Source organism: Polypterus senegalus, chromosome 2 (genome assembly GCF_016835505.1).
Source record: "Polypterus senegalus isolate Bchr_013 chromosome 2, ASM1683550v1, whole genome shotgun sequence".
NCBI lineage: Eukaryota > Metazoa > Chordata > Cladistia > Polypteriformes > Polypteridae > Polypterus > Polypterus senegalus.
The window spans coordinates 86575379-86786462 of record NC_053155.1 but is presented as its reverse complement, the minus strand read 5'-3'; the positions used below and the strand labels follow the sequence as shown (position 1 = coordinate 86786462).

General features: G+C 38.6%; 3 protein-coding genes across 6 annotated transcripts; 1 reads left to right on the top strand and 2 right to left on the bottom strand.

Annotated features, from left to right (window-relative positions):
* Nucleotides 1–50045: 50045 nt before the first annotated feature.
* Nucleotides 50046–109516, bottom strand: sidt2 (SID1 transmembrane family, member 2). 2 transcript variants are annotated; one of them, XM_039744118.1, is made up of 26 exons: nt 108948–109516; nt 96901–97022; nt 91942–92112; nt 90955–91000; nt 90677–90778; nt 89058–89141; nt 88589–88679; nt 88223–88294; nt 85196–85289; nt 84701–84750; nt 82222–82293; nt 80118–80269; nt 77139–77212; nt 76247–76313; nt 75825–75898; nt 75348–75471; nt 74449–74566; nt 69250–69386; nt 68188–68296; nt 62973–62987; nt 62515–62591; nt 62339–62385; nt 60110–60215; nt 56253–56363; nt 55788–55901; nt 50046–52976 (listed from the first exon to the last, which is right to left on the bottom strand). In XM_039744118.1, exons 1-26 carry the CDS (start codon nt 109179–109181, stop codon nt 52914–52916), a joined length of 2526 nt encoding a protein of 841 aa, XP_039600052.1. In that variant the 5' UTR covers nt 109182–109516; the 3' UTR covers nt 50046–52913. The 2 variants fall into 2 exon arrangements, with proteins under 2 accessions (XP_039600052.1, XP_039600053.1); XM_039744119.1 differs by lacking the exon at nt 62973–62987.
* Nucleotides 109517–112457: 2941 nt separating this feature from the next.
* Nucleotides 112458–164872, top strand: spice1 (spindle and centriole associated protein 1). Of its 2 annotated transcripts, XM_039744116.1 has the most exons (18): nt 112458–112724; nt 113057–113165; nt 115153–115200; nt 121122–121268; nt 126367–126469; nt 129799–129920; nt 130592–130710; nt 131241–131389; nt 136501–136653; nt 138245–138498; nt 139454–139573; nt 140281–140389; nt 144062–144220; nt 153768–154246; nt 154458–154632; nt 158691–158787; nt 161996–162077; nt 164548–164872. In XM_039744116.1, the coding sequence occupies exons 2-18, from the start codon at nt 113067–113069 to the stop codon at nt 164599–164601; spliced, it is 2469 nt and encodes an 822-aa protein (XP_039600050.1). In that variant the 5' UTR covers nt 112458–112724; nt 113057–113066; the 3' UTR covers nt 164602–164872. The 2 variants fall into 2 exon arrangements, with proteins under 2 accessions (XP_039600050.1, XP_039600051.1); XM_039744117.1 differs by lacking the exons at nt 112458–112724; nt 113057–113165; nt 115153–115200 and having other exon boundaries at nt 121200–121270; nt 126368–126469.
* A 7738-nt stretch (nt 164873–172610) lies between these two features.
* LOC120523122 lies at nt 172611–206779 on the bottom strand. 2 transcript variants are annotated; one of them, XM_039744114.1, is made up of 10 exons: nt 206003–206779; nt 204247–204290; nt 201877–202167; nt 200440–200460; nt 199987–200238; nt 190829–190888; nt 189065–189154; nt 184043–184111; nt 183370–183606; nt 172611–175949 (listed from the first exon to the last, which is right to left on the bottom strand). In XM_039744114.1, the coding sequence occupies exons 2-10, from the start codon at nt 204278–204280 to the stop codon at nt 174667–174669; spliced, it is 2337 nt and encodes a 778-aa protein (XP_039600048.1). In that variant the 5' UTR covers nt 204281–204290; nt 206003–206779; the 3' UTR covers nt 172611–174666. The 2 variants fall into 2 exon arrangements, with proteins under 2 accessions (XP_039600048.1, XP_039600049.1); XM_039744115.1 differs by having other exon boundaries at nt 184043–184108.
* Nucleotides 206780–211084: the final 4305 nt, after the last annotated feature.

Sequence of the window (211084 nt, the reverse complement as noted above, 5' to 3'; positions counted from 1 at the left end):
CGTGTATAAGAGATGACAAACAGGGACTGCCAGGCTCACACATTCTGTACTTCAAATTAGCCAGGGGACTGGATTGCTAATGAGAAAAGTATTAAAATTATCTTCCCTCTAATCCTCAGAGCTCATTGGTTTTGGAGATCAGAGTGGCAAAACAGGCGACCACATAAACAAAGTTTCCTAAACATTTTTCTGTCGTCTGAACTTTATTAGTTCTTAACTTTGATTTCCACCCTCCGTCTTTATCCCACGAAACCTGTAAATAAAGACACATCCTATTTCTCCAATGCCTTGCGTACATCCTGTGCTGCAGTGTCACTGAAAACATGATGTCAATGGAAGAGATAACTGCAGACTTCAGTTAGCTAACGCCATGTAGCCACAGAAACAAGCTAGCAGCATGTTAGAAAAATAGAGGATTAGAAAAAGAAATAGGCTTAATACTTTCATTAAAAGCAAAAAAAAAAAAAAATTTGAGCAAATTAAAATCACTGTGTTCATTGAAAGTAAATTAGAAAAAAAGATTTATGGTTTTTGAAACAAGATAGAAAAGTAGGTGAATTTTCATTGAGTGGCTTTTGGAAAATTTCATCATTTGAATATTGCATTAACATAAACCTGGTGATCTTTGGTTATGTTTTATATTTTATTTTAACTACCCAAGAAAGGATATTGAATATCATCTCAAAAATGTGCAGAGAATTTTTCTCTTAAATTGTAGCCTCTTTTGTTATTATTATTATTATTTTTCTATTGTGAGAGTCCTTGAGAATTCATTACAATGTTCTTTATCAATAAAGCAGTAATGATTGCTTCAGATATAAACAGTAAAAGTTTGAATGTTGAATAAAGAGATAAGTTTAGATGAATGATCATCTTATATTGTCACTTGAAGTTTAAATGTAGATGTTACTGTAATTACATTTGTTAAAGAAACTCACAAACACAATTCTCATACACAATATTTTCTTTAAACAACCAGTTGCCACATCCATGTGTGGGTTTTTTTCACCAACTAAAGAAAACTCACTCATGAAGTTAGGCCTCTCTGACAAAATGGGCTTTTTCTACACACGGTGCCCATGACTTCTTTCTACAACACTGAATTTTGTTAAAAGAAATTTAGTGGCTGGTAAACAGAGTAATTTGATTCCAGTTTTTCTATGTAGTTCCTGGGGTGCTAAAAAATCTAGGAATCCAATGGTCACTTTTTTTTGTTTCAAATCATCTTAACCTATGTAAGTTATTTTTTGTACGATCCTACAGTGCCCTCTTGTATTTTCTATCGACACCACATTTTGGTAGTTTATTGTTGACAGTTGCTCTGTGGATGTTAATAGTGTCATCAAGGGTCACAGATGGCATTAGATAAAAAAGTCAAGGGGTGTAAAGATCAGCCACTTGCATTTCATGGTTTGTCCAAGTTTGTGGAGTTAAACTAAAACTCTAGCATTACTTTTTTTTTTTTAAGTCTCTCTGATACAAATTCTTTTTCGGATCTGGCTACAATTTTGGTCTTGAATCTGGTTATATTAACGTTTGGTTACTAATCCTCTCACTCTGTTTCTTGATCTCAATTATTGTTTCACATCCAGGGACTTGTTTATGGTAGTCTTTGACTCCTGTTATCACCTTAACTTTTTATTAACTCATTCTGTCTCACTAGTCATAGTCCTTGAATCAACTGCCATCTTGTGCAGTTCAGTACTGTAACAACCCATGGGTATGAGAGACAGTCTCTTAACAATTGCTGGTCAATGGCCCTAAAAAGGACTGTTGGTATGTTCAGCTCTGTTTCCAGCCATCACTTAGGTTTTCAGTGGAACCACAGGCTCCCAACTGCTTGCCCATTTGTCCCTTCATGCATGCCACTCACCTCCAGCTCACCTGGGGTCAGAGGTAACCTGTATGTCCAAATATTTTGCTGGCTCTCTGAGAGCCAACTGAAGTGCAGGATCCAAACTGATAGAAGAAGAAATGCTAATTCTAGAGTAGGTAGGATTGAGAGAAGACCGAGTTAGCTAAATAAAACAGACAAAGACTAGCAGAAATAATGCAGCAGAAAGTTCAGATGTTATACTGTTGAAAATGACAAAGGAGACAGGTTGGCAAAGACAGAGATGACATTTCAGGAAGAAGTACCAGAAATAAGGGAATATAGAGAAGACTGAGATATGGATAGACTGTCCAGTAGGTTAAATAAATTTTAGATAGTAGGACACACATAAGCTTGGGGAGACCAAAAAAATGGGTGAGAAATAGAGTAAATAAAAGTTGTAAAACATATGAGAATGAAAGAAGAGATGGCAAAGAAAGGATGGATAGTAGAAGAGAAAATTATTTTTTGAAGATAAAGACATAAATACGGACTAAAGGAGACACAGCATAGATGATGGAAGTAAGGAGGGTGAAGTTTGGAGAATGTAGCATACGGTAGATATAAAAAGCAGGTAAGTGGACAGCAACAAGTTAGAGTCCCACATGCTGTTACCTACTGTAGTGGCAACATTTGCACAGTCATCACTTCTGGCTTGTCTGAGCCCAACTATTTATGTATTCCAGAACTTGTTCCTTATTAAGTTACAGAGTCATGTTTATATTTTTTGTTTTGACATTTTGTACCTACATTGGCCTAATTGGTTACCACACTTATTTGGTTTGGCAGCATCATTTCCTCCATGCTGATCTTCAACACAACCATCATTCCCAGAGCATTATGCCAATATCTCTGCTGTACTCATTGTTCATCTACAACTACATGCCCAAATACAGCATTAATTCATCATTACATTTGCTGATGACACCCCCATCAAAGATCTGATCACAAACATTTGCTTACAGAGAAGAGTTGTGCCTTTAGACACAGTAGTTTCAGGATAAATTTTTTTTCATAAAGACAGCAAAACCAAGGAGCTGATCAAACCAAGGAACTTGGGAAATGGGAGGCACACTACATTCACCTCTACAGTACATTAGTAGGGGATGCTGTGGTTTTATAGTGACCATCACTGATGACCCTTAGTGGGCATAACACGTCTCAGTTATTGTTCAAGAGGTTCACCAATGTCTTTTCCTTTTCAGATATCTGAGGAAGCCTGTATTTTTCCATATAAACTCACTATTATCTATAGGTGCATTGTGGAGTCTATACTTACTGGCTGCATATTATCCTGGTGCAACACATCTTTAGCTCTGGACTGAAAAGCACAGCTGAAGCACAGAATAAATTCCCCTCTGTTAAGGACTGTATACTGTATATGTTACATGCTGCCTTAGAAAGGCAAACAATATTATCAAATACCTCAGTCACCCTGTTCAGGAACTCTTCTTTGTTGTATTTTCCAGCAAATAATACAGTACTGTTGGTCCTTTCACCACTAGATTCAAGGGATGGTTTTATCCACAGGTCAGAAGGCTACTCAACAACCATATGATTATACATATGGAAATACCGTACAGTCCCTCAGGGGTGTGTCCTTGGGCCATTCATTTTTCTGATTTATATTAATGACATTGATTCTGGTATAGTTAGCAAGCTTGTCAAATTCACAGATGACACTAAAATTGGAGGGATGGTAGACACTGAGAAAAATTCAAAATGAACTAGACAACCTTTGGAACTGGGCGAACACCTGGAAAATGCAGTTTAATGTAAAAAAGTACAAAGTGCTACATATGGGCAATAGAAGTCTCCATTATAAATACAAGATTGGGAACACTGACATACAGGAAGCAACATCTGAAAAGCATTTAGGGTTTTATGTTGATGCAACAATTTAATCTGCTAAGCAATGGACAGAAACAATTAAAAAGGCAAATAAAATGTTAGCTTATATCATATAAACTGTTGAATTTAAGTCAAAGGATGTTGTGCTCAAACTACTTAAGGACATGTCATACTCTGGCAGACTCAGAAAATTAAACCTATTTAGTCTCGAGCAGAGGAGACTGTGTGGTGACCTAATCCAGGTATTTAAAGTCTTGAAAAGTATTAATAAAGTAGTTTCAGCAATATTCTTCAGGCTTAAGGGTTATTTGTGTACTTGAGGACTCCATTGGAAATCAAGGGGAAGGCAGGAAGCACTTCTTTATACAGCGAGTTGTAAGACTCTGGAACAATCTACCGAGTCAGTTAAAGCAGAAACCTTGACAACCTTTAATAGGTATCTGGATGAGATACTAGGACATCTTATCTATTAGATAAACAAATGAGAGTGATAGACTGAATGGTCTCCTCTCATTTGTCAAATTTCTTATGTTCTTATGTATGAGGGTTGTCGTTGCCTAAGTTTTTAGCTTTTCATGAAAGAAATAACAATGAAGGCAAAAAACTCTCTTCCCAATGAATGCTCGTTTATTGGTGACTTCAACACAGCATCAATGCCTTTTTTCATGCTCTTGATCCATTTTTCAAAGCTAACAGTCTCAAGTTGCTCATTCACCACATCAGTCAATTCATCTCACTTCTCAAATCTTTTCTATACCATGGTTCTTTCAATTTTAGGAATATCCGTAAAGGGCACTGCTTGGGTGAATAAGGAAGGAGCTCAACAAGCTGGACGCCAGATTTCGACAAAGTTTCAATGGTTTCAGAGGTTTGCAATGTGCACTGGTACATTGTCAAGGTGGAAAAATGGAAACTCATGAGGAATAAGGCAGGGGCGTCCTCCACTCCTCTCACTCTACCCCCTCGTACCACTCGCTGTGACTTCCTGTGGGTAAGAAATGTATTTTTATAAACTATTTTTAGGAACTCTATTTTTATAAACTCTTGACCTCCAATTGATGTGAACACAGTGGCAGCTCACTAAGAACTGAAGGCTAAGAACTTATGGAATGCCTCTTGTACTTAGTGCAGTCAGCAAACACTGCTGTATTCATTGCCTTTTTTTGTCTGTTGTTGGTACTGCATTACTGTCACTAGTTCCTTAGAGGCATGCAGGTAAGAATTTAGACAGAGCAATTTTTTTGCAATTAGAATTAAAGTCTTCAACTCCTGAGAGTACAGTAAGCAATGACATGTGTCGGTTATGTGCCAGGCCGCTGTAACAACAGAGGCAGTTGAGCTCACAGCATGGCCTCCCTATGCTGACTTTCCAGCAAAGAAGAGCAGGAAGGCAGACTGTTGTGCAGTGTCCCTTTCTGTAAAGTGCGGCTGACCACACAATCCTATAACTGCATTTTAAAACATACCATAGAAAATCATGGTATTAAGAATATTTTTTATTCAGAAAAGTCCAAAAACGGAAAATCAAATACAAAGAAAGCATAGTCAGAAACAGCAAATTGGTCATAAACAAGCATCAGAATGAACCAAAAATATAGTAAACTCAGTATCCAAAAAATAAAGAGAAAAGTCACCAAAGAAAGAAAGAAAATAGAAACCTCTAACAAGAGGAACTTTAGATAGCCTTCCAAAAAGGAATGAATCACAATGCTATAGCTAAGTCAATGTCTGTGCTCCCCCCAATTTATGTCTCCAGCCCTTCCAAAATGTGACTTCTGCACTATAAGCATTGCAAAGCAGCAAAATTGAATTGAAGAGGTCAGGAGCTACAGCCAAGAGTAAGGAAAGACTAGGATCGGAGCCCAAGCCCTTTTCAAGCGATATGCAAAATATCACCCACTTCATTGGATGGAATATTCCTCATGCACTGTCCTCATTGGTTGACATAGTTCTCAATCCCATCAGCTGCCAACCTGGACCACTGTCCTTCATTTTCTAGTGAGACGAAAATTCAGAATACAATTCATTAATGTATACACCTAACCAGAAACTATACTCTCCCTGAACCACATTCCTTCTATGAAAGAAAATGTCTGACAATAACAATGTTGTAAATCAATATATATAAAATTATTTTCGCAATTGAAATGGAAATTGAGTATGACCACGCGAAACGGAAATTACGTATGACCACAGAACATATAATACAGGAACTAATCACTTCATTTGTGGATGCCATGTTTATATTGTCTTTACGAATTGTTATTATTTGTGTGAGAGTTATTTTACTGATATTGAAAAGAAGTAAACACAAACACACCGATCTATCCCATAGAAGTGCGCCCCGTGTCGCCCTCTCCCTGCCCACCTCTCTGAATTCCAGCACTGAGCCATCCGCCGCTAGGCGCGTTCTGACAGAGAAGTTTCATTTATTTGTCCAAGTGACTGTCGCGGAAACTGCCACATTCTAACTTTTTTTTAATTCGCAGTACTTGATAGTAAAAGAGATGAAGAAAACAGCTTTTTGTCTTTCTACTTTTTAACTGCGCCAAGCTGTAGAAGACCACCTTCAGCGGCAAAGGGTCGTGACAACAAAGTGGACGCTGGAAGGCGCGGAATGTCGGGCTGCTCTGCCGGGTCGACAGCTTTGCAGTTTCGGGGAGGGTCCTTTCTTTTCGCACCGTTTGTAACACTTCAAGCGCCCCGTTGGCTCCTTGGACAGAGGAAATCTTTGCGAATGAGTGTAATCGGCACCATCGAAGCGTGACTCTCTTAGTAAATTGTGGTGCACAACTGTCCTTTAAGGTGAGTTCTAGTCACTAAAACCCCGCAACATTCAAGGTTGCTTTTGTGATGAATTCTTTTAAGAAGATGGAGGGTTTACATCTAAGAATATGTACCGACCTCTTCATGTGAAGTATTGGACTTGGGAATTGTTTGGACCTTCTGCCCATTAAGCACGGAACGGCAGCATCCACATTTCTCAGAATAATTTTTCTCTTAAATCACAGGCACGTAGTGCAAGGTTGTCAAGCAGGTAGTTTACCAGAAACCACTGCAGTAGTACTCAATGTATCTTTACTCCTTAAATGTTAATGTTTTACTGTTTAATAATTTATACACTTCTTATATATCATTCAAATTCTCTTATGGAAATGTTTTACTGTTTAATAATTTATGTGCTTCTTATATGTTCTTCAAATTCTTTTATCAAAATATTTTACTACTTAATAACTTATTTTATAAATACTGTACTACATTTTATTTTTTTCCCTTGCACTCAGTGAGCGAAGCAACTGGGTAATCAGCTAGTACAGTAGGTAAAAATAAGGATCAACATTGAAATGCATAGGATCAAAGTAGGAAAATGTGTAAAAGACAGCCTGCTCTCTTTTATCATCAATCCACAGATCACCCTACTGTACAAAACTTCAAATTTGTCACCTGGTGTGCTTATGTAGCCAAGCTAAGCCAGGACTTCCCAATGAGCAGCAAGTCCTTAACTCAGTTCCCGTAGGTTCTCCTCCAAGAAACCACTTGTCACAAGATTTAAAAGTGCTAGAAATGCAGGACCTTGAAGATCATGGTCCTCCTCACCTCGGAGATATTATCAATGAGACCTGTGGTTAGAAAGCCACCTGCTGCAAGCTAAACCTACTTTACAAGATACGCAAATCTCAGTGTCTTCAAAAATGAAAAATAAATGTAAACACATTTGTGCAATTAAAAAAAAAATAACTTTGGAAGGGATGAGAGATACAGTAATAGAATGCTGCTGCTGAACTCTCATTTAAGTAACACAACAAGCAGCCCTCATCTTTTTCAGATAACAATATTCACCTGCTTGAACCCAAAGGTGCATTTTTTAATTTGTTTATTTAGAAGAAAAACATTACAGTAAACACAATATAATCATTGAAATAAGTACAAAAGAATACTTTAAAAACATTCCACAAAACCCAGCCTTCGTCTCTCGTCCACCACATGATAAGTGAGCCTGGTCTAAATTGATATAGGATATAGCTTTGTATAGGATAAAATGGCAAATAAAATATTAAAGAGTTGAGGACAGTACTGGTCTGGTTAATATAGGATTAGGCTTAGATTTAGAGAAAGAGCACGATTCCCATAGGCTCCATCCACAATGCAGAAGTGTTAGGCATTAGGTTTAGGGTTATGGGTTCTTGCCAAATTCTGAAAAAATTCTCAACAGACCTGCATAAGGAAATTTTTTTCCATTTTGCAATAATATAAGACATTGCTTCCCCACTGAGTTATAGAGGATGGATTGGAATTTTTCCAGCTGAACAAATTAAGTCTTTTTTGCAAGTAGTGGGGTTTATAATATTGCAAGTGATTTTTTTTCCTAGCAGACCTTTATTCATTCAAATACCATTTTAATATACAAATCTAAAAATATTTTTGGGTAAAATGGCATAAATATAAGGAGTATTAAAACGTGACGTAGCAATACATATACTGTATTTGATGATGTTGTTTACAGGTTGTATCTTGCTCTGGAAACATTTTACATGAAATATCCAGTGGATTCTGAAAATATTCAGACCCCTTCACTTTCTGCATACTTGGTGTTGTAGATTTAATTATAAATGGACAAATTTGCCATTTGTGTCCATCATTCTACACTCAATTACCCATCATGACAAAGTGAAAACATTTTTTCAGAAAGGTTTGCAAATTTATTACAAAATAAAACACTGAAATCTTTTATTTACAGTATGTAAGTATTCCGAGCCATTGATGTGGCTGTCCAAATTGGTGTCAGGTGTATCCTATTTGCTTTAATTCTCCTTGAGATGAGTCTATAACTTGACTGGAGTTAATCTGTGGCAAACTGACCTGATTAGACATACTTCAGAAGGGCACACACACACACCTCTGTGTCTAAGGTCCCATAATTCACACTGCATATCAGGACAAAATCCAAGCCATGAGTCCTAAAAACTCTCTGTAGATCTCCACGATAAAACTCTGACAAAGACATAAATCAGGACAAGGTATAAAACCACTTTGAGAGTTCCTCAGCACAACTGCCTCAAATACTTTGACATATAAGAATTTTGTATCCATCAGGACTGTTCCTAGAGTTGAGTAATTGGCCAAGAAGGATCTTGGCTAGGTAGGTGACCAAGGACCCAAGAGTCACCCTAATGGAGCTTCAGAAGTCCTCTACTGAGATGGGAGAACCTGTTGGAAGGATGACTAGCTCAGCAGCACTCCATCCATCAGGCATTTATGGTAGAATGGCTAGCCTAAATGGCATTTAAATGACTATGAAAACATGAAGAAAAAGATTATCTGGTCTGATGAGACAAAAATGTAACTGTTTGGGCAGAACCATGAGTGTTATATCTGGTGAAGATCAAGTACCACTCATCACCTGCCTACCACCATACCTATGGTGAAGCATGGTGGTGGCAGCATCATGCTATGGAAGCACTTTTCAGCATCAAGGATTGGAGACTGGTCAGCATTGAGAGAAGCATGATGTAGCCAAATGCAAAGTGGTGTTTGAATAAAACCTGCTCCAGAGTGCACACAACCTCAGAATGCGGCGACATCTCAGCATGTCAATGACTTGACGCATACAGCCGAGACAACACTGCAGTTTCTTGGAGTATGACAAAGGATGATTCTAGGTATTGTGAACAGATCAGAGACTACAAATTAAAAGGGATGAAGATTCTGGTAGAAGTTGTGCTCAATGCTTAGTTTTTAAATGAAAGAAAATGAAAAGTGGCTACACTGTCTTGGGCAGTGTTTTAAAGTTGCTGCTCCAGTTACTCTGGTGTGACAATTCCAGTTGCTGGTTTATACTAACTAATTGTTAGGTCATGAGGCCTGGAGTCATGGAGTTGGTGAGAGGTTCAGAAGCAGAAGGACTCATCCTTTGTGACTGTGGAAAAATCAGACAGACCAGAAGTACACTTCCAGATTCATTGTGGTGTTACCTTCAAATTGGTTCCCAAACAGTTTGCAATGTTCTATTGCATATGATACTATATGTTTAAGACAGATGGTAATGATGCTGAGTCTGTGGTCAACAGATAATACAGAAGACAAAGGATTAAGAGGAGATAAGGGACAGTTGCAAGAACTAGGAGAGACTTAGAGTGGAAGATTTTGAGAAAATAACTGCCAAAGATAGCAGAAAGAGTAGCTTGAGGATGAGATGGACGCAGAAGTCAGGAGTGATTGTGAAATATGCTCCAGTTTTAGTTTAACATGTAGCAATACTTTAACCATATGCACCTCTTCTGAAATTATAGTAAGAGCTTATAAAAAGCCTTAGAACTGTAGGACAGAAGAGAAATGGAGTAAGGTTGAGGGAGTTCACGCTGGGCATGACAATTCATTTCTGTATTCAAACAGCACGCTTGGGAGGTGATAATTAAAAAAAAAAAACTGTTTATGAAAAAGTGACAAAAGCCACTGCATAGGTGCCAAGGAAAAAGTTGAAAAAAAAATGAAGGCAATTCATTAAAGTTAGCTAAGCAAATAATAAAGTAGGATTGAGAAGAAGGATTGCCTGAAAACAAACAGAACACTTTCTCTGGGCCGCTCACATGATGCTAACCAAATACCATTTTTATTAAAGTGGGATTAATTTCACAGTTATGAAAACATAATGCTGCCCATTGGAACAATGGTTTAATGACTTGAGAGGATCAAAGAGCTGGCATTCAGGGGCCCGTTCAGCATCTGAGGATGATGTTATCAAAGCTGCAAGCGTCAGCATTTAAAGAAATTAAGCATTCACCATTAATTTTATACTTTAAAATATTTAACTTCCCATGTTTGCATATTCAAATGTAAAATGCCATTAATGACAAATTACAGTAATCCATTTAGAAATACAGGTACAGTATAATAATTTAAAAAAAGCCTCTGAAAAAAATAACAAATGCTTGTTTTCAAGGATATGCACAAGCATCAAGTAAAATTTGCCAGTATTATACAATTTTCTGAATTAAACAGAAAGACAAGTATGGCTAGAATAAAGCTTCTGATTACAAGTAAGTAACAAGTAAGTAAAGAGAAGTGAGTTTTTCCAGGGTGAGATGACAGTGGTGTTCTTTTGGAGCAGGGGCTTGAATGTATGCATATACTGTAACTATGTGGAGAGAGTTGTGAGTTGTCAGCGATGTGAATGGAAATAACAGTCATAAGCTGTCACACTGTTCAGGGCTGTTTCCTGCCTAATGGCTATTGCTGCCAGAAGAAACCCACGTCTCCTGTGTGAAAATGAAAATGTTATATGAAAATAAGAACAATGTGGACAAGAACAAGCCATTCATCTCCACAGCTCCTCAATCTCTACTCACCTAACTTATGGAAAATATCAAGTCAAGATTTAAAGGACCTCAAATTGCCACACTACTTAGTAACTTATTTCATGTGTCTATGATTATGTAAAGAAGCAGTTTCTAATGTTTGTATGAAACCTACCAAACCAGCCCTTTAAAGTAACATATGGGGTCCACTGTACCAATTCCTTTCATAATTTTAAACGCTTTGATTATGTCACCTCTTAACATCTACTTGCTTAAACTGAAAACGTTCAGCTCCTTTAATCTTTCCTCCTAGCTAACACCTATCAATATTAGAATTAGTTTTGGCACATTTACGTGTACTTTCCATAGCAGTTATATCTTTTTTTTTTCTAATACAGAAAGCAAAAGTTCAACACGGTACTCTTTTTTTCTGATCAAATAACTATTAAATAATAATGTAAATACATATTACTGCAAACATTTAACTATAAAAAACATTATTACAAAATAGTACTCTGATGGTTGCTCAATGGATCTCACATCCATATAAAGGATCTCAGAGGCCCTCAAAGAAAAAGAGGCTGTGGCAGTGTTCCTGGTCAAACTTTTTTTATCATTTACAGTGTCCTCCCATGAATCAGATAGCCCCACACATCATGTGCCGACAACCTGTGGAGATTAAGGTCCATCTGTGTTCCCCACTGCAATGTCTACCATTGACTACCATTCATTGCTAACTGCTTCAGAATTGTGATCAGGCGGTAACAGCTTGGTCAGCTGGGGTTTGGCATCAGCCCTCTTTATTTATGATTCCTGCATCTATCTTTGGATGGATAATCACCACAAACACACACATAAAGAAAATGTAGACAACAGTGCAATCTGGGTAAAATTCTCTAGTGGCACTTCATGAAGGGTCATATTTAAAATAGCTTTCCCTGAATTCACGCATGAAAGCATACATATGCCAAACCACAACAATGAGTGAATGTCCAAAAAACCCTTCCGTATGCACATTTCAACACAATTTACCCTTCCTAAATCATCATCTTGTAAATGTGCACATGTGAATTCACCCCATGGGCTTCACACCCAGAAAGTACCATATTTAGACTATGCTGATCTACCTCATACATTTGCAGTTACAATGCTGCAGGCCTTCATTGGCTGATAGAGCAGCCTCCCACCTGATGCATCCAGATACTGTCCTCTGTATTTGAGGAGCCCAATGGTGCATTCTGCACAGCCACTCCTCAATGCTCTGGCATTGTAGAATGATATAAGGCATCAACATCTGAGTTGGTAGCCACTACCCCTTGGCACATGTAATGACATAATTGTTGTTGCAATAAACAGTGTAGGCCACATGAAACACTGAGAATTCATCCAGGTACCATACCAACAAACCAACCATCATCCACACTACCGGCAGCAAGTTGGTTGCCAACGCTACTTTGCTTTAAAATTAATGAATCATGGGTTGACCCAGGCCACCAATCACAACATTTATCAGTCTCATTTTGGCATCACAGATGACAAGTACATTATTGGGATGTCACTGCTAACAGTTAACAAAAATGGCTTAATTCTCACTATTTGTTACTACTGCAATATGAGTGGAATCAGTTCTCCCAATTAAGTTAGGAAAACTGGACATGTACACTGCTGCAAATTGCATTTTTATGTTGGCCTGTATACACACAACATACAGAAATTAAATGTAGCACGTCCTATGTCTGTTTATGGCTGGCAGCTCAGCAGGCACGATGGAGCTAAAGCTTGGCTGAGATATTCCTGACCTGTCAGCCAGTTGCCAGAAAGGCATCATCTATATATAGAAATTTCTTTTCACGTTTGAAATGGAAATTTCGTATGACCACGCGAAACGGAAATTACATATGAGCACAGAACATATTATAATACAGGAACTAATCACTTCGTTTGTGGATGCCATTTTTATATCGTCTTTATGAATTGTTATTATTTGTGTGAGAGTTATTTTACTGAAATTGAAAAGAAGTAAACACAAACACGCAGAGCCACTGACGCTACACAATGGAGTAGAACCCCCTGTCTGTAAGCTTACATAGCAAATCTTTGCATTGGCCAAGCCTGTATAAACTTTTAATTCCAAGCCCTGGAAAGGTCCCGTGTTTGTCCAGTAGTGCCCTCAGTTGGTTTATGGGTGTTGTATTATTGTAATGATTACCCACAGCCCATTTGGGGGTTCAAAGCGTGGAATTAAAAGTTTGTTTATGAGAGGAAGGAGCCCACAGAGACTGCATATGTATAGAGCCCAGAGTTCTGTTTTACACCCCTGTTTGTACCTCTCAGTCTGCTGCACTCTCATTTTACGTATTGTAGATTATCTTTATCTAATGAAATATGCTTTCCTCACATTGATTGCATCTACCTTGAAATTGTGCAATTTATTTTTATTTGATTTACAAAGTAAATACAGCCTAGAATTTACACTGTAAGGGAAGGGTGTTGTACCATGTTATCCATTATGAATGTAGTGATGCCTGAAGAAGGGGCCTGAGTTGCCTCAAAAGCTTGCATATTGTAATCTTTTTAGTTATCCAATAAAAGGTGTCATTTTGCTTGACTTCTCACTGTAAAAGAAGAGCAGGTAATTTTATTCACCTATTTAGCAAAAGCCTAATTAGATCCTTGAAAGCTTATCCTTTGTGAGTAAACTTAATAATTTAAAGGGCCTCCCTTTCTATAAAATAAATCACATACAGTGTAATCATCCACCCATTATTTTATAAACACACATTTCCCTTTATTGTTCCATGGTGATGGCCAACGAGGACAAAAGTCATGACAGAAAGCCATTTTTGTAGCACTCTAAAGCTCACTGTAAAACTTTGACAATTTGCCAGCCAGTCTTTTGCCGTTAAAGTCTTATTTTTTCAAAATATAAAAACCACCATATATTTGACATTTGTGGCCAGAGTGAGTTACTGTTTCAATACACTTCATATGTATATCTAGATCTATATTGTGCCTTAGACTTTCCTTGCTTTGAGCCTCATGTCTTTTGTGTTTTCTGACCTCTGTAGCTGTCCAGTCAAAATAGAGTGCACCCTCAGCCAGAGGCTATGGCCTGCTTTGAGCCTGCATATGTTCCTCTCTGCTCATGTGCAGCTCCATAAAGAGAAGACATTTTTTTGCCTGGTTCTTACTTTTCTAAATCCAAAGCTAAGCTGCAGTGATCTGATGCTGTAGATAGAATTTTAGATGAGTACTGTGTTATGCAGATACAGTTAAAATGGTTGGACTTTTAACTGTAGTGGCTTGATCCCGGAGTTTAGTTAAATTTCACATTTGTAGCTTAACTCTTTGAGGGCTGAATATTTTTTTCCAAAAAACTCTGTTTTCTGAAAAGCACACAAAGCAATGGTTTCACCCATAAATCAACATAAAATGTCTGTTGCTACGTGTTGTGGCTGCTGTTGATGCAGTTCGGCCTCTCTGGAGGCAGGGGCTGAGTGGGGGCACCTCGATGGCCAGCAGGAATGCACGGTGGGCTGGCCACCTTCGCACAGGTGGGCGGCGGTGACAGTCACAGTGTGACACAATTGGTTTGATGGTTTGTACCTCTTGTCATCATAAGCGGTAGTCCTCCCAGGCGAGCGCTGCCGTAGGCGTATCAGCTACACAAACGTGTTCAACACCACGATCATCTGGGGACTGATCAGCTGATGCTGGTTCCTCACTTTCGTATTTAATGTCCATCTCCTGATCACTTGCATCAAATTCCAAGTCCGACAAGTCAGAGTCCGATTCAGCGATAATATGTAAAACGTCCATGGCATATTTAGTCTCTTGCCAGATGTCAAGCCATTTTAGAGGTTCTTTGCTCTTCGCTACTCAAGCAGGGAATCGAGTTCAAATCAACAAAGCTACTTAACTTTTCTTCTAGCAAAGAGAGTCAAACGTGTAAGGGAGATTTTTGTCACAGTTTACAGCTGACATTTTGAGATATAATTGTTATGCTCACTAATCATGGTGTTGTTGAGTTGCATATTGATTAGTACATTCAAGTAAGAATTTCACTGTACTTGTGACAATAACGACCCTATAAACCTAAATAAAACATTTAAGTTAATCTTACATATAATATCTGTTTACCATTATTGTACTGGTTCTCTCTTACCACAGGGCTAGAATAAAGCCCATCAGGGACTGATGAAATACAGTATGGGGTTGGTAGCAATTGTACAAGTTTCATGGTAGCCTAAGAATAAAAGGAGATGAGATTCACAGACATGGTGGAGCGTAATGAAATAAGAAAGCTGTCTCTCTATGATGCAAAAGTCCTTCTTTGTGAGGTTCAGTCCAGGCAGACATGCATTTTTGACATTTTTATAAGGTTGTCTTCTTTTGGTTTAGTAGGTATAAGTCTTGTTTTATATAATCTTATAATCTTGCTGGTATTTATTCAGGCTAACATCAAGAGTTGTCCTGGTGACACGAGTAAGAAGCAAATGAAAGCAATGTAGGAGCAATGGTTAGCACTGCTGCCTTCTGGACCCTGCACCCGGGGCATTATCTCCTCTTATCTGTGTATATTTTCCCTTACATCACCAAACATTTAGGTTGACGGATGGCTTAATTGACCCAGCGTTATGTGATGACCTGGTGACCCATTCTTTCTCTTCATGCTGTTCAGATGGACTTTAGCTTCTCTGCCACTCTGATTTGGATTAAGAATGTCTATGAATTGTTATGATTAAGAGATCTAACCATGACAACCTTAAAAAAAGGCCACAGAACCAGACCAGGACCTTCATTGCTCTGCCATGCAGAGGCTAACCACAAAGTAGCAAGTTCTCAAACTTTGCTACCTGCTATCATGATCAGGTTTATTTTTTGTAATACTAGGGGGGCGTCTGCACTGTGTTCCATTGTGAAGAGGGGGGCTGAACCCCAAGGAGACGCTGTCGCTCCTTCGAAACCCCTCTTAAAAGGTGATAAAATGGAAAACAAATACAGTTTTTTTTACCTCCTCTTTGCTCGATCGGCTGCTGGATTGCTGCCGCTGCTGCCGTGCCACATGATCTGCATCTCGTGCAGCGCTTCAAACGTTTAAAAGCCTGTACAGCAGCTGTCCTTTTGTCTCACTGCCTTGTCTCTCTTCTCCCCCAGACATCCTCAAACACTGTTCAATCTCTTTTTGCTATTCCATTACTTCACCGAGTAATATTTTCCGTTTGTTTGCACTAATGCAATCTTTGCTATCATTTTTTTTTGACTTTCGAATTTTCCTATTTCCATTATCTCTAACCTGCTCTGCATGTGTATCGCGCCAACGCTTTTGAATTCTTTATAATGTTCTTCTTTGTCATCTACTCTTTGTCTTTTTCCGGCCCCAGGCGTGGTTAAATCTATTGGCACAATGTCTCGTCTCGCAGGATGTGAAAGTGTCTTTTGTCTTTCTGAGAAGGTCACGTCTCGTCTCCTTGAACAGGTCTCGTCTCATCCCAAGTTTTTTTTTACATAATAGAGAGACACTATATTCAACACCACTTTGAGATTTTCTTATCGTCTGTTCTTAGGGTTGCATCCTGCATTCTATAGGCTATGATATGCTCTAATACCTTTAAAACAAAAGCTCTAATTATTACTCTTTTCATCATGTCCTCCTTGGTTTTGACCTCTTGTTTGGTTTTTGACTTAGATTCTTGCCTTTTGTCTATTTGTTTTATTTTGTTTTTTACTTGTATCTTTTGGGTTGCTTCTGAAAAAGTCCCTGCAAAGCCAGGACACCTGCTGTCTGCAGCCTACACAGGCCCAAAGATGAATAGCTTGCTTTAAATGTGGAAAGATGCAAACAAGTCCCAAAATTCACAAGTAATGCCTTACAGGGAAGAGGAACCATAAAAAGTCTGGCTTGTAAAAAAAGGCAACGTGGAATATTTAAAAAAAGAGCGATTATTAACAAAAATAGAGCAGAAAAGCAAATTATGTTCTTACAGAGCCGAAAAGATCTGGCAATCGATCCAAAAGCACAATCCAACATGCAGAATTGAAAAGACAAAAGCAAATACAGTCAATAACTAGGAAAATCCTAACTCAATTTTCCTGCTCTCTCTTCGGGGAATCTAATAATCAGCCAGAAAGAGGACCCAGCCACTGTGACATCAGGGTGAATGTATCACTTGGGGATTCCACGTGCAAAATATGCAGAATGGTCGCACATTTAAATACATAGTACATAATTAACATTTAATAGACAACATTTATAGAAATAAAACAATAATGATTCAAAACTGACAAAAATTGCAATAAAATATGAAATAGCCATAAGCCAGAAAGTAAACCACAGCTCTCGCAGAACAAGAATGATATGTTGTATCACGTTTGAAATGATATGGTTAACTCACAATTCATTTCAGTGAACTACCGACTTGGAACATTATTAGTCCCCACAAATCAAGCTGCTGGCTAATCCATGTGATCAAAGGTTATTATTTTTATTATGCAATTCTGCACAATCTGCAAATTTGCTGAGTGCTGCTCAGGATATATATTGTTGCATCAAAAAAGAAACTGCAGAACAAGCATATGGAAGAACAGCCGTAACATTATAAGTGCGATTTCCTTCCAAAAAATTCTAAAATGACACTTTGCCTGCTAAATCTAGCACCAGTACTGACTGAGGCCTGGATTTCAGCACAGCTTGTCCTTAAGCTTTGGATTGGATTTGGCCTGCACAAGCACAAAAAGGGAAAAGACCAGCACCAAAACAATCTTGAAATCTTCCAAACAAAAATTAACAAAGGGAGAGTGAAACTGTAAAAAGTATGATTCTTTAAAATTAGGAAGATTTATTTTACAAAAAATAAGATGAAGGTGTGCCTTAAAGGGCAAGCCAGTCCAAAATACAATTATCAAAATCTACAAGAACAGTGCAGAAATGTCAGCAAATCAGAAATCCCACAAGAACATCTACTAACATCAATGTCCACAAAACGGCTGTCAAAGCTGATTTGGAGAATCTGTTTCTTTGCTTGGAATATATGGGCAGAGGGCAGTCCTGGAGCTGAAATGTCATGGTGGTACTTCCTCCTGAAACTCCACATGAAGGGGACTGAGCAAATAACTAAACAAATTAACAGAAAAATGCACATAATACATCCATCCATTATCCAACCCGCTATATCCTAACTACAGGGTCACAGGGGTCTGCTGGAGCCAATTTCAGCCAACACAGGGTGCAAGGCAGGAAACAAACCCCGGGCAGGGCGCCAGCCCACCGCAGGGCACACACACACACACAACAAGCACACGCTAGGGACAATTTAGGATCGCCAGTGCAGCTAACCTGCATGTCTTTGGACTGTGGGAGGAAACCCATGCAGACACGGGGAGAACATGCAAACTCCACGCAGGGAGGACCCAGGAAGTGAACCCAGGCCTCCTAACTGTGAGGCAGCAGCGCTACCCACTGCGCCACCGTGCCGCCCACCACATCATACATACATTCTAAATAATTCAGAACTAAAATAATAATATATTAATATTAACAAAAATAACACAATATGTGACACTACATTTAAGCCAGGGTTGAGATACAGTATAGCATAATATGACAATACTGCCCCTAGTTAAAAAGCTACAAAAGACTTACACTTCTTTCAAAACTCTGCAGGAAACGTATGGAAACACTGAAATTGCAGTTATATGCACAGAAAATTTTATAAGGTTGTAAGGTAAAGTGTTCCTCTCTGCTTATGTCTTTTGACTCTGAGGCAGACAATCATGTCACTAGAAGTTGCAGAAGCCCAATTTGGCGTGAACTGACTCTACAAATAAGCATAAAATGCCTTCCTAATTGTGTTTAGGAAATGTCCTGTTCATTAGATGATTACTGTTCCTGGTATGCAGCGTGTTTATTGATTTTTTTATCTAATTGATTAATTAAGAATTTTCAGTCATCATTATTATGTCATTAAAAAAAGCCTTTACATTGGTTACAGTTTAGAAACAATGAGAGCAAACCCCGTTGAATTTACTTTGCCTTGTGTTTGGCGAAATCAAGGAAATGTTCAGGAACTCAGGAAAATGTCAAAGTCAAAGGGGAAGGAAAAAACAAACTATTTTTGAGTGGATTATAATAGTGAATTGGTTTTTTAGGCCTTCCTGATGGCTAGTGTAACATCTGCCAACTATGCTCAACTGATTATTGTGGACAAAAATGTGACTTGAGCTGCGAGAAAGCAGTTCAAGCCACTGTGTGACTGTGCCTTTCTGAGATAAAATCAGTAGAAATAAACACCAGAACAGTAAAATGCCTTGCAGACAGGAAGCATAACTTGCTCCCAACTGATTCCATACCAGGTTCTCACCTTTCTAAAACAAAAAAGTAGAGTTTGTTTTTTTTTCCCTGACACTTTAGCTTGTTCCCTACTGATGCAACCTAAGCACAACACTAAAGCTTGTGGATTCTTCACTCCTTCTTGTTTGCTTCAACTGCACAGCAGTTAATATTATTAAAATATTCATATTAATAAATATTAATAATATTTTAATATTACATTAAATAATTAAATAAATATAATTAATATTATTTATAATAAATAAATATAGTTAAATATAAAATTACATTAAATCAATAGCAATATTATTATTAAAAGGGTAGGCTCACGTATCACACAGACATGAATACACCAACTCTTAGACATGAATGCACCAATGCACTTCTAGTTTTCTTCTGCATGTGTATTTTGTGTTTAAATGTATTCCCAAGTTTTCCTCTAATTTTTACCCTACTAGGTGGATCAGCATTATATACTCGGGGGCTGGCCCAGTCAAACATTGGCTGCTACAGCTCCGTGTTGACATGTCAACCTCACAAAACATCATAGTAAAAAAGTTAGTCTAAGCCAAGTATATACAGTATTCAAAAAGCAAGATCACCAGCAAACATAGCATATTAACTGCTAATAACGCTTTGGCTAATTTCACCAATCAGCATTAACTAGGAATAACCCTTCATACCTTAAGCTAACAGCTGTCAGTAATAGTTATGATTCCACTAAAAAGCCTGTAGATTGTTATAGTTTAGAGATGCCCCAGTTTATATTTATTGTTTTTCAGAATGTGCTGAGACAGTCCGAATGGACACAATAATAATAATGCTGTATTCCTCAGTACATATACATGTAACAATAAACAATTTAACTGAATACAATGCCCAGCAGAAAGCGAAGCTCATTTGTTCCACACTTTCATGCCCCAGTTGTGTCATGACTGGTTAAACAGAAATCGAGACCCATTATATTGATTTTCTGGTTTGTCTATGGGAGCTTTTTCAAAAAAATGAGTAACGTGCTATTCAGTCTTGCCTAATAATTCCAAAGTGTCATGATCAGGTTTCATAATTAATTTTTCCTTGCCTTTATTTTTTTGAGATTCTGTTGTACTTAAAACATTTTGAGTCTTTCACTGCTGCCATTTTGTTTTCTCATGGAAGCCACCATTTTCGGCAGGTTGCTAGGGATGACGTCCAGGGTCATCCTGTGGGTGGCATTGGGTTAAGGGTATAAAGGTCATCTCCATACACTTCTTTGTATCCGAGACTGGATAACAAACTCTTCTTGTGGTTGTGCCTGTTTTGATTTTCTTGTTTGATAGAATAATTGCTTTGTTTTCTACTTTGATTTTTGGTTATGACCGTCAGTTTTGACAAAAGGTAGAATAAGACTGCATGTTATGGAACTTAGGCTTGGCTTTCGATAACATTTCATCTCATGGTCACACAATCTTTCCTTGCACAGGCAATAACACATAGCTAAATTTATACTGTGATTATTGCTAAATTCCCCAAAAGCTTTCTCTGATTAAATGTGTGGTCTTTACAATGAGAGCCTCTATTGTCAAGGTAAAAATAAAACAGCCTGAACAATTTGGCTTAAGACTGAGACAAAACTGGAAATTAGCACAGAAGTATTTTCTTGGCTGCAAACTGTAGAGTCTACCATGTGGTCCGAATGAACGTCCAATACATCAAGACAATGTCAGCTACCAGCAGATTTACAGCAAATAATCAGAAGGTGTCGAAGCTGAATTTGAAAAAACAGGAATCTCAATGGATTTGCAGAAAGTCACTGACGCTCACGCATGACATACTGTAGGCTGCAGAGTTATCAGTAGCCTAAGCTGTAGAAAATGTGATCAAATGTAGGATCGACTCATAAAGCTCATGTTGGTATCCACACATAGATGGAAAAAATATTAGTATAGTAAGAATAAGAGTAGTTTCAACTTTCATGGAAATGTCACACTTTTAGCAATTCCCAAAGATCTGACAATAAAATTATGTACAGTAATATAACTTGGCAATACGCTAGCGGTGGTCAGTTATTTCATCTGCTTGCTATCTGCGGAACGGATGTTTTGCTCCTTTTTTTGGAAAAAATTCTGTTTGTTCCCATTGCTTTCTGTCCATTTTAAGTTCTTCCATTAATCCCTTCCCAAGAGTAGAGAAAGGAAACAAGTAGTGGTAACAGGGGCTAATTAGGCGAGACACGTAATGGAGGAGGATAACGGCCATGGCTAACAAACACTGCTGTTGCTATAATTACAATGTGAGCTCATCCGTCTCCCAGAGATAATGCGTTTCATGTGCCAGCCTTTAATAGTTAATGGCCATGTGGCGATTACAAGCAGAGATTCACTCGTATCTATGAAAAGTCATTCAATAAAAGAGCATTTTATCCCAAATTAAATGATTAAGTAAACATGGATATGCACCTGCTTGAGCATCACCTAATGAAATGTGAAAAGCAGCAAAGCAGAAATGACATGTCCTGTGTGACTTCTTATTGAAGTGGGCCGCCTCCATTTTCACACAGCTTTCATAATTCCCTGGGAGTCGGTTAGGCGAACAATTGTGACTTTATGTGGCACCAAATGGCGACAAACCACTTCATGTAATAAATAAGATACAAAGAGAAATCAATGCACTCCACTTAAGAAAAGAACAGGCAGCCATGCTCATAGTGATCTGTAGCCTTGCTAGGATTTTATTTGCTTAGTAAAGAACTCAGTAATAGAATTGATGATGAAAGGCATCGCATGTAAAATGTTTTGCTTAATAATCAAAGTGCTATTAACATCAGCTTTGAAGTGTTGTGAACAAAATTCTTTGCAGTGGGATACTGGCTTCTGTTTTATATCAAAATGCTAATGAAATTGTGTTAAATAACCCTTCCTAAATTGCAGCTGCTTCACTTTATTGTGGGCCATCTGGTTTGCTTACCTCATCCTCAATAACAGAGCCTAAGGGGTCAGATGGTCAGGGCAAGGTGGTCAGAGATTCAAGGATGTTGGTCATTAGTCCTTGGAAAAAAAAGAGACATTAGTTTAACAAATATTCGGTACCAGATGTGCACTTGGGGAATGGACAGTATCATACAAGCACAGTATTTACTACAAGCCGGGCAGTCAGTCAATAGGTGAGAACATGCTTTGTGCTAGGGGCTGCAAGTACCCAGGAGAGAGATACCTTTAGAACATTAGAATAATTGTGACAAGAACAGGCCATTCAGCCCAACAAACCCGTCCAGCCTATTCACCTAGATTATATAAAATAGCATAAAGTCGAGAGCTGAAGGACCGTAAAGTCCTGGGGCCTCATTTATAAAACTTGCTTATGCTTGGGAACATGTGTTAGTTGTTTCTTAGACAAAAGTTGATGATTTACAAGTTGGGAAAATTGGCTTAACGTTATGGCAAGTTTTGACAATCTGTAAGTCCTGTGCAGACATTTTCGAGTGTTGGCATTTTAGCGACATGACAATAAAGTGAACAGAAAACCTCAGTTTGTTGCATGTTTCAGTTTTCTATTCTGATGTTCTTGAACTAATTATATCAGTTAGCTGACATGTTCTCTCAATACTGCTCTCTTCAATGTTGGTATATATCACCTAATGCAGACACTTAATGGCTATTTTCTTAGTGTGTGGCATATCTATTTTATCTATAAATAGGGTAAGCTGTGTGTTGTAAGGCATAACTGGAAATGTCAGTGTTAGCTTATTTGGAGGATATCACCAATGGCAAGTTTTTAATGATTGCAATGATTTTTGGGTCATGAGGATGACTTGGTTTATAAGTTGATTTACACTTCCTAGAGTTGTCCTCTTAGACCAGGGGTGCCCACACTTTTTCGGCTTGCGAGCTACTTTTAAAATGACCAGGTCAAAATGATAGACCTACATTAAAAATGCTATATATATATATATATATATTGAAATAGTTTTTACTGTCAAATAATGCAAAGAGTACATGACATGTTTTTCGTCATCAGGTGTATACACTCAGTGCACTCCCTCTCGGGAATCAAACCTCGGGTGTCAGCGTCAGAGGCGAAGCCTCTAACGTTGTGCCACGGCATGTGATTCGTTTATTTGACAGTATGTAGATCGGGGTAATTACATTCAAGGTATTCATAGTCTGAATCACAATCTGACTATATGGGTGGTTACCTACCAGGTAACGCTTTACACGTGTCGCGTACTCTTTGCATTATTTGACAGTAAAAACTATTTCAACCATTCTATGATCTGCTTCTCGCAACTGAAAGAGGGCACCGTGGCGGACGTTAGCCAACTTGCTGACCAACCACAAGCGTTACCTGGTAGGTAACCACCCATACAGTCAGATTGTGATTCAGACTATGAATACCTTGAATATATATATTGCAAAGTTTTAATGTCAAATAATGCAAAGAGTATGCAAGACATGTTTCACCCTAATTCTGGTCTCATCAGGCGTACACACTCACTGCACCCCTTCTCAGAAATTGAACCTCAGACGTCAGCATCAGAGGCAAAGCCTCTTACGTTGCGCCACGGCGTGTGGTTCATTTATTTGACAGCATGTAGATCGGGTAATTACATTCATATATACTGAGTAACAGAGGTGGGTATTAACAAGTTACATTTAGTCCATTACATTTACTTGAGTAACTTTTTAAAAAAATTGTATTTCTAAGAGTAGTTTTACTGCACCATACTTTTTACTTTTACTTGAGTACATTTGTGAAGAATTAAACGCTACTCTTAGTCCGCTACATTGGTGCAACATTCGAATCGTTACTTTTTTTCCATTAGGTGAAGTCTGAGAGACACTTTTTAATCTGCTCTGTAGCATATGCTGTCAAGTTGCGAACACGCCTTCCATTGCGTCCCAACTGCGATTTTAGTTCCCTCTCCTTTCTCTTTCTCAGATCGGTATTTGTAAGGAAGTCAGGTTCGTAGTTTTTATGAACAGTTTGAAAGTGCCTTTCCACATTTTCGATAGAGAATCGCCTTTGTTACAAATGGCGTGTAAATCCAAATAAAGGCATAGCTTTACAAAACACAAGAGTGATTATAGGGCGAACACAAAATCAAAGCAAGACAGAAGCAAAACAATGCCTGGCTATCCCACTATTCTTGATTAATTAGTGTCTGATCCAGTTCAGATCTCTTGCCCAATTCTAATCACCCATCCCCTCAAGTACCATAATATTCCCACTTGACACGTGAGTCTCTCTTCTGTTTTCCCTGGTCTATGGCTGTAGTACCTCCCTGCCATTTACACCTTTGCCAAAACAAAGACTTGCAGTTGAAGAAACTTTAAACCTCACACTGTAATATACAGTCTGCCCCATTTTATTGATGCTAATAACCTTCTGCAGTTATTCAACCAACCTGGGCTTGTTGTTCCTGTCTTCCACTAATTCCCTATGATCCGTCTTGTATGTCAGTGATCAAGGTGTAATTACATCTGGGACACAGTTTAATTTCATTAGATAGATAGATAGATAGATAGATAGATAGATAGATAGATAGATAGATAGATAGATAGATAGATAGATAGATAGATAGATAGATAGATAGATAGATAGATAGATATAGATAGATAGATAGATAGGGGAAATTCATATACTCCAGCAGCATCATACTGATAAAAAACAATAAATTAAAGAGTGATTACAAACATTAATCTCTCATATTGCACCTTGGCAGTCCTAGCTTACCCACACTGACTTGAGGACATACTGTATATTATATACATATCTAAACAGAAGAAACCAGACCAGATGACCTCCTCCTTGCAACAAATATGATTTCCAGGAATTGTGTGAGTTATCAATATAGATTAAATGGAAAATTCAACAGTAATGCTAAAAAATAATAATAATGACCACTGTATAATAGTAAAACCCCATCAATTTTAAAGGTAAAATACACAACATGATCACAGCTCCATTTGTATAACCCATGTTCTGTGTAGTAAATAGCATATGCAAAGATGTTTGTGAATTAAGGTGTAAAAATGCTTCATTAAACCCTGAATTAAAAAAAGAAAACATAAAGTCAAAGCATTATTTTAAAACATATTTACCTTTCCGCTTTATGCTATCTTTCAATATTTATTTTATTTGTCTAAATTTATGGTTATTGCTTAAATTGAATTTGGCCTCTTTCAGATTCTTTAAATCTGTATTGGCAAGATTAAAATTACAGGCCAGAAATGGCTAACAAGGTTCAAGCACCAGGTGATGAAAAGAAAGCACTACGGCAAGATCAAGCAGAGGTCAAAAACTAGTAGTTCTCAAAAATGGACCTGATTGTCAAAGAATAAAACATCTTTTCTCATCTTATCTTCTGAAACCGCTTTTCCTGAAGAAGATCATGGAGAGACAAAAACATAAGTTAAAAAAATCAGAGAAAAAACTCGGCAAAAGTTGTTACTCTTTAAAGTGAATTTACTCCTGACAATTTAGATAGACAATCCAAAACTTTGGAAAAAAAAGATAACACGTCGCCACCTTGTTGGCGTAATGACATCATACTTCTCAACTTCTGCCTGCCACCAGTTAGCAACAAGGCACTGGTGCTAACGACAAAATGCACAAAACGACTTTGCCTGTGAAACCAAAATAAAAAATGTTGGAAATTAGAAAAATAATGATAAAAACATATAACATTATAAAATATTTAAAAAATTCATGTTATTATGTTTCAGACCCGCAAAAATCACAACAAAATCATAGCATACATTAAATGTGATATTTAACATTAGGAAGTCTTCCTTTAAATCCTGATGAAAAGTGGAGGTGTGCAAAAAGAGCAATGAGTTTTCATACATACAGCATTAAGTTTGTAAACAAAACCATACAAGATCCACACATGAGTGTTCTATCTAAAAGAGAAATGTTAAAGAAAGGATTGGGAGAAGGAAATATAATAAAGAAGTGTTCAACGTTCATACCAAGAGGACTATCCCTAATTGCAATATGAAAATTAAAGTTTTAAATAACAAAGCAGAAGTTCAAAAAGTTAGAAAAACACTAATAAAGAAGTTGCAAGTTAAAGTTCTATTCAGTACAATATTGGATAATTTGGGCTAAGATGTGCTGCCCCTAAATACTGTGTGAAGGCTAATGGGCGCCATAAAGCCCCAAACCCAGAACACACACAGTCCTGGGCTCAAATATAGGGGATTTTATTACAAATGCCTTCCACAAACAAATAAACAAGTGTTGTCTCTCCCTCTCTCTGTCTCTCTATCTCTCTCTCTCTCTCTCCGCACACTGCTACTCCTCCAGTCAAGTATTGCCCGTCTCCGCTCCCAGCTCCAACTTGCCTGGATAAGGCAGTGCAGTCCCTTTTATTAATGACATAGGAGTAAATCCGGTGCTAGGGTTTTAGCCATTTGGAAGCACTTCTGGGTCATACAGAAGTCCTGAATAAGAGGGAGTGTCTCTCAATGCAGCACCATCTTGTGGCATCCATGGACCCCAGTGGTACACTTGCAGTGAAGCTGATAGGGACACAAACTCTTGTGCAAGAAAGCACCATCACAAACTAGTAGCCATGCTGCTTGTTAAATGGAGGTCTTGATTTAGATAAGCAGTATTAATTGTTGCTTGTAATTCAACCAACTCATGTTCATGTCTCAGCCATTCCATCTCAAGGAGGATGGGGGCTTGTAAAAGGAACTGCACCCTTAATTATTTCTCAACAGAGACTCATCATCAAATGTAAGAAACACATATTTGTATTGTCACACACATGTGATTAGAAGGCAGTTAAAGGGCTTGAGTAAATGTAACACTACTTCAGTCCAAGAGGTGGCGGAGTGTGCCGACTGTCTCACTCAGTTCCTTGCAGACCATTCCCGAGAAATCCCGCCAGGTCCCGGCACTTCTGATGATGTCACTTTCTGTTTCCAGTACATCTGATGATGTCACTTCCAGTCCTGAAGATGCCACTTCCGGTTCGGGCATAAATTACATCATTTCCTCCACCAGCCCTTAAAAAAGCGCCATCTTACCTCCATGTATTCAGTTCTGTTTTGGATTCAGTGTTGTAAACTACTTAATCATTTTTCAAACCTTTTGCAGCATTACAAAAAATTTTTCACATAGAAGGCTTGGAGTAAATTACTGTAGCACCAGTTCTTCTTCTTTACTTTGCTCAGCTTGGCTGTTCCTGCCATCTCCTTTACGCAGCTTATCATGTTTTTGCAAGTCACACTGAACACCAGGACAACTCGATTTTTGCCATAAAATGAGCATTGCATTAAATGAAACCAACATGAACAACATAAAAAATGAGGGTTTAAAAAAGGTGTCCAGAGCAACCACCATACCACTTTAGTTTTGCTGTCTACCTGATGACAGCAGCACAAACTAATGTCACCCCTTTGAGTGCAAATTCCATTTAGGAAACAGAAACCAAACAAGCAGCAAAATTGAATAGAAGGGTGAAATCAGATAAGATTTATAAGAGGCTGTCACTGTAGGATCAGAGAGATAATTATCTACCAGTAACCAGGAGCAAAGTGGAGTTATGAGTAAGAATTGGTTAGGGACGTGCCCAGACCTTTGATGGAGTGATCTGTGTTTGTTGATTTAGATCAAACAAATCATATATCCAAAAGGACTGAACTGTAAAACCAATAAAAAATGGATAATAAGGGGAATCAAAAATAATTGGAAAGTGGCATAGCCTAGTTGAGCCCTAAAGAGTTCTCCACATACACATAGCAGTGGCACAACATACCATAAAAAAGTTTTTTTGAACACTAGCAGAAAAGGAATTAATTCTAGGTAGGGCATTTTAAGCCAGTAGTAACACATCTAGGCTTCCAAAAAATGAAACCTTGAGATGTAGGGTGGATTCCAGACTTGCATTATGCACTTCCATATTGCACGTCTGCAATTTTCTACAATCAAGGTAATCAAGTAAAGGGCTCTTAAATGCTGCAAACCTTCAGCAGGAGGTGATACACATTTGATGAACCTGCTTGAACTCTTGTGGAGTCAGAGCCAATTTATGCATCACCAGGTGCAACACAGTAAGCAATCCGGAACAGGATGCTAATCCATTAATCCTCATTACATTTCACACCTTTGATCATTTTTTTGAATTATTCCTTTGAAAGATGACGTTTCATTTTAAGTTTTCATTTGAGTTTGTTCAGTGATCATTGCATTTCACTCCACTAGCTTCAGCCATGGACTATTTACAGTATAGAAGGAGGCGCTGGTTATGCGTTTGGGTAGTTTGTTGAAGCTGTTTTCTTGTCTGCATGTGTGGTTTCAGATAGTCCCCATTCTGCGATGATGCATGTTCTGGGTCCATGGCAGTGCACAGGTTTTTGTAAAACAGTATGCTTGGGCTGCAGGCGGGTGAAGATGCATGCGGTAACATGGACAAATGGCCCTTTGGTGTTGACCAAGGAAATGGTGCAGCCCGCATTCACAGTCTGACAGATGCGGTTTGACCAATTTTCTCATTAGTGCTCTGGGGTTTAGAATTAGGCACCTATCCACACTCAGGTATAAAAGGAGCCCAAATAGGACAGAGACTGGGAACAAGAATGATACATTGAGGACGTTACGAGAGGAAGATAAAGAAAGAAAAGAAAAAGTGTCAAAATCAAAGCAGAACCAGTGGAGCGATAGTTCAGAAGCAAGTAGTTGGGATGTGTCTGTCCCTGAGAGGAACGAGCAAACAGCGATCATAAGTCAAAATCGCTTCTGCTGAGCACCAAGGAGCAAGAGTGACCAATTGCTCTGAATGGGCTCCTGTTGAAGGCCGAGGAATGGTGGCAGCTGAATGGAACAGGGCCCTGCAGACACAGAGAGATGGCAGCATAGATGGAAGTTTGGGTGCACTTTCCAGAGGACGTCTCCCCTTGCTGAGCAGGCCATAAAGGGTGAGCAGGGAGATATTGATTTTAGAGGGACACACCACCTACTGTATATACCCTGAGTGTGTTTTAACCTTTTTTAATCTGTTTCTGTATCATCTACTTATTTGCATTTTAACACCACTGACATTGTTTTTATTTTGGGATCAATCATTGATTAATTTATTTAAAGGAAATGCACTGCACATTATTGAACATTATTGAATACTGTAAATAACAAAAGCACACACTTTTGACATTACCTGTTGTTTTCTGTCTTCATTGACCACTCCATCTTGGTTTTATGTCTATCAATGCTAAGAAGATGATGCCAGCTGCCAGCAACCCGGGTGTCGCACATCCTATTTTTTTTCTGGCTTGCAAAACCCCTTTTTTGCTTGCTGCCATAATAAATCTGGCACAGTCTGTGACAGGCCACTTCAAGGAACAATTTCATTTACAGTTTCAATAGCTATTTATTGCCCTTTATTAATAATGTATGTAGCTGTCAGTATAAATGTTCTTACCTGGAGTTATCGAAATTGTGCTGTAATGAGAGTCTGCACAGAAGCAGTGCAAGGATGCACCAGTGTGTGGTTCCTTTGAGGGTGCATGCTGCTTGGAGGTCTTCGAGTCGACTATGCACTTCTAGGGTCAAAATGATTGATCCTGTAGTGGTCTATTGTGAGTAATAGTTGGTGAGTTTAAAGAAGTGCAGTATTTACCAGTAACAGGGTACAGTACGAGCACTGTTCGAGTGCACACCTGTGTGCATACATACATGAGCAATGTCAGAATATATAGAGCACATTCACTTGTTTAGATGGCAACATAAGGTGAACATCTAATTAACTTTGAGGACTGGCTTATCCCAGGAGACATATGCTTGGATATACTGTGTATGTATATATATATATGTTTTAAAAACAACGTAACATGATTGTCAATGTAATTGTTTTGTGACTGTTATGAGTGTTGCTTTCTTCAAGGATTTGACTATCATTATTTCTTTCAATTAGGTTCGTAGTTGGAGGATGTGTTGTGTTCAAGTTACATTCCGTTTTGTCAGCCGTTGTAAAGATAACAGGTTTCATTCATCGAAGTGTTCACTACCCAAATCGGTACTCGTGAATCTAAGATGTTTAACAGGCATTCCCGGTATTAAGTTGTGGATTTGCCTGTGAATATTTAGCAGCAGCGTGTCTATGAACTTAATTTAAACTTAAGTTTTACACCTTGTTTTCCTATTGATATGTCTACAAAGGCTTGTTCAGATTCAGAGGGTTCACACACATCACACACTGCATTCACGGGTTTACCTTTCCCAGTCCTGCTAACTTTAGCGAAGTGGTTCAATTTACCACATTTTTTGCACTGTCTTCCTTTAGCTGGACATTGACTTTTTTCACCGTGTGCTTTGTTTCCACAGTAGCTGCCCTTATGAATATGCTTGTATGCATCACTCGCTTCATATTCTTTTGCTGCCTTCTCAATTGTGTAATGCGTTTTTTGTTGAGCGCTCTTTGGAGCTCTTGCTTGTTGTCTGCGTACTGCGTTCACAGTCAGTTCACATGAGCCGCTCGGAGTACATGCATGGAAGGTTCTCAGCTGTGCTTGTGCTATCTCGTGCAATCTTGCGATGTCCACAGCTTTATTTAATGTTAGCTCAGACCCGGCACATAAAAGATTCTGTCGCACTTTCGCTGAGTTTGTGCCAAACACTAGTCTATCCCTGACCATCTCATCTTCATTTGCATAAGCACAGTCCTTCACCAGCAATTTTAACTCCGTTACAAAGTGATCCAAAGTCTCGTTTATACCCTGCGTTTTCTCATTAATCTTGTATCTCGCGAATATCATGTTCATCTTAGGCATGACAAACGCCTCAAAACGGTCATAATAAGTTTTCAGTACCTTGGCTTCCTCCTGGGTGAGAGTCCATGTGTTAAAAATGTCTCTTCCTTTTTCTCCAGTCCACAGGAGCAGGTAGCTGCATTTCTCACTCTCGTCTTTACCTTTTAGCGGGCCAGAAAACATCAGCTTCACGTGCTGTCAGAACTTTTTCCATTCTCCCGGCAGGTTAAGAGAATCCCAGTCAATTCGTGGCGAGGGAACTCCAACAAAATTCATGACTGTTCTCTATTCTGACACCATGTCTTGTTTTCACAAATTGTGAAAAATGAAATGATGGCAAGACTTTCTTTTAAAGTATGCAGGGGAACTTTATTTGTTACAGCTCTTACATTCACGGCATCCATGCTCTAAATTAACTTCCATAATAGTAACCTTGAGGTCCCTTTTTCTGGTGCTTTCCTGATGACATAGGTGCCTAAACCATGCCTGATAATACATTTCAATGACATATAAATATTACAGTACAGTGGTCACCTCGATAGACATCTCACCACCCAAATCGCTACTTGTGAATCTAAGATGTTTAACAGGCATTCCCGGTATTAACTTTTTGATTTGCCTGCGAATTTTTAGTGGCAGCGTGTCTATGAACTTGTGGAATTGCCCGTGAGTATTTAGCAACAGCGTCTCTATGAACTTGTGGATTAGCCCGCGAATATTAGAGGCAGCGTCTCTATGAACTTGTGGATTAGCTCGCGAGTATTTAGCCGCAGCATGTCTATTAACTTGTCTATTTTTCTGCCAATATTTGTCGGCAGCGTCACAAAGTTGTTTTCGTCTAGCTGCATCAGAAAATGTAGCACGACGTCTGACATGCCTCCTTTTTACTGTTTTCTCACAGCTTGGATTGCTGCTGACGGACGGCCTTATATGGGCAGGCACTCAATTACGTGGGAGCCGTTGGTATGGGGGACGCAATATAGGCAGGCAGCCAACTACGTGGGAGGCGTGGTGATGGGAGCCGCAACTCCGCCTCACACGGCGACCGAGCTGCAGGCTATGGTCGTATATATGTACGTAAGTAGGATTCAGTTATGACTGTTATGCGTAGAATTTCGAAATGAAACCTGCTTAACTTTTGTAAGTAAGCTGTAAGGAATAAGCCTGCCAAATTTCAGCCTTCTACCTACACGGGAAGTTGGAGAATTAGTGATGAGTCAGTCAGTCAGTCAGTGAGTCAGTCAGTCAGTCAGTCAGTGAGGGCTTTGCCTTTTATTAGTATAGATATATATATATAGAGAGAGAGAGAGATTCACCTCCAGTCATTTGGGATTTCTCTGAGGTGATCAGATTTTTTGACAGTGTACTTCATTTTTTTGCGTATCACTTTTTGAATTTTCTTTGAATTTCCTAAGGAAAGGAAGGAAGGAAACAGAAGTTGCTCTATTTTTCTTTTTCTTCACTGTTTGTTTTGTAGCCACTGTAAATACTGTACTTGTCCACTTGCACTTGTTTTTGTTTTTTAACTGTGTCATACCATTGAACTGTGTATAATAATTGCTTGACACTCTTTGTAAATAGCTGGCACTTGCAGGAATACATTGGCCACAAAGGAAATGTTGGCAGCATGTAGCCTTTGAATCATTCACCAAGTCCAAACAACTTAAACAGGCACTTCATGGTGATTTAAAAAAACAACAAAACATAAAAAAGTAAAGTAAAGCAATTGGCCTGGTTCAAGGTTCTGTAGTCTGGTGTGTACTCAGGCTCCATTCTGTGGTCTGCTCTCTCCAGAATGAGCTGACCCATGCCAGGACCATTTTGATTTTAAAATGAAAGGACTGAACTGGAAGGTTAGAGTCAGTTGCCCTCAGTGGGCAGTTTGTCTGGACTGTGGAAGAGAATGGAGATGATACCATCAATGACAGCACCCCCTTGTGTCCTGGAGTGGTAGTATTTACCTCTGATGAGCCCAGAAAATAAACCTCAGATGTGCATGCATGACATCAGCAATACCTGTAAACCTCAAGATGTATGAGCTTACCATTGATCACTCCTACTCATGACTACTTCATCTAAAATATATCTTTCATATTTTTTCGCCTCATTCCTGATTGGTGTATGTCCGATATGTTGTTATACAGTTTCTTTATAAAGTATATCAGGCAGCTTAACATTATCTTAAAACTTAAACAAGGTAGTCACATTTTCCTTAAATGAATCAAATATTATGAAACATTACAAAAGATGAAGCATATATCTATAAATATAATGTTAATTCCTGACTGGCTTTTTTTTGAAGTGAAAATGAAAGATTATTTGATGAGATGAAAAGTTTGGCATAGTGCTTGGACTGGCTCTTGCCCACTCCAGCTTTGTGTCAGATCTAATGGAGAAATAAAATAAGTGGCGGACTGTGATAGCAGTATTAGAGTGGTCTAACAGATACAAGTTCTCCATGAGGCTAGTTTTATTCTTTATCATATGGACATGTGCAGAGGTGAGATGCTGGGCATATTGAGAAATTGATGTTAAGAATAGAGCTGCCAGTAAAGAGGAAAAGAGGAAGGCCTAAGAGGGGGTTTATGGATGTGGTGAAAGAGGACATGCAGGTGATGGGTGTAACAGAACAAGATGACGAGGACAGGAAGATATGGAGGAAGATGATCCCCTGTGGCAACCCCTAACAGGAGCAGCCTAAAGTAGGAGAAGATAACAAACACAAAAAATTTTAATGAAAATAAGCAGCATTTAGAGGTCACTCAGCTTGGCTGTGTTTATGTCATCTCTGCTGTCAGCAGGTAACTGTTCCACACTTGCAGGTCTACAGCATTGGTGCTGTCTTTGATGAAGCCGGAAATTTCTTGTGATGGTTTGGAAGAAGAATGAACTGTTTCTGTTCCACATCTTTTGTCAGTATGTCATTGTACTTTTAGGTTAGACATATTTCTCTTTCAGATGCATCGCTCATGGCTGTCAGTTCATAAAATTCGTTGAAGGTTGGAAAATCTGTCCACTGTTTTGGTGGTTTCTTGAGAACTAACTGAGACCTTTTTGGCCTTTTTCCATAAGGAGAACAACAGCTTCAGCTGTTTTAGATTTATTGGTCAGCTTAAGATGTCGAGGAATGTCTGGTAATGATGGCTGCTGCAGGCTTTGCACCATCTTTTCCTTAGTTTCTGCTATGGCTCAGTCATCAAAAAGGGCTATAATAGAAACTCTATTTACAACTAGAATGTTCATGAAACCTTCACTTATTACTGTAATGTTCTGGGATCTCCAGCTTAGCACTAGAATGTTCTATTATTTGATTTTTTACTAATAATTTTGCCAGTTCAGAACCCCACAATATTATGTATGTAGTAACAATACAAATAAAACATTTAAAATGGAGTGACATTTAAATGTTTCACAATCAGGTGAAATTTCACAGGTGAGAAAGCTATTGCTAATGGTAAAAATAAGCATTGTGAAGAAATGACTTAGCCAGTAAATAATTTTGCCAGTTGAAAACCCTACAAGAGTATGTACATAGTAACAATACAAATAAAAGGCTTGGAATGGAGAAAAATTTTATTGTTTCACAATCAGGTGAAAGCTATTCCTAATGGGAAAAATAAGCATTGTGAAGAAATTAATTCTACAAGTATCAGCTCTTTGCATTAGTTTTGTGGACCACCCTAATGAACATGTTCATTAAACTGCAGTTCATTTTCTTTTGAGACTTACAGGAATAGGTATCTATAAAACAGCGTTGGTCGATGGCAACACAAAATTCACACCATCTTTTCATTTGGAGTTTCTGAAAACATTTTCGTGTCCACAACTATTGTTAATGTTGACTTTGCTGAGTATTTGACTTGATATACTCCCATAGGACTTTTCTATACATGTGTGTCCATGATGTTATACTTCTAGTCTGGAAGTGAAAAACACTAACGGTTCCACTATGCATTTGGAAAAATAGGAAGAAAAAGCCTAAGTAAAAGTATAAATGACTATGAATGCTAAAGATGAGCAGTATCACTATCAAGAAGCAAAAGACTAAGAAAACAGGACTTTTTGAAATAAACAGAAATTTTGATCAAGCAAGATCAGGCTTGCTAAATTGAAATCAGTTATTTTTTGGATTGACTCAATAAGCATGTAAACTAGCAACGTACACTGCAAACTTTAGTGAAAGTCATAGTATTATATTTTTTATTTGCACTTCTGTCTACTGTATATGTGTCTCATTAAGTCAGTCGTACGCACAGTACAGTCTATCTTCCATCTGTAGACATGCTGCTACAGTTTTTGAATGTGCAAAGTACTGTGCAATGTGTTGCTATCAACTGCTATTTCTTTAGATGGATCAAGCAAAACAAAGGTTCTCATGGATTCTTCCATATTGGTTTAACAGGAACACAGTCAACTCAAGGGTGACGTCACCCCCAGCTACAACATCCGATTTACGAGGTAAATGGAATGCAGCATAAGTCATTAAAATCAATTTTTTCAAATTTTCTATTGAGTGTTTAATGCAATTTTTTATCTAGACAAAAATTTCTTTTCAGAGTATGTGAAGTTGTCCTTGTGCCTGGTGCCACTAGCTTGTTTCCGGGTTGTTCTTCTAAACATATGTGTGAGCGTGTGCAGCCAGAGCTTTTCAGTTCTACCTTGGGGCTTAAGGGTTGGAGCACTTTTAATTACAGTAACCTGTTGATTAATTTTTTTTGTAATTCAATTTGAAACATGCCTGCAGTGGGCTGGCATCCTGCGCAAGGTTTGTTTCCTGCCTTGCGCCCTCCATGACCCTGTAGTTCGGATATAGCGGGTTGGATAATGGATGGATGGATTTAAAACATGCATGAATTTGCACAGCTTGCTGTTTTGGAGTAGTTACCACCATAATCACGAATTACTTACGTCTAATAGCTGTTAAATTTAAGTTAATGTAGAAAAGAACAAAAAGTGTTACATGTGGAAAAAAGCAACGTCAATTATACATACACGGTGGGACACACTGTCCCACAGAAAGCATCCTCTCAGAAGGATTTGGAGGTTATGTTGACACGTTTCATTGTCTAAGCAATGACCACAGTACAAGAAAGACATACAGTAGCATCACCTGAGGCTGTGCAGAGGAAAACAATCGAGTGCATCCCAGGCCTAAAATGAAAGACTCGGGCAGAGGAGACTGCGTGGGGACCTAATCCAGGTATTCAGAATCCCCAATAAAGTAGATGCCACAGAATTCTTTCAACTTACAGGTGAATCAAAGACACCATTGGAAATTAAGGGGACGTGTATTTAGGGCTAAAGCCAGTAAGCATTTCTTTACGCAAAGAGTAGTGGGAATCTGAAACAAATCACTGTCATGTACTTGAAACTGAAACCTTGGTAGCCTTCAAGAAGAATTTGGATGAGAAGCTGGGACAGCTTAGCTATTAGCTAAACAAAGACCTAAGTGGACTGAATGGTCTCCTCTTACTCATCAATTTCTTGTGTTCTTGTGTTGATTTTTGGAATACTTTCAATAATTGGCTTTGATAGTTACATTATATGAAAAAATAATATGTTGATAGAAGCCCATTTTATACCAGTTTTTTATGGCATTATTTGGCTGCCATAACGTTCTATCAGTGGTGCCAGTAGCCTTATACATTGTGAAGTACATTGCCTCCTTCTTTAGCTGCCCTCTAAATCACTGACACTGCTGCACTCTTCCACAGCTCCTTCCAACAGGTTTCAATGATATTTTCACTATCTGCATATTCATTTTCACACCAATCTTTGGTGGTCAGAGGCAGCACCATCTGCCATACACTCCACAACTTTGTGAGCGGATTAAAGCCAGGCTTCTTCCCGAGACTCAGAGACAGCCATCTACCCAAGCCAATGGGTTTAGACAGAATAGTGGTTCTCATGATGGCTGTTTTCTAAGAGCTTGAATACTTTTGTATGTCTCTCTCTCTCTCTCTCTCTCTCTCTCTCTGTCTCTCTCTCTCCCACAAACATCCCATGTCAAGAGGCAGGGCCTGTTAAAGCCCATTGTGGCACTTCCTGTGTGATTTTGGGCTATACAAAAATAAACTGTATTGTATTGTATCTCCACCACACACACACACACACACATTCCCTGCATGGGATTTTTTTATGGTTGGCTTTGCCCTTGGGAAATTCTGAAAACTCATAGATAGATAGATAGATAGATAGATAGATAGATAGATAGATAGATAGATAGATAGATAGATAGATAGATACTTTATTAATCCCAAGGGGAAATTCACATAATCCAGCAGCAGTATACTGATACAAAGAAACAATATTAAATTAAATAGTAATAAAAATGAAAAAAAATAAAAATAAAAAAAGAAGACAATAACTTTGAGTAATGTTAGCATTTATTCCCCCGGGTGGAATTGAAGAGTCGCATAGTGTGACATAGTGAACGATCTCCTCAGTCTGTCAGTGGAGCAAGACAGTCACAAAAGTCTGTCACTGAAGCTACTCCTCTGCCTGGAGATGACACTGTTCAGTGGATGCAGTGGATTCTCCATGATTGACAGGAGTTTGCTTAATGCCCGTCGCTCTGCCACAGATGTTAAACTGTCCAACTTTACTCCTACAATAGAGACTGCCTTCTTAACAAGTTTGTCCAGGCGTGAGGCGTCTTTCATCTTTATGCTGCCACCCCAGCACACCACCACGTAGAAGAGGGCACTCGCCACAACCGTCTGGTAGAACATCTGCAGCATCTTACTGCAGATGTTGAAGGATGCCAACCTTCTCAGAAAGTATAGTCTGCTCTGACCTTTCTTACATAGAGCATCAGTATTGGCAGTTCAGTCCAATTTGTCATCCAGCTGCACTCCCAGATATTTAAAGGTCTGCACCCTCTGCACACAGTCACCTCTGATGATCACAGGGTCCATGAGGGGCCTGGGCCTCCTAAAATCCACCACCAGCTCCTTGGTTTTGTTGGTGTTAAGATGTAAGTGGTTTGAGTCGCACCATTTAACAAAGTCTTTGATTAGCTTCCTGTACTCCTCCTCCTGCCCACTCCTGATGCAGTCCACAATAGCATTGTCATCAGTGAACTTTTGCACGTGGCAGGACTCCGAGTCATATTGGATACTCATTTGCAGCATCTCTGCCCCAGGTCTGGATAAATGCTGCTGTAAATTAGTAAATCATTTTATGTTGCATGAATGAAAATAAAGCACACAAGCAAACAGGAAATGTATTCTTACCTCAAGAAAATTAGTTCCAAGAATCTGCTATACAATATTTTTTTCTAGTTTCCTTATATTATTACAAGGATGTCTCACAATCATGGAAGGCATGATTAACTCAAGACCTTTGATGCCTTAGTGTGAACGTATTCAGTAAATTTTGCATTCAATCTATGGACTCTTTAGCCCCATTGTAAGCTGTAAGAGCAGACAAGGTATTTTTAAAATTGATTAAAAAACGCTTTGCTTTCAGAACACATTTTTATGTGCCAAATTAATACATACCATGTCTGTGAAATAATAACTTTAACTTTGAAAAAAAAAACAAACTTAATCTTTAATTAACAGGCCTGTCAACATCATAAATCATTCTGGAATTAAAGGATTAATTAGAAATACTAGGCATCGGTAACATCTACAATTGATTGAGCTGGACTGTTCCACTATTTTGTGCATTTAAATGCAGAGAAAGAGTGCTCACTTCCAATCCAGGAGTGTTACAGAGGCTTTGTTTTCCATCCAAACCAATGTTCTAATTTAATGACTCCTTTCTCAATGAAACATAAGCATAAAATGATTTGCTAATTTACAATGGCATTATTGGCATGAAAAGTTTGGGGACAGCACACAAACCTGGAGACATAAGTTTCAAAGGAGTTCACAGAGATTCTCAATGGCAAAACCATCTGAAGGACTCTGCCATAAAAGAACCCCATGCAGAGAATGTGTGTGTGTGTGTTTTAAAAGAGAGAAAGAGACAGAGAAAGATGTTCAAGCTCTTAAAAAGAAGCACTTAGGAGACCCATAATTCTGCCTAAATCCATTGGCTTGAGTAGGTGGCTGCAACTGAGCCTCACAAAGTTGGGGAAAGTGTGGCAGAGGGTGTTGCCTCTGGCCACCAATGAGTGGTGTGAAAATAAATGTGCAGGCAATACTATGAGATTAATACTTTTTATATTTTGGGCTTGAAAAATAGACAGTATTTGTGAATTTTAAGGCTTTTGCAATCACCTATGGGCTAATGTACCCTTTTAACACCATTGTAGCTGCAAGAACAGACAAGGTATTTTAAAAATGCATTAAAAATGCTTTCTATTAGAACACAGTTTGATGTGGCAAATGAATATATACCATGATAATGAAGAAATACTGACTTGAAAAATACCAAAATGATCCTTTAAAGGTTACAGTTTGATTTGTAATGTTTGAGGTCTGATCTAAAGGAAAACAAGGTATACAATATCAGATTGGTAACAAGATTTGCATCTAGCCAGGCTTTGGTCACTGGCATTTGTCAGTGGATGCTGTCACCCACGTGCGAGTAGGAAGACATTGTATGGACCAAGCAAAGGTAATTCCATGCCAGGCCAGGGGGTGGTGGAGCGCACTAAACCTTCTCCTGTTGTCTCTACAGACCAGACATGGGAAAACCTATCTGATTCACAGCTGATGACATCACTTCTGGCACCCAGCATGACATTACGTCCGGTTCCGGCACCCAAAAGAGTGTCACTTCCGGTTCCGGACCCAAGAAAGAACATCACTGACTGACATCAGAAGAGCACCACTTCCAGTTATCCTACGTCACTTCCGGTTCCTACACATCACTTCCAGTCTAATCCCTTAAAGCCACCATCTTTGCAAACCTTCAACAGTTCTGTTTTGGACTCAGTCTTGTGAACATCTCTGTTCCTTTAAAGCCTTTTGCAGCCAGGGAAATTATATGGGTGGCTGCCCCAAACCTTTTTGAGTGTGTTGAGTCTTATCCTGTTTCACAATGCCTTTCTGGTGGCTGAATGAGTCCAGTTGGGGTCAGTCAAAAATGCTACAATAATGCAACATGCAGGTTCACCTTCCATAAAATGAAGTGTGAGGGTCATAAGCTTTCATACTAGAAATTATTAATTCCTTGCGTTTTTTTTAAGTAGTTGCAGTCAGAATCATTACTAAGGGGTCATTTCTTGATAACAAATCTGTTAGTACAATTATTAAATAAAGACTACATAGTCTGGAGGGGTTCACCGACAAAAGCGCGATAGACATGAGCGCAGACAAACCCGCTAACTGGTTTTCGACAAATGTGCGCCAACAAAATCACCATGACAAAATCGCGAGAGAGGCCAAGAGAGTGGGATGCGTACGTGCGCATTATGTACACATTATGTGCTAGGTTATAACTGTTATAACTGCTGATGGCATGCCGCGAACAAATAACTCAGTCGAGGGTTGGCATAACGCATCGTATACAAAGCGGAATTACCAGCAGTCAGGCAGCCAGCAAGTCTAAATATGCTCAATTATCAAGACATCTTGCTGCAATTCTTCCTACATATGCATGGCGTGATCTTAAGGACTATCTGTGTGCCGTGCTGATGGCATGCCGCGTCTCATAATATTGACTTCTAAAATAAACATTATTATATATGCTTTAAACTAGTAATTCATATTTAATGAAACTTTCGCGATTTTGTCTGCGCGATTTTGACACCGCGTTTTAATCGGCGCTATTTTGTCGGCGCTCATATGTCTATGACGCAAATGTCGGGTCACAGTCTGGAGGTTAAATGGTCAAGAACACAATGAGGCATTAATGAACATTGACACATACCCAGTCTGTCATGATTCTTACACTTATTTCGTTATGATTTTGAATTATTTCTCATTATCATTGTGATCTTGCACCACTGTCACCACTTTTGTGCACGCTGTGGTGGCTTTCATTGTAGTTATGGTCTGGCCGTAGCACCACATGATCAGCATGCTAGTTGTTTGGTTACATCATCTACTGGCAACTACAAAATAAAGCCCATATGCTTCATTCTTCATGCAAGTTTCTAGATAAAGTATTTACAAACAAACTTTCAGCATGTTAGTGGAAAGAGTCTGAGACAGTCAGGTCTTGTGTCGTCATACTGTATTAGTTGTTGTGTATTTTGTTTTGTGTCATGATGCCTCCCTGTCCACCTAGTTTAGAGTAAAGCCTATTTTCCCGACAACTCTTATGTCTTACCCTCAGGGTGCTTTAATTTCCTGGTCCTTGCACAATTTCCTTTTCTGTGCCTGTTCTCACAGTGTTTCACTTCAAAGACAGAATTTAGCTTTGTATGAGTCAAAACTCAGCCACAAATATTTTTATACTTATAGCTTGCCTGATGTTCAAGAACATTTACATTACTGTTGATGTAAACTATTCAGTGTCAAATGTATGCTGGTATAAAGTCTTCACTTCTGATGGTGACTTATGAAGAGTGAAAAGAGCCTTTATTATGAAAACTCTGTGCTGCAAGGTGTGGAAAAGTGTTTGTTTTTCAATAAATAAATGATCCTCACCTATTGTACATGTTTTTAATTCAGGTGACACTCAGACATATACATGGATTTTCTGCTTTACTTAGGTTTTCATTTAAAATTTGCATCCAGCTTATGATAACAAATCCTAAAGCACCATCTGCTGTTTGGTTTGAGAGCTGATAGTGCTGGAATGATTATGTTCAAATAACCGAGGAATTACAACCTAACCTTGCCAGTCCTTATCCAGTATAGAATCATGAGAAGCCTCTCCCAGCAGAGACTCATCGCCATTAATCTAACACTGGATACTTCCCAGTTCTAGGCTGCATCTTGATATACTCTTCATAAAAATCTTATCAGACTTGTGATCCCAAGATGGAGCCACAGTAAGATATGCACACCAATTCTACATGAAAGCAGAGTTTATCTAAAGGATGTCTTGGCACAAAAGTCATCAGGTCGACTTGCGGTTTCAGTGACATTCTGGCTATCTGTTGGACCTGGAGTCATTTCTCATTCTCTTTGCCAAGTTATAGAATGTCTTTTTGTATTTTCCAACAATTTTATTAATATTTTAGGACATTAACAAGATATTTACAGCTTCAGTGTAAAAACAGAAAATAAAGTAGAGACTGTGGTGGGCTGGTGCCCTACCCAGGGTTTGTTTCCTGCCTTGCGCCCTGTGTTGCCTGAGATTGCCTCCAGCAGACCCCCATGACCCTGTAGTTAGGATATAGCGGGTTGGATAATGGATGGATGGATAAAGTAGAGAATGTCTACCTAATCCCACTATTGCTTCAGTGGACTCTTCTGACCAGTTTATCTCTCATTTAATTTCACATTGTGGACCACTAGAGAGTGTCCTGCTACCCAAACCCCGACACAGACAGCCTGAGACACAAGTCTTGCCAAATAGCACACCTTTTATTCAAGTGGGGAAGTGTTTTTCTTTTGCCGCCGCCCTTCCCCCCCCACCACTACACAACACAGTTCAAAGTACCAAATAACACACAGTCCTTTTTTCCTCTTTCTTTCTTGACTCTGGCTTGTTGCTGTGAGGCTGGCAAGTCCTTTTATAGTGTCCAACCCAGAAATGCTTCTGTTCTTCTGCCTATGTGGTCTGTAAGCACTTCTGGGTTAGACGGAAACCCCATGCCGCATGGCTCCTCCATTTTTACAACACCCCCTGGCGACATCCACAGTACCCAACAGGGTTGAGATAAAGAACTCCAAGTCCCATAGTGCCCTGTGGGAATCCGGGCTGCCTTCCCCCATCCTTCCACTTCTTGGGTGTCCCAGCTGGGTTGGGCTCTCTTACAACATCCATAGCAACCATATTCTACATATTAGCATGGTCTGGAGAATTTTTTAAATTTTTTTACGATGTGTCTTTCGCAGACCGAGTCAAAAAGCACTGTATACCATAAGAAACAAAACGCAGTTCTAAACAATAAAAAATAAAATTAAACTTAATATTTCAACAAATGAACATAAAGATCCAAAAAAAACAAGCTACCGATATGCTAGTCTGAAAAGGTCCTCTTCAACTGTTTGTAACAATTGTATCGGCAGCAGCCTGTATAACACAAGGAAGGCTATTCTTGTTCCACCATTTTGGTGCAATGAACTGAAAAGCCCAGTTCTCACGAGTCTTTAGCCGAGTACGTGGAATAATAAGCAGGCCCTGGTTAGATGACCTCAGTGAGCGACAGGTAGTATAATGATATAAAAAGTCTGAAATATATTGTGGTGTTTGATCATGCAAAGCTCTGTAGATGATTACTAAAATTTGAAAACTGATTCGAAATCCCACCAGAAGCCAATAAAGTAAAGATAAAATCAGAGTAATGTGAGACCACTTACTGTACCTTGTTAACAATCTAGCAGCAGCATTCAAAATAGACTGAAGACACAGCAGCAATGTCTTGTTTAAACATGTAAATAAAGAATTACAATAATCAAGATGTAAAAAAATAAAGGCATGCATTAATATCTCCACTTGAGTCTTCAATACTATCGTTCTTTGCTTAGATTTAAACCTCAGATAATAAAAACAAGAGCGAGATAAGGACCTATCAAGGTTTAATGCCAAGTCAAACATAACACACAGGTTCTAGACACAAGATTTAAAGGTGGATGAAACAGCCAATAAACTGAGACTGACAATACAATAACAGAAATAACAATAATGTGTGAGAATGTTATTTTGGATGTTTGGCAAGCTATTTGGGCTCAATGACCTGTTCTCGTCACAATCGTTCTAATGTGTAGGCTAAAACAGCTAATACAGTGGAACATTTTAAAACACTGCTGAAAACACATTACTTTAACATGGCTTTCTCAAAACTTAATTTTAGTTTAATCCTGCTGCTCTGTATATTCAATTAATTATCACAACTATTCATGATGGCTCCAAAATCCGTATTAACCCCTACTTTCTCTTCTGTTCTTTTTCCGGTTTTCTGTGGTGACAACCTGCGCCACCACCACCTAATCAAAGCACCATGATGTTCCTACTTTAATAGATTAAAGGCCAGAAGTCCACGTGACCGTCATCATCAAGTCCTTTCATGAGAACCCTAAATACAATGAAGACTGATCATTTATGTTAGGTAGAATGCCCTTAGGGGCTGGGCGGTCTCATGGTCTAGAACCCCTGCAGATGTTATTTTTTCTCCAGCTGAGATTTTTTTGTGTTTTTTCTGTCCTCCCTGGCCACTGGACCTTACTTTAATTCTATGTTAATGAGTTTTGCCTTATTTTAATTCTTACTTTGTCTTTTTTTTCTCTTTTTCTTCATCATGTAAAGCACTTTGAGCTACATTATTTGTATGAAAATGTGCTATATAAATAAATGTTGTTGTAGTAGATAAATAATAATGAGATTGCAGTACCTGGATGGTCACTTTAATGTTTTTTTTTATTTTATATTATAGTTGACGATTTGATTTTCACTATAACAAGGGAAAAACAAACATTTTTTCATTTTGTAGTTGAGAAAGAATCACCTGCAGCTCAACATCAGCAAGACAAAAGAGCTGGTGGTGGAGTTCCAGTGTTCCAAAAACCTTTTGAGAACACATGCTATTCGCGGGGAGGACGTGAAAGAGATCCATGTGACAAGTGCCTGGGGGTCCAAATAAACAGCAAACTGGGCCGCTTTGACAGGAATGTGGGGTTATACAAGAAGTTCCAGAGCAGACTGCATTTCCTAAGGAAACTTTTGATGTGTGCAGCAAGCTGCTGGAGATGTTTTACCAGCCTGTAGTAGTCAGTGTATTGTTTTATGTTGTGGCCTCCTGGTAGAGTAACGAAATCAAACGATGTAAAACACCTGAACAAACTTATCAGGAAAGTCTGCTCCATCACAGGGTGAACCCTGGACGCCCTGGAAGCTTTTGGGGAAAATAAGAATTGTGGCAAAATTGGATGCCATTATAAAAAAAATCCTCTCCATTTCCTCCACACTTGGAGCACCTTTAGCTACAGGCTCATTCCTCCATGGTGTGCTGAGAAGCACCTCTGGGGGCTTTTCTGCCCACTGCTAACAGGCAATTCAATGCTTCCTCCTAACATCCCAGACAAAATCTGTATATATTCTTTAATTTGTTATTTCTGCACAATATATATTTATTATTTATTTATTTTACTAGTGATTGATTGTATTCTTTATCCTGTGTGTCTGTATTTTAACTATTTTTATGTTTTTGCTACTGTATGCATTCAAATTTGCCTTGGGATTAATAAAGTTTATCTAATCAAATCAAACAATATTAAAAACATTCAATGAGATTCAAATTAGTATGAATAGACATGCTATGTTACAGTCCATCAGCTGAGATCAACTGCATCCTAAATAGACATAAATAAAACTGTTGGGAAGTGAAGAACAGTACTCTAGTCAATAGGACGTTGTGTGGAGTGCAACGTAAGAGGTGTTAAACACTTGAGAGTCTCATTGGAATATTGTGTGCAGATTTGGCTCTCCTTTAAAAAAAAGTCAAGAGAAGATCTGTTGCAGTTATTCCAACTGAATAAAGGTTGAATGTCTTCTTATTGAAACAAAGATTAAGAAGTGACTGGATGAAAGTGTTCAAAATGGTGAAAAGAATTAGGACAGTAAATGAATTCTTTAACCAGAAGTTAAGGGAAATACACAGACGTTAGTTGCACAAAAATTAATTTAAAGTTTTTGGTTAACTTAATTTGTGCATCATTGCTATGTAACAGTTAAAAAAAGTCTTTATTAGTAAAAGTGATTCCTCATTATATTATATTATTGTCAGATGATATGAGAAGAAATTGTCCTACTCCAAAATGTGGTAAAACTGCAGAGAGCTAAGGAAAAAGATTTGGGGGGCAACTGGCTATTCTACTTAAACCTAGAAAATGTCTTATTTAATTGGTGAATATTATATTATATTATATTATATTATATTATATTATATTATATTATATTATATTATATTATATTATATTATAGGTCCAGCAATGGACTAGTGACCAGTACTAATTGCCTTGTGCCCAAACCTGCTGCAATAGACTGCAATTCCTTGATCTTTAAATGGATTAATTGAATATAATATTATATTATATTATATTATACCAGTAATGGAACACTGCATGATAACGTGCAGTGAATACACTTGAGCATTCGTAGTTTTCATCCTCTTTCTCTGTACATTTAGCATTCGTTTGCTCAGTGGTTGACGCGCTTGCTGCTTCCTGAGCAGTTCTTCTTTTCTTCACCTTAGAGGCCTGCTTCTTCTCTTTTTTTGTCAGCATCTTTTCGCGTTAAAGCTGATTAAGTCAGTGTTTGTGTTGCAATTACTTAGTACGTTTTCCTTCATTTTTCACTAAAGCTGGCACTTAAGTCTTCAATCTGCCTCAAGAATGATTTAAGATATGAAGAGGTAGGGGAGGTGACGGAGAAGGTGGTAGGGAATGAGAACGGCACCCGTACGCATGCGCCACACGGCTGCCCTGCTGGCTGCTGCTGAGAGTTAATTCTACAATAAAATAAAATAAAAATAAAAAGAGGAATAACCTTGGAGGTCAATCATCATCCCGAAAGCGGATAGTAGATGTCACGTAGTACAGTATATAACCACTGCTTCACTACACCAACTTATGTTATATTATAGTATGCCATTTTCTAACCCATGGGGGGTGCTGGAGCCTATCCCAGCTAGCAAAGGGCACAAGGCAGGAATAAAGCCTGGACAGGGCACCAGTCCATAGCAGGGTGAACACACACAGACAGACTAATTCAGCATTGCCACCCCACCTAACCTGAATGTCTTTGGACTATGAGACTAAACTGGATCACCTAAAGGAAACACAGGGAGAACATGCAAACTCCACGCTGGGGGGAACTGGGAGGTGAACTCTGGTCTCCTTACTGTGAGGCAGCAGAGCTACTATTGCACTATATTATATTATATTATATTATATTATATTATATTATATTATATTATATTATATTATATTATGAATTTTGTGCAGTCCTTTCTGAAAATCCACTGGGAAATGCCATGAGTCATGTCTGACTCCTCCAGTACATCCTAATACCAATTAGGCCAATTTTGAGCAGTCAGGACATTTAGCCAACTTATGCCACATTTGAATCTTTTGCTATCTCTCATTTATGCCTGAAGCAGCAATATAGAATATAAAATCAAAAATACAATTCTAAATACACAATACTTTATTAAAATGCAAAAACAGATATTTTATTGAAAACATGCTTTTTCATCACAACATAACACATTTCGCCATTTTAAAGTACAATGCAACAATACATGAAAATCACTGAAACTCTAAATAAAATTGGAAAAAAGTACACAAAAATTCCAATTTATTTACACTGATTATTATTTTTCTTGAACATTCATAGGTTTAGGTTTACATATAGGCACTGAGAGTTTAATTTTTTTTACTCAAGGGCTGGCTGGGTGAAAATTCAAAAATTAAAACTTACAACTCAATTCTTATGAGCCACATATTACAAGTCCTGTGTTTTACATAATATGAGAATTGGGCAAATGATCAAATGTTGCATTACTAAATTCTATTTAAAAGAAGTAAATGCTCACATTTTAACTGAAAACACAGAGCAAGTTAGGGACCAAACCCGTGTTGTCCACCACTGTAATGCTTCTGCATTTAAAATATATCTAGAATTAATGTCCCTTCTTCAATTAGATGGACCTGTCTGCCTTTGTTCAATTTAGTAGGGGTGATCACAATGCTCCAGATTTGAGCTCTCGGACAGGCAGAAACTGCGACCATTTCCTTAATTCCCTTCAAATTCCTTTCTTAATTATTTTTTTTTCACTCTGTGTATTGAACTTGATTCCTGGTGAGGCATTTAGCTAAACTATCATTTTTAGCTTTTACTGTACCGTTTACAATTTGAGTTTTTAGTTGAATGATGTTCCACGTCTTGCAGTGGTTTGAGGTTTATGACAGTGAATTTAACGTACTGCAGAAGCCTCCTCACTGACAAGATTTAAAAAATCAACGTATTAAAATGGGACATGCTGTTCACTGCATTACTAGTAGATCTGTAACAACTGTAGTGCGCATAGGTGTCAAAGTGCTAAAGCATACTTGCACCACACTAGCTAGAGGTCAAAGGCTGATGAATTTGAGCTTATCTGAGGAAAAATGGGAATATCTATACCAGTGTCACATAACAAATTCATACTGGTAAGTTTTGAAATGGGTGGCTGGAGGTTGAATGATTCCGAACTTTTATTTGAGCATCACTTCAAACACCATCCATCTAAGAAGGGGTGCTTATACAGTATATCATTCAGAGGCTCATAGTTTTCTCTTTTTGTTTATTTTTGCTTTATTTCCATTTTTCTTTAGATGCGGTTACCCCAAAATATAACGCTCAATCTACTGAAAGTGGGCCCAGTTATAAGCAATGTAAAATGTTACAAGGTTACTAAATTTAAGCAAACATATGTACTTTAAGCAGAAATAAGTACTTATACAGTAAGTGTATATGAGTAAAAGGTAATAAAATACCTGGCAAAAATGGTAGGTTGAAGCAAAATGCAATTAAAAGTAATGTTCTTCCTATTTAATTGAAATACCTTTGGTAATGAGGATGAGGAAAGTCTCAGGGCTTCCGACTCTCATGAGAGCTGCCTCTGCTCATGTATGGCTAGATGTACCCATGTTGCAGTAACTTGTTTGACTGGTGATAAGCCCTCAATTCATTTATTCATGCTGTGCATTCATTTTGAATGCTCCCAGTCCTCAGGTATGATACTCTGTGACCCCATTGTGTTGGAAAGCTAAAAGAGATGGCACTTGCAAAAACATGAATGGCAGTGGCATTAAGAAGTCTACAGATCTGGGAGGGTGGCAGTAATAAGGGGTGATGGAAGTGTGGCAAGCGGCTGGGGGTGGCACCCAGCCGGGATGCCCGGAAGGACTGGCGGAGGGCTTACACCTCCTTCAGACCATGAGGGAGCGACTGCCCTGGTGGCTTTGGGGACCACGGGAACAAAGCATAGAAGCTTAACCCTATAGGGGCCCGTGGTCACCGCCAGGGGTGCCCGGATGCCTGCGGAGCCCTGGTCCCCAGCACTTCCGCCACACCCAGAAGTGCTGGGGGGAAGAAGACCAGGGACACCTGGAGTACTTCCGGGTGCACAGCCAGCACTTCTGCCACACCTGGGAGGGCCGGCGGAAGGTTATCGGAAGGCACCTGGAGCTCGTCTGGGTGAGGTTAAAAGGGGCTGCCTCCCTTGATTTGATGGCTGGAGTCGGGAGCGGAGAAAGACAGAGCTCGGAGGAGAGGAGTGGAGGTGGACCTGAATAAGGGCATTGTGAAAGAAGGCCTGGACTTTGGGGTGAAGTGGGTTGTGTGTTTTCACTTTATATTGTAAATAGTGTAAATAATGCATATGTGGTGACTTACACGATGTCTACCTGTCTGTGTCTGGGCTGTTTGTCACACAAGCAAAATAGTAAATGAAAGAAGAATGTTGGTAAGTGGAAAGAACTCGCCAAAGACAGGGGCATGTAGACCAAAAAATTGAATGTAGTACTTTTTATTGTAAGGGTAAGTGCATTTAATAATTGTGTTATATATGTTGCTATATTCAGAATTTTTTGTGAGAAAACATCCATCTATTATCCAACCCACTATATCCCAACCACAGGGTCACGGGGGTCTGCTGGAGCCAATCCCAGCCAACACAGGGCGCAAGGCAAGAAACAAGCCCTGGGCAGGGCACCAGCCCACCACAGGGTACACACACACAAGGGACATTTTAAGATCGCCAATTCACCTAACCCACATGTCTTTGGACTGTGGAAGGAAACCGGAGCACCTGGAAGAAACCCACACAGACACAGGGAGAACATGCAAAGTCCACGCAGGGAGGACCCGGGAAGCAAACCCGGGTCTCCTAACTGTGAGGCAGCAGCACTACCCACTGCGCCACCGTGCCGCCCTGTAAGATAACATATAAAATATAAATACACCATATGACGTTTGGATTTTTTTTGCAACATAGTTGAAAAATTGTGACTATCTGTGTCAGTCAAGAATGACTGACAATTTGTAACACGGACTTCTTTAGTTTTGAAGTCATGCATACTTTTCCTTCTGCCAATTCTTAATGCTGTCACCTCTGCTAGTTTTCTGTTTCTTGCTTCTCTTTTGGCCACCTTAACAATAAGGAATTCCTTTTGGGTCTGAACTGCACCTTTGAAGCTCTTCTGTTACAGTCTTTATGAAAATCCTTCATAATGTGTGGGTCAGGAACACCTACTGTACCTGTCTGACATATCGCATAGACATATTGAAACAAGTTACTGTATATTTCTTAATAGAGTTACTGTTTTGATGGAATCAAAATCTTGATTTTGAGTTTTAAATGGATTGACACATTTTAGAAATGTCTGAACATGATTTGATCATCTTTGGAGTGATGTCTGTTTGTCTGTGGGCACAATACATGAATCAGTCAGACTGCAACTTGGCACAGAGGTATTAGCATAGTAAAAAGCAAGAAACCTTTTAGTGCTTAGTAGCTTTTACAAACTGTAAAACAGAGAAGAGTGCATACAGTAATACTAATGACATGTATACAAACTGGTGGTAAACGTAAACTCCCAGCTACATAGTTGTGGTCAGTGATGACAACTGATGAAAACAATGCAGGGTAGAGAAAGATGGTGATGATTCTGATTTCTTAAGGAACATTGGTAGTGTAATCAGTTTAAATTAGGGAATGCAGGAGACAGCAATGGAAAATTCAAAAGAAATAAAAAGATGTTATAATGCTTCCAGACAATATACAATAAATGCACATCTTAATATATAAGAAACACAAAGTTTACCGTCAACATGGTATGAAATGTACAGTATTGTATGATTTGTTTTTATAAAATTATATACATTCTTCAAAAAACAGAACATTTTAATGAGCTGATCAAAGTTTAATGCTCTTTGTATTAAAGAAGATATAAATAAGTGAGCATTTTATTTAATACATAATTTGAAAGAAATGTCATTAGAAATATGTGTACTTCCAAAACTTAGGTTCTTTCTTTGTAAATATTGTTGTAAGTTTGCCGTTATTTATTTTTGATATCCTTCACATAGTGTCAATAATTAGTCTTCTGCATGTGTTTCTGTAAATTAAATTTAAATAAAATTAAGATTAAAAAAGAAAAAAGATACAGGCAACATGCAAACCACAATTGCCACCAACTTGCAGTTTGACATGCAACTATGTTTGCTATTCTGCAGCTGCTATGGCGTGGCAATCACATTACCCTTTTCAGTTGTTAAATCATGTTTTCTTCATTGGTTTTATCATTAAAATAAAATTTTCTATGAGGTTGAATATTTCTGGATCTAAGGGCCATGAGAATGATTGATCCCTTAGCGAAAAATATTTTTCATTAGGTTGTGTATTTGGCTGCAAACAGCCAAGAACTTCTTGTCAGTCATTCAATCAGGGTTGTGTAGGTGTTATAGAGATGTTATATAAATATACAGTTGTGCTCATAAGTTTATATTCCCTGGCATAATTTGGGAATTATTGGGCAATGGTCTGGAAAATTTAAGTAATCATGCAGAGAGCTTCTTTTTAATTAGGGAGTGTGCTCAGGCAAGGCAACTGATTAATACATAATTGTCGGAGCCCTTTTTAAATCATAATGATAACAGAAATCACCCAAATGGGCCTGATCAAAAGTTTACATACCCTTGAATGTTTGGGCTGATAATTTAAACACAAGTTGGCACACACAGGTTCAAATGATGGGTAATGAAGGGAGAGTGTCCATAACTGTAACCTATTAGATTGTAATCAGTGCGTGTGTATACATAGTCAAATTAAATTCATGCAGAGCTGCACTGACTTTGCTGGATACCAAGCCATGGGGAAAGCAAAATAAATGTCAAAGGAGGTGCAACAAAAGGTTGTTGATTTGTATAAATCAGGGAAAGGATATAAAAAGATATCCAGAGATATGAAAATGCCTGTCAGTAGTGTTCAGACTCTGATAGAAAAAACTGGAAAGTTAGGGGTTCTGTTGTTAGCAGGCCACAGATAGATAGACCAACCAAGATTTCCGTCACAACTGCCAGGATCATTTGCTGAGCTGTTAAGAAAACCCACAAGTCACTTCAGCTGAGATAAGACTTCCCTGCAAACAGGTGGTGTTGTTGTTTCAAGATGCACAACAAGGAGGTAAGCACTAATTGCTGAGCTATTTTTGGCTTGAAAAAAACGAGAGTTGGAGAAATGAAGCTGTAAAATGATCATCTTCATGGAGGGAAGTACACTATAATTCAAGAGGAAGAATGGCTGGATGAAACAGGAAAATGTGAAAAATTTAAAGCTGACAAGGCAAAAACCTCCCTTGTTTTAATCTGTGATAGTATGACTTTTGAAAGTACACTTGTGACAGTTTTGCCAGAAGATCAGAAATACCCAAAGCAACCACACTATACTCCTCGTCATGTTTAGTGTTTTGTAGCACTGCACTACCATATTTCAGCATGAACCATTTTAGCTTTGTCTTTTTTATTCTAATGGCTCCACCTTACTTTATTTGCATGCACTCTTCCGAGAAGCAAGGGTTAGAGCTGAAATCACAAGCGGCCACTGCCCAGCACTGTAAACTCCCTGCAGGGTTTACACGGGTGACACTGACCAGCACTGCCCTTTTCATTTTCCAAAGAAGGCATTAATAATTTTTTTGTTACTTTTCAGGGCTTCCCTTCAGAGTTGCCCGCCTTGTAGCCTGCTCCTCAGAATGCAGAATTTCTTTGTCAGTGTAGAATCAAAACACCAGGATTCTGTCTCTTCTCACAAACTCCAGGTCATCATCTAAAGTCAGGAGAACCTAAACAATAAAAGATTTTAGATACAAGTGATACAGCAGGTGCAATGCCCTTAGGGCCCAACGTTTTCTTAATTTGTTATTTCCTGATTGTTTGTTATCCCCTGATTTTACATTTGGCTTAATTTTAAAAGTAGCATGTCTGGTATAGTACAGTAGGTTGGCATCCACTCCACTGCTTATCTCTATCTTATGTTAGGTACTGCTCAGTAAAGTTTTGTTTTTTGCAACACTGATTGGATAATATTGATGAAGAAAATTAAAGGATTTGTAAGAACAATATATTTAGTTTAGGGTTGCAGCAGCACAGTGCCTATTCTGCAAGCACTGAATGCAAAGCAAGAACCAACCCTGGACAGAATTTCAGTTTATTTTAGGGTGCATATCTTCTCACAAATATGTGACCAGCTTAGACTTACTGGTTAACTTAACACACTCATCGTTGGGGGTGGTGGTTTGGGGGCTTGGTAGAGTAACCAGAGAACAATCCACACAGACATGTGGAGAGCATATAAAGTAATTCAGCCAGCTCAATATATGTTCCTAATTTGCTTCCAGGTGTCCCAAACTGTGTTGAGCTCATAATTCACACTGGGTAAAGGTGGAGCTTCAGCATTGGAGTTTGCTTGAGAGCAAACATCACATGACTGTACATATTCTTGTATCTCAAGGTTAATTGCTGGTCACCAAAAATGTCTCTTTATAAGGTCAATACCTGAATGACGCATCACCTGCCCCCATTGATTGACCTGCACACTAACAGAAAAATACAAAAAAGCTACGTTGTCGGGGATATTAATGAGAAAAAGATGAGTGAGTGGGGTGTTTAGCTCAACATTAGCAATATCTTTGGGTACATCTGTGATAGTACCAGTTATAAACTGGTCAGAAAATAGAATGGTATTGGATACAAAATTAATTCATTAAGTTCAAATTATCGAAACACTTTCATTGTTTTTAATCGGTAAGATTATTGAGAGAGAGAGAGAGAGGTTGGGAAAGTGTGCTGATTCTTGAATTCAGTAAAAATTATGAATGGCAACATCTAAGCACTGTATCCACTATTCCAATGCCAATTTTATAGCCAGTAACTTTCTATTTCCCACATCATAATTTTGTTCTGGTATGAGTTTACGAGAAAAAAATGCATGGATTACATTTTCCAGTGTCACAAGAGACAATATGGCTCCTACTCCAACATTCAAAGCATCCATCTTCACTTCAAAAGGTAGGATAACATTGGGATGCAGCAAAATATGAGCTGTGGTAAACATTTCCTTTAAAAATCAAATACTTTTGTATCTGTGGCCCAAACAAATATCCCAGAGGATTTCTCTTTTAATGATAATGTGCAATTCAAGAATTAAAATTTTTACAGATGTTGAAACCCACAAATTCAGTTATGACATGACCAATTTTACCACAATAAATGTATAATCCTGAAAGAACCCTGCTCTGTCTTTTTTTAAAACTAACAATCATTCTACCTACTTTCTTGCAAACAGGCTGCTGTTTAGTTGAGGTTGAAGGATTAGGAGTTAGAAAAGAGGGTGGTTTAGAGAATCTGCACTGTTGCTTCCTCCAGACAAGTGCCAAGTTTAAGGGTTAAACACCTTACTTAATGTGTAATTCATACATGCATTATATGTATTCATTGTTTACTTGTGAGCTATCCTTTACGTCCTCTGAAAGTTCCCTATGAAAAAGAGTTACTAGAGGTCATTGATGTTAATACAATATGGCGGTGGCAAAGAAAAATGAGACCAAAACACATGATAGACCAAATCAAAAAAATAGGCAATATATGTAAAGTAATCAGCTGATTCCACATTGACCATCAATTAGTAAAACTGGATGTAATGTCACTCTTTGCTACTACATGATGTGGCTTATAATGGAGGCTGTCTTATTTAAGGCCAAACCATTTGTTTATATGTGTCTGAATGTGTCTTTTGTCAAAATAAGGGAAAGAACTCACTTGTGCAAAATAATTAAAAGGATTTGTTTAGAGAGCTTAAGGTTTGTTTAGTAACATAAACCTGGGTGCACTAGTGTTTCTCTACTTTCCATCAGGTTGCCCTTGAAACGCTCTGCTAGTCTGATTTTCAATTTTCCATCACCAATTATATCGAAAGTTCAAAATGTTTCTGACATCGGACAACCAAAGCATCCACTGCAAACTGTGCAAAGCAATGATGGAAAAATTTAAACTAAACAACTTTACTAATAGATTTATCTCTGACAGAAAAACAAAAACATTCACACAATTTCAGGGTAGAGTTATGGTGATGATCCTCTCCAACGATCACCTTTTTCTCCTCCCCATCTCTTTTATTACAGTGCGTTAGGAAGCCTTTTAGTTTTTAAAGATAGACATACCTTCACTTCTTAAACAAAATTCCATGTTTCAAATTACTAAATGCTTCACTTTTACGATACAATATATTTGCATTTACTGACAAAGACTGCTCTTCATTATTCTCAATCCACCTACCCATCCATTTTTACTACTTTCATTTGTTAGTTTAGGATAACTGTGAGCAGGAATTTATCACAATTGATATGGAAAGAAGGCAGGGAGCAGGTCTAGACAGAATGTCATTCCATCAAATGGCACTCATAAGCACAGACACAGACAAACTCAGACTGAACCAGCTTATAGGTGGGCAGTTAACCTGTCTGCCTGGAGAATGCCTAAACAGAAACACACAGACATAGCGAATATGCAAGTTACATGCAGTGGACACACCACCCTGACCTAAACCCAGGTGTTGTGCCATGACCCATCCCATCACATTACACTAACACACTTACCAGGAAGGAAAAAAACATGGCTGTAGCAGACAGAAAGTGCCAAATGTCATGATCATCAAAAAAATGCAACAGGCTGCAGTCTCGATTCAGTTCCCGTGACTCTGCAGGGGTCTCCTGTAATGACCAACATAAACCAAAATGCAGCCAATGAGATTCCTAGTGATTGCAGTATATGTAAATGTAAACGCAATAGTAAAATAATGAAAATTATTGAACATTTTCTAATACAAAGAGTGTATTATACCCCACTAATTATTTAAATAGATTGAAATTTAATGCTAAAATTTTAATCTTCAACACAAATTGTTTGCACTTTAAATATATGCAACATGAACATACTATGAGATACTGGGGTATAAGGTATAAAATGAAAAACTGGATTTCATTAAGAGTAGAATGGAATATGGAACATTTTAGAAAGTATAACAATATAAAACACTAATGAAAAATGACACTGTCTCTTACCTCCCAGCTTGTGAGGTTCTGGAAGAAGAAATAAAGGGCAGCTGCCCACAGCACTGCCGTAGCGATGATGCAGAATGATGGAATTGGTCGAATTTTCTCCAAACTTCTGAGCTATTATTCAGGAGTAAGAGAGGTGTTAATAACAGGGCTTAGCAATGTACTTGGTGCTGCCATGAATACTTGTCAAATACTTTTTACTTTTTTTCTATCATAAACCAATCATCTGATGATAATCTCATGGATTTCAGGAGCTACAGCTCTGAAATGGTGGTATCCTAACAAGGTACATGTTATACAATTCATAAAAACTCCCCTATGTACAATAAGGATCTTGTCTGGAGACTTCCGCATAAGTGTCCAGAAGAAAGTTACAGTCTAGAGACTTCCACGCACATACTGTAAGCTGCTATACAGCTTTGACCTGGTGGGGTCTATTAGTATCTAAACCATTCTGACTTCGTGGTACTGTGTCTGTCATGATCGTGCCTAGGGTCAAACCTTTCGTGGACCGTTTTAGCTTATTCTCCTTCTCTTTCCAATCATTATTGTTTGCTAATTTGGCATACCAGAACATTTAAGCCACTGTTTAAAGCTGCTTTTTACATGCTATGTAAATTTTCCTCTGTGACCTTTCACCTTACCAGTTCATTGTGGTCATATGAATTTTCTGTGACAAACACAAGGTCACTGTTGACTTTCTATAAGGTTCACACAAAAAGCAATTAAAGAGTTTTTGCAGAAACAAAAATCAAACTAAATGCATTAAGTGTTTCAATTGCATCACTCAAAATACTATGCCATTTCTGTCTGTACTAGGTGTTACTATTTATTTTTTTATACTAATAAAACATGCCGACCTACAGCCTAAAATAAATTTCCACTATATATCAGGTCATAAGTTTTTGAATACATCCAAGATAAGGTTCTTGCCCATTATTTCTTGGGTAATCACATGAAAAATAGACAGACCTTAACATTTTATTTAGACAGATTATTGAATGATATGAAAAGGCAATGTTACATAGCAGCTCTGCTAATTAGTAGCATTTTTTTCACAAAATTATCCACCTGGAAACTACCACTTTGAAGAACATTCAAGTGAAATTTCATACTTGGAAAGTCTGCTACATAGCAGGTCAACATAGCACAAGTAGCATCCTGTTGTGATGGTATGGATTGCTTTTCAACGTGTTTGCTAACAAAAGTTACAGCACAATCACTTACTGTAAATGGTGGATTTAATTTTGGGAATGTCTATTTTCTTGTGCATAGTTTTGTTTATTCATTTTGTGATTTCTTTTCTTGTTATTTTAATGATGCTTTATTAATGTCATTATGGCACTGCTTTGTTGCAAATTTTGGCCACTGCCATTTTGGGCTTAGTCTTTGTGGCCCATAGCCAAGCTGTCAATGGTGATAGCATCTGTTGCCAGCCATTTGATTAGGTATTGTCATTATGTATGAAGTCATCACCCATTCCTTGTTTAAGTTGGTACTGAACAGTCAGACAATAGTCAAAGCCCTTTTTATTTAATCTTTTTGTTATCTTTTAAATATTATTTGATATTTTTTGCTGTCGATTATGCTTTAATTTCTTTTTTAAATGTTATTTCTTTGTGAATATTGTTTGGTTTATCAATTATATATTGCATTATATTGACTATATTTATTTATGTGCCTTGTCCTCTTTATGTTGAGCCTAAGGGGGAAGGGCCTTTTAACACTACAGTTGGGGAACCAACCCCAGTCTTTTTATTTTAAAGCCTGGCAGGTGATAAGATGGCTGTGGGGGCATTATTTTTCCTAATTCTGTTTTTTGGCTCCCATTTGCACTTTATGATTTTTGGACCGTTGTATGTATTATCTTTTGAGTCTCTGGTTGTTAGACTTTGGATTTGGATTTGTGCACTAGTTGTGCTCTGTTTGGCATGCCTTGTTAAGCAATATCTTTTTAATCTTTTTTTTTTTTTTACTTTTTGAAGTTATTTTGAAAATAAACTCTTTAAATATAAAAAATCATTGTTTGAGTTAATGAGGACCAGTGTTAAGTATCAATGTGTGTTTTTTTATGTTATATGATTGTTTTTGTCACTTTTTTAATATTACTTTTCATAGTTTTATAATGTTCCTGACAGTTTTGTTTGTTGGTTAATCATATACTGTGTCTTTAAATGTAGTGATGTTCCTTGTACTTTGAGGGTGGTTCCCCAAGAGGCGGGGCCACCCTGGCATCACTGGCTCTATATTCTCCCAGAAGGGAGGAGTCAGCAGCTTTTTCACTGAAGTCATTGGTAGTGTTAGTCTGTGAGTGTTGTCATTTTGTTGTTTTTTGCTGTTCCTTTCATCTTTTTGCTTTGCTTATTCAATTCTGGTTACAGGATTTGTGTGTTGGGACTTGTTTGCCATTGGATTGCCTTTTGGGAACTCCTTTGTTCCTTCTTTCAGTTCTTGTAAGCTTTTATTTGACATTATAGAATTTTATTTCAAAATAAACCCTTTTATTTATGAAGACTATTTGTTGCACTTCTGTGCACAAGCCAAGGTTTTCAGCCATCCTCCTCAATTAACTTTGTTAATTTAGAAGTAGTTAGGACCAACTGCTTTGACATTGACTTACGTTCCTAGTTAAGTTTTTAATTTTGTAGCTGATATACTGTATTTAGTTTAATCTGGCTTACACACCTGGCTGTTTATTAACCATTTTTTACCTTACCTCTTTAACTCTTTGAGGGCTGAATATTTTTTCCAAAGAACTCAGTTTTCAGAAAAGCACACAAAGCAATGGTTTCACACATGTCAGTATAAAACATCTGTTGCTATATGCTGTGGCTGCTGTTGGCACATGTTTGGCATCTCTGGCAGCAGTGACTGCGTGGGGTCACCTTGATGGTCAGCAGGAATGCACGGTGGGCCAGCTGCCTGGCTGTCTTCGCACAGCAGGTGCGTGGTGGTTGCAATGTGACGCAATATGGTTTGTACCGCTTGTTATCGTAAGTGGTGGTCCTCCCAGGCAAACACTGCTGTAGGCATATCAGATACACGAATGTCTTCAGCACCACAATCAGCTGGTGCCTCACTTTCATTTTTGATATCCATCTCCAGATCACTTACTGTACTTCAAACTCAGAGTCCAACGAGTCAGAGTCCAATTCAACGAAATTACGTAAAACGTCCATGGAGTATTTTGCTTTGCACATTCACTGTTGTCTCTTTCCAGATGTCGATGCCATTTTATACGCACGTACGTGTAGGGAATCGAGGTTAAATCAACAAAGCCATGTAACTTTCCTTCTAGCAAAGAGGGTCGAACTAAAATGAAAGGGTATATTTTGTTGCAGTTTACAACTGATTACCATCCTCTACTCCTGAATTTTGACAAAAGTCCACATCAGCACTGAAAGAGTTAAAACACTTAAATCTCAATCTTCCACAATCTTCCACCAGTCTGTTACAGGTTTGAGCGTTTAAAAATTTGAGCAATACAGGCATTGCCCTGTGCCCAGATTTAGTTTCTAGTTTAGCTATACTGTTTAGTCCTTATATAACGTTATTGTGTTTTGTTTTCACTTTTAACAGTGACAAACAGGAAGCACAGTTCTAATGGCTTCCACACATGAATTCCAATTTATATCTCATAAGCTTTTCTTCTGAACACAAAACGTACACAACTGATTTGATTATCTATGCAATTATATTGCAGACTTTTTATCTATATGCTGTGTACTATAGTTTTGTTCTACAGTTTTATCCAAAACAGAAAGCAACACGTGGCGGTCCAACTCATTTTACCTGTCTTTAGTTCTCCTATTTTTGCTATGTGCACTTAAGATATAAAAACAAACTACAAAACGTCTTACCTTCATAATGATGTAGAAAGCCAAATACAACAAGAGATTACAAATGAAGATGCCAAGAAGATATGAAGCAAAATCTTTAGGTCTCAATATCAGTCCAAAAATAGCACTGTGGGAGAAAGGAGCCTTAATTTCACACTAATATTGAGAAAACAAGCTCATAAATGTTAATACGGAACACCCAACTTTATTTTATATATCACCTTTCACAGAGAACACAGTACTGTACAATACAGAGGTTTAGGTTTCTACTAAGACTTAGTAACAGTCATGCAGAAGGTAAGAGATGGGGACTGAATTTCCTACAGTACTTTGTGCTGTTCATCCCAGTTTCTTCACCACTAGCCCTCTGGTGTATATAGTGTGGCGGACGGCTGGGGGTGGTACCCAGCCGGGACACCCAAGAGGACTGGATGAGGACTTATGCCTCCTCAAGACCACGAGGGGGCGACCACCCTGGTTGCCACTGGTGCAGAGTTTAGAAGCTCAACCCTGTAGGGGCCTGTGGTCACCGCCAGGGGGCGCCCCGGTGCCTGAAGAGCCCTGGACCTCAGCACTTCCGCCACACCTGGAAGTGCTGGGGGGAAGAAGACTGGGGACACCCGGAGGGCTTCCGGGTGCGCAGCTGGCACTTACTTCACACGAGGGAGTGTCCACGGAGGACTTCTGGGAAGCAGCTGGAGCCCATCCGGGCTGGTATATAAGGGGCCGCCTCCCTTCATTCGAAGACAAGAGTCAGGTGGAAGAGGACTGGAGTCTAGAGAGAGGAGCGGAGGCGGCCAGAAGGAAGGCACTAGACTGTGAGGCCTGGACTTTTGGGGATTGGTGCTGGAGGCACTGAGTTGTGCACTAAACAATTGTAAATATTGTACAGAATAAATGTGTGTGTTTGGTGACAAAACGATGTCCGCCTGTCTGTGTCTGGGCTTCGTTCCACAACAGTATCACCGTCAGGCTGTAATGTTCATGTGTTGCCATCTGCTTATTTTTGAGTAATTTGGAACACTTACATATATACAATATATTTCTGTTATTAGTTTTGCACTTGAGTTGAAATTAAAGTTATTTTTATTACCATCTTCATTTTTAATATTTACACGATGCTTTGGATCGATCATGTGACCACTTCCGTCATGTCTGTGATGCCACATGACACGATATATAAAAATGGAGACATCTGCACTTTCAGTTATTTCTTGTTGGATTCTAAATCTCTTATTCTCTTTAGTACTAGATAGCTTCATTTTAAGTAGGACCCAGCCTCAGGGTTAGTTTTCTGGTTTTCACCTCTGCATTTTTTGACTTACAATTTTGCTTCGCTCTCTTGCTCTGGCAGCACATTCTCAATTTGTCTTCTTGTATTTTTAACCCACACTATCCCTTTTGACTTCAATTTACTATGTTTTGTTCATCTCATGGTCTTCCTAACTCTCATGAATCCTCAGTCCACAGTCTGAATGTACCTGCATAGATAGTCATGAGGATGGGGAGTAGAGTGACACCCCATTACACTCAGCAAGAAGTATGCTCACAAGGGTCACATGATCCCACACGTGCTCTTTGGGACAACAACCGACTTCCACCAGTCCTAACTTTTAAAAGAAGAGCAAGATCAGCTTTCTCTTAGTATTGTTTTATGTGCCACCATTTATTAGTCAGGAGGTGTTTTAAGCTTTAGTCAGCCATTCAAGGCCTCTTTCTCACCTTCATCTCTGCAAAATTGCCTAACCTCTTGTGTTTCTGAGGAGCTTTAACTGCTTCCTCCCAGGCTGCATTTCTTTTCTCTCATTTAGATCATTGTGGGTTACTGTCCCTGTCTAATCTAACCATTTCCTGCCTCGCAGTCCCTTGAACGATATACAATATACATAGGCGCTTCTGTATGTCATACCTGCAGAACAAAGGTGTTACACTCTCAAGCAGGTATTAATAATTACACACAATCTTACATATATATTTGTTTGTTACACACAGCAAACTGACAGGTGTATAACCACACTCACAATAATGCGCTTAATTATGAACATACTGTATGAGTGCACAGATAAATAAACTATAAATATACATTTGCAGAGGTATTACTTTTCTGATGAATGTGGATTAAAGCAGAAAAGCTGTATATGCCTACAAAAAGGGACATGCATATACAAATCTAATCATATAGCAGTATATTGTACATGCATATACTGTACATATAAATGATGATAACTAAACATAATAAATTATACTTACAAAGACCAGTTCACCAAATTGCCTAAGATGAGAAGAACCATTCTGTCCTAAAAAGACAAAAAACAAAGCCGTAAGTTAAGAATCTCATCACATTTTTTGAATCTGCTTTTCCAGGTGAGGGTCACAGAATCTTCTTATTGTTTTGTCATCAGCATGCAAACCTGAAGATATCTTACCATGTATTGGGGTCCATTGCACTGTTGAATAAAGTCTGTGTATAGCACCAGTGCAATACGCTTAAACACTCCGACATCTGAGCAGAAAAAAAAAATCCATATCAGCACTAATAACACTGGTGCCTTTAGATGCATTTAAGGCTTCTTTGGCTTCTTCTTTGTTTTTTTTTGAGTCACACATCCAAACCTACATGATTAACTATGCAGAACAACAGTCTCCTGGAAATAAAGGACCAAGGCTTCTCAGTTATAGTGACCAGCGCTACTCAGGCTCATGTGCACTTTGAAAAGAGCCCACTGTACAATGAAACACTGTACTGTACTGTGTTGTATGAAAGAAGCAGTCCTCATAGCCACAAATCCAAGGTACTGTTTTATGGTTTTGATATTATGCATGACTTACTTTCCCAATTACCTTTTTATAACGTTTTCCTTCATTTAAAATTTTGATACTCTACCTGCATTTGACACATCTTAAGCAAAAAAGAAAGGGGAAAAGAAGGAAAGTAAGAAAAGAGGAACAGTAAAGTAAGATAAGAAACAGAAAAAATAAGGATGACAGTTGTATATGCAATATCTCCAGTGCTTTATTTTCCAGTGTTCTACATTCACTATTAAAAATGTGTTATTTAGTCATCAATAATAAAGACATTTTATATTTTTTAACTATATATATATATATATATATACATATATACTGTACATAACTATATACTGTATACACACACACAGTCATGTCATTTTTTTAATCTACTTAATGTAGACCAGGGTTGCTTGAGGTGGCGTTGCTGGCACCTTTCCCGTGCTAGCATTGGGCACAAGGCAGGAACAAACCCTGGCCAGGCCATAAGAGAATGAACGCACACACACACACACCAGGGGCCTCATGTATAAACGGTGCGTACGCACAGAAATGTTGCGTAAGAACTTTTCCACGTTCAAATCGCGATGTATAAAACCTACACTTGGCGTAAAGCCACGCACTTTTCCACGGTACCTCATACCTTGTCGTACGCAAGTTCTCTGCTCGGTTTTGCAGACTGGCGGCACCCAGCGTCAAAGCAGTGCTACTGTTCCTGTGTGGTTACTCTTTATTTTCCTGACGCGGCTTTATAAATACACAGAAACTAACCGCATATTGTTTATTAGTGTAACGCATCTGATTGTAATTAACTTGTAACAATATAATGGTCCAAGGAACAGCCATAGTATTCCAAATACCATAACCGCTTTAGCGTTGTTACTCTCAATTCTCCTTCTTCTTCTTCTTCTTTCAGCTCCTCCCATTAGGAGTTGCCATGCACAGCGGATCATCATTTTCCATATTACTCTCACTGCACCACTCAGAGTATGTATATCACTGTATCTGAGTGTGAATCACAGCAGCAGCTGATCGGAAAGAGAATTATCAGTATACAGCTTCAAGGACACGCTTTCTCAGCCACTGCAAAACGTTTTAAAGCCTTTCCTGTACGGACCTCGCGGTTCAGAAACAGTTTCATCTCAAGAACTTTAAACGCACTCAAACAATTGCAGAACTGTAGAACTGTTTGTACTTATAAGTACAATCAACTCACTGTAAACTTGCACTACAGTTATAATATCGCACAACCTGAGCCACTTTATAAAGCGCGTATTTACATATGATGACGATACCATTTTTAAGTTGAAATGCAGCAAAATATGTTTATTAAATTATACAGATAAAACTTTTACTTTATTTAAATAATCTATATTCTTCACTGGGAGTGTCATGAAGGATAGAATAATTAAACATGTACTACAAAAATATTGCAATGTTCCTTAAATGTTTTGAAGAATCGGCGCTAAGCTTACAGATGGCTTAACTTCTATTACAGAGCTGATTGTGTGGCGATTTGGTTTGGTATTTGGGGAAAGAAAAGCAAGGAATGCAGTGGCAGCTACGCCAATATATATTGAATATAAAACAGAAAGAGAAAATAACAACACAGCTAAAAACGCAGCGACAAATTTCGGCAAAAGTTAAGTGCTTGTGTCATGAGCACGAGGCGGCTATGCAGTGTCTGCAACGGATGTGGCCATCCACCGTGCATAAGCTACCTTACTGACATTGGCGGCGAAGGAGCCACCGATTCTTCCTCTCCCCAGTGCCACCACAAGCCTAGAGCTGCCCCTGAGTACTGCTGTAATAAATTATTTCATCGAAGTGAAACACATGTTTAATAACGTGCTTTAACTCCTATCATCATAAAAATTATATCACGTATACATTTCAGTATTTTAGTTATTCAGAGAGCTGTAATATCACGAATGTAATGGACTCTGTGTCCAGTTGGAGGAAGAGAGCCGGTTTAAGAAGCAAGTAGTGGTTCACAAACACAGAGCACATAGAAGATCAAATACAAAACAAAGCATTTAACGTGCTACTTTAATTACGATGTGATTTGAGAAACTGGTTAATTAAACGATTTTAAGATGAAGTTTATGATGTTCTACTTTAATGACAAAAATAAACTACGTGATTAAAGTGGAAATGTCGAGATTGAAGTTGACATTTCGTGCTTTTTCCCCCCTGTGGTACCCTAATAATCTTTCATATGACACTCAGACGGTGGGCTACAACTCGCCTTTTCACGGCGATTTTGATATGTGATGTCTTTTTTATTTCCGGCACTGTGCGATTTTGTGAACATGAGCTTTCAAGTTTCTCCAACACGCTATATCACTCCTTTTGTTGATTATACCACGGTTTTTTGAACAAATAGTATGTTTTTCCATTGCCTCCACTTAGTATTCGCTGAAATTCTTATTTTCCTCCGTGCTTTTCCAATTGTCTTTTCACAGAAGGCTGAGCTTAAGGGTGATTTATATTGATTTGCATATTCAAAGAGGCGTAATTCTGGGAGGGGTTGGGGCGTTACAAAATGCGCGAGCACGAGCGTTAGTTTTCACGCTGATCGGGATTTATGTAGCGGAAGAACGTGGAAGTTGGAGTACGCACAGATTCCTGCATCTGGATTTTTCTATGTGTAAGCACATTTCGGCTTTTGTGCTTACGCCATGTTATAGTGCGAGTTCTATGCACGGCGTTATACATGAGGCCCCAGGGCCATTTTAGCATCACCAATTCATCTAACCTGCATGTTTTCCGACACAGAGAGAACATGTAAACTCCACTTGGGGAGGATCCAGGACGCGATCCCTACCACTGTGCCTCTATATGCATAGTCTGTACTGTATATGTATATATAGTATGAAAAAAGAAATGCCTTGGAAGTAAATACAAATGACTAACAAAATGGATCCTAGCATTATGTGGTGTACTGCCCTCACTTGTATTAATAAAGCACTGTCATCAACTTGTATTTGGCATGACACTGTCGGAAGGGGCAGAGTGATCCTGAGAAGCCTTGAGAAATGTGTGTGTGTGTGTATGTGTAAGAGAGAGAGACAGAATGATCAAGCATTAAACAGCAGACCTTATGAGACACACCAACCCAGGCCCCCACCCGCTTAAATCCACTGACCCTGTAAGGTGGTCACTGCCAATCTCAGGAAGCATCCTGGCTTGGACAAGCTCCTGTCATGGAGTCAGGGAAAGTGAGTGTTGCCTCTGACCCCAAGTTAGCAGTGGGAGCAGAGCTGGTGGCATGAATGTGTTAAATGACAACAAATCAGATACAACACACCCTAGTTAGTTTTAAAGAACTAAGCAGATATCGAACAAATAATTTATTTGTTTGGACTGTATCTGTTGGAAGTGGATGCAGTGGAGAAAAAATCATTGGAGCCACCTAAAAGGTACCATTGAGGATCGTTCATGTCAGGGAGAGAAGCAGCATTTCAAAATGCATTGGGCTACTAGCACCAGTAAAGATAAAATGTCAGCCAAATAATGCAATAAAAAATGTACACAAAATGAACATCTATAAACATAATGCCATGCAGTACAACAACAAAAGACATAAACATAAACATCAAATACTCAACAACAATGCAGAAAAGCAAATAAATAGTCACACATTTTTAATTTTTGTGTAGCACTTTTGACAAAGCACTAAATTGCATTGTACATAAGTAATTGAGGTGATTTATGATAATGAGTACTCCAAAACAGCAAGATGAATAAGTTTACGCGCACTTTAAATTGCATCAGCAATTTTAAAATGGCTGAAGCGTCCAAGCCCCAACGTAGATCTGCAAAGTTCAGACGGCACTTGCAAACTCCTAAGCAAATGTACAAAAAGAATACTGCAGGGTCCAAAGGCCTACCCAAGAAACCGGGGAACATGCTAGCAGGGCCAGGATCAAAGAGAAATGCACATACTCCAAAAAGACATTTTCTTCTGGATGTGAATTAGCTTTGAATGCATTATGGAAAATTGAAAAATGATTATGATGACTTGAGTTTGCTAAACACCAATGTGTTAAAATTATTGAGGCTTGATATTTATTTCAATTTTGCAAAACAATGCCATCTATTAGGAGGTGGGGACAGTAACAATAACAATTAGTAATTAGTTTATCACTGTGGTCTGCCAGACTTAAGTATATAGTTTCTCAACAGGATGGTGCATGGGAGAGTAGACTGCCACATGGTAAGGAGACCTGCCCAGTAGCAAGCACAATCAAGTGAGGTTAGTGGGAGGTCCCAGTGAACATTTTGTTTTGTTGTGTTGGTCCTGTCATTTGTGTTCTTGCTGACATGCTGCCTGCCATATACATGGACACAGCTTACTGTTCATTTAAGTTGACCTTTAAGTTGACATGTATGGGATTTGTATGACGATATCCTGTTCTAAGTTCTTATACATAGCACAAGCATTAGAAACAAAGAGAAGGCTTGGATTAATAAAAGTAGGCACCTTTTACTAGGATTTTTGATATTTCTTGATTTTTCAAAGAAGTCAAATGTTATTTGCAGGACTGGGGATTGCCATCTATTTTCTGTAGCTAAGAAAAGGAAGTGAGGAAGCATATGGTAGCTACAGTAGCATGAAACTACTTGTAAACTACTGCTATAATTAAAGGCCAGGCACTTGCAGTGTATACTTAGATTCTTATCCATGGATGACTGAGGATCAGCCTAGTCAAAAATGCCTATCTTAATTAAGAACATGGACGAAATCAGAACTTCCACTACTGGGATTGTACTGTTCTACTAGGCTCGTCTTCAGTTGTTATTCTGAAGAAAAAATTGACATTAAAACTAGTTAATTAGACCCTTCCTTCTGTTATTTCTCTACTGGGAGAAAGTGTGTATTGAAGATTAAATGTATTGGTTTCAGTCAGGTTGCAGTTTGTAAAGAATGCATATCTCAAAGAATGGGCAGCCCCTGCTAAATAAAACAGATGCCACTGGCATCAAGTTACGAATATCTTCTTGGTCTTGACTCCCCTGTAAACGTATAAAAGATGGAGGGAGTTAATTGAAAGGAATAAATAACACTTTGATAAACTAAAGGAAAAGGCGTGGACAGAACAGTGATATCCTTGACATGTTAAACCTGGCTAATTGTCTGCAAACTGCGCCTGATCACATTGTCTAACATGATATCCTTATATGCAGTGATAAATGTGTAGCTGTTGCACAACTCCAGAACTCCTTCCACAACATATCCTTTTAGACAGGGAACTGATCAGAGGGTTTAACTTTTACTCTAAAGGAATCAAACTCCTCTTCCTACGTACCTATTTTCAATCGACCCATGTAGTAAATATGTGTACTGAGAGCTAATGAGGCAATAACATGAACAGCAGAGAAAAGGATCCAGAACCATGTAGCATTCTTTCCAAATATCTGAAAGAGAAACAAACAGTATCTGACCAAATATTGTAATCTTAAGCATAAAACAAAATTAAACACATGGTCAGCATAATAATCTGCAAGTCTATAGACTCAACCCTGATGTCTCTGAATGTGCTAAAAAGTAAAACTTGAGCGACTTATCTATGTCTGTCCTTGTCTTAACTTCAGAGCTAAACCTGCTTGGCTGAGCCCCACCATCTAAACTGAACAGCACTGCTCACCACAGTGTTGTGATTAAAGCCTGCTTTGAATCCACTGTCCCAAAAGGAGATTCTCAGAAAAAATCTCATGATAGCAGTTGCATTTATTCAATATGTGGCCAGACTGAGACTCTTGTGTGAATGTCATCAGTGAGAACGTCAGGCAGTTTTTTCCTATCATGTACTTTTAATGAAATCTACTTTTACTCTAAACTAATGTATTGTTCTCAACCTTCCCCCATCATGCATCACCAGTATATCACTGAATAAAAACAACATACCCGCCCATGTATTGTATGTTTATATTACAATAAATGAAAATGACAACTAACCTACTAAAATTTCTTTGTGCTGTAATAGGGAACTCGGGCAATCCTACATGAACAGGAAGAGCCTATGCAAAAGCCGCACAGTACCCACCTCAGTCAGAAATTTAGCTTGGGAACCAATCTCTGTAAGACTAAGCAGGCCTTTTGGAGCTTGCCTGTTTTATTTTTGCAGCTAACCCAAACAACTTAATGGACTTAGTGATCTTATTTGTTTGTAAAATTACCAATGCCCTTAAAGGATTTTTCAAGTCAAAGTTATTTCTTCACTAAAATGGTGTATATGCATTTGCCACGGGAGATTGTGTTTTCTATAAATTTGTAATATCATACCGGTAGGTAGATAGTACGTTATATATGTTATGTCCATCATTAAGAAAAGGTAAATTCATTAAGGTCAGTATTAATGATTTCTCACCACTCCAAGAACTGCCAGGAAAATCACCAGGGCAAAAATGGCATAAACGGCATAAGCTCTGGGGTTGATGTCCGGGTGCCGAGTCTGATACAGCTTCAGCATGCACAGGCCGGCTATCATGTACAGGAAGGAAGTATCTGTATAAGACAAAAAAAACACTTTCATGAACAGGGATGCATTTTTGCTCCTTATATACCACAAACGTTTTCCATAGACAATGCAGAAGCTGGTTTTAGAATACAATCAGTGTAGCTAGCAAAAAGGCAGCATTCTGTGATCAGGCAGCAGCATAGATGAATGATTGTCAGAGCTAGCATTGGACCATTGTATGCAGAGAAGAAAAGTACATTAATTAGAGGCACAAAACACATTGAAATATATCATACATAAAGTTGAGTGTAGTATGGTGGTACAGTGAATAGTGCCTGCCTCACAAATCTGGTGCCCACAGGTCATCTGGGTGGACTGTGCTCATTTCCATCTTGTTTGTGTATTCTGATTGTATGTCCACATCCCCATCCTATGTAAGTGTGGGTGTGTCTCCAAGTGGACCCATGATGGACTGACTAGGGCTGTCTAGGGCTGTTTCCTGCCTTATGCCCAGTGCTTCTGGTATAGAGTCTGGCACCCCCGATACCTGGAATAAGTGTAATTTAGATTTAAATGTTATTAATGAGGATCAGAAAATGCTGCATTGTCGATCCACATTAAAATGATACCTGGAGATACAAGTCATAAGGATGTCAACAGATTAATAAAAAAATGTAATCGGCTACAAAATGAACAGTTGAAACATATCATTTAAAAATACAGTAAAATGATGTATCATAATAAAAGCTATACACATAGTAAATCTGAAAAATTATCTAGGAGGCCCTGAACTAGTTAGGCACGTGACAAGATGGGAGGGACATGGGACATAAAATCGGGGGGCATACATGGTGTCATTGCTGTGTGCTTAGTTCAATTGCAAAAGTCAGCATTTGAGCTCCTTTTTCTTAACTGTTTCAAACATTTCATTGAAATTTTGAAATTTATAATCATGCAAGTGCTGTTGTCTTTGTTTTTTGATATTCCACACTTGACTTCTGCCTGTTTCTGATTTTCCATTGTGCACTATTTAGCCTGATGTTTTTGCCCACTGTGTATGAGTATGTTTTCAGAACATCGACATCTTTTTTAACCATGTCTCTTTATGCATAAGCTCGTCAAGATTGGCACTTTGCCTATGGGGCATACAACCAGCTACGCTTTACGAGGTGGTGAGTTATGGTACAGCTTTGGAGCTCGGTTTTCCATTTAAGAGCCTGCCATTGAGGGGCTATGCTTCAAATCCTTCCAGTTCTGTGGGCACATTTGGTCATGAAACTGACATATGCTGAAATATGCCATGAATTGAATGGGAGACCACTCCAGTGCCTTGTGTTCAATGTTGCAAGGAATATTCACGTCACATCTGCTTTTGATAACAACCTGCTTCCTAAGATTTGGCTGACTACGTCTGTACTGGAACCCATGCCCACTACATATCTTAAATCCTCCCATCATGCAATAATCCCAACTGTTAAGACAATAATAAATACATCCCTTGGCACAGGCTTTTAGCTAGTCACTTATGCAACCACAATGTTAAAAAGCCTGGCCTATCTCTCATTTACCTTTTCTGTCAAAAGTTCCTGAGAAAGTTGTAGCCATCCAACTAACCAACTTAACTTCTTTGATGGAACCCTTTCAGTTTGGTTTCAGAGTATATCACAGCTGTGAAACTGCTCTGCTACAGGTAACCAATGATTTGCTTACGGCAGCAGACTCTGGACAAACCAGCATATTAATTCTGTTAGACCTCAGTGCAGCATTTGACACTGTCAGACATGACATTCTACTGTCCAGAATGGAGAACATGCTGGGTATCTCTGGCACTGCTCTCCAGTGGTTCAAGTCCTATCTGACTGATAGACAACAGTTTGTTAGTCTTGGCAACAGCAGATCCAGCTCAGCGCCAATCACACAAGGAGTTCCTCAGGGCTCTGTCCTCAGCCCTCTTCTCTTCTGTATCTACTGTATATGCTTCCCCTTGACCCTTCTATTCGTTGCTCTGGACTGGGCTCTCATTTTTATGTAGATGATACTCAACTCTGTTTCAATGTTAAACGTGAAACTTCATCAGGTCTTTCTCAGCTCACAACTTGCCTCAGTGAAAGTCTTTAAAATTAAATTGCAACAAAACTGAACTCTGGCAAATTGACACTAAAGCACAACTTAAGAAAAGGAGCTCCTTCTTAGCCACTCTTGACAGTGATCTCATTAGACCTTCTTCTAATGCAAGGAATTTTAGTGTAATTTTTTATTCTTCCCTTTCTTACTCCACCCACATAAACCACATTAAGAAACGTTTATACTTTCACCTCCATAACCTATCCCATGTTTGCTCTTTTCTCTCCTTTCCTATTTACATGCTTTTATCACCTCCTGCATCTAATATTTTAAGTCCCTACTGGCAGGTGCCACTTCTAATCTAATATCACATCTCCAGTTGATTCAAAACTCTGCTGCAAGAGTCCTTACCTGAACCAGCACCAGTGAGCACATATCATCAATCCTGCTTCACCTCTTCACCTCCTCTGATTCTGACAATCTAATTGTGCCCCACACTAACCTGCACTCTAGGAGTGCCAGGGTCTTCAGCTGTATAGCACCCAGACTTTGGAAAGACCTCCCAGTCAGCCGACTCCATTCGCTCTTTTAAAAAACAACTTGAAACTCATCTGTTCAGGAAGGCTTTTAGCTTAACCTAACATTCTGCCCCTTCCTTCAGTTTACCTCTCAGTATAATTTGTGTGTGTGTGTTATTTTACAGATGATCTTATTTGTTTCAGGCATTCCCTTTAGTATTGAACTTAGTATTTTACTCTGGTTTATTTTTCTTCTTTTTCTTTTATTCTATTTAATGTATATCCTATATTTATTGGTTTAGTGTTCTATGCAGAAAATATTAGTATCCAATGGTACATACACCCTTGCTGTTTAAATAAGCACCTTGAGCATAGGAAAGGTGCTATATAAATAGAATGTACTATTATTATTATTATTATTATTAAGATAGGTGGATTAATGAATGGATGTTGACAGTGTGTTAGTCAATGAGTTGTTTTACAGTAGTGGAATAACAGTATAGGTTTAGAGCGTGCTGAAACTCGGTAATGTGCTGATGACACCACAACTATCTGCACTTTTCACTGAGGACTACTGCCATCTGGCTTAAACAAGAAAGTTACTCCTGCTGGAATCAAGGGTCACAGATGCAGTGGTAGAGTATCATATGACTTGATCACAGATAAGATCTCTAGCATGTAGAATGCCCAAGAAGGACTCTTTTATGACTAATTGGTATTTACCTTTAATTGTCTGACATTTTATGGCTTATTTACTTTATTTTAATAGTATAGCATTTATTTGCTCAGGCTCCATTTAGTGTTTTTCTGTGGGCACATATATCTTGTTTGTTGTTGCCAAGCCAGTTGCTGTCATATGATTCGTGTTGCATTACAGGTGACACAATTTAAAATGTTAGCTGGAGCACTTTGTAGTCTAAAAACAAATTAGTTTAACTTGCTTTGCCTTTCCGGTGAGATTTGTGGATTATACTTAGTACGTGGAATGTTTGGCTTCCTTATTTTCAGCTCTTATTCTTGCCTCACTTTGGCTTTAGTTACTGGTTTTCATACCAGTAAAAAAGTAATGAATTTGGGCTTGTTTTAGTGACTATTCTTTAATAATAATAATAATAATAATAATAATACATTTTATTTATATAGCGCCTTTGCCATGCTCAAGGTACTTTACAGAGTTTAAGAAAGAATGGCAGCGTATACAGTATATAGCGTTGTACTAAACCAGATAAATAAATAAAGAAGAGTAAGATAATAAATTCAGAGAAAAGCCTAACAGACAACAGAATTGATGGTCTAGCACACACACACATACAGGTTACATGAGCATCTTGACAAAGAGGTAAACTCAGAGAAGGGTAGTAAAGTCAGGTAGAGCTAAAAGCCTTCCTGAACAGATGAGTTTTGAGTTGTTTTTTAATAGAATTCATGGAGTCTGCTGATCTAATTAATTTCAGTAGGTCAGTCCAAAGTCTGGACGCTATACAGCTGAAGGCCCTGTCACCCATGGAGTGTAGATTAGTGTGGGGCACAACAAGATTGCCAGAATCAGAGGACCTTAGTGGGTGGGCTGGCACATTGTGATGGAGAAGGTCACTGATGTAGTTTGGCGTGAGGTTATTTAAGGCTTTGTAGGTTATTAGTAGGATTTTATATTCAATTCTGTAAGACATTGGGAGCCAGTGAAGGAGAAACAGGATGGGTGGTATTAAAATCTTTAGGTTTTGCCCTTCAAACTTATTCTGTCCTGGCCTTCAAGGCGCAACACTTATCCATCTTGCCTCTGATAGATTGGAAGGCCTTCCAGATATCTGAATTTTGACTTGATCATAATCTTCTAAAGGTTCACTTTCTTGTGAAATGCTGTAAATTGTAGTGTTCTGTTTCTTCTTCTTTCCTCTGTTGTCAACTGACCATGACTTGCATTTCCTTATATTATATCTTGGGAAAATATACAGTGAAATGATTGTACAATGTCTTTTTAGTATGGGTATAGGTGTACTCTGTTTATTCACATATTGTATATGTTGCACAGTGTCCTGTTATTATCTGCATGTACTCCTAGTTTGTTGACTGAGAAAATAAACTTTATATTATATTCAAATAAATTGAAGATTTTGGTTGTGGAGCATAAAATTCATATGGTGGGGTAATGCCAGGAAGGGGTAAGATACAATGATGCATTTTTTTGGCATGTTTAGATAAGTGTGATTTTAGAGTAAAATGTCAAAAGAAAATAAAGATGAGTTTAGGGATATGCAAACAACAGAACATTGTAGCTGGTTCTAAAGCTACAGTAGTGAGCAACACAGTCTGATACGGCTGGTTTGAGCCATGGATTATGACTAAGATATATGACTGAAAAAGTAAAGTAAAGAAATCTTTGTGGGATGATCTAGAAATATTAAGTTTACTATGCAGTTTACAGGGCAGTTTAGCATACAATTAAAAAACAATGTAAGAACGTAAAAAAATCATATCTTTCAAATAAAATCAATCTGAAATGGTACAGAAAGCAGCCACTACTTACCAAACTGAAAGTTGGAGTAGTTTGGACAAACGTGGTAGCATGCACTAAGCACTCCCTCCATCATCAGTGCCACTGCCATGGCATAAAAAAGGCCAAAATGTTTAGGAATTCCACACTCCTAAAACAACAACAAAAAATGATCTCATCAGCTTCTGTTTGAGGTGAAAGCTAGTTGGAAACTACTGACAGAACAGACTGTTGAATGGCCAGGCATTTCAAATTGATACGTTCATTGTGCAGAATATTAGAGCATTAGAACCATCTAAGCAGACCATTCAGCACAACAGAGCTCATCAGTCCTATCCACTTAATTCTTCCTAAATAACATCAAGTCTACTTTGTATTTATTGTTGTGTAGTATTTTCAAATTTTACAAGGGTCACTTAGAATAAGGATGATATTACTATTATTTTTTTAAATAGTCCAGAAAGAAATATAATGATGAAACAGAGTTACATTTTAATGGAATTTTGATGATATTGTAAATGTGTCCCAAAAGTGACAACTACATGATGCATGATTATAGAGGTTTACATCTATAAATAAAGAAGAGCAACTGAAAAATGAATGATACCATTTTTAAATTAGATTTTTCAAAATAGTTCATTTCTTCTCTGAACACTACATTGTTAACGCTGGGTAAGAATTTCTGTTGTTTTTTTAAGCCTCATGCATACTACTTTCATTACAACTGTTTGTTGAACCCAAGTTCAGAGCTGTTCTCTATGTCAGTAGTGCCAGTAATCCTGAACTGGTTGAGTAGGGCACAGAAATTGAATTTACAAACTATGATATAACAAGAATTTATGCCTTTGTGAAACACTGGATACATAAGGTTGTCACCCTTTACAACTTTAAAGTGAATTCCTTGTGAACCTGACACCAAACCTTTGACTCACTGTGGCGTAGATGTCTTTGACTTCGAGTGCGCGTCTGTATGTCATATCTCTCTGAAGGACAATGAGAAGGAAAAGGAATCCCAACATGATGTAGCCAGCATTGCTAAGGATGTTATTGAAGGCACTAAAAGAACAAAATAGAAAAGTAATGAGCAGCTTTTGTCATGTGCATGTTTTAGTCTTGCTAATCACTTCTTGATTACTAACCTTGATAAAACAAGCAAAATGACACCTTTTATTGGCTTACTAAAAAGATTACAATATGCAAGCTCTCGAGGCAACTCAGAAAGATAAAATTATAACTTAAACTTCTAACATTTGGAAAGCATATTTATCTATATAATAATTCCTAATATTATTAATACAAATATGCAATAATGTAACACTCCAAGGGGAGTTCATTTCCCTAAAGAAAACTCGCTCACTGTAGTAGTTTGAGACAAATTGTATTAAATTAATGAAGTAATGTGTCCAAACCTTAACACTCCAAGTGGATGAGCACACAGAAAATTGTAGTAACAAATGTCTTGGTTGCCAGTAACATTCACAACCTAAAACAGATAGCAGGCAAAGCAGAAATATAAAAATATCATTGGAATTATCAATGTTTTATTATCTCCTTATGTCAGTGTTCTACCGAGGAGGTGACCTGACATCATTAGGTTTAAAGATGAAATATTCTTTATAAATTTAATTATGGAACCTCAGAATTGTTGAGTCTGTGTCGACTACATCATATCATATCATATCATAGACACATTATAATGTGCATTTATATTTTTTTTCTGTTTAAAACATTTAAATCTGAATCACCAACTTTCAATGCTAAACAAAATGTTATTTGCATTAAACAAACTGAAAACCGTGGCAATATTGTTAGCTGCTCTTCTACTACTTACCGTCTGATAAGTGATGACTAACTGGATAACTGGGAGTGCATAAAACACTGAAATGGTCAATATGTTCCTATAAAAGAATAATAAAAAAATGTATTTTAAAGCATTAATCTCCTCTTTCAGCTCATCAAAGTTGCTTCTGTGCTAATAGAAGGTTGACCTGCTAATGCTAACAATGAGCAACACACCAGTTTCAGAAGCATGGCTCTGTAGCCTTTTCCATTTGCTCCCACAAGCTTCAGTGTGGCCTCTTAAAGTATTATGCCTTCATTCTCCTCTTTACTGTTTGTTTAATGGTTGAAATCCTTAAGGAGATCTACAACATTGTCTTGAGTTGACAGTTGTTTTTATATATTTCTTAAAACTGAAACAGAGTGACGTGATAAGACAAGAGGGAGCTATGTAATATCATCTTATGTTATGCTTCTTGTTTCCTAGACCATGAAGATATGTTGCCTGTCTGTATAAAAGCTACCACATCTTAGATCTTCCACTATGTGATGCATTAACCCAAAAAAGAAATAGTTATCCATATGTCGGTCTATTTCCATATTCGCTTACTCCATTTATTGTTGCAGTTGCCAGAGGCACTTACCCTCTGAAGGGCATACTTCTACATACACATCTACATTCATCTACAGTAACTTAACATGCATGCGACTGAGGTGTGAGATTAAGACCAGAGTACCAGGTGAAAACAGATACAAACATAGAGAAAACTTTTAAATTCTACATGGCAGTGGCCGGATTAAAATTCAAATAAGTGTGCCATGTTTAGCAGTTACTTCCAAACTTTACCCAACCTTTAAGTTAATAATCTGGTATAATATATCTCTGCTCCATAAGTATATCTTCTCAGGAATATAACCCAAGCAATAGTTTGATGTACACTTACCAGAAATATACTTGGTATTTTTTCCTGATAGATTTACTGTCTTTGCGAGCCAAGTCTGATACATAGAGGAATGTCTGAAAAAAGATAACATTGTAAACCACAAAGACAGAGCACAGTTAGAATCAGCAAAATAGCATATCATCTTATGGGTGAGGGTGTACAATGTGGACTTCATCTATATATATAAAAGTCAATGTGTGTATGTATGTATGTATGTTCCAGCATCACGTCCGAATGGCTGGAGCAATTTTCATGAAACTTGGTACACATGTTTCTCAATGGTCGACTAAAAATACTGTAGGGTGAAATCATCCCTAACCCACCCCCTTCTAGGTAGGGTGGGGGTTGATCTTACAGTTTTGTATGCATGTTATCATCCAGTTGACACTCGGAATGACCACCAGAGGGCGAACTGGAGGTGACTGCCAGCGTTCTTTATGTTTGAGCACCACTGCGCCCCTGTTGCTTTTGAAATTAAATAGAGTTCTACACGTGAAAGTGTGTGTGTCTGTCCGGCCCAGAAGTGAAATGTAAAGTCGGGGTGAGGGCTCCATCTCAGAGGATACGCAAGCGAGGCCAGCACACCGGCAAAAGTAACCCTCCAAAGAAAGACAGTCGCTTAGCAGCTTTAATGCAGAAACGATGCAAGCACTTCGGCAACACGAATCCTCATAGCAGAGAGATACCCAGAGTAGTTCTGACGATTTCAATACTTTCTAGGATCCCGTGCTTTTAACAGTACGGGCTTACACAGTTAGTTTATAGCAGGCGAAGAGCCAGCATTCTTTATGTTTAAGCACCACCGTGCCCCTGTTGTTTTTCAAATTAAATAGAGTTGGGCGGTTCTGAGATGTCAACTAGATGATAACATACATATAAGACCGCAAGACAAGGACATTTGTGCGTATTTATTGTTTGTTAATTTACTTTTTTTTTTTAAAGTTGTTTTTTTTATTATGTTTTTCTCAAAAAATAAAAAAAAAAACACTTTATTTTTCTCCAGGCAACGCTGGGTATTTCAGCTAGTGTGTTATAAAGTGTACCAGGAGGGTAATAGCTCATGATTTAAAATACGATGCATTCTTAGTGACCAAACCTCCAGAGGTTTTCCAGCTTGAGTAACATGATTCAGCCAGGGTTTCATCCGTGAGGTAGGTTTGTTTTTCTTTTAATTAGACTTTTTGATGTTTTTTAGATATTATTTTGTATTTTGTGTTGTTGAGTATTACTTTTTTTTAACTCTTTCTGAATTTTATGCATTGAGTACAGTACTGTGTTGTGTATTAATTAGTTTTCAATTTTGTGTTATGTTAGTATCATATATATTGTTTGCCTTTGTTTTCTGCCCTGTCCCCTTTATTTTGAGCCCCAGGGAAGGAGTCACCTAATGCTACATTTAGGAAATTGCCTGTGGTGGTCCAGGTCGATTCCACTCTCCCGAATGCTTCTGGGAACCTCTTGAACCCAGAATCATTGATGGTAAAATGTTCAGTGCTTTTACTAAAACAAAACTGTGTCCAAAGTGCAGTGCATCAAAATTAGTCCATAAACAAATAAATAATCTATAAAATCAGGTGTCAAAAATTTGAGGTTAAAATGTCCAAATAAGTAATTCCATTAAAATGGTCTGAAAAATCAAGGACAAACATTCTATTTTAAAAACCACTAGCCTCTGTGCTTTTCTGTAAAATCCAATATCTCCTTGGCTCACATTCTTCAGCATGAGGAGACGTCCACCAACAGACACAGATAACCCTTGATCCAGCTCTGATCCCTGTTGCCAGTTCTACGGCATTTGCAGGGCACCATGTCGGGTTTAACTCCTTGCTCCATCTAAACTGCAGTCTGTCAGTCTACTGTGGGAGCCTCCCGGAGCACTCGCTCACTTCTGCGCCACAAATTTCCAGCAAGAGTAGCCCCTCTGCCCCCCTCTTGAGCATCGGGCCACATGCTCTGCTCATGGGGCTCACTTTCCCATCCGCCGGCTTCCCCTTACATATTGCACCAGCCTCCATCCCATTTCTGTCATTCTCTCCTTTCCTTTCCTTTCCTTTCCTTTCCTTTCCTTTCTTTTAACCTCCATGTCTTCTTTCTTCCTTTTGTTTATTTTTTGGTTCTCCCTTCTCTGCCGTGCAGAGTCTCTCTATAGCCCTGATCGTATGCAGGTGCTCTCCTCCACCCACTGTGATGGTAAATGAGGAACCTGACTGACCTCCTCACATTCGCACATGAATTTGCGATCAGCCAAGAACCTCAATGAACCTTGGAGTGGTGTCTGTATGTGCACACCTGCACCTGTTCAGAGCCTGCATGCTCCAGGATACAATTATTTATTTAAAAATCGTACTTTGCCACAGACCTCTTATCACACTGCTCCCTAGCAGAACTTAAGGAAAAACAGCCAATAACATGGTTGCTTTGGCATTGTGATTGCTCCTTCTGGTTTGTGCTGTTTTCTGGATTTGGATTTTCTGGTTTTGAGCCTTTCTTATTCTTATTAGGTACAGCTTCTGGTTTGTGTTATTTGATTTGTTCATTTTTTCTGTTTTTAGTGCTCCTGCCTTTCCTATCCTTTTTTAAATTCTTTAAATACAATATTTAAATATTAAAGGAATTGTACTTTCTTTTATTTTTGTTTTTGAGGTAATGAAGCAACATCATCACAACAATGAAGAAGTGATGGCTAATCCCAAAACATGCCAGCAATTTGACAATAGTGCTTAACTTCATTAGCTCAAGTAGGGTTACCTCTGGAGATGCATTCTTCACTTTGTTAGATGTTTCCATTTCATCTGGGTTTTCACATTCTTTGCACAAACAGGTAAAGCAACCGACTGACTGTTTTCATATTTCTTAAAATAACTGTTGCCATATTATTTATTGAGTGTTTATTGTACATCTATGCTCTCCTTTGACTATACTGTACCCCTTCATCTCCTTTGACAAAGTGTTTAGCTCTAGGGAGCCATGATTACTCACCTTGGTCCTTGCAACATCTTTGTTCATGTCAAAATTGTGAACTGGATCAAAGTCACTGTCTTCCTCAGCTGAAGAGTCAGAGTAAGATCGACATCGAGCTGTGTCTTGCGGTGTCGAGGAATGACTAGCTGGGGTTCTGCAGCTTGATTCTTCTGGAGATCAGCAAACAACAATTGCCATGAACCAATAGGGGCTTTTTAAAATATATACTAATATTTAACATGAATTCTACAGCTCTAAAACGGGCTGGTGTTACATCAAGGAAGGTTTCATGACTCATACCTAGTACTGCAGGATCAACAACCAGGGTCAGCGACAGAATACGTTTAGCAGTGGGGCCCTGGATTTTCACAAGGGTAGGGAGGGACATTATGACACATGATACAAATAAAGTTCAAACAATTTTCCATTTACAACAAGTATTCTGGAGAGCACATAGTCAAAAGAGATGAGATACAACTTTAATACAATCAAACACCACTGGTTGGTAATATGCAGCATACAGAAAAGTAGCACAACACAATGTGCAACTGGAGATCACAGCATAAATTAAAAAATAAATAAATAAAAATCACCATAAATTTGTATTGACTTTTGGTTTGTGATTAAGCTCGACATATCATGGTTTGTGTTACGCAATGGCAGACATTCTAAATAAAGTGTGATACACCTTTAAAGTCCTCTCTGCCAGTCTGTATAACACTTTGTACTTGAGGTGGCTTTGAATATCAGGAGAAACCGCTGGTGGCGGAGCTGTTAAGATATGTTGCTGGATGATTTGGTATTAACGTTACAATTGCATTACAACTACAAGATTTAAAATCATTGACATTTGAATACATTGGACGCATCTTTCACAAGGGACAAAACGTAAAGCTAATTACATTTTAATGCACAGGTGAATTAGTTCTTTCTTTTTGTTAAATGCATACTAAATTAAATTCCTACACTTTTTTTCTCACAGCACCTTTCCAAAATGGAAAAACCCACAAGCTGCACCGCTGCAATGACAGTTATGCAGGAACTCTGGCAAACGTGAATTGTGAACACAATTCTCTCTCAAAATCACAAATTGTAAAAGTGGATTTGAAAATGAAAGAATACTGCCATTCTTCTGTCTTCATTTTAGAAACTGTTATCAGCAACTCAAGCAATTAAACAGACTGTTGGCTGTCTCTTTAGGGACCTCTTGAAATGTGATGTCACTGGTAACTTTGTGTCAACTTTGGACAGTATGTGATGGGAAGTGATGGCAGATTTTCAGAAAGTATTGTTGCTGTGTAAAACATTTAATAAAATCATGACAGCTTTATTGCTAAGAAACTGCCTAATATTATCAAAATTGAATAAAAAAACCCTTGTTAATGACTCAGTAATACAGAAGAACAAGTGAATATTTTGATTCAAAATAATGAGACAAGACCACAGCAAATGGCAGGCAGTCTGTCACAAAACCCTGGGGAAACCATATGGATAAACAAGGATACTGAGGCGGACACAGGTAAATCAATGCATTTGTATAGTGCTATAACTCACTTTAAGTTGACACTTGGATACTAGTATCCAAAGCGAAAGAGTAATGCACATCCACAATGTGCATGTCATTTATGATAATCTTTATTCATTGTATAAAGCCTTTTTTCCATTACAGAGCTAGATGAGGAGAGACTTACTCACATGCCCACACTTATTTAACTGGTGCCAATTAACTGAGCTTAAAGAACTATGGGACATGGAAGAAAACCCAAACATGCACAAGAAGAAGGTATAATATCTATGCAGATAGTGAATGCACTGGAAATTTAATTCATGTTTTTGGAAGAGTAAGGCTAACTACTGTTTCAATGTATTTTACACACAATAATTGTCAATAAAAAAACAATGAAAATTAATAGAATATATGGGATACACATGCTGCAAGTAACAATGCAAGAAGAATAAACAAAAAGGTACTGCAGAAAACCAAATCAGATTGACCCAACCATTAATTTAACCAAATATAAAGATGGTCCATATGTCTCTTCTTGAAACCTTGAGGTAACCCAGTACAGTATTCTTTTAGTATCTTCTGAAGACATGAAATCAGATAAGCATTTGAACTCACCGATTGCCCCATAGCCACCCTCTTCTGTGCCGCTGCTGTCAATGGGATGAAAGGCTGCCACCATATTAGCTCCTGAAGTGGAAAATCACACTTTATTGCCAGGCACCTCTAAAAATCTATTAAAATATGCATTAATTAATTCTTTTGACATTACTTATCTGATGTAATTTATTTCCTTGTTAAAAACTTTTGCTATTGTGATAGGAGAACAATAGTAAAAATAAATTATGCCTTTTTAGAGAGAGAGGAATGTACAAGAGGAGATAATGCAATGCACAAATGTAAACAGACAAATAAACAAAATTATTCTGCCTCCCTGGGCCTGCCTTGCTAGTTTAGAGACCCCCAACCTTATCAGTGGGGTGGACCACCCGCTTTTCCAACTTAAAGTACCAGCAAACACTCTCTTTCTCACCTGCTATCTCTCTTTTTTCCTTTTCACACTGGCCTCTTTCTTTTATCAGAATTCATCCCAGGCTCACATCCTAACTCCAGGTTACTTAAACAGTAAGACAGTTTTAAATACCCTGTTAGCGTTACCTGTGACTAACCACTGGAATTACTTCCAGAGTCATGAAAAGCTCTCGTTTTGCTACAGGAACAGCACACCCATGGTTTCCTTGCATTTGTGAGCTATCAGATGTTCTTAATAGCTTGGAATTCTCAGCAGCTTCCATCCTTCCTGTCTTAAGGAGCAAACATAGTTTTTATCTTTGCACTCCAGGACTGTATGTTGCCTAATTGCAACATTTCAAACCTTAATTCCCACTTTTAAAAAAGCAACCTGCTTCAGTTATCCTTGATATGGGACAATGTGAAGTCTCCTGTTGGCCCCCAAAAAATGATTAAATGATTCCAGTTATATATACAATGCTTCTCTTTTGCATTTACTTGAGTCTCTTGTGGTGTACATCTGCTTTAAGAATTTTTCGAATTGCACACCTTTCCACATTGTTGTATTCATGTGAAGTGTTGGGTTGGATTTTTGGGAGAAACACAAGGGCACTTTTGCTGCTTTAGCACATTTTCTACTTGGATCTCACAAAACATTTAAAGATAAGCTTACGTTTATGCAAATATAAAGAGTAAAGTAAATGAATTAAACAAGTATTGTGTCTCTTTCTGCCTACCAGGATATTTTTGTTTTATTTTTATATTATTGACTGAGGTGAAAGGTTAGTGTTATATCAGAGAATTTGGGTTTCTTCTGAATTTGCTGAGCTTTCATGTGTAATTACTACTGCCCAATAGCATGTGAACATAGTGTCTGCCCATTGTCCTCCTGGGGTGTAAAGAACACATTTGTGGTACACCACACCGGGATATACTGGATCTCTTCTGCTGACAAAGTGGCCATCTGTCTACTCAGGAGACCTTTTTATGATGCCTTGTGCCATTCTATTGCATGTGCCTGGCAAATTACTCCCTTACATACTGTATGATTTTGGAATGATGATTGTCTATCTGTCTGTCTATCTATCTATCTATCTATCTATCTATCTATCTATCTATCTATCTATCTATCTGGAAAGAAGTCCAAGAACATGATAAAGATATGACTATGAAACCCGCTAAAGTCTATAGTGTTACTAACTGGGAGATCATTTAATGGAGCTGATACATTTTACACTCTCTAGAATACATATTGTATTACTGTACCTCATTTACAGAGGCACTGTATACTTATGGGACTTCATTTTCGCGGTATTACAGGCCACTTGATATTAAAACAGGGGTTTACATATTTCAAGGAACGATCCCCTTTAATGACACACATAGGGAGCACTCTAGTACTCAGGAAATTCTGTATTTCTAACATAAATGTAAGGATACATTTAAGGCTGATTAAAGCTAAGTATATGGCATGCACTAGTGATCCAAGTTTTGATTCAGCAAATGAACCTGTCTGTCCTTGAAAGAAAAATGAAGAAGGTACATCCTTTTGGAATATTATACTTTTACCATATTTCTAATTTACTTTACTTTTTAATATAACTCGTTGTTTTATTATTCCATTCTTTCTAGGTAGTGTTTATCAAACCTTGGTCAGTGCATTTGAATATTTTAATTAATACAGTAAAAAGATGTTGAACATCAAAAGTATTTAATTGTTTTCTCAGATGCAAACAAAATGTTAAAGATGGCAGTACTTGTTATTGTTCCTCCTGTATGTGTTTGTTGTTTAGCTGAAACGATTTCCAGGCTTCACCACTTTCTCATTTAAAAACATTCACATTCTAACTGTACTGCTTTTGGTATTCTTGACCTTAGGTCAAAGGTCATTGCAGTCTGGAGCTAAAATGGGCAAACAGAGGTTCCAAGAAACTGCACTGCAAAGAGGAGTCTGAGAACACTAGCTAATATATAAACAAAGATAAAGAGACACGTCATAATTCCATTTTGAATGAGTACAAAAAGTAAAGACAAAAGGTAAAAGAAATAGGAATGTACCAAAAAACATTCAAAAATAAAAAATGACCTTCATCATCAGGGCCGCACACTCCATCTGCACTGGTGCATCGGTGAGCACTAAAACGAGGTACAAATTAAGGCATCATTAGGCACTGCTAAAAATACAGCTAGACGAGATTAAACGAAAAGGACGTTCCTACCCAGACTAAAGGCAATGCATTGCTTCATCTTGTGCTGTAATATACTTAGAAAGATCTCAGCATACTATGCAAATTCATATAATTAAGTGATTGATTGATTGATCAATTGATTGGAAAAACAAAGACCCATACACGCATGGCTATTTTGTATGTTTTGTATGTTTTTTTAGCAGGATGATACAGTATGGCATTTCACATCTTGCAGTCCTTAGTTTATTCATATTTTCTGATGTCTTCCACATTTAATGATTCAATGTTTAGACTGTGTGAGTCATTTTACTGATTGACATTTCCACCATGGTGTACAGCATTCCCATACTGCACACCATGTTATTGCAAAATCGTAAATTCTATAGACTTACCACGCATACTGAGTGAAAGTAACAAGCAGAGCTCCTCCATAGAACATCAGGAAGATAAGAAAAGACAAAAGTGTGGCATGGATATATACTGACTCTGAGAAAACAAAAAAAGTAAAACTTAGACAATTATTTTTAAAACACTTACCAGGAAATATAAAACATGAAAGTGAAATACAGTACATATGTAGACTCTTATATCTATCATCTTCATTTTATTCAGTTTCTCTTGAGACTTCCTATATTGATTCAAAGTACGTTGTATAAGGGTATTGAATCTTCTTCAGAATTCCCCATTGTCCAAAGGCTGCATTACCCATACCCCACTGACAGTTTCTATAATAGTCCCTGTGAACAGGATGTGAGTCCCATTCAGGAACTTTCCTTTTAATCTTAGATTGACAATGTCAGCCAGCTTTAAGAGTTCCACAGTCTGCCTAGGGAAGAAGATGTTGCTCCATTTATTAATCTCTAGTGTCCCCAGGGAAATGGCTATTGCCCACTGTGCCTTGGAACACTCTAAATGACCTGATAATGGGGCATGTAGCTCCCTACCATGACCTTGTCTGTTATTACCAGAGGTAGGATATAGGCCAGCATTAAAGTTTGATATGGAAGCCACAGGGAGTGAAACATGATTATCCAGTGGCAGTCTATATTAATGTCCAGGGACAGGACCTTAATAGTTTACCTGTTTTTTCTAAGGTTGACACATAGATTACCTTTGCAAAAGAACCCAAGATATTAGGTCATTGTAAGGTTGACAGTTCCATCCCCACCAATGGCTTACTATGTAAGTCACCTGGGCAAGTCACGTAACTTGTTTGTACTCAAATTGTAAAGAAACAAATGTAGTGTTCTTTTTCACATTAGCTAAATAAGCACACTGTACATTTGACTATGTGTCACCTAATGACTAAAGATTCTGAGTGTAAACTGCATAGGCTCCCTTTGTGTCTCTAGATAGATAGATAGATAGATAGATAGATAGATAGATAGATAGATAGATAGATAGATAGATAGATAGATACTTTATTAATCCCCAAGGGGAAATTCACATACTCCAGCAGGAGCATACTGATAAAAACAATATTAAATTAAAGAGTGATAAAAATGCAGTGCAAGTTATAAATGCAGGGTGGAGAGTGCAAGGCAGATATAACAGATGTTAACGTTTAAAGGAGGTGGAATTGAAGAGTCGCATAGTGTGGGGGAGGAACGATCTCTTCAGTCTGTCAGTGGAGCAGGACAGGGACAGCAGTCTGTCGCTGAAGCTGCTCCTCTGTCTGGAAATGACACTGTTCAGTGGATGCAGTGGATTATCCATGATTGACAGGAGCCTACTCAGCACCTGTCGCTCTGCCACAAGCACAGCCACCGAATCAGACAGCATTCCAGATGTACAAATTATGTCTAAATAGTTTTGTACATATACAGCATAAAAGGATTGTTTTCTGCTTTGTAAAACAGGTATTTTTGCTCTTGCCTGTCTGAATGAAAATGTCTATAATATCTCATCTTATGTCTTATCTCATTTTTTCAAACCACGTTTCCTGGTGAGGCTTCCCGCCTGCAGATTCCATTTCATCCTGGGGAATTCCTAAGTGTCCCCCAGCCAATGTTTCCTGGGTCTGCTGCAGGATCTCTGCCCAGTGGGATGTGTGCTGAGCAGCTGTAGCGTGAGCTGCCCAGGGAGTATCCTTACAACATGCCTGAACAGCCTCAACTGGCTCTACTCTGAGCTTCTTACCCTATCACAGTGTCAGCCTAGCCTCCCTGTAAAAAACAACAAGCTTATTTCTGCTGCTTGTACTCGCAATCTCATTCTTTTGGTCATTACCCATAGCTTATGACCATAGGTGAGGCCAGGGATGTAGGTAGGTAGGTAGGTAGGTAGGTAGGTAGATAGATAGATAGATAGATAGATAGATAGATAGATTCATACACATACATACATACAAATTCACATACATATAGATTGATTGGTAAATGAAGAGTTCCGCCTTTAGACTGAGCTCCCACTTCACCACCACGGATCAATACAACACCCACAGGACAGCTGCCGCTGCCCCAATCCACTTATTGATCTCAAGTTACCTTTTTCCATCACTCATGAACAAGATCCCAAGATATTTCAACTGTACTACTAATGACAGTTTTTTTCCCTCTCCTGGAGAGTGCAATCCACTCTTTTCCAAGATAGAACCATAACCTCAGACCTCATACCTCAGCAGCAAATCACTCAAGTGTGTGCTGAAAGCCACAATCAAATTAGGCAAAGAAGATAGGTTGGATTCAAAGCAAGGGGTGTAGGCCGGATAGACCAGGGGAAGCATTGATGAGTAGTTAGGTTGTTCTGGGCATTTCTGGGGTAAGGATTCAGTTTGTGATGAGCTCAACTCCATAATCCGAAAGAACCTCTCCCATGTGCACTGTAAGACTGGAGACATTGACTTCAAATGGACCCTGTTCAAGACCACAGCTGTGGAAACAGCTGCTAAAAACTGTAGTCTTAAAGAGGTTGGGGCTTCTCATTGTGGCAACCCAAGGACCTTAAGGTAGAAACCAGAATTGAGGAAAACTATCAGACTGAATAAGGTGGCCTTCTGGGAAATGGTTTCTGTGGGGTCACCTGACTCGGGTGACAATTGCTACAGTAGTTGTGGAAGCAAAAGCTTGAGCATGTGAGGACTTTGGAGAGGCCATGGAGAAAGACCATCAGATGGCTTTGACGCATGACTTTGCCCAGACTATGTTAAGCAGGGATTGAGAGGTGTTGACCTCTTCTCAGGTAAAAAGTCCATCAGAGCTACAGAAAAAAAAATCTTTCTCTTTAAATCCTTCCTTAGAACTTATTGCATCTACTTAAATATAGCTACTCTGGTTCCTATAGTAGTAAGAATAAACAGTGGCATTGAGTTAATACTGAGAAAAGTGTTGGCCTTTACAGTTGTTTGTGTATTTCCAGTACCACTCCCAATTTCAATATGTTGTGTTGTATGTTTTTCTCTGGCTTCTTTCACGACTCACCACTAACAGCAGGCACAACTGTAATTCTGAGGTCCTTTCTGTGTTCCCCAGTATGACTGCTGTTTCCTTTACCTGAAAACAATGGATGACATTACTTGAGGTGATCACACAGATATAGCCTTGCACTGAAAAAAAAATCCTAACATACATTTTTTTATGTGCTACTGATTTTTTTTATTATTGATAACAGTAACAGTACAGTAATAAGAGTAATATCAATAGTAACATCTTCAAGAAAATAAAAAATTGTCTTGGATCTGTCTGTGGTAGAATAAAAGAAAAAACACACATCTATGAAATGACTCCCCAAGAAGCAGGAGTTTACACATTTTACGCATTCATTCATTTTCACTGATCCACACTCACCTTCCTCTGTTGTGAAAGAGCCCCCACAAGCATAGTCCTCGGGTCTGACAACAAACACAATGTAGAATTTTCCATCAGGAAAATCTTTTCTCTGTAAAAGCAGATGTAAAGCTGTACTGAGTTTAATTAATTGTTATACATCACCCCTTTAATTCTCTTCAATTTATAGTATATGAAGATATTAATCAGATTTGTGCATTTTCTCTATAAACAAGTTACCCTTTGAAACTTTACCTACTCTTGCCTGCAAATATCCCTCATACTCCCAGACCTCAAATGACAATTTTTGGAGTAGTCATAATATCTTCTATTCTCATCAGAAGAACAACTCATGTGGAGAATGGATAGCATGCACGTTTTACGAGACGAAATAGCTCAAACTACCACCATATTAATAAAAGTATATTCCAGAGGATTCTACAACTATAATCCTTCTTCTCTGATATCAGATGTCTCAGGTTTGAATTACCTGCACTGTGATTGCAGCTTGCTTGGTCATAGACTGGTACACGCCTATGAACTCCACATTGTGGTCAAGATCATAAACTGGGCACTGAGGAAAGAAAAAGTTGATCAGATCAAGGAAACGGCTGGGATGGCATAGTCTATGCATAGAGGTTAATGCAATGTGACCAAGATGTGGGACACTACCCTCCCACACAACACATCTGCACCTGAGTCAAAAAAGGCTATTATCCTACCACTGGAATTCTGCATCAGATACAAGATCAATTCAAATATTTGCTGTTGTAAATTACCATATTGTCAATACACATTCAATTCACAAATTAACTATACCTTCACTGTTATAGAGTATACAGTATAGTGACCTACTGTATATTAGCCATCAATCCATGCATTTAAAAATACTCGGAGAAAAAACCTACAGTGATCCAGGGAGAATGTGCTGATCCTACACAGGCTGTGACTGTGCCCGGGATTCAAACCAAGTTTCTCCAATAAACTGTGACACAGTAGCGCTGAACTGATTTCAATAAAGTGTGGACTTTGTTTGACCAACACAATACAAGGTGCAACCTTTATCTCACTGTATATGTAAAACACATTGTAGATGTAACAAAATCTATGATAATAATGTTAATCTTATTCAAATAAACAGTATTCTATATTTTATCTTTTTCATTCAGTGACCAAACGTGGACATTTTATGTAAACAGTAAACTTCAAGCAGCCAATACATTTCCACACATTCATTGTCAAATCCAGTTAATCTTTTTCATAGGCACATGGAGTTTCATACATTTTAATTCAATTTTATATTTATTAATGGTAAAATCATTTTTGGATTAACAGCATTGATTGCAAAAAATGAATGAATTCCAGTACATCATGTTGTACTTTTGTAAATTTCATATTCACAAAATACAAGCTATGGGTATTTATAGTTAATTTAACCAGACAGTGACGCAATTTTTACAGAGTCAGATAATGTGAAAGCCAGAAAGATGATTTTAGATATAAGTAAATATAACAAATTTGGTTTAATTTCTTATTTTATGTTAAATTCAAATTATCATATTTTTCTTGTGTAGTATTCATGTTGTATTTTAAAAATTAATGACAACACACACAGAGTTCATTACATAGCATTGTACATGATTTTCCAGGACTATATTGGTTACAGTGATTAAGTAAACATTTCATGTATTCACGTTACACTTAGGAATGAATTTTTCTACATTTGACATAAAAAATGTCTTAAAGGATATGGCCTTTTTGAAATGTAAGATTGATTGCAGAAATCGAAGAGTCCATCCTAATTACTGAGATTAAGTTTATGGCCTAACTTGTCCACAGTGAAGTTTGCCCAGTCATTATCAATTGCAAATTTACTATATAGCATATAGATGTTCAAGCAGCATCCTGAGGATCTTCAAAGCACAAATAAATTATACTTTTACAATTTTTGATGAAAAATAGTTTATGCAGAATGTTGTAGCTAGAACAAAGCTGCTTAATCTCTATTTGCTTAAATGGAAAAAGATCACCTGCTTCAGCCTTACATTGAGCTGTTGTGATGAGATTCTAACCTGTACTGTACAAATGTCTTAATGAAGAATAACTCACCACAATGTCCTGAACGGACACAACGGTACATGGATGTGCCTGCTCTGCCTCAACTCGAATCACCACAGAGTTCACTCTGACAGGAAACGTGTACAAGAAATACTGATGAAAGAAAAATGGAAACATGTTCAAATGTGTATTAGACTAGTGACTTTCAGCCTTTGGGGAAAATAATGAGAGATATGGCACCAGTAATTACAACACAGAAAAAAGGGGTAGAAATCAAGGGCTAATATAACCAAAATCAATTGAAAAAAGATATAAAAAAACATATTCACCTGCGGCTGGGATGGAGTTGCACTGAAGTTGAAAGTTTCTCCAGTCCTGGCCAAAGAGTAAGAGTCACATTACATTGACAATCCCAGAAGGTTCTATCCCTAAAAGACACTCACATTTGGAAAGTAAAGGGATTAAACTTAACAGTTAGAGTTACAGGCAGTTTGAGGATCCCTTGATGCTTCAGCTTTACTCTAATTAATTTCAAAAAACACCTAGTATGGTGGAAGACCTTCATATGATCCAGTTCTGTAAAATGTGAAGGGGTGGATGGAGGGAAGGGAGAGTTGTACAATGGCAAGAATACTTTTTTGTGTTCACCAAAATCTGGCAAGATAGGTCATTTGGGCAAGGTGGGAATTTGACATTTGGAAGGGCTCTTGGTCTAGAGACAGCTGTCCTCTTCACTCTGCATAATGGAGTTAGTAGGGGGGCATGCAGGATAACAGAATCATTAGTGGGTTGTTTTGTATTCAATAAAAATGACCCCTCATAAGCAAAGTAAACTTAAAAGCAGTTTCATAGTGTCTCTTTCTTCATCTATGTTCATACATGCCATATACTGAAAACATTTCCAATGTAGTAAAACTAAGTGGTTCTCATTTCAGTTCCAGTCCTGTGCTTCCCTTGTTCCTGTATAGTTACCATAGAAACAATTTTGTTGACCTCTCACTTGGTGACCTTTTCCTCTTTAGAACCTAAATATTCACCTCCATCTTACTCAATTGGTTACTTCCCTTCCCTACTCAATAACCATTAGAATCACTGTAAAATCTCACGAGGGCTGAAGTGTGAATATAACCACTAGCTAAAATCAGCCCAAGCATCTTTATTCTGCAGAGTTGGACTGGGGATGACAAGAAGATGTATTTGGAATGCTTTAGTGTTCTGAATTAAAAACTAGTATGGTAACAATCTAAATTCGCTCCTAGCAGCATCCCAGCTCACACTCCTGATTGCATGTTGTTCTAGATAATAATGCACCTTACTCCAGAGTGAAATGTTTTGCCCAGGTGACGAGGAGCTGGTAGTGCACGTTGGCTGGTGCCATGGAGGCCACATCAATGAACAGACTATGCTCTGCCGATAACTCCTCTTCCTCAGGTTCCAGTGGGCACAAGGTACGGCTGACTTCTTGGTACTTATATGTCCTCTGATAGCTACCAAAACACAGAAAGTACTGCATGTTACATCAAAACTAAAAAAAAAATAATTTAGTAGCAACAGTGGTTTTTGAAACATCATTAATGACACAAGGTTATAGAAATAATCTGTGCTGTGGAAGAAATGATCCTAGGCTCAGTAGCTAGCTCAGTAATAACTCAATTTACTTTTTACAGTCAGATTACACAGAGAGAAATAACATCAAGACAATTGGTTAAAGGTCTTTTTGTGCATTAAAATGAAATATGAGCATTGTGAAAACTATATGAAAGCTCATTTAGACATATTTTAATAATCTAAGCTGTTCTAACAAAAGGTCAGTAAGACTTATTATTTTGTTACTGAGGCTGGTGGGATGTTTGACAGGTGGGTTTCTTCTAGCATTCGTTATTTTTCCCCATTTATTATACTTGAAAACTTTCTCTTTTATGCATCTATCTATATTTGCTGTTTAATGTTATATACTGTATAGAGTTCCCAAAGTGGTCGATATTGACCCCCTGGGGTCGATTTGAACTTTCTAGGGGTCAATAGTTTCAATAAAAATATTTGTGGGTTGACGACAGAAAAAATAGACCCCCTCACCACTGCTATTTGTTTGTTACTTCAAAATATATATGATTTCAATAGGTACCTAATTAAGAAGTAAAATATTTCAAAAAAACACTTTTGATAAAAACACATTATATACCAAACTTGAGAACGAAAAGGTAAACTGTGTCATTAACAGAGTCACACGTAAGAATGCATGAAAATACATGTAGCACAAACATGTCTGTGCATTGTCTTATCGAACGTATCAAAGCAAGTGCGGACATGAAAAACTGTTGCATGTCTGCACTTCCTCGCGGTGGGACGAGGCGACGGATATTCGATATTAGCAGAATCTATCAGTCTAGTACGGTCATGCTTTCATAAAACACTATAAATTGGTTCATTTGATGTGACATGTACTTATTTGTGATTTGAACTTTGAATATAATTATTTATTGAGGAGCAGTACTACGAAAAAGAAAATCAGAGGACACAGTTTATTTATTCGAGTTTGAACAAAAATCTTCTGTTTCAAGTAAGTACATACTTTATTGTTTTTTGTTTTTTTTTAATCACAGGGGCTGTCGAAATTGTTTGTTAATAAAAGTTTTCATTTCTTCAGCTAATAATATGACTGAAACAAAAAAAGAAATGCAGACAGTACAGCTTGGACTATTTGTACTTATTTTGAATTTGCATATTTATTTCATAAATGTCAAAAATGTAAAAAAAAAACTCTGCTCGTATTTTTTTGCTTTAATTTTCGTTAGTGCAGGTTTCGATATTAAATGTTGCACAAGATAATGCCATATTCCGTAATCCTTTTATCTTTTTCAATCATTAATTACAAGTGATTGAAATGAAAAGTTTGATATCTAGTGAAATATTTAATATCGAGTACTGTACAAATGTATCAATTTGAGTAAGTAAAGTAAATGACTAGGGGGTCAATGGTTTTAAAAGTTTTTGGTAAAGGGGTCTGTAGCCGAAAAAGGTTTGGGAACTCTTGCTGTATATGCTTCCTATTCTACCATTTTGAATGTCTTTTTTGTATAAGTAACATATATTATACCATTTTCTAAACCCATATTATTATTATTATTACAGACTACTGAAACTGTAGTCATGTATTAGAATAAGCTGGTTCAGAAAATTTCTCTTGGTTGGGTGGATATAAAAGAAGAATAAAACCACTTTTATCCTGGCACCTGCTTCTTTTCATTCTTTGCACCCTCTTTGATATCAATGCAAATAGCATTCCCCCCATATTATACTTCTTCTTATGCCATAATTTTTTTATGAATATTGTGTGCAGCAAATATATTCAATAATTATTCCTTCACCAAATGGTCCTGCAGTCATCTATGCATTTTTGCTATATTTACATATTTACTAATATATTAATCTTGCATATGTACACCCATATAAAATATTTCTGTTGTACTTAAAATATTAGATGCTATGAGAGCTGTCAGATAAGGTCTTTTTGACATGTAAAAATAGATAGATAGATAGATAGATAGATAGATAGATAGATAGATAGATAGATAGATAGATAGATAGATAGAATTTGAACTGTAGGTCAGACACAATATATTTCTTATTGCCATGAATGCTGTTGTAAAAGAAAGAAAGAAAGACTGGGTATATACCATATGGTATTGTATTATTTATTGGACATTTGTCATAAATTATATTCACTGATAAAAGGAGAAGCATTGGGCTGCTTTTTAGAAAATTTCACTCAGCTTTTGGATGTCTTTTCTCTAAACACTATAATGTGCTTTGATGTGATAAACATATTAAACCTTCAAATTGATTAATGTATTGCATAGACTCTGCTTTAGTCCCGTGTTAAGGGGGGACAAGGCCAATTCTGCATATTTGCACTGAACAACTTATTTGGTTTTTTGTCAGTTTATATCGGCTACCTGTTGTCACTTCTCAGGGAACTGACTGAGAGCTTAGGAATACCTCTGCCAAGCTTCAGCTCCATCTTGAAAGCTATGTTGGAGCTACATTAACTTTCGTATGGTGTAGGTATACATTCATAACATGTACCATGTTTTTGCCAACATAAAAATGCAATTTGCAATAGTGTAATGTAAGCAGAGCAATTTACTGCACTCATATTGAAATAATGGCATCTAGCAAGAATGAAGCTGCTTTTGTTAACTGTGACATTCCATTAATTCACAAGTCATCTGTTATGCCAAAATGAGGCAAACATTGTGGCTTGGTGTCCTGGGTCAGCCTGTGATTTATTTATTTTGAGGCAAAGTAGCTTTGGAAGATGTGATGGTGCTGTACGTGGATGCTGGCTTGTTAGTAAAGTAACTGATTTATCTGTGTTTCACAAGGCCTATACTTTACACTGTATTAGCAAATAACAGTGTCTTTATATTTGCCAATTGATAGTGGGTACTCGCTCAGATGCTGGCACCTTATGCCTTTCCCTGGCCCCAAGAACACTGAGGAGAGGTGCTTTAATGCCTTTTGTGCTCTTGTGTGCTCAGTTGCAGAGTTCAACTTAGTACTTGATGTGTCAGGAGGAAGGCTGGTCTTCCAGCCATTGAAGTTCTGCAGCATTGTGACTGTGTATGTAAGAGGTTGATTAGCATAGTCCATATATGATTGTTTCAGGGTGGCAACCAACTAGCATTCAAGGCGCATACACATGAACACATCTGCAAAATGATTGTGATTTATAAAGCTAAATTGCATAGAAATGTATATACAAATCTGATCTTTTTTTCTTGTCATAGACACTTTAATACTCAAGTCCACACAAAGTTTAATAAATAGGATCCCAATGACTGCTTGTTCTGATGTTAAAGATAATGATATGCTCTTTGTGGTTATGATTGCTTGTGTATTTCAAATAAAACCAGATTTAAAGTCTAAGTGGCTTTTGTGTTTATTATTTTGCTATTTTCTAATGTTCAAGAGTTTTGTTCTCTACCATCTGTTTTGAGATGTATTTTGAGCTAGCATGAGGCCTGAGATAACAACTGCCATTTTCCAAAGAACATTAGCTCCCTGCAAAATTTCTCCATGTTAAACTGAAATATATAATCTTTTAGTTATTTTATCAGCAATTATAGTTTTCATAAAATATAACAATTCTATTTGGCTCATCCTTACTTTTGCTGTAAACTACAATTTGAATTGGACCACTCTTTGTGATCCTCACATTCATTAAAAATCTATTATGACAATGCTGTTCATTGTTCGGTTTTTCTTCTTGTCACCCTGGCATTATTGAGTACATAAGAAACATTTTTTCTACAGCTGGAAGATCCACCTATAGTAGCCTCCACATTTCATCAGAATCTGTTGATTTTTAATTATCTATATTTTTATATTTTATATTTTTATTATCTTGTTCCCACTTTTTTTAGAGCATTTAGCTTGTTCTATTTGATTTGTGTATTATTTAGTGCTAATGGCAGTATGCCTGTACAGCAAACAAGTACACACATGCACCAAAGAGAAATGTTATGGATGCCACCTTATATAGGGAATTATGCATCATTTCATCTTTACTTTTACAAGTGGAAGATCTGCTTGTTTTTGAAACTTTTGTTTGTCGTTTTGAAAAAGAGCAGTGGCTAGAGTGTTTGAGGTTGGACTTTTGTAAGATGGGAGGCGATTGCACCTCAATAACACTCCAAGGGAGCAAATTAGTTTTAGGATTCATGGTTTAAAATTGTGTATTCAGTATTAATCTTGGAAGTGATCCTAAAACTGAGTCTGGATTTTCCTTTTGGTTTGATACCTTGTCCCTATTACTATTTTTGGTAACAAGACCTGCGTTAGCATTTTAATTAACGCTTTCTGTACCATTTAGGGTTTAACGTCTGAAACTGAAAATATAATAAGTGATTTAGAGGCTGTAAAAAATAAAATTTATTTTTCCTTTTTTCACTAAAATAGACTATTATCAGGATTGTAGATATGGTAAAATCTTGTCACCAGTCTCTGTCTACCATTATTCTTAAAATCTATGGATATCCCGCTGATGTGAATGTGTCTACTAGAAAAGAGCAATTGATGGACGTTTATATACAGTATATGGGAAATAAACAGTAAAACATCCATCGCTAGTAATAACTCATTAAAACTTTTTTTGCATTGTTTAATGGATATATTTAATTTCTACCATTACCATCAGGTTAACAGCAAATTACTCAAAATCATAATATCTGGAGAATGCTTGACACAAGATATTAAAATACCGTGATACTCACAGTCCTCTCAGTGCAAGCGGAACTTGCCATGACAAAACACCTTTCTGCTGACGCACAACAAATATCACTGGATAGTGCAAGTCCTTCGAATCTGCACTGGCAAAGACACGGATGGCATCTACCTGTTCAGCAAAAGAGAGAGAGAGAATGTCTTTTCTCTTTATACAACTTCCTCATACATTCTCAATAATACCTTCATGGATTAAGGATGTTTATGGAACATTAGTTTTGCCAAGTATTTAAATAACATAGACAAAATACAGGGAAAACTCAAAAATACAGTGCAGAGTCTGCTATAACTGTATCTAGTTTTAGAAGTAATATCTATACCGTCAATGAGTCACCAACACCATATCAGAAAGGAAGTTTGATAAAGTACATTGAACTCATCAGCTCTAATTAAATTGTTATTGTCAGTGAGGCTCTCATTATCTGATAATATTAGTTGCACATTATGAGGTGTTTTGGGCATTTACGAAAGGCTGTCGGATGTTAGGATTCTACTAGCATAGGTGCTGATTTGTGTTGTTAATTTTTTCCACATTACTATTGTTGTTAGTATAAGATATATTTCACAGACTTGTTACTATTAGATTTATTTCACAAATATTAGCCTTGTAACATTCTGGCTCATTGTATTTTCTCATGATTTTCTGAGTTAGTTTCATTGTAATCACATATTATTTATGCTTTTTAACTATTTTTTGTTATATGTGATATCATTTTATTTTCCTACAGTCTGTGCTATGGCAGTTTCCAGGCCCCTGCCTGCAAGGACTGTGACATCACGATGCTGACTATACAGTACAGTATAATACATGGCAGCAAATCCATGGCAGTATTTGGATAGTTTCTGAAATTTAACCTTGCAGTTCTTTTTGCCTTGTGTTATTTTTGTTATTGAACTTTTACTTTTCATCCTTCTGCAAAGTTTTCTTGACAATGATTTTTGGCTCTTGTTTTCGTGTTGATGCCTCAGAATGTTTGATTTCATGTCAACAGTCAACTTTTGTCTTCTTCCCACAGGGTATCTGCCTTTTTTATCCAGGCAGAATAGTATTTATTTCACTTTTGTACTTTTTTGATGTCATTTGTTCTTATAATTTTTATTGTTATTCTATGGTTTGTTTTAATTGGCACTATAATATTGTTGGTGCAGGCTGCCATAACGTCACTGCACCAGAAAATCAAACTAATTAGAATGGCAAATAATTTAGAATCCATTAAATCATTACAGATGGACTTGTACAGCAGACTGGCTTGGGAAGATTTGCTGCAGATTAAATTTAATTTAATAAATATGAAATATTACATGTAGGAAGCAAATAGATTTGAATAACACAATAGGTGGTCTGAAGCTTGACAGTAACCCTTATGAAAAGGACCCAGGAGTCATAGTGGATGCATCACTATCTACATCCAGATAATGTTTAGAACCATTAAGAAGTCTAACAAGTTTTAGGTAATATAGCAAATGTGTTGAGGACAAGTCAAGGGAGGTTATGCTAATATTTTATATCACACTAATGAGACCTCACCTGCATGTATTTCTGCTACAAAAGAGATACAGCAGTTTTAGACAAAGTCCAGGTAAGAATAACTAGGCTGATTCTGGGACTGGGAAGAATGAACTGATAAACTCACCTTTACTAGTCTTTAATCCATAGGTGCAAATATGGAACATTTACATCCTGTTACACACATGCACATGGGAGGCAGCTAAAGGGCTCGAAAGATGATAATCCTGTGCGGGACCAGGGGGTTGGCAGTGTGCACTGACCCTTTCTTTCTTTCTTTTTTTTTCTCATGCACACTTCCTGAGATACCGGTAATAATAAAATAATAAAAACTACAAATACTGTATTCAGAAAAGTACTTAGTTACATAGTACTTCTGATACAACAGATTAACTAATGGCACTATAACTGACGCCCATTGTCTTATGAAATTTCCTGGGCAAAGCTGGGTAATGCAGCTAGTATTATATAATTTAACTTTAAAGTAACAATAATTTGATTCACACACATGAAAATACACTATATAAGTATCTAAGCAATCTGCTTCCTCATATAGTGGCTCACTAACATTCATATTACCTAAGGTTTAAACTTTATGAAAACACATCATTTTAATGCAATAATTAAATAAAAACCTGCCACTAGCCAAAATTTACACCATCATTTATTTGCTTTTGTATTTACATTCCAGAGATTTTTGACTGAATTAGCTGATTTATGTTTAACCGACTGGCCTAAAACAGTATTGTTTGCAGTATATACAAGTTTGGGGTAATGTGCCCTTTATTTGAAAAAAAAATAACAACACTATCTCAACAATGCTGTAAGTAGGGAAGGACAATGTAGCAGATATTACAAACAGTTAATTGCTGAGACTGAATTATCACATATCTTAGCATTCTGATGCACAGGTGTTGTGAAGTAGCCATTTGACAAGTAAAAAACAGACTCATGTTTAAGTGGGGTTCATCTTTTCACCCTGATAAGAGTACACCAGGAGGCTTTGTTGAGAAAACAAACAACATAACTTCTTGACCTTCATTTACTTATGATATTGTAAATTATATAGAATGTAAGTGCCACAAAGCAAGGACAGGCATTGCCAGGAGGCCATAATGAAAGAAGCTGGCATACGAGTCCTCTGGGAGCAGCTCATTCCCCCATGCAACAGCTAGCAGTGTTCCTCAGGGCAGGATCACCTTAGGACACCTACAGAGTGGCATGAGGATTGGAGTCTGGAGAAGCAGCACTATGAGGGAATCGGCAGAATGTGCTGCTGTGGGGAGACTGCCCAGGGTTGTGTATGACCTGGAAATGCTCCAGAGCACTGAAACAGGTAGCCAGAAGCAGATTCTAGGTCAACTTTAAAAGAAAGCCCCCGCTACCACACTTGGACGTGTCAAATTCGGGAGGCAGAAGGAGGCAACACTCAACTTGGAGGACAGAAGGAAGAAGAATTTGTTTTGTATTGTGGTAAATTGATTGTTTCTTATATGGGCGATTGTTTAAAGGTGTCTTGGGGAATATAAACATCTTTTATTTTATCCGAAAGTCATGTTAGGCATTACTGTGTTTGTAGTTTTGGGCTCAGAACAGGTCATCCACCTGAAGCTAAGCGTGCTCAGGCCCAGTCAGTATGTGGATTGGAGACCATCTAGGAAACGCTTGGGTTGCTGTTGGAAGAGGTGGTTGTGAAGCAAGCAGGGGTCACTTATCCTGTGGCCCAAATGTGGATCCCAGTGACAGGGACACCATGTTGCAAAAATGGCACTGTCTTTCGGATGAGACATTATATCCAAATCCCTGGGCATTCTTCATAAAGAGTAGGGTGTATCCTGATGTCCAGACTAAATTGCCCTCTATGACCTGGTCATTCTGGCCTCCTAATCAACCCCTGTGTCTAACTGGCTATTGCTCTGAAAACTTCACCACCTACTGTAATAGCTAATGTCTGGTGAGCATACTGGCGCAAAAAAGGCTGCCGTTGTATTGATATACGTTTTTAATCAAGGCATCATTAAATTGATTTAAAAATACAAACAAAGCATTACTAATGTTTCTAATGGCTCATTATGTCTTAAAATAACTTTTTCAATTTATTATTCACGTATGACTGCAAAACCCCATTTTCAGCAGCCATTTCTCCAGTTTCCTAATGGCAAACTCCCTTCCTTATCCTTATTTAGCCATGTATAAATGGAAACTAGTTAGCAGAGAAACCTTCGTAATGGCATTAGCACCGCTGAAATGTGTCTATTACTGTCTTAAGAGAAAAGGGAAAATTGGATCTAACCAAGATAGAAAAAGATGGGGAAGGCCCAGATGGGAAACTACATAAGAAGATAAGCACATCAGGGTGTTTAGTTTAAGAAACAAATACCTTATAAGTCCTCAGTTGGCTTCTTCTTTAAATGTACTCCAAATAATCGTATCATATACAAGAGAGCAGAAATATTCCAGGATGCTGCCTTTAATAGTCTTTTCTAGTTATCTTCTGTCCAGTATCTTTGTTCTTTTACTCATTTTCACCTCTATATTTTATTTGCCAGTAGTAGGCATGGCTTTCCCTTTGAAATTCTGCCTCTGCTACCAACATTCTGGGCTCACGTTTTCTATGTTGCATTAAAAAGGTATTAATTTCTATCAAAAACATGAAAATTTCTCAGTGAGCCCAAACTTTTAACTTGTTGTGTACATACATACAGTACTAGTCTGCCCACAATATTGATTTCAGACATAAAACAATATTGGTTATTATATATATATTATTAGTCTGTACATGAACTATATTAATTTACGTTTGTATGCATTCTTTGCCATTTGAATCCAATTGGTTTGTATGCATTCCCTCCATATGCCATTTGTTTTCATATGAATTATTCAAGTTTGACACACAAGATGAAGGCTACACAGCAAAGAGTCTTTAACTTCCTTTGGTCTTGTTTATCATGGTAACAATGTTTAGTTTCTTCCCTAAAATGGTTGGTATGTGTAGCATGCCTATCATATTGGACTTCATAAGAGCTATACAGTTTTATATTCAGATATTATTAGTTTTGTAACGGTTGGCTGGGACCCTTGCCTAGATGGCATATCAGGAGAGTGGAAGGAGAAGAAGAAGAGCAGTATCTCCCCCGGGACATGAGATGGCAGCCGCCCTGGTGGGTGTCGGGGCCACGGGAACAGAGCTTGGAAGCTCAACCCTGTGGGGGCCAGTGGCCACTGCCAGGGGATGCCTGGACATTTGCTAAGCCCTGGACTGCAGCATTTCCGCCACACCAGGAAGTACTGCAAGAAGGCCATCCATCAACGAGCATCTGGAGCAGATCCAGGTACAATATAAAAGTGGCCGCTTCACTCCATTCGAGGAGTCGGAGTTGGGAGGCAGAGGACAGAGCTTGCGGGAGAGGAGTGGAGGTGGCAGGAGAAGAGAAAGAAAAGGTAGAGAAGAAAGTAAAGAGAAAGAAAAGGACAGAGCATTATTGTGGTGATTTGTGTACTGCGTGCAGAGAAGGACGAAGAAAAGGCAAAATAAAAGTGTGTGCGTTTGGACATTGTGAGTCTACGTCTCTGTCTGTGGTGCGGGCTGGCATTCTTCCACAGTTTGTTTACATGTCACAAACCAATGTACAGGTTTGTTTATTGGTTGTATTGTTTAGCACCATCGCAAACAGAAAACAGCTTTGAAAGCTTCAAGTGACAGTTATAATAACAATGATGGCAAGTTTAGTGCAGTGGTTATCTCTGATTTTGCACAGCTCCAGTTTCTGCATCAAATCCCAGACTGCTGATGTCAGTGTAGGAGTGTAAATGAGTGTGCCCTACAATTGCTAGGTACTCCATCAGGGAGTTTAGTGTCACCATCCACAACTGGTTAGAAAGTGGATAGAAAGTGAATTAAAAATGATGCCTTACACAAGTGACTTTGTGAATCTGGTGGTGTTTATCATAGTTACAGATGTGCCAGTCTCCTGCTGTTTCAGTGTACATTTTGCATTGATGCACCTTCTGTGAAGGTGGAAAAAAAAGCTTTGGTGGTTCTAAGGTTTCAAATTTCATTATCATTATTTATTTATTTTTGATAACTAATGTTATTTATATTCAGTGTTGTTTCCTGCATTGGCCCATTGATGCTGAGAGAGACTTTGGTTCAATTAAGTGGGTTCAATAATTGATGCATTAGTGGACGACATTATTTGTTAAAAAAAAATCTGAAATGTATTAATGGTCAGCAAATAATATGACATGATTAATTGTTGTTCAACTGCTCACATTCTTTTGATAAATCAGCTAAAAATTGAGTTGGCAGAGCTTTGAATCATTTGAACCATGTGTACAATGTTACTGATCTGAAACCTTAAGTGTACCCTTCAGTTCGAGGCATTGGAGCACCCCATGCCCCTGTGTTTGCTTATTCTCTTTAGAATTTCAAATACTTCCTTCATGTTGCCACTTGGTCCTCAGTTTATATAGGGTGAAAAAGTTAAGTCTGGCCACTGTTTCCTCATAACTCAAACTGTTTACTCCTGGAATTAATCCATTACATTCAGTTGTTTATCTAATGTAATTTGGTCTTTAATTGAATATGGAGACTAAAACAGCATAATTTATTCCCAGTGTGACCTCATAACTGCATTATGCAGATTAGGCATGACCTCTCGTGACTTTTATACCTAATGTCTTTGCTGCCTTCTATACATACATCTTGGACAGCTGTAAATCCACTACACCCCCTGTCTTATTTTTGTATGACACATACAGGAAAGCTACTAGAAATACAGCTTTAGATAACTTCAGGTCACTTTTTTAATTGGTAACAGCTGTTTTTATTTGATTATCTTGTAGATTATTAAATATGAATTGCAGTATTCTACTAATGCTAGTTTTATTATTATGATTTTATCACCTCTTGTTGTAGATCACCACTTGTGTACATAGAGGTGCTTTTTTACCTTGACACTTGCACATTCTTCTTAGTGTTTAACACTATTACTATAGTTTCTGATTTGTTTGAAAACTCGTCTATTGCTCTTTATAAACTTAATGTGTTTGTAAAGTGCTTTGTGATAGTGTTCTTTTTAAAATGTGGACATTACATATGTGATTGATTCATAAGATGTGCTTTATATATTCCTTTTTTACATATATGTACAGTATTGGCCCTGCAATTTCTCTGTGACATTTGCATATTCTCCCCATGCGTCCCTGACTATTCTCTCCCATACCCCACAAACATGCAGGTCTGACCAACCAGTAGTCCTAAATTTGTGCATAAAAAGCTCTTTTGCTACATTTCAACCCAAATGTGAATTACAGTTGGTATCAGATTACACATTTTACAATACTCAGGAATATCATGTAACTTATCAACTGTGCTCTCAACAGATAAGGTCACACAGAAGTTAATTCTATTACTTTCAACAGCCACTGCATCTACACACTGCTCTTTCCTGCACCAAAAAAAACATGTAGAGTGTGTTATAGTGGAGACTGTTACAATATACACCCCAAATGTATCATAAAAAAAATGAACTTTCCCTACTTCTCAACACCTGTCAGTTTCCCCACAATTAACCAACAATATTTCCCTACTCACACACCCTTGAGCTTCATATTCTACAAACTGTAAACAAGAAATACATTCAACGCAAAAGGTCTGTGAGCTGGTGGTTCTTAAGGGTCATCAGGTGGAACTCCCTCTCAAATATGGTGTATTTAAGGCCAGTGACACCAACACAAGTCTACCCTCTTTTCCCATCAGCTAATAAACCATGAATACATGTCAGCCAATACAGCTTACCTGGCCATTGCCTCCTCACTCCAGGCAACATTTTTCCAGTGTAGCTACAATCATCTGCTCGCCTTTTCCGCCACATTTGTCAACTTCTGCATGGTCTCCTTATAACCAGTTCTGGATAACCTGAGTTCACGTAAGAGCTTGCTTGTTGATCTATTATAGAACCCCCTACTGCAGATCTCAGCAGGTCTGACTAATGTTATCTATCCCAGCTGTATAATGTCTATTGCAAGCTCATTCTAGTGGTTCATTTTACATTTATAGTCTGATGTTTATTAAATTTTCATTTGGGACCATTGAAAAGATATGCAGTGCTCTTCTGCGACCACAAAATCATATTTGGTCTTAGATTAGTAGTTATATTGTCCCTGGGGACAGCTAGTCTATTTCCTAGTTTAACCGACAATCTAAAAATCTGTAACACTCAGTTGACCAGACCCTGTCTAAGCAGATCCATTCCTCTCCCTTTCACAAAGTTTATTATTTTGGTTCTTTCTCACACCCACAAAATAACAACTCATTTTTTACATTCTATCACCACAACTTTAACACCTGATTTGCCCCCATGTGTACCTGCCTTGACTTAAACTCACACTACATTCACATAGAATGTGACGCAGAGAGGCCACCTCCACACATAGGGCACATAAGTGGTCCTTATTGACTCAAGGGAGCACATTGTACACCACCTACATACCAAAAACCTGATCTTACTACTATTCATCCCACACTGATCTCTGAACCCCTGAAAATGATTTAAGGGTTTAAATTGGCATAACATTTTCATCGTCTAAGCAATTTGCAAAAGTGATTAAAAAAGCAAATAAAAAGTTAAGTTACATTGTAAAAACTGTTGAATATAAATCTAGGTACGTTATACTCAGACTATATTTATTATACTAGTGAGACCACCTCTGGAGTACTGTCTGCAGGTGTGGTCACCATGCTAAAAGAAAGGCAGAGCAGCATGTGAAACTGTGCAGAGGAGAGCAGTCAGGTGCCTCCCCTGGACTTAAGGACATCTTCTACTGTGACACTCTCAGAGAATTAAACCTGTTTAGTCTTGAGCAGAGGAGACTGCATGGGGACCTGATCCAAGTGTTTAAAATTCTCAAATGCATTGATAAAGTAGGCCCATCAGAATTCTTTCAACTTAATGGTGAATCCCATACTCGAGGATGCCAGTGGAGAATAAGGTGAAGAGCAGGACTGAAGCTAGGAAACATTTTTTTATGCAAAGAGGTATGGGAATCTGGTGCACACTACACAGTCGTGTAGTACAGGCAGAAACTTGGCAACCTTTAAGACAAGAAACTAGGACAGATTAGCTATTAAACAAATGAGTTTGATGGACTGAATGCAGTACCGCCGCTCCCTATATGCAGAGTACGCAGTCTGCATAGGGCACCAACTGCCAGGGGGGCACCATCCCAACTGCTCAAAAAAATATTTTTATACTGTATATTATAATAATAAATTAATATTAATAATATACATATACAAATAAACAAAAATATAAACGTACATATTGCATTTTACGGTGAACGCAGAGTAGGCTAAGCACACATGATGATGCCCTCATGTATTTACTTTTATTTGAATAAAGTTCTATTTTGGCCACTATAGTAGGTGTTTTTTTTATTATTTTATTTTTACTTCCATAATATTTGGGGGAGGGGGCACAAAAGTTTATTTCTGCTTAGGGCACCCATTTGGCCAGCAGCGGCCCTGACTGAATGGTCTCTTCTCGTTTATCAAATTTCATATGTTCTTATGTTTTCCTGAAAGTGTAGGAATTTACCTGACCGGACTGTTATTTTTTGACTGTTCTTGCAGTCACATCAGGAATTAAAAAGAGGCTAATGCCCTGAATGATTAGAAGCTTGAATACTGTGCTGTAGTATGGATCAGACTCTCAGTTTTAATGAACACTACCAATAAGATTATTGCACTTTATACAGTATGTGGTCTCAAGCAATTATGAATCCTTTCTTACAAAAAAATCAGAATTGCATAAACAAAAACAATGCAAGCAATTAAAAAAATGTTTAAAACATCTATCAGACGTATAATGACTTAATGATATACTGTAGCTCTAAACAATCAGTCACTGTGGCTTCACTGATGCATTGCAAAGCCCCTGCAGGTTTCTTTTACATACAAATATTATTAAATCTGTATCCCCAACCCATGACCATGAAATGGATTAAGTGGGCTTGATTTGTTTGTTTAAAATATTGTAACTTTCTTGTTTCTAATAGCTATTGATTTCCTAAATGTGCCTCTGGTGGGCAGGGGCATAGGCAATGCTCACTCAAAAGAGACATCTACACACTCAATGGAAATACAAGAAAACCTTTTAGCTTTTTTCTGCATTTAGTTGCCCTCTTCCACATCCAAATAAACACCCCAGGATGACATCCTAGTAATGTCACTGTTGTCTATTGTTATATCATCTTCTTGTTCAAATAAAAAATAGCTGGATTCTATATAATGAGTATGTGCCACACAAGCAGCAGTATTTCAAGTCTTGATCCAGAAATATCTGGAAAAAGTCAATGAAAATATAAGGAACGAGCTGGCTTCAGAAAAGGAAGACTCAGGGTCGACCACATCTTCTTCCTCCGGCAAATACTTGAACAATCCCACAAATGGAACAACCCGCTTTATATCATGCTTGTGACTTCAAAATGGCCTTTGATAGCCTACACTGGGCTTCCTTCTGGTAGATTCTTCAATACTGTGGCATTTCCCAGAAACTAGTCAGCCTCATACACTCACTATACAAGAATTTCAAGTGCAGAGGTACTCATAACGCCAGCTGGTAGAAGCATTTAATGTGGAAATTGGTGTCAAGCAAGGCTGCATCCTCTCACCTTTTTGTTTTCCATAGCTATTGACTAGGTTATATATAGAGAAGAAGACAGGGTATACAATGGACACCACAATGCTAGAAGACTTGAATTACAGTATGCATGCAACATTGGCCTACTATCAACCAGGCACCAAGACACTCAGTAGAAGGCTGAACATCTGACCGAAACAGGCAGTACCATTGGCCTTAAAAGTAAATATGGAGAAAACCCATGCAATGAGGAAGAACACTGGTGTGGAAGAACCCATTATAATGAATAGTAGACCACTGGAAAAGGTATAAGAGTTTATGTATCTAGGCAGTAAAGTTAACACGAACCAGACATTAACAACAGAATTAGCAGAGCAAATCAATCCATACAGAAGAAGAAATGGTGATCAAACAAAGTACGTACTCCCGCTAAGATCAGGATATTTAAGACCAATGTCCTCCTTATCATTTTTTTATGGCTCAAAAAGCTGGAAGACCACCACCTCCATTGAACGGAGAGGTTTTCCACACTAAGTGCCTAAACTGAGTAATGTGGATATACTTGCCCAACACCATCTCAAACAAGGACACCATGATCAGGACTGGAATCGGAGCCCCCTCAGAAACTGTATGGTTGCATTGATGGGAATAGCTGGGTCAAGTCCGCCAGACGCCATACAACTTCCTCTTAAAGGACAATGCTCTGTTGGACACCACAAGGGAAAAGAAACTGTGGCAGAATTGAAGAAATCTGGCACAAAACAGTGGAAAAATAATTCAGAAGCCGAGGCCTGACTCTCCAGACTGCGCCACAGCACAGCAGCTAATAAAGAAATTGCACTCCCTTTCCAATACCTCAAGCACCAGACAGCATGGACAAGACTGAATGAATGAGAATGAATGATGTCCATGATACCAACAGAAAAGTGGCCTTTGTGCACTTGCAAGAGTGAGCTACAACAAATGGGATGGGTGTGTACTTTTAAGGCATTTTCACTTCATTGTTCATGTGTCAGGTTGACCTGTGGAGTGAGTAATACTGCTGAGCTGAACTTCACTGGTCTACATTAGATGTCCACTGGAGAATTTTAAACGTTTTCTTGCTTCTATCCTACATCGGCAAGAAACTGAGAAACACTGCTCTTTTATATCTACTACGCCGTCCTATGCATCACCTTGTTTGGAGCTTGCATGTAAATGCAACCCATTCTTACAGTTCTGAAGCCAGCAGGCAGAATCGGAAGAAAAACTGATTGATAGATTTTTGAAGGGTGCACTCACGACCAAGGAGTCATGATTCCGTCTCATAGCACTAATCTAATACAAGAAATGGGAGAAAGCTTACAAGCACACAAGGAGAACGAGCAAATACGGACGAGATTAGGGCACAGGATTCTGCAGCTGCGAGGGTATTTAATCGGGCCGCCTACATGCGATGTAATTGTGTTTTTAAGTGAACAATATAAGCCATACATTTCTTATAACGTCAAGAGGAACTGAATACAATTTGAACAATCTCTCATCTTTAATGCTTATTATTATTCTGGCTTAGGTTAGCGAGTCCAATTAACTCCCAGCCGCCCAGTTTTCGCACGAAGTGTCACGACGGACTGTGTGAAGGAAACGCGTGATAGCCATTCATAAATTTGGCAGAGCTAACCTTCGTGCCACCGTGCCACGTACTAGAGTCACACTTGTCCCACCTTCCACTGCTGTCTTTACCCCGTTATTGAGGTAGGGGACGATATGCTCTCCCTGTTATTTGTGCGGTTGCTGCACGGCTTCTCCGAGCCCTCCGCTTGTTCGTCTCGATTGTCTGCCAGCTCAACCTTGTACTACGCACCTGTTTCCCGAGAGTTTGCTTGGTTCCCCGTCGTGCCCCTCCTACCTGCCCGGCTCTTGAGGTGTAGCTGAAGCTGTAGATGTTCTCTGTAGTCCTGCTCACGGCGCCGCTGTAAACACGATTAAATTCGGCCTGCTGAGGCGAGGACGGGAGTTTTCTCTGGCACTGGCATCCGACAAGGAGTGAAGCCAGGAGCATGGCCGCTGCCAAGCTCAGTGAACCCATTTGGACAGCATTCCCCACCGGTCTGGTTCCAATGAATATCCATAGGCGTCGCATAGTTGTGCCTATGTACTGGCTATCCCACCGAGAGAAAAAAATCAGAATCCGCGATCAAATATTAATGATCTTGATGGCGACGATGAAAACGCTCAGGCTCCAAGATGCAATCGAGAGATAGCGGCGGAGAAAAAAAAATAGCGCTCGTCAGCTCTGGACAGAAGGTGGAGAAGAGAGCAAATTAGATTTATCAGCGAGAGAGATCGGCAAGCTGCGATGTTACATATTTCAGTGAAGTGCACGCAGAATTAGAAGATTTGCATTTTTAAAACAGATTTACAAGGTTTATTTTATTTCTGGTTACGCATTTAAACCTGCGAATACTGTCTATTTCGAATACATCGAATGACAAAAGCCACCCTCTTCTCGGCTTTGAAACAATGCGCGCAGTTTTACTTTAGCAAAATTACCATACAGATTTTTCATTCAAAAAAAAAAAAAACTCAAAGGTTATCGTTTTATTTTTTTATAGTTTGGACAAGCAAGTATACAGTGTATATTTTTCTCTTTTTTTAATTAGAAACAATTTTTTACTATTCATGTGACAATTAAAAGATTGATTTCCCACGGTCTTTCGACTGAGACTCACAAATTCACATTAGCTGACATTTTTCCTGTCTGAAAATATCAAGAAAATGTTTTAGGAATCACAAATAGGATAATAGCCCTCACTTCTGTCTTTCGTGTTTTTATTAAATGATAATGCATTCAAATGACTATTGTGCCACTGCTGTTTTATATTTATTCGTTTTTTGTGTGTTTCCAGAATATCTCAGAAATGGTAAACAAATATTATATGACTTTACTTCCCCTCTTTTGCGTTGTGAAAAAAAGGTATCTGACTTCAGCCCATGAGATATGTCCACCAGGGCTCCTGTCACTCTAAATTGGGTTAGTCAGGCTTAGAAGAGGAGAAATGGATTTACTGTCAATCTAGTCTAAGAACATTTTCATGTCATTTTACAATCCGATGGAACTAACAATGCAGCTAGTTGCCAAGTAAAGTGATCTGCTGTTCTTCATCTGGAACTGCAGCATCTTTGGTGCTCTCCAATGCTCATTATGGAGAGATAAACCATTGGAGCTCTGTGAAATAATATTATTTTGACATCTTGATCCCACAGTCTCCATCATTCAGTCACTGCAGAAAGCCTGGATCCATAAAAATAGAACCATAGACTGACCAGTAAATCAGGAGCATCCCAGGTTTTAAGCGCTTGCATCAAGAAGAAGTGCGAAATTTGTATGACATAATATCTTACCAAGACCATCAGCAATTTAAATATTCAAATTTATTTACAATAATACAATAGTCTTCAGATTCTCAGACTGCATTTTTTCCAAAATTTCAAAGAAAGGTTTTAGCGAGGCTGGAGAGAGGAGTTGTCCTGGAAAGAATCCTTACCCCAAATTAAATAGATTAAATTTATTTCCATGGTCACTACTTTCATTCTGTGCATGAAGGGTGTGAATGGCAACAGTAGATTCAGAATGCCATACTTTTTCCCCAGGATATCCTAGGATATGCAATCAAAAGCCAGATTCAGAGTGCCCTCATGTGTTCCTACAGCCACTCCATGATATCTTCAGTTTACTTAAGAGGAGGGTGAGCAATAGTCAGGCCTGTCCTGGCTGAGTTAACTCAGTGGATTACAAGATCCTCAAGGCCACCCGGTAGCCTCACTAAACTCTTCCTTTGCCCATGCCTCTGTGTTTACCCATACTGCAGCTGGCACTTTTTTAACTCACCAGTAGCTCCCCATCATATTCAAAGACAAGATCTTTCTGCACAAACGTAATGGTAATGGTGGTCCTGACTAAACTCTGTGTCACCGGTTCACCATGTCCTCAGCAGCAAATATCAACCAAGGTGTCAAGTACTGGGATGGTAGGTGTCACTTTAAGAACTGTTGCTGTTACTGCTGTTTGGGTATAAATGGGGAGCCAGTTATGAAATGTGGAGAAGAGGATCAAAAAAGAGAGCTGACAGTAAACTTCATGTTCATATGGTTTGAGAAGCTACATGTGTGATACTGAATTAATACAGAATACTTAATTCACTGCCTCTAACACCAGGTATCAATGATCAGAGTGAGCCCATTTTGTGTTTGCAGGATTAAATGCTCAAATTGCTTCATGCTTATTCATTCAATAGTACAATTTACCATGACAGAGAAACTCACGGCTCTCATTAACCTACCACCAAAGATATCCTGAATATGCAGGTCTCTCCAGCAGCTAAGGTCATAAAACTGGGAAAACAGATTTTTATTTTTAATAATATGTATTGTTTCTGCATTGTCAAATAATAACATGGCAATAGATATGCAGTAATAAAAGGTTGAAGGAGCACCATCTCCAGCTGAGCCTGGCAATGACAGACTTTCTTCTTCTTCAATTTAGTACCCCATCTCTGTTTAGTTTGGCTTATCACTAACACCTGCCAAGTCTGTACCTGCAGCCTTGGGGTGGTGTCCTTCAGGCACCATGTTACTATTGTCTCTCAGCCTTTCAGATTCACCTTTTAAAATTTCCACAAGACCAGACCGCATCTGACAGAGTATGCAGTACAGCTCCTGGTCCAGGCTTTGGTCTTGTCTTGTATGGACTACTGCAAGTCTCTGCTGGCAGGAGTACCAGTATGTGTCACCTGCAGATGGTTTAAAATGCAGTGGATAATCTGGTGTTCACTCAGCCAAGGTCAGTTCTCTTTTCAGATCATTATACTGACTTCCTGTAGAAGCATGTTTTAAGTTCAAATCCTTGATGCTTGCCTACAGAGTAGTCAGTGGGTTAGTACCTATATGTATGGAGACACTTGTGAGGTCCTATACTCCTCCTCAACCACTCAGTTCTGCAGATAAGTAGCATCTGGTGGTGGCATTAAATCTCAATTCAAACTCTTTTCACATGTTTCTCCTAGCTGGTTGTATGAGCTACTCACCTCCGTTCAAAACTCTGACTTATTCAATATGTTTGCTGAACTCCTGTCTAAGTGATGTCAGCTGTTAGGTAACTCACTTGTCACTTGTTCTGATTGCTTTACTTGTGATGACAACATTGTCCTGTAAAATAGGTTCTCAAATAGCCCTTCTGATCATTTTTGACGAAGACGCCTATTTTTTTTTTATCTAATTGAAAGCCTGTTTCAGCACTAAAGGACCTAACTATAAAAAACCTGTCCAGTCGAACTACACTTCCCATAATGCAATTTAACGATCGCGTCGGTTGGTATGGGAACAAGACGGAAGTAACCCCTAGATGACTGGCGTGCCGTATGCGGAGGCGGGTAACGGAGGTGCTGAGGCGGCAATGCAAAAGTGACAAGTAGGAGTCCTCAGAACAGCTCGAGAGGTCGTTGTTACAGTTTTAAATTTACAGCCTCAAAGTCGTGTCTAAAGTTTTACTTTTCCACCTGTCGTTTCATCACAATCCAGTGTGCAAAATAATTGTCGCGACGCCCTCAAGCTGGCGTTCTGGATTTGCCTTTTACAAACGACTGAAGCTCTTTTTTGTGTAGTACAGGTGTTTTTTTAAATTAAGGTGAGTACACAACGTTTTTATCATTTATTATAATATTAAGGGTCTTGTAATATTTCGTATAGTAGTTGTTAGTTCGGCCTATTTTAGGATGAGTTAGAATTTCCTGACAACACATTTTACGGGGTGCAGCTAAACAGCCCCGTAGCTGTTAACTTGCGATCCAACGTAGCACTGCAATGGATAACTTTTACTGTAGACTAAAAAGCTTTCAGACATGTTTTGAACGGTTCCTTTTTTCTTATTTGTAAAATGCCTCTTTCATTGTTTACCTTTTATTTACATGTGTAAAATTCATAGAGTTGTTTTTATCGACTAATTTTTAATTTTTTTAGGGCTGCACAAATGTCCTTCATCAAAATAAATCGCTCATATTATCCCCATGGTTTTGGAAAGAAAAATGTGAAAACAAAAAAAAGGGCCGCACCGAAGCAGGAGTGGGTGGTGAGTGTGACTTCTGTATTAGAGTAAACTGGGATGGAAAATTAGTGAGTGAAGGAAACTTTTGCTTCAAATACTTTTCATTAATTGCATGGCTGCTTATGAAACACACTCTATTCACCAATTTGAAGTCTTTTAATTGGAGTTGTCAAATTTGTTGTAATTCAAGTAGCCGAAATTATAGCCTAAATAGTAACACATGCTGTGTATAGTTTAATATTTCTGCATACATTTAAGTAAAATGTGGTATCTGATCAAGCAAAATATTCTGCCAACATTTGTTTTATTACGAGGGGTTTTATTTCATTCTATTCTGTAGTTATCACAAACACTACTGCCGAGGTTTACTAAGACTGTTTTTTTTTTTTTTTAAACTTTATGTATGGTCCAGAAACGAGCATTATGATCAGGGGCTAAAGGTTTAAAGGTTTCCACTGCAGTGAATCTCTAAATTGTTGTTGAGTACTTCTATAACCCAAATCCCTCTTTATTGTAAAATATACATTTCGTTCATTAACATCTGTTATATACAGTATATATATTTTGCATTACCAGTTTCTTAGAAATCCTATATCATGATTGAAGAAGCACATTAGATTTTTTTCAAAAGACATAAAGGAAAAATGAGTGCCTTGATTTTCATTACGATTCAAAATGAGTAGTAGTAAAAATGCTAAAATTCACAACACTGGATACAAAATAATGTGCGCATGAAACACTAAAACATAAATGCTAGAAACACAAAGTCTGATTTAGAATAATAAAGGCTGAGTTGTCCTGCTATGGACAGTGGGCTTTAAAAAAGTATTCAATATATGGTAGAATGATAATGCACTCAATTTTCTATTTAATTATTTGGAACTTTTTTTCCTCTCAAGTAATTGAATACTGAAATATACCAAATCCACATCTTTATTGGCAATTTTTTTGAATTTATAAATTTTTTCATTTTCCTTATCTAATAAGCAGCTCTTAGTGGTCATGACCTATTCTTATATACTGTGAACAAATTAGCAATGATAACTGCATTTTTAATTATTTTGAAAGTTCTAAAACCACATGGTTTGTTTTAAAATGGAACATTCTTGTGTTTTGACAAAAGTATACACTGCTGATCAACAGTTTTCGAATAACCCCATTGCTCCTAACCACCCCCTCCCCTTTTATTGAAATATATAAGCAGTTCAAATTCTCCTTTCATTTGTTAATTCCCTTTTTTCTCTCCATTATGATAGCAATATACAGTATTGTCCAAATCATGTTTCAGGTTGTCTAGCAAATCAGTTTGTTCCAGCACTGCTTTTATATAGACACAGGGTTCGTAAGTAGTCAAGAAAAGTTGAACACCTGTAGGAACTGTTTGCATTAGCAGTAAGTTGTTAACCTGTTACTTGTTCCATTAAAAAGGCCTATTTTTAAAAAGTGCCAAGTTTTAAATTATTTTTCAGTTTTTGATCATTTAAATACTTTCTTTAAACCTTTGGTAGTTTATTTACTTTGGAAGTATTGCTTAACTTTTGTTCCATTTCAGGTTATTCACTGGACCTAAACTACTTTAAAAAAAATTAAAAAACTGAAAAAATGTTGGTGTTCTATAACGTTTGACCAATGGTGTATAATATTACACTGTACATGACTTAGTACACTATTTGTTAATTTCCTTTGCACTGAATGTGTCAGAGATAGACTTGTGAAAGAACAGGAAGATCAGTCTGAATAATATTTTACCAATCGTGTGACAACACATCCCAGTTTGATTTCGATCCATTTTTCTCAGATTTTGATTATCAAACCTGTCACAATTAGTGCCGCAGTTTGCTGTTAAATTGAAATTATTCTTGGAAAATATGAGACTTGTTTTACATGTGACCTAACATGACATCTTTGTCTGCAACTGCATAATTAATTTTAACCTTATTAAAGTAGGTTAATGATGAATGTACTATTTTAAGTTGTTTCATTTGCATCTTGTTTTTCTGATTTCTGACAGAACACTATGACTGACCTCAGTGTACACCGTGCCACACCAGAGGAAATGGTAAGGCCTTGTATAATAGCTTGTCTGTAAAACATACTCTAAATATTGGATTAAGTGTGCTTCATGTTTGAATATAGTCATTTATCTATACATTACTCTTTGTTGTGAAATATGTATAAGACATTTTTGTTTATTATCGTTGTGTTTTTATATTAAAGTGTGAAAATTCAGTTAAATTGTTTTAATAATATTTGAAAACTATTTTATACTGATTGGATTTTTCATGTTTGATTTATGTGGTTAGTGTTGCTACCTCACATCTCTATTGACCTGGGTTGAAATGCTAGGTTGTGCATATTCCCCTTATGTTCACTTTGGGCTTTCTCTGGCTACTCCAGCTTTCCTCCCACAATGCTAAAGCAAGTGTGTCAGTTTGCTGAGCTGTTCTTAGTTGGCCCTGTATAAGTGTATAGTTTTTCTTTACCCTGGACTGGTGTCCTTCCCAATGGATTCCGTGTTATACTGATATCTTCAGAGTCATCTTCAGCACCTTGTAGCCCTGTAAGGCAGGGAACACAAACTCTGTTGACTGAGGGTCACAGTTGCTGCAGATTTTCATTCCATCTACTCATTTAATTAATAAAAGTTTACCTGTAAAAGGAAAATACTTCTTTTGCCTTAATTATAATTAACTTGATTTTTATGATCAGAAACTCTTTTTTTCTCCATAACCAGCAGCCAGCAATAATGAAATGCAAAGTAAGATGAAGCCAGATGGTTCAATTCTGCAGTCACAGTCAGTAGATACAGTGGTTTGAAAAACTATTTGCCCCCTTCCTGATTTCTTATTCTTTTGCATGTTTGTCACACAAAATGTTTCTGATCATCAAACACATTTAACCATTAGTCAAATATAACACAAGTAAACACAAAATGCAGTTTTTAAATGATGGTTTTTATTATTTAGGGAGAAAAAAAAATACAAACCTACAAGGCCCTGTGTGAAAAAGTAATTGCCCCCTGAACCTAATAACTGGTTGGGCCACCCTTAGCAGCAATAACTGCAATCAAGCGTTTGATAACTTGCAATGAGTCTTTTACAGCGCTCTGGAGGAATTTTGGCCCACTCATCTTTGCAGAATTGTTGTAATTCAGCTTTATTTGAGGGTTTTCTAGCATGAACCACCTTTTTAAGGTCATGCCATAGCATCTCAATTGGATTCAGGTCAGGACTTTGACTAGGCCACTCCAAAGTCTTCATTTTGTTTTTCTTCAGCCATTCAGAGGTGGATTTGCTGGTGTGTTTTGGGTCATTGTCCTGTTGCAGCACCCAAGATCGCTTCAGCTTGAGTTGACGAACAGATGGCCGGACATTCTCCTTCAGGATTTTTTGGTAGACAGTAGAATTCATGGTTCCATCTATCACAGCAAGTCTTCCAGGTCCTGAAGCAGCAAAACAACCCCAGACCATCACACTACCACCACCATATTTTACTGTTGGTATGATGTTCTTTTCTGAAATGCTGTGTTCCTTTTACGCCAGATATAACGGACATTTGCCTTCCAAAAGTACAACTTTTGTCTTATCAGTCCACAAGGTATTTTCCCAAAAGTCTTGGCAATCATTGAGATGTTTCTTAGCAAAATTGAGACGAGCCCTAATGTTCTTTTGCTTAACAGTGGTTTGCTTCTTGGAAATCTGCCATGCAGGCCGTTTTTGCCCAGTCTCTTTCTTATGGTGGAGTCGTGAACACTGACCTTAATTGAGGCAAGTGAGGCCTGCAGTTCTTTAGACGTTGTCCTGGGGTCTTTTGTGACCTCTCAGATGAGTCGTCTCTGCGCTCTTGGGGTAATTTTGGTCGGCCGGCCACTCCTGGGAAGGTTCACCACTGTTCCATGTTTTTGCCATTTGTGGATAATGGCTCTCACTGTGGTTCGCTGGAGTCCCAAAGCTTTAGAAATGGCTTTATAACCTTTACCAGACTGATAGATCTCAATTACTTCTGTTCTCATTTGTTCCTGAATTTCTTTGGATCTTGGCATGATGTCCAGCTTTTGAGGTGCTTTTGGTCTACTTCTCTGTGTCAGGCAGCTCCTATTTAAGTGATTTCTTGATTGAAACAGGTGTGGCAGTAATCAGGCCTGGGGTGGCTACAGAAATTGAACTCAGGTGTGATACACCACAGTTAGGTTATTTTTTAACAAGGGGGCAATTACTTTTTCACACAGGGCCATGTAGGTTTGGATTTTTTCTCCCTAAATAATAAAAACCATCATTTAAAAACTGCATTTTGTGTTTACTTGTGTTATATTTGACTAATGGTTAAATGTGTTTGATGATCAGAAACATTTTGTGTGACAAACAGGCAAAAGAATAAGAAATCAGGAAGGGGGCAAATAGTTTTTCACACCACTGTATGTGTATAGCAGGGAAGGTTGTGACTCCTTTGCTTGAGGCTTTAAAAGTGATGCACAGTGATGTTTTCTGGGAGGAGAACTGTAAGTAAACAGCTTGGTAACAGTGTTATTTTCTCAACTGTGGGTAAAGTAATTGGGCAGAGCTACTCTATATATTTAATATAATTGTTAGGCCTATTGTTGAATTGGAAACTTTTTTTTTTCTTTTTTCCAAAAGAAATGTGGATCCAATAAAAGATACATCATATCCCATATTAATACATACTCTAACATTCACATGTGTTTCACCCAGGGGAAAACATTTTGAACTTCCCCCATCATTTACTTGTGCGCTAGTCTTCAGACCAATTTGATTTCTTTTCTTCTTTTCCTTGGCATACGAGAAAGCAATCAGTAAAATATACACATGGATCAGTTTGTTTCAGAATTTGCTTCAGAATGACCTTGACATTGGATTACAGCTAAAATGTTAACTTCATTTAAATAATATTTACTGTTAATGAGCTGGCACCCTGTCCAGGGATTGTTCCTGCCTAGTGTTCTGTGCTTGCTGGGACTGGGACAACCCTAGATTCATAGATGGATGGATGGAATAATGCTCCTTAAAGGTTTTGAAGAACTGGTGCTGTAAGCTTACAGCTGGTTTTCCATTTATTTCCGATACTTATTGTGGGGCAGTTTATATGGAGAAAGGAAACGGAAGGACAGGGATTGGGGGTTGGTATGTTTGACAGACAGGGTCACGTGCGTTACAGCAGGCATCTTGTGGGAGGCAGGAACAATCCCTGGACAGGTCGCCAGCTCATTGCTACCACTGTGCTAGCAGGCCCCATGTGTTTAATACATGTTTTAATACATTTCATCATGGATGTAATGTATTCTGCTTTAAGAAGGATATAGCGATTAATGACTGGGTCAGGAACACATAAAATATAAAGCATTTAACATGCTACTTTAGTTACGATGGAATTTGAGAAACTCTAGTAAATTAAACATCCATTTTAAGATTAAGTTTATGATCTGCTTTAATGACAAAATAAACAACAAGATTAAAATGGAAATTTTGAGATTAAAGTCAACATTTCGACTAATCTCGAAATAGACCTCTTTTTCTTCACTGTGTCCATATTTTTTTTTTCCTTCTTTTGTGGTCCTAATATGCTTCCGTATCACACTCTAGGCACTCACCTTTTCATGTCTTGTCATCTGACCACTTCTTTTTTTGTTTTGGGCACTGCAACTTTCTGAACTTGATCTTCTGAGTGCCACTCCTGCGCATACTACTGCCTAAGCCAAATAGTATGTTTTTCCTTGTGTCCATTTCACTGATTAGGATTTCGACTTCGCATCTGTTGAAAATGTTTCCCAATACCCCGTTCTCACTTGGTTTTACCATTGTCTTTTAACTAAACGCTGAATGGATGGGACTACTCAGATATGCAAATTTGTGGGGTGGGGCTGTAGGCGCGTGCATGTGCGTTAAAATTCATGTTGATTGGGATTTATAAAGGGGAAGGGCATGGAACTTGGCTTACGCATAGTTTTATGTATCTGAAATTTTTTGGGCGTACCCACATTTCTGTTTTTTTCTGTATGCCATATTTTAGTGTGAATTCTACGCACAGCTTTATACATGTGGCCCCAGGAATTGATTTTTTTACCTTACAGTGTTTTATTCACATTGTTGAGAGTAACGTGTGTTACGTAGTTGGGTTACTTAAAAAGTATTGAGTAATGTAATGCAGTACGTATTTTATTGAAATAAAAATACCAGTGCTACTTAAAAAAGCAGATTTGTGCATTACTTTTTTTAAATGCTAAAAACTATTTTCCATGGCCCCTGACCTTTGCTGCATTTGCCTGAAATAAGACTGTTGAGAATGATTGCTTGGCAAACATGGCTATTGGAAAAAAATCTTTTTCTTTATATTTAGGACATTTTAATCAATACTATAGTTTTTACACACAAGTTTTTTGCTATGTTTTATATCAAAGTGGCAGTATGATAACTGCAAATCATGGTGTGTGGTCATGAGGAACTTTTAAAGGGTTAACATGGTATATGGACTACAGATGTTCTAGTCTGGGGTTTCCATACACTGGTCCACAAAAATGGATGGGTCTACTATTTTTATTACGCACTATGTTTTCAATCTACAAACTTAAATTATATGCAGCTCGCCTATATGTTAAGTTGTTCAGAAATTGTAATACAACGTGCTGCTTTAAGGCATCATCACAAAGGCACAATCATTATGATTGGCTTATTTCATATTGCAGCATTGGGGAGCTCATTGATACCAAGTAAGAATAAATTATTGCCTTTTTTTCCATCACTTTTTAGATAGATCACTCACCTTTGTTGCACTGTTTGCAATTCTAATGCGACTTTATGAAAATTGTCATTTTCATCAGCTCCTCCGTAAATGGGACTGAAGCTGCTTATTTGCCTAATGGAATACCAGCTCATACTATGGGTCACTCAGCAATGTAAAAAATGAAACTTTTTTTTTAATTCTTTCGGCATATGAAGATACTTTTTTTTTTTTTTCCCCAGCACACAGCAAAATATTGGCACATACCAGGTCTGGGTTTAAGATTTAGTAACAAAGCCTGTGAAATGCAGCTTTTCATACCAAACAAAAAAAAACAAGTAAGGCAAAAGTAATGCACCCTTAGTAACAAGGTACATTTTATAATAAATAACCATATAACATATTTAATCGCTCTTTTGTGGATACTAAATAGGTTTTTTTTTTTTTTTGAGAAAGTTAGAATTTGACAGTTATAGAGTAAGAGTGTTTAGGTTATACAGGACCTGCAGCATTTTTAAAGGCAAAGGTTTTTCATGGGTGGTTTCTTATATATTTATTGTAGCTGAAACAAGCTATTTTATGATGCAAGTTACATTACTAGAAAACTACAAATTATTAAGAATATGACTTTACTGGTTTTAATACTTAACTTATACATGAGAGATTACAAGGAAAAGAATGTAAAAAGTTTTCTTTATTTATTTGAATAGCTGAACTTACAATGTGGGCACAAGAAGAAAAAATACATTGCTAAATTTTGTCCACTGGAAAAGTTCAGTTTGAACTGAGCAATGGTTGCAGAAATATTGTATACATTATTGAAAATTTTAATAAAGTAAAGGGATTAAATTTGCCCATAGTTATGATTAAATAGACATGTAATTATTTAACCATGAATTGCAGCAAATTGAGCTCTTTAAAAGACAGCTCTGTGTTTTGACAAGCTCCAGATGGGAATAACCAGCATATTACTTAATCATTTTAAAATATAATTTGTGCTTTCAATGCTTTAACTTACATTTTTTATATATCTAGAAAGTATATTGAAAGATTTATGCAAGTAAATGGTCAATTGATTTCCAACAATTTTAGGGAAATTTAATAATTCTTTTTGAAATGTAATCATTTGGCAAATGCAATAAAATCAAACCCTTTATGCATTTTCTTGGATATGTAAACAGTTTATATGCTGAAAATAAAATATGCTGACACATTTCCTCTTATTTTGTAACTATTATGCCTTTATAGCAGTGGCGTCATGAGATACACAAGTCAAAGAACAAGGCTGCAGCCCAGTGGGAGCTTCGGGAGAAGACTCTGAAAAGGAAACAGCGAAGAATAAGAACAACAAGCCCTGACTCACTGGAGAGTGCAAAGCTGTCTATCCTGAGAGAGGTTTGTAAATTTACTTAAAAGAAGGTACAGTGCATCCAGAAAGTATTCACAGCACATCACTTATTCCACATTTTGTTATGTTACAGCCTTATAACAAAATGGATTAAATTCATTTTTTCCTCAGAATTCTACACACAACACCCCATAATGACAACGTGAAAAAAGTTTACTTGAGGTTTCTGCAAATTTTATTAAAAATAAAAAAATTGAGAAAGCACATGTACATACAGTGGTGTGAAAAACTATTTGCCCCCTTCCTGATTTCTTATTCTTTTGCATGTTTGTCACACAAAATGTTTCTGATCATCAAACACATTTAACCATTAGTCAAATATAACGCAAGTAAACACAAAATGCAGTTTTTAAATGATGGTTTTTATTATTTAGGGAGAAAAAAAATCCAAACCTACATGACCCTGTGTGAAAAAGTAATTGCCCCCTTAACCTAATAACTGGTTGGGCCACCCTTAGCAGCAATAACTGCAATCAAGCGCTTATGTATAACTTGCAATGAGTCTTTTACAGCGCTCTGGAGGAATTTTGGCCCACTCATCTTTGCAGAATTGTTGTAATTCAGCTTTATTTGAGGGTTTTCTAGCATGAACCGCCTTTTAAGGTCATGCCATAGCATCTCAATTGGATTCAGGTCAGGACTTTGACTAGGCCACTCCAAAGTCTTCATTTTGTTTTTCTTCAGCCATTCAGAGGTGGATTTGCTGGTGTGTTTTGGGTCATTGTCCTGTTGCAGCACCCAAGATCGCTTCAGCTTGAGTTGACGATCAGATGGCCGGACATTCTCCTTCAGGATTTTTTGGTAGACAGTAGAATTCATGGTTCCGTCTATCACAGCAAGCCTTCCAGGTCCTGAATCAGCAAAACAACCCCAGACCATCACACTACCACCACCATATTTTACTGTTGGTATGATGTTCTTTTTCTGAAATGCTGTGTTCCTTTTATACCAGATGTAACGGACATTTGCCTTCCAAAAGTTCAACTTTTGTCTCATCAGTCCACAAGGTATTTTCCCAAAAGTCTTGGCAATCATTGAGATGTTTCTTAGCAAAATTGAGACGAGCCCTAATGTTCTTTTTGCTTAACAGTGGTTTGCGTCTTGGAAATCTGTCATGCAGGCCGTTTTTGCCCAGTCTCTTTCTTATGTTGGAGTCGTGAACACTGACCTTAATTGAGGCAAGTGAGGCCTGCAGTTCTTTAGATGTTGTCCTGGGGTCTTTTGTGACCTCTCGGATGAGTCGTCTCTGCGCTCTTGGGGTAATTTTGGTCGGTCGGCCGGCCACTCCTGGGAAGGTTCACAACTGTTTCATGTTTTTGCCATTTGTGGATAATGGCTCTCACTGTGGTTCGCTGGAGTCCCAAAGCTTTAGAAATGGCTTTATAACCTTTACCAGACTGATCGATCTCAATTACTTCTGTTCTCATTTGTTACTGAATTTCTTTGGATCTTGGCATGATGTCTAGCTTTTGAGGTGCTTTTGGTCTACTTCTGTGTCAGGAAGCTCCTATTTAAGTGATTTCTTGATTGAAACAGGTGTGGCAGTAATCAGGCCTGGGGGTGGCTACAGAAATTGAACTCGGGTGTGATACATCACAGTTAGGTTATTTTTTAACAAGGGGGCAATTACTTTTCACACAGGGCCATGTAGGTTTGGATTTTTTTTCTCCCTGAATAATAAAAACCATCATTTAAAAACTGCATTTTGTGTTTACTTGTGTTCTATTTGACTAATGATTAAATGTGTTTGATGATCAGAAACATTTTGTGTGACAAACATGCAAAAGAATAAGAAATCAGGAAGGGGGCAAATAGTTTTTCACACCACTGTAAGTATTCACAGTCTTTGCCATGAAGCTCAAAATTGAGCTCAGGTGCATCCTGTTTCCCCTGATCATCCTTGAGATGTTTCTACAGCTTAATTGGAGTCCACCTGTGGTACATTCAGTTGATTGCACATGATTTGGAAAGGCACACACCTGTCTATATACTGTAAGGTCCCACAGTTGACAGTTCATGTCAGAGCACAAACCAAGCATGAAGTCAAAGGAATTGTCTGTAGACCTCCGAGACAGGATTGTCTCGAGGCACAAATCTGGGGAAGGTTACAGACAAATTTCTGCTGCTTTGAAAGTCCCAATGAGCACAGTGGCCTCCATCATCAGTAAGTAGAAGAAGTTCGAAACCACCAGGACTCTTCCTAGTGCTGGCCGGCCATCTAAACTGAGAGATCGGGGGGAGAAGGGCCTTAGTCAGGGAGGTGACCAAGAACCCGATGGTCACTCTGTCAGAGCTCCAGAGGTCCTCTGTGGAGAGAGGAGAACCTTCCAGAACAACCATCTCTGCAGCAATCCAGCAATCAGGCCTGTATGGTAGAGTGGCCAGACGGAAGCCACTCCTTAGTAAAAGGCACATGGCAGCTCGCCTGGAGTTTGCCAAAAGGCACCTGAAGGACTCTCAGACCATGAGAAGCAAAATTCTCTGGTCTGAAGAGACAAAGATTGAACTCTTTGGTGTGAATGCAAGGCGTCATGTTTGGAGGAAACCAGGCACCGCTCATCACCAGGCCAATACCATCCCTACAGTGAAGCATGGTGGTGGCAGCATCATGCTGTGGGGATGTTTTTCAGCAGCAGGAACTGGGAGAATAGTCAGGATAAAGGGAAAGATGACTGCAGCAATGTACAGAGACATCCTGAATGAAAACCTGCTCCAGAGTGCTCTTGACCTCAGACTGGGGCGACAGTAGGACAATGACCCTAAGCACACAGCCAAGATATCAAAGGAGCGGCTTCAGGACAACTCTGTGAATGTCCTTGAGTGGCCCAGACTTGAATCCGATTGAACATCTCTGGAGAGATCTTAAAATGGTTGTGCACCAATGCTTCACATCCAACCGGATGAAGCTTGAGAGGTGCTGCAAACAGGAATTGGCAAAAATGTCCAAGGATAGGTGTGCCAAGCTTGCGGCATCTTATTCAAAAAGACTTCAGGCTGTAATTGCCGCCAAAGGTGCATTGGCAAAGTATTGAGCAAAGGCTGTGAATACTTATGTGCATGTGATTTCTCAGATTTTTTTTTTTTAATAAATTTGCAAAAACCTCAAGTAAACTTTTTTCACGTCATTATGGGGTGTTGTGTGTAGAATTCTGAGGAAAAAATGAATTTAATCCATTTTGGAATAAGGCTGTAACATAAAATGTGGAAAAAATGATACGCTATGAATACTTTCCGGATGCACCGTATCTAGTAAGGTTTGCTACTGGTTTTATATTATGTTTTGGGAAACTTTTGAAAGTCTTTGATAGGACCCTTACCTTTCTACATGGCTTCCAGTTAATCTACTTCATTATAATGGCCAGTAATTTTAATATGGTTTCTGGGCACTCAATAATGATATGTAGAGAAAAGAATAGTTCAGTAGATATATGATAAACAGATAGTTTTAGTACACAGTGTGGAGAAGGAAATCCTATCATATAAGTCACAGCAAACTTCATTATCAATTTATTTTCAAATTTAGTCCATTATAGTATGTGATGCAAGAGTGTTTGGTGTGTTTGTGGTTTAGCAAGTTGTTTACATCTTCACTACATAAAGTGCTGTCTTCTTTATATGTAAAGTCACTACAGAGTTTTCCATATCCTATAAATTATTTATTTTAACTGTGTTCTGAGTGCCATCACACTTCAGAAATATTAAAGGAGTTTCATTTCAGTCTCTATGCACTCGGCGATAGGAGAGATTGATCTGTGATGAACTGTGTCTCTTCTGATTTTCCCAAATGAGACAATTAATTTTTTTTTTTTTTATTATTTTTAGTTTGAAATCAAATTACATTTTTAACACATTCTGTATTTTCACATACGGAGTCCCGGAGGTGACAAGCAGGAAAAAAAAAATCAGTTTGAACAGATTAATACTTATGAACTCATTTGAACGAATTACATAACTCTTTCGAATGGATTTTTTTCTTCCACGGACTCTTATTTCAGTAGTAAGGGGCCCTGTTCCGTATTAATTTGTTCAAACAGATTATTATTATTTTTCCCCTTTGCAGTACAGGTCTTATTATGGAGCTTAGTACAGTATTCCATGAGTACAGCTCAGTGAATTGTGAGGTGTCTGTTAAAATCAGTGAACTGGAAGAGGAACTAGTTGGAACACCACTGCAGTCAAAAAGGTTCTTTTGAGGAGTCCTGAAATGAGTTTCAAACACATAAGTTATGAGAAGGTATTTATGGAATTTTTTCAGAGAAAGTGATTCTGGAGTCAGTGGTTAATAGAAGAAAAGGTGAGTTTAAAATCTAGTCAATAATGGTACTGAACAGCGTAGAATTGACTGAATGTATTGGCTGGATATGCTTTTGGATCACTAAACTGCATACCAGGAAAAATAACTACTGAAGTAACAGTCGGGGGGAAAAAATCTAAATCCATTAGAATGAATTACATATTTGTTCAAACAGTTTTTTGTTTTTTTTTGTGCCTGACACCTACTGGGTTCATTGTTCACATGTTGAAATTGTGCCAGAGATGAGGCTTATTAAAACATGATTCTTCCACAATTTTAGGGTGGATTCCTTAAGGGAAAAAATGTTTCATTATGTCTGTTTATGTTATGGGTACCTGTTGGAATTAAGTTAACGTCAGTGTTCATTTTGACATTTTAAATTGGAAAGGATTTACTTTGCTTGTGCATATTTTTTAAGCATAAATTTCTAGCATCATCATAAAATTCATCACAACACATTCTGCTCAATGGTAAGTTCATACTGCTGCAGGCTTATTAAAGGATACAGACTTAGTAAGACCCACCTTTCACATCATGTGTGTTCATCAAAAGAAAAAGTATATATTAAGGAAAAACAGGTGTAACATTCATTTCCTTGCAACATTTTGCTACCAGCACCCAAAGTCCAAATTTAAAGAACCACAGCAAAAACTGAACTATGATCAAGAGCTATTTGGGTACTGTGCTAGTACATGCCAACACAATGCTTTTTGTAAATCGTGTGTATGTTTTCCTTCTTAAAATTTTGTTAATTTTCAGTGGTTAATGTGTGTTTATTAATTTTCTTTTAGGTTTTTTCTCAGCAGTACCAGATGCATGATGTACTGGAGAAATCCGACCGTGCAATGGCAGTGGTTAAAGACTTGTTTGGTGATGATCCTAAAAGACAAACAGGTATATGTAAGTTTTAAGAAATACCTAGTAATGCAGCATTTGAATTGACAAACTTGCAAATTATATTGATTTTTTTTTTTAAACTTTTAGTTAGTTTTATTAAAAAACAAATTGTAAAATGGTAGTAGTTTATTGGGGAATATTTCAGATAAAAATAAATAAGCAAATAAATAAAATTACTGTGAAATGTGAGCATAAATAATTATATCACTAAACTTCTTTTGCTTATTTAATTATGTATTTATTTTTGTCCATAGTATTCCTCAGAACGCATCAAGAAATACAGCTTGAAATAAAACTAATTTTTGCTCATTGAAGTTGAGAGGGTGGGTTCTAGCACAAACTTGTGTTTTGATTGGTGAATTGTTTTCTGTAAATTGCTCATGCCTAATTCCCTATGTCAGTATGGGAGAGGGCACAAGAATTAATTAGAATAATGCTTACTACTGTGGATGAAATGGATTCTGACAAAGTTATCACGTATTTTTAGACTACGATATCGATTAAATTATTTTTGAAAACATCGAAGGACTACTGCAGCGGACTAGGTTACATGCCAGATTGGCGTGACAAAGTGACCTGCGCTGGATGCCAATCCTTTGACATTCCAGCTGAGTTAGAACACTTTTTTTATGTGTTTTAAAAGTAGACAGTGTAAGATACGGTGAGCTGCACCTGTATCAGTTTAGACACCCAAAGCCCAAAACAGCCCCAACTAATATTTTCACCTGGATATTTGACAAGTCTAAGGTCGGGTGCATATTTGCATCTACTTTTTCAAACAACTTTATAGCACTGATCAGTGACAGACATGATACTTTCTTCTAATGTCAGCTTGAATTTTTCCACAGATTCTACAGTTTTCCTCCCAATCCCAAAAATACATGTATTAAATTTAATATGTGCTTGCGTGTCTCCTGTAATATTTTGGCACCCTATCTAGAGTTTTTTTTCTTTTCTTACACCTTATGTGGCTGGGATAGACTCATGTGCTCCATCACACTAAACTGAATTAAGAGACTAAATTTATAAATGTATATAGTTATCATTACAGTAGCCCACAACAAATGGATTACTGCATTAGAACTCAGGTCATATGAACATTTGTGTTTTAGTAATACTGATGTAATGAAACCCTGATCTGCCTATGAAATGCCATGACTCCACAGTCCACAGCTCATTGTCATATTGACAAAGGATGTTAAAAGATTTTCCAAAATTAAGTATAAGAGGGATCAATGTATGACTGAATTAATATGATCATTTTATGTATTTCAGATATTTTCTGACATTTTAAATAAATCAGCTAATTTAAAAATTCAGTTTGAGTATGTAAGTTTTGACTAAAAATATTGAATGGACACAGTTTAAAAAGAATGTATGTTTTAGAGAGAAATTAGAACATTTTCATGGCTATGAATCACTAATTTAACAGCCATTAAAAACAACTTCTTCATGAAAATTTCTAGGCATTACCCTTTGTTGTCTGAGCAATTCAATAGAATACATTTAAAAGCAAATTTAGGTATGGAAGAAAAAAAGCTGGATTGAGGTTTTTTTATACACATCCTTGTACATTTCACCATGGTTACAGTAGGGTTTCTGAAACAATGCCAGCCTTGTCTGTAAACATTCAATGCAATATTAGAGTTCTCATTTTACAGGCCTGCCACCTTATTATATTTTTCTTTAATTTTTGAATATAGATCTCCAAAACTGCACTAAGCAAAAGCAATACTTTTAACACATTGTACTATACATACTGAAAGAAATATTTATATGTTGGTTGGTTTAAGGTAAAAAGTATACCTTTTAAATTCTCTCTTTCAAGATGGCCTTAAGAGCAGTGATAAGAAAAGAAGCACTTTGTTCTACTTATTTAGTGCACATTAAGGAGTACATTATGCAGTATAATGCAAGAGAATTCAGGATTATATTCTGGTTGTCTCCTTCAGAAGTTTGCATACTCATTTACATGTAAATGTTGTAAAATAAACTGTAATACTAAGAAAGTCAATGTAGAAGAGTACATCTGTACAGAGATGAATTAAACGTTCATAAGATCCTGTGCTACATAGAAAATTAAGTTCAAGTGAAATGACTTTACACTAAAATGGTAGTGTTTTTGGAATTCTTTGTACTTTTTGGTCCCCTTGTTATGAGAATTACATAGCAATGGTAACACATGTGGAAGAACTTAGACTTGTTTCATGAGAGTGTGATTGTTACAGTATGTGCTGCATCAGAAAATTTGGAATAACTCGAATGTGTTTAACTAAACCTAATAGAAAAGATAACAGAAACATGACAGAAATTATTAAAGGTGTTTCTAAACTCAGTTTGATTGCTTTGGTTCAAATGCTATTGCTATTGTGGTTTAGAATCTTATTAGTAGTTTCACTTTTCACTTTTTTTTTTATCAAATGTATTCTTTCTATCCTGCTGTGTAAGTGCATTACATGTGTACTATCCAGTGTTACTAACTGTAGTTTGCAAAGGTTTAGTTGTCATATCCTTAAATAGTTGCCAAATTCATAATACAGAAATATAATTGTCTCTAAAAGTATAAAACATTTATTTGAAAATATGAAACCTGATCTTTGATAATAAATGCTTGGCATTTAATTGTAAACAGTACTTGTCTGGAAGAGTTCCTTTATGAAGTACAGAAGTATTTTGACAACTGTAGCCTGTGCTGCAATTTCATGTTTTGACTTCGTTGACAAACTTGGCAGTGGTTTTCAAGTTAATGATGTGACAAAAATAACAAGACTTTCATGTTTACGTCTGTAGAGTTTATATAGTTCCAGTTTGCTTCATATAGTATGAATGTTTGTTTTTTAAAGTTATAATATTGTGATTTTACAACATTCATATCTCCCATATGATTCTTGCTATTGAACTGATTTGGTTAACGTATTAGCTAATTGTAATGTAAAAACACCTCATTAATATTTACAGCATTCTTAATTTGTTGCTATGAAAAGTACTGTACATATGTGTTTTTTAATACAGTACAGTCATTCACTACTATATTTGAAGTAAATTGGGAGGGAACTTTAGTATAAACAAGACAAATAAGTGATTGTAGGTAAGTGTGCAATTATCACTCACAGATCTAAAGAAGTTAAATGTTTAAGATGTGATGAATAAAAATGGTTTGATGCATATAACTACTAGACTATTTGCATTCCCCATCATAGTTTGACCACTGATATCTACAGTTATTGCAGATTATTAAAAACTTGCATTATGTTTTGAGCACTTTCGTTTTATCAAATATATTCCTAACTACTTCAATTCATTTTTTTCTTTTCTTCTTTCATAAGGGTTCCCAAATGTTACAATTGCACCCAACTGTGCCATGAACTCTTCTATGCCCCCAGTAATGAGCAAAAGAGATTGTCCAACACAGCTATCAATTCTAAGCGAGTCTGTAATGGATTCCCAGGTACTTAACATAAAAATTGAAATGGTCAACAGTTTCCACATACAAAAAACAAGTTTACCTTACTTTTAGTTTTATTTTTATAGAGGTAAATCACAGAAATGCTTCTTATAATTACAACCATAATCCAGACATTTTTCAAACAAAACCAAATGAAACGTAAGTAAACCTAATATTTCCAAACCTGCTTAATCTAATTCAGAATTTCCTAGGAATTCCTAGGAAAAATAAATCCAGTGTAGAAAGTAAAGATTTTAGCTAGGCCTCCCAAACTGAGGCATGATCTATCTCCAGTTTTGAAGATGCCTCTTTAGTCTTAACATTTACATCAATACTGAATTTTAATATGCTATGCAGTTGTTTCAGCTGATGCCATGACTGTTGTCATATTCCTTTCTAATTTAATAATCGGAGCAGTTATTTTAGTTTGTAAAGTGTACTTCCCCATTCCCCATGTACTGCACAGCAAAAATATTTATATTTATTTGTAATGTTTCCTTTTTAAATAAAAAGGAAAAAATGTAAATTTAAAATATTTTTATTGAAAGATCAAATGCTTTCCTTTTGAGTTCAAGAGAGATATTTTATTTTTGACTCATCCAACAGACTTACATACATTAAAAATGACAATTGCCAGTTTATAATGATGATTAAATTCTCTTTTTTAAATTTAGGCTTTAAATGAGATTGCCAATGATAGTCATGATCAGTGTGATTCTGAATATAGCAAAGATGAAGAAGACAGCGAAAGGCCTGCTGGGAAGTACTTTGAGTCCAACATTGACATGCGGAGGTAATCTACCTTAAAAATGAATGAGGTTAAATGGTGCACATTTTGTAAACGAATACTAAATTTGGTTCATTTTTTGAGAATGTATGTTTTTTTAGATTATTGTAAAGTCCATCATTGTCCTCTTGCGAATGCATCTTACTTTTGTTCAATTTTTAATTATTCCTAAACTACAACCCTTCTGCAAACAGTGAGTTTAAATTTAAAATATGTAGTATTATATACATTTTATGTTAATAAATAGTGCATTTAAATTGTTGCTTCTTATTCACTTAAATATTTAATAACTGGTATGAGTGAGTGTGGATGTTTGCCTTGTGTAAGACTGACGCAAGTTCCTGCCTAGTGTCCAGTCCTGCTGAGCTAATCTATTTGTCTCTATGACTCTAAATTGGATAATACAGAATTCAATTCTTGATTAATGGATGGGTGGTTATACCTTATAATACATCAGGAAATTAACAAAAAATATTTTTTTCTTTATTTATATGTCACTTGTTGTATGTTTTGCCTTTTTTTTTATCTATTTACAGACACTGTTTTCAGAGGAATGAGCAGTCATTTTTACACGATCCTGGAAATGAATATTCTGGATGCCCCCCCAGTGACTCAGTGGTGGTAAACCCATCTGAAACACCTCATACACCTTTGTTGTCCTCTCTGAATACTGGAGAAATGTTAAGTGAGTTAAATTATACAAAAGCTGACATATATTCTTGAAAAGTCTTCTGCACCTACTTATAGTACTGCTTCTCTGTTTATAATGATTGATAGCATATATGCAGTGATGGCCTTAACACTAGAATTACCAGAGCCTACGAAAAAACTCGTAATTCCGTTCCACCTTAAACTGCTTCTTAAATCCCTTCACACCTCTCCGCCAGCGTCCTTTGTTCTCTAAATGTGCTGATAAAAAGAAGCTAGGAGCAGCCGGCTATTCCATCCCCCCACCAATTTAGAACGTGCACGAACTTCTCTCAGCTCATGCCTTGATTGAGTATCTGGGAGTGAAGTGGAGTTTTAGAGTGAAATAATAGATCGTTGTTTGGAACACACGCATTTCATGTCTGTTCCGTTTCTACAGTAATCTGTGTCAACACATTGTTAAAACAGAAACTTTTTTTATATTCTAGTAGTAGATGACAAAATGTAGGCATAAACTATATAATGTATGAAGCCTGAATTCCAAATAGCAAAGAAACATTTTCACAAGAATAACACAATTGCACTTTTATTCAAACATATAACTGCAGAAAGAAAAAGCCGCCTTAACATGCGACATTGACACAGTTTATTATAACTGACTCCGTGGTTCAATAGATACAGCCCCCGCTTGGGAAACAAGGGGTCACGGGTTCGATCCTGCGCCTCCCTTTTGAGAAGTAAACTGTTCTTAGTCTTACTGTTTTAGAATAAAACATACATTTGATTTCAGTCTGTAACAGCCGTGCAATTTATGATCTTTGTAAAGGTTAGCTTTTTTTTTATTCACTTTTCACTCTCTCAGTCGCTTCAGAATCAATCCATACAACCCCATCTGACACGGCTGTTTTCACTAAAGACGCGCTATAGCTCTGCAGTGTACCACGATGCATACTAACGCCCCAAAGGTTCTGACACACAAACGCTGGCGAAGCTGCCTTCTTCGTATCTCACCGTCACTTGCTTTTCTTTTTATTCAGTTTTATTGAGTGTTCCTGCCAGTCCCCATGTTGCTGTATGCTTTTTCTTTTGCACCCAGGACATGCAGAAGAAAGAATGGTAAAGACCAACTTCGGCTATATGCAATCATCAGACACTCCCCATCTGCCCGTGTCGTTCAAACACAGGAACATATATTGGTGTAAAAGTATAACAAAAGTGCACTTTTATTCAAGTGCACTTTTTCCATCGCCTTTTCCTGTAAGAAGCAGTGTACACACTTCTCTCTATGCTGTGGTTTCTATTACACACCTGAAAGAAAGACAATATATGTGAAAATATAATCGCACTAATGCAATATTATTTGAAAACGAACAGCGTCAGAGGTGTGAATTTATGCAGGAACTGGAAATTCTCTGATGTGGACCTTCCCCAGGGAAGAAAGTACAGTGTCAGGTGCTCATTCAGTGTAATAGAAACCATAGCACAGAGAGGTGTGTACACGGCAACAAGTACACGGTCGTAAATGTAGGAAGGACGGTCCTTGGGTGTGTGGAACTGTTAATATTTGAATGTGATGATTTTATATAGCACGGAATGAAAATCTGCACTTCTTAGCATTGCACCATGCAAGATGTCGTATCAATCGCCTACTGTATCTTGCTTTCTTTTTCTTCGGTTATACAGGTAGTTTTGAATAAAAGTGCACTTGTTTTGTTTGCGAAATGAAGTGTCTGCGTGCACTTTTCGTGGCATTACACGTGTATTTTTGAGCATGCCCGTTTGAGCAGTATAAAAGTATTGAAAAGTATAACAAAACAACGGGCAGATGGGGAGTGTCTGATGATTGCATATAGCGCCAACTTACTGCTCTTTACTATTCTCTCCTCTGCGTGCCCTGGAGTACAAAAGAAACAGAATACAGACGCGCTATAGCTCTGCAGTGTACCACGATGCATACTAACGCCCCCCCCAAGGTTCTGACACACAGACGCTGGCGAAGCTGTCTTCTTCGTATCTCACCGTCACTTGATTTTCTTTTTATTCAGTTTTATTGAGTGTTCCTGCCAGTCCCGCATGTTGCTGTATGCTGGATATGTTCATATGTATTGTCTCTTTCTTCCAGGTGTGTAATAGAAACCACAGCATAGAGAGAAGTGTGTACACTGCTTCTTACAGGAAAAGCGATGGAAAAAGTGCACTTGAATAAAAGTGCACTTTTGTTATACTTTTACACCAATATATGTTCCTGTGTTTGAACGACACGGGCAGATGGGGAGTGTCTGATGATTGCATATAGCGCCGAAGTTGGTCTTTACCATTCTTTCTTCTTCATGTCCTGGGTGCAAAAGAAAAAGCATACAGCAACATGCGGGACTGGCAGGAACACTCAATAAAACTGAATAAAAAGAAAAGCAAGTGACGGTGAGATACGAAGAAGGCAGCTTCGCCAGCGTTTGTGTGTCAGAACCGGGGCGTTAGTATGCATCGTGGTACACTGCAGAGCTATAGCGCGTCTTTAGTGAAAACAGCCGTGTCAGATGGGGTTGTATGGATTGATTCTGAACGCGACTGAGAGAGTGAAAAGTGAATAAAAAAAAAAGCTAACCTTTACAAAGATCATAAATTGCACCGGCTGTTACAGACTGAAATCAAATGTATGTTTTTTCTAAAACAGTAAGACTAAGAACAGTTTACTTCTCAAAAGGGAGGGGCGCAGAATCGAACCCGTGACCCTTGATTCCCAAGCGGGGACTGAGTCTATTGAACCACGGAGTCAGTTATAATAAACTGATGTCAATGTCGTATGTTAAGGCGGCTTTTTCTTTCTGCAGTTATATGTTTGAATAAAAGTGCAATTGTGTTATTCTTGTGAAAATGTTTCTTTGCTATTTGGACTTCAGGCTTCATACATTATATAGTTTATGCCTACATTTTGTCATCTACTACTAGAATATAAAAAAGTTTCTGTTTTAACAATGTGTTGACACAGATTACTGTAGAAACGGAACAGACATGAAATGCGTGTGTTCCAAACAACGATCTATTATTTCACTCTAAAACTCCACTTCACTCCCAGATACTCAATCAAGGCATGAGCTGAGAGAAGTTCGTGCACGCTTCTAAATTGGTGGGGGATGGAATAGCCGGCTGCTCGAGCTTCTCTTTATCAGCACATTTAGAAGACAAAGGGCGCTGGCGGAGAGGTGTGAAGGGATTTAAGAAGCAGTTTAAGGTGGGACGGAATTACGAGTTTTTTCGTAGGCTCTGGTAATTCTAGTGTTAAAATAATCATGTATATGCTTTTAAATAGTAAGAAATATATCACAGTTCATTATCAGTACACTGAATTCTGGATTATCTGAGGAATGGAAGAGCAAAGGAGGTAGTCTAGAACAAACTGAAAATAATTATTTCAACAAAACTATAATACAATATATTTCAACATTCCTGTTTTATTATAAATTAAATTTATCTCATTGTTTTATGAAGCCACTGATGAAATTTCTTAACGTATGTTGTTCCTACTTTTTATGTTTATCCTGTGCCAAAGGAAACACATTTAAGAAGGCTGTGATAATATTGAGGCTACTGATGTGTAGTCTGACATGTAGACAGTAAGAATATACTCAAACCTTGTTAAAGTTTGAGCCATTTTTAAACCCTTGCACTGGACACAAAAAGTGCAAGCACTTAGTGCATTTCGGCCTGATGGTATAGTTCAGTGAGATTTGTAAATTTTTATGATAGAAGACAATAGATAGATTAATATTGAAGAGGGGGAAGTTAACAAGTGATTTGTAGAACGCTGTCACAAAATGAGTAAAAACACATGAATAACAAATAGCACCATAGCACTTAACTCTTTACCGCCATATTTCTGTCTAGGTAAGTGGGCAGAAATGAATGTTACTTAGGTTATTCAGTGTACACATAACACCTATTTTGTAATTATTACCTGTAAGAGAAAACACACATTTGTGAGTCATGGTTTCTGCTGTTAGAAGAAACCAGTAAACCCCTGATTCTGTAAAGAATTGCAAATCCAAGAATGGCAATCACTTTCTGTTCCCTGCGATCTTTGTAGGGATGAAAAATCATGGAGGGTGGGAACGTCCTGGGAAAGTTTTCATTTAATTAAATAAATATATTTGTACTAAAATTAATCAATTTATTAAAACTAAAATTGAAATTTAATTGTTATATCATTTAAGTCCAAAATGTCTGAGTTGCTGCACTCATAAGTAAAAAAAATATCGGAGTGCAAATGTTTAAATAAAGTAAATTGGAAACAAAAAATTCATGCAATGGTAAATTCAAAATAGTTAATCAAAAATTTCCCTATAAACAACATTTTTGGTAAAGATGGTTTCCTGTCCTTGAATCAGCTCTGCTTGGTATGGAGTAGTTGAAACCTTCACTTTAACGTCGCATGAACGCCGGACTCTTGAAAAGGCAACATAAAATTGTCCATATCAAAATACAGGCTCAGATAGGTAAATTCCTACTTTGTCCATGGTTTGTCCTTGGAGTTCTTCTGATATTCTTTGTGATGAACAATTGCGCAAGTCTTCCAAACGCTTCTCTCGTTGTTCTGTTGTCTCGTTTGGATGCCTATCCGATACCTGAGCTCTTTCTTTTTGGAGCCGTGCCTCTTTTGCTTCTGGTGTTTCAGAAGTGCATTGTAGGCGCCTTCGTTCATTGTTTTTATCCATGCTGTCTCATTTTTGTTTTTCTGTGGCTGTGTCGTTAGCTAGAAGTCGTTTGGTGTTAGGAATCATAATTGAACTTACTTTTAACACTGAATTACCCTAATGTGATTCACATAAGCCACACTGAGAGCTGCCACACTGACTGCTGGCACAGTGGATTAGAGCACACTGACTGCTGGCACTGTGTAGTGGAGTAGCTGGTGCCAGACAATTAAAGGAGGTCAACTCATTATACTAATAATTAATTTATGAAACCCCTTAATTGTCATTGTTTTTAGGAAGATTTGTATTGAGAAACTAAATATTTGTAACTTTATTCCTAACAGCTAGTTTTCCTGAGTTCAATGAACAAGAAGGAGAAACTTTTCTAGTAACAACCCGATAATTGTTCAAATTCTAAAATAAAACACAGTGTTACAGATCTAATTTATTATTTTAGGTGCTCTGAATGCTACTTCAGCTGTGAAGCGAGTTCGGTCCAGATGGTTTAATGATGATGAGAAAAGGTCTTTGCCAAATGGACTGTCATCTACAGCAACTTCTGAAATGTTTAACCAGGTCCTAAATCCAAACCTACAAAACAAGAGGAAAGGTTAGTATACCATGCAGGAAAATGCAAAAAGTTAAAGGGATCCTTGGCGCATATATTTTTTCCTTTTATTTGCTTTCAAAGAAATATGCATGTCTAGTATTTCACATGCTGATTATCTGGATTTTTAAAACTTTTTTTTTTTTTTTATGATTTACAGCCACCTTTCTGCTGTACATTTTTTTTTATCTTCTTATGTACCTGTACTTGTGGACTGTGTAGAACAGGCAGTGTTCTCCCTAGCGTCTTTTAGCCGGATGCTCCCCCCAGCTAATTTAGTTGAGCGCCCAGCTGTCATCTCGCATGACATTGTGAGATTCCAGCTGCAAATCTACAGGCACAGGCAGATCTAATGATCTCCAGAGATTGCAAGGGATGAGCAGGCAGATGGGCAACTATTTTAGAAGCAGGATCGCAAGTGGAGAGGATAGAGGCGCGGGATGGGATGTTGCCGATCACTCGATGCTAAAGCTAATAGCGGGGACAAGGCGAAGTGGAGTTTGCAAGCAAAGAGTATGGGGAGGTGGGCTTTCAAGAGGGGGGTGTACATGGTAATAGTGATGGCGGAGCAGCTTAATACTGTAGCAAGGAGTATGGAGAGGTGGGCGGGCGAGAGGGGACTGTACATTCTAATAGCGGGAGCGGAGTGGCAGTTCACAAGCAAAGAGGATGTAGAGGTGGGCGGGCGAGAGGAGAACTAATAAAATAAAGACTAGTGGAACCAGCCTGATATCATAAAAAGGGCATCAGGAAGCTACGTCTCTGTTCTTAGTGTCTGTGCAGTCTGTGTCATAGACATAGATAGGTAGACGCCGCATTCACTTTGTTGCCCAGTCGACACAATACGTCAGCGTGTCCGCCCTATTGCGAGTGGCAAAAGTGCCATTTAAACTAATACAGGTAGACTTGGAAATCGGGTTTTCTGATGCAAAAACAATAACGTTTAAAACAGTATCGTTTACATACAACAGATTTTGGCGAATCTTTTAAATACAATTATTTATATCCATTTATACACTAATAATGATAATTATTAAATAATAATAATTATTATTAAATAATTCCTCCCATATAAGTAACATTTCTCTGACTGCCTTCCATCTCCGAAACATTTCTTGACTTCATCATGTTTTTACGCAACACAGTACTGAAGTATTGGTTAATGCCATAGTCACCTCACGTATAGATTATTAAAATGCTATTCTATCTGGCATCCCACAAAAACATATCCATTGCTTACAACTTCTTCAAAATTCTGCTGCCAGGATAATAACCTGTTGTAAATCCACTGAAATTATAAATATAAACCATAAATTATGCTTTATAATTTAATATGCTTAAAGAAAAAACAGCATCACAGCTCTCCATTAATGGGTTTCATTTATTGTATTACAAAATGCTCTCATCACGTGCAATTGAGTAAAAATCAAAAGCACAAGCTTTATCTGACACTTGATGTTTTAAGTTAGCTGGCAAATCTTCATTTTGCCGCACAACTGCGTTTCTGGACAAGCGAACATTGTTGAATTCCTGCATTTTCTCCGGGCACATTATTCGTGCAACTAACAGTAAGAGTTTGCATCTTTCTTTTCAGGTAAAAAATGCTTATCATCCTTGTATAGTTCAAAGTCTTGTACAGGGAGCCAACATATAGATGGGACCATTATGAATGGAAATGTGTCAAGTCTAGACATGCTTCAGCACATGATGGGAGAAGTGGACCGAGAATTATGTGACATTGAACGACGGAATAGCCCAGACATCCCAAGTGATGTGCAGCAGGGGTTAACTGGATTTTCTATGTCCTTGGTTTACACACTGCGTAGGTTGGTACATCATCTGAAAGAGGTATGAAATGTATTGTTTGTTAGCTTATTTTATAGCAGCTATTTGATTAAAAGTTGGCCTGGCAGACATTTAAAAAAAAGTTTAATAAGATTTTCTTCTACTTTATAACCTGAAAATATGTTAGAGTGGTTATTGGGGCTCACAGAAGTTGTTGCATCCAGATGCAATTGAATACTACTTTATTAGTATTCATAGGTTCACCTGCCCAAGGGTTGCATTTCTGGGCCAGATTTTGACTTCTTTTCCTGCAGTTTTTTATGCAATGGTAGACAGTCTGGCGGCAGTTCTGAGTACTGTCCTTTAAATGTTTTGGTGTTGCAGAGACAATAAAAGCAGAATAATTCAAAGATGCCATTACCTAGTACCCAATTATACATGAAGAAATACTACCAACTATAGGAGCATAGAATGTGATTCTAGGGAATTCCTTGGTGCAGATAATGATTAAGCTGTAAATAGATGCTTATTGCTGCAGTCGTACTATTCTGAAGCAGAGAGACGTTAGGGACTTTCATTAAGACTTTAAGGACTTCCAAAACTCAACTTGATGTTTTCTTGGAGGAAACAAGTGGATAGGACTGGCGAGCTTTGTTGGGCTGAATGGCCTGTTCTCGTCTAGAGTGTTCTAATGTTCAGAGAGTACAGTAAAGACTGCTGTCTGGATAAAAGGGAATTGGATGAAGACAATAGGCAAATGAGAAGCTAGATGAGATGGAGAATCTGCTCACGCACATAAAAATTTATTTTTTTAGGAAGGAAAGGGCATGAATTACATGTGCTTTATTGGTGTATGTTTTATTTTACTTCCTTGTTACTCATCTGAAATTATTCCTATAAATAAATGCCCTCAGAACAAAAAACTACCTATGTCACCAAATGAAGGTGTGATGTGAGAGTAATGCAAAGCCCCCAAGAATGTAATCTGTCTTTCTGAGTTGTCTTTCTTCACTGACAGCTAAAGCAAGAGGCAAGAGAGCGAGAGACTTTATCTCAAAGGACAGAAGAACAGCGCATGCTGATTGATGCAATGACTGCTGAAATGCTCTCTATCAGGGAGGAGAATATAGCCATTCAGGTAGGTCATCTTAATTTACAGACAAAGGCATTGTGTCTGTTTTGATCTTCAAAGCTCAATCATGATTAAATGTAATATCAAATGGAGAATCTTGTCCCTACTGGTAAATATGCTAAGCCTTCATTTTTTGCTAATACTGCAGCATATTTTCTAGGGGGAGATGGAGTATCAGAATCTCAGAATAAACACATTCTTCGTTTTATTCTGTCAAAAAGCATTAATAGCAACGTTTTTGTTTAATGGGTTTTCTAAATGGATTTCTGCAGTCTGCAAATCCTAAGTATGGTGTCTAACATGAGGGATGAGTCTCTTTAAGCATCAAATTTAATTGGAATGATTGGAAAAATGATTGATAAGTCTAATTCAAATTTATATTCTTCTGTTTACTAGTCTGTCATTTATATTTTGCATGAAACATTACAAATTAGACACATTTTATTTTGATAGGCAGAACAATTAAGCACTTTCTCTGTGCAGTTCATATATTTTCTCAGTTTGTCAAAATAAGCTTTTTTTCAATCTCCAGGTACTTGGTGCAGGTTACTGTGATTTGATTTAATGGATCAAATTTGGTCCTATATGATTTGTGGCTTTGTGAGAAGTTGTGCCCTGTACTAAGGTGGTACTTTGCATCTAATGCTTCTAGGAAGGAAGTAAAGTATTAGTCTGTACTAGAAATAGGTCTTTGCTTTCTTTCTTCTTTGTAGGCCAGGTTTCAGGAGCAGATGTCAAGTATGAGTGAGCAGTTAACCTCTTTGAAAGAAGAATTAAAGAAATTTACAGGCAACAGTTCAGTGAAATCTTTACATATTGCAGGTATGAATTTTTCAAAGTTTTCTATAGATAAATACTGTATTGTCTGTAACAACACGCATATTATGATGTCTTGACTATTGTACAGTGTGACTTTACATTTATAATTTATTTTGTTTATAATAGTTGAAGTATTTTCTGATCATTTCTGTTATAATGAATATAATCAAATGTGCAGCGAGCAAAAAGTGTGAATTGGAGTAATCTGTCCTGATTCGGGGTGTTCATAAGAGATGTAATGATTTTCTTCATGAGGTATTACATGACTTTAAACAGTTACTCTGAAGCATACTTTTTAATTTTTTAATTATTTTTGCAACTGTTGAAGTGGGTTCCACTTCAAGCGCTGCCTTTAACGTGGGTTCAGTTTTTATTGCATGCTATGTGCTTGCTTATTATTCTGTCTCACTTTAGTACACATTCTTTAGTACACGTCTCCATTATCAATCCATGGGCAATATATATTTCCAAAGTAATGAAAATGAATGAATAGGTGAAATAAGCTTCTATATAGTAAATTAATTTGTGACTTTTTCAGTTATTCTTATCTAGTTTTCTACAGAGAATAGACTGCACTTCACGTCTGATAATCAGCAATCAATAATGTCAGCAATAGGGCTTGGCAATTACTTTCTGAAATGAATCCACACTGAATGAAAGATCGCTGTAGAGGAGGCTGGAGTAAAGCAAACTAAAAGGGCACAGCCAGTCTTTTTTTTTTTTTTCTTCATCAGGTAACACTCAATACCCCCAATTGACAAAGTGAAAAGTGTTCAGGCCACTTTGTTCCAATGCTTTAGCAGTTGTACAGGCTGTTCTCTGTATGCTTTGCTTTGTGATCCTGTTATTACTAATTATCAGGAAGTTCCCAGTAATCTAGTGGTTCATAAATATCTCAAAATATGGTATCACTGTAGGAAACACTAAGGTGTTACTGCAGTTTATTTCTGTGTACAGTAGTAATATTCTAGCCATCCTTAACCTCTATAGTATTTAATTTATGGAAGTCACTTGGTTCCTAGACTTTTTAGAAATCTAACAATGTGTTTGCATTATTTGATCAATTGCCTACAATGCATTCTTCCAGTTGCACAGTAATGTAATCCTTTTGTTAAAAGAAACCTGGCTCAAATTATACTATTTAGTAAATATTAAAATGAAGGCAGCATTTCTAGACTGTACCAACCGTGAAGAATTCACCACTAAGAAATCCATGGCAACATTTGTTTAGAATCTTGGATAGTTAATGGAATTCAGTCATTTGCAGGATACTCTATTCACTAGTTTGTGCAAAGTCAGTGGTATAATTCATTTAAAACTGTATTATTTCTTATCTAATAAGACTATCCAAAATTTATCCAGTGCAAACCCAAATTATAAACAATGTTCTCCAGCTCCAGTCTCACTTTATCATATGTTTTGGAAATTCTCTGCACCCAGATTTAAGAGAAAAGTTTTGTTTAGTTATCAGATAGTTTTGGATTTATGGTTATTCCAAATCTAAAAGTATTAATAATATTATAATTGAGACAACACAATAAAGAAAAAACTGTTTTGATATCTTACAAAAAGATTGTAAAAAGATAATTTTCGTGCATAGAACAGTCCAGAGCTTTTTAACAATTTACCAAGAATTCATTAGTGCAATTTGAAAATTAACAAGCTGGGCCTCTTAACATTTTTGTTATCTCGGTATATATTAGGGACTATATGATATTCATCTCTCTGTGTGCATACTATCCAAATTTGGTAGGGGAAGGATGTTGAGATTCACTTAATGTCAATTTAAATTAATGGGAAGTAGAATCCATTTGTGTCCTCAAGTGATCTGTCTCTCACTCATTGTAAAGTGATTTAAAAAATCAAACTTAATAGGAAACATTCTGCATTAGTGGTGGAAGGGGTTCTTTTCAGGGCTGGGATTCTAGTATAGGAGTACAACTTCTGCTTTTGGCATGTGTTATCACTCTATCTAAACTGTTTTCCTAGAAATACCATCAGTTGTACCTCCACTTCTAGCTTCGTAAATGAGTGCAGTTGTTTGCTGTGGAGATTAGATAAACTTTATTAATCCCATGGTGAAATTCAGATGTATGCAGCAGCAGAAGCATAAAAAAAAACAAGGATACAGACTCACAGGATAGATAATGCAGCCAATCACTTAATCAATCTGTAACTAAATAAATACATAACAATAAAGTTAATGAGTACATTGGATGGAAGCAGTTAATTCCCTGATAACAGTGGGTACTTCTTAGCACACTATGGTGGAATGAGATTGTGGCTAAAAATGCACCAAGAGAGTGCATACTGGAGGGGATGGATGGGATTTTTCATGATGGCATCCATTTTTCCATTATCCAGTGTGTCTAGGGTTCGCCCTGTGATGGAACAGACTTTCATGATACGTTTGTTCAGACATTGTGTTTCTTTTGACATGAGGTTGCTTCCCCAGGAACACTACACTGGCTACTATGAACAGGTAGAACATTTCCAGCAGCTTGCTGCACTCATCAAAAGTGAGTCTAATTAGAAAATACACTCTGCTCTGGCCTTCTTGTACAGTGTCACTGTGTTTTCAGACCAGTCCAGTTTATTGTTGATGTGAACAACGAGAAGCTGAGTTTGTCCTTTCCATGCACATGCCAACACCATTCACATTCACCTTTTTTTTTTGTTTGTGGCTTCAACTGTGAATCATAAACAGCTTGTGAGAATAGTTAATTATGTGATAAAGAACAATGTTTATTTAAGCATCTATAAATTGTAGTAAGAAAATAACCCTATTATGTACAAATAAGTGCACTGACTCCTTGTTCTTTTTTGATTTATCATTATCAAATTTATCATTTGTCTCTTGTTCACTGTTTTCACAATTCAATTAAAAAATACACTGAGCAGGAATAGGGAACCTCTTTAAATCTAATTTTACTTTCAGCATCCTGTAGGGTTTGATTTCTACCTTCATACTCACATTTCCACTGAGATCTAGCTAAACTAAACAAAGACAATAATTTGTCATTTTGTTAAGTTGAACTGATATACTTGAATGCATGATTAACAATTATGATTAATTAATCACTGTTAAAGTTTCAATCATCAGTTCTAAACTATTTTTCAGTATGATGTTCCTGAATGCGCGGCACAGTGGTAGTGCTGCTGCTTTGCAGTAAGGAGACCTGGGTTCGCTTCCCGGGTCCTCCCTGTGTGGAGTTTGCATGTTCTCCCTATGCCTGCATGTGTTTCCTCCCACAGTCCAAAGACCTGCAGGTTAGGTGTATTGGTGATCCTAAATTGTCTCTAGTGTGTGCTTGGTGTGTGTGTGCCCTGCAGTGGGCTGGTGCCCTGCCCGGGGTTTGTTTCCTGCCTTGTGCCCTGTGTTGGCTGGGATTGGCTCCAGCAGACCCCCATGACCCTGTAAGTAGGATAGAGCGGGATGGATGGATGAATGAATGAATGTTTCTGAATTCTACTGGACAAGCACTGCTGTAGTTCTGTATTCAAATGCTAGTTTTGGGCTATCTTTAACTTAAGGTTTCTGATGGAAAGGTACACAGTCACTGTCTTTCCACATATTTATCTTTTCTGTGTTTTTACAATGCCACTTTCTGTGTGTAACATAAGCATAACAGCAGAGTGTCTTTTGGTTTAATATTTTAATGGTTTTTGTTTTAGAGGAGAAACCATTCCCCATACCGAAGACAGATATTCAAGACAGTCCAGAGGTAGATGTTAACAGTCTGCGAAATGCTACAGACTACCAGTTTCAGCCTGCAGTTCTTTTGTCTCCACCGCAGCAGAAGGACAGCCCCAAAATGCATGCAAACCGTTCTGGTAAGAATTCAAGTCTTTCAACTCCAGCGTAACATAAAAAGTACAAAATGGTAATATATCTAATAATGTAATTTGAATATAGTTTGAGAATTTCAGTAGCACTATCTGTTTTCACCTGAAGGGATCACTTTCTTCATTCAACGCCAAAGGTGACCATGTGGTTACATCATAAAAGTTAACACTAGAATTACCAGAGCCAACAAAAAAACCTCTGCCCACCTTAAATCCCTTCGCACCTCTCCGTTAGCGTCTTTTGTCTTGTAAATATGTCTAAGTCCAAGAAGCAAGCAGCCTGCTATAACAAAATGTAGACGTTAACTGTATCATGTGTGAAGGCTGATGGCCAAATATAAAATAAGCTTTCATAAAAGTTGCAAGTATAATACGACAGCTTTCGTGGTGTAGCGGTAAGATCTGCTGAATTATAATCTGGAGGTCGTGAGTTTGAAACCAGCTCCCCAGCAAATTTACCATTTTGAGTAGTGATCTGCTTTTATTGTTAATATTATACAATAAAAACATACATTTGATTTGTGTCTGTAACAGCCGGTGTAAATGTATAGTACTTGTAAAAGGGTTTTTTTTTTTTTTTTTCCACTTTTATTCTCTGTCACATTCACAATACAACACCCGCCCCAGATCTGACGCGGTTACTTTTTATTTGAAACTGGGACTAACTGTAGATGTGAGTGGTGTTTTTAGACAATGGAACTGGAAATTCTCTGATCTGGAGGGATAAAAGCTGACACACAAACACTGGTGAATCTGCCTGCTTTGTATCTCACTGTCAGTTGAATTTTTTTTATTCAGTTTTATTGAGTGTTCATTGTTATTCAGTGTTCCAGCTCACGCTGAATTAGTATGCACCTTATGCTCCATGATGTCAAAGCCGCACTGACAGAAAATAGAGACATATGTATATATGATATTTGGAATAACTAATTTTATGACTGGTATGGTACATTTCGGAAAATGTTGTGGCACTGATACAACATCCATCCATCCATCCTCTTCCGCTTATCCGAGGTCGGGTCACGGGGGCAGCAGCTTAAGCAGAGAGGCCCAGACTTCCCTTTCCCCAGCCACTTCTTCCAGCTCTTCGGGAGAATCCCAAAGGCGTTCCCAGGCCAGCCGGAGACATAGTCCCTCCAGCGTGTCCTGGGTCTTCCCGGGCCTCCTCCCGGTTGGGCGTGCCGGAACACCTCACCAGGGAGGCGTCCAGGAGGCATCCTGATCAGATGCCCGAGCCACCTCATCTGACTCCTCTCGATGCGGAGGAGCAGCGGCTCTACTCTGAGCCCCTCCTGGATGACTGAGCTTCTCACCCTATCTTTAAGGGAAAGCCCAGACACCCTGCGGAGGAAACTCATTTCAGTCGCTTGTATTCGCGGTTTCGTTCTTTCAGTCACTACCCATAGCTCATGACCATAGGTGAGGGTAGGAGCGTAGATCGACTGGCAAATTGAGAGCTTTGCCTTACGGCTCAGCTTCTTTTCCACCACGACAGACCGATGCAGAGCCTGCATCACTGCGGATGCCGCACCGATCCGCCTGTCGATCTCACGCTCCATTCTTCCCTCACTCGTGAACAAGACCCGAGATACTTGAACTCCTCCACTTGGGGCAGGATCTCTCCCCAACCCTGAGAGGGCACTCCACCCTTTTCGGCTGAGGCCCATGCTCTGGATTTGGGGGGTGCTGATTCTCATCCCAGCCGCTTCACACTCAGCTGCGAACCGATCCAGAGAGAGCTGAAGATCACGGCCTAATGAAGCAAACAGGACAACATCATCTGCAAAAAGCAGTGACCCAATCCTGAGTCCACCAAACGGACCCCTTCAACACCCTGGCTGCCCTAGAAATTCTGTCCATAAAAGTTATGAACAGAATGGTGACAAAGGGCAGCCCTGGCGGAGTCCAACTCTCACTGGAAGCGGGCTCGACTTACTGCGGCAATGCGGACCAAGCTCTGACACCGGTTGTACAGGGACCGAACAGCTCTTATCAGGGGTCCGGTACCCCATACTCCCGAGCACCCCCACAGGATTCCCGAGGGACACGGTCGAATGCCTTTTCCAAGTCCACAAAACACATGTAGACTGGTGGGCAAACTCCCATGCACCCTCAGGACTCTGCTAAGGGTGAAGAGCTGGTCCACTGTTCGCGACCAGGGCCGAAAACCACACTGTTCCTCCTGAATCCGAGGTTGACTATCTGACGGACCCTCCTCTCCAGAACCCCCGAATAGACTTTTCCAGGGAGGCTGAGGAGTGTGATCCCTCTATAGTTGGAACACACCCTCCGGTCCCCTTTTAAAGAGGGGACCACCACCCCGTCTGCCAATCCAGAGGCACTGTCCCGATGTCCATGCGATGTTGCAGAGGCGTGTCAACCAAGACAGTCCTACAACATCCAGAGCCTTAAGGAACTCGGTATCTCATCCACCCCGGGGCCCTGCCACCAAGGAGTTTTTTGACCACCTCGGTGACTTCAGTCCCAGAGATGGGAGAGCCCACCTCAGAGTCCCCAGGCTCTGCTTCCTCATTGAAGGCATGTTAGTGGGATTGAGGAGGTCTTGAAGTACTCCCCCACCGACCCTAGCCCAAGTCGAGGTCAGCAGCGCACCATCCCCACCATATACGGTGTTGACACTGCACTGCTTCCCCTCCTGAGACGCGGACGGTGGACCAGAATCTCCTCAAGCCGTCCAAAGTCGTTCTCCATGGCCTCTCCAAACTCCTCCCATGCCCGAGTTTTGCCTCAGCAACAACGAAGCCGCTTCGCTTGGCCTGCGGTACCTATCAGCTGCCTCCAGAGACCCACAGGACAAAAAGTCCTATAGGACTCCTTCTTCAGCTTGACGGCATCCCTCACGCCGTGTCCACCAGCGGGTTGGGGTATTGCCGCCACGACAGGCACCGACCACCTTGCGGCCACAGCTCCGGTCAGCCGCCTCAACAATAGAGGCACGGAACATGGCCCATTGGACTCAATGTCCCCACCTCCCTCGGGGCGTGGTTGAAGTTCTGCCGGAGGTGGGAGTTGAAGCTACTTCTGACAGGGGACTCTGCCAGCCGTTCCCAGCAGACCCTCACAACACGTTTGGGCCTACCAGGTCTGACCGGCATCTTCCCCCACCATCGAAGCCAACTCACCACCAGGTGGTGATCAGTTGACAGCTCCGCCCCTCTCTTCACCCGAGTGTCCAAGACATATGGCCGCAAGTCCGATGGCACGACCACAAAGTCGATCATCGACCTGAGGCCTAGGGTGTCCTGGTGCCAAGTGCACATATGAACACCCTTATGCTTGAACATGGTGTTCGTTATGGACAATCCGTGGCGAGCACAGAAGTCCAATATCAAAACACCGCTCGGGTTCAGATCGGGGGAGCCATTCCTCCCAATCACACCCTTCCAGGTCTCACTGTCATTGCCCGTGAGCATTGAAGTCTCCCAGCAAAGCGAGGGAATCCCAGAAGGTATGCCCTCTAGCAACCCTCCAGAGACTCCAAAAGGGTGGATACTCCAAACTGCTGTTCGGCGCATACGCACAAACAGTCAGGACCCTTCCCCACCGAAGCGGAGGGAGGCCACCCTCTCGTCCACGGGGTAAACCCCAATGCACAGGCTCCAAGTCGGGGGGGCAATAAGTATGCCCACACCTGCTTGGCGCCTCTCACAGGGGGCAACTCCAGAGTTGTAGATAGTCCAGCTCCTCTCAAGGAGATTGGTTCCAGAGTCCAAGCTGTGCGTCGAGGTGAGTCCGACTATATCTAGCGGAACCTCTCGACCTCGCACTAGCTCAGGCTCCTTCCCCTTCAGAGAGGTGACATTCCACTTCCCAAGAGCCAGTTTCTGTAGCCAAGGATCAGACCGCCAAGGTCCCCGCCTTCGGCCACCACCCAACTCACACTGCACCCAACCTCCTTGGCCCCTCCCATAGGTGGTGAGCCCATGGGAGGAGGACCCACGTTACCTCTTCAGGCTGTGCCCGGCCGAGCCCCTTGGGTGGAGGCCCGGCCATCAGGCGCTCGCCATCGAGCCCCACCTCCAGGCCTGGCTCCGCGGGTCAAGGGAAAACGTCGTCCAAGGTTTTTGTTCTTCATCGGAGGTTTGTTGAACCACTCTTTGTCTCATCTCTCACCTAGGACCAGTTTGCCTTGGGTGGCACTACCAGGGGCATAAAGCCCCGGACAACATAGCTCCTAGGATCATTGGGACACGCAAACCCCTCCACCACGATAAGGTGACGGTTCAAGGAGGGATACAACATTATTCATTTTATTCATATTCATTTACATGCCTTCTTGTGCTTGTAATCGGTGACCGTGTGTTTTTTTTTTTTTTTTATTTTTTTTTTTTTCTCCCGATCTTGCCAGGGTCCACTTTTGGGTGCATTTGGGTGTTTCTTTTGTACTCCAGCACATGCAGAGGAAAGAATAGTACAGAACGGTCAGTTCCACACTATATGCAACTAGCAAAATACCCGCGCTTTGCAGCGGAGAAGTAGTGTGTTAAAGAAGCAATGAAAAAGAAAAGGAAACATTTTGAAAATAACGTAACATGATTGTCAATGTAATTGTTTTGTCACTGTTGTGAGTGATGAGTGTTGTTGTCATATATATATATATATATATATATATATATATATATATATATATATATATATATTTACACACACACACACATAAACATATATATATATATATATATTACACACACACACATAAACATATATATATACATATCTATACATATCTATACATATACACATATATACACACAAATACATATATATATATACATACATATACATACATATCTACATATATACACACACAGCTATTTCAGTATCAGTGCAATACGCTGCTTGTTAAAACGGATGACTCCCGCTCTTACGTGCAAGTCTGCGTGGATATTATGAACTATCAGTATTTGTTCAAGTTCTATTTAAATTTTAAATAGAAGGAATTTTTATTTAGTCGACAGAAATATCTTTGGTAGGAATGGTAAAAACAGACAGGAATATTATTCGTGAATAAATCAACTCAAACCTTAAACAACTTATAATATTTTGCTCTCCATAAAAATATATCCTGTCTAAATTATACAAGTTAGAAATAAAGTAAACGTTAAAAGAACAAACATTCAAATTTCTTTACTCTTATGTAATTTTATATAAAAAATAAACTTAAATTTTAAATATCCCAAAAGATTTTGCTCTCCATAAAAATATATCCTGTCAAAATTATACAAATTCAAATATGAACATGCTGCATAACAAAACCTGGAAATATAAATAAAATGTGTTCCTTTCAGCAATAACAAATCAAATCATTCAGTTGTCTTTGCTCATATGTCATTTTAGAGCTGGACGCCTGGCATCTTTTTTTGGCCACAGGTTCGTTTCTGTTTGGTGTGAGGTTCTGTGTTGTGGAGATTCTCAGGATGGATTGCAGGTGCTCATCAGTGAGGCGACTCCTGTGTGCTGTTTTGTTAGTCTTTATCACTGAGAAGAGCTTCTCACACAGATATGTGCTACCAACATGCACAAGGTTCGAGCCGCATGTAGACGGACTTTTTTTGTTCTTCAAAGTCACCAAAGCGCCGTGCAAACTCAGTGCGCTCAGTTTATCAGCAAAGTGCGTATTTGGGAACACCGTAGTGACGACTTGGTTTAACATTACTTGGCAACAGGGAAAGTGGGGCAAGGTGAACTGGTGCATTTGTGTCTCCCATAAAAGCAGCTTCACTTGAAATCACTTTGTGATTGTGCACGGGTTAAAGCGTCCGCTGAAGTGTCAGATTCTTATTTAATTATGCTGCTTTCTGTATCTTCTGCATTGCATTCAGGTTACCCTGATGTTTTGTCTCATAGTGCCGTCTTAGATTAAATTCTGTAATTACAGCCACATTAGCTCCACAAATGAGACACACGGGTTCAGTAAACATATACTCAGCCTCCCATCGGTTTTAAAGGCTCTATTTTCAGAATCAACTTTTCTCTTCAGCATCGTGTGAGCTAGCTTCGCAATAACTTGCAGCATCATAAGGTAGACTTGATTAACGCGGTAAGTGTTCGCAAGGCAGCTGAAGCGCTGCATTATGGGATCTGTAGTTTATTGTGTTACCAGCGCTTCATATACCGGGCTTTAATAACAATAATACAGTATATAAAATGATCTCGGGGCGGATATAATTACGCCGGGCGGATGTGGCCCGCTGCCCTTGAGTTTGACACATATGGACTAAATAGAACTTGAAAAGATATATTTTTCAAATGTGATCGCGCAATTCAGATAGAGTTGGCGCACTACAGCCTGCATGCCTCAATAAGTCATCCTCCCTCGCTCTTACTTTTTACCGTTCATCTAATGAATACACTGAGTATGGCTTTACCAAAACAATCATTGATGGCGAATAAAGTATCCATTATTCGAGTATGTAGATCGGGATATATATATATATATATATATATATACCAGCGTATCGCAGCGAGAAGTAGTGTGTTAAAAAAGCTAGAAAAAAAAAGGGAACATTTTAAAAATAACGTAACATGACTGTCAATATACAGTATTTGTTTTGTGAGTGTTACTGAGTGTTGCTGTCATCAAGGATTTGATTATCATTATTTCTTTCAATCAGGTTCGTATTTGTAGGATGTGTTGTGTTCAAGTTACATTCCGTGTTTGTCAATCGTTGTAAAGATGACAGGTTTCATTCATCGATTCGTTTCTTACTGCATCAATAAACAGCTCGTCTTCTTCTTTATCTGAGACCTGACACACTGCATGCACGGTTTTTTACACTGTCTTCCTTTAGCGGGACATTGACTTTTTCAAGTGTGCTTTGTTTCCGCAGTAGTTGGATTTATGAATATGCTTATATGTATCAGGCGCTTCATATTTTTGCTGCCTTTTCAATTGTGTAATTCGGTTTTGTTCAGCTCTTTGGAACTGTTGCTTTTATCTGTGCACTCGTCAGTTCACGTGAGCGCTCGGTGTACATGCATCGAAGGTTCCCAGCTGTGCTGGTGCCATCTCGTGCTATGTCCATGGCTGTATTTAATGTTACCTTAGTCCTGGCACTTAAAACTTTCTCTCGCAGTTTCGCTGAGTTTGTGTCAAACACCACCCTGACCATCTCATCTTCCTCTCCATAAGCACAGTCCTTCACCCGTGAATATTTAGTGGCAGTTTGCTATTGGATTGCCGCTGACGGACGGCCTTATATGGGCAGGCACTAAATTACAAACGCCAGCGCAGCCTGTCTATGAACTTAATTTAAAGTGTAGGTTTACATCGTGCTTTGTTTCCGAAGTAGCAGAACTCATGAATATGGTTGTATATGTCACTCGCTCGCTTCTTATTGTTTCGCTGCCTTCTCAATTATATAATGCATGTTTTCTTGAGCGCTTTTTTGAGGTCTTCCTGGTTTTCTATGTACTGCGTGATTACGTGGAGGCGTGATGATGTCACACGAAACTCCGCCCCGGCGTTGAAGCTCATCTCCATTACAGTAAATGGAGAAAAACTGCTTCCAGTTATGACCATTACGCGTAGAATTTCGATATAAAACCTGCCCAACTTTTGTAAGGAAGCTGTAAGGAATGAACCTGCCAAATTTCAGCCTTCCACCCACACGGGAAGTTGGAGAATTAGTGATGAGTCAGTGAGTGAGTGAGTGAGTGAGTTGATGAGGGCTTTGCCTTTTATTAGTATAGATCATCAGATTCAAATATTAACAATTCCCACACACCCAAGGACCCTCCTTTCTATGTTTACGACATGTACCTGTTGCAATGTACAAAAGAAACACCACCATACAGCAACATGTGGGGACTGGCAACATCAGGAGAAAAAAAACATGCGGTCACTGATTACAACCGCAAGATGTTATGCGAATGAATATGAATAATGTTGCATCCGGGCCACAATGTTTTCCGAAATGTACTATGCCGGTCATAAAATGAGTTATTCCAAATATCATATATACATATGTCTCTGTTGTTTGTCAGTGTGGCTTTGACATCATGGACCATCAGGTGCATACTAATTCAGCGTGAACAGGAACACTCAATAAAACTGAATAAAAAAAATTCAAGTGACGATAAGATACAAAGCAGGCAGATTCACCAGCGTTTGTGTGTCAGCTTTTATCCATCCAGATCAGAGAATGTGTTCCATTGCCTCAAAACACCACTCACATCTACAGTTATTCCCAGTTTCAAATAAAATGTAACAGCATCAGATCCCTTTGGTTGGAGGGTTTAGGCGGTAGTATGTATCATGATCGTGAGTGAGAGAATAAAAGTGAAAAAAAAAGCTAACTCTTACAAGTGCTATAAATTTACACCGGCTGTTACAAACATAAACCAAATGTATGTGTTTATTGTATAATATTAACAATACTGTAAGAGTAGCTCACTATTGAAAAAGGTAAATATAGAAGGCAGTCAGGACTCTTGATTACAAGTCAGCAACTGTTACCGCTACGCCACGAAAGCAGTTGTATCATCCTTGAACCTTTTGTGAAAGTGTTTATTTGATCTTTGGACTTCAGCCTTCACACATTATATAGTTTATGCCTACATTTTGTCATTTATTACTAAAATATGAAAAACTTCTGTTTTAACAATGTGTTTACACAGATTATTATAGAAACGGAACACACCTGAAATACATGTGTTCCAAATGACAATCTATTATTTCCACTCTAAAACTCCAGCACTTCACTCCCAGATAATCAAGGCATGAGCTGGTAGATCTTTGTGCACTTTCTGCGGTGGGGGGGGGGTTTTGGGTTGGAATAGCAGGCTGCTTGCTGCTTGTCTTTATCGGCACATTTACAAGACAAAAGTCGCTACGATTTACGAGTTTTTTCGTCGACTCTGGTAATTCTAGTGTTAATTGTTTAGCTAGCTTCATGATGTTAGGTACAATGTGTGATAACCTAAAAATAATTACAGTACTAGCAGTAATCACTTGGACATAAACCTGCATTTTATACTTTAATCAGCTCTCTGTTACAGGCTTTTGTGGTTCTGTGCATGTTTGTAACAGAATTGCAGGCTACAAGATGTTATATATTGTACAATGCTTAAAGATAAGAAGACTGATATGATTCTGTGAATACATTTGATCTTCCTATCTTTTTGTATTAGACTAAGCTAGAGGTTAATTGAGAGCACAGCTAGAAGCTGCTCGGTATTGTAACTGTAACACAGTTTTTTTTGTACCTAGAACTTTTCAGAATTTTTGTTATAAATGTAATTATTTTATGAAAAATGTGCATGTAAATTGTTTAAAAATTGCACTGTATTTGAAAAGCTAAATAGAATGTTATGGTGGTTTGTATGGTTATCACAGTAGTTAAGCAGATCTAAATGAACTGCATGCAGTATAGTATCATTCAAATATGTATAATGTAGGCTTTGAATACTATACACGAGTTTTAATCAATTCATCTTGGAGTTAATTGGGTTCAGTGTTTACATGAAGAAATATTTGTACTGTATGATCCTACTGCTATATTTCTCATTTCAGAAAAGAAAGTGTTTGCTGCTGGAAAGCCAAATGGCATTCTGCCATTACAGACTGAACAAGCTTTGATTCAGGAACAATACTCCAAAGCTGGACAAGACTGGGTAGAGATGCACCCAAAAGATCTACAGATGAGATGCTTCAAACCGTATGAAGACCTGGAAACAGTTAGCAGTGACTCTTCTTATAGCTGTCTTCCTCAGAAAGACCATACTCAAAAATTGGGTCATATGCAAAATGGTGCCATGATGTCTCAAGCTGGTGTACAGAATTTTGAAGCTGTCCCGAACAGTGTTGCCCATGAACATGAGTCATTGTTGAGTAATATTGCTGCACTCTCACTGCAGAATTCCACTATCCGAGCTCAGCTAGATCTGTTTCAACCTGTATCTGGTACATTTGAAGCAACAACACGAACTGGAACTCAGACTTCAGCAGAACATAGTAGTCAAGCCAAAAATAGAATGTTCCAGAAAGAAAAGGTATTTACCTATGGTGACACATGTCTAAGGAAACATATATATTTAGGGTACATTGTGAGCTTATAAAAATTCATAGTGTCAAGATAATTGTGACCAAGGCTGGATGCTGGTTTTTTAACCTAACTATCCGAATCACAGCCGTTAGGATAAGTGAGCATCTTAATACCCAAATTATTTTAATGTACAAAAGCTGACTCCCTTTCTTTTGCAGGTTGTGTTACCTGCTGCTTCTATACTAAGTATGGAGCAACGCATTGCAGAACTGAATCGTCAAAGTAATGAAGCTCGTGCTAAACTGTTGGAGTTAAATGAGCAGAAGAAAAGAATTTCTGCCTGCTCTGTTTCTCCTCCATTGTCACCAATTCCCCCAACGTACTGGGTCTCTGGTAAGTGGCTTTTTATTTTTTTTTTATCAAAGAAAGTTGTGATGGCTCAGATCCACGTTTTAGCTGCAAAGTATATTGATTGATTGGACAAAATGCTAAGTAAATACAAGGGCAAAACAGTTTAGTAATGACAAGTAGTTTGTCCAAAATAGTTGCAGAAAAATGTAAGTCTGAAAATTAGACACTCTGCCAAAATTTTGCTTTCTACAGATAATTACTGATGACTAGCTATCACTAATACATCTTTAATGTTGAGTTTACCAGTATTATTCTATGATAAAAATGGCACAGCTTTGTTATACTAGTTTTCCGTATTATTTATTCATCAATGTGATACAGCACAGTGTGCAGTCCCCTTCAAAATATCCAGAATGCACTGTTTATATACACTGGCAAGAGCAGATCAAATAGACAGAAGGCACTAAGGATAATAAGCCCCATTTATGTGTGTTTGCCTTAGAAATTCAACAGGCAAGGTCACTACCCTAGAAAATGGAGAAGGGGGGAGAGAGTTGTGGCCTAGTTGGAAACATAGAATGCTAAAGGGAAAGTGACACAGCAGCTACCAAGGAAGTTTGTCAAACGTCTACAAGAAGCACCTGGCGCTAGTGGGCAGGTGATCCTAATGTGTCAGGACTATGGGAGAGTTGTAGTCTGGCACCCTGTTACCAAAAATGAAGACCACTGCTGATTCCAATTGTATTTTAGCAAGAAGTGACCAGGGGAGGGGATTTAATGCTGCTTCACCATAGACGTTCAGTTGAGTCTGTAGTGAGGAATTGAAGTTTCAGAGTGAATGCTTACTATGGAGCCTTATAATATTTGATCAGGGATCCTTTACACCTGAAGCATAACTCTGGCTGAATGTAAAAGGGAGATTGCATGGCTGCATGCTTGATTTTATTTTTCTGTAAAATATGGGTATTTGTTGGTTTTTTCAGGGTCTCTTGTTTTGGCCTTAAATCAATTGTTGCTTAGCCAGGAATCATCACTGTCCTGTGGTAGTAGACAAAATTATTGGAATGTTTATTTAAGCAAAATTTTGCTCTTGTTCTTCTGTCTTCTTTTTGTTCTTTCGGTTGCTCCCGTTAGGGGTTGCCACAGCGGATCATCTTCTTCCATATGGGCCCTTGAGCAAGGCCCTTAACCTGCAATTGTTGAGCGCTTTGAGTAGTGAGAAAAGTGCTATATAAATGCAAAAAATTATTATTATTATTCTTATCTTTCTGTCCTCTGCATCTTGTTCTGTTACACCTGCATATCCTCTCTCACCACATCCATAAACCTTCTCTTAGGCCTTCCTCTTTTCTTCTTCCCTGGCAGCTCTATCCTTAACATCCTTTTCCCAATATACTCCGCATCTCTCCTCTGCACATGTCCAAACCAACACAATCTCGTCTCTCTGACTTTGTCTCTCTACTGTCCAACTTGAGCTCTAATGTATTCATTTCTAATCCTAACCATCCTGATCACATGTATTTTTATTCAAATATTATTAGAAAAATCTCTCTAACAGCTGGGGAGCATGCTCAGAAAAGAATGTACTATTGAACTGACCCCTCTTCCTTAAATATAATAGATACAAAAAACACACAAAAATATGTAAACCTATAGTATATTCACAAAGCAATACTAGCAACAATAAAAAGAAACACAATATATACATGTTTTGTATATACATATATGAAGTAGGGCTGCCAAAAGTAAAGCAATAATGCAAATATTGGAAAACTAGGCTTTCTAATTGAAACACTACAACCACTAACCACTCCATCTTGTGCACCACTGGGACCAGTCAGAGCCCTTCATATGTTAGCTTTTACTGTGGTGTTACACTTATTAATAAAAAAATATCCCTAGCTGTTAACCAAATATCCCATGTTTTAGCCCCTATACCCTCTGATAAGTGTACTGCCTAAAATACTGATTAGCTGTCCTAAATATTTTTAAATGTCAGTCAGAATTCAATCGCTGGTAATGAATTACATTTTTAAAGGTAAGTGGCAGAATCTTACTTCATTTATTATAACTCTGATGTACAGTATTAAAGCAGAAGCATTCACTGTTTGTTTACAACAAAGTCCTCATTCTTCTTGAATATGTAAATATTTTAAATAATTAGTTGAGTTACTTACTGTCCTTCATGAAACTGAAACATATCTATCTTACTGAATTGTAATTGCAATGCAATGGAATACACATTTATTTTTATTATAGAATTATGAACAAACACACACAAAAAAATTATTCCTTTCTAAGCTTATACAGTATTTGTTTGTTTTTTTTTTGTTTTTTTTTTGCCAGTTCTGAAAATATCCGAAACCTTAGCTGTCCTAGTTAGAATAATAAGAAGCGTACATAGTATATAAATTGAATTGAGGTTTTATTTGAAATTCTTTCATATTCTGTAACTTTTTCTGAATTTCCTTATTAACTTTGTAAGTCCAAAAAGCTCTGTTTAGTGTAACATATAACAAGTGTTAAATGTATGGCATTCTGACAAATACATTTTCTTAGGCCAAACATTTTCAGAACTCGGCAGTCTGGGAGGAAATTACAAAGAAAACCCCAAGAAGAAAAGAAAACCCCTTAGCACACTCAAAATCAAGCTCAGTTTGGCTGAACTGCAAAGCAGCACCATTAAAAATTGTGCCTCTATTCACCAAAGGAACACTCCACCCAAAAATTATCATTTTTAGCTATTACTCACCCTGTGTTGTGTGCAGCAAACAATATCAAAGCATCCACAAGTAAAATCTCAATGTACTCGTGTCACATGATCCATATGTCAGGTATGCAGCTGTATTTTTTAACATCCTAAACACGTCATCTTCTTCTTGCTGCTCCTGTTAGGGATCGCCACAGCGGATTATCTTCTTTCATATCTTTCTGTCCTCTGCATCTTGTTCTGTTACACCCATCACCTGCATGTCCTCTCTAGCCACATCCATAAATCTTCTCTTTGGCCTTCCTCTTTTCCTCTATATCCTTATCGCTCTATCCTTAACATACTTCTCCCAATATACTCAGCATCTCTCCTCTGCACATGTCCAAACGAACGCAATCTCGCCTCTTTGACTTTGTCTCCCAACCGTCCAACTTGAGCTGACCCTCTGCAAATTATTTCGACAATAGTGTCTCTTGTTTAATTTTAACTTAAGAGAGATTGAAAAATACCTATAAAATAAATTATTTTATGTTTATACATTACTTTATTAGGAAGGAACTGGAGAATTTGTGTGTTATGTTAGAACATTATAAATCTGTTCATATTGATCAACACCATTAAAAACTAATTCTTTGAATCGATGTACAAACATAATTAAATGTGAAAAGGCAGGCAGTTTGGTATAGCGGTTAAGGCTTTGGACTTGAAACACTGAAATTATGGGTGCAGTATCGCTACTGATACTGTGTGACCTAGAGCATGTCACCCACATGTGCACCAACTGGAAAAACAAAGAAATGTAATCTGTTGAATCTCAAATGTCGTAAGTCGCTTTGGATAAAGGCATCAGCCAAACAGATAAATCTAAATGTAAATGAAAAGATATCCTTGACGGATTTGGACAAGGTAGATATTTTTTAACCATTGCATAGATATCAAAGTCTGAATCTCTAATGTGTCTTTTTACTACTGTACAATACCATACAATAATTGACATTTGGTGCGACGATTTTTGTTCATTGTGTGCTCAGTGTTAAAATGTTGTCCAGTTATGCTGTATCATTCTGTTTTCTGAAACCATAAACACATATAATTGACCTTTTAGTTGCATGTTAACTTTCATTTCTGCATATATTTATTAATTATAACATTTTATGTTCATTGGGCAGTCCCTGATATGAGGGGACAAACTAGTGTTACTGCTAAGCTTTTGAGATGTTTATAAGTGATGTTTATGTCATTTTATGTTACAGATTAATTTAGTAATCTTGTTGAGTTATATTACTTAAAGCTGTCTTTGTAGCTTCTCCAGTGTTTTAAAATAACATTTTACCCATTCTGAATTAAATGAAGGGAAGTCTGAATCACTGTCACTTTCTTTTTTACTCAGAGGATGCATTTAAGTCCCTTGATGTGTCAATTCCATTGACTAACTTGGACTCTGCAGCTACACCAATGCCATCCCTAAGCATAACCAGTGACAGAAGGTATGCTTTTCAGAAATGCATTTATTAGCTGTCCTGCGGAAGATGTAGTCATTTAGGAAACTTTCAGTCCACAAGTTAATAGTAATCCAAATGTGTACATTTGTGTTTTCAAATGGGCTTAAAATATATTGTTACTAAACAGATTTATGTTTTATTTATAAACTGTTTCAAAAATATTTTCTCTAGCTGTAGTAGTAACTAGTGTTCATTGGCTAAATTTACAAAAGTGTTTTTTTTCCTCAGCAAGATCTGCCGTGTTCACTAGTGATCTTGTTCATTGAATATTTTCCTGCAATGTTGCAGTGCAGTAGCTTAGGCAAACATTTTTTCCCAGCGCCTCATTATGTTTTTACAAGTCCAGCATGACATCACAGAGCTGTAGCAATCTTCATGGATGCCTACTGTAACATGGTTTGCTATCAATTTCTGGCATGAGTGATTTCAAGACACAGTTAAAAAAACCTTGCAGTATTTTCATTTGAGTGGTACATTAGCTGACCATAATGAACACTGCCACCAGATATACAACACTTTTTCCTATGCACTGGCAGCACTGCATAGCTATTTTGTAAGCAATTTCTAAATGGATATGGTAGTCTACTGGGCTTTGTAAACCTGGTAGTCCAGGTAAGCTTTCTGGTAGCCGAATTTTATATATGGGGTTTAGGGATACTTGCAACTTTTTACAGAAGTGCTTGCCAAATATATTATTTTTAAAGGATCATATGTAATGTTGGTGTGTGGTCTTTTTCAAATGACATCAAAAATGACCCGAAATGAATATCGTATTCTTAAATGTTACTTTCAGATCTAATTTAGACACCGCCAATTAATTTCACACTTAAAAACATCATCAGTTTGACCTTTTGGGTTATTCTTAGATGCAATGTGTCCTTTATGGTGCCATACATCTTAAGTTGACCCTAGCCAGTGCTTTATGTACAATATACAGTTGCATTAATATCTGCTACACTTGGTTCATTAAGAGGGTCCTCATACTAGTAAAGTTGAGGCTTAGGACTGAAAAAAGCATGTTCAATTTTTGGGCTAATAAGAAAGACCTTTTTCACAACCTCCAGCATGTGTACCTGTTAGGAGTCTAGAGTACATACCAGTTAATGGTGAGCATCTGATTTATTTATTTATTTTAATGAGATTCCTTTCTGTGACTGCATAGGCAAGATTTGTTTGCAATGGAGTGTAGCCCTCTGATTTTGAAAGGTCCATTTCTTAAGGCTAAACACTTTAAAATTAGCGACAGGAGCACTGTTGGAACATTCAACCCATCACGTGATCAACAAGCTGCTGAATATTTTAAATTTGTTTTTAGCAATAGTAAGCCCTATCATTTAAAGAGTTACCTGCCGCATCAGTGTACATTTTTATTTAAGTTATATATTAAATGACATTTGTTAGATGCTGCAGGCTCACTAGTATAGAAAATAGTCTAATATGACAGTACTTTCTAAATCTTAAAATTAGTTTTGCTTGAAAACAAAGGACCACTTTTATATGTAGTTTCTTCATGCTGTCTCCATAGCTCAGTCCTTTTTGACTTGGTTGTTATGCTGTCCCTTCCCTGCATTCAGCTCCACTTTGTGGAATACCCTCCATATTTAACCCACTACAAATGTTTTTCCAGTATTTGAAAAGCTATTTTTTATTTATTTTGGTCATAAGGCTGCTTAGAAATGTTTCCTTTCTCTTATACCTGTAAATGGTATTGAAGCAGTAGCAGAACAATTTACCTTATCCTCTCCTCTTCTTTTTTTTTCTTTTTTTAATCCATAACAAAATATGTGTTAATTATTACTTTATATTAAGGTAAAAGAAGAGAGGATATACTTAACTTTTGTTGTTCTTGCTGTTGTGACCTCAGTTTCTTTACAGCACCCCTGTATTTAATACTTTGGCAAAGGGAGGGTGTACAATAAAACAGCACTGAATCTTCTCCTATAACATCTTATAAGGTTGGAGAGACCATAGAGCAGGCAACCCGAGCCCTTCCCTCTTTACAAAATCTCTCCAGATCATCCAGGGTCCTAGGTTCAGAGACTGAGGTAGCCATTGCAGAAGTTTAATTTTTGAATTCCTTTAACCATTTTTGTGTTTATTTTGACATATGATTTGCATCATTGTAATTCTGGAAGATCCAAAGATGACCTCATTTTATTTTCTTGTCAGAGGCAGGCAGATATAAATTTAAAAACTACAGTGTTTAACTGTGTCCATGAGGCAATATATGGCAATATTTCTGGGCTTATAACTGAAGTTGGTGAGTTTAAAGTGGCAGTGTGTGAGTGGGAATGTGTGAATAAGTGGGCACTGTTGATGAGCTGGCACACCACTTGCAGGCCTGATTCCTGCAGTGTGCCCACCACTTCCAGAATATGCTCTTGCTCCCCGTGGCCCTTAAATGAATTCCATGAGCTTCAGAATGTTATGTTTAACCTATTTTAACTCTGAGTCTGACACTGAGTGACATTAACTGGTGAGATTTGGCTTTTTTTATTATTACTAGTGTGAGTGTATGATTTATGTGATGGAATTTCCATGTGGAAATCATATTCTCATTTTGTGTTTCCCATGTTCCTAGCTAACAATGTCTGAGAGATCATCTAGAAGTTAAAGATGAGCTCTATGAATTAACAATAGTGGAATTTTATGAGACATTTTTATTTTCTTTTATTGTATTTCCATTTTTTACCACTGGTTTTCTGGAGTTTACAGCAGTATTTGCTCTGTTTTTATTTAGAGCACAAAACTATTATTTAACTGTGTGAATACTCCAGTGAGACTGTTCATAGCTTGCAGTGTCAGTGTCTGATTGCTCTGCTTATTTGATTTCAAAATCTTAACCATTGCATTTGTCTGATGTCTGAAGATATGCTTTCTGTTTTATCCAATCTGCATTTTTTAAGTAAGATATTACATAATGCCATACTATTTTTTTTTTTTTATTATTATTCTCTGGCACACTTTGCATTGCTTTAGATGTTGTTCTGTCAAAATCATAATTCATGATGACAACCAAACTATATGTTGCCTTCATGACCTTTAATCTTAAGAGCTCTGAAAACCAAGTTCAGACCCTGTTAGACGGAAGTAGTATGTCACTATGTTATATTAATGTCTGAAATGATGATGAACACTGGTGAAAGCTGGTGAACACTTCTCATCAGGTCTTCTTTTATTTTTTATAATGCAGCACAAGGCCTGCTAGCAGTCTAACTAAGAGCCACTCTCCAAATTTCTCTGTAGAAGATGGAAGAGCACCACTTGGCCCAAAGGTAAGTGCTCATAAAGGAAGAAGAAAAAATATCTAAAGGAGCAGAAACTAATTGAAATGAAATACTAAATAGTTTGTTATATGGCACATCAGAAATTGGTGTACTTGTGCAGGTAGATGATATGTATTTGGGCAGTTAACACAGTACTCCTTTGACAGGTTATACCTAACGTTTGTGATGTACTTGTTAGGCTGCAGCTGATTGCTGCATAGTCATGTTTTTGTACCATGCACAAGGACATAGCAGTGTTATAGGAAGCCAGAGAAGAGTAAACTGGAAGGAGGACTGAAAGATAGCCTCAAAAATGTATTCCTTTTTTCTGACGCCAATTTATCTATTACAGGCTCACAAAAATAATTTAAAATTACAAAAGAAAGCAATAAAAATGCCAGAGCAGAGTGGGAATGTGGCTAGATCTGCTGCTTCCTAGATCCTTATATGCTTCTTGCCAGGGCACTGCTGGTGTGGAGTTTGCACATTTTTCTGTGTCGGCACGCTGCATGGATTTCATCTTATATAGACATACATGCTTTTTATGTTATAACCCCATTTTCTAAAAGTGTGTAAAATTTAAATAAAAACATAATGTGATGATTTGCAAATCATTTAAACTCATATTTACTTGAAAATAGTACAAAGACACAGATGTGATATGGCTGTGATCGTCAAGCCATCAGGCGGCACTGCAAGCAAAGCAGGCACAACACTGCAGTGGGCTGGGAACACTTCTGACAAACATTTTCTGTGAACCATAGCTCATTGCAGCATCCACAAATGTAAGTTAAAATTCTGCCATTCAAAGTTATAATAGCAGCAGTTTGGAAAAAAAATAATAAATAAAAAACCAGAACCACTGAAATTGATAAGGTATCCCCCATCTGAACCCAATACCTGTAAACTCATTCACCTTCTCCATTGCACACCAAGATAAATTGGCTTCCATCTATGATCAACTGTAATCATTTTGATTGTTTTAGCATAAAAACGGCTATTCCTGAATCATTCCAGTGCTTGGTAGTGCAACTGAAAGCAAACAGTTGACTGTGTGTGGCAAGCCACTTTCAAAAGATCTCGGGGGTAAAGTTATGGACAGGCACAAGTCAGGAAATGGATACAAAAAGATTTGAAAAGCTTTATCAATCCCTAGGAGCACAGTAAAGTGTATAATTAAGAAGTTGAAAGTGTTTGGTACTACTAGGACCCTCCCCGAATCAGGCTGTGCCTCCAAACTGGATGGAAGAAAGATAAGGAAACTGGTCAGAGATGCTACCAGGAGGCCAATAGCAACTTTGAAGGAGTTATAGGACTTTATGGCAAAGAGTAGTCATTGCGTACATGTGACAACAATATCACAAGTGCTCTATAAATGTGGCTTGCTTATTGTACAGGAGAGTTGAAAAAAAAAAAAAAAGCCATTTCTCAAGAAAGGTCACATTAAGTCTTGTTTGACCTTTGCAAAAACACATCTTGAAGATTCTAAGGCCAAATGTAAAAAAGTGTTTTGCTTTCCTTTATCAGTTCAAACTATCCGTTTTTTATTTATTAGTTTTCCAAACTGTTGCTGTTATATTTTTGACTTGGATATTATAGGTTGAATTGAAGAAATAAAGCTGAAAAAAGTTATTTTTGTGTGTGTTTTCATTTTAGACTGTAAAGCAACAAAATGTAAATATTTTAAAAGGGGGTGATTCTTTTCTATACCCACTGTATAAATATGATCCAGAAACAGCACCAACTTCTCTGGGCCCAAGCTCATTTAAGATGGACTGAGGCGAAGTGGAAAATTGTCCTGTAGTTTGATTGAAAAAAAGTGTGAAATTCTTTTTGGAAATAATGGTGACTGCGTCCTTCAGGCTGAAGAGGAGAGGCACCATATTTGACAAAGGAGTCCCTGAATTTTTGAGAGGTTAAAATCTGGTGTTGGACAAAAATGGGACAACATTTTACTTTCAAAGCTCTGGTAATTGGTCTCCTCACTTCCCAAACTTATACAGAGTGTTGTTAAAAGATGAGGTGATGCCACACAGTGGTAAACCTGCTCCTATTCCAACTTTTTTTGAAACATGTGGCCGGCATCAAATTCAAAACGAGAAATATGTTTTTCAAAAAACAATATTATTTCTCCTTCAGCATTTGATATTTTGTATTTGTACTATTTTCAGTTAAACATAAGGTTAAATGATTTGCATTAAATTTGTTTTTATTCACATTTTCCACAGCGTACCAACTTTTTTTTGGTAAAAACACGGTTGTAGTTGATCATTATTAATTGGACCTGGGTGCATAACTGGAAGCTGGTTAAAATAAGTTTCCCATAGTTCTAATAAATATTTTTTTTCCACACAGAGGAATTTAGCTTTTTTTTTTCTTTTTTTTTAAAGAGAGTAAGTGAATCAGAGCTAATTAACTTGATGGTGTCAGTGCTCTCTGAAGTACAATTTCATCATTTTATATGCTCTTCTGCTTGCAGGTGGAAAACTTAAAAGGAGGGCCGTGGTTTGCATTACCTGCACACATTGAATAAACTCGACTGGGCTCGGCTCGTGTTCTCGTGAACATCCATTTAAAACATCCATTTAGAAGGATGTCTATGGACACAGGCTCTTCTGGCGGATTTATTAAAAAAAAAAAGCAGCTGCACATGCATCAAAAAGGGGTAAAAAAAAAAGTTTTTCTTGCAAGCTATTAAATGTTTTTATTTCTCCGGATGGGTATTTTTCTTACTTAAATGTTATTATCAAAATGTATAAATAAAGATTTTATATAAAGAAGGCTTATTACTGTTTTTATGCATTGTGCTTTGATCTTAGGATATGAAATGTTGTGCACTGCAACCAATGTCTGATTTGTATTTCATGTAACGTCAGTTGTGCCTTGTAGCTCTCCTTAAGCTTTGGATAAGTGTGTAGATGAAAAGTGGATGTTGATGTTGTTGTGAAAGCACTGTTGTTGCATCTTCTTACCACAGTAACATCATGGTGGCTCAAATATTCAGAAAGAGTACATTTAGTGTAACAATAGTAAATGGGCAAAAAAATTAAGTACAAAGGCACTATAGGCCTGACCATACATGCTTTTGGGTGCTGTGCAGGCAGCAGCCTTTTACAGCAACTTTGTGTTCACTCCGTTTTTATTTTTGTTTTTAAACTTATTCTACTAGTTACTAGTGGTGATTAACGTAAGATTATTTTCTGGTAAGTCACTGGATTTTAAATATGCCGATGATCTCCTGTAGTCACTGCAAGCCCACGCGCCGGGTCGTCTCTATATGCCTTTTCAATGATGAATCATTCTGGCTCACGAGTTAATATGTGATGACTTTAACCATGTAATTTTAGAAGGAACAATGACAACTTCCATCATTATGTGTTGTATTTCACTTGAGAAAATAATATGCCGGACCTGCTCCATTCAGATGTTGAAGATGGCGTTGTCCTCAGTAGTGTTTTGTTTACCCCAGAAAAAAAGGAAGCCAGAAGCACATAATAAAACAAAAAATATAACAGAAACATATAAATACCAAAACATCAACAAATACAGTAGAAAAGGAATGTCTAGTGTCCACTGCTATTCTGATGCAGATTTAGTACACATCCTTCATCAATGATAAGTTTTGTGACAGCCACCAACAAATAGCCTGATGTTGCAATTGGGACAGTGTAAGTGTTGTTTCCTTGCACACTTTTCTTATACTTTATTCTGTTGTGTGCACATGAGAGTGTAGAATGTCAGTGTCTGACCTGCAAGTTTGATGCACCCCTTGTGTTATGGCAGGCTACCATTTCAAGGCTTTGTGACTTCAACATTTTCCCTGACACGGACATTAATATTTGCCACATTGTGATCAGTGCTTATAGGGCTAATGCTTGTCATTGCACTTAATCCCAGCCATTTTGCCTTGTTGTTAATGCTGCTACTCTCACACCACGGTTGAAGCTTCATGCAAGCGAATTCGGCAGATATATCATGGCAGTTTGGTCAAACACTGCCATATTGTGGATCAATTTCAATTTCAGTGTCATTGTCTGATGACCAATTCACACTGTCATCACAATCACTTGATCTGAGCAACAGTTCTTTTTTCATTCATTCTAAAGCTGCATTTACATTTTTTTGCTTGCCATTGTGTTTTTCACTGAAAGTTCTACAACTTTCATGAATACTGAAGAGCTACCATAGAGTCACAATAAAGTGGCAGAATGATTTAAATAACAATGATTTTTTGTAGCATGGTGTTGTTTCATGAACTAGATTTCGGCAGGCATTTCAGGTGTCAGTGATATAGAAGTCCTTGAGTTGAGATCAATTAATTTTAGTTTAGTGTCACTATAGGGAGCTGTCCGCACTTACATCCATAATTTAAAGTATACTGCTCAAAAGAATTAAAGGAACACTTTTTAATCAGAGTATAGCATAAAGTCAATGAAACTTATGGGATATTAATCTGGTCAGTTAAGTAGCAGAGGGGTTGTTAATCAGTTTCAGCTGCTGTGGTGTTAATGAAATTAACAACAGATGCACTAGAGGGGCAACAATGAGATGACCCCCAAAACAGGAATGGTTTAACAGGTGGAGGCCACTGACATTTTTCCCTCCTCATCTTTTCTGACTGTTTCTTCACTAGTTTTGCATTTGGCTACAGTCAGTGTCACTACTGGTAGCATGAGGCGATACCTGGACCCTACAGAGGTTGCACAGGTAGTCCAACTTCTCCAGGATGGCACATCAATACATGTCATTGCCAGAAGGTTTGCTGTGTCTCCCTGCACAGTCTCAAGGGCATGGAGGAGATTCTAGGAGACAAGCAGTTACTCTAGGAGAGCTGGACAGGGCCATAGAAGGTCCATAACCCATCAGCAGGACCAGTATCTGCTCCTTTGGGCAAGGAGGAACAGGATGAGCACTGCCAGAGCCCTACAAAATGACCTCCAGCAGGCCACTGGTGTGAATGTCTCTGACCAAACAACCAGAAAGACTTCATGAGGGTGACCCAAGGGCCCCATGTCCTCTAATGGGCCCTGAGCTCACTGCCCAGCAGCATGCAGCTCGATTGGCATTCGCCATAGAATACCAGAATTGGCAGATGCACCACTGGTGCCCTGTGCTTTTTACAGATGAGAGCAGGTTCACCCTGAGCCCGTGACAGAAGTGAAAGGGTCTGGAGAAGCCATGGAGAACATTAGGCTGCCTGTAACATCATTCAGCATGAGCAGTTTGGTGGTGGGTTAATGATTGTCTGGGGAGGCATATCCATGGAGGGTCACACAGACCGCTACAGGCTTGACAAAGGCACCTTGGCTGCCATTAGGTATCAGGATGAAATCCTTGGACCCATTGTCAGACCCTATGCTGGTACAGTGGCTCCTGGTGCACGACAATTCCTGGCCTCATGTGGTGAGAGTATGCAGGCAGTTCCTGGAGGATGAAGGAATTGATACCATTGACTGACCACCACACTTTCCTGACCTAAATCCAATAGAACACCTCTGGGACATTATGTTTTGGTCCATCTAATGCCACCAGGTTGCACCTCAGACTGTCCAGGAGCTCAGTGATGCCCTGGTCCAGATCTGGGAGGAGATCCCCCACAACACCATCTGTCATCTCATTAGAAGCATGCACCGATGTTGTCAGGCATGTATACAAGAACACAGGGGCCATACAAAGTGCTGCGTACAATTTTGAGTTGCTGCAATTAAATTTTGGCAAAATGGACTAGCCTGCCACATCATTTTTCACTCTGATTTTTGGGGCGTCTTTGAATTCAGGGCTCTGTAGGTTGATCATTTTCATTTCCATCAAACGATGTGGCATCCTTTCGTTCCTAACACATTACCCAGTCTATATCAGTGTAGATATCCAGGAGGATTTCTTTTTCCCATTGAGATCTGATGTGTTTTCAAAGTGTTCCTTTAATTTTTTTGAGCAGTTTATTTAAAGAACAGGCTTCAAGGTCAGGCTGTATGATGGCTGCCATCTCCTTTAGCTTGCCTATGATTTACTGTTGTTGGATCTGGACTACCAGGTGGTCAGTAGAGTTTTTACAGATGATGTACTGCTGTATATGCACAAATGAGTAAATTACCCTGTTTTTAGTGTTTTACCTCAAATTAAACTTAATCAGCCAAAAAAATAAACTCAGAATCAAGTCCTGATTCCCTAGCCCACTGGCTCACTATTTTCTATGATATAACGTTGCTGTAGCTCCTTCCTGGTTATTAAGCAACATTCTGCATCTTTGTGTGAAGATTTGGTGAGCGCAATGTTCATGATTTACAAAGAATGTGGGCTTTTGTAAGGAGGTATATATGTGTAACAAACTGACCCTGACCTGCATCATGACACAAGCATTACTTTTTAGGAAAATGTGTTTGTAGCTTCACACCATTACTATGGACTGTAAATGGTGAAAAGTGGATGGGACTGGGCCAACACACACTTGAGTGTAGTCAGAGTACTAAGTGGCATATTGGGGTATTTGCTATGGGTGGGCCAGACTATCAGGGTGCACAGACACTAGAGGTCACTGGTCTGTGGCTGCTCTGTCCTTTATCCTGGGGGACTGCAGGCTTTTGTTCCCACCTGTTTCTTAATTCAGTGTGAATTCTCTTTACTCTGAGCCAGAATTTAATAATGCAAAATTTTAAAATTGTGTTTGTTCCAAAGGTGTCTCTTAATTTTAAACCTTTTTTCTTTTTACTTCCCTTGCTTTTCAAGAATATTGTTTTTGCTTTTTTTAAATTAAAAAGAAGGTAATAACCAAGATTTGGAAATGCCAGGGGAGACAACAGCTAAATGAAAGGCGGCTTCACTTGGATGTGTCTTCATCCTTTTAGAATTGTGTGAAATAAATACAAGATACCTTACATAGCAGGACATTAGAATAATCTAGACCAGAACAAGCCATTCAGCCCAACAAAGCTCACCAGTCAGTCAGTCAGTCTCATTTTCCAACCCGCTATATAGTGACACACTGTCAAGGGGATCTGCTGGAGCCAATCCCAGCCAAAACAGGGTACACGGCAGGAACAAATCCCGGGCAGGATTTGACACACACACACACACACACACACCAAGCACATGCCAGGGACAATTTAAGATTGCCAGTGCACATAATCTGCATGTCTTTAGACTGTGGGAGGAAACCGGAGCTCCTGGAGGAAACCCACGCAGACACGGGGAGAACATGCAAACTCCACGCAGGAAGTTGCTGCAAGGCAGCAGCACTACCACTGCACCACCGTGCTGCCAGCTCATCAGTCCTATCCACTTAAAAACTTTCTTTCAAAATTAGACTTGATATTTTTTTTTAAAAGTCCCTAAAGTCTTACTGTCTACTATGTTACTGTGTAAAGAAAAAGTTTACCCTTAACAAGTTTCCAACTGTGTCCCTGTGTTCTTGATGAACTCATTTTAAAATAACAGTCTCGATCCACTGTACTAATTCCCTTCATAATTTTAAACACTTCAATCATGTCACCTCCTAATCTTCTTTTGCTTAAACTGTAAAGGCTCAGCTCTTTTAATCTTTCCTCATAATTCAACCCCTGTAGCCCTGGAATCAGCCTAGTCGCTCTTCTCTGGACCTTTTCTAGTGCTGCTATGTCCTTTTTGTAGCCTGGAGACCAAAACTGCACACAGTACTCAAGATGAGGCCTCACCAGTGCATTATAAAGGTTGAACATAAGCTCCTTGGACATGTACTCCACACATCGTGCTATATAACCTAACATTCTGTTAGCCTTCTTAATGGCTTCTGAACACTGTTGGGAAGTTGATAGCGTCGAGTCCACTATGACTCCCAAAGTCTTCACATAAGGCATACTTTTGATTTTCAGACCGCTGTAGAATATGCCGCTCAAGCAGTTTTGGTGAAGCCCCTACAGTGCGCACTTGCGAAGCACTATAAGAAGACATCTAGTCAGGTGTAAAGGGGCTGGCAGGCAGGGAACAGCAGCCGTCCGAATAGCTGATGACCTCTGAGTGACCACTAAAGGACAGGCCAGACTACTCAGGAGGAGCTTTTTTCGGGTTTCTTGCCCTTGTGTGCTGCTTTTAATTCTGTAATTAAGATTCTGTTGGAAATGGCAGAGAAGATGACAATGTCCGAGTATTTGAAGACTGCCTTTCATACTGCATGTGTAACGATAGTAGTAGTAGTTAAAAAAAAAAAAAAAAAATCAGACTGCCCAAATATAGTTTAGAAGTGTTGATTCATATTTCTGAACCTTCAGTCAATTAAAAAGGGCAAATGAAAAGCTTGAATGCACTGGTAGAACCACCCTTTCATGGACATTACACTGAAAGTCTACAGTGTGCTGTAACGTTATGGTCACCATCCTGCACAAACGTCATCACTGTGCTGAGCATGGCGTCTCACTTATTACCAGTTGGACTTTACTGAAAACCTCCCCATGTGCTTTGCTGGTCTTTTTCCATTGATTGAGTTTCCAACAGTCAGACTTAAAATACTCATTTTAAGAAATACAATACTGCAATAAAGTTTATTCAAAGGCAGAAGGATTCAAAAATTGTATTTGCTTATACACTGTTGTAAAAACAAAAACAAATTACAGAACACAAGGGGGAGGACACAAACGCACAGCCCGCAATCTGCTTTTGTAAGCCTCTTTGAGGTTTTCTGGTTTTCCCTGATGGACACTGGTTTAGTTACCTGAGTTACCCGATTTCACAAGCTTTTCATGGGTTTGGGTCCCGTGGGGTATCAGACGTGAGGCTACCAGTAACTTCTCTTACTCAGGTCCACAACTATGGCTGACGGAGATTTAAGTGCTGTTTGCTGTGTGAGAGAGAATCACTGGCTTTCTACTTTGGTAGTTTAAACTCAGAATCATGTAAACATTAGAACTTTACCTGACCTTATTACTAATCCATCCTTGTTTCATGGGTAACAGCTGAACACAAGAAAGGAATGCTAAAGTGGTTTACTGGTCTGTATTCATCCTGGCAAAGACAGACAGAGCAGTTAACGTCACCCACACTTTCAATTCAGTGTCTGGTGCTTTAGACAAAGTCGGCTTCCACTTGGCATAGTTAGGTGTTGAAATGCCCTTCTTGAAGAGAGGTCTCTGTCATAGTGCTACAGATCAGCTCAGAGGTAAGTGAGGACTAGACATGGAGAGTAAAGGACAGACAAGATGACTGCTAGTGTGTTAAGGGTCTGATGTGTTCTGGTTGACTGGACCACAGTTCAATTCCAGGCCTGGTCAAAGTCCTCATGTGTAAAACTCACACCTGTAGCAACATAAAAACACTGTGTAATACACACACACACACACACACACACACACACACACACACACACACATATATATATATATATATATATACATACATACATACACACGTCTATATACAGTAACTATATAAAAAAAAGTAAGCCATTTGGATGACTGTTTGCTAATCACACAAAAGGAGCAGAACAAAATTTTGCATGTGCCTTGCCTTTGGTCCAACTTAAAAGAGGGATTATAATGGGGGTGGCAGCTCAAAAACCAGTACCAACACAGAAGGCATCATCAGGCAGCAGGAGTGCAATTGGGCATGAGGTGCTGCATCACTCACAGCGTGATCTCAAAGACCACAGGTGCACACAGGGTTTTCTTCTCAGTTTTTCTTGATAATAGTTTCATTGTCTTGCTAGATTACAGCTTTTGTCAAAGAATATGTCTAGTTGCCTCATTATAGGTGGTGTTTACCAACATTGACTGTGTATATCTATATATTTATACGTACATACATACACTATATGTTTATATATACATAGATAAAGGCACACACACAGAGGCGGGCCTAAGGTTACGAAAGTGTTCTATTGCTGCCAACGCTAAACCCAATTTTGTATGTAACTCATAACTTGCACTGATGATATCTCTCATTGGAAAATATCACCAAAAATGAATACAGTAATCCCTCCTCGATCTGCGTTCCAGAACCCCCCACGATAGGTGAAAATCCACGAAGTAGAAACCATATGTTTGTATGGTTATTTTTATATATTTTAAGCCCTTATAAACTCTCCCACACTGTTAACATTATTAGAGCCCTCTAGACATGAAAGAACACCCTTTAGTCAAAAGTTTAAACTGTGCTCCATGATAAGACAGAGATGACAGTTCTTTCTCACAATTAAAAGAATGCAAATAGATCTTCTCTTCAGGAGCAGAGAATTTCAGAGAGAGAGAGAGAGAGTGAGAGATAAGCAAAAAATCAATACATGCTTTTGTGCTTTTAAGTATGCCGAAGCACCGCGATAAAGCGGCATTTTTTAGAGGAGCGTCCGTATCGTCTAGGCAAACAGCCTCTGTGCAAACAGCCCCTCTGCTCACACCCCCTCTGTCAGGCAGAGAGAGTGAGAAACAGAGAAAAGCAAACAATCAAGCACCGCGTGGGAAGCATATCGTATATCATTGAGGAGTTTTATTTGATATGTAATACATGCTCCGATTGGATAGCTTCTAAGCCACCCGCCAATAGCGTCCCTTGTATGAAATCGACTGGACAAACAAACTGAGGAAGCATGTACTTTAAATTAAAAGACTAATTGTCCGCAGAAATCTGCAAACCAGCAAAAAATCTGTGATCTATATTTAGATGTGCTGTGCTTACACTTAAAATCCGCGATGGAGTGAGGCCGTGAAAGTCAAAGAGCGATATAGCGAGGGATTACTGTAATGCTTTATTACTTTATGGAAAAAACATCTCAGACTTAATAAAATGACAGTGAAGCAATGTTACTTTACTTTTCTGTAAATCACAAAACTTAATTTAAACTGAAGCATGGCGCTGTAGAGCACACTGTAGAGTACCTTATGCCTAAACATCCTGCAGTTTTTGACAATGATTCAGTAGCTCATGCAGTTAGAGAACACGTAATGACAGCACTGAATAAACCACCATGAACTGATGACTGATCCCATATTTTGTCTGGGTACTGCTCTAACCGAGCCCTTCATAACTTATAACCCACGAGTCTGTGCATATAAATAAATACTAGTAACTGTATGTATTGTATAGATATATTTTGCATGATATATACAGTATATATATATATACACACACACACACTGTATACACACACATACTGTACATACTGTATAAAGTTTTCTCTGTGTGTGTTTTTGTTGGAATTGTATTTTTCTCAGCTGTTCCCAGGCAAGTAAGGACTTCATCACACTGAATATTCAACAATAAACTTGAACTTCCGATGCAGGTCACAAGAAAGCCTCTGTTCTGCTCGGCTAATGAAACCTTTCCTCAACTTTGTCTTCTCTGGATTGCAGTCTGAATAGAGGAATGGGGGGAAAATAAAAGACGTCTTCTCCACTAAAGCAGGATCTGTATCTACATCTGATGTGTGTTTTTGCAGAGAAGAGCACTTGTAAGTACCCTTGGAAGTATAACACATATCCCACTGTGAGGAGACGATGGGAGGATGTCAGGTGGAACTCCAGAATTGTGAAAGTGAGAGATGAGAACTCTGAACTGTGCGCTGGGGAATCCAGTGGTTAAGAGCATTTCAGACCAGGAGGCATTGCGTCATTCAGAGTTGTGCGAGGTGAAGACTTCATCAAAAGGGGTGAATGAGATATTCAGGCTGCTTAGCTATCATTCTAGCAGTTCCGCTCAAGAAATTGATTGCTTTTATTTGAAAACATTTAAATGTTTTTCTCCATTGAGTGGCTGCAAAAGGAAAAATGTTTATAATGTGTTTGTATCACAGCTACTTTTCTACATGCAAGTACCAGTACATTCCCAGCAGATGCATATTTTCTTCTAAAAATAAATATGTGCATATCTAGTGACTTTCAAGATAAAGTCATCAGGTAGTAAACAATAAGACTCAGACATAAACAGACTGTATATGTAAAATGGACTCTTCATCCAAGAGGTTATCTGTGTTTGCAAGTACTGTATTTCAGCTTTAACATTTTGACTTTTGTTATACAGGGCATGAGGAATATTTCACTGTTGTTTAAAGTGCCCTGACTTGGTCTGAAACCAGGTAATGATGCTCATACCCATCTCAGGCCCACCGTGTGCCAATAAGGCAGCATGGGGAGTACCTCTACCGGAAAGAAATTTCATTATAGGACCTGTGTTCTTTTAAACAGCATTGGCATAAAAGAGGAGCAAACTGGAGCTACTTTTCAACAAACAGCCAAAAATGTCAGAGTAGACCCCCACTTCCCACCCATATACACGCACCAGAGAAGATCGATTGAATTGCTATGGACAAGTAGCACAAAACAGTGGCTTCTGAAACTGAACTGAGTGAAACTTGAACTTCACTTCTGAACTTTGAGAAAAGTGTCTTACTCAACTGAACATTGTAAAAAGTGTCTGGGGAAGACATCTCCACTGTAAACCCAATCGTGGCCACTAATCTGTTTGGTGTGGCACGATAGACCATGGTGGCAGTTAAATTTAAAAAGCTGCTAAAATTACATCAAGTGTTTCAGAGCTGGAATGGTCTGATCTGCTTTCTCAAGAGTTAAGCACCAGCAGCTCTCAGGTTTAGAACAATTTGTGGTGACTCCATCCTGTGACAGCAGTCTTCTCCCAGAATTCATAGCACCTTTGCATTATTTTGTGCCATGGCAGCAATGCTGCCATTCTTGTAGATAAACCTGATTTCACAATTGGCATCACTAGACTGAATGAAAAAGCAGCAGCCTGCCTCATTGACCTGAGCCCCATGACTCTGGCTTAGGGACTGCAGTTGTTTTTTCAGTCCTCCATGACTTTCATCTCTGAGCCACACCAGTCCTTCCTTTGCCAACAGCACTCTGCCCCCGAGTGCTTTCAGCTCCGCCACTGCGGTCTCTGGCAGTCCACGTATTCGGAAAGCCGCTGGCCTCCTGCAAGTGAAGAGTTTGTCATCCTGATAGCCACGACAGTGAAGCTGTACAATAAAGGAGGAGGATTTAGTTGTTGAAAACTGAAAGACCTCTTCAACCCCATTGTCAATGGTTACCGGATTGCGGACGCTGCAAACACCTTGAAAGGAATCTGAGCTGTCCTGCAGCCAAACCTCTTCAATAGCGAACTGGAAGGAGTGCCGCTCACTGGTTTTCAAATACTCTGCCAGTCTGCACAGCGTGTTCCAGTGCAAATTTATTAGAGTGGGTACAGCCAGGACTGGGGGGCTGAAATCCAGAAGAGAAAGCAGCTGTAGTTTCACACCGGCATCAAAGCACTGAGCATCAAATGCTGGCTTGGACAGAAGAACCTGAATTTCTTGCATGAGTTCCGAGAGGTTAGTCGCAGTGATCTGTGCACCAGTTTCCCCTGGACAGACAGAGTACAGCAGGTTGGCAGCTAGAACACAGATGTCTCCATATTGGACAGTCCAGTCTACAGGATTCATCACAAATTTGCCTTTACTAGGTACCATCTTCTCATCAAACACCTTACGGATTTTTCTTGGGGGCATTCCAATAAAGTTAGTCACCCGGTGCAATTGCCGGGGTTTACACCGATGGACCTCCCCCTGTAGCACTCCATCAAACTGCACGCAATCCAGAAGAGGAAAAAGGTCTCGCACAAGCTGGGCTAGAAGTCGGACACGCTGCTGATAGCTCTCGATCGTTTTCTCGTTCCAGGAACATGCCAGCTCCTGAATCAGAGAGTGGTCCACCACAACGTTCTCCTTCATGCACTTAAGTATAGCCAGGGGATCTGTCCGGTCTACCTGAAAGCAGCACTCTTCGGCCTCCACAAAGCAGTCTAGCAGTATAAAGTGGAAAACCCGCTGCCACTGAGGCTCATTGTTCATTCCTCTTTCTATATTGGCCATGATCATCTGGAGCAGAAGAAGCAGATGTTTTCCCCTTTCTGATAACATTAGCCCTAAGTAGGAAGAAAAAATACAAAATAAGAGGCAGTCACCAAAAAAGAGTTTTCAAATAAAACAAAAAGCAACTGCATCCCTATATCTATCCCTCAATTGAGCTGAAAGAAGTGCAGCTGAAATACACCTCCTCAGATTACTGAATTTGGCTACTGGGAAGTGGATTTCATATTCTCCACAGCCCTAAGCCAGCATCAATTACACAACTTGTAGTCAGAAGGGATGTCAAACTTGGCGACTACACTTGTTGATCTCGTGGCCTGAGGATTCCAGATTACAAGACTAGGAATCGCAAGGGAGGGTAAACGACACAACTGCATGTCGACTTTCCAGCACAGGAAGACTTCAAATGCATTATGACAGCTAATAACAGGCTGACTGATTCTGACAGTGTTGTACAAATTCTTACAAGGTACAGCAAATTCAGCTGCAATCTCAGCTTTTTTTGGGGTATTTTTCATTCTCTCATGGTGCATAAAACGTGAAGAAACAGATGGAGATTCTCTACTGTTTGCGAGGCCCGAAACCCATACTTCCCTCATTTCCTTGACACTGCATTGCATGCATTGTACTGGTGGCAGAGTGCCCAGTGGTCATCAGCTCTCGCATACACACAGCCCATTCCTATGATTTTTTTGATTTTGTCGGGGTATGTCACAGGCTGTTAGGTTTGTGGAGGATGCTCCCCTGAGGGGGAACACGCACGAGTATTAAAATTTTAAACAATTTTTGACATCAGATAAAGAAATGTCCAATAAATAAATAATTAAATTATCTACGATTGTAAAATTGGCATCACTCAATTATTTAAAAACTGACTATTAAAAACCCGTAAAAAGCCATAGAATTAAACAAACGTAATAGGAGGACCAATAAGGGTCAAACCCATCCATTATCCAACCCGCTATATCCTAACTACAGGGTCACGGAGGTCTGCTAGAGCCAATCCCAGCCAACACAGGGCACCAGGCAGGAAACAAACCCTGGGCAGGGCGCCAGCCCACCACAGGGCACACACACACACCCACACCCACACACCATGCGCACACTAGGGGCAATTTAGGATCGCCAATACACCTAACCTGCATGTCTTTGGACTGTGGGAGGAAACCCACGCAGACACAGGGAGAACATGCAAACTCCACGCAGGGAGGACCCCGGAAGCGAACCTGGGTCTCCTTACTGTGAGGCAGCAGTGCTACCCAGTACTAAGGGCCTATAATTAACTTACTTGGGACAAATATGTGATTACATTAACTTATTTAAAAAAAAAAAAGAGAGAAAATTTCAATAATTAGTCATTAAACTTTATTCAGGGGCAGGTGAATATGTATGTAAGCTTGTTACTGCTGGTGCTGGACATGTTATATCAGCCAGGAATGAAGCAGGACTACATTAACTATATAAACAGCAACTCTGTACAGTCGCACATGCTTTTTCCAACTAGTGCAGCAAGCAATCCTTTTAAGAAAAGTGAGCCACGTAAAGAGCAGAGAATCCATCCACTGCGCTACAATACATAACCGCATGAGTCTGCTAGACATTTTCCACTGTAAAAAAGCAAATATCTCTGCCCAAGCCAGCAAAACCGTGAATGGCAAACTGCTACTTCATTGTAAGAGTCTCAATTTATTTCCTCAGCTGGAGGATGTCTTCTCTGAAAGACGTGTTTTCATCAAGCGCTAGGTTGAGAACTGCTGGATACTGAGCTGAAGCGTAGTCTTGGTCTTTGAGAATCTTATCATCATCCTATTCCTCACACGGTGTGTCATCCACCATCAGTTGCTTTCTCCTCTCCCAAACCCCTGGTCTTGAAAGTGGAACAGAGAAATTGTTCCACACAAACAAAGCAGGAACCACTCTATTCTTCAACTGTCACGGCCCTATCTTCGGAAAATCCTCTTTTGTAAAAAGCCAGCTAAAACCGTGGGTATTGTGGACTAACCATAAAGCTCTCTCTCTGGATATCGATGAGCCATTTAGGTTGGGTTTCCACATCAGAGGGAAATGTATGAAAACTAAGTGTCTTGTTGTACTTACTGAAAGTTTGACTAAAGGTACACAACAGTGTTCAGTGGTTGAGCTACTGTATCTGTATACTGAAACTTAAACTTCTTTTTCTCAGACATTCTTGCCGCCAAACAAAAATCTGCAGTATGGACAAGGGAAGTGACTGAGCTAGCTGAGATTTCACATCAGCACTATCGTGTACATCTAGACTATCGTCATCATGTTAAATGTATACTTATGTACAGTACACCCCCAAAATTACATTCGTACGGGGTTATGTTCCTAGAGCACCTGTGTGGTTAAAAAATGCCAATTTTCATAGTGTTAAACCCTAAATATGCCCCTAAAACACTTTAATTTAATTTCAGACTCAGCTTAATACATTACCTAAAAATAAAGAATGTAAAGGTAAACCTGTATACTGTACTGCTATGTCTCCTGCAGTGCTAGGATGTGAAATACTGATGTTACCACTATATGTACTGTAATTCATGCAAGTGCGTTTTCATTGCCAGAGGCCTTAGACGGTGCAGCTCGTTTTGGTGGCATCTTGGGGCTTTAACCCTTAAACTGCCACATACTTGGGGGTTAATGCATCCCTGGACACCAAATACTTTTTTGCTACACTTTAAGTAAACGTCACAATTAACAAAGAAAAAGTGAAATATTAATGGAACACATTTTTTTTCATGCAAAGAGCATCACAATTACTGCAACACTGATAATTTTACACACTGCTAATGAACTGTAAAAACTATTTTAAAAACTACTGGAAAAATATGTGCAAAGTGCAACTGACACCATGGATGTAAATCACTGAGCCAACTGCGTTTGAACTGGCAGCACAGAAGCATACAGAGGTAAGCGCTGGTGCTTGCAGGCTAGTCTTAGTGCAGCTTGGGTCACACAATTGCACAGAAACACAGGAGATTGTAGAGACAGAAACTTTATTCAAACACTTCAAACAATCATGTCTCTTTCAGAAGTAAAAGGAGCTCAGTATGCAGTAAGTTATCGATTAAACAATAGTCAAACATCATAGGGGAGCACAACCCCCAACAGGAGCAGAGAATGTCTGGGGGAGGAGAGAGAAACAAAGCAATCAGCCAAAAAGGACAGGCTTTTAAGTAAAGCCACAATCGAGAAGACGGTGATTTATTTATTTTTATGGTAGAGATTCCAGGGACGCACTCACAAACAGATAAAAACAAAGCAAACCGGTAATCAAACAGCAAATAAAGAATGTAATGAAAACTAATGAAATAAGAAAACGATACCACCCCTGTTCCCCTTACAGAGATTACACATTAAATGCAACAAAGCACAAATAAAACACACGCAGTAAATCATGAAAAAGTTCATGAAAAACGGCAATGGATGAAATGTAATGATGAAAATAGATAGTTCAGAGATCCGCATGTTGAATGGCAATGTAAAAATAGTCCTACCGGTAGTTCCTGAAATGGTGAAGGATGCAGGATGGCCATGAATCCACTTACAGTCCTCATGTACACAGGCAGACAGCAGACAATCCAGATGCACGAAACGATCCAGGACAAAATGAACAAGTACAGGTAACCCAACAGAAGGCAGACAGACAGGAACTTGAAACACAAATTACAAAACCTTTTTTTTTTTGTTTGTTTTTTTTGCTTTTGGTCATCGGCCTCGAGGCCGCGCTCACATCCTTTGACCTCAACAGCCCCAGCACCCTCTGCAGAAGACTAATCGGAGCCACTGCAGGGACTGCTGGGACTTGCAGTTTCAAATTCTGTTGGCTACTTTCACCATCCCAAGTCGCGGATTTCTCTACAGCTGCTTCCTCTTCTCTCTACAGTACAGTATTGCCACGAAAAAAGCCATAAAAATTGTGGAGGATATTTATGGTTTCCGCTAACAATTACTAGTTAGGCTGTTAAGGAAAATCCGCAACCTCTGAACCGCGACTTCGCGGGGGGTCTACTGTATACAAAATATTATATCAATTATTAGATTATGTATTTGTGATGCAATCGGAGGGGGACCCAGGTTTCAAACGAGTTAAATGAACCAAAAGAATGGGGTAGTTCAAAAGAATCGATACAGTAACGTGAATAGCAATGCTTAGCATTTTTATTACCTCTATTTTGATGGATTTAAAATTTAAGAAAGAAAGAAATTGGATGATCTTTTTGAGGAAACACTTACTGGACCTGGTGTCTTACTTAGTACTAGTTTCTTAGATAATAAAAAACCTGATTTTGCCCGGCTGATTGCACAACAAGCTTTGGAATGTTTGGTAGACTTGGCTCCATTATTTGAGTCAAATCCTATCAAAAGTTTTATAGACTGTCTTCCCGTTGCACAAACACTAAACTTTAAAGTTAGTGAATACGGTCCCTGATGTTAAGTCAGTGGATAGGGACATTATTAAGGTATATTTTAAACCCTATTTTATATGCCTAATGTTAATTTGTTATATTTAATCCCTAATTTCAAATTTTAATATAATAGCCCTGATGTTAAATAGTGAACAGCAGGTTTTGTACCCTATGAATGATCCAGTTATGAGGCTTTAGTTAGGTATATGGATTGTATTACATAGTATATTTATTAATATTTATTTTAAGGACTGTTTGTCTGGCGGCACGGTGGCACAGTGGGTAGCACTGCTGCCTCACAGTAAGGAGACCTGGGTTCTCTTCCGGGGTCCTCCCTGCGTGGAGTTTGCATGTTCTCCCCGTGTCTGCGTGGGTTTCCTCCCACAGTCCAAAGACATGCAGGTTAGGTGTATTGGCGATCCTAAATTGCCCCTAGTGTGCGCATGGTGTGTGGGTGTGGGTGTGTGTGTGTGTGCCCTGTGGTGGGCTGGCGCCCTGCCCAGGGTTTGTTTCCTGCCTGGTGCCCTGTGTTGGCTGGGATTGGCTCTAGCAGACCTCCGTGACCCTGTAGTTAGGATATAGCGGGTTGGATAATGGATGGGTTTGACCCTTATTGGTCCTCCTATTGCGTTTGTTTAATTCTATGGCTTTTTACGGGTTTTTAATAGTCAGTTTTTAAATAATTGAATAATGCCAATTTTACAATCGTAGATAATTTAATTATTTATTTATTGGACATTTCTTTATCTGATGTCAAAAATTGTTTAAAATTTTAATACTCGTGCGTGTTCCCCCTCAGGGGAGCATCCTCCACAAACCTAACAGCCTGTGACATACCCCGACAAAATCAAAAAAATCATAGGAATGGGCTGTGTGTATGCGAGAGCTGATGACCACTGGGCACTCTGCCACCAGTACAATGCATGCAATGCAGTGTCAAGGAAATGAGGGAAGTATGGGTTTCGGGCCTCGCAAACAGTAGAGAATCTCCATCTGTTTCTTCACGTTTTATGCACCATGAGAGAATGAAAAATACCCCAAAAAAAGCTGAGATTGCAGCTGAATTTGCTGTACCTTGTAAGAATTGTTTACTGTAAGTCTGGGCACGTCTTGAAGTGATTGGGTGAAAAACGGCATAGCTAGTCCATCTTGATATTAGCGCCAAAGTACAGCAGCTGGCTGACACAGAATCCGGAAGAGAGTGTGCATATGGCTTATTCATATGACATTGTATTGTGTCCGTACATAACGCCTGACAACACGTTTCAGAAGCATAATAAAAAGAAGATGTTATGTTACCGAATCAAAAGTGAACAACAATTGGGTGATTTATCTGTGGGTATCGATTCCGTTCACAAACTAAATGAATGAGAAACATAAGATGGATTCTGGCACAATGATTCTGTTTAAACTGAAAAGAATCCGATATTGATCCATGCGCAGTACAGTCGATGAGCTATAAAAATGTGTGCACTAAACTAAAATTGAAAGCAAATCTTTTTTTCTGTAGCTATTCCCAATTTTATATGGCATGGCTATTTTTTTGCCTTCTCCACTAGAGGTTTCATCACGATTTTTATGGCAGGATGCCTTTTCTGATGCCTACCCTACCCATTTATCTGGGTTCGGGACCACAAAACTACAATATGAAATATATTACAATTTCAAGAAAATAATTTTTGAAATTACATAATTTTATATGGTTTACTTTTGTGTGACTAATTTGTTGAATGTACAAAGGGACATATTGTCTATATATTCAATTCCAATAAATTGTACAAAGCAAAGGAATCAATACAGTCTAATATAAATGTGTTGTTTCTGTATTGTAAATGACAGAATCGTCACTTACAAGGTTTTTGTTCACCAATACTGATAATAGTTTGAACTCAAAATAATCCTAAGAGACTCGGGAGTCAAGCGAAACTGAAGACGCCGATTACGTTACACAGGACACATGCGCACTTAAGCACTCTAGTTGTCCATCCATGCATTATCCAACCCATCATATCCTAACTACAAGGTCACGGGGGTCTGCTGGAGCCAATCCCAGCCAACACAGGGCGCAAGGCAGGAAACAAACCCCAGGCAGAGCGCCAGCCCAGTGCAGGCACTCTAGTTGTGCTCCACTAAATCGATTTGTGTGAATCATTTGAAAGAGTTGCTCCAAAGAAAAAAAATTGCTAATGAGTGATCAATCGCTACCACCAAATCACTAGGATTATGAAGTCTATAAGTGAAAATTACCAGAAAATTCATGAAGTCTAACAATGTGTTTCTACACGTTTCAATGTCCTGTACAAGTCGCCACACAGTTGAGATGGACAGGTAATGGATGGTCACTTCTTATGCTGCTTCTCCTACAGTTGAGCTGACAGAGGAAAAACAGCATCCAGCAAACACCTTGTCAGCTCTCCAGTAAAGAACACAGTAAAGAAATGCCACCCAGCTACACCTCCAGCAGCTCAGCGGTAGGGAGAAATTGTCATTAATGGTCTGTGACGTTGTGCAGATTTTAAATAAATAAGTCCCGAGAGTCTGCAGACGTAGAAAGGGTACAGGTGGGTGCGTGACGGTGCCGACCCGGGGTTGATCGTGGTGCTTGACTGATCGTGCACTCACGTTCAAATGCGGCTGGATTAATCACACCTCGGAGTGGGCGGACGGTTACTTCTGCCCCCAATCAAGCTAATATAAGAGGAGCCTACATGGCTAGATTTGAACTTGTATGAAAATAGAAATAAAATTGTATTTGCACCAAAAAGAAAAAAAAAAAAAGGGAATGAGTTCAGTTCCCATAAATTGTCATGGCAACATGTAATACTTCCTGAAACATCCTGCCAAACGACACAATCCCAAAATCTTATATCTTGATTTAGAGACGGAAAATCGGTGGGCATCTAAGGTCCAAGTTAAATAGTACAAATGGTGCTTGCAACTCATTAATAAGTAACTGTAACGGACGCAGCTAAGAGATGACCTCATGTTTAACATTCAGCCCCAAGCAGAGCTCTAAAGCTCATGTTTTCTCTTTCAACAGCTCACTTACTTTTTGTATTGCAGGCAGCGACCTTTTGTAAGAGCCGCGTCTGGTCTTGAGTTTTCTCCCAGAAGCAATGTACAACGGCCGCAAGCTGCATCAGGTCTCCAATGCTGTCCAGCTCCAGAATGCACTCTCGGACCACTGCTCTTGACAGGCCCAAAGCCAAGCCCAGCTCACATGCATTCAGCTTCGCTTCTGGACCCACCTGCAATTTGAGCTGACTGAGGATGTTGGCAATGAGTTCTAAGGAGAAAGCAAGAGTGCAGGGCCCATTACAGAACTGAACTCTCACCACTAAGTGAGCACAGGACTGGAGGCTAAATTTGCTAAGGACACTTCTGAACCACAGGCTTTAATTGGTCCCCCATTGTTGGCAGTAGATTCACTTTATGAAAAACAAAACATGACCATTACACATTTTGTGCATCTAAAGTCCTGAGGCTTAAGATGCACACTAGATTTTTATGTCCAAGATACCTAGGTGCTACTGTTAAGTACATACTTTTAATAATGTGAGACAAAGTGAAAACATGGCAGAGAGCTTCAAGCACAAAAATAACATTGCAGCCCTTTTAATGTGTGAGTGAAGTGAGCATCGTCTGTTGGCCAGACTGGTAGCCGAAATCAACAAGTTTGCAAACACAGGAAAACCAAAAAAGTTGTGGTTTAGGTAACATACCACTCTCCCATTGGTCTAATTCAACATCTTCGCCATACTCCATCCGGAGGGTCAGTCTCTGCACCTCTGCTATAATCAAATAAAGGGAATGAGAGAGAAAACGGGCATCAGGCAACAAAGAAGGCGTGAAATGTGCGGAGATAGAGTAGGAATACTTATGGGGTGGGATTTTGGGCCAGTCCATATTCCCCATCTGGAATAATAGCTTACTCCAATTAAATTACAGCACACGGACAGTAACAAGGAGAGAACATTGTGTGTTTTATACTTCAGACTTTGTTTCTTAAACAGAAAACAGAACATATGGATAACAAAGCCTATTCTGAAACCAGAGCAAAATCCTGCTTTAATTGGTCCAGTTTAGGGATACACTTGTGGGACAGAAACACCAGTTTAAACTCCTGTGGTTGGTAATACAAGCAGCTAGATGTTGCAACACAATCATCAGGATGCTGAAAGGTGTCTGGTGGCACAACAGACCAGGAAAGCATTGGATCCTTTAGCTACTGGGCCCTCAACACTATAATGATCACCCAGTCAATAACACAGCAACCCAAGATTGTAGGACACTTCACACCTCTTCAACACACAGTGATCTCTCTGTGTATTTTCAGAGACACTTTTTAAAGAAAATCAGAAGAAGCGAAACCTTCTCCAGGTCTTAATGACCCACTAACCCTCTAATTTCCCCCTTTGACTTCTCTGATGAATGTTTTTCACACCTACTCTCACCTTTTCTCCTTTCATCATTCCAGGCTGTTTTCAGCTGAACATCCGATTGCGGTTATACAGCCGAAACGTGGCATGAACGTTCTTTACTTTTCAGTGTGGATATAGCCCTTTTACATGCTTTTTATACTTTTACATGTTTTTTTCATTTATATACTATTGGTGAAAAGTTTTAGAACAGCACAGTTTTTCTTTAAATTTCATCAGTTGAAATGCAATGAACACAGTTGATTCCAACTCTGCTTTAAGATGAACAGAGGGTTTTTAAGTAATCAACAGAAGTTGGGACACCTGTGCAAATTGTTTCCTTCAACTTGCAAGGCTTAATTTACTTTAATTTCTGCAGAACATTTGTAGGTTATAAACTTTTAGTTATTCCCTGAAGAATGATATTTTTTCAGTTTTTCCTAACCTAAACCTTAAATTTAAACCTCTGGCACTCTGCTTACCCCTTCAGGTCATTCATCGCATATCTACTGATTAAAGTTGAAGAGAAACTGGAAAAAAATCAGATGTTCTAAAACTGGTAGTGTATGTGTGTGTGTATTTTATATATATATATATATATATATATATATATATATATATATATATATATATATATATATATATATATATATATATATATATATATATATATATATATATATATATATATATATATATATGGCTCATTTATTTGACAGCCTGGAGATCGGAGTGATAACATTCATAGCATTTGTAGTCTGAAACACGATCTGATTGCATGGGTGGTTACCTACCAGGTAACGCATGTGGTTGGTCTGCAAGTCGCCCCACAAGGGTATGCAGTGTGTATGCCTGATGAGCCCAAATAAGGGCGAAACACGTGTCGCATACTCTTTGCATTATTTGACAGTAAAACTATATGATATTCTATGATCTTCTTCTCGCAACTGAGAGGGTGTGGTGGACGTTTGCCGACTTGCAGACCAACCACATGCGTTACCTGGTAGGTAACCACCCATGCAATCAGATCGTGTTTCAGACTACGAATGCTATGAATGTAATTACTCCAATCTCCAGGCTGTCAAATAAACGAACCACACGCCGTGGCACAGCGTAAACGGGCTTCGCCTCCGACGCTGACGTCCGAGGTTCAATCCCCACGAGGGGATGCAGTGGAGTGTGTATGCCTGATTAGCCCAAATAAGGGCGAAACACATGTCGCATACTCTCTGCATTATTTGACAGTAAAACTATATAATATATAGTGAGTCAAAATTCTGTTAACATTTGAATGGCAAAAACAAATTATTCATTAAACATACCTTGCGGTATCCGGCCGGGGCTGGAGCCAGGCCGGGACGCCCAGGAGGACCGGAGGAGGGCTTGTGCCTCCTCCAGACCGCGAGGGGGTGTCTGCCCTGGTTATGTTGGGGGCCTTGGGTAAAGGGCTTGGAAGCCCAGCCCTGTAGGGACCCGTGGCCACCGCCAGGCGGCACCCCGGTGCCTGGATATCCCTGGAGCCCAGCACTTCTGCCACACCAGGAAGTGCTGGGGGGAAGACGACAGGGGACACCTGGATGGCTTCCAGGTGCGCAGCCGGCACTTCCGCCACACTGGGGCATGTCTGCGGAGGAGTGCCGGGAAGCAGCTGGAGCCCATCCAGGTTCCTATTTAAGGGGCCGCCTCCCTTCAGTCGATGGCGGAAGTCGGGTGGAAGAGAGACGGAGCTGGAGAGAGGACTGGAGGCGGCCAGGAGAGAGAGAGGCATTGTGAGGCCTGGACATTGGGGGAACGGTGCAAGAGGCACTGGGGTTTGTGGTGCACATAAAGTGACTTGTAAATAGTTGTAAATAAAGGGTATGTGGTGAACTTATGATGTCCGTCTGCCTGTGTCCGGGTTCAAGTCCACAACGTCATATGTGCAAGATGATTTACAGGAATGTCTCAACCTGTTCGCCATCATGTTCAACACACAAAAACTAATGAGCAACAGTACCACACATTTTGTGGGTAATAGATGATACCACAGTCCGTATTCTGTCCTTCAGGTCACTAATATCACAAACTTCACCATACCCCATAACCAGAAATCATAGGGTGTCAAATCAGGGGAGTGTGGATGGCAATCCATCGACCTGGAAAGGTGTGGTCGAGATAAAAATAATCCATTAGTGTTAACATAATTTTGATTCACCCTTTATACAGTGCATCTGGAAAGTATTCACAGCGCATCACTTTTTCCACATTTTGTTATGTTACAGCCTTATTCCAAAATGGATTAAATTCATTTTTTTCATCAAAATTCTACACACAACACCCCATAATGACAACGTGAAAAAAGTTTACTTGAGGTTTTGCAAATTTATTAAAAATAAAAACTGAGAAATCACATGTACGCAAGTATTCACAGCCTTTGCTCAATACTTTGTCGATGCACCTTTGGCAGCAATTACAGCCTCAAGTCTTTTTGAATATGATGCCACAAGTTTGGCACACCTATCCTTGCCCAGTTTCACCCATTCCTCTTTGCAGCACCTCTCAAGCTCCATCAGGTTGGATGGGAAGCGTCGGTGCACAGCCATTTTAAGATCTCTCCAGAGATGTTCAATTGGATTCAAGTCTGGGATCTGGCTGGGCCGCTCAAGGACATTCATAGAGTTGTCCTGAAGCCACTCCTTTGATATCTTAACTGTGTGCTTATGGTCGTTGTCCTGCTGAAAGATGAACTGTCGCCCCAGTCTGAAGTCAAGAGCGCTCTGGAGCAGGTTTTCATAAAGGATGTCTCTGTACATTGCTGCAGTCATCTTTCCCTTTATCCTGACTAGTCTCCCAGTTCCTGCCGCTGAAAACATCCCCACAGCATGATGCTGCCACCACCATGCTTCACTGTAGGGATGGTATTGGCCTGGTGATGAGCGGTGACTGGTTTCCTCCAAACAGGACGCCTGGCATTCACACCAAAGAGTCCAATCTTTGTCTCATCAGACCAGAGAATTTTGTTTCTCATGGTCTGTGAGTCCTTCAGGTGCCTTTTGGCAAACTCCAGGTGGGCTGCCATGTGCCTTTTACTAAGGAGTGGCTTCCGTCTGGCCACTCTACCATATAGGCCTGATTGGTGGATTGCTGCAGAGATGGTTGTCCTTCTGGAAGGTTCTCCTCTCTCCACAGAAGACCTCTGGAGCTCTGACAGAGTGACCATCGGGTTCTTGGTCACCTCCCTGACTAAGGCCCTTCTCCCCCGATCACTCAGTTTAGATGGCCGGCCAGCTCTAGGAAGAGTCCTGGTGGTTTCAAAATTCTTCCACTTACGGATGATGGAGGCCACTGTGCTCATTGGGACCTTCAAAGCAGCAGAAATTTTTCTGTGACCTTCCCCAGATTTGTGCCTCGAGACAATCCTGTCTTGGAGGTCTACAGACAATTCCTTTGATTTCATGCTTGGTTTATGCTCTGACATGAACAGTCAACTGTGGGACCTTATATAGACAGGTGTGTGCCTTTCCAAATCATGTCCAATCAACTGAATTTACCACAGGTGGACTCCAATTAAGCTGCAGAAACATCTCGAGGATGATCAGGGGAAATAGGATGCACCTGAGCCCAAGTTTGAGCTTCATGGCAAAGGCTGTGAATACTTATGTACATGTGCTTTCTCAATTTTTTTTTATTTTTAATAAATTTGCAAAAATCTCAAGTAAACTTTTTTCACGTTGTCATTATGGGGTGTTGTGTTTAGAATTCTGAGGAAAAAAATGAATTTAATCCATTTTGGAATAAGGCTGTAACATAACAAAATGTGGAAAAAGTGATGCACTGTGAATACTTTCCTGGATGCACTATATATATATAAATGATAAATTTTGTGTTTTACTTTATCAGTGGAAGCAAGCTTTACATGTATGAACAAATCATGATCTAATTTAGGAAATTATAAAAAATATGAGATATTTGACAGACACTTTTGCCCAAAGTGACTTAAAAGACATTGCGATCCTTTACATGCCTTTTGTATTTTGTTTGTTAACAGGCCTTTTAAGTGATTTCCTCAGGATCACACAGTGAATTGGAAAAAGAAAATGAAGCAGCAGCCTAGTGGTTAAAGTCTAGCACCTTGACCGATAAACCAGTAAAAGATGGCACTCTAAAACTTTTCGAAACCATTAAAAACAACAGAACTGCATGTCACGTCGAGCCACCTGGTCAGCAGAAACTCCTCAGTTGCAGCAGGCTTACTCAGTTTCATAACTCCCACTTATCCCCATCTCAGTAGGAGCCGTGTGCAGCTTTTTATCCGGACCGCGTCGTATTGTGATATGGCAGACGTACCTTCAGTTATTTGCTGCGACTCCTGCACTGCTGTTGGAATCGAGATGCCAGGCATTTCCACAGATTGGCTGAAATGAAAGTTGCTGCTGGCTGCAGGTAAAAAAGAAGAAGGAATTACAGAGGGTGACTGGTAGGTTGAAAGTCTTGATGCTGTAACTCCTGCACTTTTTCAGCACAGATTAAACATTTTTGTATTTTGGCAGCCTCTGCTGGCCATTTTCCTGAAATTTGATCTGAGAGCAATTACTTACTGGGGGGCTCAGTTCAACCAATCCGACAGCTAATGGTTCATTGTTAGCTCTTAAAAAAGCATTACCTGCAAGTGTTACATCTGTATAATTCTATATCTTTCATTTGAATATTTTTGGACTACAGGTTCATTGGGGCAAGGTGTCCAAATGTACAGAGTATAGTGAAGTTCTTATTGGTGTGTGCTAATCAACATGCAACACGTCACCATAATCAAGGAGTATACCAACTACTGATGAGAGAAACAGGTAAGCTGCAATTCACAAACATTTTCTCAAAACTGACACCAAAATGAATTTCACGGCAATTTTGCAATTCCAAAGTAAGAAAATCACCAATAACAGTTTTTTGGAGACTTTAAGTGTTTTTTGAATTTAAAGTTTTTAAGAATTATAAATGAAACTACACTTTTACTTCAATTGCTTCCGGTGGCATTTCTACATTAAGGGCTAGTGGGACACTGCCCCACCAGATATTGTATAAAATAAGTAATAAGCTTCCTTTAGTAATTATACTCAGCTTTGTCCATTTTTTTTGTTTTCAATTTTCCATCCCATGCTCAATGTAATTACTCATCTAGAAAAATATTACAACTTGCAATATGTGAAACTGTCTGGATTAATTGGCCCTGCAGTGTCCTCCATACCCTTGAGGATATATGAACAAGTCTAACCTGAACTTCACGTTTAGTAACAGGGTCATCCCCCCATATTAAATAGTGTTTGTTTTTCTTTTCGTTTTTAATCTTCATGCATTAAGATTCATCAGAGAAGCTAACAAAGTCCAGCCACTTTTGAATGCTGTTTGTGAATCCAAATTCTTCTCTGAAAAGAGGTGAAGGAAATCAAAGCAGAAAAAGCTGAGGCATAAGATGGCATAGCCCCTCTCAATATATGTAGAAAACAAGTTATGCTTCTAAAAATGTAGAAAACCAATATGTATCGATAGAAAAAAGCAATGCAAGAATCCATGTTTGTGTGTTCCCTGCATTATGTTGCAACAACTTATGTGTAGGACAAACCTTTCACGTAAGCTGAATGTGGATGTACTGTAAACACTCAGGCCACGTTTGGACCAAAACATTTAAGCAGGACAGACACTGAATCTGATTTCTTCACCAATTTCGATTACAGCAATAAGAACTAGTAGTGCAAAAGCAGCATACGCATTCAAGTAATAAATACTGCAATATGAGGTGCCATTTAAGAAAAAATAAAAGTATGTGATTCAATAGCTACACCAGCATTTCAATATGGCTGCACTCAAGTCAAAGGACATTTTTTTCTAAATAGTGCCTCCTTCTGCAGTTTCAAAATTGCTTTTTCCCCCCAGAGATTCTCTTGGACAAGTGTTTAGCTAACTGGTAAACTGAATTGGTATTCACTGAAACAGTCCTGCATGACAGAACGCCCTTCAGAAAATTGACTGAAAATGGCACTTCAGAAACTGCAGCATAAAAAATAAGGAATGAAACAAAGTGTGAGTGGATGCACCCAGGAGCTGTGGTGCCATTACCTTCCAGTTCTTGTTTACTGGTGAGGCTGAAGTCAACAGCAGGATTTGATAATTTCCCTCCTACAAAACACAAAGAGAAATGCTATCAGGATAAAGTCGAAACACTGACTTTACACTCACCTCCACTCCCTGCTGTCCTGCTTCATACCCGACTCAGCTAGTAGGCACACTGGGCACTAGAAATACTTGTATTCATTTTATAGGCCTCTCTCTTTCTCTCAATTTCCTGCATCTAAACATTTACTTTTTCTTCCACTTTCTGGTTAATTGTAGAACTAATCTGGAACACGTTTATAAACTATTTAAAAAATGGCATTTTTAAAAACGTAATATCAATTTATTTATATAGCACATTTAAAACAACATAGGAATGCTGCGGCCAAAGTGTTTTACAGTAATAGAATAAAAGAAAACAAACAAATAACATAAATAGAAATAAAATAAATGAACATAAATAAAATAAATAATAAATAGAAGTAACGTTACATAATCACAATAAGGAAACCACCACTATTACTGAAGGTCGCAGAATGCAAGTGAATAGAAATGAGTCTTTAATCTTGTTTTGAACAGTTCAATTGTAGATGACTCCTTTATGTGATGAGGTAAAGAGTTCCACAGGCGAGGAGCAGCAGCTGCAAAGGCCCTGTCCCCCATAATTTTGCACTTAGTATGAGGGACAACAAGAGACAACTGACCAGAAGATCTAAGCACTCTGGATGGCTGGTGTAAAGCACACAATTTGGATAAATAGGTAGGAGCAAGTCCACGTAAAGATTTAAAAACTAGCAACAAGATTTTAAAACCAATTCAAAAACTGACAGGCAGCCAGTGTAAAGAAGCGAATATTGGAGAAATAGAGTCCTACTTTCTTGCCCCAACCAGAAAGCGAGCGGCAGCATTCTGGACCAACTGTAACCTACGTATCAGGGATTTGCTATTCCCAGAATACAGCGAGTTGCAGTAATCAAGGCGAGAAAAGATAAAAGCATGAGTAGCTTTCTCAAGATCCCTAGAAGATAAAAAAAGGCTTGATCTTACCTAACAGACGAACCTGTTTCTCAAAAGAGAGGTAACTGTCAAAGACAGTGGCGGACCGTGCATTTCACACCTAAGCCTTCAGTAGTGCTTCGTCTGAATCATCCCGCCCCTCAAAAACTAATTTATGGTTATAAAACCAACTTAATATGCAGAAATACAGTATAAAGAGCCGTTGCATCGCAGATAGATAACTCCTGCAGCCACAATAAATGCCTTTATTGAATAGACAAACCAGGGATGAACAAGTTCCTTTCTACTGCAGCTACAGCCGATACACATATAAAAAACATCAATAATAACTCATAAACTTGCAATATCACCAAAAATTCGGATTATTTGTAAACAAAATCCATCCTCCTCTCTTATCTCAAAAACAGTTCAATTACTCTGTCGTACAGATTATCCGTGTGCTTCATTTCCATCAAAAAGTCCCTTTCTATCGCCATCGAAGCTAATGCTGAAAGTCGAACCTGCCCTGTCATATTTCTGGCATAAGTTGTAATTCACTTTGAGGCAGAAAATGTCCGCTCGACAGAAGCAGTGGACACGGGAATGGTCACCACCTAATATAGCAATGTGAACAGCTGCCCCATGCTCTCATTCAGATTTTTCTGATGAAGGAAGTCAAGGAGATCAGTGGGAGATTTTCCTGCAAAATCATCCATGGCATACATTACAGTCAGTTCTGTTTTTAGCCGAGACAGATCAAAAAGCGCTCCGTGGCTTTTGTGTTAAAGTGGAGAAGGCTGCATGCGGGAAATTTTTCTTGTATTCCCGAAACTTCTGGGGGTTGAGGAGCGTGACAAACATCACTTTTTCGTGGTCTTGAAATCTGGTCTGTGTCTGGCAAATAGTATTGTCCAGAATCCTGCCATGGAGTTGGCGGTAGTGCGCGCGAGGATCTTGCACTTGACCTCTTCATGCACTCGGAGCGCCTGCGGGGCGTTCAGTGGCCTCGTAGAGTTCCTCATATCGGCTTCTATCTTGCTCAACGGTGTCACAGAACTCCTTTTCCCTAGCCACACAAAACTGCACATCCAGTTTTTTGTCCTGTAGTATTAATAGAGCACGTCTGAATACCCAAAAATGCCATTGAATGTGTGAACAAAAAACAAAACTCAAAATCATCCAGACGTGCTTTAAATCCATCAGCATAGCGCACTGTGTCCTCATCATACTCGTCATGATGCTCCAGAATGTGATGAAACAGTTCCTTTAGAGCATCTCTCTTCTCAAAGACCCTATTGACCACTCTGGATGTGTACTGTGTAATGCCGCTGGCAGATTTTGTCCAGTAGTTGCGTGCGCCGATGTGCATAGCAGTGTATGAATAAAGCCAATTGTGCTCTCTCTAACTTTAGCCTACACTCCATTTAATCCAGAAGATATGACCGCTGCGCCGTCAAAACACTGTGCCACAACTTTACCCAGACATTCATTTTCCAACAAAAATCTGATGATAAGACCTGCAATGTCATCGGCCCGCTTCCCACTGGTAACATCTTCAAATCTGACAAATCGCTCCTTGACACCTGTGCCCGTTACGTAATGCAGGACCAGTGCTAGCTGCGCTGCGTTACTCGCGTCTGTCGTCTCATCCACCATAATAGAGACGAACGATGCTTTTTAAATGTCACTTCTTATCTCTTTTCCCATCACTTCAGCAATAGCAGTGATCAGGTCGTTTTGTATTTTACCCGACGTCCCACTAAACACTTTATTGGTGGACAGGTGGTAATGTAAATCCGTGATGCTCTCAACAATGAGAGAAAGAATCTCCACATAGTTCCCTCTGTTATTGGATCCCGCGCTTTCATCATGTCCCCGAAATGAAAGTTCTTGTTTGCCCAAAAAAATGACACAGTCTATCAGTCTTTTTAAGATTTCTCTGTTTTTCTTCACCTTTTCGTTGTGGAGCTCCATTTCCCTGCGCACTTGCTCATTCAGCTGTAGATCCACTCTGGTTTCCCCAAACGTTTTGGAAAGCACCGTTGCTTGCAAGTGTCCGGCAGTGCTTATTGATGTCTCGTTGCTGCCTTGGTTAGGCAAGGCAAATTTACAAACCCAGTGTGGCTCCAAACACCATGTCGATCAGTGGCAAATAACAAGCACTCCCAGCAATACAATTTGCAGTGTTCCTCGAACCCTATGAACCAGGGGTACCGCTCATAGTTGGTAACCTGAAAGTGGCTGACAAATCCTCTTCCTGGTTGTGACAGGCTAGCTAGCTTTGGAGTTGTCCGACCTTTCTTAACAATGTCCAGCTTTTCTTGAAAAGTCAGTCTTGAAAATGGCCTTGAAAGTAAATCTGCCACCAAATCTAATTCTTCTCCTCCTTCGGCCATTGTGGGGTGACAAAATAGCTATTACACCATCCTATCCAATCAATGGGTCTGAATACGGCGACGTTGCCACACGCCTGCTAGAGGGCCCTACTGACACCAACTCAAAATCTGATTGGTTGAAGCAGAATGGATTGTGAAGGCCTCCGGGCAGACTTCTTTGACTATGACTCTGCCTGGCAACAAAATGATGGCTGAAAAGTGATTGGTTAAATGCTTTGATACGAAAATACATGTTTGGAACCAGCATAACCATCAGAAAAGTTATGAAAGGAAGTGGACAGACTATTTGGAATTATTTAATAAGTATTCATGGACAAAATATAATTAACATCAGTTTGTGATTCAGATATTTTTTTAAGCCAGCAGAGAAGGCCTTGCAGGCCCTGACGGCCCACCACTGACCATCTTTGACTCAAAGATAACACCAAGATTGCAGACTTGAGGTTTGTAAAAAGACAGAGAAAGAGCCGAGGAGTCCAAAACCAATTTGGGCTTTAGCTGATGGACCCACTATAAGCACCTCTGTTTTATTTTGATTCAGATCAAGACAATTATTAGCCATCCAGGATCTTAGTTCAGAAAGACAGTTGTGCAGTTGATTTATTGCAGACGGCAATATAAACCTGTGTATCATCAGCATAGCAGTGAAAAGAAATGTTAAATTTCCTAAAAATCGCTCCAATAGGGTGAAGGTATATAGAGAATAAGATAGGACCCAAAATGGATCCCTGAGGAACACCACATTTAAGAGGAGCAGTAGATGAAAAAGAGGAATTTAAAGTCACTGAAAAGTCTCTACCAGTTAGATATGACCTGAACCAGTTAAGAGCAGCCCCTTTAACATTACCCTACTTTGATTCAGCAGCTGACACTCCAGTGCTCTCCAAGTTCTTGCAAATGTGTGCTCAAAACCACAGCATAAAACACCCATGTGTATCGACATATGTAGTTAGAAATTCAGAAGTAAAAGATTTGAAAGTGGCGCTTGCAAATGCAAGAAAAAGAAGCTACAAGAGTATGAGGCAAAGAAGTTAACACCGATTACTGCTTACATGCATGTGCCAACTAGTACTACTCAATTGGAAGCAATGCAGCACGTTGTATGTGAGGACACGGCCGTTGCACCAACTCAAAGTGAAAATATGGAACTAATTCAAGAGCAACTTACTGAACACGGATATACAAACGAGCCACAAGAAAATAACATGAATATGCAGAATTTTTTTCAGACACCTAATGAGAAACACCATGTTCAAGATGTTGCAAATTTAGATAGTGATGTCAAATATATGTCTACTGTAACAGATGTTGGCGTGTGGACACATTTATCACAAAATGATGTATCATATTGGGTAAAGAAGGGCCCTTCTCAAGTTCAGTATCACTGTGGACCATTTTTAAATTCTAAGCGAGAATATAAGAATCAGTCCGGATTTTGTACAAAAGCAATTTTTTATTCAACAAAAGCCAATGGAGAAAAATATACTCTAGAATGGCTTGTGTACTCTCCCTCAAAAGGCCGCGTTTTTTGCGTTGTTTGTAAACTCTTTCCAAATATTGCATCTTCTGCAACAGCATTACCTTCTGAAGGGTTTAATGATTGGAAAAACCCTGCTATCATTCAAACTCATGAAAATTCGGAAAATCATAGGAATGCTATGTTAACTAATGTACTTAACAAGAGCAAAAGGGAAAACTTTAACTTCAAAGCTAGAGGAAGAAATAAGAAAAGAGCAGCAATACTGGCGCTACGTTATAGAAAGAGTTTTCGCTGTAGTTTGCACTCTTGCAGAGCGAGGCTTACCATTTAGAGGAGACAATGACAAGTTTGGAACTCCAAATAACGGCAATTACTTTGGTCTTCTAGAACTAGTAGCAAAATTTTATCCATTTTTAAGAGATCATATCGATCGATATGGAAATACTGGCTCAGGAAAACCTTCATATCTGTATAAAACTATATGTGAGGAAATTATTCAACTTATGGCAAATAAAGTGGCTGGCTATTTTAGCTTTTCAGTAGATTCCACTCCTGACATATCTCATACTGATCAGTTGACCTTAATTATTAGATATGTGTCACCTGAAGACGGGTTGCCTTGAGCTAAAAGATCACTCAGGGGAAAGCATAGCTGATTTAGTATTTAACTATATCACTACTGAACTTGAAACTGATTTCAGAAAATGCCGAGGACAGTCTTATGATAATGCAGCCAATATGGCTGGTAGATACAATGGTATGCAGCAAAAAATTATCGAAAAAAACAAGTTTGCAAGATTTGTTCCATGCGCTGGTCACTCTTTAAATTTAGTAGGTCGTTCAGATGTCGATTGTTGCCTTGATGCTGTTCATTTTTTTGGTGTTGTGAACGAAGTTTATATCTTTTTTTTGTCTTCCACAAAAAGATGGGCAGTTCTAAAATCACATTTGAAACCTCATTCTAAAGTGCCTAAATATTTATCAGACACTAGGTGGGAGGCACATGCAAAAGCTACAGAAGCTATTTTAGAAAATTACAATGATATCACCGATGCACTCAATTATTTACATTCAGATAATAATATAAAGGGTAATACTAGATTGAGGGCTAACAATCTTTTTTAGAAGATGGAAGAATTTGAATTCGTTTATGCTCCATTTCTGGGATCGAATACTGAGACATTTTTCAAAAGTAAATAAAATTCTTCAAAGCCCTAATATTTTACTTAGTAGTTGTGCAGATTGGTACAGGTCACTTTTGGATATTTTACGTGGAATTAGGGAAGATTTTGATGCACTTGAGCAACAAGCAAAAAACACGTTTCCAAATACTGAATCTAGAATTGCCAGAAGGATAATAAGAAGTAAAAGGCAAGGGAATTACAAAAATTCATCTGACCCTGATGCCTTAGACGAACTCTCTTCAAGAGATAAATTTAGGATTAAATCATTTATTCCTATATTAGATGCACTAGAATCAAATTTAGGAAGAAGAGCTTCTGTTTATGATAATGTAGTGAAAATATTTTCCTTTCTTGCCGATCTTACATTATCAAAGGTAGAACTTCAAAGAGGTGTTGAGCTGTTAATGCAAGAATACCCAGAAGATGTCAACCAAAATCTTACTGAAGAACTATTTCATTTCCACACATATGTGAGACAAACGCATAAGCCTTCAAAAAATTCCACATTGTCGCATACAGACTTGTATCAAATAATATTCAAAGAAAATATTCAAGTGGCCTTCCCCAATGTGGAATCAATCGTACGGCTGTTTCTCAGTTTAAAAGTCACTAATTGTACTGGAGAAAGGTCATTTTCAAGACTCAAAAATATCAAAAATCAATTAAGAAGCACAATGACCCAGACGAGGTTGTCTTCATTGAGTATTTTGTGCATCGAAAATGAGACCTTCAGAAAAAGAGATTTTGATGAACTTCTAGAAGAATTCTGTGTGAAAAAGTTTAGAAAGAAATTCTTCTAATCTACTATTTCGTTTTAAATGTATACTTGGATTGAATCAGTTCTTAAATAAAATAACTATTAACATAAAATTTAATATGATATACAATTTGATATTTTCTTTTTTGTGATCTGGATTTTGTTTGAATAAAGTTCAATTTTTGGTTTAGTTTAAGACTTCAAATTCATAATAATTCATACTTAAACTTTAAATGTGAATTATTATGAAATAAATTTATCTGAATTGAATTTGGTTTAATCTTCAATGTATTGAATATATTTAATTTGATAGAAAATGATAATTTTTATTGCATATTTTATTTTCGTAGTCAAAGATTTTCATTATTTGAATTTTGTTTCTTTGTAAATGTTGTGTGTTATGTTTGATTAGTTATTGTTACAAGTACTACAGTATATATGGTGCGGAGAATAAATGTCCAAATAAGTGTTCTCGACTTTTTTTTATTTATTATCCGTGTCACATTTTTTATAAAGGTTAGTACCAATCACAACATGTTTCATTTAAGATATTGATATATATCACAGTAATGATGTATTTTATTATCTCTCATGTAATTTACAAACTTAAAAATGGGAGGTGAAAGGGCCTCATAAGTGGAATAGCCTAGGGCCTCTTTTCATCTAAATCCGGCCCTGGTTTTCATGATTTTTACCCTATTTCTGATCTTCATTTAGGCATCACGACAACTTTAAAGTGACAATTTTAAAGAGCTTTTTCAATCTCACAAATGCTCATTTAGCTTCCCTCAGCTAACACACAGTTAACAAGCAGGCCGGGTCTTAGCTGGCTTCTGGCCGAACACAAAATGTGTACAACAAAGACGTAATGAAAAACCAAAATGTAACACAGGAGAGCGTCATATCTGATGTTAATGTAAAAGGCGGGTGAATTAAGTTTAGTCCATTGATGCTGGGCTCCTGCCTGCAACACTCAACTGCCATCCTGTGAAGCAAAGTATCGGTTCACATAATCTTTTGTCCATTAGTAGCTTATTTTCTTTAAATTGCATTTAACATGTTTGAGCCATCGGGAATGTTTATGTCTGGGCTTTTTGTGTGTAAACTTCACTTTCTCTTGACAAGCAGCCTCACAGTCTGGTATGGCAGATAAACACTGTGTTGGATCAGATTTCCCTCTAGAGAGTGGTAAAGATGGCAGAAGAAATCATCAGAACCACCCTCCAGTCTATACAAGATCTGTACTTGTCCTGCTGTCTTAGGAGAGCTCCTAAGATAGTCAGAGACACCACTCACCCAGCCCATGGACTGTTCAAACTTTTGCCCTTTGGCAAACACTACCATAGTTTGCAGTGCCAGACAGCCAGTCTCAGTAGGAGTTTTTTCCCCCCCCAGGCCATCAGATTACTAAAATCCCATCAACAATAAACAGCATGGTGACCATTTGGGACTGTTAAATTCCTGAACACGCACACAGACTGTTTGAACACATATATTCAGAATCTCATACCTCCTAAAATGCTGTTATGTCTGTGATTTATGTAAATGTTTTTCATCACTAGAATACAAATATTCGACCAATAGATCTACTAAATTATACTACTTTTATACTGCCTATGATGTCTGTCTGTTGTTATAGAACGTGCACTTGTCTTTATGTTTATATTCGTACATTGAGCCTGGAGAGACGTAGTTTTATTCAGCTGTGCACTCCTTGTTGTATTATTTTCTTAACAATAAAGTAAATCCAATCAAGTCACTTTGCGAACACAGACAGTCCCATTTTTGTGAAGAACTGCATTTCCAGGTGTGGTATTTATTTGAAGGCTGCAATTTTTACCCGATTATCTTAAGCAACTGTGCACAAGTCACATGCATGTCATGCTTTGCAGATGCAACAGAGCAAAAAGTAAAGTAACAGTAAATATATAATATCACATACCAAATAAATGTATATGTAACACCCCAAATATTTAAACTGTGGTCAGATATTTACTTCTTTTCATATGAGTAATCAATCTTAATTTTTACTAATTTGACATCCCTACCAAAGATCTGTTTGCTTTAACTTTAAAGTTGAAATTGGAATTGTATATTGAAAACAAATTACGGCACACAACACTCCCATCCATCATGTGTCAGCACCTCAGACTGAGGTTGTACAATCGCTCCCTTTGGCATTTGTTAATTCTACTGCCGTATTTATTCAGTTACAAATGTTCCCCATCTTTTCAAGCACAGAGCCTGACAGATGATGCTTCCTTCTCTGCTGTGTAGATCCTTTACACCGTTCAACTTGCCATTGCACTATAAGCCTTGAAGCACAACATCAAGAACATGAATGTCCTTACCTTCTAAATCCTCAGCCAGCATTTTGTCAACTTCATGGAGAGCCTGGTAAAAACTCTTGCACGCCTTTTCGCCCTTAGCTAGACATGCAGAAATGATGACCTGAGCCTTCGTAAATAAGGTGCTACTACCCTGCACCTGCTCCAGCTCAAAATGGGATAGCGTCTCTTCAGAAAACAGTTTAATGGAGATGGGGTCGACATTGTGGCCAAGTCGCTGGCATATCTCACTTATTTGTGCTCTCAGCTTCTGCTCTGTAGAAAGGTACAAGAAAATGAGAAGAGAGGTGAGGTTTGTTTTATCTCATGACCAAGCAGGCGACTAAGTACTGATATCATCTACAACTAATAAAATCCACCCCATCTTATCCCAGAAGTTTCTGTTCACTTTATATAAAGTCTATATAGAAAAGCACGTGAGCAACAGCCTCTTAAATATAATTTACTATTTCTTACCTGTTGGTCCTTGATGGAGATCTGTTGGAAAAAGCAGAAAAAACAAATAACTGCAACCATTTCAGTAGTATAAGGTTTAGATACTGTATATACAGATTTTAAGAGACTTTTGTTTTTAAAATATAAAAATGCAATGTTCTAGGATCTGAAAAAATAAAATAGCAATTAAATGGTCTGTGGTTTAGTTTAAGCTACTAAAAAGAAGTAAAGTTTACGTTTTAACAACCAACAAATGCCTCCAGATAGAAGCTTATTGTCTAATTGGCTGACTTTTTGACCTTAATATCTAAACTAAAGTGTTCCTTTGATCAGATGAGCAAAAGAAAGCGGAGCATCTCTGTAACACACTTTTTTAAAATCCTACACAGCACATTTCTCACAATGCTTATTTGAAGTTTTGCAAATTAAATATTATTTGTGCACGGACCACTTATCCTTTTACTGAATGTTTAATATTATAAATCATTCCTGAACTTTTCTAAAGCATTTTAAACATTACTCTAATGTTGAATGTAAAGCAGGATGATCTTCGATGTCTGTGTCTCTACTCAGGAGTTCACACATGGTGACAATCCCTTTCAGCTACTCGTCTTCTGAGGTCTCAAACTCAAAAACTTGGGATTACAGAGCACTGTTCTCAGCCGGGTGGAGTCAAGGGAGGTCTCCCCAGACTCCATAATGTCCAATCAGTCCTCCAGCTTTGAGGATGCCTCTCATGTAAACCCAGGCTGTTTCTCTTTCTAGGCCCAGATCAAATCTGCATCACAGCACCATTTGTTTTCCTTCTAAAGAGTACCGAATGTGTAATTGAATAAAACGTCTACAAGTTGGACCCTCCAGATAAGGTGCATTTATAACTACAATCGAATGAACACCCCAGACAGCTGGTCTCCATTTAACTAATGATGTGACATCTAAATTGGCTGCACTAGTGATTACTTAAGTGTCTCTAATTAATGAGGTGAATACTTACTGTATGTGATCAGTTATTTTAGCTTTATACAGTATTTGTATTTAATTTAGATCACTCTGCAGAGATCTGTTTTCACTTTGACTTTACAAACTCTTTTTCTGCTGATTAATGTCCAAACAGCCAGATTACATCCAGTGTGATTATAACTCCCAGCTAATCTGGAAAAGACCCTTAATTCCCTCCACAAGAGCTGGTGGAGGTGGCAGAGGAAAAGGGGTGTCTGGGCATTGTTCTTAAACTGCTGTTCCCATAACTCAGGCTGGATAAGCAGTACAAAATGGATAAATGGAATTATTAAAATAGAAACACAATTAAGTCCAAGCTAAGTGAAAATATGCAGACACCAATTCTCCATTGACTGTAAGAATATTCTGCCTGAAACCACAACTCTCTACCAAAGGAAACATATTAACACACCAAGACTTAAGAGCATAGCCATGGTGATCTGCAACCCAAGACCTCACCTATGTCTGTCACCAGCCAGTCTTTGAGCCGGGGGTACTGTTTCTTGCACTTCTTCAAACACTCCAAGAAGTCATATACCTTCTCCTCATCCATCTGGTGCTGCACCACCTCCAGCAGCTTCCTGGCTTTATTTCTGGGGTTTTTCTCAGCCCGGACATCAAAGAAGTTATCCTGGGTTAAGAGATTGGCTGCAATCATACAGTCTAGGAGGGGCTCGATGTTGTAGAGTGCATCAACTAGCACTTCTCTGGAGTTTTGGATATGCCGTTTGAGAGGCTCCTGTACAGAATCTGAAAGATGAAGATGACAGATGAGAAATGGCCTAATGCACAGTTAGCAGACACAACAGCTTCAGGGAATTTTACAAAGTGAGGAGTGCTAGCTTAGCAGGATTAAAACAGACCGTAAAATGAAGAATACAGTAGTAACAAACAGTCCTCATAAATGAAGGAGCTTCTAACTGTAGAGCTGCACCACAAGTCTATACCAGCAGTTTCGTGGCAGAAGTGGAGTCACCACACACTACTGACACTAAACCCTAACCTTAACCTACTCCTAATCTTAACTGTTTATACTACACTTGCTGCATGTGGTCTTCTGGACAAAAACAAACTCGAAGACACCCTAGTAGTTTTATTTGCGAACTTGGAGAGGCGTCAACTAACTCTTAAGAATTCCTCAGTGCATGGGATGTGGACCCACCTTGTGCTTGCTTCCCCACTGGCTTTTGTAAGAAGTCACTGGCGATATCATATCTTAGCTGTATCCCGGGCATAAGAGTCCTATAAATCTTTGTCTACAGAAAATACTTTAATCTGCTCAAAAAAATTAAAGAAACACTTTTTAATCGAAGTATAGCATAAAGTAAATGAAACTTCTGGGCTATTGATCTTGTCAGTTAAGTAGCAGAGGGGGTTCTTAATCAGTTTCAGCCACTTTGGTGTTGAGGGGCAACAATGTGACAACCCCCAAAACAGGAATGCTTTAACAAGTTGAGGCCACTCACATTATTCCCTCCTAATCTTTTCTGACTGTTTTTTTCACTAGTTTTGCATTTCGCTACGGTCAGTGTCACTACTGGTAGCATGAGGCGATACCAGGACCCTACAGAGGTTGCACAGGTAGTCCAACTTCTCCAGGATGGCACATCAATACGTGTCATTGCCAGAAGGTTTGCTGTGTCTCCCAGCACCATCTCAAGGGCATGGAGCAGATTCCAGGAGACAGGCAGTTACTCTAAGAGAGCTGGACAGGGCCGTAGAAGGTCCTTAACTTATCAGCAGGACCGGTATCTGCTGCTTTGGGCAAGGAGGAACAGGATGAGCACTGCCAGAGCCCTACAAAATGACCTCCAGCAGGCCACTAGTGTGAATGTCTCTGACCAAACAATCAGAAACAGACTTCATGAGGGTGGCCTGAGGGCCCGACGTCCTCTAGTGGGCCCTGTGTTCACTGCCCGGCACTGTGGCATAGAATACCAGAATTGGCAGGTCCACCACTGGTGCCCTGTGCTTTTCACAGATGAGACCAGGTTCACCCTGAGCACATGTGACATATGTGAAAGGTTCTGGAGAAGCCGTGGAGAATGTTATGCTGTCTGTAACATCGTTCAGCATGACCAGTTTGGTGATGGTCTGGGGAGGCATATTCAGGAGGGACACACAGACCTCTACAGGCTTGACGACAGCATCTTGACTGCCATTAGGTATCGGGATGAGATCCTTGAACCCGTTATCAGGCCCTGTGCTAGTGCAGTGGGTCATGGGTTCCTCCTGGTGCAGACAATGCCCGGTCTCATGTGGCGAGAGTATGCAGGCAGTTCCTGGAGGATGAAGGAATTGATACCATTGACTGGCCCCCACGCTCGCCTGACCTTAATCCAATAGAATACCTCTGGGACTTTATGTTTTGGTCCATCCAACTTCTGCCAGGTTGCACCTCAGACTGTCCAGGAGCTCAGTGATGCCATGGTCCAGATTTTGGAGGGGATCTCCCAGGACACCATTCGCCATCTCATTAGGAGCATTCCCCGACGTTGTCAGGCATGCATAGAAGCACGTGTTGGCCATACAAACTACTGAGTACGATTTTGAGTTGCTGCAATGAAATCTCGGCAAAATGGACTAGCCTGCCACATCATTTTTTCACTTTGATTTTCGGGGTGCCTTTGAATTCAGTCCTCTGTAAGTTGATAATTTTCATTTCCATCAAACGATGGGGCATCCTTTCATTCCTAACACATTACTCAGTCCATATCAGTATAGATATCTGATGCGTTTTCAAAGTGTTCCTTTAATTTTTTGAGCAGTTTATAACACTACGTTTACTCATTTATTATAAAAAAAAAAAAAAAAAAAGAACAAGCTGACCTTCAGTTCTGCTTCCTGCTGATATGGAGATCATTCTATTCAGTCTAGAAAGAAAAAAAAATACCAGTTCAATCAATATAATATTTTTTTAAGTCAGCTAAAGGTATTACTTGTCAATAATCTCCTAATTTGCTTCATGTAACATCTTTCTTAATCTCAAATCCATATGTTGATCTATTTACCTTGATATATATTGATTTCAGTATAAGAAAAAAGGTGCTAGCTGCTGCTATTTAATTCCAATGCTCTCATCAACTATTCATCCATTAATATTCCTAGGGAACCAACATCTGGTTATAAGTCAGCAACCAAGCCTGAAGAAGACAGTTTCCATCAGGGGCGTGTACACACACACACACACACACACACACAATGTGCCGATGTAGAATTATTAAACACCATTGGAATATTTTGGAAGCACTTGGAGAAAGACCCCGCCAAACAGAGGGGATTATGAGGAGCAGCAGTGCCCACTTCAACACTGTGCTGCCCTCTCCATATTCAATGACATTGATCTCTACATAGTGACAGTGCACAGCACACAATATTGGCACAGAGTGCTACAAAGACAGTATTAAAAAGACTGTAATCAGACTCGAATTTGAACCCTGGGCTGTGCTGCAGAGTGGCACCCGTGCTCATCACTGCACCAGCTTTCTGTCCTCACACCCTCAGCTTCTCAAATTTGAGAAGCAAAAGCTGATGACTGGGGTAATATATTCTCCATAACATTTTGTAGATTTTTTTTTTCCTTCAAGAAAGGCAAAATATGCCCTCATTGGAATCTTCTGACACAAAAGAATGAAAACACGAAACAAAAAATGTGGCTCTTGTTCAGAAAACGGACGCCACTTGGTTGTTTCACAATAATTCAGATTAGGTATATAAGTAGGTTTCACATTTCTGTTATCATTTTAGCCCTAAAATAGTGACTTAACATCAGGAACCTATTTTATTGACCTTAAGGTTAGTGTTTGGGCGAGAGGGAGGCCATCTCAAGTGGCGTCTACTTTCTGAACTAGCGGCAAAAATGTGTTAAAGTGTACCAGTGTGTTGTTCTCTTTGGGCCACCATTAAAAACTGCTGGTTTGAGTACTCAACGCTAAAATCCATAAAGTGGAGGAGTTTTCATGGCCCGAGATCATATAACGCATTTCATGATTTTCAAACTTCAGTTTTGAAGAATGACAACACCTGTTTCTTCTTGAGATCCAGAAACTGAGGAAAATGAAGCCAAAGCCACGAAGCAATTGGATAATTGTAGAGGGCATCCCGATCCTAGTGATGAATCAACTCGTGGCATCACAACAAATAATAAATTAAATATACATGAAGCTAACCAAATTACAAGAAGGCAAAGATTTACAAAATGCATTCACCAAGCTTTAGCACTGTGGTTAAAACCTTCTGGATTCAAACCCCTCACTGCGAGACCGTCCGCAGACCACTTCACCTGCTGTGGCCCCTCTGGAAAACCCAAACACGTGAAATGAGCCGTATCTGACATGTTGTAAATCCCCTCCGATAAAGGCGTCAACCACGTTATAAGTAATCAGAACATGTGTTGCACCCGCATGTTGTATGCTTTTCTGCAGCTACTGTTCATAAAGTGTGTAGATTATGCCGAGACAATGGAAGAGTTTTATTGAGGAGGTGTTGAAAAGCGTACAGAATACGAATGGGTGCTCCGGAATTGTCGAGCCCTCATAACACTGCAGTCTAAAGCGGCGCCAGACACACACACAACAAGACTTACCTGTCTGAATGCGAATGTCACTTCGGTGAGTTGCAATTAAAATGCAAGTCAGAGCAAACCGAGCGGCATTGGAACACTCAGATGACGGTGACTGGGGAGCATTTGACGCCCCGAGTCCGGACGCCTTTTCTATTCATTTACCTCCCCGCCCTCCCATTAAAAACCTGCTCGCCTCTTTAGCGACTCCACTGCTACCTTCCGTCCATTCTGACAACTTTTTACGGCCCAACTTCGTCTGTCTAACTTCACCGGCTCAATGGTCGTTCGTTCCAATATTTCGAATTGGAGTTTTTCTGTTTGATCGATCGGGAAAACCACCCCATCCACCCACACCAGTTCACTTTGGCTAAACTGAAAGTCGATTCGCTGATTGTCCCGCCTACAAACTTCCTTCCTCTCTGATCCCGGGTCAGGAAACAGCAGCTTGCCGGAGGTTCTCGCCTTTATTTCTCTAATAAGGCAAAAAAGGCTGGGCGTTTTAGGAACAAGCGGACCAAAGAAAGAAAGAGAGAGAGGGTGACGTTAATGACCCGGCCACAACGCCCTTGTCGTAGTATGGACACTGTACGTGGAGGAAGGGAAATTGGACAGACTGATTACAGGGGAGAGAGCAATAACCTGAAAGCCTTAACGGCATGGACTGTTTCTGCCCACAGGGCCATCTTAACGTATGAGTACAATGGGCACTGGCCGGGGACCCCATGAGCATTGGGGCCAACGATGTTTCTGATGCCAATCTGTGTTCCAGTATTGCTATCAAATCGGGGGCCCCAGCACAGCACTTTGCCCGGGGGCCTATGATGCTGTTAAGACGGCCATGATTTCGTCCCCTTGCCAGACAGTTTGGGGCAGTTTCAGATTGTTTTAAAACTCCGGAAACCCATACAAAAAAAATGCATTCGCGGAACGCCAATTGAAATGTAAAAAAAAATAGAAATCCGTTATGTGAAATATATTGTAATCAAGAAAAAATGTACAAATAGATGCATACACGGTATAACTTTATGCAAAATGATGTATCGATAAAAAATGTTTCATGTGTCAAGCATAATAAAGTAAAAGAGAAGAATGTACCACCAGTGTGTGACACACATCACCATTATTGGTATAAGTTTTGTTAAAGATAGCCTTAATGTAGGTGTTATAATTCGTCTATTTTGATATTTTGTTTTTCATGCACAGCCAGTAGAAATGTACTTTCACATAGCCGTGTACACTCCCGATAATCCTCGTTCTTTAATGGCATTTTATTGGGTTGTGTGCTTCCTCATAAACCCATTGCTTGGCAAGGGACCATTTCATTCTGGGGAGGGTTCTTTGCGTGTGTAGTTGGTTTTATGCTTTGAACTGTGGAAAAAAATAACAAAAATATTTTATGTTTAGTTGGCTAACGGGATCAAGACAACCTGAAATAGCCTGTGTTATTGTATGGAGTCCTTTTAAAATCACGAAAACGATGCTATTTCAAAATATAACTCCAGGAATTTACACGTATTGGTAATTAAAAAAGTCTCCCTCAGGCCCCTCGTGATTTAGCTGATGATACTTTTAACAATCGGACGTGCGGACTGCGGGTCGTTCGCTTCCTTTGTCACTTTTAATTTCGGTGCGGGACCTGACCGCTTCGTCGCTTCTCCGTGCCCCCCACTTTGATCACATTGGATACTCGATTGTTTCATCGAGCGGGCGGGCATTTCATGAAAAGGCACCTTGGACGGGCACCCAAAACCCCTTGTTGGTCGCCCCACCTCCGAGCTCAGTTTATTTAACTGGGTGCACTGTCAGTGACAGGAGACGGTTAGTAACTAGCATGACAGACAGAACTGTTTCCAGGTCTACGTGAACTCAGATCAGTGCGGCAAGAGATATAATCATGCAGTGCGTCAAATTCAGGTTTCTCGTCAATCCCCAAACCGAGCCCAAACACCTTTTCTCCAATAGCTAAAGCTAATATATTATGGAAACGTGTTCCACTGAGCAGCACAGTTTAAAAACACTGCATTAGGAGATCTCGCCTCGTTGATCTGTTCTCTCAGTGCTGCACGATGCTCTCTTGTAGGCCTACGTGCATTGTACTGATGGGTGTAAACCGTCTAAGGCGGCGTACTGCAACCTCATATCCACAGCAGATCCGTTTGAGTCCTGATGCGGTCACCATCTTTATGGGGTTTGTACGTTCTGCCTGTGTCTAGTGGGTCTAATCCAATATGCCGAGGGCTTAGAAGGCTAAACTTCCTCGAAACGCGTCCCAGCCAAGGCAGATTCCTACCGACCAGTATGTCCTGTGCAGTGCTGGATTAACCAGATAAGCAAAGTATGCACATGCTTAGGGCATCAAGGATTAAGGGAGCACCACAAAAAATTTTCATGGCCGAATTTATCACATAAATTATTAAATTAATTAAATTTATGTCCATTTTCAAAATGTAAAGAAAAAAGAATAATGCTTCTTTGTACCTCCCTATATCGTCACTGTTCGTGGATGGCGCCTTACACAGTGCGTTCTGCATACTGATGCCATCTACAACGGGGAATTCCCGTTTTATGGTGATTCCCTTAAGCGCCATGTTATGTCAAAATATTGTGAAAATCATTTGATTCAAAACAGTATGTTTTTATGTTTTTAAATAATAGTTGATTAAAAATTATTATTACGTAATTGTTGTGTTTCGTGAATTATCTGTTATTTAACTTAAAATAAATTTCTAGTGCGTAGAAAGCGTTATTTTCTGTTTTAAGCAAAAACAAAAAATCGTCCCAGTTTGAGGAAAAAATATTCTGGTAAGTCTGTTTAATTTTATTAAAGAAAGAAGCTACCCAATGATGGAGGTACACCAGAAGTATATCTGAATGCAAGAGATAAATTTCATATCAGCACCTTTTGCATAATTGTTGACAAACCTGAAACTGAGATGAAAAGGAGAGGAGAGATATACACAGAAATAGCTGAGAGATTTTTCTTTTCTAAGTGATCTGCCATATGTCACTTCATCATCTGCTAACATTGAGAGGTATTCTAAGTACTGTACTGTGAAAAGCTGATTGATGCTCACCCTGCAGAGGACTTCAACAGTAATTTCTCAGCTGAACTTTAGCAGTTTCATTTAAAAGTGCGTCATAAGTTCAGTGCGACAGAAAATGTAAAAACACAATTCAGTCATGCAGAACTTTATAAAATAATTTTAGAAGACAATATTGAGTGTGCTTTTCCAAATGTAGACCTTGCCTTTCGTATATTTTTAACATTAACGGTCACAAACTGCTCAGCTGAGCGCTCGTTTTCTCGGTTGAAATATATTAAAAATCCCCTCAGAACAACTGTGCATCAAGGCAGGCTGGATGCCTTATCTCTATTATATATAGAAGCAGATGTGTTACGTAAGATTGATTATGAAGATCTAATCAAAGAGTTTGCAAGGAAAAAAAGTAGGAGAAAATTATTAAGATAAAAATAAAACGAAGCATACAAAAATAAATACTATTTTCCTTCTTACTATAAGTATGTTTTGTTTAATTTCGAATTTTCGATAATAAAATAACATTGTATTTTATAGTTTGTAATTGTTTTAATATTTTGAATTACTATGTAAGGGGGCACCAAAATTACTTAGTGCTTAGGGCATCTAAGGGTCTTAATCCGGCCCTGGTCCTGTGCTGTATGGGTAGGCTACGGACGACTGCGATATTTAAAATTGGATAATGACGACTCGGCGACTGGCTAAATGGGTAATATTATTCTAAATTTAGGTGAATGAGGGGGCCAAGTTGTTGGGTTGAATGACCTGTTCTCATCACAATTTGTTCTGATGTATAGAATAGTAAAGGATGAATTCTTTAGTGAGTACATTTATGTCTAAATAATTATGCGAGCAATGGAATAGTATGTACAAAATGCCAGTCCATTTCTAGGTGTATGCATTCATAAAATACAAGGCCATCGCTGGACATATTCACATACACACTCATTTATTTACTATCTCTTCTCCCGTCATGCCTTAAGCTGTAGGGGTATAAATACACTAAATTTAAGGTCGTCAATCACATTGTGAATTTCCCCTTGGGATTAATAAAGTGTCTATCTATCTATCTATCTATCTATCTATCTATCTATCTATGAACCTGCTGCAGTTCATTAGAACGAGAGAGGAAACCCGATGTACGCACACAAACTTGCAGAAATAGCAACTGTACGTTCAGGGTACTCCAGAACTGTGAAACACTTCTGATATGCAGAATGGTTTGATGGAGATCTCTGCCACATTACTATTACAGAAAAGCTGATCTAATTTCAACTAATGGCCATTTTTTTTTTCATTAAATATATATAATTACATTCTTGAACAGAAACTAGCTGAATTGTGCGTCATGTGTATTGACTTTTAAAAATGAAAGTGCCATAGTGTTTGCTAATCTATATGGACACCATTGTTCTTTCCCAGGGCGGCACGGTGGCGCAGTGGTAGCGCTGCTGCCTCGCAGTTAGGAGACCCGGGTTCGCTTCCCGGGTCCTCCCTGCGTGGAGTTTGCATGTTCTCCCCGTGTCTGCGTGGGTTTCCTCCAGGCGCTCCGGTTTCCTCCCACAAGGGCGGATTTTGCTCTAAATTGGCCCTAGTTTGTGTGTGTCCTGCGGTGGGTTGGCACCCTGCCCAGGATTGGTTCCTGCCTTGTGCCCTGTGTTGGCTGGGATTGGCTCCAGCAGACCCCCGTGACCCTGTACTCGGATTCAGCGGGTTGGAAAATGGATGGATGGATGTTCTTTCCCAAAACAACAATCCACTCGCAGGTTGCAAAAAGAACCTTTATTTATTAGATTCAAGAGTCTGTAAATAACAATAAATAGAAAATATCAGATTTGTGAAGTTCCAATGTATTCCTGATTTAAAAAAGATAACTCACTGCATTCAGTAACACAGGCTAAAGTTAAGATTTTCTTAATCTTTTCATAAGCTGGTAGACTGCCTATTAAACATTAAAGATTTCTGGTTTACCATGTATTAGGAAGTTGTACAAAGCCCAGAGTACTATGTTCATAAAGAATCCTTTCCCAGAATGAAATGTTTTTTGCCAGGCGATGGATGTACG

Coding starts and splice junctions, on each gene's coding strand:
- spice1 (XM_039744116.1), top strand. CDS start 113,067: ATGTCCTTCATCAAAATAAATCGCTCATATTATCCCCATGGTTTTGGA. Junction 144,221..153,767: donor AATGCATGCAAACCGTTCTG/GTAAGAATTCAA, acceptor TTCTCATTTCAG/AAAAGAAAGTGTTTGCTGCT. Junction 158,788..161,995: donor AGCATAACCAGTGACAGAAG/GTATGCTTTTCA, acceptor TTTATAATGCAG/CACAAGGCCTGCTAGCAGTC.
- sidt2 (XM_039744118.1), bottom strand. CDS start 109,181: ATGCGACGCCTATGGATATTCATTGGAACCAGACCGGTGGGGAATGCT. Junction 84,751..85,195: donor ACTTTCACTCAGTATGCGTG/GTAAGTCTATAG, acceptor ACCTCGTTTTAG/TGCTCACCGATGCACCAGTG. Junction 62,386..62,514: donor GCAATGGACCCCAATACATG/GTAAGATATCTT, acceptor TTGTCTTTTTAG/GACAGAATGGTTCTTCTCAT.
- LOC120523122 (XM_039744114.1), bottom strand. CDS start 204,280: ATGATCTCCATATCAGCAGGAAGCAGAACTGAAG. Junction 200,461..201,876: donor CTGGCTGGTGACAGACATAG/GTGAGGTCTTGG, acceptor TTTTTCCAACAG/ATCTCCATCAAGGACCAACA. Junction 183,607..184,042: donor ATTAGACCAATGGGAGAGTG/GTATGTTACCTA, acceptor CTTTCTCCTTAG/AACTCATTGCCAACATCCTC.